The sequence below is a fragment of the Nannobrachium achirus genome (assembly GCF_963921795.1).
Source record: "Nannobrachium achirus genome assembly, chromosome: 4".
Lineage (NCBI taxonomy): Eukaryota > Metazoa > Chordata > Actinopteri > Myctophiformes > Myctophidae > Nannobrachium > Nannobrachium achirus.
Genome location: NC_137813.1, coordinates 14,644,416 through 14,932,773, shown reverse-complemented (window position 1 = coordinate 14,932,773; position 288,358 = coordinate 14,644,416). Strand labels below are relative to the sequence as shown.

Sequence of the window (288,358 nt, the reverse complement as noted above, 5' to 3'; positions counted from 1 at the left end):
ACCGTCCAGCATAACATTTCTCACAACGTAGGTTAAGTCAAATATTTTGAGTCTTGCTCTGCAAAGGACTGCAGTCCTATTGTGTGCCCTATTGGTTTAGCTGCACAAACTCCGATCAAGGAAACTGATTACAGTTGATCTCTCTAATATATGGAATCACGGCGCTACACAGCATGTTGCTTTCTCTCCTAGAATCCTGCATGATTTGGTAAAAGTTACTAAATGACATCTTTCTCATTTGACAATTCATTTTAAAGGACAAGGTTGTGAAGACACTGTTGTGACGTTGTTTCATGATGATGTCATTACGTAGAATAACCAATGGCATCACTTTGGAGTGAAGATCGGGACAATTTTCATCGGTGGCTGCTTGATGGAAGCACTTTTACTTCTACTACACACTTCTAGCCTACACACCACACCCACCTGCTCAGCTCATGCTGGAGTTAAATCGCTTTGTTTAGGAAGTTTTTCTACGTGACTCGTACCTCTAAAATGACAAATTAAACATTGGCCAAATTGTCAAATATTAGAGGCAGAAATTGTGAAAATAGCTGATCTACATGCTCACAACACCTCGCAGCGTAGATCTGCTATTTTCACATTAGAACGGTGTTAAAAAATGTAATCCCTCAACTCTTAGTGCTAATCAGGGTAGGGGGTCCCTATAGTTAAAATATGATTATGTTGGGGGTCGCGGCCTGAAAAGGTTGAGGACAACTGGTCTATAACTGATTCATAGTGGAGTCAGTAGCCGACTGCTGTATGGGGCTGAGACATGGACCCAGTGGAGTCAGTACTGTTGTATTGGGCTGAGACATGGATCCTCACAGTGGACTCAGTACTGTTGTATGGGGCTGAGACATGGACATAGATTTTTGTCTCTTTCTTATATTATTTGACAATTTGGCCAATGTTTGACCAGTTTTTAAAGTATAGTGTGTTGATTACTTTTGATGCCGTAATGGTCTAATAACTCATTTTCTTTGTCTTTTTTGGTAAAATGTATTTTGGGATCAAGTGGTCTTCTAGACAGACATAGAGACTTACAGACACACATGGATGTACACATCCATCCATCCATCCATCCATCCATCTGCACATGCACATATGTACCGGTATGAAGTGAACGCATGCACACACACAGGCACGTGCAGTCGTGCACCTATGCCGTTGTATCACCTTTACTATTGATTTGTATTATTATTCTGAGATTAGCATGCTAGTAAAGCATGTCCATGCCTGCAGTGAAGCTCAGTGCAGTAAAGTACAGTATATGATTGCACCGCATGCATTCCAATGATGCAGTAATAGGGAGGCAAGGTATACCTGAGGGACTCTGAATCAATTTCACAACATCACTATCAGAATACAGCAGACCATAATACGGGGTTTTCAATGTTTTCTTCTTAGCTGAGACATGAAGCAGGGACCACCACTTGTATTCAATTGTGTTGCATAATGTACTTTTTTCTCCATCTAGATTTCATAGATTTTATATTTTATGAAGTAGCTTCATATAGACTTCTTTGACAGCACTGTCATCAGTGTATTTTGGATTCATGTTGATTCACTGTTTCAGACATTTAACCACTGAAAGCCTCAATACTTAGTAAACTTGGCCTTTCTCTGCTCTTTTTTTCTCTCTGAACCAAACCTCTTTGCCAAAAATAGCCGATCTACAAGCTCACAACGCCTCGCAGGACCCCTTGTTGAAGACCTTATGCTGCTCTTCAACTTGTCTTACACAGTTTTTTTTTCTTTTTTGTAAATGAATGCCCCTCTTGATCATACACAAAGAAATTGCAAAAAATAGCATATCTACAATCGATGCGACACATTTTGAGCTTGTAGATCTGCTGTTTTTTCAGCAGCTTTTGAGCTTTTCAAGTGGGCCCTAGAAAAGGGGCGAAAACCCACTGTCCCATATTCTATCCTTGAAGATAGTCATTAAAGGAAAAAATATTATTTTTTTAACAAGCTAGGGTTCATATTTTAGATTGTAACTAGCGAAAAGAAAAGGTGAGTGTTAAAATGTTTTCCTTTAGGCTACTGCTTCATATCGTTTTAGCGATTTTAATGATTTTGATTTCAGTGGGTGGGGCCATGTGTATAGGCCGGCGAAAACCCAAAATAATTCCCCGTGCTCAAGGGCATAATTTTAGGGCCTACCTATAAACCCCTTGATGCAGGCGTAGTTTTGCTTATTTTGGAAAAAAGGTTTGTTTGGTAGATCCATCTTTTAGTCCAACTCGTAGCAACTGGCAAGACTCCCAGGTGGAAAGACTGGTGATGCGAGGTTAGGCCAACGTTTCTTCATTACTATTTACAGGAGCACTTTAGACCCATAAGTCATATCTGCCCGCTGGCCTACCGGTCCAGGCGCATACCACATAGGCTCGGTGTGGCCTGACAGCGAGTCACATCTGACAGATTGAGGTGCAGCTTACTGTGTCAAAAAAATACATATTTAGGCACTTTAACGCATACACATTAAAATCGCTAAAACGATAGAAAGCAGTAAATTAAAACATTTTAACACTCATCTTTTCTTTTCTCTAATTACAGTCTAATTAGAGACTTTGAATTACGACTTTGTTGTAAAAAAAATCAAACCTCGGTTCGAAGTGGAGCGGTGAATTTGAGCAGCTGTACCCCATGTGAGTGAGTGAGTGAGTGTAAACTGTGCCTGTGAGTGAGTGGTGAGTGTGCCTGGCCTGCACAAAACAGCGCCCCTCCTTTAACTAGTGTGTTGTGTGTGGCCACTCAAGGTATTGCCAGGCTACGGACACGGCCAGCCAGCCACCCAGCCACCCAGCCACCCACGGACATACCCACGGATATACCTGTCTATTGGGAGCGCTTTCACCGCTCCAAAAACAACGTTGTCCTTTAAAATAAGTTCCGGATTGCAGCTTTAACAGCTCACAAACATAACATCATGGGTGTATGTGAAAACCTATTTTTCCACCAACACCAAGGATCAACACCACATAGCTTCTGAAAGTAGCCTTTTTTCTTATTCATTTATTTTAACAGATATAGCACACAATTAAGTAAAAAAATAACTGATGCCCAGCAATAGACATGCAGCAGCCTACACACAGGCCAACAAATTAAGCTTTGGTGCAGGGGCGTCAATTGGGTATGGCAGGGGCATGCAGCTGCCATACCCTGGGTCCAGGGGGTAGAATAAAAGTTACTTTTAAATATAAATATAAAAACTTTTAAATAAGGGGCGGCATAGCTCAGGGGTAGAGAAACCGTTATTAGAGCACGAAGGGTTCCCGAAGGGTTCCCAGTTCGAATCCGGTCTCCCCCTGATTGAATGTCGAAGGGTCCTTGGGCAAGACTCTGAACCCCTAGTTGCTCCAGGTGAGCAGGTTGGTGCCTTGCATGGTTTCCTCCGCCACCGGTGTATGAATGTGTGCGTGAATGGGTGAATGTAATAATAAATGCACCATTTATCATTTTACCATTTATAAATCCATGAATGTCTCTTTGTCTATCGGTGCTGGTTATGTTGTTAAATTACATTAAAGCTATACTGTGTAAGATGCCCAACTAGTGGTCATTAGCCCTATAGCAAACCGCGGTCGCGTCCGCGTCTTTCGGACGTTTTTCGTACCTTCAGACCCCCGCGTCTGCCTCCACCTCGCTGAGATCTATCTTTTGAGGGGTCCCTTGTTCCTGTGCGTTCAGTAATTCCAGAGATACGGACTCCTTCACCCTGCCTGGTAGGCGAAATTACCTAGAGAAGGGATGGTACAAACGGGCGACAACAAATATGGCTGCCATAGCGACCCCACTTCAAGATGCGCTGTGATTGGCCGGCAGTTGTATAACCCTCGCTGTGATTGGCCGGTAGTGTGATGACGCAATTTTGGCGCGAGATCCGGTCCCTGGCAAGGATTGCAGTTTACATATATAGAGAAGGCTTTACAGGCTGAAATTCACGGAGTGGGTGTTCTAAAACTTTAGCGATTTAACAGTTAGGACAATTTTAAGATTTGTTTTATAAAAAAAGTTACATGGTACAACTTTAAACTAACTACAAAATATAACAAAATAGTCACTTTAACAAGGTATTATAATTATATTCTCCACTTGTATTTTCTCCATCTTGACAAAATGGTACATTCCCAGGTTCCGCAGGTCAGCTGCACATGTGTAATGCATTATTGTTAATTGTGGCACGTTTACTACATTATGCCAATTAAGTTTAGCTGCACTTGAACAACCTTTCCAGACTGCCATATCCAGCCCAATAAACCGTAGAAACGGGGGGGAAATAGAATGTACTTCTTAAAATAAATGTATCATGCCTGTTGCTACAGTAAGGAATGGCAATATGACAGGTATGGCAACAGTCATGTTGCCATACCTTAGCTTTTTCTGAACTGACGCCACTGCTTTGGTGTGTGATCATAAAACACGAAATGTCTGAGCAGAGAAGCCATAAGCCAAAGGCAATGGCCGTCGATTGGCTGGCGAGAAACCAGTAAGGTTGAACGATGGAAATGTCAATATAACATTTACTTTTAATAACCTGGAGGCGATAAAAGTGGACGTGTTTTATGAGACAAGGATCCTCTAAGCCCCATCTCCGTTGTGCGGCTGTTTACCCAATGAAGGGAGACTCTCAACTATAAGAGATGAGTTCATTTTAAACGTTCACCGTCAAATATCCTCAGGTTTAATTTATCCATTTGTAACTCTGAGATACAAATTATGAACAAACGGGGCTTTAAGGAGGATGGCAACGTTTGGACTCCTTGGAAACCAAAGTGTTTCCGAAAAGCTGCAACAACATTCTTGTTGAACAAAAGGTTGTCCTTCTCTCATACTGGCTCAATCTGTGTCAATCTGGCCATCTAGAACCATTGGTTCTCAAAGTGGGGTTTGGGGACCCCCAGGGGTCCTTGGGGGGAGGGGGGCTTCCTAGGCGGTCCCCAGCAAAAGCCGTTATTAACATAGCATTACAATCATTGCAGGCCCATTGCAAGTTGTTGTACCCGGTCATCTACCCTGAGCCATATTCCACCCTAGCATACTGAGCGAGTCCTTGGGGTAACAAGTCCGTTCGCCCTAATTTTTTCCGCTGGTCTCACACTCACCACGATGACCGCTCGGTGGGGCTGTACTGTATAAGCCTACTTAACCGTACAAAAGTACAATTTTGAGGTATTTTTATTTTACTTTACTTGAGTGGGCTATTTCCAATTTGCAATACTTTTACTTCGACTCCACTAAATCTCGGATCCAAATATTGTACTCTTACTTGTTTACTCTTACAATTATTTAACAACGTAGGTTTTAATGTTACGTTTTAACATTACGCTGAATAGACACCGGCCAGGAGGGCGAACGGCTTGGTATTCGTCCTAGTAGGGGTGAGGTTTAGTAGTGACCTGGTCAGTTTGTTCTGAGAGGTAGGAGGTTTTGCTTTTAATGCCTTTGAGGTGCTAGCATCTAATCTGTATTATTACAGTACCTGCAGCTCTGCATTGGTATTATTCCCATCTTCCCTCTGTTATTGTTTTTAAAGTGAATTATACCATCCTAACTGGGGAGAGCAAAATGTAACCTGCTTATTAGAGCATAAATATTAAACAATTGGCGTGGGTACACAGGGAGGGAAGCCGTTTCGGTTTAATATTAAATGTCAATAGGTTCACACAAAGATTAAAGTTGGTGTCTGGTTGGTGTGCACAGCCAGAGCGAGGCGAGGCAGGTTGATTTGTAGAACATGTTTCAACACAAGGCTTTGCACAAAACAAAGCAGCATAGTTAAGACGGCAAAATAAGCACATTATGAAACTAAATTGATGAAAAAAGTTCAAAACAATTGATCCAAACAGCAGCAACAAAGGGACAGTAGTTCAATTGGACAAGTGTATTTTAGGGTCCCTTTATGAACATGGCCTAGTGTAGCGCACCACACATATTGCAGGCTACACCAGCAATTCTAAGTCTTTATTTTTATTTGTTGTTCCCATTTATTTGTCTCTATCCACCTGTTTCCGCGGGAGTTTACTGGAGATTATTTGGACCTGTTTGCACCACACTTCCGGTTTAACAGCAGACATACAAGCTCACGTCGCGTCGCAGATGCAGCCTGTTGTGAGCTTGTAAATCACACTCGGCTGCGGCGCCGGAAGCTCGGTACAGCGTCTGCGCAATACACTATGGGGCGTTGGAAACTCGTGGATAGGGCATAAGAGATGTTTAGAAAAACAAGCGTGTAATTTTTTTGCAATACTACTGTAGATACGTATATTGTTTTGCAAAAAGTGTTTTCTCCATGCAGCTTATAACGTGTTGCATAATGCAAAATTCACATAAAAAAAAAAAAAAAAAAAAACTTGGATACACTGGTACAAGGTCCACTAAAAGGAGATCCTAAGCTTTTCGGCTTATTTAGGAACCACTTTATGTATCTATAACATTGAAAGACAGACAGACAGGCTACACACAGTAGCCTACTTTGCATAGGATATCATCAATAACAAGAGGGAAAAAGCATTCAAAAAGAAGAAAACATGCGCCTGGTGGCCTAGTGGACTGGGCGCATACCATATAGGCGTTGCCATTTTGGCGTTGATGCCTGTCGATGTCGCCGGTTCGATTCCCGATCCGGGCGACCTTTGCCGCATGTCGCTCCCTATCTCTCCCCCATTTCCTGTCGGTCTGCTGTCCTATCCAATAAAGGCAAAAAGCCCAAAAACAAATCTTAAAAAAAAAAAGAAGAAAACATTTAAAAGAAAATGAAAAGAAAAGGGAGATATTTCTACAGTGTAAAAGGGGAGGTAAGTATGGGCTTGGAGTAGACTATTACAAGTTTCGAGTAGCAGCCGTCTGTAGGTGACTTTTCAGACCGATTTTGAAGGTTAGATTTACACATACAGCTCGGAGTAATGTTTAGACTTAATCATTTGTTTCTCTTACTTTTTTGCCAGTGATAGCACTGGCATAAATTCCTACATAAATATCACACCCAGTGTGAAGTGAGCGGTGCCTTTGCTGGCCACTTATTATATAGTGCTCAGGGTGAAAGGCCCTTTAGGCTGCTCAACAGCGCCACCTGAAGACATAGGGACATACCCACACACTTGGTCTAGCATTGGAGCGCTGAGGCACCGCTCCACGCTCCAAAAAATATCTGTATTATTAAAAAATATTTAAAAAGATTTTAAACAGTGGTGCCCGCTGGCCTACTGGTCCGGGCGCATACCACTTAGGCATTGCCACATAGGCATGGATGCCAGGCGACTGCAGCGTCGCCGGTTTGATTCCCGATCCGGGAAACTTCTGCCGCATGTCACTTCCCGTCTCTTTCCCCCATTTCAGTCAGTCTACTGTCCTATCAATAAAGGCATAAATGCCCCAAAAAACAAATCTTAAAAAAAAGGTAACTTGTCATCTATTAGAAACAATTCCAAACTTTTTCAAAAGTATTTCATGAACAAAATTCACTCGGAAAACAAAAGTCCAATCTCTCATTTGGGTCTGGAGTGAAAAAGGTTTGGGAACCACGTTCTGATGGATGGCTGCCACCTGCTCACCTCCTCCATCAGTGGTTTAAATGAGAAGTGCTGGCCTCTCGCTGCCTCCAATCCCACCAATTAGACGTTGACACTGTGACTCTCTCTAGCACACACGCTTCTTACACCAGGGGAACTGGACAGACCCAAAAGAGAGATTAGGAGCTAAATGTTCGTCCATGCCTTCCTTACCCCTTATCCTTAAACTTCTTTGCCTTTTTTTTACTACTTTTGAAAAAAAAAAAAAATACACCAAATATCCGGTCTACATCGACCCGTTGTGAGCTGTAGATCAGCAAAAAAAATCATACCTAGTGTGAACTGAGCGGTGGTCGTGCTTGCATAACGTCTTCAGACTAGGATTTAAGTCTAGGATGTACAGGCTACAGACACACACGGCCATGGAGCGGTCTACCACCGCTCAAAAAAGGCAAAAACGTTTAGGGGTAAGGCATGGACGAAAATAGAGCCCTTGGTATCTCCCTGGGACTCCCCAAACTTACAAAAGTACATTATTTCATTTCCGCTTAAAAATGTGGAGTAATTTTTTACAATTGTTTTCTCCCCAAATTTAGCCGTTATTTGTCATTTATTTCTCCCCACACACATTTCTGGGTTGTCACTGCTGTTATATCCTTACTGACTCACCTGCCACAACTTTCTCCTTGTGCACTTGTGGCCATGTATGGCCTACTTGTGCGCCAGCAGAGCGCGCAAGTATTGGGATCGGTTCAGTTCTGTACTGTCCCTAGCAGTAGGAGTAGTCCCTCATTGGCTGTTGATGGTGATGTCACCAAGGCTGTTCGGTGCTGTCTGTAGTATGTATGTGGGTAGAAGTTGGCACTCTGCCGAGGTGCCAACTTACACATTGTTATAAATATGTATATCAGGTCACACTTGTTGGTGATGTCACCATCAACAGCCAATGACTTGGATAGATATTTCAACTATTTTGAAAATGTTGGAAAGTTTCAAAAAATCTTTTGAAAAATGATATAGGCTTACATATTTTTGTAATTAAATTAAAGGCTTCCCTGACAATCTTTGTAAAGCCCAGCTCAGCGTTTATCCTTCCATCTATGTGTCCATTCCTTTCACTCATTGTAATATAATAACAAGCCAGGTCACTTAAACCTCATTGCTTCGTAGACCGGAGTAACTCAGAGTAGGGTCTATATCTATTCATTTTCCCCTCTACACAGCAAATGTCCTCGCACATTTACAAGCTCACACAATGCTTGAAAACTATACCGGCATGTACAAACCATCACAAACGCCCACTCGTGGAAAAATGATATTTTGACGCAATACGGTGAAGAATAAACATCAACCACTTCCACAGGAACTGCTTCTTCTAAGTGCAAGCATGCATGTAACACTTCTTGACATTTGGGGGGGGGGGGGGGGGGGGGGGCTTTCTGGAACATGTTTAATCTCAGCATAATCATGGCAAATCGGAGAGCGTTATCCATCATTGCCAATTGTAATTACCTGCGTATAGATCATTGTCACATAAAAGAGGCCCCATTTCGGAGAGTGGAGGGCGTGAACGGAAAACATTCAATCAACCCCCTCCCCTCCCGAGGCAACAAAGACCAACGGCCCGGGAGTGGTGATTGAACATGAATCTTGAGCGGGCCATCCCACATTACGTGCCCAGGGGATCTGGCCTGACAGCCACATCAACAGGTCCCAATTCACTGTGGATGAGCACAACACACACACACACGCACGCACGCACGCACACACAACTATATGTAACGGAGGTGATCCGAACCTCCCCACCCGGTTTCGAACCCGGGTCTCCCGCGTGAAAGTCGAATATCTTAACCATCACTCCAAAGGGACATCCCTATGGAACAAGAGCAGATACTAGACTTTTGAGGCTTGAGGCTGGGACTGTGTGACTCTCTCTGCCACTCTCACCCCCCTTTGACCTCCTACGGGGAAGCCCGGATCCGGGTCACGGCACCAATGTAACGGAGGTGATCCGAACCTCCCCAACCGGTTTCGAACCCGGGTCTCCCGCGTGAAAGTCCAATATCTTAACCATCACTCCAAAGGGACATCCCTATGGAACAAGAGCAGATACTAGACTTTTGAGGCTTCAGGCTGGGGCTGTGACTCTCTCCGCCACATATAGGCAGTGGCTCTCAAACTGTTTTGACTCAGGGCACCCCCTGAAACACATAGTTTTTATTTTTTATTTTTTTAAACCTTGCATTTATGTCATATTACGGTATGTAAATATGTTAATCTGTCCCACTTAGGTACGGTACATGTCGTCAGGAAAGGTAAACTTCAGAGAGGATATCCATTTCCGATAGTACAGATTGAAAATAACTTCATAGGACTACTTTGACGTTTAACCACTTGAACCATTCCCTATTCTGGGGGGGGGGGGGGGGGGGGACATTCACCCAAAATAGCAGATCTACAAAAACATGAACAGACAGGTTCATACACGTATACAGATGCATTCACACAATCTCTCTCTCTTCCACCAACCACCACAAAATCAGCTGTTAAACAACAGAGGAGAAATAAGGTACAAACAAAACAGTGTAAATATCCCTACAGTCAATTTAGAAGCACTTAATTTCATATTTTTGGGAATCAATCTATTCAATTAATCAATGTTAACCAAGTAAACTCTCTTGTCTAAACTGGACGGGACTGGAGTTGTCTCTACTTGGACCACTTTTTCCCCCATCTACACCAAATCTCTTTGCCAAAAATAGCCGATCTACAAGCTCACCGCGGTGGCGGGTTTATAAGCGGTTAATAGACATAATGAGAAGTAAAGAAAGCTATCGCAAGCCGTCATTTATACTATACTGTGCTGAACAGAAAATGAGCTATGGCTTCACAGCTATTCACCACGAGCGATGAATCTCGGAATGCAGCGGCACAGGTTGAAGAGATAGCGCTGTGAATAAATGTGGATAAAGATAAGGCCGTGAATAAATAACGCCGCAAGAAAAGGCCTGGTGGCAAGCCGTTTGAAAGGCTCTAATAGTGTCGACTATAAAAAAGAAACACAGAATGAAAGAGCCATCTGTATGTCTGAACCGACAAACAATCTGACACGTCCCTGGGAGTAAATTGCTCCCGCCGCTTTCAAAAAGATAAAGAGGTGGGAGGTTCATCTGGGAGCTAATTGATTCACTTCTAATGATACTAGACGGATTAAGATGGCTATCGGCGGAAATTAATTTCAAGTTTCGCTTGTTGGAAAGCCATTGAAGGGATGTGGATTGGTTGGTGATTTGTTTATTCAGAGGTCATTTTAGAATGTCATTTGATTTTTGCGAACAGAACTTTCAAATGTCTTGTTGTTGAAGTGTGTTATAAAAATAAACTTGCCTTGCGTTGAATAGCAGTATAGTGTTTTCTTCATTGTCATTACCCCAGAAAGGACGTGAAATGTAAGTTACTTTGACCTTGCATTAGTATTATTTTTAATACTTTTTGGGGAAAATGGAAAAAAATACAATACAATATTAAAAATATTAGAAATAATTGAAAAAAGTAATTGAAAAAACACGGCCTGCTCACGTAAGTGCAGTATGAGTCACCAGAACCAAGGAAGGTTGTTTTTGACAAATCTATCATGGTTAAAATGGAGTTTGAACACAATTACAATGGGTTTGTATAGAAAGGGGGCGTGTCTGATAAAACGAATATCAAATATCAAAAGCCTGATTAGACGATATAATGACCAAAAGCTTTTTTGAAAGTGAAATACCCCTTTAAACACAATATATGCTCCTTCCTACATCCAGATAATTTTTTTTTTCTTCACGGAGAAATAACAATATTTTGACATCATTAAGAACTTTTCTGATGCTACCTGCACCTCCAGATGTACCGACTGACTCTCCGAACCAGTCCGGAAAGCTCGTCCGAAACTCCGAAACTCTTTTTTTGACGCCAGAAGGAGCGTGTATTGACCTTCAGAGTTATGGGGATCCGTGGGCCTATAAATGCATGACAAACCATGGGTCCTTGAAATATTCAAGTTTTAAAGTTTGAGAACCATACGCTTAAACGCCGGGCCCGGAGTACATCTTTTTTTGAGACAAGGTTTGATTGAGATAAAAGCATAGGAATACCAATGTGGGTTAAGAAAAATTATATTATTTAAGCCGCAAAAAGGCTGCCACTCCTGTGACTTTGCCTGGCCTCAATTACCATAGGGAATGATATTAAATCAAATCAGAAGCATAATGACAAGATGCCAAAGTTATAAGCCAGTGTAATACCCTAAAGTACTCATTATATTAAGGACTAAATCGTTCTGTGCAGCGGCATACCTGGAAGGGTCTTGAGTCATCTTCGTGAGCGGGGCATTAATCTCATGAGTAAGCATGGACGGATGTCTCCAATGGTGTTGATCACTTGAGTATACAGTAGGTACTTCTACTTTACTTTAGTATTCCCATGTTTTGATACTTTATAGTTGTACTGATAGGTGATATTGGTTTAGATTCTTAATACAATTATATATATATAAAAAAAAAGAATCTCCGACTTATTTTGTCCAAACAGCACAGAAATTGCTTCACATAATGACTGAACACTTGTGATAAAATATATAGAGCTGTAATTTGCTCCAAATTTAGCATGGGTTTTTACAAAAAATAAATAAAATAAAAAAAGAATCATGAATGAAACATCCAATCTAATGAAACATCAACTTGGCCCATAGAGACATTTTTTTAATTTTATCCGGGAGGAAACACCTGTGCACATTAAAAACACCTACTGTTTATCCTGAATGCAGCTCTTTATAGAACCCTCAAATTCCGGCAGTTCCAGTAAACAACTTGTGAACCGTGATTTTTCTTCCATTGAGAATTCCAATGAGGCCTATCAGCATTTTACCTGTCTTGTGTAAGCTTCTGGAGGGAATTATGTTTAAGCAGATCCAGCAATATCGTGCAGAAAACAACATTAACTCTGATCTACAGCATGCATACAAAGCAGGTCACTCTACAAGCACATGCACATCCCTGACATGTTTTACTGATGAGTGATGAGAGGTTAATATGACATGAAGTCAGTTGTTGGGGTGGTAGTAATTAGGCCAGACAGAGGACAAATCAGAAACTAGCACTGCACTTGAGGTGCCAACTTGCGTCTTGTGCACAAGTAGGCCATGTATGGCTTACTTGTGTCTAGACAGAAACTAGACAGAGGACAGATCAGAAACTAGAACTGCACTCGAGGTGCCAACTTGTGCCTTGTGCACAAGTAGGCCATGTATGGCTTACTTGTGTGCCAGCAAAGCACGCCTTGAGGTGCACTCACCACTGGCATCACCACTGGCGATGCCAGTGACATAACCACTTGCATCACCAGGAATGCTGGTCCCTCACTGGCTATGACGTTGCCAGAAATGCTGGTCCATGATTTGGCTACAGGCTTAGACAGACAAAGATACTGACATACACACATACGCTGCCGAACACAGTACTTACACACTCTGCTGGCGGCCTGGCGCAAGTAATTACGGTAAGCCTCTCTTTGCAGGGTGAAATACTAGTAAGACACCAATTCTTGACCATCTGGCCAACCACAGCGTTTCTCTGACGATTCTAGTTGTTGTCATTCTGGGGGGAGTTTGTTCATGTTTTTGTGAGGGTATCAACCCTAGGAGACATGGGGATTACATGCAAACTCCACACAGAAAGGCCCTATCGCTCACACCCTAGGTTGGGTTGGCGATAGGGCCTTTCTGTGTGGAGTTTGCCTAAACATGGAGATGTGGTACAGAAGGACTCATATATGGGCATAAAAAGTATGTCATGTGACATCACTTCCTGTACAGACAGTCAGACAGACAGCCATTGACTCCGACCTAACAATGGCTACTGTCTATGACAGTAGTTCCATATGACATATTGGACTAGACTATCTCCATATATAGTGTTATCCACATCTCCATGTTAGGACTCATATGGGCATAAAAAGTATGTCATGTGACATCACTTCCTGTACAGACAGTCAGCCATTGACTCCGGATTAACAATGGCTACTGTCTATGACGGTAGTCCCATATGACATATTGGACTAGACTATCTCCATATAGTGTTATCCACATATCCATGTTTAGGCCAAACAGATTCGCTCCATTTCTCCATGTATAGGTCCAAATGCCCAACGTTGAGCTTGACACGAAACGTTCTTAACACAGCCGCCCCCATATTTACTTTAGAAAATATGTTAAATTCTAAGTACGTTTCGAGTACCGGTTTGATACATCGACTTAAAGTTGGATCCAGGCCTAATAACTTTATCTGGCCGCCCCGTTGCCACCTCCAAATGCCCAACGTTGAGCTTGACAACGAAACGTTCTTAACACAGACGCCCCCATATTTACATATATATATAAAAGGTATGTCATGTGACATCACTTCCTGTACAGACAGTCAGACAGACAGCCATTGACTCCGGCCTAACAATGGCTACTTTCTATGACGGTAGTCCCATATGACATGATGGACTGGACTATCTCCATATATAGTGTTATCCACATTTCGTGTAGCCGCCCTGTACAGGAAGTGATGTCACAACTCGCTGACATCACACTGACATCACAGAGGATACGGAAGGAAAGTCACAGGATACGGAAGGAAGGTCACTCAAGCGACACAGTTCTTCAGAGTATATGCGACCTTCGGTCGCAATAAGTTTCACCAAGCTGTTAATGTTGATTACATGTTTCTGGTCGCAGACAGTTCTGTGTGGAAGTAGTCACTCACTGGCACAGACAGAGACACACACACACACACACACACAGACACCCGCACACACGCCACGATCACTCGCGCACGGTAGCGAGCGTGCAAGCTCGCACAAAAGTCCCTCCCCCAGAAGTCGTTCAGAATAGGGCACAGTTTCAGACTAAAGCGTGAGCTGAGTCTGAAATCAGGCTACTATTATCTGGTCTAGTGCATCAAAGCATGAACTTACTTCAGCTTGCTCAGAACAGAGCTGCAAGACTTGCACTTCACTGTCAGGGAGTAGTGTGCATGAGATGAGGATGGATGAGAGAGTGGCATGAAGCCTTATTCTGTTTTAAAAAAAAACATCTATTCCTCACGGAGACCCTTCAGTTTGCTTTTACAGCAATTACCTGTAAATGATAGACATGGTTATAATACTAGACAAGCCCTAAGCTGTCACTCTGCCTTACCTCTACCCAGAACCAATGCAGTGAAGTTAGTTTGTTTGGTTATATAAGGGGCGAGAGTTTGGGTCAAGGGTAGAAGTTGGTTTAATGTCAAAACTGCTGCATGGCTTCGATCCAGACATCACAGCACACTGAGGTCAAATGGTCAGCACGGCAACACGGTGTACATTTGTCAAAGATTGACCTTGATATTAAGTTTTGACTTCAAATATTGACATTTTTCCTGTGGCTTGGGTGAACACCATGTTCTGACAGCTTCATGTAAGACACGGCTGAGTAACACTGTGGAAGAGACAGTATGTTGGCCAGGGGTGCTACTCAGATGTTCTAAGTAAAGGTAACAATACCAGTCCTGTATTAAACACTTTTCTTGAATAAAAGTTCAAAGGTATTGGCATCAAAATTAAAGTACCAAACTCATCATGCAGAAACGTTTTATTCAATTTGTTTTCAAAATGTGTCAACATCTTTTGAATGTAGCCCATACAAGCTCACAACGTGTCGAATCACAAGCACATTTGCGCTTGTAGATCAGCTATTTTTAGTAAACAAAGTATAAATGACAGATAATATTCTAAATCTACTAAAACTAAAGTTTTCAAATAATTGCAGTGAGTGGAGTGACAAACCCTCCTCCCCGTGTTCGTGTATAGACCCTCAACAAAGTTGGATGCTCCGAGGTGGATTCAAAAACCCAGCCTCCGCGGCGGTGTAGCGTGGTGGGGGGGGGGGGGGGGGGGGGGATTACTGCTCCACCCAGGCAAAATCGCAGATGTACAAGCTCAAAGTTTTAGAACTGCTGATTTAGAAGGCATTTGTAGAATTGGTCTTAATGTTTTACACCATTAAAACACAATTTAACACATGGATACCAACATGTCCCTTTCATTACGTGTGTACACTTCTTCTGGAGTAATAATACAAAAAAACAAAAACAAAATAAACACAAAAAGGCTGAGGAGGCACTTGCATGGGTGAGTATATTGCATCTTAATTTACCGTTTGTGAAGAGGGGCAATCCATCTACGTTTGCATCTCAACAAACATAATTTAGAGCCCCTTACTTATCTTGTCCCTACAAGGTAATATATAATGCACTTTCCTTGGTCGACTCTTTTTTTCGTGATAAATTAGTCAGCCCGGCGTGTCACGTCTCTTTATTATATGGCCTGGGCGTCCTGTGTTGACTGGAGTGATGGCCCGTCCTTAGCTAAATAAATTACAACTAGTCATCATATGGGCCGGCTTTATTGATGCGCCGCAAAAAGTGTCTTGTCATCGCAACAACGCAGTGTCGAGGCCGTGAAATATCTGCCACTGCACGCTTTGCTTTGCTTGTCTTTCGGAGGCTATTTCACAGCTTACTGTGGAGGGGAAGGGGGCTTCCTTTGCATATTCCTTTGAACAGCATTTAAAAAAAAACACACACACATAAATGCGTTGACAGTGCTATAAGATAGAATTAAAAAGAACAGTATGTCCAGTGGTGTTACCTTTCGTCGAGTGCCACTGTTGTTTGTGCATCTTGTCGCCCACCGGAAATACTTGATCTAGAAGCTCACAATGTGTTGTCAAGCACAGTGGTTCTTAAAATGGGAGTTGGGACCCTCAGGAGGTCCCCAAATTGTTTTTTGGGGGTCCCCAGATGGTTAACTTAATGTGTAACAGTAAACAAACCAATATGAAGTATAAGTGTAGTGTATCTGCACATTTCTAAATTAACAATTTAATGACTTTTAAGACCAAATTGGCCAAATGATCAGAAATTGGGTAGGAAAGAGGCAAACATTGTGAAAACAGACGATCTACAAGCTCAAGTGTGATTGAAGCATTGTGAGCTTGTAGTTCGGCTATTCTCACAATATATATATCTGTGGAACCGAGTCAAACTAAATGTAATGGCTACAATTCCAAGTACTTGTCTGGGTGGGGGATCCCCAGTTCAAATGAGATTATTTTGGGGGGTCCCTATTTTAAAATATTGTTTTGGGGAGGTTGTGGCCTGAAAGGTTTGGGAACGCTTGGTCAAGCTTGAAGCTCTACTTTCAGTGCGCGACACCGGCGCGCCACCAAGTATAAACCGCGGATCCAGAGGACTGAGAGGAGAAGCCTGCCGTCGCCTCGTTTCTCCGGGCCTCGCGGCCGATTTAGAACCCTAATCTGCCGCCGTGCTGCTCGGTGCACCTGCCAATGTGTCCTCATTTAAGACTTCGTCGCGACCTTGATGGATGGCCGCGCGCCGGCTCTCGGCCGCAGAGCTAACAGAGTGTCGGCACCGCCCGCGGGGCGCGGCGGGGGAGAGGGTGCTCAATCTGCCGTGACAAAATTACCTCTCATATCGGTCAGTGGGAGCAAGAGAACGGGCCGGAGGACGGGAGCCAAATCACAGCTGCCGACCCGGCACGGAGTCCCTCCCTACTGCTCGCTAACCGCGTTATCTCTCGGTCTCTCTCCCCGTAACGATGTTATCTGCCTTGCCGTTGACACTCTCCCAGGAAGAGTTTGGAGTTAGCAAGGGCGGAGATCTTCTATAGTCCGGGGGCCCCACGGATCGAAGCTGGATCAATACAAGGGGGCTTCATTTTCCCTTGTGTGTGAATAGGGCCTGTCGTCAGCGCAGACGTGTCGGCCTTATCTACACACTACCATCGGCCAATGAAGCTGGACGCTCTCCCTTCACTCGTCAGAGAGAGAGAGAGAGAATGTCCTGTGCCATCCTTAAATGAGCACTTAAACCTTTTTTCCTTCCACCTTATCTTCATATTATTGGTCCCTATAAGATTCCGTCTTCTCACTCCGCGTCTCATTGGCGGGCTGTGGATATGTTCAGAAACGTTGCTACAATGACAACATCGATGGGGATTCCAAGTTAATATAAACCAGGCCTTTTTCTTCCTGCAAAGTTGGCATTTGAGAAAGAAAATAATGAAACGGTTTGAGTGCAGTAATTCAAGTCTGTTTCATTAAAGACAGGGGTGCTGTGATTTCCCCCCCTCTAAAACATGATCATCAGGTAGGCCTATTATGATTTTTTTTTTAAGTGTACAGAAAGTGTTTTTATGTGGCCACACCCACCTGTTCATTAAGTATACCGTACCTAGTCTTCAGGTGGGTGGTGACCCAGCTGAAGTTTAGCCACATCCATAGCTGCTGCTGAATTGAAAATAGGGGAGGGGATGATTTTATGATGTCATTAAAGCGCTGTATTTCCGCTATACATAATATAAGTTAAAAGCCTCTGGGCCTTTTGGCTCAGAGGCTTTCAACTTTAAGGAAGAAACCAAAAATACACAGGGAAGACATATTTGCATATTATAACCACACCTGGGGGTCTATTAGAGTAATGTTAGCTCCATAGACACTATACAAAAAAAGAAAAAAAGTATAACAATATGGCACCACCTCTTTAAGACTAAAAGGTGGTTGAGTGGAGTTCCTCCGGACTCTATACAGTATTATAGTGTATTATCTGTTTTATGTTATGGTGGGGAAAGATTTAGCTGAAAAGTCGCTGTGAGCTTGTCGATGTACGTGCTATATTTTCAGCGAACGCATTCCCCACAATATACGGATGCTGGGGTTACAGTTATTTACACAAAACTAAACATCTGTTAATTTGCTATAGCTAACCTGGATCGCTTATCTTATCCGGTCAACACAGTCAGACGGACATATGTTTCATCATGGAATCCTTCTCGTAAATGTGCTCTCATTTAGTTTCAGACGCTGAGTGGTTTCAACCTTGGTGGATGTTGTTCTATTATTAGCTTATCCATCTGAAGTTTAGAGATCAGTGGGCCAAGCTCTCTCTCTCTCTCTCTCTCTCTCTCTCTCTCTCTCTCTCTCTCTCTCTCTCTCTCTCTTTGAGACAATGGACAAGAACGCTGTCTACGGATGATACGGAACTTGTAAGGAGTTCAGATGGGGAGAACCTTTTCCCTGAGTTGGAAATGTGTTTCGACTCAAAAGGCTACTCTGAAAACCTAATAGAACTAAGACAGCATCAAAGCATTGCCATGCACTGTAATGTTGCAAGTTTGTGGTGTCCAGGACATTATTGGAACCGGGCTGGGTGTGGAGGAGGACTCGGTGCAGGGAGGGAGCTTAGAGGTCCCAGTGTTGAACAATGTGTACCCTGTCTTTTATTTGAACTGTATAAAAAAAAAAAAGTAAAAATGTAAAATCTCTTGTTTTTAAGTAAAAAATGACTGGAGCATTTTGTTTAATTGCAATACTATATGCGAGATGAATGGTATTGATAGTATTGTCTAAATAAAAGGGTTTTTTAAAAGTCAAAGTCTCTCTCTCTCTTTCTCTCTCTCTCTCTCTCTCTCTCTCTCTCTCTCTCTCTCTCTCTCTCTCTCTTCTCAACATTTTCATGCCAACGACCTGAAAATGAAATGTATTTAGCAGAGGACCCCCTTCTGCCATATGAAATATGTCTGTCTGTCTGTAGGTACCTACCTACCTACCTACCTACCTACCTACCTACATACCTACCTCCCTCCCTCCCTACTTCAAATTACAACACAATATAGGCCTAAGTGTCTTCAATAAAGGGGGTCACGAGATAAAGACAGAGTGGAAGGAGGGAGGGATGGGGTGAAGGAGGGAGGGCTGTATTTAGGCCAGGGCATTCCTGCCGAGTGTGGGGGGGAGGGGGGTTGTGACCCCTCCTGTCATCACAGGGGACTAAACTCGGTGACGTGTTAATTTTGGACTTGCCCCCTTGTCTAGCGGAGCCGCTTGATTAATGTGGCTCCTTGTCACTGGAAGCCATTAGAACCAGGCCAGGAACATCCTGCCCCACACTGCACTTCTGGACCCGTTTTGGGGGCGCGGACGCTTTTTCATGGTACACGACTAGTAAATGTCATTTTATGTCAAATACAATTGAGCATATTGTCGTCGTCGGGTGGAAACCTCGCATCTCCAAGTTTCAAATTTGTAAATTCTTTCGCAAAGCAAAGCCCTGCTTCATCATACAAGGCCGTCGCACAAAAGTAGTTAAAACAGCAGATCTACAAGCACACAACGCCTCGCGGTGCGAGGCGTTGTGTGCTTGTAGATCGTCTGTTTTCACTAGTTTAAATCATTTTTTAAATGATAAATGTGAAACAAACGGTTTTGGACATACAAGGTTTTCACCCGACAACGACGATATTTAACTCATTGAAAACCTAGTAGCATCCTGGCTGTGCCCCCACCCCTACCCATCCTTTCTCTGTTAGGTTTTCTACCGATATGTATTGCATTGCATTGCATTGACCACAATGGAAACAAGCCCCCTGAAGCATTTTGTATTATTCTTTTGGCATAACCATAGACTATACTACTTGTAATGTAAACAAACTTCAATCAATCAATCAGTCAGTCAGTCAGTCAGTCAGTCAGCCAGCCAGCCAGCCAGCCAATCAACCAATCAACCAATCAATCAATCTGTAAAGTAATGCAATAACTAGCAATAGCATGCTAGTGTCACCACTCTGTGGCTGGAGGCGGTCTCTGTACTCACTCCATCGGGAGGGAAAGACAACCACCTTTATTTCCAGTACACTCCATCATAACAGCTTCCACTGCTCCACTCTAATCTATACAGTCATCTCAGCGTTTCCCATCCGAGCATAAAAGTATACGTAGTACACATAGTGAATGAAATACCGTCCTGCCGTTCTTCCCTTATTATGTCTCTCTGGCCTTTTCAAGCAACCGGGGTCTAATGCGTTTCCTAGTTCTCCACAGTGGCACAATGGCGGCTAGCGGCGGCATTGTGTGCAGAGAGCGATGAGCAACAATGCCCCGAGGCGGCGGTTACAATGCGCCCGGGCAGCGCTAACAGAGCGGAGGGTAAACAAAAGGCCTGCGCGGAACAGCTGCTCATAAAGATTGGTGAGGGGATCGGGGGCTGGGAAAGCATCATTATTATCATTCAGACTTACTAGGATGACTCCACAGTACACGGTTAGGACAGATGCTCATAGGATAGGACACTGCAGTGGTTCTCACGTTTTCATGTCAAGGAGGACAGTCAGTATAATGGTCAGTATCATGTCAGTATCATGGTCAGTATCATGGCCAGTAACATGGTCAGTATCAGGTCAGTATGATACTGATACTATGTCAGTATCATGTCAGTATTATGTTAATATCATGGTCAGTATCATGTCAGTATCATGGTCAGTATCATGGTCAGTATCATGTCAGTATCATGGTCAGTATCATGTGACTGTTCGTATCATGTTAATATCATGGTCAGTAACATGGTCAGTATCAAGTCAGTATCATGTTAATATCATGGTCAGTATCATGTCAGTATCATGGTCAGTATCATGGTCAGTATCATGTCAGTATCATGGCCAGTATCATGTCATGATCATGTCATGATCATGATCAGTATCATGGTCAGTATCATGGTCAGTATCATGGTCAAAGTGATTCTTTACAAAGTTAAGAAGTCAACAGTCAGTATCATAGTCAGTATCATGTCTGTATCATGTCAGTATCATGTCTGTATCATGTCAGTATCATGTCAGTATCATGGTCAGTATCATGTCGGTATCATGGTCATTGTCATGGTCAGTATCTAGTATCAATGACCCCTGGAGGTCACTGGACTGTACTTTGAGAACCACTTGGATAGGAGAGAAGCTCATAAATAATAAATAATGAACTCTAGTAACTTCTAGAAAACAATGCCCTCACTTGCATTAAAACCTGTACTTGATAAAGACTTAAAGGGGTGTAAAGTGTTGTATTTGTTCAGTAACAGCAGGGTCACCACAGCTCTTTGGTGAACAGAACATGCATTTTCCGGTATATCCAATCACGAGAGAGAACTCATACAGCATACATGATAAATAATTGAAATAGGTATTGACAACAACAACAAAAAATACTGGCCTGTCAGAGAAAACAGCCGATCTACAGGCATATCGCGAGGCGTTGTGTGCTTGTAGATCTGCTGTTTTCACTATAGGTACCTGGCCTGTCTCTGACATGTCTGTCATTCTCATTTCAAGAATGTCTGTCATTCTTGAAAATATTTGTTTTATTGAGCATATTATATTTGACAATACAGAGTATCACAATACTTCTCACATTTGCCCAGATTTTTTGTTTTTGTTTTTTCCTTCCTTTTTTTCCCATTCCCCCCATGGTTCCATGCTGTCCTTGCCGAGTGCTCGGTACTCCCAAGTGCACTGCTTAGGGAGAGATCACAAACATGGCGTTCATGAAGTCGTTACTGTAGTCCGTATACATAAAAGACAACACTTTCTCAAGGGTATACAGGTATCACTTCTCAATAAGAAAAGACATTCTAATGACATCATCGCACAATGACATCACACTGTCATTCATCAACTTTTAACAACAAATCAACATACATGTCATTAGAATAAAACTCTGATATTGTGTTTCTGCAAACCCTGGAAGATGTGGAATCTCAAGAACATTTCACAGCACTCATGAAGCTTTTGTCTTTTAGAGGGAATATAATGAAGGTATCCTATAATAGCATTTTCTGTCCATGGAATAATATAAGTCTTACTTATAAGACAATGGCTAATACGGGACTAGATTTTGAATAGGCCTATAGTTAAAGTATAGCGAAGAGTGAAAATAGAGGATCTACATCTTCATTTTTTACATTACTTTCTTTTATATGTATTTATATATTTTTTTTCTGGAACACATTTGATTACATTATTGTTTTTTGAACGTCTATATGTCGATAGCCCACAGCAATGCATTGGGCATTAAGAGAGAACATGCACTTTGTAATCTGTACTTTTAAATACGTATACTCATTTTAAAAGCCAGCAGGCTACTCCAGTACACTACTTCAAGTATACTGTACATTTGGCAGAGTCTATGCCAATTGAGTACTTTGTCCACCACTGGACTTTGTCCACACCTTCCAACTGCTGTAAGTCATAAGACAAGAAAACAATGGCTAACCCCCTCCCACCCCCACAAGATGACAGTGAAAACTGCAGCTATTAAGATATGCCGTTTAATTATGGCTAGGTAATGTGTGGGCGTAATACGCAGGGCTGATAGAATGGCTTTTTGACACAATGTGTGGTAACCATACATAAATTAACTATGGTTTAAAAGGCAAAGGGAGAGGACACCGCATTACACTTTAATTATGAAGCGATAATGACGTGTGCGCTCAGTCAATCACAATGTTTAACATTCCACTCGCCTACACTGTGAATGCTAGAAGAAGAAAGAAGAAGAGGAAGAAGAATGAACCAGAGGACAAGTAACGTGACAATTTATATGACATTTGTAATACCTAAAAGAAGACATAAAATGCAATGAAAAAGACCATTACTGCATCAAAAGTAATCAATAAACTATTCTATAAAAACTGGCCAAACATTGGCTAAATTGTCAAATAATATGACAAAGAGGCTGTGTTTGCGAGGCATTGTGAGTTTGTAGAGCTGCTATTTTCACAATGTGTATCTGTGGGAACTGAGTAAAACTAAATGTAATGTCTCAACTCCTACAATTCCAAGTGCTTGTCGGGGGCCTTTAAGCGTCCAAAGTTCAAATATGATTATTTTTGGGGGTCCTCAGTTCAAATATGCTGAAAAGGTTAAGAACCACTGCCCTAGACCGATCAAAGTGAAACGTTGTGGGCACACTCCCAGTAGGCCAAGGAAGAACAACCTACAGGGGTGAGCAACTTTGATGATGGAGATGGCCACTATATTTCTACACTCTCTCCAGAGGGCCACATTGCATGTTGTTACTGTCGAGGGAAAAAGCTCTCATCTCCAGTATTAAAGAGCAGCAAAAATAGCCGATCTACAAGCTCAAAACGTGTCGCAGCGTGACACGTTTTGCTACTTTTGAATTGGAATCCTGAATTATCTTTTGTTATTTTTTAATTGGAATTGGAATTTTTAAATGCATTACTTATGTTAACGTTATGAACTTAAATACAAATACATTGGGAAAAAGAACACTAACATTTTAATACTACTATACTAGTCATTCAAATAATAAACTTAACTAAACTAAAAACTAAACTAATATAGACTAAAGTAATTAAAGCGGGTCATGTTTGAATGTTTGGAATTGTAACAGCTGAAATCAATAATGTATATCAGTATTCCGATATTAACGTGCGGGCCGCATTAATGAAGGTGGAGCCGCATGTGGCCCCTGGGCCACCAGTTGCCAATGTAGGCCTATGACCAACAGCACATGAAGAAGAATCATCACAAGCCTATGATCACAAGCCCCTCCTACAGCATACCCTGCTTTTGTTTTTTTATTACTGCGATATTATTGTATGTTTTCTTTGCTTGCTATTTATTATATCCATGAATTAAATACAGAGGGCTTCCAACGTCAAAAAAATAACTTATTTGGGATGTTCCTTTTAGGCAGGCTGTTTAACTGTACTTGTACTGTACTACATTTCAATTGTATTGACTACTTGTACTGTTCTCCATTTTTGTCTAATAAAATAATCAATCAATCAAAAAACATTAATTATAACATAAATTGGACCATAATTTCACAAAACTCATATCATGGTGATTGAAACAAGCCTTTAAACTAGCGACAGGAACAATAAAGTATGTATGACAATGTTTATTAAGGTAAGAAAATGTAATGTAAAAGTTCAGGGGAAATTATTAATGGAATCATATTGAGAACATGTTGCTTTTGGTACCCGAACAGCGCAACTAGCGGCGAATCATAGGAACTTTTAGTTCCGTGTTTGCTTCATTTTAAATCCAGACAACTGGCCCCCTGGCCGAGATTCGGTTCCACACTCAGAGTTACAGAACATAGATATTCCGCTTGGTTCCATTTGTACACTTTCAGGGCTAAATAAAACACAGAGTTGTCTTTATGTTGGCGGCTTCGTGGGGCCTGCTCCCACGCCTGGCCTGCTTTCTTTGGCATTCATGAAATTAGGCGAGAGAAAACAATTCCATCAGTAATTCCATCTTCCTCAACGCCAACCACACAATATTATTTTTCATTAAATATTAAGCGACGGTCACCAGCTTGCTTTGCATTTTGATTATTAATGATGCGTATTATTTACTGCAGAGGCGTTGAGAGCACGTCTGCCGAACGCGCACATTACGGAATCTCAACTAATGCAAACTGAGAGGCACAATTTCTCATAATCATCTTTTACTTAAAAAAATAAAAAATGTATAAAAACTTTATATTCTTCATAGGGGAAGGGGGTTTAACCCATTTAGACAGGGAACGCATCATTTCAGTAGTTAAAGCATTTTTTGTGCTTTAACTACTGAAAAATAGCAGATATCAAGCTCATGAGCTTGTATATCTGTTGTTTTTCAATAGCTAATGTATAAAATAATTAAGGTCCCTCCGCCTTGGGCCCTAGTAACTCAGTCCCACTTTTACCCCCCTTGTGACACCCCTGTAGGCAGTGGAGTGTTATTCTGCATTATGAGTGCTCTCTCAGCCCCTGTGTTCCAGAAATGAGACGACTGACAGTCAGTGGTGGACATAGTACAGTAAGTAAAAATACCAATATCACAATGTAGAAATTGTGGTAAAGTATACAAAAGGTCCATAAATTTCCAAACGTATAAAAATGCTTTGAAAATAGCATATCTAAATGCTCAAAATGTGTCACATTTTAGTAATCTGAAGAGTTTTTGTCTTAGTCTAGTTTTACTCAGCTAAATAGCATAGGATTTAATAGTCAACTAAATGTACAGTTGATTTTGTCTCACAAATGTGTTTTGGCAGGCCTTATTGTTTTGGCAGGCCTCAAAATGGCTGATTTTACACTTGGTTACATGTTGTGAGCTTGTAGATCTGCTATTTTTCAGAGCACAACACCCGAACGCAACATAAAATGACTTCTCCATAAGTCCCTTACCAACATTTTAGTCTAGTTCTTATTCGATGACATAGTCATCATAGCTTAGTCCTTATTTAGTTTTCGTATTTTTCGAAGAAAAATAATGGTAGTCGACAAAATTGTTTCTTCATAGTTTCAGTCAACGAAATCAACACTAAGCTGCAGGGCTGCCTCTCTTACCGCCCTCTGATAGTAAGATTTTGATTATCACTAAAGCCAGCTATTCCGAATCGTCTCGCTGCAGCTTGACAAGCTCTGACTAGCAACGGCGCGCCACCGTACTATACTGAATTATGAAAACCATTGGTGGATGAAATATGAACATCAATCTTGTTTTCGGCTCCCTGTCTGCTGAATAAATTACTTTCTTTTTTAGAAGTTCAGTGCCATGTTTGCCAGACATGTACTTTGCACTTGGTGATTGCTTCATCCCGCATGTCCCGCTTTCCCCTTCCAGAAATGTCTTAACTGCAACGACGGGAAAAAAAAGCAAAATACATTTTGACTAGAGAGCTCCAGGGGTCTATGCTTGGACCACTCCTTTTTTTCTTCTACGCCATGCAAGGAGAAGGACGGAGGTTCTGTGTCGAGTACAAGGGCAGTAGTGGTGGCAACACGTGTTGCTGGAGAGGTCATAAAACTAAATTGGGATAAAAATAATTGGCTTCTCAAAAACAAAGTTTCTGCAGCTGATAAACAAAATATGTTTTGCACTGAGAAAACAGCATGAGGCAAATCATTTGTCTAATTGGAAACACAAAAAAGTTCAAATCGCCTGAAACCTTGGGGCTGCAGCTGCTCAAGAGGTATACAGCGGCCGCTTGGGAAAGTGACGGTTCAGAGGAAAAAGAGAAAATACCCCCATTACCTTCAATCCAGGCTGATCCAACTCTACAACCCCTCCTGCTCACTCAGAACACAGGGAAGCTGCTGGAACCTTCCCTAAAACATCCGGGACTGCCCTTTCTTAGATTTACCTTTTCAGGTGTTTTAGACCGACTCTAGGTTCATTTCCTTACCTAGCATCCTATAGTTTTAATGTACAATTATTATCACTATTATTTTCTTAGACTGATGCTAGGTTCTTTTAAATGCCTAAACTGTGAATTGCAAATTGTAATATCACCTCAACCTGTGGCCTGACAACCTGCTCCACTCTGCCAACAAATGAGGCAGAGAGGCAGCGCAATTGACCATATTCACACCGCGGCCATCTTGGATCACATGACCACATGGGGTGGTAACACGTCTGAGCCTGCATTACAAACCATTGTAAACAATGGAGCGATTAGTTGCTCCGCCTGATATTAACTATTTGTTAACAACAAATACAACAATGTTAGCATGGAAACATCAGCAGCTACAAGTTGCTCATATCTATTACAGCTAACTGACATTACGGCAATTAATGTTGACATTAATTAATCTCATTAATGAATGTTAGCGCCACTTAAGTTGTTAGAATGCAAGTTAATCGTGTTAGATTGATTCATGATTCAACATTCAAAAATCACGATAAAGTTTTTTTTTTATATATAATCTTTATCCCACGATTTCACCCAGTGCCAATTGCCTATGTAATCCTGGGCTCTGCTCTCCCTCTGCCGCGCCTGGGGAGACAACGGACTGACCTCATGCTTCCTTCAATGCATGAGTAGTCCAAGTTGTTTCTTTTCACCTGACAGGGGGGATTTCCCCGGGATGGACGTAGCGCGTGGAAGGAACACGTTATTCCAACCAGTTCCTTTCCCCTCCATCAAGCGCCCCGACGATAAAGTAGGTTAATATGCCATGTATGGCCTACTTGTGCACAAGGCGCAAGTTGGCGCCTAGACAGAGTGCAGTATATGAGTTCATTTCATTAAGCGTCCCACAAAGCTTGGCCAATGTGACCCTGGGCGTTCAAAAAACTCTGGAACAAACAGCCAATGTGACCCTGGGAGTACAACAAACCTTGGGCAAACGGACAAAAGCAGATGTTGGACCTTAGCTCCTTCCAGGAGCACCACTCAAAGGATAACTACATGTTCCTTTCTGCACCTTGGATGTTTGGTACAGAATTCTAAATCTAAAAGCACCACCTGGGCCATGGTCGTCGGCCAGACCCTGAAAGCATGGCTTTTGTCAGGGGCATTGCCACATCTCTGAGAGTGGTCCAAACATGCAGGCTCGGGCACTCACGCTGATCAATAATTGCCGGAGCCTCAGATAGCGGTCTGATGATGTGCACCGGCGGCGCGGGAGGCCCCGACCGCCCAGGCCAGAGAGAGAAAGTGCCAGAGATACATGAGGGTTCATTATTTCAGACAGCTGTCGAGAGGGGCCAGGATTCAATTATCTCTAATACGTGTGTCAGTTTGGAAAAGAAAGCAAGCATGTACGGAAGAGATACTCGTAATTGCGCTTTGCAGGAACCCCCCCCCCCGCACCGACGATAACAAGTCGGACGTAGAACACACTAGTGGGCCGACTATGTGTGGCATTTCAGCGCGAGCGCTTCTCTAATGAACATTTTTCAGTGGGTTTCAGTCATAGACTGTAAAAAAAGAAATGGACAGCGGCACGTCATTGGTTTCTACGAACCGTACATGAAGCATATTTTTCAGTGAGTGCAAATCCACTTCCAGAAATGAATCAAATGAATGCTATTGGATGGAGGGCGGGTCTTCACTCAGCAGAGCCAGTAGAAAGCCTAGAAACATAGCCTACTTTATCATTAATTTTAAATGAGAACCCGGAAATGGCTTCATCTCCAGCGAAAAAAAAAACTTGCCCCTTGGTTTCAGTGTGGCTCAGACCCATGATTGATTTGCGGGCCAATTCTTTAGTTTTTTGTTGCCTATATTCATTCATTCATTCATTCATTCTAAATATTAAAAAAGCTTTGGTCGTAATTGATTCCTCCCCACACACATTTCTGTGTTTGTCACTACTGTATACTACTGGCTAACCTACCACTGAGGAGCCCCCACCAGGAGGACGTAGAGCCTTCATCCTATACTCCTCCCGCCCAACACTCCCAGGGTCCCCACTGACAGGGGCCGCCCCAGTCTGTAGGAATCAGGGGCACCACAGCCTCTCAGAAGGTGGGGGGATGGGGGGATCTTCTATTTTCACTAGTTTGGGTCCTGGGCAAATGTCTACCCTCTAATTAACATGTTGAGGGTAGACTGGAGGCTGCAGGTTTAGGCCTTGCAGATCGGCAGAAAATAGCCGATCTACAAGCTCACGATACGCTGCACGGTGTGCCGCGTTGTGAGTGTATAGATCAGCTATTTCTGGCACAAGTGGCAGAACTCTGGGGTATGCAGAGCAGAGTGACAGACTTTGTGGTAAGTGTTTGTAGATATTATGAATCGTGTATTTGAACGCGAAACCGAAGACCAAGTCCATTTGATCAATATCAAATTATCAGAGGGCCGAAGACTTGATGGAGGCAATCATCTATCATCTCAGAGACTGAAAAGAATCATCTGACACAGCTGTAACTGCTCCATGAGACGTCAATGCGAGCGGCACAGTCAAGACCCCAGGACTGCCGATGATGATTGAAGCTGCCGTGGCCAGGGGCAGGTGGCAGGTGGCGCAGTCGGTAGAGCTTTAGAAGGTCCTGGGTTCGATTCCCGCTGGGGACACTGTGGGCGCTGGGGGTGTGTTCTCTCCTCCGCGTCATCAGTGCCCATACCCTAGGTGGGGTTGGCAAAAGGGCCTTTCTGTGTGGAGTTTGCATGTTGTGTCTCCAATAGGGTAGGTGCCCTCACAAAAATCATGCGGTAATCCTGGTCTCTATACTGCCTCCCCCTGGCCAGAACTGGTTGGAATAACATGTTCCTTCCATGCGCTCCAACCGGCGAAACTCCCCCCTGACAGGTGAAAAGAACCGGCTTGGACTCCTCATGCATAGAAGGAACCATGAGGTCAGTCCGTTGCTCTCCCCAGTTTGGCATTTGACCCTCAGTTTTGATATCGGCAGAAACCTCTTATCTCCATATTTTAATTCTTGGTGTTTTTTTTTATGTATAAATGAATGCCCTGTTTGATCATACTACTGCATCAACACATAAAAGCACCAGTAAGACTCCCTAATCGGGAGATAAGCGACCGTAGGTCGCTTATCTCCACAAATAGGGCAAAAATGTTTTTTTCCAAAATCCTGATCCATGTTGATGACATGAGTGTAGACATGCTGTGTAGTGATTTCCGTGATTTTAGGGCAAAATCTGTAGGAGCAGTGTCCAAAAATGTGTTTTTAAAAATCGGCCTGAAGGTGGCGCTATATGGGACAGATTCATGTTGATGGGATGAGTGTAGACATACTGTGTAGCGATTTGCGTGATTTTAGGGCAAAAACTGTAGGAGCAGTGTCCAAAAATGTGTTTTAAAAATCGGCCTGCAGGTGGCGCTAGAAGAGGGGCATGTGAGAAATGAGGGGTGGGGTCTCCGCGTTGCCTTGGCGGACGAATAGGTACCGGCCCCGGCTCTCCCGGATGCTCCTAGCCCGAGTTACGGCATTTTATGTGAGCTGCAGTGGAGGGGGTCCTCCACTGGGGGCGCCACCACTTTTGCATCCGTTCTGGAGCACCAGGAGTGGGTGGTCCACAGGAATTCCCCGTGAGCAGGCCCGTTGGGCTGGTCATTTGGTCATTTTTGCACATGTGGTCATTTTTGCACATGTGGTCATTTTTTACACCTGGGGGTCCCCCAGGGACCTGGGGGTCCCTGGAGCTCCGGGGGTCCTTGGAGGTTGTAGTTTGCCAGGTAAGGAGTGTGTGTGCAAAATGTGGCATGGATGGGGGCAACGGTTGTGGAGATATGAGCAGGGCAAAAGTGTGAGCGAGCGGCACAGTCAAGACCCCAGGACTGCCGATGATGATTGAAGCTGCCGTGGCCAGGGGCAGGTGGCAGGTGGCGCAGTCGGTAGAGCTTTAGAAGGTCCTGGGTTCGATTCCCGCTGGGGACACTGTGGGCGCTGGGGGTGTGTTCTCTCCTCCGCGTCATCAGTGCCCATACCCTAGGTGGGGTTGGCAAAAGGGCCTTTCTGTGTGGAGTTTGCATGTTGTGTCTCCAATAGGGTAGGTGCCCTCACAAAAATCATGCGGTAATCCTGGTCTCTATACTGCCTCCCCCTGGCCAGAACTGGTTGGAATAACATGTTCCTTCCATGCGCTCCAACCGGCGAAACTCCCCCCTGACAGGTGAAAAGAACCGGCTTGGACTCCTCATGCATAGAAGGAACCATGAGGTCAGTCCGTTGCTCTCCCCAGTTTGGCATTTGACCCTCAGTTTTGATATCGGCAGAAACCTCTTATCTCCATATTTTAATTCTTGGTGTTTTTTTTTATGTATAAATGAATGCCCTGTTTGATCATACTACTGCATCAACACATAAAAGCACCAGTAAGACTCCCTAATCGGGAGATAAGCGACCGTAGGTCGCTTATCTCCACAAATAGGGCAAAAATGTTTTTTTCCAAAATCCTGATCCATGTTGATGACATGAGTGTAGACATGCTGTGTAGTGATTTCCGTGATTTTAGGGCAAAATCTGTAGGAGCAGTGTCCAAAAATGTGTTTTTAAAAATCGGCCTGAAGGTGGCGCTATATGGGACAGATTCATGTTGATGGGATGAGTGTAGACATACTGTGTAGCGATTTGCGTGATTTTAGGGCAAAAACTGTAGGAGCAGTGTCCATAAATGTGTTTTAAAAATCGGCCTGCAGGTGGCGCTAGAAGAGGGGCATGTGAGAAATGAGGGGTGGGGTCTCCGCGTTGCCTTGGCGGACGAATAGGTACCGGCCCCGGCTCTCCCGGACGCTCCTAGCCCGAGTTACGGCATTTTATGTGAGCTGCAGTGGAGGGGGTCCTCCACTGGGGGCGCCACCACTTTTGCATCCGTTCTGGAGCACCAGGAGTGGGTGGTCCACAGGAATTCCCCGTGAGCAGGCCCGTTGGGCTGGTCATTTGGTCATTTTTGCACATGTGGTCATTTTTGCACATGTGGTCATTTTTTACACCTGGGGGTCCCCCAGGGACCTGGGGGTCCCTGGAGCTCCGGGAGTCCTTGGAGGTTGTAGTTTGCCAGGTAAGGAGTGTGTGTGCAAAATGTGGCATGGATGGGGGCAACGGTTGTGGAGATATGAGCAGGGCAAAAGTGTGACGTGTGACGTGTCACTCACGGAGGGACATTTTTTTACACCTGGGGGTCCCCCAGGGACCTGGGGGTCCCTGGAGCTCTGGGGGTCCTTGGAGGTTGTAGTTTGGCAGGTAAGGAGTATGTGTGCAAAATTTGGCATGGATGGGGGCAACGGTTGTGGAGATATGAGCAGGGTATGGGGTTATTATTAGGCCAATACTAATTCGTATTCGTACTTTGCCTTTTTTTTTACTCGTAAACATTTTTACCAAAAAAACTATACGTAAACAAATTAATTGGAAAAAAATATCCGTAAAAAAAAAAAAAGTATGAATGTTTTTGGGGAAGCTGCAGTGATTATAATGCCAAAACAAAAAAACAAGACAAAATACGAATATTTTCTTACTGATTTACGAGTGGTTTTGTTGGTTACTTCATCACGAATGCTTTCGTCATCTCACGCACACGAATCTGTATCACGCGCACACGAATGCATGCCTGGAATCAAACGGCCAATAATCACGTGATCAGCAGAGAGCCAATGGAGTGCGGCCTTTCCCACTAGCCAATCATAATTCTCCATTCTTGGCAGCGGTTGCCATGTCTGGTAAAAGTGAGTAATCTCTGCTTTCTGTTGTTTGTTCCTCACATAATATGCCCTATATAAAACCTATATCCACACGATATTTGTTTTTAAACTATTGACTAAATTGACTAATCAATCATTTTTATACATTAAATAAAATAGAAATGCATATATTATTAATACACACGATAAAAGCACTGATAAAGGTAATAGCCTAATGTATTTTATTATTCTGTCATTTAATGTTGTAGGAATTGATAGATAGGCTACCCCAGTGTAAAAAAACACCCCAACATCTTTTTTATTTCTCTTTTTAGTTGACCTTGTATCACTGAACTGTAGCTGTCTTGTACTTTTCTTTTTAATACTTTTAGTATAGTATTCAAGCAGAAGGGGGAAGGGGCGGGCGCGCAGAGGCGTTTTGTGTACTTCCGGTTCGTCCACAGACAGTGTTGTGTTGTTGTCGTCTTCGTTAGATAAAAATGCTTTCTTTTCACTTTTTTCTACTTTTATCACTTGTCAAAATACGTTTTATTTGGATGCTTCATCTTTTTACCGTTCATTTTTTTTGTTAGTGTTGTCATCGGTTTTTATTTATAAAAGGGAAACGTATGTAACTATGCTACAGTCTTCACAGCAGAGCCGACAGACAGAGAAAGGTAAGATAACGTCGCTATTATTATCATAAAATACAGCAATCTATCTATTAAAACGTTTGTTAAATGTGCTTAGCAGTAGTGTCTTTTAGGGTTTAGTCCGGGGTCTTTATTTGATGTAAAGAAAGTTTAATATTAACGCTAGCCTCATTAGCATCTTAGCTCCGTCTATAATAGGCTACTACATCATTACGGGTCCATAAAGGGTCCATTTGGTTCCATCTGGACACAAACGTACCATTACATTAAGCTGCCAGCACAACAACTTCTATAGAGTGTCAATGGAACCAAATGGACCCTTAACGGGTCCATAAAGGGTCCATTTGGTTCCATCTGGACAAAAACGTACCATTACGTGTGGTAAAAGTACTCAATATTTACTTTAAGTACAAATATCAATAATGTAATGTAGAAATACTCTTTTACAAGTAAAAGTCTGGAATTCAAAATGTACTTGATAAAATGGCTAAAGTGTTGGCATCAAAATGTACTTAAAGTGCCAAAAGTAAAAGTACTCTATGCAGAATGTCCCATTTCAAATATTTTGAAAATGGCAGATCTACATGCTCACAATGAGTCGCACTGTGAGCTTGCATTGGAGTAAATGTACTCCAAAGGCACTCAGCTTGTTGTGTATTAAAGTACAATAATTTTGATCTGTGATATAGAGGAGTACAAGTATTGGAAATTGGAAATAATTCAGCTTGTAGTGGAGTAAAAGTAAAATATTTGGATCTGAGATATAGTGGATTAAAAGTATTGGAAATTGATAATACTCTAGTCAAGTACAAATACCTCAATATTGTACTCAAGTACAGTACTTAAGAAAATGTACTTAATTTCTTTACACCATTGTGTTACCCTTGATTTTAACCCTGTATTCTCCTTTTATTTTCAGTATAACATTTCAGGATGATGTATTCTATGGAGGAGCTGTGTGCTTTGGTTAGCGTCAAGTATGTCAGGGGCAGACATGACGAGGCAGAGACTGTACTAGAGAGCAGTGAAAGCAGCGAAGAAGGTTTGTGGGATAAAAAAAAATAGAAAGAAAAATAGGAATAAGTCAGCTCAGTTTAATGATGTGTGTAGTGATTCTGGCTGTGGTGCAACTTGTGTGATTAATTTGGAAATCAAAGTGTTTTAATCATGAATTACAATAATTAGCTGCTGTATTCAGTGTTCTAATGATAATCTGTATCTTTCCAAGATGCACTTGATTGTGACCAAGTTGATGCTGCCAGTGCTGGGTCAGCTGTTTTGATTCAATCTGGGAGTGAAGGTATGTGGTGTGGTGTGTTATGAATTATAGTGCATAGAAACACATATGTGTGGTTTTGTATTGTACCTGCTGTCCTAGTTACAAATCCCTAAACATGCACTAAGTACCCATTTTGAATTGTTGCTGTACTAGTTTCAAACATAGTATTATTACCTTAACACAAATTGTTAATCAGTATCTGCTGTAGTATCACAATCTTAAAAAGTAGCCATTTCATTAATTTGTGTGACCTTTTTCCCCTTTCAGCAGGAGAAGCAGCAGGAGAAGCAGTTGTGGAGGACTCATCAATTGAGGAGATTGAAGGTTTGTCTTTGTCGCACGCACACACACCCACTGAGAGAGAAGTAAGGTTTGTGGTAAAACAGATTAAGGGCAAAGGATGCAACATCTTGGCAATGTAATTTCTACTTTGCATTCACTGTACATTGTGTTCCTCTTATGTTTTTACCAGAGGGTTTGATTCATCATGGAACCTTAAATTAGAGTTGGATAATCCTGGTGCTGCTGAATCTGGATATGAAGGTAATATTAATAGCTGTATAGAGTCTTTCATACAAAAACATGACGCACACATGTGACACTTTGCATTATTGTCAATGCTGCATGTTTTCTATTTGACATTCAGTCTCTTCTCTTTTTCTGCAGCAGAAGTTGTTGCGCCTCACTCAAATGAGGGAGGCGAAGAAGGAATTGAGGATGACTACTTAAGTGGGGAAGAAGAAGGTTGGTGTAAAACTAACAAGTGCCAGGGAACCGAGGCTATTGGCCAGAGCAAAGCCTGACACTGAATTGCAGGTGTGTTAACATTGCATTCATTTTGTTTCTTTCTTTCCCAGATCCACTCGACCACTAACCCTAACATCTAAACGTGACCAACATGGTGATTCTTCTGGTGCTGCTGAATCTGGATATGAAGGTATTATTATTAATAATCACTGTAATAAACACAAATAGTGACTGCTGAATGTTGCATTTTCATTTTTTTCCTTCAGAATCATACTGTACATGACCAGAAAGCGCCTCACACTTAATGTGAGAACATCTCATATTTCTTTTCTGTTCTTTAGGTGCAGACAGAGTTGAGCCGGACTCAAATGTGGAGGATGAAGATTCTGAAGGAGTTGAGGATGACGACACAAGTGGGGACGAAGAAGGTTTGTGTACAACCAGGCTTAAGTCAGCCAGAGCAAAGAATGCAAAGTCCTAGCAACACTGAATTATGTCAACGTGTGCATTCTGTTTGTTCCTCTTTCTTTCCCAGATCCGCTTGATCGAAACTGGACACCTGAACGTGACCAACATGGTGATTCTCCTGGTGAATCGGAATCTGGAAATGAAGGTGTTGTTGTCATTATTAATATGGACACATTGATGCACATGTGTGTAATGTAGTATCTTGCATGGTGCATGTTTGCTATTTAACTCTTTTCTTTCAACTACACATCCATACAGTACACATGTACATACCCACACAGATGTGCACGCAAGGGGCTGCACAGATACACACAGAGAGACTCGCACACTAATGGTCTGAATGACAAATCTTCTCTCTTTTTGTGACACAATATAGGACTTGAGGTGGAAGAAGACTCCTCAGGTGTTGATGCTGGTCTCTGTAGGAAGAGGAGAAATCCAGAGGGCTGGAAGAACAACATCCAGAAGAGGCGTAGAATGATAGGCCAGTCATATCTGGCCTAGGAAGAATAGAGAGTCAGTGTTAAAGGAGGGAAGAAAAATGGGTGTGTCATGTCAGTCTGCAGCCGGCCACAGGTCCAGTAAACTGCACTGCAGAGAAGTGGAAGAGTCGAAGCGAGAAGAGATCTTCAAGTACTTCTGGGAGAAATTAGACTGAGAGAGGAGAGGAAGATTTATGTTGCATCATTGGTAGAGGTGAGCAGTGTAAAGCGACGGAGGACAGGAGCAGAGAAATCCAGGAGGTCGGCATCCATTTTCTGTCACCTTGTCGTAGATGGCAGGAGACTCGGAGTGTGCCAACGCATGTTCCTGTCAACCCTAGGCTTGAAGCAGTGGTCTTTTTTGAAGTGGGTAGGAAGAAGAGGGAAAAGCCCTACTGAGGAAGATAAGCAGAAGCGGGTGAGGGTAAGGAAAGAGGAGTCTGACTTCTTGAAGACCTTCCTTCTGGACCTTCCAAAAGTTCCCTCGCACTACTGCCGGTCCTCGTCCTCTAAGATGTTAGCCTGCTTCCAGACCAGAGACCCCGCCCACTCTCAGAGTGGACTCTTTCTCTGGTCTGGAGCTGAGTACAGGAATCACTTTTTATTTTCGGCTGCTCCAATGAGCGCGGGGGGTGGGGGGTGGGTCTAACGAATATCCAATCCGCGCAGCAGTTGAAATGATTCAAACGAAGTTCACACACAGGCAGGCTGAGGAAGGCACACACACACACACGCACGCGCTGAGTTCACCAAGCTGTTTATGTTGATTACATGTTTCTGGTTGCAGTTCTGTCACTGGCACAGACAGAGACACACACACAATCACACACACACAGTCCGCGACCGTGCGTCGCGTCCACCGTGCGTGTCGATCACTCGCGCGCGCTCGCAAAAAAGTCCCTCCCTGTAAATCGCTTAGAATAGAGCACAGTTTCAGACTAAAGCGTGAGCTGAGTCTGAGATCAGGCTACTAAGATGTACCTGGAGCCTGTGTTCAAGTCCATCAATCACCTCCATGCAGAGTATATCCGTTCCAGTGCAGACCATGGCATCCAGGCGCTGTCAAGGCAAGTGTTCACCAGAATGTTTAATGTTTGAATTACTCTCTTTTTCACCCGAAGAAAGACCAGTGTGATACCTGCTGTGCGTTCAAGGCTGGGAACATTGAGGCTGCCACATGGAAGGAGCACTGCAACAAAAAGGACACTGCACAAGCCATGAAGCAGAAGGACAAAGACGAGGCAGGTGAGAAGACCTTGGTGACATGCATGGATCTTCAGGGGCTCCTGCTCTGCTCCAAGCTACAGGCCTCATCCCTCTATTTCAAGACCAAGCTCTGTGTCCATAACTTTACCATGTATGACATGACTTCACATGATGCATCAAATTACTTATGGCACGAGGGTGAAGCTGGTCTCTCTGCCAACGAGTTTGCTTCGTGCATCGTGCACTTCCTCGAAGAACATCCCTCTTATGATGAGTACATCCTGTGCACAGTGTGATTGAGAGAAGACTGAGGAACAGAGACATCTGCGTTCCAGCTGAGTATGTCGTTGCCATCCGGGAAGCCCGTACCAATCCCAGGCCATACCAAGTGAAGTATGTAGACCACACTTTCTTCAAAAACTTCAGCCAGGTGAACCTCTGCAAAGCCATCCGCCCGGGAAAGGTCACTGGGGATCCCACCGTGCATGACCTCTGAGCAATCAGGTATTTGAATACATAATAATGACATGGCTGCGGAAACCAAAACAAACATTATTTAATGAGTATTAAAACCTGACTTTTCTCCCCTGTCACTGTCCTTGTATTCATCCTAGGTACAACGTTGATGGCAGTATGGAGTACAAGATCGACCACTCAGACGCCTGGAAGCCCTACGAGTCCCCATCACTGAGGAAGAAGAGCAACATCACAGTGTCCCCACTCTACACCTGCCGCCGCACCATTAAAGCGATGAACTTCAAACATCTGCAAGAAATGAAGCAGGTGTTGCCCAGTGATTTCCATGGCTTCTACAACGCCCTCCGCCATGAGCACGAGGAGTGATGGTTTCTCTGTTTTTCTCTCTCTCCGTCTGACATCACCACATAGAATCGCAAACTTGACTGAATGGACACCTTTACAAGATTTCATATTTAGATTGTAATTAGAGAAAAGACAAGATGAGTGTTAAAATGTGTTAATTTTCTTCTATAATTTTAGCAATTTTGATTACATTGCTTTCAGTGCTTGGGGACATGTGTACAATGGCTAAATATGTATTTTTAGATACAATAAGTCCATTCAAAAAGAGGCACCACAATCTTTCATGGGCAGATGTTACTTATGGGGGCTAGTAGTGTCACTGTAAATTGTAATAAAATAAATTGCCAGCTTATTGTGTCTAAAAGGACACATTTAGGCACTTGCACACATGCACTGAAATAAAGTATTTAAAATCGCTAAAACAATAGAACTAAATGAAAACATTTAACTCTCCCATCTTTGCTTTTCCCTAATTACAATCTAAAATTATGAAACCTTGTATGATATTCTTGCTCTGGGGTGGCATCGTTACCAAAGTTCCTAATTCCCACTGGGTTCATGTTCCTCCCTGCCTGGACAGGTGTTATGTCGACAAGTGTTCTGCTCAAAGTGTCGTCCTCCCTCGTACAGTCTTCACTACCTGGAATCCAGCACACAGTGGTTAATGTGTGTCATGTGTGCTCTGTTACTGTTTAAAAATAGTTTAGGGCAGTGCAATGTTTCTTTATTTGCTTATTTGTATTCTTATTTATTTGCCCATTTCTAATATAATTACAGCAGAATGCACTTTTGAGATGTTGAAATTTGACACCACAGTAGGGACATCTATCTTCATTGTTGAGGTCAACTTAGCCAATGAGTCTAGCCTTAGTAGGTTGAAGAGCGTTGTAGAGCTGAACAGACACTTAACCTATGGTCCTTCCATTTTCAGTTCTATGTAATGCCCTTTCCAGGCACTGTATTACTGTTACAACCAGGCCTGGAATTTCATCGTTTTAGGGGCAAGGCCACTTGGCCTTTAGTGTAGTCCATTTTTTGAGGGTCCAAAAGCCAAATGCCGGGGCAGGAAGGCCATCAAATAAAACAACAATTTTAGTCCATTTAAATAATGAATTTAATTTAAATGTTACATTTAATATGTAGAATATCTGCTGTGAAATAAATAAATGGGTATTTACAATCTGATGCTCAGCCTCAGCCCTGTACAAATCAAAGATACTGGATTGGTTTATAAATGGGAACTCAATACTACACTGTTGTCTACATGACAAGAAAGACACTGGTGTCACATGTTAGCAAGACAGAGACAGAGGAGAAAGTGGTACAGTCAGCTGGGGCATTAAGGCCACTGTGGCCTCAGGGCATGCCATATTTTGGAGGGGCACAAGGCCAAACTGAGGGGCAACGACGGCCATGGCCTTCATGGCCTCCCTGAAATTCCTGCCCTGGTTACAACACCTACATTAGAAATACTGAAACCCTCCTCCAAACATCCTTTACATCTCTAAACAATCACATCGATAATTTTGTACAATTAATTCTGCAAGTTCTATTATAATTAGTTTTCATGTAGAAAGAAACTAACAAATAAGATTCAGCAATTGAACACATCATTGAAACGGGGACTCGGCAGGAAAATCTGTTTGATTAACCTGGTTGCCACACACTGTGGAGCCACTGTCTAATAAAATATAATTCTGTGCATTTGTATTTGACTATTGTAGCATTTTTTCCTTCCAGCCTAAAGTTGATCTTGGTCATCACTGTCTGCTAACATCAATGTGAAATAACCTATTGTACATGAACACTTATTTAGCTTGGTTATAACATCAGAGGGTCTGCTGGTAAGTAAATAAATTACATTAGGAATTGATTGCATTCTTTATTAGCAAAATGTTCATTAATCCAGGTTGTACAGTCAAAGTTGTACTGTAATCTGTTATGAAACACTGTTCATCATAGTAACTAGTTTGTTTTGGCCAAATGGTCTGTTTTTGTAATCATCCATTTCATGGATGCTATGTACATTAAATGACAGAATAATAAAATACATTAGGCTATTGTGCACATTGTATCATCAATCATAAGAAAAAAATAAGAAACAATAAATATTGTATTTACAGTAAAAAGGTCAGGGCCGGAGGTAAGGTTAATTGTCTAGTTTTGATTTGCAGCATCTGTAAGTGACCTATCAGTGCTTTTATTGTGTGTATTAATAATATATGCATTTCTATTTTATTTAATGTATAAAAATGATTGATTAGTCAATTTAGTCAATAGTTTAAAAACAAATATCGTGTGGATATAGGTTTTATATAGGGCATATTATGTGAGGAACAAACAACAGAAAGCAGAGATTACTCACTTTTACCAGACATGGCAACCGCTGCCAAGAATGGAGAATTATGATTGGCTAGTGGGAAAGGCCGCACTCCATTGGCTCTCTGCTGATCACGTGATTATTGGCCGTTTGATTCCAGGCATGCATTCGTGTGCGCGTGATACAGATTCGTGTGCGTGAGATGACGAAAGCATTCGTGATGAAGTAACCAACAAAACCACTCGTAAATCAGTAAGAAAATATTCGTATTTTGTCTTGTTTTTTTGTTTTGGCATTATAATCACTGCAGCTTCCCCAAAAACATTCATACTTTTTTTTTTTTTACGGATATTTTTTTCCAATTAATTTGTTTACGTATAGTTTTTTTGGTAAAAATGTTTACGAGTAAAAAAAAGGCAAAGTACGAATACGAATTAGTATTGGCCTAATAATAACCCCATAGCAGGGCAAAAGTGTGACTGACTCACAGACAGACAGACAGACAGACAGACAGACAGACAGACAGACAGACGGACAGCCGGTGGAGGTTTTGGTAGTAAATGCGACCTACGGTCGCAATCAGTAGCAGATCCACAAGCTCGAAACATAGAGTGAAGCAACACGTTTTGAGCTTGTAGATCTGCTACTTTTGATGCTTTTGAATTTGAATTCTGAATAGTAACAGTTTTGGACATAAAAGATTTCCACCCGACAGCATTAGGCAATTTTGTTTGTTTTCATCTCTAAATCTACTGTAAGATCAATAGTGTTAGTTGAACAAATGGAACCAAATGGACCCGTTTGGTTCCAAAATTGCGTGTTTTCTTACATAATATCCATTTGTAGGTAAAAGCAGCAATAAGTTAGCTCAGTTGTGGCTTGCAATAGCTTGTAATAGGCTACTACCTGTTATTGCCATTTATTTGATTTATAATATTGATTCCTATAAAACTGTTGTTGTTTCTTAACAAGAGAGTTATGTTAACTTCATTTATTGGATTCTGAAACAACAACATAAAACTACCATTGTAATAGCTAATAGATCTATTCTACACGCTTACATCGGTCATGATTTTTGAATAGATTTTAAGCTTCTTTTATTCACTTACAAATCCTGGCACGGCCTGCCCAGTTTAACCTACAAACCCTACAATACATCCCACACAGAGCACTGAGGTCAGCCAACCAGCCCGCCCTTCTTTATTAGAAGTGCAAACTCTTTTAAATCCCTTCTTAAAAAAATGCTTTTATTCTTTAGCTTTTAATCACACTTAAATTTATGTCTGGATCTGTTTGTTGAATGTGAAGTGTAACCTTGTGTCATTGCACTAAATACCAGGGGCCAGTTGCACCACCAGAACGTAAGTTCTGCCCTAAGTTAGGGAGTAAAGTCCTTACTAGAGGCTTAGTAACTACTAGTTAGTTTGTAACTAAGTGAGTTACTAACAGGTGTTGCACCACGACTGCTTAAGGCATAACGTAACTAGTAATGCGTAGACTGTTCCTAAAGTAATGTATAGTTGCATACAATGACACCAGTAAGACTCCCTAATCGGGAGATAAGCGACCGTTGGTCGCTTATCTCCTGTCACACTGCTGACATCAGTATGACATCACACCGTACACAAATGACCCTTATATAAGACCGGCATTATCTACCGACAGATTAGTAACAAGATGTCAAAATCATTGAAGGTTTACCCTACTAACCAACTGTTTACCATAGCAACCATGTTTTTTACCTTAGCAACCAACTGTTTACCCTAGCAACCAACTGTTTACCACAGCAACCATGTTTTCTTTACCCTAGCAACCAACTGTTTACCCTAGCAACCAATTGTTTACCATAGCAACCATGTTTTCTTACCCTAGCAACCAACTGTTTAACCTAGCAACCAACTGTTTACCATAGCAACCATGTTTTTTACAGGGCCTGGGATTGATGACATCAGAAATCTCCATATATGGGCATGAAAGGGATTTTGTTTCTGGAAATATGTCTGTGGGGTGCCACATTTGGAATAAAACACTTACATCACACATCTGGATATCCATACAGCCCATCTAGTTTGCCTGTGTCCATTTATGCCCATATATCTGATGACATTGGGACAATGATCTCCATATATGGGCATAAAACTTATGTTAATTAGTAAAGCCTGGGGATCTCCATATATGGGCATGAGGGGTACCCTAAAAGGGCATCATCTGGGAATAGCAAATATAATTATCCTAGAAAGTGAAAATCTTACATCAAAGGCCATAACTACCTACCTACCACCATACTGCATTCCTCATTAAACTACCTACCAGTAAGATGCCTAAGGGAGAAAAGCAAAGGGCGAGGTTGCACCATTTCTTGGTCTTCTGGCCAGTGATGTATATCGGACCATTTAACCATATATGGAGACATCTGGTACCCATAGATATTCACAGATATGGGCTCAATATTGATGACATAAGGGATCTCCATATATGGGCGTAAAAGGGATTTGGTTCCCCTGGCATCACAGGGATCTCCATATATGGGCATAAAATGGATTTTGTTACCCTGGCAACACGGGGATCTCCATATCTCCATATATGGGCATAAAAGGGATTTGGTTCCCCTGGCATCACAGGGATCTCCATATATGGGCATAAAAGGGATTTGGTTCCCCTGACATTACAGTGATGTCAGTGGCTGGTTCTACAGAGGGGATCTCCATTTATGGGCATAAAAGGGAAAGTATGTACCGGTATGATGATGTCAGATATCATAGACGTCATAGGACTTTCACATAACGAATAACTGAGTAAGCATGTAAACCCGTAAAATCTATATTTGGGCATGGCTGATTTATGACCTCATCATGATGACACGAGCAAACACAGCTGAATTGTATAAATGATCAGTGCAGAAACCAACAGAAGTATTTGACCAAGACTCTTGATCTTCAAGAACCCTGAGAACCTGTATTGTTTGGTATTTTACCATTTTTGGTGTTTGAAATGTTGAACTGGACTTTACATCGTGAAAGTGGATTCAATATATTGAGACTAGGGTAAAAAAATGGTTGCTATGGTAAACAGTTGGTTGCTAGGGTAAAAAAAACATGGTTGCTATGGTAAACAGTTGGTTGCTAGGGTAAACAGTTGGTTGCTAGGGTAAAACCATGGTTGCTAAGGTGGTTGCTAACGTACACTAACAGACCAGCAACAACACACTGTTGCCACAGCAACGTACACAAAGGTTTGTGTACACATGTGGTGTGATGTCATACTGATGCGGAGATATGAGCAGGGCAAAGGTGTGACGTGTGACGTGTGACCGACCGACCGACCGACCGACCGACCGACCGACCGACCAACCGACCGACGGCCGGTGGAGGTTTTGATACTAAACTGCGACCTTACGGTCGCAATCATAGCTCCCGAATCCAATGAAAATGAACAGTTTCTAGTAAGGAGGTAAAGCTTGTATCGTCTTTTGTCAACAGACAGAGAGCTCCATCTCTCCACTGGCATATTGATACGCGTGCTCATGGCGAGCGCATCCCTGCACACTGATTGTATCACAAATTATATTGGCCCCTCATACATTTTGCCCCGTTGTGAAGTAACGTAAGGCAGCGCATATTCGGAGGGGAGAAGAGCAACGTTCAAGTCGCTGTTGTGCTGTATGTCTGCTGCGGCTATATGCTAAGTAACTATTTAGTAGTTACTTAGAGATACGTTAGAGTGGTGCAACAGCTGACATTTTAGTAATGCGTAAGTCTTGACTTAGAAGCCATTTACGTTACAACTAGGCTACGTTATAACTTAGTAACAGCTGGTGCAACCCCGCCCAGAAGACTTGCTGGAAAACACACACTCGCCTTGGGCGTCTATCCGGCGGAACGGTAGAATGGTCTCTGCCTGGTATTCCTAAACGCAACCTCTGTAAACTATGCCTAAACGATTAAACCTAACCTTATCCCTAACCATAATCTCAGTGAAACGGTGCCAAAACCTAACCCTATTCCTAATCATATAACCTCAGTAAAGCTATGCTTAACCCTGAAGTTATATCTAACCTTGTCCTCAGTAAAACAAATACAAGAATACTAGAGCCGTTCCACCAAGCGGTCAGCACGGGCACCGGTTAAATCATAGTTGCTACATAGCAACAACTACCCCAAAAGGGGTTCCTGTCTTAAAACCCATTTAGAACGGGTACACATTATAGTGTATCATTATTTTATGCTTTAACTATTGAAAAATAGCAGATATACAAGCTCGCAGCGCGGCACTAGATCTGCTATTTTTGAAAAATCATGAAAATTAGAATTTTGACCCGATTCTATAAGTGTCTTTTGAATCCTTTTAAGTTTAAAAAAAAAACAAACCTATGTTTCTATGTCAGCAATCTGGCCAGCCATCGTCAAAGAAAAGGTCCTTTTCACTTTACTGGAGCTCAGTTAGTCTGTTCTTGAGAGACTACTATGTCAGTGGTTCTCAAACTATTTCATGTGAAGGACCCCAAAAATGATATTTATTTGGCCACGGACCCCCATCTCAAAATATCTAGTTCCAGGGACCCCCCAGAAGCAGAATTTGAGTTACAAACGTTCGCTTTAGAAATACATGTATATTCAAAGATTTGCACACATTTTCAAGACTTTTTCAAAAATAGCAGATCTAGCTTGTATATCTGCTATTTTTCAATAGTTAAAGCATAAAATAATGATACGCAATAATGTGTACCCGTTCTGAATGGGTTTTAATAGCAGCATGTGGAGCAGGGAGCCGTGTGGAATGGGATCTCATCTGGCTCCGTGATGTGTGACGTCTTGGGTGATGGAGATCAGAGCTTCCATGTGGAGACGTAAATCCTGTTAGAATGCAGGAGACATGATTCTAACGTCTGGATGGGGGCCATCCTCCACCATCGGTGGAAAGTAACAAATTACGTGTACTCAAGTACTGTTTGTTGGCACAATGTGTAGGTGCTTTTACTCTACCTGATTTGTAATGTTGTTACATTTTTCCAATACTTTAATATTCTGCTCCACTACTACTACCTACAATAAGAGGCGTATTGTACCTTTAACTCCGCTACATTTATTTGACGTCTGTACTTGTCTGTTACTATGTAGATTAAGATATAATTGCAAAAATGAACACATGAAACAATTAAGCCCTATTAATAGTTTACAGTTTGACAATACGGAAGTAGCTTGGTCTTCAAGCTCTCTGCACTGGACTTTTAGTTGTAACAGTTTGTATTTCTACATTGTAGTATTGCTACTTTTACCTAAGTAACAGAAAAGATCCAACACTGCCTCGGGGGGGGGGCATGCTCGACAGATGTGCGCAGGGGTGGCAGAAATATGGGATGTGGTCGGGCGGTTGTGCTGCCTATCACATTAATAAGCCCCTTTAATGCATCACTCTCTCCGGCCTCCCGGCCTGGAGCCATGCCCAGAACAAAGAGATTGGAAGTCATTTGGACCGAGGGGAGGGGGCTCTGAGCACAACTTACATGAAATGAACGCGAGCCAGTGAAGCCGCCGGCTGCATACTGATCAGGAGGCGGACAGATCTTCAGACCTGTTGGCAGAAAGGGCAAGAGACGAGAACCCTCGTGCTCATAGGTTCTCCTTTGATTACGCACCGTATTTCATGGACACACTTGGCATTAATCCATTTAGGACAGGAAAGCCTTTTGGGATTTGTACCTTTTAACCCATTTAGTGCTCCAGAAATGAACGGGTTAACATGTCCAGCGTGCCTCCCGCAGGCTGCATCCACGACCGTTGTCTTATTTTGAAGGCCAGAAGTCCATAGCGTAAACCGTAAACACTTCCGGTTTGACGTCATCGCGTCATTCACAGGAAGCGGTCATCGTCCACATGGTGTTGTGTAATGGCCGATCGGTGCTTTTCAACATGTGTTATATAAGCGAGCATCTACTGCCATCCTCGCTTTGAAAGTGTTGTTTGGAGATAATGGACATTAAGATGAGATTCCCCGTCTGCCTCAATGTTATAGGATTACTATTTTGTGCTTGTGGATCCGTGATGATGATGAATCGGCGAGGGAGATCGTCTCGGGACCTTCCGCGCATGTACCCGGTAGGATAACCGTTACAGTAATATATTACTTTTCGCGAGTATACTCGGGATCGGCACCATGATACTCGAGTATTTTTCACGAGTATTCTCGGGATCGGCTCCGTATGAGTTAAGAAGCGGGTGAATGGCAACCTGTGACATTCGACAGACCTTCTTTTTTTTCGTATGTGAAATCTTAACCCATGATGACCTGAGGTGGATTCTACAAATGACTAAAAACAAATAGCAGATACACAAGTCTAAAATGACACAGATGCTTTCCCCCGGTTTAATGGTATTAAATAATACAACGTATTTATTAAGTGCAACATTAATTCTGCTTTATTCGGTTAGGCGAGTGTTAGAGAAACAAGAAACAGAGGGGAGACATGCGAGAACACAAGATGGATTTGAACCTGGGTCCTCAAAACTTTCTTCCCTTTCCCCCTTTTTTTTATTTTCTTTTTCTTTTCCATTTTCCTGTCCTTCATAATAGGCTGTATGCACTGTACAGCAGCCATATACAGTACATAGGCATATACCGGTATAGGTAGGTAATAAAGTGCAGGAGCAGGGGTCATCAATATGCCATACATAATACATAATACGTACATAATAATGTCCACCACAAGACAACATGGCAATAACCCCTGTGCAGGAGGAGAGTGAGCCTCTTCCTTACTTCCTTCACAGGTCTTACCAATTATACTAATGAAGGCTCTGTTCCATTCTGGTCCAACAGAGTCAGTGTGCTGATAGTGTGCATGTTGGCTCACTGGAAACACTCAGTTAAATCAGTGGGTCTCAAAGTGTGGTCCAGGCCCAGGGACCCTCATGGTTCCTTGAGAGGGGGGGTGCTCTCCATTCCGACATGTCTCCATTCCGACATTGACTTCTTATTGTCGGAGTGGCAACACTTCCATAGAGGTTAGGGTTAGGGTTAGGGGAGGGGCTGAGTTTATGATATCATTAACTCAGTGTTTTTGGATCGGGCCTTTTGACTCAAGAGGCTTTCAGCTTGGGGGCGCCCGCTGGCCTAGTGGTCATGGCGCATACCACATACTAGGCTATGATGCCTGCTGGTGTCGCCGGTTCGATTCCCGATCCGGACGACCTTTACCACATGTCATTCCCCATTTCCTGTCTACTGTGTCCTATCAAATAAAGGCATAAAAAGCCCAAAACAAATCTAATAAAAAAAGAGGCTTTCAGCTTTCAGGAAGAAACTGAAAATACACAGGGAAGGCAAATTTGCACATTATAACCACACCTGGGGGTCTATTAGAGTAATGTTAACTCCATAGACATGGAAAACAGAAAACGTACAAAACTATGGCACCACCTCTTTAACTCTCAAATACCTGAACGCGCCCGAGTCGCGTTAGATTTGAACCACTTTAACCATTATTTTATGTTTTAACTATTGAAAAACAGCAGATATACAAGCTCACAGCGCGGCACCGAGTGCCGCGCTGCAAGCTTGTAGATCTGCTATTTTTGAAAAATCTTGAAAATGTGTGCAAGTCTTTGAATATCTTTAACCCGATCTTTGACCCGACTTCTAAATCAGTGGTTCTCAAACGTTTTCATGTCAAGGACCCCCACAATTACAGGTATTTGGCCACAGACTCTCATCTCAAAATATGTTGTTCCAGGACCCCCAGAAGCAAATATTTGAGTTACAAATGTTCGCTTTTAAATAGATATATTCAAAGACTTGCAAAAGAAAATCTTGATTTTTCAAAAATAGCAGATCTACAAGCTCGCAGCGCGGCACCGAGCTTGTATATCTGTTATTTTTCACTGGTTAAAGCAGTCAATAATCCTAGGCCTAAATGGGTTAACTTAGTTTCTAAATGCATATTTAGAAACCCCGTAACCTGGACATGTTTGAGAACCACTGCATTAGAATGCAAGAGGCGTGCATGAGCAGGTTGACACCGACAGTGTCAATTAGCTGTAGCGGTTCAATTAACGGCGAGCGCTCCCCACAGGTGGCGCTGCGGCGGGTCACGGGTCACGGTGTCCAGGGCGGCGCCAAGGACTCCAGGAGCATCTGTCCAATCGCGTACAGCGGCACGCCGGGGGAGGCGGTCCGTGCACATCTGTTCGCATGCAGAGGCGATCCAAGCGAACAACCTCACACGCAGGCACGTGCACACATATAGACATCAAAGGGGGCTTGAGCCCCCATGCCCTTTCATCAGTCTGTAAAAAGTGCCCTCTCCAGACCATGAACGCAGTTTTTACTATGGTGAAAGAAATGCCAAATGGCCTCTTTCCATGCCATACCTGAAGGCAGCATTCAAGAGAATTGCCTTGTCCAAACTCCTGAACTTGAATGCAGCATCTTATGTTGAAAGAATTGCCCTCTCTGTAGAAATCCATGCTGTTACGCCACATCTCCGGTATTCACTTGACTATGCTTAGTTCAATGTGGTATCAAGTACCAAAACAACGCGGTGCGTTGTGAACTTGTGAGCTTGGAGGTCTGCTATTTTTGATATTTTCACCAAAGGCCCTTTTAGAAATTTCAGCCCCTGACTCTCTAACATAGTACTGCACAGGGCAGTGCACCCCCCAGATAGAACTGGGCTAGTCCAGAGAGTACAGTATGCGCTAGCAAGCCTGCTAAAGCCTCGGAGGACCAAACCTACATACGCCGCTGATAACCTGCATATTGTCACTGCTGTCGGACAGAAACCTCTTATCTCCATAATTATAGCAATTACATGTTTTGTTTTAGTTTTTTTTCTTCGTAAATGAATTCCCTACTTCAGGGTTCCCTAGTAGGCGGCCCGCAGGCCATTTGCGGCCCGCGGGGGGCTACTGTCTGGCCCCCACCAACCCCAGTAATAATGGTGGTATAAGAGCAGCAACAAAACTAGTATATCGTCGTTGTCGGGTGGGAAATCTCGTATCTCCAAATTTGTACGTTCTTTCGCAAATCATACAAGGCCGTCGCACAAAAGTAGTGAAAACAGCAGATCTACAAGCACACAACGCCTCGCACCGCGAGGCGTTGTGTGCTTGTAGATCGGCTGATTTCACTAGTTTAAATCATTTTTAAAATGATAAATTCAAAACGAACGGTTTTGGACATACAAGATTTTCACCCGACAACGACGAAAACTATCGCTGGAGTAGTGGGAACGCCACCGTCGCCACCTGCAATGTTGTGGCCCTCGGCTTGGTATCCTAGACATAATTCAGGCTTTTGCAAATCCCGCCCCATTCTGCCCTGTTACTATGGTGGGACATTTGACCCTGGGCAGATTGTTTTTATAGTGGCAGTGAATGGGATTTTTTTATTTTTCATAGCCTCATTACAGCTATATAAAGTACCAAAGGAAAAACATCTAGGTGATATTAATAAAAAGGGAAGACAAAGGTACAGTAGTTACATTGCAAAACAGGGGGTTTCCCCGAAAATACATGTTTTAATTTGTTTAATCCCAGTGGGACAGAATCATCCATTGCAGATTCTTTTATAGTGGAAGTGGATGGGATTTTTTTATTTTTTCATAGCCTCATTACAGCTATATAAAGTACCAAAAAAAACCACATCTACGTGATATTAATAAAAAGGGAAGAAAAAGGTACAGTAATAGCAAAACAGTAGTTTTCCCCTGAAAATATATGTTTTAATTAGTTTAATCCTCTGGATCAGAGAGAGAATAGAAATAGAAAGAGAAAGCGCATTGCATCTTGGGTAGGAAGAGGAGAGCCAGATTATAGTTCTCCTCACATAATAGGCTGGCTTTTCGTAATTCTGCCCATTTAAAATATATGTACCCAATCGTAACTCTTAGACCATTGATAAGGTCCATGTGAACTAGTTTGTTGAAGCTTATTCATTATGATGAGCGAGATCGCTATCACCGCCCGCGGCCGTACTGGACGAACGCCGTGTCGCGCAGAGCGGACAGTTGTTGAAAGCCTGAAGCAACATTCTCCACTGCACAAACTCCACCCCCGATAGCAAAAAGTGAATGGTTTTTTCTGGTTGGCCAGTCAGGGAGGCTGACAAACGGTGAATTCGGCCCTTGGGGAAAACTAATTGGGGAACCCTGCCCTACTTGCTCACACTACAGCGTCACACTAAAGCATGAAAAGCAGCGGGAGATCGTAGCTTGTAGATCTGCTGCTACTTTTGCTATTTTTCAACATCAACTCTGAAAGGGAACAGCTTTGGACAAATGAGGTTTCCACCCGGCAGGGACGGTGTAGTGTCACACAAAAGAGCCTAGAGTAGACCGTGCATTTGTCTTTTACTGCTGTTACTTGAATTCTGTTCAAAGTGGAAAAAATGGAAAGTGGTTATAACTACATGGGATTCATTGGAACACGGTTTCTCTCTCGCCCCCCCCCCCCCCCCCCCCCCCCACACACACACACACACACACACACACACACACACACATTTTTCAGAAATGTTTTTCCACATACAAGGTTTCCAGTCGACCCAGCTCTCAATATGCCACGCACTGAAAGGTGTGTGTGTGTGTGTGTGTGTGTGTGCGTGCGCGCCACTGAGAGTGCACTCTGATGCTCATTTGACAAAGTGTTAAAACTCACCTAGTGTGAAAGTGGGCCATGCCTAAAAGCACAGAGAGAAAAGAGGCAGTGGAGTAGAGGACCCTTTTAGAAAGACTGGGGACCCGCTGTCGTCATGATGTTTCAGTCACTATCAGCGCTAAATAGGGCTGATTTTTTACTTTGTCATAAGAAGACACATAATGCGTTTGCGACGGGGAAAAAGCAGGGATGCTGCACTGTGTGAACCTGTCTGAGTGTATATTTATGGGTTGATAAAACTCTCAAAAGTTACTGCATGTTTTAACTTTATATTATGTTTAATCACAACGCTATTAGCGTACCTATTTCAGGGGTATAGAATACAAGCTCACACCACGTCTTGTTGCGGGAGCGTTTCGCTGTTACTACGTGTCATCTTTTCGACACCAAACTCTAACCCTTACCCTAAACCTAACCTCCGTGGGGTGAGTCGCTAACCCTCCCGACGCTCCTTTATCGAAATGACGTTGGTTCGAAAGAGCGAGATTTCCCCCTCGATGCGACGCATTGTGAGCTTATAGATCTTCTTTTCTGCATTTTTTTTTTCGGTGAATAGATTTGGCGAATAGACTGGAAAATCTGTCAACTAAGTATTTGGGTATTATTTAAGTGGCTATTGATGCACTAAAAACGGAGGGTCGTGTGCATGAGGCTTTTGTCAAATTGACTCTGTGCATAACTGTAGTTCCGTTTTCCGATTCCTGTCCAGTGTTCCACCGCTTGGTTTGATTGGCTCAGTAGCAGAATCGAACGTGAAACACGTACAGTACATGGCTCCATTATGTGTGTTTCATTTGTGATATTTGACAATGTCAAAGGGCCTGTGCATTGGCAATTCAGTGGGAAATCAAAACCTTTTCATGGAGAAAGGTGCAACATTGGCATCATGTCTTTAGATTAGGCCAGGGCTCTTGACTTCAACAGGGGGTCCTCGGGGTTACTAAGGGGAGCTGCCAAATCTTAGTTTGATAGGAAAAAATGTTCTTATTTTTGAGTGGTGGTAAACCGCTCCTAAGAGTGGCTGTGTGTGTCTGTAGCCACTTTTCCTCAGCGTTTTGCCATAGCAATGTGTGTGTGTAGCCATATTACATCACATTACATCACCAGTTACATCCTAGACCTATCTGTAGCCACTTTTCCTCAGCGTTTTGCCATAGCAATGTGTTTTCCTCAGCGTTTTGCCATAGCAATGTGTGTGTGTGTGTGTGTGTAGCCATATTACATCACCAATTACATCCTAGACCTATATCCTAGTCTTTTTCCTCAGCGTTTTGCCATAGCAATGTGTGTGTATGTACCCTGTATTACATCACCAATTACCAATTGAAGACGTTATGCAAGCATGACCACCGCTCACTTCACATTGGGTGTGATTTTTTTTACATTAAAGGGATAGTTCACCCCCGAAATGACCTTACTTTTCCCTCTCCCTCCTTGGCCTGATCTTGGAAGGACTCGGTCAGCCAGACCAAATTCTAAAGTATCCCACAATTATAGACATGTCAGTAGTGATCTTCATCAACAACGGTGTGCGCGTGTGATGATCCGACAGGAATGCTAATGACTCCTCAATTGGAGTTAATCGGCTGCAGGCATCACACTGGCTGCCACAATGCGCTGTGCCTTATACAGCAGTGTTCTCAAAGTAGGGTTTGGGGACCCCCCTTGGGTCCTTCAAAGGGTTACAGGGGGGTCCCCCAGCTTTGTCTGTCTGTCACGCCTGACACTGTCGCTCTGAAATCATGCTCTGACGTCACTGTGATGTCAGGGGAACCACTCTTAACAGAATGGGTTTGCAGCTCTGACATCACGCTCTGGCTTCACTGTGATGTCACACTAACAGAATCCCTTTTATGCCCATATATGGAGTTCCCTGATGTCATCAATATTAAGCCCATATCTTACTTCATATGGGAATTCCCATATGTAGGCCACATCGGCCACATACCACACTAACAGAATCCATATATGGCCAAGACAGATGGCCAAGACAGCCCATATCTGTGTGGCTGGTTCTACAGACAGGGATCTATGGGCATGCATGGGTATGATATCAGATGTCATAGACGTCATAGGACTTTCACATAACGAATAACTGAGTAAGCATGTTTGGGCTCTCACAGCATATCTCCATATACAGTACATGGATCTCCATATATGGGTACCAGGATAGACGAACAAAACAAGAAAAGAAAACACAAACGAGGACATAAACAGCTCAGACATAACAATGAAACGAGAAAAGAAAAGCATACTAATTACACTCTTAAGTAGGACACTTTCTATAAGATCTGGAATCCCAGCTAATAGTTATGATTTACAAGTACAAGTATTCTTTTAACACACAGCCACACGCTTTTCATCCAGAGTGACTTACAGTAAGCAAGGTAAACACATTCATCAAATGCTTAGAGACAATGTAGTCACTACACTGTAAACACTGTAGTTCTTCAACGACCTAGCATCAGACAGTATAATATCAAAAAAGTATACATTTTTACATTGAAACCAGGCCTGGAATTTCGTCATTTTAGGGGCAATGCCACTTGGCCTTTGGTGTTGTCCATTTTTTGAGGACACAAAGGCCAAATGCCAGGGCAGGAAGGCCATCAAATAAAACACAATTGTAGTCCTTTGAAAGAATTTGTTGAACTGAAGGGTTAGGAATGATAACCTAATCTGCAGTGAATAGATAAATGATGGTATTTACAATCTGATCCATTCTCAGCCCTGCACCAATCAAAGTCACTGGATTGGTTTAAAGAGAGAGACAGAGGAGAAAGTGGTACATTCAGCTGGGGCATTAAGGCCACTGTGGCCTCACGTCATGCCATTGTTTTGAGGGGCACAAGGCCAAACTGAGGTGCAACAACGGCCATGGCCTTCATGAAATTCATGCCCTGATTGAAACTATACAAACTATAGGATGCCAGGAGAACAAATTAACCTGGCGTCTGTCTAAATAACATGGCATTTAAATGTCATTTTGACCTTTGCATAAGACTGCATACTGTAGGTCAAGTGCTAGTAAGTAAAGGTCAGAGAGGCTTATTATTGGCATCAGTCTACACACCCAAACCTTGCTACTCATACGCTGAGTTGGTGGTGCTCGGGATCGAACATGTGACCTTGTGGTCCAAAGGCGAGAGCTCCACCGACTGAGCTACCCGGACACTACAGTCTGAAGAGGTGAGTTCTCAGAAGGACAATTTGGAGTGAGTGTGCCTGCAGTTCTAACTGCAGGAATAATCTGAATCTTTATTGTCACATCACATGATTACAGAAATAAAGACGTGGGTGAAATTCGTTTTCGTGCATAGTTCCCCCTTGTAAACTTATTTTCATAGAAGAAAGAAATGGAAGAAGAGGGGAGGAAAGGAGATCAAACTAATGGAACAAATGCAACTCGGAGAGTGTACAAATGGAGCCAAATGGACCCTTGCAGCTTCATTTAGTTCCATTAACCTCTCAGAGATGTGGGTGTCCATGGCCTAATTCGTGCCAATACAACGACACAGGGTCACAATTTGAAGTTCCACCCGTCGGTTTCTCAAAAGAAAGCCTCCCGTGCAGCGTGTCGCGCTGCGACACGTTGTGAGCTTAGAGGTCTGCTATCTTCACTGTGTGATGCACTGAACTAAACATAATCAAGAGAATTCTGGAGATGTGGCATACAGCATGGATTTCTACACAGAGAGGGCAATTCTTTCAACATAAGATGCTGCATTCAAGTTCAGGAGATACTGGAAAGGGCGATTCTCTTGAATTCTGCATTCAGTTATGGCATGCATGGAATGAGGGCATTTGCATTTCTTTTACCATGGTAAAAACAGCATCCATGGTCTGGAGAGGGCACTTTTTACAGACTTATAAAAGGGTAGGGGCTCAAGCCCCCTTTGATGTGTGCATGTGACTGCTCCCGTATAAAAATCATTCTCCTTTTCTTTTAATCAAAGACTATACATGTCCTCTCACTTCGCTGCTCGTGACTCGGTTGAAGTCACATCACCTAATTAGGGGAACTATTTCTTCCTCAGACAGACGTCCCATGAGGGTCAAGGATTCAAAGAGTCTTTGCACTTTGTTCATCTTAAAGGAGCACTTCCCGGATACACTCCCGTGTATCTGTATACCTACACTCACTCCCCCAGTACTATTGACTTGACATATTGATGTATTATTTGTTCTATCTCAGTGTTTTGATTGTATTGATTTTACTGTGTTGTGTTGTTGATGTATACTTTGCCTGTTTTTAACTGATTGTCTTTTTTTTATGCTTTGCCTCTCTTTTTAAACTGAACGGCGACCTTGAGTGTCCTGAAAGGCGCCTTTAAATAAAATGCATTATTATTATTATTACTTCACCCATTGTCAACTTTTCAAACATTTCATCTTCATTTAATTGGTCCTTACCCATTTTCTGTCTACTCTCTCTGTGTTTCAGACAGTCAGAGGAGGGCTGTAGAAATGTTAGAAATTTTACAAACAATGGCATCATTTGGAGGCAGGTTTGGTCATTTTATAGGTAATTTTTATTTTATTTGTATGTTCGATTTTTTTTTTATGCAAGAACAATGATATCTATTTCAGAATGCAACCTTTCCGCTAACAGGCTCAGCAAAGCTGAAGTTTCTATCAGCTTGGAATGCCCATCGACAATGTCATTGGTAGGGAAGTTTCTGCAGTGGAATGTGGGAGTCACCATTTTACTCAAACCCAATGAGAACTCCACATTCACAGCGAAGAACATGCAATAGGGTCAAAACACTGTAACATATTGTTATACGATATCCTTTTGACCTTAAAGGATCTAACTACTGTAATTCGGTACCAGCTGTCATAGAAAAATGTGGAATTATATCGGGGCACAAGCTAGGACAGGAGGAGCCAGACATAGCCATTCCGGTGGGCCCCCACAGGGTTCAATTATCTGGGTATAAACGTTACACCCAAGGTTGATCAGCTGTATAATGCAAATATCAAACCTCTGATAAGACACAAAGAGAGAATGACAAGATGGAGAAACCCCTTTATATGCTTTCTGGGCAGAATTAACCTGATAAAAATGGCACTTCTTCCTAAATTAACATATTCATGCTCTGCTCTTTGTGATTTTAAAACCTAATAAAGAAATGACTAACTTTATATAGGCAGGCAGGACACCCAAAATTAAATTAGTCTCTCGAAAAGGTGGATGGTGTCTACCCAAGGAGGAAAAGTATGTGTGGTCAATTCATGCTAGACTTATTTCTTTATGGGTAACTGAATAAGTTCTATTACTGTGGTTTGAAATAGAGACATTTATCTATAGACCTTTTTTCTCCAATAACTGCAACCGTTAGGTCGCAGTTATTATGAAAACGGCCAGCTCAGCTCATGTCCGTAATAACCAATGTCATTAAAACATGCAATAGATTAAAGAAAATGTTCAAAGTGACCTGCATTTAAATTTGCTTTTAACCTTGGTATCCAAGCCAGACCTATCAGCTGAGGGTGTAAGGCCCAGACTCACAAGATGACAGAAAGCTGGTATAGAGGGTGAATGATCTTTTCCATGCTGGGAACTTTAAAACAATTGAATACTGTACATACTCTTAATTTATCAGTTGATTCGTATCAACTAGAACGTGTTTATGGACCAACAGAAACATGAACATTTTATATCAAAGTTCTATTCTGAGCTTTGGAGTTCAACGCTTAATGTAACAATAGACAATAAAACATGGGAAAGAATGCTGCTGTTGCCTTCCAGAATTTCAATATGTAATAGATATAGAGAGATGCAATATAATATCGTACATAACGTGTACATATCCCCATATACATACAGTACATTGTCCCAAGTGTAACACAACAGCTGGAACTAGATTTCATTGTCTATGGGAGTGCATACAAATTCAGTTGTTCTGGAAGGCAGTAAAGACATTAGCATGGTTAGTGGGCAACAACTGGTCCCCAATCCCCTTCTATGTTTACCAAGAAGTATCTTTGAAGGTGCATAAAAATAAAGAAATAGTTCAATTCTTTCTAATGTTAGCTAGAAAACTAAAGTGGGTTGGAGATGACTGTCTATTCAGCTGTGGAAATCTCTGAAATTGAGATACCGTATTGACAACTGGTTGTCAATGTCATGTTTGATTATCGCTCTAAAACTATGACAATTTGTTGAATGCTGTATGTAACTAATATACCTGCAACTCTATGCAAACTCAGATCCACTGAATGCTGTATATACCCCTATGGACCAAATGTGGAAATGATTGATTGTTTACACTTGAGGTTATTTTTTCATGTTGTTTTATCATAATTATTTTGTCATGTTGGTGTGTTTTTTTTAAACCTGCTTCATGAATAAAATTGACTTGACTCTTATCCCCTACATGCATCTGCCATTCCCCCTGCTTGTAAAAGTAAAAGTAGCAGATCTACAAGATCTATCTTGTAGATCTGCTATTTTAATCCTGCTATTTTAATGAGGGACAGCGAATGCCGGGAAGTGTATTCGCTCCTTCTGATTTTAATCCTGAAAAGTAGCTGTTTTTGTTCATACTATATGAGGTTTCCACCCGGCAGAGATGACATGTTAGTTTCCCCCTCCATGAATACCAGTGTGTCTGACATTTCCCTTAGGATTCATGTTATCACTATGAACTCCCTGACACACATGGCACAGCAGCACTGTTGTTGGGCGGAAAACCTTGCATGTCCAACCAAGACTGTTACTTTTCAGGAAATGAAAAAAATTTCATGCGCTCTTGTTAATACTTCTCAATGGATAAATATTTATAAAACAAAAAAACAAAGACATACAGTAGTATAGCCCCTTTCAACATAATTCCAAAATGTTAAAATAATTAAATACAATGTTTCTGCCTGAACTATTGCGACAATATGGAAGTCACTCCTTCCACGTCAGTTGCTTAAGACGTCAACACTATGGGCAGACCGCAGAGCAAGTACACCATACCCATGACACAGTGATCAAATGAAGATAAACTACAGCTCCAACAAGCAATGTGTGCTTTGTATTGGTGTTCAGAGTGGACCTGTCACACAGTAAATAATATGTGACATTGATGCATTGTGTATAAATCTGAGAGACTGTGCGGTTATAAAAGAACAGAGACATATTCAAACAGTCTCCGGTTGAATGGAGCTATAAGTCACCGGTTGAATGGTGTTTTCAACCAGTGGTCCCGGGGACCACCAGTGGTCCTTGAAGGGATTCCAGGTGGTCCCCAGCTAAATGATGGAGACTTGGTAACCAAATGGACCCTTTTATATTTGTAACTCTTGAGAGTGTATAATGAAACCAAATGGACCCGTACGGTGAATATATAGGAGCTATAGCTCCTACATCTGGCTTTGTCCGGTCAGAGCCCAATGGGAAAACGCAGCCAGAAATGTAAATTCTTAAGTAAATTGAAGTGCGGCTTTCAATTTCTGGCCTAGATTCTGGCGCAAACAGTATCCGTCCAAAATTCCAAGGGAAAATACATGTAAAAAAATGTCTACCACAGCCCGATGGGAAAACGCATTCAAAAAGATAAATGCTTAAATTGAAGCGCAACCTTCAATTTCTGTCCTACATCCTGGCATAAACAGCTCAAAGTTTGTTGAAAACAATGCAGGACACATTGTGATTGGCTGGTGGGACGCTTGATGAAATGAACTATTTATGCTCTTCATATAAATAGCATCCCTCACTTCACATTAGGTGTAATAAGATCTCCGGGATTGGGATCTGTCTGGGCTCCTACGTATATATCCCACCCCATCCCAAATTCGACAAAACTTAAAGGGATATTCCACTTTCAACAGGGAGCAGTGGAAGGGCCTCTCTCACATACACACCCATTGTAACTTCAAACTCCATTTTAACCATGATAGCTTCATTAAAAACACCCTTTATTTTTTCTGGTGACTCATACTACCCTCCTAATACGCGAGCAGGCCGTGTTTTTTCGATAACTTTTTTCATTTATTTTTAATAATTATTTGGGAAATTGGGAAAAATGAAATTCAAAAACAATATTATTAAAAATAAATGAAAAAAGTTATCGAAAAAACACGACCTGCTCACATATTAGGAGGGTAGTCACCAGAAAAAATAATGGGTGTTTTTAATGAATCTATCATGGTTAAAATTAAGTTTGAAGTTACAATGGGTGTGTGTGGGGGGAGGCCCTGGGCCTGGAGGGCCTGGTAACATTTACATCAAATATCAAAATATTCAATCAAGCTAATTAAAAACTGTTCAGGGTATTCATAAAAGCCTGATTAGATGATAAAATTACAAAAGGTTTTTTTGAAAGTGAAATATCCCTTTAACAAGACCCTTTATAGAGAGTATGCATTGTATGCCACTCAGGATCAGCACCATGGACAAACTGAGTGGGAAATGCTGACTGCTCATGACTACTACTGACTGTTTTTTTGCCCCTCAATAAGCATTCATGCTTAACTTCGGGGTACAATGATGTCACGTGCATACCCTCTATTTAATTATAAAATAGCACCGCTCACTTCACACAAAGTGTGATTTCTTTTTACGCTCTCAAGAGTTAAATTATTGTTAAACATCTGCATTACTTAATTTACAAGAAATCTACACAATTAGATAATGTAGCAGAATCGTTATTTTGAATGTCTGTCATCTCTCCTAGCATATCAATACAGCATGGAATTTGGACAAAATACTTTCCCACAACGAAGTTTTGGGTCTAAGAGGCTAAATAAGACTTGCGACTGTCTATCGGAAGGATCAAAATGCAATACACGCATGAACATGTGCACGCAGTCGTGCATGTCAAGAGTCTAGTGTGCAATTTTCTTTCTTTTCTTTTTTTTTGCAGAACAGAGCAATTCCCCTCAGCAGGAGAAGTGGGCCAGGCATTTTGGCTGCATGGTGCTCTGAGCTATCAGCTCATGAAATCCCTGATTGAAAGAGAAAATATAGATCAAGTGCATGAGAGAGAGAGAGAGAGAATGTGGGGCATATTCACCACACTTATATCAACGTGACGATTACAAGACCAGTAGTGTCAGACCGATCCGCTGAACATAGATGGACTGCTGCACACTCCCAACACGTTAAAGAGATTGTAGATCGGCTATTCTTGGCACCATAGTATGATGTATTTTAAGTTTTTTAACTTTTGTGTGTTTTCTTTTCCCTTTTTTGATTCGTAAAATTAACACTCTACTATCTATCATACTACAGCGTCACCCAAAAGCGTCAAAAGATCCACAAGTTCGAAGCAAAAAGGCGCGGAGCGACATCGCTGCACGTACGTACTCCTACAGGCTGGGCTGGGGTGGCATGGGAGTGTTAGGCAGGAGGATTAGGATGAAAGCTCAATTGTACATCCTCCCTGCTGTGGGGGCTCCACACTGGGCGGGTGAGTCAGTATCTACTATTACATTTTTCTTAGAGCCGCATCCCACTTCCAAGGCCATACACGCCCCTTTACATCCACTTCAACTCATAGCTAGCTCCGATGTCGGTAGAAGGCCATACACGCCCCCTTTACATCCACTTCAACTCATAGCTAGCTCCGCTGTCGGTAGAATGCACGGCACAGCCGTCCGCTGATTCGCTAGAGAGCAAGAGAGAGAGAGAGAGAGAGAGAGAGAGAGAGTCTCAGGTTACAAGAGGGAAGGGGGGGGCCGCTGCACAGGGGAGAGAGAGAGAGAGAGAGAGAGAGAGAGAGAGAGAGAGAGAGAGAGAGAGAGAGAGAGAGAGAGACACTCAATCCTTACAAGAAGTTCGCGGCCCTTCGGGCCACTCACATCTAGAGTTCACAGCAAGATACTGTCTGTCTGTCTGTCTGTCTGTCTGTCTGTCTGTCTGTGTGTGTGTGTGTGTGTGTGTGTGTGTGTGTGTGTGTGTGTGTGTGTGTGTGTGTGTGTGTGTGTGTGTGTGTGTTGCTAAAATGAAAACATTGAAATAATGAAAATAAAACATTGGCAGGCCTATTACAGTAACAATAATAACACAATTAGGCCAAAACTTTTTTTTTTTCAACAAACTTTTTTTTTTTACTTTTTTTTTTAATTTACAAAAAAAAAAAGCGGGCGTGGCCTCTAGATGTGAGCGGCCCGAAGGGCCGCGAACCTCTAGTAGGATACAACAGCAGTAGCCTCGGGAACCCAGGCTTTTCATTCGCCTTTCATCTCAAAAAGAAAAACCTGGGCTAACGTGTTGACACGTCAGGCATAGGAAGTGGGAGTCAACGTTAACCAACCAGAGTGTAGGGGGGCGTAGCTCCAAATGTTGTGACGTCGGAGGGGAGCGAAGGGGGGTGGGGACGGATGCGTAGATCGGTGAACTGTAACCCAGGCTTGAATTGACCATGCCTGAGTTTATAGCATTTCATGGAGTGAATAAATAAGTTCATTTTCAGTTGATTTACAAAGTACTAAAAACGATTTAAAAGTGCTTTTTGATTTAATACATTTAAGTCATACTGATATACCTTGGTCTATTGTCTACAAGTTGTTAAAATGTGAAGAACAAGCTGTATACATTGAAGGGAAAAAGGGTTGAAAAACAAACAAACAGGGTGTCTTGCAGGAGTCAGCAAAGGTTAAAATTACCTCTGTGATTGCCACCTTATGTGGCCAATCACTGAGCTCTGAGTCCTGAATGTCCAGCCCTTTAGTGTGGGACTTCCTGTCATATAAAAGCAGAGTACTTCTTATACGTTAGTACCCGGACCCTTCCTACTTCCTGTAAAACACATGCTGCCATTTCTCATGTGCTGTTGTACACAGAGCAACAGAGAAAAAATCTTTTGCCATCTACTTGGTAAATATGAAAAATAATCTTCCATTTCGAAACATCCACATTCCCAACGTTGTTATACAACTCCTGATGTGTATATTTTGTTATATTTTGACTTTGTAGAGCAGCTTGTGACTGGGTTGTGCAAATCACCGTCCAACCAGGTGATTCTACACTCTGTGCAAGTGATTGCTTTGATCAGCGGTGAGTGAGACCATGACTTGTGTAACTGTTGGGTTTACTAAAGAAAACTGATGGTTATGTTGTGATGTATTAGCCACATAAAGTTGGCAAGGTGTATTTAGTTACATGATGAAGCATTGTGATAATGTATTTATTTTTGTTACTGAAGAAGTGTGTATTTTGGGTTCAGTGTTTGGGGAGGTAATTAATGCATTCTCTCACCTGTTGCTAGCCAGGGAGAGATGTTTGAGCCATTTAATATCCCCATAGTACTGCACAAACACATTCATTTGGACACTTTAAGTGCACTTTAATGTGAATATTAAAGGAGCATTTCATAGAATTATTCTTTTGGTTAAAAAGGAAAAACAATTCATTGAATATGGATTATTTGAAAGATTTTGAAAAGAATATAATCGCTTTAGATATTTTTGATGTTTTCAGTGTGCTTTTACAGTACATGATTACGAGAAGAGACATGATTGGCCTAATTGATTTAAGTTAAAAGATATCAATGCATGCCAATTCATGAGAAGACATGATTGGGTTAATTAATATAAGTTAAAGGGTATTAATTCATGCCGATTCATGAAGGTTTAGAAACATGGTTTACATGGTGTGTGTGAATAACACATACAATTGGATCTTGTCTGACCTACTATAGGTCAGGTTTTTTTGGGTGATTCAGATCAAACCATCATCATCCCTGGAGCGTGTGGAGAAGAAATGCATCCCTTCCATTGCACCGTGCCAGGTGTATTCCCCACGACCCATCAGAACCATTGATCCCCAGAGCTGTTGATTCCCCCGTTCGTGCTGGGGTGGCGAGCTACCCAGAGCCTGAACATTGATGGTGATTCCCCTCCCTCACGGACAGTGGTGGTAGGACAAAGAAACACTATTGCGATTCAGATAAAGGGCCCCAACGAGATCTCACATAAAACTTTGGGAACTAAGGGTTTCATATTTTGCCGGCTTTTCTTTTTTTTTTATTATTATTTTCTATCCTGTACACTGCAGTTGTTGTAATTTTCTATGTGCCTAATTGGTTGAAATAAGTGGCCATTCAACCAATTCAGTTCATCGTTGTCTGTGTCATTATTGATATGCAACACTGGCTCTTAACAACTTAGAATACTTCTGATACTAGTCCAGTTAATGACATACACGCATTGAACATTACATACCTGTACTCGCATTACTATTACGTAACTAGGGTTACAGAACCAATAGGACCTTGTGGCTGTATTCATCTAGGAGATTTGAATCCGCCCCTCTAGACCAAATTCAGCGCCTCAACCTGAAAGCTACAACAGCAGTAACAACACACAAATATGTGCAGAAAGAAATATGAATTGGCATAACAACTAAACTGAAGGGTAGAAAAGTATCGGTATCTTGACCTGAACATTTATTTTCTGTTTACTAAAGAGCTGGAGAGACATCATGCAGGGAGACCCCTGTTATTGAACAAACACTCAATAACAATTATATCTATCAGAATGTAGATATATTTATCACTTATTTAAGAAAAGAAACAACACTTACGCCCCGTTTAATCATACCTTGGCGTAGTAGAATAGACTTTTTCTTCAATAAGTGGCAGTTTGACGATGTTGGCGCGGACAGTGAGACGTCTCTGAGTGCCATTCATTCATTATTATGTTAATTGTTGGGTGAAAATATGGACTCATTAATCGTCAGCCCAACGTGGAGCCCAGTCATTACCTGTCAGCACTTTGTGCTGAGGCCAGCACTGTGCGCTCTCTAGGCACCAGTGGAAAGTAATTAACTACATTTACTCTAGTCGTACTGTACTTCCTGGCTATAATGGGCCGTTTATTATGCCTTAAAACATTATATATTTGCCCACCATAAATAATATTAAAAATACATTTATGTATTTATTTTAGAAATAATTAACCTTTTATGCAAGGGAGCCAACGCCCGGCCACAAGTTAATTTTCTTTTTCTGAGCCACTTAATAATACTTTTATACTCCACTACATGTCAGGGGCAAATAATAAATAATTATTTGAAAACTTAAGTTACAAGTGACTTGGTAGATTTCAATTAAAAAGACACATTTATGTACTATCTTATACATCATCTATTCTAAAATATAGACAATCTGTACAAGCTTTTTTTATGTCTGAAATTCACAATACATTCATAATGAGCACTTTTACTTTGGTACTGTATTATGTATATTGCAATGCCAATACTTTTGCATTTTTACTACTTTTTTGAACACAGGTCTTTCACTTATGTAAAACAGAGTATTTCTACCCCGTGATATTGCTACTTTAACTTAAGTAAAAGTACTTCTTCTGCCTCTGATGTGGTCATGTGGAGCCACCGAGCCAGTGGTCCTATACCTGTCAGTGCATTGTGCTGAGGCCAGCTTTGTGCACTCACTAAGCTGTTAAACGTTAATGGACAATCCCTCTTCCCTCTGTCCCGCTCAACACGCTACCTGACGTGTCCACATGTCATTCTGACTGACAGCTACGGGTGGACTCATTTGCAAAGCTTCCTGTCGTCCGGAACACCCCGAGCACGGTCGCGGGATCGAGACATTCGTCACAAGAAGCCCATCATCATCATCATCATCATCATCACCATTATCATCATCATCGGTGCCCTCTTCTTGTCATGTTATCTGTGCAACGTTGGCACACACGTCCAAGAGGTGGTGCCATGTTGTACTTTTTCCTGTTTTGTATTGTCTATGGCAGGGGTCTTCAACGTTTTCAGGCCAAGGACCCCTTAGTCGAGAGAGAGATGAAGCAGGGACCCCCACAATCCACAAACCATTATAGTTTCATTGTTTGACAGCACAATCATCAGTGTATTTTGGATTCATGTACAATCAGATATTTAACCACTTGAACTGTCAATACTTAATAACTTTGACCTTTCACTCTGTATTTAGTCTGCCCTTTTTCCCCTCTACACCAAACCTCTTTGCCGAAAATAGCCGATCTACAAGTTCACAACGCCTCGCAGCGCAAGGCGTTGTGAGTAACTCTGAGGACCCCCTAGGGATCCCGGACCCCCTGTTGAAGACCTAAGTCTATGGAGTTAGGTGTGGTTATAACATGCAAATATCTCTTCCCTGTGTATGTTTGGTTACTTCCTGAAAGCTGTAAGCCTCTGCGTCAAATCAGTGTCATTACACTGATGTAATGACATCATAAAATCCACCCCTCCCCCTTTACCATACAGCAACACTGTGGTTGTGGCTAACTTCAGCTGGGTCACCACCCACCTGACAACCATGCATACTTAATGAACAGGTGGTGGGTGTGGCCACATGAAAACAAAATCTTCCTCAAAGTATAATAACAGCGGGTCAGGACCCGTCTTTGGGTTGCAGAACTATTTGTATGGATTGCTAGTAAATATCCCCTTTTTTCCTTTATCCTACTACAAAGTATTTTTTCAAAAGTACAAAGAAATCGCAACTTTTCATCGATTCAAAACAACTATGAGGCGTCACGCCTCAGCCTGACATGAGGTATCATGCCTTAAGGCCCATTCAGATAAAAGAAATCTCCAGATATTTTTCCATTCAAAGTGGATGGTAGATACAGATAAAAAAAATCACACCCAATGTGAAGTGAGCGGTGGTCGTGCTTGCATAACATCTTCAGACTAGGATTTAAGTCTAGGATGTAAAGGCTATGCTACACACACACATTTTGCTATGGCAAAACGCTGAGGAAAAAGGCTACAGACATACGACATATGACATCACTAGACGAACATGATGCTACGCACACACATTTTACTATGGCAAAACGCTGAGGAAAAAGGCTACGGACACACGCACAGCTACGGACACACACACATTTTGCTATGGCAAAACGCTGAGGAAAAAGGCTACAGACATACCGGTATGACATATGACATCACTAGACAAACATGATGCTACGCACACACATTTTACTATGGCAAAACGCTGAGGAAAAAGGCTACGGACACACGCACAGCTATATAGGAGCGGTTTGCACCGCTCGAAAAGTTTGGGAACCGATATACCATATTGTATATCGTCCCTATTCTGAAGGAGAACGGTCTGGGAAAATACTGTTGCAGGTCTTTTCGATTTGTTTTTGTGAAGCAATTTGGTGTAGAGAGGGATATACCAGAACACTTTGAGAAACCCTTTCAGTTTGAGAGGAGTGCCTCATGGTTCTAATTGCCCTGGGTGACTCTTGAGTAAGAACAAAGACAGAGGCTAATAATGCCACAGCTCCCAAGTGGATCTCAGATATCATCTGTCTTATAGGGCTGTCACGATTACAAATTGAAGTTGACGATTAATTGTCACGCAAGCAATTTCCTCCCAATCCAACCATTGATACTGAGTGCCAAGCAGGGAGACATACAGGGAACCATTTTTCAAGTCTTTGGTATGACCCATCCGGGGGATTGAACCTATAGCCCCTTTTGGGATGCTAGTTACCTTTTTTTGGGAAGGCGGTATCTCTTTCCAGTCCGTCCACTCTCCCTGGTACGTGCAACGGGTTGTGTCTGTCTGTGTATTTGGTGGAGGCGTCTGTGGTGTAGAAGTGATGACAGCCACACAGGACTTCATGCTCTCACTCAGGTTGTCTTTACTTTGGAGCTCCTGGTTTGAGCACATTAATACATGACACTGGTCATCAACAGCACAGCAGCAGCATACAATACACAAATCAAGAGAATGGAATCACTGCAGCTGAGGCAAACTACAAACATGTCATCATCTTCTTCTTCTTTTTCATAGAGCAGCTAAGCCAGTGAGAGCTATTTTCATATTTATATTACTAGTAAGGACCAGTTACCCATATGTGGAGATCCTTGTACTGTATATCGTCGTTGCCGGGTGAAAATCTTGTATGTCCAAAACCGTTCGTTTTGAATTTATCATTTTAAAAATGATTTAAACTAGTGAAAACAGCCGATCTACAAGCGGTGCGAGGCGTTGTGTGCTAGTAGATCTGCTGTTTTCACTACTTTTGTGCGACAGCCTTGTATGATTTGCGAAAGAACGTGCAAATTTGGAGATACGAGATTTCCACCCGACAACGACGATATAGTACATCCCTTTTATGCCCATAATGTTACATGGAGAGTAGACCCTTGTCTGAACAGCCGCACAGATATGGCTGTCTTCCTCCATATATGGGCATTCCCATATGAGGTCCTGTTAGATATAGGCTTAATATTGATGACATCAGGAATCTCCATATATGGGCATGAAAGTGATTCTGTTAAGAGTGGTTCCCATGACATCACAACATAAAATATATTTTATGCCCATTCATGGAGATCCCTATCTGAACCAACCACACAGATATGGATGGGCCATGTCTTGGCCTTCTGGCCAGTGATATATATATATATATATCGATGACATCAGGGATCTTCATATATGGGCATAAAAGGGATTCTGAGGAATACCCATATATGGACTTTTACATAGGTGATGTCACCTGTGATATCACCTGTGATGTCACAGTGATGTGTCAAGGGAACCAACCCATAGACTGTAAAAATGTGTACAAACACATCTACACAGACACGGAAAAGCTGTGACATTTCTCATGGTAATAACTGTAACCTTCGGTCGCAATTAATTATTTACAAAACATTTCAAAATGTAACAAATGGAGCATGAAACACTATCAAGACAATAATAAAACCCCTCACCCCTTACAAAACACCCAAATTCACAATGCTGGAATTACAACACAGCAAAGCCTACCTGGTTTGAAGTTGAACACATAAATACACGATGCTGGTCATCAACAGCACAGCAGCAGCATACAATACACAAATCTGTGTAACAAAGAGTGCAAATGATTAATATTAAGCACAAAATGATATATTTATGTTTGCAACCAAGTTCTCATGCACCTACCACTTCCTCTGCTGAGGCAAACTATGGTGCGCACAAAGGGACTGCATGCAGCTGCGCTGTTCATCCACCAGGTGGCTTTGGCACTATAGCAGACAATGCATTGAAAGAAGATTTTGTAGAAATTAATACAGGGATATTTCTAACCCTGTAACTTGCAAACAGGTACCACTGTCAGGTCGCGGACAAATATAAAGTCGCTCATGTCTTTTCCTCACTTCCCATGTCCCGCGTTAGGGTGCGTTCGGATTTGTACACTGGGAGTTGGGGGCGCATTACACATATTGGTATTTGGTACTCAGTACCCTCCCAGAGTACAGAGTCCGAACGTGCCCTAATGCGGTACATGGGTGAGGAAACATTTCAAAAATAGATTATAATTTTTTTTTTTTGGCAAGCTTAACACATTGTCCCACCCTCGCTGCGGTTGCAGCTTTCTTTTCCGTTACCATTTCTAGACTATCACTGGTGGTCTGCGGAAACAATTATTATGAATTATGGGGGCACAGTGGCACAGTTGGTAGCGTTCTCGCCTCACAGCTGAAGGTCCTGGATTCGATTCCCACTGGGGGCGCTGTGGGCGTGTTCTCTCCTCTGCGTCATCAGTGCCCATACCCTAGGTGGGGTTTGCGAAAGGGCCTTTCTGTGTGGAGTTTGTGGTTTGCATGTTTTCCCCGTGTCTCCTAGGGTAGGTACCCTCACAAAAAAACATGCAGTAATCCTAGTCTCGCTTTCCCCTGGCCAGCCGGGGCATGGGAAAGGAAGTGCAGGTTGGAATAACGTGTTCCTTCCACGCGTTGCGTCCAGCCGGGGAATCTCTCTCTCCCTGTCAGGTGAAAAGAAGCAGCTTGGGCTCCTCCTGCATAGAATGAAGCATGAGGTCAGTCCCCAGGTTGGCAGAGGGAGTGTGTAGCGCCCATGGGATTACATTAGATAATTGGCACTGGGTGAAAAATGGGTTACAAAATCTTGGGATAAAAACATTTTAATAAAAAAAAAACACATGAATTATAGTATGCCCTCAAACAAATCTAGAACACAATCCTGACTAGCGGATACCCATATGAGGGTAAATTAGGCTTCATTTATGCGTATGTAATAAGTGTATTAAATATTGGTCTTATTTGTTTGTCTGTATATGTGCTACACCCTATGTTTCCCTCTTTTGACACATATTTACAAATACTGTATGTGTTCATACTATATTATGAAAATATGTATGAGTGAGTGAGTGAGTGAGTGAATGAGTAAATCGAGTAAATCAATCAATCAATCAATCAATCAATCAATCAATCAATCAATCAATCAATCAATCAAACAAACAAACATTACAGGCACATATTGGTACACTTATGACTGACAACTGAGGTCCATGTCTATCCTTTCTGAGTTAAATTCCCCATCTGCTGCTTCAAATTTTGGCACAGATTATTTGGCAAGTATGATTTGGTTGTTGATGTTATTAATATTATTATTGTTTTATTCCTAACCAACTTGTAGATTGGAAATCTAGTGTAGCCTATTAGTAGGCTAAACGTAAAGAGAGAACAGCCTTCACAATGAATACGACTTTCCAGAGGTGGAAAGTAACTGCATTTAATTTAAGCAAGTAGTTTTAATTTACTTGACCAATTCCATTTTAATAGCTATGCAATAAACCCCTCCGTGCTGGATTCACTTGTAAATCAGACTAGAGCAGGAATGTGACTAAATGGACCCTTAAAGGATCGTGCACTGTCTGAGTTAAACTAACAGAATTGACTGTGCATTCATTTTCTGAATCTCTCACGCACAACCAGCCAGCCATTTGCTTGCACACGCACGCAAGCAAACCGGTGATGTGTGGCGTGACTGACTGGTGACTTGAGTGGGTGTGGAGCTCAGGCTACGTGGCTCTGCAATATCCGTGCACTGTCAGTCAGTTCTAATATGCAGTCTGCAGTGGTGTAAAGTAACTAAGTTTACTTATAGGGATATTACACTTTCAAAAAAATATACTCGGGCTTTTGTGAACACCCAGGGCAGATTTTAATTTGCTTGATTCAATATTTAGATATTTGATATTCATTTCATCAGACACTCCCCATCCAGGGCTCATTCAAACTCAATTTTAACCTGCATGATCTCTAGTACAATTTTGAGGTATTTGTACTTGAGTATTTCCAATTTCCAATACTTTTACTTTACATCTCAGACCCAAATCATGTACCTTTACAATACTTTTACTCAAACATTTTGCACTTTTGGTACTTTATAAGTAGGCCTACATTTTGATGCCAACACTTTCATACATTTACTCAAGTACATTTCGAATTCTGGACTTTTACATGTAACAGAGTATTTCAGTATTGCCGGCCAAACGCCGCTATATATCCTACAAAGGCCGATGGAACTGATGTACCTGAATCAGTGACGTTGTGTGGGGGCGAGAGAGAGAGAGAGAGAGAGAGAGAGAGAGAGAGAGAGAGAGAGAGAGAGAGAGAGAGAGAGAGAGAGAGAGAGAGAGAGAGGCAGTCCGGTCTTGCCAGCCTCCTCGTGTCTTCCTAGGGCTCTTGGATTCTGTGCAGACAGCGGCCAGTCAGTCGCCGGACACCGCTGCCCGGAAAGTGCTGCCAGTCTGTCCATCTATGGTCGCACACCAGCCAGCTCAACGCTTTCTGAGCGGTGCCATAACCGCTCCTCCTACATCTGGCACGTTTTATCTTCCACTGTAACAAAGTTTAGGATCAAATCCCCATGCACTCGTTTGCATAGGGAACAAGGAGGAATACGGCAGATTTGCTGTGAGGTAAGGGGAACATTGATGCTGTGATATGTGTGTAAATATATTTGCTTACAGAATAACGAGCTGTCGAAACTCGTCATAATAGGTAGCCTATAGCTATAATATTAATAATCTTATGATGGTGATAATAAATGCAGGATAGCCTATTCACAGAAGAGGACAAAGGTCGCATTTCTGTTGGCTAAAGTGCTGCGGCGCTGTCCAGGGTGCTGAAAATCCTGAGCGTCAATTTGACTCTGATATGTGTGTGCATGCAAATGTGACATTTGGTCACATTTGCACACTATCCGAGTTACCAGTGCACTAACTAAAACTTGGGATTTTAGAGTCCTCACTCTGCAAAGTCGCTGTTTGATTGATAGACTACAGCTAATCTGCCCGTATGCATGTCGTTGTTGTTCACAGGACAAAACCAGCGCGTTGCCTCGGTTCGCGGTAAAGAAAGAACTCTTGGATCAGCTCTTTGAGGGTCGAACCCTCCACCCCACCTCTCCGCACTCCTCCATCCTCCCCCCCCCAAAAAAAACTCCACTTTATTGGCCGCGCCGCGGGGCTATGTGCCGCTCCTCCAACTCACTGCGCAGGGGGCTGATTCTTTCCTTCATGGCGCACGGACCGGAGCATGACACATGTTGACCAACATCTGTGGCGCACGGTGGGGGCATCTGGAATGAACGCCCCGCGAAGAACCGGCGAGGAAATCGGCAACTAATAAAAGGCTCCGCTCCTCGGTGAAGAAAGTTGGGCTTGGAAACGGCCCAGAAAAACGAAAGGAGAGAAACAAAACTGAAGAGAGTGGCGGAAAGAAAAGGAAACACGCGGACGAGAGCGATGGGGATAAAACACCTCCTGCTGCTTTTCATCTACGTGGACCCGCTGAACGTGCTGTGCGCCGCGGCGCAGCAGGTCAAGAAGAGCAAGCCGCCTCCCAAGAGGAACCAGCGGAACCAGATGAAGGACGCGCTCGGCAACAGCACCGCGGCGGCCGGGGGCGCCGCGGTGCCCGGCGGACCCGGCGGGGGCGGCGGGGGCCGGACGGGCATCACCACCCAGCTGCAGGCGCCCCCGGCCGGCGTCCAGCACGACACGTGCCTCGGCTACTACGACGTGAGCGGCGCGTTCGACAAGGAGTTCTCGTGCAACAACACGGACCACCGCTACTGCTGCGGCAGCTGCTTCCTGCGCTTCTGCTGCGCGGACAAGAGCAAGCGCGTGGAGCAGAAGACGTGCACCAACTACAACACGCCCGACTGGATCAAGACGCAGCCGCCGTCGCCGGCGCCCACGGGCGACACGTACGACCCGGCGCTCGACCAGACCAACGCCACGGTGTACATCACGTGCGGCGTCGTCGCGTTCATCTTCGCCATCGGCATCTCGGCGAAGGTCGCCTACGATAAGGCCACCAAGCCGCCGCAGGAGATGAACGTCCACAGGTGAGTCACTGATCCTGTTTAGCTACTACTACTGTTGCTGCGAAATTGTGTGTTCATCATAGCTCTGAGCAGGTGCAAATGTAACCAAATGGACCCACAAGGGTTCATTTGGTTACATTTGCACACACTGAGCTGCAGTATGTTGGGGCTGAAGAAATCCCAATAATGTCTACAGAACGTGTCGACTAATATTAGATGATCTTGGTATTGGTACTCTTAACTTGCAGTATTAGGCTACTCTTGAGTGTGTGCAAAGGTTATCTTTGCGTGCAAAGGTTACCTTTGTGTGCAAAGGTTACCTTTGCGCACACTCAGTGCTACAGTATGGTGGAGCTGTCATTGACTGAGAAAATCCTTAGTCCACTAATACTAATAGAAATGTCTCGACTAATTGATTATCTTGGTGTTGGTGGTACCAATAGGAAGTTATTGGTAGCTTAACGTGGGATTGGTACTCTGAGTGCGTGCAAATGTAACCAAATGGACCCTTATACATTTGGCACACACTCAAAGTTACAGTAGTAGTGGGATATCCTTGACTGCAAGAAATCCTTAGTCGACTATCACTAACACTAAATGTGTCGACTAATAATAGATGCTTTAACTTGGTATAGTGTTGAGAGCAGCCTTTTCAGGTCTAATGTTGATTTCACAACAGCTACTGGCTATTGAAAGTTATACTGACAGAAGGGTTACACCTATAAGTATACAATAGATTATATGCTATGGTGGAGGAAAAAGCATTTAAAGGAAGGTAAATGTTTTTGTTACAAGGTTAAGCACTATCTTCTGATAGTAATACTAGAGTGTCTGTTCAGTAGCAGGAGTCTAGAAAAAAAAATCAGGTTCGTGACAAGACTTCAGCCAATCAGGAGAGAGTAACCATTCACCATCAGCTTAATTCTTATGTGTTCCAGTTACAATGTTGTCTGCTCATTTCTTTGTGTAATGACTTCCAATTTCACTTCTTTAATCCTGTCTGAGTTCTCAATCCCGATTGGATAAAATGTGTATCCTCACTGGCAAATATTCTGTTTAAGAAAGAGCTGGAGAGATGTGGACACTCCTCCGCCTGTTACGGAAAACAAAGGATCAAAAAGCAATGAGTACTATCAGAATATAGAGCTATTTGACATTTATTTTAACCAAAGAAAATCACTCAGCCTATATCTACCTTCTTCACAGACCAACTAGGTGCAATTCGCAAGGAATCCACTGGTAACTGAATCCCGCCCCCCATATTGTGATGTCATGTGAAGCATAGTCTCGTGTGGGCAGACTGTTGACTGCGATTTGCGAATGCTCCCGTCATACAGTCTGGGGCAACGGACGTCTTATGATGAGTATGGGATGAAGCGGATGTGATGCACCCGCTCCCTTGGTGCAGTAGCGATATAAAGTCCTACTGGAATATTTCAATATTCATTGGGCCATTATTTCGTCTTTCTCTGGTGTTGTTGGTGTTACTTCCATGATGTTTTCAAATGTTTTCTTAAACTATACGCATAACAAGAATATGCCACTCAAATGACTCTGTCTGCGCTATTGTGTTTCTGTTATGTTTCCAACGGGACTACAGTTCCTTGACTACTTCCGATACTCGCATTTCGGGAGCTGCCGTTCCAGACTCTATGTAGCATTCGGAGATGCCTGGCTACGCAAGACTATGTGAAGCATGACAACATAGTGACAACAATGTGCGAAGCATGACCAAAAGATTCACTTTTCTGTTATGCAAAGGTTAACAAAAAGCAGGTTCACTTTGCTGGCAGAAAATTCTCTGACCGAGAACAATAGTGTGTTGCCTATAGCAACCACACTAATTAATTGATTCGTGGAGCAGGGGACAGCCCTAAATTTCCAAAGCAGCTCTACTAGATGCTTTGGCATCTTAAGTAACCATGTCATTTACTCTGTGTGTTTTCTCCGCTGGTGACTATTGCATCATCTGCTTAATGCGTTGGCGTGAAACGTGATTAAGCACGCTGTAGTTTGTCGACACCCTGCAGGGGCCTGGGCTAGGGAGGGAAGTGGAGGTTTGAACTCGCCTCTAACTTCTCTAAGCACTACTTCAAACAATCAAGTTAAAATCACTTATCCGTGTTGACTGTGAGAACATTAAATGTCCCTTTCCCCCTAAAATATGGTTGTCTGCACCTGACCACATATAGCATTGCCGTTATTATAGCAACTAAGTGCCTTTAGGCACACTGTGTACCAGCACTCTTCTCTTAGTATCTACACATTGTACACCTGCAATTTCTGACAATATCTGCAAAGTGATTGATCTTCGTGAACGGAAATGCCAGGTGTAGTTCCAGACTCTATATAGCATTCATTCGGAGATTGTGGAATAGTTGTCTGGCTACACAAGACTACACTGACACAATAATTATGATCATTATGTATTCATTTGTTTGTTTGTTTGTTAGCTCATTCATCCATTTTCCAATTGCTCCTCCCTGGTGCCCCCACGTTGAAAATCGTTGTGCTCTAGACCAGTGTTTCTCAACCTTTTTTCTGCATGGGCACACTTTTCATGTCTCAAGAATCCATGGGCACACCAACATAATACGGGGGTGTAAATATCGTCACTGTCGGGAAGAAACCTTGTATCTCCAAGTTTCAAATTTGAACGTTTCTTTGCAAAGTAAAGCCCTGCTTCATCATACAAGGCTGTCGCACAACAGTAGTGAAAATAGCAGATCTACAAGCACACAACTGCCTCGCACCGCGAGGCGTTGTGTGCTTGTAGATCGGCTGTTTTCACTAGTTTAAATCATTTTTAAAATGACAAATACAATACTGGCTTTCGAGCAGTTTTAAGGGGCACACTTGACCCTTCTCAGAGGCACACCAAAGGTCCCCAGGCACAGTGGTTGAGAAAAAACTGCTCTAGACAGTAATGAGCAGACAGGTGGGGGTCTCACCATGCACCACATTTCTAGAGATCATTTTGCAGCAACTGTCTGCAGAGGTTTCAATTTGTTCACAAAACGTTTTTATTTTTTTCAAAGGAACTGGTATACCGATAGCCCTGAAGCGTGCGGTCTCTCCAGTCATGTTGATTCCAGTCGGCCTTGGAAGCGGTGATCTTAATTGGTCTCTGCAGATTTTACACTGCTTTTCCTCTTTTCTCTCTCCACCGCGCTGCAAATTCCTCAGTGTTAATTCAAACATGTGTTATTGCAAGAGTGTACACATGCAGTGCTGGAAGGTAACTAAGTGCATTTACTCAAGTACTGTAAAGGGCCTTAAAGGGCCATTTCACCTCTGGGACAACCCAATCTTATTTTATTGTTGTTTGGGACACGATCAACATTATTTTTTTGTGTTCAATCTGTGTTCTTAGATATTTTAGTATTTCAGCATGTACTAGTGATGCGTTTTGCATCATATGATGCGTTTTGCATCACTAGTACATGCTGAAATACTAAAATATCTCAAAACATAGATTGAACACAAAAAATAACTCAGGATTGTGCTGATTGTGTCCCAAACAACAATAAAATAAGATCGGGTTGTCCCAGAGGTGAAATGGCCCTTTAAGTACAATTTTGATGTATTTTTACTTTACTGGATCGGAGTATTTCCAATTTTCTATATTTTTACTTCTACTCCACTACATCCCGATTCCCTATGAATAAAATATTGTACTTTTACTCAATTATGAAATGCCAACCACTTGGGTAGGCGACCGCCTGTCCGCCTGTACGCTGACTACGCCACTGGTACATGTATCTTGTACTTGTCCATGTGTCAAGCATGGCATATGGCGAACATAAGGACCGATGCCCTTTGCTAGTCGTGTCAAGGCCGTGTGTCCTGACAAATTGGGAACGAGGGCATCCAGAAACGCACAATCCTGAGCGACAAGTTTAACTCTAGTGTAAAAAAAAAGAGGAAGAAAATTGGCCCGAAAGTTAAATTGTCATTCAGGATTTGCCTTCTCGAGGCTGCGACGTATACGCAGTGCAAATCCTGCTGCATTCCTCACGCGTCTTCATGAACTAAATTAAACTCAAAGTTCCTGTCTGAGATGAGCTTGTGAAGTTTGAGTGATGCAATGTGGGGTGGGGGAGGGGTTTGGTAAAAAAAAGTAATCTTTTTAATTTGTCGTGGGAGTATTTTAATTGGGCCTAAAGTTCTACCAGAACCACCAGCCTCGGTCGTTGGCTTTAAGAGGCAGTTAATAACACACTTCTATGACCTTGCCTTTAACTGATTTTACCCTTTTTTCCCTCTCACTGTTTTAATTTCACTCTCGACTAAGACTAGACTAACTTATTGCTTTGTTTGACCTGTGTTCTTTAACTCAAATGCAAAAGCACTTTGAACTGCTTTGAAAAGAACACTGGTATAGAGCACCGTTTCAGACTTTTCAAAGCAGTTAAAAGTGCTTTTGCATTTGAGTTAAAGAACACAGGTCAAACAAAGCAATAAGTTAGTCTAGTCTTAGTCGAGAGTGAAATTAAAACAGTGAGAGGGAAAAAAGGGTAAAATCAGTTAAAGGCAAGGTCATAGGGTTACATCTCTCTCCTTTCCGACACTAACCCTATCCCTAACCCTAACCCTAAACCTAACCTCTATGGAAGTGTTGCCACTCCGACAATAAGAAGTCAATGTCGGATTGGCGACATCATGTCGGAATGGAGAGCGCCCCCCGTTCTCATAGGGGTACACGGGGGTACTGCAGGGGGTACAGGAGAAAATGGGAATATGTATTTTACTGTTATGGGTATAATGACAAAGCATTGACAGTCTTTGTGTGAACCTGCTAATCTGTAAATGATTAAACCAAATTACATCAATACCTTATAGTATAACTTAGTACAACTGTTATTGAATAGAAAGCAATGTCTATTTGCCATTATGCTGTTTTATTTTGAACATATTGGCATTGGAACTGGACTTCTGATGTACATTTTATAAGTAAAATGCTGTAATCAGGGGAAGGGGGTACTTGGCTTCAGAAATCAGTATAAGGGGGTACTGCAACCAAAAACATTTGAGAACCAGTGCTCTATACGGTAAATAAAGATTATGATTATTACTTTTCCCAGTCTGAGAGACAGCCTTGGATAGAGATACTGCACCAGTGTCACTTATTTACTATAACAGCAATCTGACGATGACAGGATGTCACCAAGAAGACGTATTTGTCAACCGTAGGAGGCTATTGGTAACACTGTCAGATATCTGGTCATGTAGCCCTGGGCGCCTGCTGGCTTGGAAATGCCATGGGAGATTACTTGGCTCGGTTGCTTAAACGTTTTCATCTCAAGGGACGCCCAAAGTGTGTTTTGGCCACGGAAAGACTTTGTGCCCAGGAACGCACGCACTCAAGATTTGTGTTGTTAAAACCTTTCAAAAGTATTCAGAATGTTGTTGTTGAAAATAGCAGATCTACAAGCTTGCACACTTGTATCCGATAATATAATTTAGTACAGGGTTTAAGTGGTTAAACAGTGTTTGACACTGTACTATCAACTCCTTTTGCCGGGGACCCTTGAACCCCCTCAAGGACCCCTGGGGTTCCCCCGACCCCACTTTGAGAACCACTGACTTATAGGCCCGATCTGGAATTAAACCCTAAATCTGTCCAATGACATCAGAGCAGAAGACAGATGCTTTTTCTAGTGAAGAACAATTACTTACTGACCAACTGAATATTTTACTCGAAGGTCAATCGACCTGTTTATGGATTAGCGTTGTGAGAAAGCACAAGAAAGGCCTTAGTGTGCACAACACACGTTTTCCTGATGAAAAGCATAAATACCATCACGCCAACGCACAGCGGTGTAACAAAGTTAAGGCCCATTCCCACTGGGCCAGATAACAGATATCTGGAGATATTTCTCCAGATATTTCTCCATGCAAAGTGGATGGTAGATACAGATAAAAAAATGTTTTGCCACAGATAAAAGTATCTGTGACAAATATCTGTGGTATATATTTTTTTTATCTGTATCTACCATCCACTTTGAATGGAAAAATATCTGGAGAAATATCTCCAGATATCTGTTATCTGGCCCAGTGGGAATGGGCCTTTAGCCTCGCGTAGCCAGACAATATCACTGCAGAGTTATTTTTTCAAAAACGTCCACAAAACTGTGATTAGTGATGAAAAGTGATGAGTCATCACCTTTCATCACTAAACCATCGTTTTTTGGGGCCATTTGTAGCCCAAGGAATGTTTTTTGTGCGAAACAAATGCTTGCAATGGATTCAGCATCATGACAAACCCCTAGTTAGACCCTTCACATCCTACTTAAATACCCAGAAAATAAATGTTTTTCTGGGTATTTTCCTCCTAAAAAGTCGATGGGAGCCCAACTTGCTGCTGTGGCGACCCCGAAGGTCGTCGGCTCGGGCGCCCTAGCTAAATCATTAGAGCCCATGCCCTGGGCTACATCTGTGCAAAATGTGGCGCTTTTAGACTGATTTGCACGAAATTAGCATTTGCTCCCCTTAAGGCCCCGCACTACAGAGCAAGTAGAGGGTATGCGTGTGACATCATCATCATACCTCATCAAACAACGTTTAACTCACTTTGCCACTTGATTTTCCATTCACTTTATGCATGAACGTATACCCTCTATTGTAGCCTACTTGCAGTTGAGTTGTAGCATCTATAATTTGACTCAGGTACTGGGTAGGCCTGTGCAAAAAAATCGATTCACTATATTATCGTGATGTTAATGCTGGCGATTCAATTAATCGATTTTCAAAGTTCAGAATCGATTTTCCCGATTTTATTTATTTATATAAAAAAACATTTTTCTTTTTCTTTTTTTTGGCGAAATTAACCTGAAGGTGAAATAACCACTTTCAGACAGAGTAAGTACAGGTCCTAAAGGAACAGTTTTAGGTCATGAGGATGTCATGTTATGGCTAAAGCTAGCACAGTGCTGTAGGCCTGCCGCACAGCGATTTTTTTCTTCTTTTTTTTTATGACTGTTGTGTTCTGTGTTTTCTGGCATCTTGACCAGGAACATGTTGTTGTAATGTTGTACCACTAGCACTTTGGCTGAAATAAATGTCAGAAAGATTGACTGACTTTATTTGGCTGCATTGATTTGAAGTATATGATTCAACTTTTAATGTTTTATATTGTTTAGAATTGTTTTAAAATATTTCAATATAAAAAAGCTGTAATTTTTGGGGGAAAATCGCAATAATCGTGATTCGAATCGCAAATCGCAGGAAAACGCAATAATCGTGATATAATTGAATCGTCACCCTATGAATCGAAATCGAATCGAATCGGGAAAAAGTGAATCGTCACAGGCCTAGTACTGGGGTTGATTACTTTGTCCAGCAATGAGTATGTAGTACTAGGGATGTAACAATGTTGTTGTGGGCCTGTTGGTATTCAGTAGTGCTGGAATCGAAAATGGATCGCAATCTCGATTCAGACTTCTATGCGATCTAATTTCGAATGAGATCGCATTACGGCGATTCTATGACGTCATGACAATGTGGAAGGGAAATAAAAACTTTTGGCAACAGTCCGCAGTCCGTACACACTGCGTTTGAGCAACACTCGCCGTCTCCCCTTCTCTCTCTCTCTCTCTCCCTCTCTATCATCACCACACACACACACACACGCACACACGCACACGCACACAGTCAAAGCTCTTTCTCCATCGCCGTCTCCCCTCTCTCTCTCCCTCTCTCTACCACACAGGCACACACACACACGCACACAGACGCACGCACGCACACACACAACGCACGCACCGCCATTAATTTCACTGTTCGGTGCTGCCGAGATTTTGTGACTCTCCGAACCGAACCGAAATTCGGCTCTAAAAGTGGAGTATGCAACCATTGCAACGGCCCTAACTCGTTGTTGGCTGAGTAACATAGCCTTAACATTTAGTCTAGCAGCTAACAGCAAACAGTGCTGCCAGCGATCTGTACCAAGAGACACATGCTAAAGTGGCCTCAAACCAACAGAGTGCATCTCGTTGTTCACATGTACCATAGCATCCAGATTCGGAGTATATCATAAAAAGCGAACCTTAAAGGAGTAGTTCACCCCCAAAATGACTTTTTTTTATTGATTACTCATGCCATGGAGAGTGGAGTTCCATAATATTTTTTGGTTTTTGTCACATTCCTAAGACAAAAATTTGATTCGAGTAAATTTACCTCCATTGATTCCGGATGGGGACCCGTTTCGAAACGGATCCCCATCCGGAACGAATGGGGGTAAATTTATTGTTATCACATTTTTGTCTTCGGAATGTGACAAAAAACTAAAAATATTATTGAACTCTCCATGGCGTGACTAATCAATAGAAAAAAAGTCATTTTGGGGGTGAACTACTCCTTTAACATCATTTATTTTATTCATATATTTTTTTTTTAATATTGTGATAAATATCATATTGTGAACTTGTTATTGTGAACTTTTGGTATCGTTACATCCCTAGCATATACTGTCTAGCTGGTAATTGCCATATCCTGCCCTTCTGTCCACAGCTGTCAGTATAAATCGCTGCTGTCGTTGGTCAGTAACCTCGTAGCTCCAGATGATTTTTTATTTTATCGTTTGTATTCAGAAAGGGATGCACAGTATGATATCAAATCAAAGAAAGAGTTCCCTCACACTGTTTGGAACTTGCAAAAAGGATGCTCTTTCTTTATTAAATCGACATGTTGGTCGTAAATGAAGAGTGTCGCACAAAACAGTTAGAAACAGAAGATCTACATCAGCTAGTTTTCACCACTTTAAAATGTTCTTAAAGGGGCCCCACCATGCTTTAAAAAATATATATATTTTATATAAATATTGGTCCATAATATGGTTTTATGCAGGTTTTAGCCTAAACAACCACTCAGATATTGAAATTTCATGTTCTGTCTGTCTCTAATTCCAAGCCATTTCAGATGCAATACCAAAATGCCCTTTGTTGGCAACGGGGCGCTGTATTTGGGCTAAAATTGGAACGATACAGAGAATATTAGAGAACCACGATGAGAACCATGTAGTCAATTGTAATCTTCTCTGCATCGTTCCAATTTTAGCACCACTTTACCTCATGGTTCCACCTCATATATATAGTCTCAATAGAATATAGCCTCCCAAAAAGTACCGCCCCTTCTCGAGGGGGCTCAATCGGAAATGAGCCCCCTGTGACATAGAATGGGGCTCGATTTTAGAAAAAAGTACCGTTCAGACACGCCCATTCAGAAAACCACTGAAATGAAGACCAAAAAACAAGAAAAAAATGAAAAATTTGAAATTCATGGTGGGGCCTCTTTAAAACAAAAAAAGAACAGTTTTGGACATACAAGGTTTCCACCCGACATCAACGAAAACTTTGCCGAGCCAAAGCCAGCTGACATATCGTCGTTGTCAGATGAAAACCTTGTATGTCCAAAACCGTTCATTTTGCATTTATCATTTTAAAAATGATTTAAACTAGTGAAAACAGCCGATCTACAAGCACACAACGCCTCGCACCGTGAGGCGTTGTGTGCTTGTAGATCTGCTGTTTTCACTACTTTTGTGTGACGGCCTTGTATGATGAATCAGGGCTTTACTTTGTGAAAGAACGTACAAATTTGAAACTTGGAGATACGAGGTTTCTGCCCGACAGTGACGATATATTCCGGGAGACACCATTATGACAGCGGTCCCGCCGAATGATCGGCGAAAAATAAATAGGTCGTAAAAAAAGAAAAGGGGCTATTGAGCGTGCCGCCGTCTTCTCGTTTATTCGTCCTTGCTCTCCCGTCTCTCTCTCTCTCTCTCCACACATCCCACATCACCAGCATGTATGTTCAAGTGGCGGCATTAAGCAGCTCCACTTGAAAGGCGTACTTGCCCCGTGGCTGGGGATACGGAGAGCATTAAGAGGACATAAACCTCTGGCGTCTACCACTACTCCGCGCTTATACGCTTCAACGCAGCCGCGGAGAACACCTGCAGCTTGCAGTCATGAGCTTTATGGGCTTCAATCTTCGGTGAGATCTCAGCCTGTCGTTTAAAAAGGGGAAAAAAAGAACCTTATCGAGTTTCCTGAGTGTCCTGGATTGGCCTCCGCGGTGGACAAAGTACTCGACCGCCAAGTACTTGAAAATACACTTGCAACCTCGGAACGGTGGTCATCAGGTATTCCTAAACGTAACCTCAGTAACACTATGCTTAACCCTAAACGTATTCCTAACCTTAACCTCAGTAAAACAAATGCAAGAAAAGAAACTGGGGGTGACTGTGTTTTGGGGCGAGCTTTCCGGGTTACCTTGAGTCAATGTAGATACTCCTGGTCAAATATTAACTCATCTGCAAGTGAAAGTTGCTCAGACAAATTTGTGTTTGAGGAGTAAAAGTAATGCAGTGCTTGCTTTTTTAAGTTCCCGCTTGGATCAGTGGGTATCGCGCCGCCGTCTCTCATGTGGAGACATAAACACAATCGCTCCGTGAGTAAACGCTGGGCGATATTAAGCCTTTAGCAGCCAAGGTTGTTGTCCTCCTGTGTGCCAGCCGGCAAGCATGGAAAAAAAAGCAGACCACAATCCAGCTCTTGCCACCCGCGAGCGCATGCACGAACGAGCACGCGATCTGGGACCGCGGCCGCTCGCCTCGCCGCCCCTAAACTTCCAAATAATCACCCGCCTCTCATTGAAAACAAATTACTAGGACGTGGCAACCGCGCCCCGTCTGAAAGGCGCTTTAGAGAACCCCTGGTCTAAAGTGGTTGTGACGTCCGCCCCCAGCGGTGCGGTGGGGAGGAGTGTGAGCAGAATGCCTGAGAAGTTGTTGGCGGCGACCTTTATGCCGTCCCGACCACGACCTTCACGGAGGCTTGAAGAGGAGCGGCAGCTTGAAAGCTAAAGCCAGGCGATTCAAACAGAACAGGCCCCCGCATTGATCAGCTCTCCTCTGGAGCCAAGAGTCGTGCGATGTGAGCGTTGTCGGGGTGGGAAAACCTTGTATGTGTCCAACGCTGTTACTTTTCAGGAAATGGGGAGTAAAGAATAACTTGTGTTCCCTTTGGATCCAACGCAATAGTAACATTCTCTCGTTCCCTTTGGGTTGGTTCGATATTTATCCCCTTTTAAATAGCTCAAATAAATAGCCGATCTTCAAGCTTGTAGTTTGGCTTCTCTGTGCTACTTTTTTATTACCTGACACTTTTCTACAACAAAGTAGGACATTCGATCGTTAAGTAAAGACATGTTAAACGGCTGAAATAATGGAGACGCAAGGTTTCATGCTCGACGGTGATGGATTTATGCTGGATCTCTCCGGCAAGAAGAGTGATGCTGCTTCTTGACCCGAATACACACTGCAGGAGACGGGTTTAATTGCAAGAGGACTGAAATGGATATCGTTGCTTTCGGGCAGAAACCTCTTATCTCCGTATTTTAACATTTTGTGGTTTTTTTGTCGATTATTAAGGCACCTTCTTGATCCTACTACAGCGTCACACAAAAGTAGGCCTACCAAAGGTGGATCAGATGGACAAGCTCAAAACGCGGCACGAAGCGCCGCGTTTTGAGCTTGTCGACCTGATACTTTTGCTATATTTGAATTTGAACCCTGAAAAGTAATTCTTTTGTATGAGGTTTCCACCCTACAGAGATAATATAAAAAAGGAAAGAAAAATTAATCCATATAACCAAACTATTGTAACTTGTGTACTCTTTGTACATATTGATGCCAATAGTTTATCCTTTTGCTCACGTAAAATGCTAGTTTGTAACAGCCATTGTAACATTATTATAACACAGTATTTCTACACGACTATGGTTACTTTTGCTGCTTTACTTTTTTTTTCTTTTTTACAACAAGGGTTCATATTTTAGATTGTAATTGGATTAAAGAAAATATGTTAAAATATGTGTATTTACTGCTTTCTATGTTTTTTGCGATTTTAGTGATTTTGATTTCAGTGTGGTGGGGTACACGTGCCTATATTATGTATTTTTAGACACAATAAGCTGGCTATTTCTTTATAACTATTAACAGTAACACTACTAGCCCCCATAAGTAACATTTGCTAATGAAAGATTGCGGCGCATCTTGGGAATGGGCTTATGATGTCTAAAAATACATATTTAGCCACTTGTACGTATGCCCCCACCCACTGAAATCAAAATCCTTAAAATCACTAAAACGATAGAAAGCAGTAAATGAAAACATTTAACACTCATCTTTATGAAGATATGAAGAAAAAGAAAAGTCCTTTAAACCCCAGCATCCATATTGCGGGGGGAGCGTTCGCGGAAAATAGCCGGAAATCTACAAGGAAATCAGAGAACTCTCTTTCAGCACTGTGCAAATGTGAAGAAAAGGCTGAAATTGGTTCATTTGTATGCGGGGCCTGCGTTAGCCTTTCACGTTTAAACACACTTGGCATTTATGAAATGGGGCTGCCATAACAGCTTCCATGCCACGCTCAAACATCCCATTTGGCTGCACTCGCTTGTACACTGCAGGGCGAGAATATTAAACTGCGTCTTTCATGTTTCCATCTTCCATGGGAAGCCATGAGTAATACTGCTGCAACAAACAGTCGTGTGGGAACATTTTCCCTCTGTATTTCAATCCTTTTCATGTTTTTTTTCCTTTCTTTTTCTTCTTTTTTAATATTAAAGGCTTAAGTTTCAGTTTTAGTTTTGATGTAAGTGACAGGAGGGGGCCTTCCTCCAATCATGATCAAGTGGGGGCAGGCCTTGGTGCGCCCCCACTCGACCATAATTGGAAGAAGGACCCACTCTATCCTGATTGGAGGAAAACTTGTCACCAAACAGTTTTTTTAAACTGCTTTTTTCTCCTCACAGGAGATAAGGCTGAAGTCCAAATATGGACCATAGTACCATCAGAACATAGGCCCATTTTGTCATTATTTGAATTAAATGTACACTTACCTTTAACTAATGCCCTACTTTAGGGGCCTTCAACAGGGGCCCAGGACCCCTAAGCTGTCCTCAGGCTATGCCTGTGGATTACACTCCTGTAACCAAGTATTTTCATGCAGTGATTTCGGCAAAGAGGTTTGATGTAGATTGAAAAAAGAGCAGGCCAAGTACAGAGCCAATGGTCAATTGATGGTTTATGCAGTAAAGGAGTTAAATTACATTTTTTTTAATCAATGACACACCCACAAAGCCTTGCATTGATGGAGATTCCTTTGTTTTTGTCGCGTCCTGAGCCAATAATGTGATGACCGGTGGAGTCATTGAACCTGCATTTGAGTCTCCTATGGGAGAATCCACCGGTGTCATTTATTTTTCTCTGTGAACTACATTTCAGAAAATCCAACCTATTAATAGAGAAGATGATGTGTAACAAATGAACACAAACCATTAATTTACACAACACTGATGATAGGCTGTCAGACTGTATGCAAAAGCTTAATAATGCACTTATGCATTATGTGGTGGGAGGTGTCCCTGCTTCATCTCTCTTTCTCAGCTAAGGGGTCCTTGGTCCGAAAAAAATGTTACTTTATCTTACAAGAGTGCCGCACAAAAGTCTCACTGATCTACTAGCTCTACAAGCGACACGTTCTGAGCTTGTAGTGTCGTCACTGCTGTTGTATCTTATACTGACTCACCTGCCAGTGAGGAGCCCCCACCAGGAGGACCTAGAGCCTTCATTCTACTCCTCCCACAGACAGGCCGTAGGAGTACATGCAATGACTCCCCTCCGCGCCCGGCTTCCCACCCACGGACACGATCCAATTGTGTTTGTGTAGACGCCCGACAAAGTCGGATGCACCCATCACAACTTTTACCACTGCGTCACCCGACGCTCGTCTTAGATATTTCTTAAAGATTTTAAAAAGTGAAAGTGTGTCTGGGCTTTTATAATTATATTGAACCGATGAAAAGTATTAACAACAGCTTGTGACTAAATAATAACTACATTGGATCCACTGGAACACAGTTTTTTTTCTTTTCTTCTTTTTTCGTTTCCTGAAAAGTAACCGATTTCCACCCAAACAGCTATGATGATATCGTCTCTGTCGGGTGGAAATCTCCCAAACTGTGACTTATCAAGATTCAATTAAACCAAAAGCAGCAGATCCACAAGCTTGAAACGCATCGCTTGCAGCTGCGTTTGAGTTTGTAGATCCGCTACTTTTGATGATTTTGTGTGACGCTTTAAGGCGTTAATTTGCGGAAAACCCAAAAGTTGAAACACAGAGATGGGAGGGTTCATGCCCGACAGCGGACAGTATGAACATGCAGACTTAACTACCACGCTCTTTGATATAACAGTGACGGCTGTTCAACTTTGACCGCGCGTTGGAAGTATTCTTTCCATAACTCCTGCTGCATAAAGACTTGGCGGCCAACTGGGCCAATTTAAAATCAGGTCGCCTCTCTCTGTGAGCAAGATATGGTTAAAGCGTGCTCCTCCCTGGAAGGGAAATGCTATTTATATGCTGTATATCACCCAAAGTCACAGAGTTGTGGAGAAAAAAAAGTGGACTGGGTTGGTTGCTTTAGGTTGACATTGACACAGTTAGATTGCCCTTTGGAGTTCCTTCCAGAAAGCAACACAATGGTACTTCATCTTCGCAAAGGACTCCTGCTTCACGTCATTGGTTCTCGGACCTTTTTCTAATTTTAAGGATCCCCGGTTTACGCAAAATTAGGCCAGTGGTACATGCAGAGGACCACCAAATTAATATGTATTTGCCCACGAACTCCCCCATCTGAAAGATGTTCTGTGCCAGGGACCCCCATAGGAGAAGATTTGTGGGAAAAAGCTTCAAAATTGTTCCAAATGTCCAAAATGTTCCTCCATTTTACCAAAGATATCAGAAATAGCAGATCACATCGGCCCCTGTCACAGCACTGGATGGCAGCAGGGCTGTCATGGCCATGTCACAGTTCCCTGTCATGTTACCAGCTCTGTCACACGGCTTCCAGGCCTTGTCACAGTCCTGTCACATCCCCGTCACAGGGCTGTATGACAGGGCTGTCATACACAGGACTGTATGACCATGATACTGACCATGATACTGACCTTGAGATTAACATGATACTGACCATGATACTGACCTTGAGATTAACATGATACTGACCATGATACTGACCTTGAGACTAACATGATACTGACATGATACTGACCTTGAGACTAACATGATACTGACATGATACTGACCTTGAGACTAACATGATACTGACCATGATACTGACCTTGAGACTAACATGATACTGACATGATACTGACCTTGAGACTAACATGATACTGACCATGATATTGAAAAGGAGAGCAGACATGCACATCCACAACCCCAACTGGGCAGGTGCTGAGCGACGACTAACCAGTAAGACTCCCTAATCGGGAGATAAGTGACCGTGAGGTCGCATACACAAACTTTAGAAGGCAACGGTAGCCGATCAGGAGGGAAAAAAGGGAAAATGGGGCAGATCTATGTTGATGATATGACTTTAGAGATAATGTGTACCGCTTTGCGTGATTTTAGGGCAAAATAAGTAGGAGCATTGTCCAAAAATGTGTTTTGCAAGAATCGGCCACATGGTGGCGCTAGAAGAGTGCCATGTGTGAAATGAGGGGTGGTTTGGCAGCCAAGGAGTGTGTGTGCAAAGTTTGGCATGGATAGGGGCAACGGTGGCTGAGATATGAGTAGGGCAAATGTATGATGTGTGACGTGTGACGGACAGACAGACAGACAGACTGACTGACAGCCGGTGGAGGTTTTGATAGTAACTGTGACCTGACGGTCGCAATAAACTGAAAGTAAATAAATAAATAATGCGAAAAGTCCTTTATTTGCAATAGAACTAACAAGAGACACAGAGACCAAGGAGCCAAAGGGGGACTGACGTGATACTGACCATGGTTGATACTGCTAATGAGTTAATGAAATAAGTTAATGACAAAAAGTCAAGGATTAAATGAAGAAAATGCACTTCAATATATTTTATTCACATGCAAATAAGTTATGGATTCCAGCTTTAAATGATTCATGTCTTCAAGGTAAAACCTGCCTAAACTGAAAATAAATGGAGCAGTTTGTGTAGTGCAACGCATCCGTACTTTATTAGCTAAATGCATTTCCATCCGATTTACATTATGTCTTTGGTTTCCTTCAGGCAGAAACCTCTCATCTCCGTACTTTAACTTTTGCCTAAATTAATAACCCTACTTTGGCACACTACAGTGCCGCACAAAAAAATGCCGATCTTACAAATATATTTTTAATAAAAATTTGTGGCTGTTTTTTAATTTGAATGCTGGATAGTAACAGTTTTGGACATATCCAAATGTCGGTTTCCACCCGACATCGAGTTTTGTTGCAAGGCTGAGTGATATAAAGGAATCTGTTTCTAAATAAATGAGGCTGGCCTTCTGGGGCAGGAAGATGATGGCGAACACAACGTGTTATGATGACTGCAACGCATCAAACCTTCTTGTTTCATCTGTCTAACACTGCATCGTTTTCATGTTTTTTCTTTATAATGTTTTTCTCCCAGAGCGCTGCACATGGCAGATAGTAAATGGTAAATGGTGCATTTACCGTATATAGCGCTTTCATCCAAAGCGCTTTACATAGATTGTGCATTACATTCACCCATTCACGCACACATTCATACACCGGTGGCGGAGTTAACCATGCAAGGCACCAACCAACCTACTCATCGGGAACAATTAGGGGTTCAGAGTCTTGCTCAAGGACTCTTCGACATTAACTCAGGGGGAGCCCATTCGAACTGGGAACCCTTCGTGCTCTAATAATGGTTTCTCTACCCCTGAGCTATTATATGCCGCCCCCGCTCCCGATAGTAGGGAGTTAAACACTTGGGAGACTGGAAAAAGAATCACTTCCACTCTGACTGTCAAATTGACAGGTAAATTCTCTCCCTTTTGGCCCAGGAGAGCAACACCTCCTCCCCTGCTGCCAGCGGGGGTTCTATTGTCTTCCAAATGTATTAGCATTTCAATTGACCTCTCAAATGGGGAGCACAAAAGGTGTGAAATTCTCTCCTTGCTTCTGGGAGGGGGAGGAATGGGTGAGACCTGTCTTTATGACCGATAACAGTCAGAGTGGTATAATGGTATATTATTTCATACTTAGGAAACGTTTCAGAGGGGGAAAAAAAAAGAGAACATACGGTATGTCTTGAGTATTTAGGAAAAAATCATGGAAGGGGAAATTTCTGAGACCTTCACGGGGAGAGTTATTGCACTTTGCGATCTCAAAATTGGTCAAAATGACCGGTTAGTCACCTGTGTGTTTATCAATGACGGTTTTCAGGACGGCTCCGTTAGGCATAAGTAGCTGCTATGACGCTATCACCGTAGCAGTCAAAATCGTTAAGCAAACAACTGTTGGCGACGGGTTCCCATCCCTTTTACTGAACTCTTTGGTTCCCATGGTAATGCGTCATGTAGATGCTACGTGGAAAGGTAGTTTCTTCCGTAGTAGGAAGGGCTGCGACAGCAAGCAGGTTTATCTATCGAGCACTGATAGATTTCCGGTTACCGTAGCGGACTGCCGTAGCCGCCCTTGCTTAAAGTCCCTATTTTGTATGGAATCAAATGGTGGAAACCTTGTATGTCCAAAATGTCTGTCCTTTTTTGTTATTTTTTTCTAACTAATTATTTAAAATAGCGAAAACAGACGATCTACAAGCAAACAATGCCTTGCGATAAAGGTTTTGTGCTTGTAGATCTGCTATTTTCACTACTTTTGTATGATGTAGGGCTTTAATTTACGGGGGGAACAAAACGTAGACATTTGAAACTTGGAAATACAAGGTTTCTGCATGACAGTGACAAAATGTTTTTTAAATGTATTTATTTATGCAATTTTGTCATTTCAATTCCAGGTCTTAATGGGTTAATCTGTGTAACGCTTCTTCTTATTATTATTATGATGTTTTTTTTTTCCCAGAGCGCTGGCGGACATTATGAGGCAGCAGGCTCAACCGCCCTTGTACGAGCATGAAAACATCACGTCGATGGAGAGCTCGCCCAAGGAGGAGACCCCCGTCAGAAACTCCAAGAACCACTACACCCCCGTCCACTCCAAGGCATCAAACCACGGTAATTATTATGGCTCATCGGAGACGTAGTTATTAGCGATCTTCTGGTCATAAAGGGAGATGTTGCAGTTCGGTCTTGGAGGTTGTCTTTGAAGAGTCTTGAAAGATGTGTTTGTGTGTTGTTCTGTCTGTCTGTCTGTCCTTGTGTCCATAGGCCAGGGGTTCCCAAACTTTTTTGTCTCAGGGCACCCCACTCAGTGAAAACAGCAGATCTACAAGCACACAACGTGTGCTTGTAGATCGGCTGTTTTCACTAGTTTTGTGCGACGGTCTTGTATGATGAAGCAGATGATGAGCTTTGCTTTACCAAAAGACGTACACATTTGAAACTTGGAGATACGAGGTTTCTGCCCGACAGTGACGATATTTTAGTGATTAGGAAAACGTTTTGGTTAAAACTGACTGAAAATAACTTTGTACTTCAAGTTTAAAATGATACTAAATATTTTTTAAAGTGTCCAAATAAATTCGAAATATTATCAAATTATCTCGCGGCACCCCTGGACTGCCGTCATGGCACCCCAGGGTGCCCCGTCACCCACTTTGAAAACCCCTGCCATAGGCAATATGCAAAGCAGACATTTTGGAGAGAAGTTGGGTCTCTTCTCACTTCCTTCGCAGGTGTTACCAATGATACTAATGAAGGCTCTGTTCCATTCTGGTCAAACAGAGTCACACTCTGCTACAGCAGTGGGTCTCAAAAGTGTGGTCCAGGGACCCTCATGGTTCCTTGGGGGAACATAATGCAGTGGAACTGTCTATGGTGCTGAAAGTACACACACTGCCGTGGAACTGTCTATGGTGCTGAAAGTATACACAATGCAGTGGAACTGTCTATGGTGCTGAAAGTGCACATAATGCAGTGGAACTGTCTATGGTGCTGAAAGTGCACATAATGCAGTGGAACTATTAGTCTAGTAGGATTCACCTCGAAACATGGGCTGCAGATTGTTGTAGTGTTGGTTGTTTGGTTTCTATTCTGAATGTTTTGAAGGTTTACACAGGGCTATACATCCGGTATGGGTCTGGCCAGGAATATCATAGTTTTGGCCCAGAAGTTCTTCTCGCCCCCCTAGTGGCGAAAAAAAAAAAAAAAAAAGAACTTCTGGGAACTCAGATTATGGAACTATCTATGGTGCTGAAAGTGCACATAATGCAGTGGAGCTGTCTATGGTGCTGAAAGTGCACATAATGCTGTAAATGCACCTTTATAGATGGAAAAACTGCCGTAATCTAAATTGTTCTTCTCTTTAATATATTTCTCTAGGTAGGGAGCGGGGTAGGTGGACAAGGCCTGAGCTTAGTCGCCTGGGGTCCACCAGGGCTATATACTAGATCCTCTAATACAGTGGTTCTCAAAAGAGTCAAGAACCCCCAAATTGACATGCATCTGGCTGTTATCCAAATGTATTTAAAAAAAATGTCAAAAGGTTCAGACAATAGCAGATCTACAAGCTCACAACGTGATGCGGTTCGAGCTTGTATAGATTGGCCTTTTTTGAATAGCCAAAGTGAGGGAGGCTGGGACCTCTTCAAGCAACCCTGTGGGGGTCCCTGCACCGCACTTTGAGAACCCCTGCTCTAGTATTTCCCCTCCTCTCTCTCTCTCTCTCTCTTTGCCTAAACTAACCCATCCACAACAAGCTCACGACGTGTCGCAATCAGCTCTTTTTTGAATAGGGTTCAAGTGGTTCACACAGATCCAGTTTTATCCAGAAGGTGTACCCTTCCTAACAGTCCTTGTTGCTGCGTTCCTTGTTTACTGCAGTGGTTCTCAAACCCTTATATTGATATGTATTTGGCTGCAGACCCCTATCTGAGAAGGTTTTGTTCCAGGGAGCCAGATTTATGTAAAGATACAGTATTCATAATTATTAAAAAAAATAAAGAAAAAAAATAAACCTAAACAGATAAAGTGGTTCAAATCAAATGATTATGATGCTATATTCACTTTCTTTTTTGCTGCGGACCCCCTGGATACCCCCCCAATGACCCCACTTTGAAAGCCACTACTGTCATGATTGACATCCCACCGAAATAGATGGACGGGCTGTTTGACACACACACACACACACACACACACACACACACACACACACACACACACACACACACACACACACACACACACACACACACACACACACACACACACCCCATAAGCTTTCTGAAGGGTGGGCAAACATATACAGCGGATGGGGCCGGTGCCGAAAAATGCTCCCGTCTCCTTAAGCCTACTCAGCATCGGCTAACAAAATTGAGATGCAAATTAAACATCTGCGGGGGGAAAAAGATGGACACGTTGCTTTTCTGTCCAGAGATAATTCCGTCTCTCTCCGCTGCTCTTCACTCCCCATACGGTTATATCCGTATCCTCCAGATCCAGCCCTAGCTCCAGGGATCAGCTCGCTCTGCTAAGTGCCCCAGAATGCTGTCCCAGATTCTTTTAGGCGCTTTGCTCTCGTGTCAAAGTAGACACCTCCCCTAGGGCTGGAAGAATTCTAGTCGACTGATTAATTGTCATGGAAATAATTGGTATTAATGATATATATATATTTTTTTGCATTGCACATTGGAACACATATCGTCACTGTCGGGCAGAAACCTTGTATCTCCAAGTTTCAGATTTGAAAGTTTTTTCGTAAAGCAAAACCCTGCTTCATCATACAAGGCTGTCGCACAAAAGTAGTGAAAACAGCAGATCTACAAGCACACAACGCCTCGCGGTGCGAGGCGTTGTGTGCTTGTAGATTGGCTATTTTCACTAGTTTAAATCCTTTTTAAAATGATAAATACAAAACAAACTGTTTTGGACATACAAGGTTTCCACCCGACAACGACGATATGTTCTTTTTAGTTTTTGTTGTCTTTTAAATCAAAAATGGCATATCATGAACTTAACCACCTAAAAGGATAGTTCACTCCAAAAATTACTTTTTTTTTACCCCCTATCGATTAATCACTCCATAGAGACGTGAATTCATGGATATATATTGTTTTAGTTTTGGTCTCATTCCTAAACCAATAATCTGAGGAGGCTCTTTGTGTCTCCATATAGGGAACAAAGCACGCTCTTTGTTTGTCCATAGGGAACCACTGTTGGGCATCACATTATTTGCTTAGAAATGTGACAAAAACTAAAAAGAAATCCATGAATTCAAGTCCCCATGGGGTGAGTAATCGATAGGAAAAGGGTTATTTTTTGGGTGAAACTATCCCTTTAACCCATTTAGAACGGGTACACATTTTGTGTTTCATTATTTTATGCTTTAACTATTGAAAAATAGCAGATATACAAGCTCACAGCGCGGTGCCGCGCTGCGAGCTTGTAGATCTTTGTTCAGAATTTGGGTCTGTGGCAAGGTTAACTAGAAACAGTGCTCTTCCGAGCACAGGTCTCCACCAGGCCACACAAATCGGCCTGTTATAGCGCCACCATGAGGCTGATTTAAAAAATGTGGGGCAGAGGTTCTGAATTAGCATCCAGGGAGTGTGTGTGCTCAGTTTGGCAGCGATCGGGCCAACGGCGCCGGAGATTAGCTGGTAACAACCAGGCCACACAAATCGGCCTGTTATAGCGCCACCATGAGGCTGATTTGAAAAATGTGGGGCAGAGGTTCTAGATTGGCATCCAGGGAGTGTGTGTGCTCAGTTTGGCAGCGATCGGGCCAACGGTGACTGAGATTAGCTGCTCACAAACTGCGAGGACGCACGGACGCACGCACGCACGCACGGACGGACGGACGGACGGACGGACGGACGGACGGACGGACGGACGGACGGAGGGGAAAACATACTCTCCCTCAGCCTTCGGCTGGTGGAGACAAAAAGTATAAAAAGTATTGTTGCCAACAACGCCACCTGGAGGAGAGCCCAGGAACTCTATTCAATATTACTCAATAGTGTGCAAAACAGGTTCGTTTTTATCAGGTTTGAGCAGAGAAATAATCAAGCAGTAGTAGTGCAATAAATAGTTTTATTGCTAAAAACACTAAGTTAAAGATAAAATGAACAGTGGAAATGAACAGGTTAACAAAACAACAGGTAAAAGGGGCTCCTTCTGATTCCCTACAGTGGCCTCCACAAAACGTTCCAGGCAGTCCGTTGGAACAGCACACACTAGAGTCCTTTTCTCCAAATTGTCCAAGTTCTCCTCCTCTCTCACAGGCCTCCTTGAAAGGGTCAAATAAAATAGCTGGTTTTAATACAAAAGCCCCCAATGGCCTATTGGCCGTTTCACTCCAAAACAACACACTGCACACTTAAAAATATAATAACTCTAATAAAACAATATTAAAGTATAAAAGGAAACTAAAAGCATGCAGTGGTTATAATAAAAAAAACAGTGGGGACCAGTAAACAAAATCAGCTAAAATGTCCCAAAAACGGAGCCTTTATACAGTGAGAAGTAAGAACATAAAAGGGCAATTAAAAGGACTAAAACGAAAGCTAAAAGCAGGGCAGCACATGCAGATATAGGCGACGTGTAGAGGGGACTTAACTTTAGAGAGGGGTAAGTCGAAACTTAGCCCCTCTGCTGCGGATGTAAAGCCTCCCCTCTCTCCGTCTGGTCAAGCGATGAATGAGACGAGATGGCCGAGTCCGTCCGTCAACCACGGCTGCTGCTGCTTCCTGCTCAGGCTGCACCGTTGTCTGGCTGCTATACTGGATGGACCGTCTTTCTGTCTCTCGGCTGTCGTTTCGTCTCTCACTTCGGTTCTGCTGCTTTTCGTGCTGTCTGCTCTGCTCACGTTCGGGCGTGTGGCGTGTTCTGTGTTCCGTCTCTCTCTGGCGTTGTGCTCTGGGGGACTTAACTGTCTGTGCACCTGCGGCGTTTCCGCAGCCGTCGCTGATGAGTGTAATTGTCCGGAGCTGCCCATTATTGGCGTGGGAACTTTTCTAGGGGCAGTTAACACAGAAATATTGTGCACCAAAACAAATCAACACAGCAAAAGTAAAACACACAACTGATCAAATAAGCACACAATAATAATAAAAAATGTGAAAATTTTAATTTTGACCCGATTCTATAAGTGTCTTTTGAATCCTTCTAAGATTTTTTGGAAAGAACCTATGTTTCTATGTCAGCAATCTGGCCAGCCATCGTCAAAGAAAAGGTCCTTTTCACTTAAATGGAGCTCAGTTAGTCTGTTCTTGAGAGACTACTATGTCAGTGGTTCTCAAACCTTTTCATGTGAAGGACCCCCAAAATGATATGTATTTGGCCATGGACCCCCATCTCAAAATATCTAGTTCCAGGGACCACCCAGAAGCAAAATTTGATTTACAAACGTTCGCTTTGAAAATACATATATTCAAAGATTTGCACACATTTTCACGACTTTTTCAAAAATAGCAGATCTACAAGCTCGCAGCGCGGCACTCGGTGCCGCGCTGCGAGCTTGTATATCTGCTATTTTTCACTGCTTAAAGCATTCAATAATCATAGGCCTAAATGGTGAGGAAAGCTTTCAGCCTTTGTCTCTGACTTCAGTGTGATGAAGAAGAGCGGTGGTCACGGTCCCATGCAGGTGTTTCTCATAATGGCACTGGATAAAGTAGTGTAGTCGCTTGTGTAATTTCATTCAAATCTTCGGGGATTGTGAAAACTATATATTTTTGGAGACGTCAGAGTATAACAAATCAGAAAATCCATGATTCCATTTGCAAAATCCCTGGGGGAATTTTTGACAGCTGCTAAAATTTGGGTCCCATTCACTTACTATACTATAAAGGAAGAAAAAAAAATACCCCCAAAAAATGCTTTAAGTAGCATTGTGAGGGGTCAAACTAGGGGTTTTTGACTTTTTTTTGTGCAAAACAAATGTCGCAACGGATTCAGAATCGCGAGAAACCCCTATTTAGACATGTTATTTAAAGGGGGGGGGGGGGGGGGGGGTCTTTTTTTCCTTTATAGTATAGTGTATAGTAAGTGAATGAGACCCAACCTTTCAGCAGCTGTCAAAAATTCCCCTAGGGATTTAGCAAATGGAACCATGGGTTTTCTGATTTGCTATACTTTGTTAAAGTTTCCAAAAATGTATAGTCTTCCTAATCCCCCGAAAATTTGAACGAACCTTCATGTTTGGACATATTGAACTGGACTAACGGCTTCCTCCTCCCCCCCCCCCGGAGCGGAGCCCTGAGCCAAGCTATTGACTCTGAAGAGGCTTTCTTCTTGAGACGCAGGCGTTCAACTGGTTTGCCAGTTAATGCCAGACCGACTCCATCGATCCCCGGAGTTTCTTCTCAGTGGTGTTAAAGCAACTATTTACTCATGTACTGTGCTTAAGTACCATTTTGAGGTATTTGTTTTGACTTAAATGGAGCGTGTCCAATTTTCTGAACTTTTACTTACTACTCCACTACATCTCAGAGACAAATGTACTTTTACTAAAGCATCATTATTTGAAAACTTTAGTCACTAGTTACTTTTACTATTACAAAACATACATTAACCCCTTCAAACATAATTTTCGGCCATTTGAAAATGGCCGATCCACAAGGTTGTAGATCTGCTTTTTAAATACTTTTTGTACTTGAGTATTTTGATCATACTACAGTGTCACACAAGAGCATCACAAATAGCAGATCCGCAAGCTCGAAAAACGCAATGCGAAGCGACTCGTTTGGAGCTTGTGGATCTGCTACTTTTGCTCATTTTGAATTTGAATCCTGAAAAGTAGCAGTGTTTGCCTGCTTCCAGACCACAGACCCCGCCCACTCTCAGAGTGGACTGTTTCTCTGGTCTGGAGCTGAGTACATGAATCGGCAGTTTAGCAGCCAAAAATTGCGGCTGCTCCAATGAGCGCGGGGGGTGTGGGTGGGTCTAACGAATATCCAATCCACGCAGCAGTTGAAACGATTCAAACGAAGTTCACACACCAGGCACACACAGACACGGTCACGCTGATTTCACCAAGCTGTTAATGTTGATTACATATTTCTAGTCGCAGTTCTGTGTGGAAGCAGTCACTGGCACAGAGACAGACACACAATCACACACACACACACACGCTGTGACGTGCGTCGCGTTCACCGTGCGTCGCGATAACCGTCCTCCAGTAAGGCGTGTGCACACTCACAAAAAAGACTAAAGCGTGAGCTGAGTCTGAAATCAGGCTATAGCAGTGTTGGACATGTGAGGATTCCACCCGACAGAAACGATTTGTGTTTTCTTGGATACCAAATTGTATTTTTGGACTCCAATACATACCGTAAATAGGAAGGGGAAACGGTACGTTATGAATGAAGCCCTGTTGATGGGCTCAAGTAGATGTTCGCACCGCACCGCGTTTCCAGCTTGTGGATCTGCAACTTTTGATGCTTTTCTTGTATGAGTGTATGATCAAATAGGGCAGGGGTCTTCAACAGGGGGTCCGGGACCCCTAGGGGGTCCTCATAGTTACTACAGGAGGTCCTCCAAATCTTTGTCCACTTTACCACTTGAACCCTATCCCTATTCTGCGTGGAACATTAGCCAAAAATTGTTGATCTACAAGCTCACAACGCCTCGCGGCACGAGGCGTTGTGAGCTTGTAGATCTGCTATTCTTGGCAAAGAGGACCAAATATTGAGGTTCAATGTCTAAAAAAATACACATCAATCCAACAACCAGCACTGACCTTAGTGTTGTCAAACAAGTCTAAGCTGGAATGTATGATCTTTTAAAATCTGCAACAAATGTTATACAATTATGTAGTAGGGGGGTCCCTGCTTCATCTCTCTCTCAGCTAAGGGGTCCTAGAAAAACAAATTAGAATAGGGAGACATAAGAAGTTTCTGCCCGACAGCAACGCAATGACCAAACAAGTGTTGTACCCGGTATAGGATGGGTGTCTGTGGGTCCACAGCCCTCCTCTTGAGACACAGACGGAACAGACAGGTGCTGTCTTAACTCATTAAGAGCCCCTGAAATTAACGGATTAAAATGTCCACGATGCCTCCCTCAGGCTGCATTCACTCCCGTTGTCTTATTTTGAAGGCCAGAAGTCCACAGCGTAAACACTTCCGGTCTGACGTCATCGCGTCCTTCACCGGAATCGATCATTGTTTACGTGGTGTCATGGCGGATCGGATCGAGGCTTTTCAACATGTGTTTTATAAGCGAGCATCTATCTTCGCTTCTAAAGTGTTGTTTTGAGATAATGGACATTAAAGATGAGATCCCCCGTCTGCCTCAATGTTATGGGATTACTATTTTGTGCTCGTGGATCCGTGATGATGATAAATCAGCGACGGAGATCGGCTCGGAACCTTCCGCCATTGTACCCGGTAGGATAACCGCCGTTACAGTAATATATTACTTTTCGCGAGATATCTCGGGAATGGCACTCGAGATACTCGAGTACATTTCGCGAGATATCTCGGGAATGGCACTAAATCGGTTAAACAATGAGCATTAGCGAGGACCAATCACACAAAGACAGGTTGAAAGAAAATGGGTGAAGTGCTCCTTTTTGTCTTCCACCCCCTTTCTGCTCCACCTCTGTGGCTTTGATTGACAGCACAAATGGAGTCTGTCGGCGGTGCAGGGCTGGCAGGCGAGCGTTGACGCTCACCATTGTGTACCTCTTGCTCTCTCAATTACAGGCTTGGTTCCAGGACCGCACAACAGTGGTCCGGAACGAATTGCGTTACCAAAAGTGTGTTTTTTACACCGAGGGACATTATTGACGCAGACAAGGTGGAAAACCTTGTATTTCAAAAACAAGTAACATTCCCTAAGGTCGAGTATAGAGCGACCGTTAGGTCACACTGAAACAACAGAGCTTTTAAATACGGCACATTTAAGTCATTGGATGCTATGAATATTTAACTTTTATAGCCAGGAGTACCAGATATTTTTCCTATTTTTACTTTACCTTTTCAAGCCGTCGCGAAATATTCTTTGGTAAAAGAAAATCAAAATGATTTTTCCCAAAATGTTTGAAAATAGCAGATGTACAAGCTCGCAGCGTGGCATGAAGTGGCGCACTATTAGCTTGTAGATCTGCTATTTTCAAATGGAAACGCTAAAATCTAAAATGACACGAATGCTTTTGTAAAAAGATTTACAAATAGTGAAAATAGCTCACAACGCACTGCACAGCGATGCGTTGTGAGTTTGTAGATATGTTATTCGAGCGACACTCTTGACGAAGTAGGACATTCATTTACGAAAAACCATTAAAAAAGAAAAGAAAAATGGAGATACAAGGTTTCTGTCCGACAACGATATCCCAAATGACATGGGCCCTAAAGAGTAGAAGGAAAAAATATATACATGTATATAATTAAAATGTCTGAAAAAAAAACATGACAAGTTAAAGAACACCCATGAAACAAGCAGCCTGGAGCAAACGTGCGTCATGTTCCAAGGCCAGGCACATGTATTTATTTATACATATTTTTTCAACGACAAGGCAATTGGATGTGTTTTCCATAAAACATGAATCAAAGGAAACACATAGAAGGACATTTGCATTGAAGTTAAACACCTACTATCTCCAATAAGCCTCTTATAAGACCTGAGGCTGATTTCTACCAATGCCTTCTAAGTCAGCAGTTCTCACACTTTTCGATTCTTCTAAAATGTCAAAAAACAACAGATGTACAAGCTCACAGCACGGCACATCGTGACGCGCTGTGAGCTTGTACATCTGCTGTTTTTGAATAGCCAACGCGAAAATGACAGACACTTTCTCGGTTTTAATAGGAAAGACCTTCAGTATGCAGGACACAGAAAGCAATACAATGTAAAAGGATATTCGAATAAAGAAACTTAAAACTTTAAAATCACAGCGTAGAAGACGATTAAAATGTCTAAATTAAAGGCTGCAGCACACAAAGCTTTTGTTGTTGTTGTTGTTGTTGTTGTTGTTGTGATTGAAAAAAACTGAGACTTAGATCAGACCTGCAGTTTTTTGTGGAGTTTGTTCCAGAAAAATCATAAAGCCTGAACGTTGCTTCCTCCACGTTTGGCTCAGATTCTTGGGACAGAAAGCAGTCCTGCCCCATATGACCTGAGAGGTCTGGATGGTTCATGATGTTATTACCGTATAGCAGAAGACACTCTCAGAGTTTGGAGTAGATTGAGGTCCCTGAGAAAAAAAAGAAAGAAAAAAAAAACATGTTCAAATGGGGGTCCGTTGCGTAATGCACATCTAACTGGGGGCCCCCTTGAAATGGAATTTAGATCGGCTGTTTTCCTCACAATACGGATGCTGGGGTCTAAGTGGTTAAAGCATGTAGGCTACTATAAGCTTGTCGCCGCGGCAGCTTGTGAACTGACGTTAAGGTGGGATGATAATCCTGACTGACTGTTAATCATTCTCTGCCTTCACTGCCTCGGTGTAGCCAAGGATGAAATGAGCTACACCTAACCAGCCAGGATCATCTGTGGTCTAACGGTAGTCCGTCAGGGTACAGATTAAGGCCGGCCACCGTGACAGCACCAGCATTTTGGTGTTAAGAGATCTCATTTACAAGAGAGAGTGACCCACACCGGATTTGGGGGATCTGACGATTTTGTATAGCACCGGATACTGATGTTTTGACCGATATTTTGTAAACCAAATTGCCAAAATCAATTTGAACATCGTAGATTTTATTCAAGTTTGAGAACATTTGACATATTTGCTTAGCTGACAAGAGTTACAGGAGACTGTGGGAAAGCTTGTAGATTTTTTCCCTTAAAAAAACAACAACTCGTTATTAATGTTCATCACATGCCCAAAATAGGAATTCATGGTGGAAAGTGGTTGTAAGTCGGAACCCATTGGCTACATGATAATTGCCACTGTAGGGATATCCAGTGGTGAAAAAAAAGTATTCACATTATTTACTTAAGTAAAAGTAATGTATCAATAAGGCCATGTAGAAATACTCTGTTACAAGTAAAAGTCCGGAATTCAAAATTGATTACAAAAGTACATATGTATGGGCATCAAAATGTACTAGAAATAAAAGTACTGAAAATTGAAAATACTCCAGTAAAGTTAAAATATATCTCAAAATTGTACTTGGGTAGAGAACAGTAATTGTACTTAGTTACTTTACACCACTGCCTATGACCAAACCAGTGTTAGTGTTATTTGTAAGTATAGTTCCAGTTCACATGATGTGTGTGTGTTCTTCAACAGGTCAGTATATGAAGGAGAACTTCATGCGGTCTCAGTCGCAGGACATTCACAACTTCATGTCGTCAGGCTACGTCACGCTGGGGCGCGGACACCTGAAAGGTACGTTTCAGCCCGTTACACGCTGTCTGTTTGACTTTAGTTTTTAACCGCTTAAACCCCATATGGTTGACCGGAGTCCCTCAGGGCTCTATGCTAGTGTATTTTCAGTTTCCTCTTATTGTGGGGAAAGCTTTGGCTGAAAAAAGCAGATTTCGATAAGCTCTGTGAGCTTGTCGATCGGCTATTTTCAGCAAAAGCTTTCCTCATGATACGGATGCTGGGGTTTAAGTGCTTACGTTTAGCTCTGTTTGCCTTTTAGGACCATTTTAGACCCATCTTAGGACCATTTTAGGATCATCCTTTAGTTGTTTGTTGTTTAGCTGTTTGCCTTTCAGGGCCATTAGGTCATGATGACTCAGCTTTAACCTAACCTCGCATAGCCAAGCTTAGGGACGATTCATACTCCACTTTTAGAGCCGAATTTAATTCGGTTCGGTACAACAATATGCCGTCATTCAGAGGTTTGGGGGGGACGAGTACCGTCATTAATTCGGCTGTTCGGTGCCACCGAGATTTTGTGACTCCCCGAACTGAACCGAAATTAATTCGGCTCTAAAAGTGGAGTATGAATCGGCCCTTACTCATTTGCAAAGAGAAAAGCCTGAGGCAGATATGAGGCAGAGAGTGTTCTAGGAGCACCAAAAATATACAAAAGTCAGGGGTGCCTGCAGGCCTACCGGTCCAGGTGCATACCGCATAAGGCTCGGTGTAGTCTGACAGCTGGTTCGATTTCCGATCCCGACCAGATTTGCTGCGTGTCACACCCCATCTCTCTCCCCATTTCCTGTCAGTCTACTGTCCTTTCAATAAAGGCATAAAAGCCCAAAAACAAATCTTTAAAAATGTACAATCCGCAAGAAGGTCCATGGGAAGAGCGAGAAAAAAGGTCCACGTCACTTGGCCCAGTTAATCCAACATAGGAAACAATGTGTGTCAAAGGCAAGTGTTAAGATGAAGTAGGCCTTGTGACAGACAGCGTTCAGGCCTTGTTCAGCAGTCTGATGGTTGCCAGGTGGAGGTGGAGGCTACTCAGAAACCTGGTGGTCTTGCCTATGATACCGCAGTAGACATCCTTGCCGGGCCGCCATCGTAGAAGCGGTGGGTGAACAGCTCGGGGCTTTGACTCGACCTGACCCGCTGTAGGTGTTCCCGTTCGCAAGTGGAGCAGTTCCCTGTTATATACAATGAAATCTAAAATAGGGCATTCATTTATTAGGAAAAAAAAAGGTTTTCTACCTGAAAGTCTACATCTTGTAATTTACTCAAACATACAATGCCAACGTTTTCTCTGCCAGCAAGGCTGCACCCTATACCTAAAAGCAGGGGTCTTCAACGTTTTTCAGGCCAAGGACCCCTTAGCTGAGAGAGAGATGAAGCAGGGGACCTCCCCACTAAACCCAAACACAGTTCCGGCCCATGGCACAATTTTGACTGGCCCACCAATCAATCAATAACAACTAAAATCAAAAAACAGATTTATTCTTAGACAGAATTAAGCCTAATTGCCTAATTGCATTACTATTACATGAATAATCATCCAGGAAGGGGAAACTGTGTGCACTCATTCAGAGCAGCGGCAAAGATGAGCCTCAGCAAGCGCTGAAAGTTGATGCAGAGAACCGGCACTTTCATTTTACCATCTCATGCAAATTCATGTTTAATTTGCCAGAAAACAGTGTCACTTGTTAAGATCCACAATATAAGGTGCCAATTAATGGAAGACTGAAGTTAGACTAGGCTGGATTTCTGAAAATGTGCTTATTTAAAGTGCTGAAGGCAAATCGTGTTAATTTAGGGTATACATGTTTTCTAGGGGTATTAGGGTGTGCTGAATCCAAATCTGCTGTATGCCCAGCTCAAAAATGGACGCTAAGCCCTCAAAATGGACAATTTTGAGGGCAAAGCTCTTTTTGACAAAACAATGTAGAAACCTGATTTAAATCAGAATGTTCCATTTTATTCCCCATGTATGAAAACATTAAAAAGGTAATTTCAGTCTATTTTCTACCATGTTTAGTCAAACATATATGCATCTTATTGTGTTTCAGAATAGTGGTGGCCGCCATCTTTAAATTGTCCATTTTGAGGGCTTAGCGTCCATTTTTGAGCTGGGCATACAGCAGATTTGGATTCAGCACACCTTAATACCCCTAGAAAACATGTATGCCCTAAATTAACACGATTTGCCTTCGGGGTTAACATTTTAGCCTAGTCTAAGTTATCAAGTATCATTAATGTTGTCCCTTTTTGATGGCCCCGGGCCCCTTGCCATTTTTGTAATGTGGCCCACAGGTTCAGCTAGAGCATCCCTGCACCATATAGGATTCAAGTTAAATGTGTATTTTCAGACATTTAACAACTCAAAACCCTAACTTTATAAACTTTGGCTCGGTACTTCCCCTTGTACACCAAACTAGATCTGATATTTACGTTCCCCCGAGAATAGGGATACTAGGGTTCAAGTGTGGTTTAATAAAATACAAATATTATAAAGTCACACCCCCTGCAGCATCTCTGAGGACCCCTAAAGGGGTCCCAGACCCCCCGTTTAAGACCCCTGCCTCAAAGTATAAAACAGATCTTTTCAATGGTTAAATGAAAGCCTTCCTTGTGCCCCCCCCCCCCCCCCCCCTTTTTTTTTCTTCTCTTGTTTATAATCAGCTAGTGGTGGCGGTGGAAAAACACGAGGCCACAGCGATAAATTAATTAGTTTTTTTGTGAAACAATCATTCCATCACGGAGCAGTGACAGATTCATTTATTTGTTACAAAGCCTATGAGTGTAGTGTGCTGTACTGGATTGTTCCTCCTGTGAATGTCGCTCCATTGTCCATCAAGTTCCCTTGCTGGCTGTGCTCGCGCAGAGACGTGCACTGAGCCACAATACGTTGTTGTCGGGTGGAAACCTTGTGTGTCCAAAACCTTACTTTTTTTGTTTTTATTTGAAAAACAATTTAAAATAGTGAAAATAGCCGATCTACAAGCACACAACGCCTCGCGATATTTTCACTACTTTTGTGCGAAACTTTTGTATGATGAAGTAGGGCTTTAATTTACGAGAAAACATACACATTTGAAACTTGGAGATACAAGGTTTCCGTCCAACAACGACGAATAGCTACATGTCGATCAAATAGCCTTGAAGGGAGCGCCATTATCATGTGCACGTTTGTTCTTCCATGTTCTCTGTAGATACAGAAAAGTAAAACTTCTTTAATTATAATACGTTTTCCAAATGATTGTAGTGGAGTAGAAGTACAATATTTGCCTCTGATATGTAGTGGAGTTAGAGTATAAGTCAAATTATTGACATTTGGAAGTACTCCAGTAAATGTAAAAAATACCTCAAATTTGTACTTAAGTACAGTAGTTGAGTAAATGTACTTAGTTACTCTATACCAGTGTTCTTTAAGACACACGCCCAGGGGAATAAAATCAGAGGCAGCTCATCTCACCTCGTTCCCACACAACTGGGGGACAAGCTTCCTCCATAATGTGGAATGAACTACGTACCACAACCCATTAAAGATGTCAACTCCCCACCCAAACTCTAAACTAAATAAACTATCCACATGTTTCCCAGTGAGCTTACTGGGGAAAAGGCAGGGGTTGTGTTGATGTAGGCTTCACTTCCTTCACACAGCTGATTCAAACCACTTAACAAAGCACCAAGTGATCACCATGCAGAGATTCAGGTGTCACAGGCTCACAGCAGCAACAGCAACCAGTCAGAATGAAATGGCTAAAATGAACAGGAAGTGATGCCCAACTTTCACGCAAGGGCTCATGGGATACAGGAACCTTGTGGATAAGAGTGGCTGACCTTAAAATGCAATTCATGGGTTGCATTTGTAGTCCTACACTAGTCTTGCGTAGCCAGACAACTATTCCACAATCACCGAATGCTATATAGAGTCTGGAACTACACCTCCTGAACGGCGAGTAACGGAAACTGGCATTTCCGTTCATGAAAATATATTTTAAAATGTCATTTCTACTAAGCAGCAAGCTAAATAAGCGTAATGATTTTTACTTATATTAGGATAAATGTACGAGATGTTAAAAACGAAACGGAAGTGGGGAGGAGGCTTCACTTCCGCTGAATATAGGGATTAGTATAACACAAGGCACTTTGGTGATAGCATCCAAAGTCACAATTCCTTGATTCAGGTGGCTTTCAGCCAAGTTCGAAAGCATAAATAAGTGTTGCACATACATGTGTTATTCTTCACATTAATCCATTTTTCATTAATTGTGTGCAACATCTATAAATATTAGTCCTACCTATAGTTTCTGCTGTATCCCAGTGAAGCTTCATTCCCACTGGACGCGATAAAGATAATGATAACGATATGTTGGCGTTCACATCAATTATGACGGATTTATCGTTGTGGTGTGGACGGTGCCATCCACTTCAATTGAAAACAATATTATTTATCATTATCTTTATCATTATTGCACCCAGTGGGAAAGGGACTTTAGGATGAGAACAACTGTAATTGTGTTTATTTCCATTTCTCCATGTTTATTATTTCTGTTATTTCAGATACCATTCATTCATTCATTCACCACCAAGTATGTTTGTGTATCCAACTGCCACTACTCCTCATTTACTAACAGTCAATGAGGAATAGTTGAAACTTTAGATTAACATGTATAAACTATTAACAAATACTTAACTAGCAATAAGTAAGTGATTTACTAATAGCTTGTTCATAATCCATTAAATATTTATAAGGCATAGTAATACATCATTAGCATACAGTTAACAAATATTTATCAATACTCATTAACTAATGGTTTATACATGATCTATGGTTAAAAGGCATGATTATTAATCCCTAACTAACTATTAACAAATGCTAAACAAGTCATTAATAACTAATTAACAGTTTATGAGTGATCTAAACTACTATAACAAAGTGTTATTCTAAAGTGCTACCTTTTAGGTAAATAATAACATTAAAAGTATAGTTTTTTGCATTGCACTGAATGTAAAAGTTATGTTAAACATAATGGTGAAATAATCAAATATTACACGCATGACTGTCTGGGTCAAATTAAATATCAAATATTAAACGCATGTCTGCATGTCAGTCTGGACCAAAATAAGGTTATGCCCTATTTAATATTATACATTATTTATGTTTTTTCTGTGTTTTATTTATTTTATTTTTTTGTCTCATCTTTGACCCATATAGCAGCAACTGACCGAGGTCGTCCCCCCTTGAAAGGTATAATAACATACTGTATAGGTGTTCCAGCAGACCAAAGCATTGCTATTAGAAAAGGTTCCTCTTTAAAATTCCTCATTTGTCAGGAAAGAAAGCGCTTGTTTTTATTATGTATGTTACTGTCATTTAGTCTGTATTGTAATGTGTTTTTAACTCACGACAGCTCATCCCCACTGCCAGCGAGCAAGCGTTCCGGCGGCGATGTCGCACAAAGAAACTGTCCTCATACGGAGCGTCGGCCATATTGCAACGTAGCTTGAAACAATCAAATAAATACATAATAATAATAATAAAAAGTGTTTGGGGGCGGGACATGGCCGTGAAACCTCGCTCAAATATAGACTCTGCGAGTGAATATAGGAGGCGTGGAAGACATGGCTGCACGGCGCGTTGTTGTTCGCGGTACGTTCAGGACGGTCTCATTGAAGCAAATGTATTTTACGCACTGCTCGCGTCGCTGGCAGTGGGGATGAGCTGTTTGCCATTGCTTTTGAGAGGAACCACAATGGAAATAAGTCTCAGGAGCGTGTTGTGCTTATCCTTGAAACAGTGTTGATTTTGTCGACTAAAACTATAACAAATTTTGTTTTTTCACTGACGAAAACTAAATAAAAACGAAATAAAAACTAAGCTGTGATGACTAAAATTAAGAGTAAATATATTGACAATGTCGTCAACAAAATAAAAACTAGGCTAAAACGTTAGAGAGGGACTAGTGGAGAAGAGAGTCATTTTATGTTTGGTTGCTCTCAGGTGTTGCATGCTGAAAATAGCGATCTACAAACTCACAACGCGCCGTGCTGCGACACGTTGTGAGCTTGTAGTTCTGCTATTTTCAGCACACAACCAAGTGTAAAATCAGTCATTACGATGCCATCAAGGCCTGCCAAAATACATTTTAGTCGACTAAAATTAGACTAAAACTAAAACTTTTCAGGTGACTAAATTATGACTAAAACTAAATGAGATTTTATTCAAAAGACTATGACTAAAACTAAATCAAAATTTGCTGTCAAAAACAACACTGCCTTGAACTTGAACTTTTGTTGCATTTCAAGTCGATCAACCGCATTCTCGCTGTCTCCACAGCCCAGCTCTCCGTGGACGACCTGGGCCAGATGTCATGGGAGGGTGACCTGGACATCCCCATCTCCTACAGTATGTATTCTACAGTATACCCCCTCCCGCACCACGCAGTGCTGGCACGATTATGACATTTTACATGATGATTAACTGTCACTCAAATAATTGCGATTGTGTTTTTGTCGTTGACAATTACATGTCTGTTTGGCTTTTATGCTTTGAATTTGCACATGGCAGATATGACGCATAACCTAAATACACAAGGAAATAACTGACACATTTGACAACATATACTTAAAAAAAAAGAACATTGATAGTGGAAATAGCCGATCTACGAGTTGTAGATCGACTATTTCCAATATTTTTTTTAAATGTTTGAAACTATATGAACACTTTTCAACATGGAAACGATTATGACGATTATGACAAGATAATTGCGATTATGTCAAGTGATTGCCATGAGACGGCTATGTGATAATTGTGGCAGGCCTACGCACCATGCTGTTTCAGAGCAGCCCCTACATGTGTTCTGTGGGAGAAGCTGTTTCAGAGCAGCCCCTACATGTGTTCTGTGGGAGAAGCTGTTTCAGAGCAGCCCCTACATGTGTTCTGTGGGAGAAGCTGTTTCAGAGCAGCCCCTACATGTGTTCTGTGGGAGAAGCTGTTCCAGAGCAGCCCCTACATGTGTTCTGTGGGAGAAGCGCCGCAAAGCACACACAGCACACCACGCTGCACTGCTTTCTGCTCACATCTGGTAAGAGCAGGGGTGTCACACCAAATGCTGGGCCCTGGGTACAAGGATTCACCGCGGGCCTCCCATGAATGTTAACTATTGAAAAATAGCAGACATACAAGCTCACAGCGCGGCACCGAGTGCCGCGCTGCGAGCTTGCATATCTGCTATTTTTGAAAAATCGTGAAAATGTGTGCAAGAAACCTATGTCAAGGACCCCCAAGATGATATGTATTTGGCCACGGACCCCGATCTCAAAATACTTAGTTCCAGGGACCCCCAGAAGCAAAATTTGAGTTAGAAATGTTCGCTTAAAAAATACATATATTCAAAGATTTTCACACATTTTCACAACTTTTCAAAAATAGCAGATCTACAAGCTCGCAGCGCGGCACTCGGTGCCGCGCTGTGAGCTTGTATATCTGCTATTTTTCAATAGCTAAAGTTATTAGGGCCCCTCCACCTTGGGCCCCAGTAACTCAGTCCCACTTTCCTACCCCTTGTGACGCCCCTGGTTATGAGAGGCGGAAAGTGTGCCACGTGTCACACAGCACAGCCTGGGCCTGCAGGGTGGCTCGGGATGATAGTGACACGACGGTCACCGCTGCGTGAAGGCGTGCCACGCAGCCTTAAGGTCTTTCTTGAAGGACCCTTGCAACCCTATATAGACTGACGTTGCACTGTAGTAGACGTTGTTATGGCTAAACACATGGATATCGTCGCTGTCGGGTGGAAACCTTGTATGTCCATATAACAGTTATTTTTCATACGTATCATAAAAAGAAACATGTTAAAATATTGGGGGAAAAAAAGATCTACAAGCTCACAAAGCCTCGAGCTTGTACTGTAGATCTGCTATTTTCACTATTTTTGTGCGACCCTCTTGTATGATGAAGTAGGGCGTTCGTTTACGAAAAAACTCTATTAATGAGGGTTTTCCTTCAAAATCTTACATGGGAGGCAATGCAGATCTGTTTTTCTTTTTTGTATTTTCATATCCGGTTTTAACTGTTTCCGGGTCAAAACAAGATCTGCTACTTTTTGAGCAGATAAACACCAGCGTAATGTTGGATTAAATGAAATAAAACGTATATCTCGGGAATCTCTGGCATGGCGTCAAAAATACTGTACATCGGGAATATCTCTGAAATCTCGGGTTGGGGCAGCCAATGAGTTAAATTAATTATGGAGATACAAGGTTTGTGCCTGGCAGCAACGCTTTGCAGTGGCTCAGCAGGTAGAGCAGCAGCTTGGGAATTGGAAAGCCTGCAGGCTATTGGAAATAGCTGATCTACAAGATCAGATCGGCTGTTATTGTATGTTCACCTTTCGCCGTACAACGAAGTGTGACTTGAGTGGTTGAATGAAAGTGTGCTGGTCTGTTCTCCGTGTATGGAGAAATCTGAGCTCATTTTAGATGAATAAAAGCACATACAGTGCATGCTCCTTTTTGGACATCTAAAAGACCTCACCTCCCTTTTTCGGAAAGGGAGGTGATAACTTACATTTTTGTATTTCAGAGTAATTACACCAGTGGTTCTCAACCTTTTCTGGATGAGGGCCCACAAATAATATTGTGTTCCAGGCACCCCCCAGAACATACTTTAACATACTTTAACATACTTGTAATTCAAAGATTTGCTAAAGATTGCACAATTATTCAAATAGCTGATCTACAAACTCATAAACTCATAGTGTGGCACAAAGGGACACACTATATAAGTATATCTGATTTTATTCTAAATAGCCAAAGCATAAAATAAGGCCAGGTTGAAGTGGTTAAATCTAAAATGACACAGATGCTTTCCCGTTTTTTTAGTTCCTATTTATCTGCATCACAATGAAAACTAATTTTTCAAGGTTTTATGAAGGAAATGAAGCAACACCATAACCATTATAACTTTCTCTTATAGCCTACTATGAATAATATGGTAGTGTTTATCATTTTCCTTCTAATTATTTTTGGGCCCACTTGCGATATCCTCCCAGCCCACAGGTTGAGAGCCACTGTAATACACAATAGAGTACACAGCAGAATATTAAAAAAACACAACACCTCCACTGACGCTGTGAGCTACTCTGGAACAGAAGATTCTCTCTGGAAAGAAAAGGGCTAATGACTGTAGCCTTTGAAAATAGCTTTTTCCTCTGTTCAGTCTCAATCAATTCGTTCCTGTAAGCTCTAAAGCTTAATTAACCGGTGTCTCATTCTTTTGGCTGTGATTCTCTACTTTCTTAGAAAATGGAAAACAAAACTAAAAGGGTGACCATTTTCTAAAACCCGCAGCGTCGTTGGCCCAGATCTGGCCTCATAATGTTGCAGTGTGACGATCCTGGAAATACATTTCACAGGGACTTCGCTCGGTTACGTACGGCACTATACACACCAGACCAGCAAGTGTGTTATCGCCATTCATGCACCCCTCTGTTTTGGGGGGGCAACCTCCGTATTTTGATACTGTATATCAGGGGTAGGCAACCGTAGGCACGGGTGCCAACCTTGGCACAGGGGAGGGTGATCACTGGCACACTGGAAGAAGAGTGAGAGAGAGGATTTACAGTATATGTTAAAATCAATTATTGTTTTAAATGTGGTCAATTAAATTAAAGTACAGTACATCCTGCACATAATTCTACATTCATTCAAATTCTGAACTTTGACTGGGTTGGGAGTCGGGGAGATAGGTGGGTCTAATGATCGTTATAACAATGTCCTGACAATCAAAATATGTAAGAATTGTTGGGGTAAGATGGGGTGTCACAGTGTCATTAAAATGTATGTTGACATGGCACACTGACTATCTAGAAACTACAAACATGGCACTTGATTTCAAAAAGGTTGCTGACCCCTGCTGTATATCATTCAGTGGTGTGAAGTAACTAAGTATACATTTACTTAAGTAATGTACTTAAGTACAATTTTGAGGTGTTTGTACTTTACTTGAATCACTACCTCTCGTGTGACAGAGCTTTTGTAGCTGTGTGATGGCGGTATGTGTCACTTCCAGGCGGAGGTCTTGTCACTCTGTCTTGTTGAGTCGCCAGTGTAACAGCTTTGTGTAAACAGCCTGTGTGTGTGTGTTTGTGTGAGCGTGTGCGTGTGTGCGTGCGTGTGTACGTGCGTGCGCATGTGTGAGTGTGTGTGTGCGCGCGTGTGTGTGTGATCCATTCACCTTCTGTCAGATGCCAGACTGACAGATGTGCGTGTCTGTCACTGCCAAAGTGCCGCTCTGCCCCCAATATGGCTTCTGTTCTACAAACAAGTCATATCTCATGTCTGCGCCCTCCGGGACCCGGCGAGTCGCTTTCGCAACTTCAGGGAGATGCGGATGTTTCAGATCGTGGTCCCATACTGTAGCACACTGGTTCTAAAACCTCTTTCATGTCAAGGAACCCCAATCTGAAATGTATTTGGCCGCGGATGTTGTGCCAGCCAGGGAGTGGGATCCCTCACACACCATAATATGTGTTGGTAAAATGTTTCAAAACGATTCCAAATGTTAATAGAATAGCAGATCTTAAAATAGCAGATCTACAACGTATACTGTATTGGGTTTAAAGTGCTTACACTGGTATCTGTTTTATATTAACTCATTTGGCTATAGGGACCCCCTGGAACTAGCCTGGATACAGCCCATAGACCCCGGCTGCCCACTCTCTAAGCGGACTGCCTGTGAACCTAAAGTTTTTTTTTTTTTTTTTTTTTTTACAAACATGTATTATCCAATGTGAGTTGGAGGTGGGTCTAACGGCAAGCCAATCAGCGACAGGGACCGTTCTCAAGCTGTGTGACGGAATTGTCGTTGTTTGACTCAGCTTACAGCCGGTACAGAGAAAGAGGAGTGACTGATGACTGATTGACCGCATCCAGCCAGAGTGATTCCTATTGACTGCCAGGTATTAACACATTAGATGCTAGGGGTTTTTAGCTAGCCCATTTCTTTTTTATTTAATCAGCGTATTAGCACGGAACTAGGAAATAGAGATAAGAAGGAGATCTCCTTCTTTGGCATGAAATGTTCGCTCTGTTGACACTCGGCCGGTTTTGTAATCTTAGATGGACGGTGTGAATGGTGTTTGATCGATACGCGAGCACTCTTATTCTCGCACGTTATGTGCGGGCGTGCGTGCAGCTCAAACAATCACGCACAGGCAGTCTCTGCAATGTATGGTTTTATCCTTCTTTGGTTGCAGTAAAGTAAGTACATGATCACACTCTGAACAAAGTGCTGTGCGGACTCTACGCAGCTTCAGTCTGATAATCAGGTTACCCTGGAACCCCCTCAAAGGACCGATTGGGGTCCCCGGACCCCCGCGTTGAGAACCACCGCTGTATCATGTGGTTGTGCTTCTCGAAATGTCACAAGGGCCACGTGGCCGGCGGTATATGGAGACAGCCCTGAGGTGTATAAGTATTTGAAAGTGCAACAGCAGTATATTTATTCATGAGCCCGTCGGGTTTTACAGAAATCCAATTCGGAACGACTGTCGAGCGTAACGCTGCATAACTTGTATCGCGTCCCCAATCTAATTGTGTGTAATATTGCATTTGCCTGAGTGAGGTAAACACAGTCAGAGAGACCTCGGAGTACGAGCGCAGCGCGGAACATGAGCACAGCCTGATTTATGTGTTGTCACACGGCGGTGTCGCCGCGCAATGTAAATAGCCGACCTACCGTACACGCTGCGGTCGCGTTCCGCGAGCTTGTAGATCAGCTATTTCCCGGCCCATGAACTGTCGCCTGCTGTGCCGCGGACCATAAACTAGCCAATATGTGCGTAGTCGGAGGCAACGACAACAACAAGCAGCAAAAAAACAAACGCCTCGGGCGACATTGACATTAATATTCATTGCGTTGTAGTGATATGACGTTCCGGCATATGGCTGGCTGCCTTGCCTGTTGAAGTCTGTTTTTTTTTTTAATGCTATACCCTTCTAGGAGTGGCAGCAACACAGAGCCCCCTGCCTGGGGCTGGTGGCTCGTGCTCAGAAAGTGTGTTTGCGACGCCAAGTGACAGTGCCACGGTGCCAAGGGCATGAAGCGCGTGATTTATATAATATACTGTATCGTCTCTGTCGGGTGGAAACCTCATATGTCCCAAACTGTTACTTCTCAGGATTCAAATTAAAAAGTAGCGCAGCGCTTCGATCTGCTATACCAGTGTTTCTCAATCTTTTTTGGCTTGAGTACCCCCTTTCCCAGATTTATGAATCCAAGTACCCCCTTTACCCTGATAAAAAAGGTTTTCCTTATAAAACTGCAATTAAAACCATAAAACCATTACAAATAAGCCTCCTGAACAGATTTATTTTCAACACTGTGGCCTTAACATTTCAGTCCAGTTTTCATGTCAATAACTTACATCATTCAAACACAACCCAGTTGCCTGGTAACATAATTTGGGTTAGTTAGCAACTATCGGGCTCACAACACGTTTCTCCAAGTGTCTATTTTCTTTTTGGGGGCATTTTCTCGAGTACCCCCTGCAGTACCTCCACGTACCCCTAGGAGTACACGTACCCCCATTTGAGAAACACTGTGCTATACTATACAGAAAGTTAGAATGCGATTCTGCCTGGCAACAACGACATATGATAGTGGAGACTGGAGGAGACTGCATGGATAGGCCCGGTCGGTTCAACCCTCTCCCTCTCCCTCTCTCTCTCTCTCTGCCCCATCAGTGATGGATTGGCTTTGCCCGGTGTGGCAATTTACTGACTTACGGGCCGACGCAGATTTATTTGACGGGAGACTAAGCAGCCGCCTCGACAAAGCAAGCCTTTCCATTCATCTAAATTTGGCTGGCTCTCAACATCGGGAGGGCGGAGGGGTGCACATGTAACTCTATGGGTCATGTAACTCTGGGAGTGTGCAAAGTGGAACCAAATGGACCCCGTTTGTACACGCTAGCCTCTCAGAGTTAAATAAACACAGAGAATTGATGGGGGTCCCCGGTTAAGATAACATTCTTCTCCCATTGCGTGCACTGGGGTTTGTTGGCTGTTGGTTGGTGCATCCGTATGATCGGTACGCCTGTAACTTGTCCATTGAGAACGGTTCTATGGTGCAATAACTAATTTTTTAATCATGTTAATTTTCTGTAATTAATTAATCGAAATGAATCAGTTAAAGTCCCAGCCCACACATATACAGTATATACACACACACACACACACGCACACACACACGCGCACGCGCACGTGCACGCTCGCACGCACACACACACACACACACACACACACACACACACACACACACACACACACACACACACACACACACACACACACACACACACACACACACACACACACACACACACAATCAATCAAATGTTGACTGCACTGCTCTGATCAAGGCCGGTCGGGATACATGGGCTGAAATGAACAATGTGTACTTTGTCTTCTTTGGCGTTGACTAGACAGACAAGTACAGTTGTGAGTCATAGATCGTCAACAGTAACATTATGTTGCATACTTTATCTGGGAGCTATAGAGCCAACACAACACTCCACCTTGACATTGATTCTTCGCGTCTCACAATGCAAGCTTATTTGTACAGAGCATTTCAGCAACAACAAGGCACTTCATTTCAAAGTGCTTTAATAATGAAACATTATGCATTTAAACTCTATAGACAGCACATTCAGAGAGTGCAAAATAAAGTTATTGTGAAATGGCATTTGAAGATAATGAATACAAACTAGAAAATATTGTTCCTTCGAAACAATTGTGGGCTCGCTTCAAGCCAGAAAACAATGGCTATAAAAGTACAAAATGTCAAGATCGCAGGCAGTGCTCTCTTTGACGTTACTGACGTCAAAGATTGGTCCATATTGTTCCAAAAATGTGTTGTACAAAAGTTGACCCGCTGGTGGCGCTATAACAGGCCAATGCGAGAAGGGTGGTATTTGTTCCTTGACCTATTGGGAATGTGCTTGCAAGATTTCATGCACATTGCAGGCTGTGTTCATGATTTGAGGTGTTTTTGGCTTTGGCCACTTTATCGCTGCTTCCAGCTATATTTATTATTATTTTTTTGTTGTGTGTGCGCACTTCATAGGCATATTAGATAAAGGTCCTTAGATTGTGTGTAGAATGTATCATGCAAATTGCAAAAAAAATCCTAACGGGTTTAAGCGTTTCACAAACTGCTCAAAATGATATAGCGCCCCCCATTTGGCCAATTGGGGTAAGATTGGTTTTAGTGATATTTGGACTAACACTCTACATCTTTGCCAAATGCCATGAACATGTTACTTTGCATGTATGATTTAGAGGCAGAAGAATAATTTGCATAAAACTGCAATATTCATTGAATTATTTAAAAAAGCATGTTTAAATTTTAAAGAAATCCGATCTGACAGATTTTTAGATATTGGTCCAAAGTTCACGTAAAAAAAGTTTTGTGCATGTGACGCGAAAATTCCAGAATAAAAGCGGGTTTACGCGTTTTACAAACTGCTCAAAATGGTGGAAAATCGAAGGGCGGAGCTTACTTAACAACGACACAGATGTCTTCCGCTTGATTCAAAGCATGCGTGTAACAAGTTGCATGTCTTCAAACGAAACGAGTCATGACTTATGCCCGTTTGAAGTTTGAATTTTCAAACGCTTCGTATAGCGCCCCCCTTTGGCCGATTGGAATAAAATTGGTTTCAGTGATACTTTGACTAACCCTCCACATCTTTGCCAAATGCCATGAACGTGTAACTTTGCATGTATGATTTAGAGGCCGAAGAATAATTTACATAAAACCGCAATATTGATTGAATTATTAAAAAATGATATTTCACTTTAAAAGAAATCCGCGAAGACAGTTTGACCGTATTGGTCCAAAGTTCATGTGAAAAAAGTTTTGTGCGCGTAACGAAAGAAACCCAGGAGGAGATAGATTTTTACTGTTTTTCATATTATTCCGAATTGTGGGAGACCTAAAGGTCAGAGGTCAAAAGTTAGAGGGTAAAAGTTGTTCGGCATGAGGAGACGCATAAGTGTATACAGGTTTCATGGCTGGACCTCAAACACAGCATGAGCTATACCTGTTCAAAGATCGCACTTTCGAAGGCTTCCTACAGCGCCACCATTTGGCCGATTGCTATAGAAAATAATAGCACACTTCGCCACTGTAAACTGAACACATTGATGTTTTTATTTTCATTTTCTCACTAAGTATGTAGGAGTAGAACGGAACCGAAGTTTTTGGTCTACTTGCACTGCTTAGTATAGAAATAAATAATGACAATAACTAAAGTGTGCTCGCCTATAGGCGAGCCCACAATTAAAACTACTGTAAGTGAAAAGCAGCCGCAAACAGCAAGGTTTGCTTTGGCTTTTATTTTATTTTTCCAAAATAAATGCGCTAGACTAGAGCTTTGATTTAATCCATTAAAACCAGGAAAATATCTGTCATTTTCATGGTTCTCATATTTATTTATATCTTTGATCTTGAAAGTGTTTTTTTTATTTTTTATTTTTTTGGCACAAACCATTTTCAGATGGGGAGACGTAATACATCAAACTTTTTGGGGTACTTGACGTAAAAATGTTTGAGAACCACTGATTTAGACTGGGACTGGGCGCTACTCTCTGCCAACCTGGGGAGAACCTCGAACTGAGCTCAAATCTATTTGGCCGAAAGCTGAATATGTATTATTATTATTTTTATTTATTATTTCATTATATGGCCGAATAGATTCGGCGGCTGAATATTAGGTGCATCCCTAGTTGAAACAACTGAGAGTTGTTGCAGGCCTACAGTTTTCTGGGAATTTGTCCCAGATATGCGGTGTATACAAAATATAAATAAAAAAAGAACTTTGCTTAGTTCGGAATCTATAGCCGGATCCCAATACTCACATTTCTGCCTCCAAAACAACATAACGCCAATACAAACGTATAATCATCCGCTGTTTTGCTTATGAACAGAGTTACACCTACAGTTTGTGGTATCTAGGCCACATACAGTATTGCAAGACCTCGATGAGCATTATGTGAAGTCCTGCAAGTTTGGTCACATATTTTGGCAGGTCACCCATTTCACTGTAACACGCCGGGGAATGCAGAATGCAGGAGGTGAGGAGAGAGAAATGCGAGTTTGTGATTAGTTTTTTGCGCCCATCGTCTTTTGAAAATGCGTCCCCTGAAACATTTTAGTTTTAGTCTAGTTTTATTTGACCAAATCAGATTTTAGTCAACTAAAATCTACAGTTGATTGAGTCGGCTCGCAAAAATAGCTGATCCGAGTGCAACACCGGCACACAACCACAAGCATAAAATGACTTGTAGTTCTACTCTCTTCTCCACTAGTTCCTCCCTAACATTTTCATCAACTTTTTCATTTGTTGATGGAATTGTCAACATCATTTAGTCACCTTTTTAGTAATAATTGATTGCCTAGCTTTGATTTCATTTTAGTTAATGAAAAAAAAAGTCGACGAATGACAGCTTTTATCGATGAAATCAACACCGCCTCCTAGGCGACGCCTCACAGTCACATGCGATCAGGTGTGTCGCACCAAATTCTGGGCCCTGGGTACTTTTACTATTGAAAAATAGCAGATATACAAGCTCACAGCACGGCACAGAGTGCCGCGCTGCGAGCTTGTAGATCTGCTATTTTTGAAAAAACTTGAAATTTGTGCAAGTCTTTGAATATTTCAAATCCTTCTAAGGTTTTTTGAAAAACCTATGTTTCTATGTCAGTGGCGCTCAAACTTTTTCATGTCAAGGACACCCAAAATGTTATGTATTTGGCCATGGACCCCCCATCTCAAAATATTTAGTTCCAGGGACCACCCAGAAGCGACATTTTTGTTACAAATGTTCACTAAAAAAATACTTATATTCAAAGATTTGCACACATTTTCACAACCTTTCAAAAATAGCAGATCTACAAGCTTGCAGCGCGGCACTCGGTCTCACAGTCACATGCGATAGTTCAGGATGGTGTTGTGACTGCCTCTGATACTCGTCATTAGTTGCTCCCTCCTCTTAACAACACCCCCAACCTCCCATGTATGCGTGGGAGGCTAAATGATATCCTTTGTGCGTCAGGATGGCATCTCACAGATATTGCGCGTACAAACATTAGCCTGCTCCGGGGCCGAGAGAGACAGTGTGTGTGTGTGTGTGTGTGTGTGTGTGTGTGTGTGTGTGTGTGTGTGTGTGTGTGCGTGCATGCGTGCGCATGTTGGGGGACGGCGGGGGGGACTTAATCTTACTATCTGCTCTCATCCCCCCGGTCTCGCGCTTCCCCGCGTCCCGCTCATCATCTCCCATCCTACTTAATTACTTTTTCATGAGTCTCTCGCCCCGTTCGGGTCCCGGGGGAGCTGCGTTCCGCCCCCTCGTCTCAGAGCCACTTAAGGTGACCTTGTGTCGTCGGGACGCAAAAACTGACTGCCGCTGTTGTTGCTGCTCCTGCCGCCTCTAATCCCTGCAGGCTGGCTGTTTATGCACGCCCCCAGTGTGTGTGTGTGTGTGTGTGTCGGAGAGAGAGTGAGAGAGATACGGAGATACAGAGATACAGAGAGATAGACAGAGAAAGGCACAGAGAGAGAGAGAGAGAGAGAGAGAGAGAGAGAGAGAGAGAGAGAGAGAGAGAGTTAGAGCAGTGGTTCTCAACCTTTTCAGTCCACCACTCCCAAAATAATCATATTTGAACTGGGGACCCCCCACCCTGCACAAGCACTTGGAATTGTAGGAGTTAGCATTACATTTAGTTTGACTCGATCTGTTCCATTGTGAACAAAGCCTGACAATTTCTAAATTGTCACTTTAGAAATGTGCAGATACCCTGTATACACTTATACTGTATGTTGGTCTGTTTACTGTTGAGTGAGAAAACAATCTAGCTAAACATCTGAGGACCCCTCAAAATAATTTGGACCTGTATCGGCGACGCCACCAGGCATCCACGCCTACGTGGCAATGCCTAAGTGGTAAGTGCCTGGACCAGTAGGCCAGCGGACACCCCAGACAGTTCACTTTTTAAACCCCAATATTTAGTCAACTTCACCGTTGGCTCTGTACTTGTGCCGCTCTTTTCCCCCTCTACACCACAGTAGCTGATCTACAAGCACTGGCGTTGCGAGCTTGTACTGTAGACCGGCTATTTTCAGCTAATGTTCCCCATCACACAAATATTTGGCGGACCCCTGTAGTAACTCTTAGGACCCCCTATTGAAGAGAGAGAGAGAGAGAGAGAGAGAGAGATTTAGAATGTTAAAAGCTCTTCATTAAAACTACATCTTCCAATTAAGTCTATATTATTGGAAGAACCAACCAATATGACAGACAGTTAATCACTGAAGTTCATCCCAAGACCATGCAACTACAGTATACAGGCTACACTATACCAAAAACACAAGGTATTCAAGTATGATTTTCCATTGTGGCAGGCACAACAGCTAAGTTGATTGTTCATCAACTTAGTAGCAGGCATGCCCGACTCGTAAGTCGGGCAGCCTGTTAAAACCTCCACTGGCTCCGTAGACCTGGCCCCCTTTTTTTCTCCTTGTGGTCCAGATTGCAAGCTTAGCCATTCTAGCGAGAGAGAGAGAGAGAGAGAGAGAGAGAGAGAGAGAGAGAGAGAGAGAGAGAGAGAGAGAGAGTATAAGTAAGTGTGAGGCATCACACTTAAAGCATGCTTTCCATCCATTTGTGTGACAAGGGAGGCATGTGGGGTCTTGTCCTCTTATATAGGACCGAGCAGGACCAGCCACTCTGAGGTATTGTAATAGACACCTCTTTGCACCTGTCATTTTCACCAGGGAACAGACAGATTCATGGCTGTCTGCATGGCACAAGCCTCTTATCTCCAATGTTTTAACTTTTTGTGTTTTCTTTTACTTGATCGTACTACAGCGTCACACACACAAATAGCATTAGAAGTAGCAGAATAATAGCTCGAAACGCAGCACTAAGCAACGCGTTTCGAGCTTGTCGAATTCAATTGAGCAGTTGAACCGTCTTAATAAACTTGACCTTTCACTCTGTACTTTGTCTGCTCTTTTTCCCTCTACATAAAAGCTGAAAATAGCCGATCTACAAGCTCACAATTACTGTAACACCTCGCAGCGCGAGGCGTTAATTGTGAGCTTGTAGATGAGGATCTGCTATTTTTGCTTGTAGATCTGCTATTTTTGGCTAAAGTTCTCAGAATATGGACACTAGGGTTCAAGTGGTTAATATTAAAAAATCACTCAAAGATTTGGAGGACCCCCTGTAGTAACTCTGAGGACCCCCTAGGGGTCCCGGACCCCCTGTTGAAGACCCATGGTCTAGTTTGAATAGTCTATTTGGTGGAGAGACCCATTTACTTGATTTTGTATTAGTGTGACATTTGTGTTGCACTTTAGGGTTTTTTGTTTGTTAGTTTGTTTTTGAATGATGATGATCCTGCTTGTTTGCTTTCTTGTCCAAAGGGCTCTCTCATGTCGTGAAAGAGATTACAATCACTGTGGGATTTTAAATACAGGTGAAATAAAACGAATAAATGAAATGATACCAGCGCAGGAGAGGTAGTGCAGTCATGAGCCGTGGCGATGTACACAATCACAATGAAGCCAGTTCAAGTCTGTGCTGTAGTTACAACCCGACTATAATTACGAACAAGCTAGTATAATAAAAAGTCCGTGGAATGGAAGATTATTAAGTCATATAAAAGCTCATTGTAGAAATTGTCTCTGTCGGATTGGAAAACCTCATTATGTCCAAAACCGTAACTTTTCAGGAAAAGCACTTTTTGAGCATTTAGATGTGCTACTTTTGATGCTTTTGTGTGACGCATGATCAAGTAGGGCATTAGTGTACAAAAAACAACAACACAAAAGCTAAAATTATGGAGATAAGAGGTTTAGTCTGGACAGTGTTTAAATGGGAGAGCATTCAGAATAGGCTCTATGCAAATGTTCTGCAATCAGTGGTGCAATGAGGTGGCACAAATGGCTATGAGAGAGTTGGGGGCAAAACAAACAACGCATCCCATTAACCACCTGAACTCTAATGTCCATGTTACGGGGGCAAACAACCGGTGGAAATATAGCCGATCTCGGCGATTCGGTGATTTGATTTTGGAGAGAAAACAGTAGGGGGCCTAACAATTGACCTCTGGGGGACACCAGCCGACAAAAGTTGTATATAGTTTAAGCGATTTAAACTTTTATCTCGGCCAGGAGATCATTATGTTCGGCTGCATGCGTGTGTGCGTGCATGCCGATACACGAAACCTAATGGACCCACGAAGGTATAGGGAGTGTCTGTGTTCCATTGGATCCAATGTAAATACAAGCTCTTGTCCCCTAGTCATTATAGACACAAAGTTTAATTTTTTTTCTCCAAAATAGCAAAAATAGCCAATCAATCAATCAATCAATCAATCAATCAATCAATCAATCAATCAATCAAATCAATCAATAGCCAGATTCGCTTGGATAATTTCACACACAACACTGTCCTATGGCAAAGTATAAAATGAGCATTAATTTATGAAACAAATAAAAATAAAGAGAGAAAAAAAGCAAAGAAAATAAATATGGAGATACAAGGTTTCTGCCCGGTCTGTGACCAATGACCATATCTCTGGATCCGCCCTCTCCTCATGCATTATGCAGTGCAGTTGTGCCAGTTTGTTGTATACACTGAAATCACATGCACAAGCGACCTGGCCAGAGTAGAAAGTGTGTGTGTGTGTGTGTGTGTGTGTGCGTGCGTGCGTGCGTGCGTGCGTGCGTGCGTGCGTGCGTGCGTGCGTGCGTGCGTGCGTGCGTGCGTGCGTGCATGCGTGCATGACTTTACATACCATTCAGAATTCTGATGGGTCGTCGCACGGCCCTATCTTGCATGCATGCATTGCATTATTCTTCCCCAAACAGGCTTTTATCTCAAATTGGAAATAGGGGCCTGTGTGCCAATCTTCCATCTTCCTATCAAGGCCTAGTAGCACGTATATCTAGAGGGCTTGTGTTGGTGTCAGCCACTTCAGAATACCATTAAATGTCTGCCATGAATTCAAATGTCATGCTTTGCAGCAGCGCCATGCGCGTCCATAGTAGCCGAGTCCGTTCGTGCTCAACCGCTTTTCAAACTGTTGTCCGTATTTTGTGCCATAGTTGTTCAGAAATGTTCAAAACATTTAACCACTTGAAGACGCCAGCATTCACATTCTAGGGGTGGGAGGGGACATTAGGCATTAGACATTAAGAATAGTCGGTCTACAAGCTCACATCGTGTCGCAAAACGCGCCACGCTGTGAGCGCGAGAGAGATTTACGAGATTTGGTGTAGACAAAAAAGAAATAAATAAAAATGGAAGTACAGAGCCGACTCAGGTCACGTTTACGGTATTGAATGTTTAAGTGGTTAAAATCTGTCCGAAATAGCAAAACTACCGAACTTGTAGATCGTCCAGTTTAATCTGGAAATAGTGCGACGATTCGTAAGGATCAAAGCTAGTTCAGGGGGCGGTCCCAAGGGAGCGCGCGCGCGGAGGGGGGTGGGTCACTAGGTCCTGCCCCCCCCTTACCCATAGTTCTTAGGGAAGTCAGATGGTGGGACTCAGTCTTGTTGCATAGCACTGCCCCGCCACCACCCCAGCGCCACCTTCAGGTTCTGCCTTTGATCCCCCTCGGGGGGTATCGGGCCAGGGCTCGCTGTAACTAAATTATGCCCTCGATGCTCATGGTAACATGAGGATCGTGGGTTCAGCGAGCCATGGCCCGAGGCAGAACCCCATGCCAAACCATGCTAACTTAGGCTATAGATTCTATGCTGTCTTATAGTAGAGCTAAGGTAGGCTGCCAATACTATGCGCTTAGATATAGGCTTAGATTCTATGCTGTCTCTATAGTAGGGTGCTCAATATGCCATGCTGTGTGATGCTTGCTTTCTGCCTTCATTCTGGTCAATAAAGTATATCTTAACCCAAGTGATCGTCTCCTGAATTAGAGCTAAATTCCACTTTGGCACTGCATCACACTGTGTGTGATGCCTCGCGTCATCGTGCAGTTGACGCAACTCCAAATATTGGCGAAATGTATCCAACGGTTGATCCGCTTGTCAAAAATGCATAATTCCAAATCAGACGTAATAATAACCTGATGGGAAACATGAAAGTAGATAAATGAAAGAAGCCCCCGACCGCAACATGAATCCCATCCCATCTGATATACATACAGTAATGTGAGAAACACAAACATAATGAAAGAATGAATAATTCATCTGCGTCTTAATGATGGCAGAGCAGGTTGGTGATTGAAACCTTCCAGCGGTGTGTGCCATGTCACTGCTAAATATAGAGACCTGTCTGTGAGCCTGGCTAGACAGCAGTGTGGATTTTGAGAGCAAATTGGGACCCCTTAGTTGAGAGAGGTATGAACCTTCAGAGATTCCATATAGTTTCATTGTTTGACAGCAAAGTGTATTTTGGATTCATGTCAGTTTGTGTTTTCAGATATTTAACCACTTGAACCGTCAATACTTAATAAACTTCACCTTTCACTCTGTACTTAGTCTGCTCTTTTTCCCCTCTACACCAAAGCTCTTTGCCGAAAATAGCCGATCTACAAGCTCACAACGCCTCTTGGTGTGAGGCGTTGTGAGCTTGTAGATCTGCAATTTTCGACTAAGGTTCTCCGAATATGGATGCTAAGGTGGTTAATATAAAAAAGGAGAACATTTTAATATTTTTTATTCATAATCATTTGAATAAAAGGCCATTTAGTTGTAGTCATATTATGGTCATCTGAAATGTTTTCCTAGTTTCATTCGACTAAATCTACAGATTAGTTTGTCGACAAAAATGTATTTTGGTGCTGCAACACGTTGTGAGCTTGTAGATCGACTATTTTCAGAGCGCAACACCCGAGCGCAGCCAAACATAAAAATACTTGTCTTTTAGTTCTACATTTTAGTCTAGTTTTTATTTGATCATTAACCAGCTTAGGAACAAAACACTGAGACCTTCATAAAATACTCGGTCCGGGAAAATAAAAAGGAGACTCATTGTTTACTTTTCCATTGTATGATTTTATTGAGGTATCTAAAGAACACAAAGTACATTCATGAACGTGCCAATTGAGTATCACGACAATGCCCATCATTGTGCACATCGGAAAAGAAGTGTTAGGTTAAGTCTGTCTTAGACCCAAAAGCAGAACTCAGAACCAGAGAAAGTTGAATGTGTCTTTAATTCAACGTAGAGACAGGGGGTATTAGTAAAACGCAAAAACACAGTCCAAAACAAACTGAAGAGCAGAGGCACAGTGACTTTTACCGGTCAGCAACGGCCAATGAACAAACTGGCAAGGGCTCAGTGTTGTTTTTGACAGCAAATTTTGATTTAGTTTTAGTCATAGTCTTTTGAATAAAATGTCATTTAGTTTTAGTCATAATTTAGTCACCTGAAAAGTATTCGTTTTAGTCTAATTTTAGTCGACTGAATATCATAAGATTTTAGGCGACTAAATCTACAGTTGATTTAGTCGACTAAAATGTATTTTGGCAAGCCATGATGGCATCGTAATGACTGATTTCACACTTTTTGTGCGGTTTTGTGCTGAAAATAGCAGATTTACAAGCTCACAATGCGTCGCATCACGACACGTTGTGAGCTTGTAGATCAGCTATTTTCAGCACGCAACACCCGAGAGCAACCAAACATAAAATGACTCTTCTCCCTAACGTTTTAGTCTAGTTTTTATTTTGTTGACGAAATTGTCAATATTTAGTCTTGGTTTTAGTCACCAAAGCTTAGTTTTTGTTTAGTTTTTATTTAGTTTTCGTCAGTGAAAAAAACACAGTCGACAAACATTTTTCGTCATAGTTTTAGTCGACGAAATCAACACTGCAAGGGCTGGAGTGGAGAACCAGGCTTTTATCCTCTCAGCTTGATTAGAGGAACCGCCCCAGGGGAGCAGCCAGCCAACAGGAGGATGATCTGGGGAAATGAGAACGCCGCCCAGGCAGAACTCCACACGCCCACATACCAGCCAGGCCAGACCCTATAGGGAAAAATAAAGACTAAAACAAAATGAAAAACAGCCAGCCCATAACAAGAAGTGATTATAGCAGGGGTCAGCAACCTTTTTGAAATGAAGTGCCATGTTTTTATTTTCTAGATAGTCAGCGTGCCGTGTCAGCATACATTTTAATGACACCCCATCAACATTCTGGCATATTTTGATTGGCAGGACATTGTTAAAACGATCATTAGACTCAGCAATAACCCACCCGTCTCCCCGACCGTCTCCCTCCCCAGTCAAAGTTCAGAATTTTAATGAATGTATAATTATGCGCAGGATGTAATTTGCTGTAAATTGGGTGACTTAATGTATATTTGATTTGATAAAACCTCTCTCTCACTCTTCTGCCAGTGTGCCAGTGATCACCCTCCCCTGTGCCAATGTTGGCACACGTGCTTAAGGTTGCCTACCTCTGGATTATAACAACCCGTCATGTGTCTTCTTTTATATTCCTGAACCGATTAACTGACAAAAGGACGCAATCGTCCAGAGATAGTGCTTGTTCGCGAGCTCTCATTGACTCCACTGTATTCCACCGAAACGTCCCGGATCCAGTTTTTGCCTCCTATGCACATCATATACCTGCCTGGCCGCCGACAGACTTCTTCTATCATGGCCTTGTTAGGAGGCAGATTAGCATTATCTTCACCCCGGCTGTCAATATCTATTATGAGAGCAGAGCAAGGACGGGTCAGTGTAAAACGCTTCTGTCAGCACAAGCGGCCAGAGTGAGGGGACACACCGCCGGCCTGTAGTAACCACCACCCACAAGCAATACTTAAGAGGGAGAGAGGTTCAACAGAATGCTTGCGTCTTATACTGCCCTGCGAAGTCCAAAGTCCCACGACAACTGCACCACAAATCTGTCCAAAAACTAGTCACTACATGTGCATAACATTTTAGTCTAGGTTGTATTTGTTTAGGAAATTGTCAATATAGTTAGTCATTCTTTCAGTCATCATTGCCATTTTCTTTTTGTCTTTATTTAGTTTTCGGCTGTGAAAAAGGTAGTTGACAAAAAAATGTTTTAGTCGATGTAATGAAAACCTGCCCAGCACCCAAAGGCAAACAGTGGCACCATCTTGGTCGGCGGTGGTTTCCTTGCGTTTGCGTACACACACACACACACACACACACACACACACACACACACACACACACACACACACACACACACACACACACACACACACACACACACACACACACACACACACACACACACACACACACACTTCTGGGTAACAAGAGGCTGAGTGACAGCGGGAGAAAAGTGCAGTACAAACAAATCAGTGTGCAGTTGTTGGGTCACAGCTGTGATTTGGTAACCTCTGATTCTCTCGCCCCTCTCTCTCTGTCGTTCTGTTTCCCTCTCGCTCTCTCTCTCTCTGTCGTTCTGTTTCTCTGTCTCTCTCTCTCTCTGTCTTTGTTCTTCATAATGGAGAGGTAGGCGTCAGACTGCGTATGGTGAACTAACTCCAGGCTCAAATAGAGTGGCACGGCTCTCCATGTCGGTCGCTGACACCAGCTTTGTTGTGCTGTTAGTGCTCTCCACTGACGGCTTCATTAGAGCTTAGGCCTTCGGGCGGAAACCTCTTATTTCCTTTTTTCATAAATCAACGCCCTTGATCTTACTACAGCGTCACACAAAAGCATCAACTGCAGCAGCAGATCCGCAAGCTGGAAAGGTGCATGGCGCGTTTCCAGCTTGACCGTTTTCATTTTGGTACTTTAAAGTCCTATAGTGAAATGGCTTTTCCATTCGTTTTATTTTGAAGTTTCAGTGTGAAACAGTAGCTAAGACTAATGCCTCATTCACACTACAGATATATAGTTGAACGTTTAGCTTGGTAATTCAATGTAATCTCAATGGAAACCAGCTTTAAAGCTTTCAAAGCTTTGCTTGGAGCGTCTCCTGTATCTTTAAAGCTGGTTTCCATTGAGATTACATTGAATTACCAAGCTAAACGTTCAACTATATATCTGTAGTGTGAATGAGGCATTAGACTAAACTAAATGTGTGTTATTCTAAATGTGTGTTATTCAAAAGAATAGACTAAATCATAATTTGCTGTAAAAAGTAACACTGTTGCCTGGGTCTATAACCCCTGCCGGGCGGTACAGCCTCTGCCCAGGCGGTATACCCTCGGCACAGGAAACCTAAAAGATTGAATATCCAGCGAGGCACCGAGAAACAGATCAAGGAAAAAGCAGATTGACTAGCAGAGGCCCGCTTTTTGAATAACGGAGAGGTGTGTGTGTGTGTGTGTGTGTGTGTGTGTGTGTGTGTGTGTGTGTGTGTGTGTGTGTGTGTGTGTGCGTGTGTGCGTGCAGAGATGAGAGAGGGGTAGATGATAGGACTTTTATTAGCCCTGTCCCCTGTGTGTTGTCCTGGAAAGACGTGCCAGCACTGGCAGACCTGCCTGACAACACAGCAGAGAGAGAGAGAGAGAGAGAGAGAGAGAGAGAGAGAGAGAGAGAGAGAGAGAGAGAGAGAGAGAGAGAGAGAGAGAGAGAGGGAACTAAAGAGCAAATAGAGTGATAGACTCATGTACTGTAATAGGGGCCGTCCCCTGTAATGTAAGACATCTCTCTAGGAGTACCGTAAGTTACATTACGTTGGACCAGCTGTCAGGCCACTGTTTTACCACCTCATTAACAGTGGACATCATCATTTGGGAGGACTGCACGAGAACCCACAGCCTTTCTGTTGTCAGGCTGAGACGGAGTCCCACCTGCAATTTTGGGGAGACGATAATTTGACTCTGAGAGTGTACTAATGGAACCATACTTACGGGTGGGTCCATTTGGAGTCCATTTCTCCAGACGAAAAAAGAAAAAGAAAAGAAAAAACAACAAACCTCTATTGCCTTACTCAAAATATGAGATGCTTGCTACAATTTGGGCTAAGAGAAGGCATTCATTTACAAAAAAACAGACTATTGGCGAGACATCTCGCTCCGTTTCTCTGTTCATTAAGCCTCTATCAGAGTCTGCGGTGAAGAGCTATCCACCGCAAATTTGAGGTGGAAAGCTTTCCACCTCAAGTCAGAAAATAAGTGAAGGCCATCATAGTCCGTCACGGTGGAGTCCTATTCACCGTTGACTGACTGGTCTAGATCGACCAATCAGTGAACGGGGTGAAGGGCCTATCTGTCTGAAAGTAAAAACAGAGAGATGTGTCGGGACTCGCGGTGGGAAGCTCTTCACCGCGAGGAATGATGTAACGTTGTAGTTGTATGACTCAAAAAGACTACACCGCGGTGCCGACTCTGATAGAGGCTTTAGAAATTGACCATCTGACAGGGGCAAGGTGGCGCATTCGGTAGTGCTGTCGCCTCTCACAGCACTACTGGGTTCGATTCCTGCCGGGGGACGCTGTGGGCGCGTTCTCTCCTCCGCGTCATCAGCGCCCATACCCTAGGTGGGGTTGGCAAAAGGGCCTTTCTGTGTGGAGCTGGGACGCCTGATAACGTGTTCCCCCTTGCTCACTCCTCATGCACTGAAGGAAGCATGAGCCCAGGATTACAGCTTAGGCGATTGGCACTGGGTGAAAAATGGGTTACAAAATCGTGTGATAAAAATAATAAAATTACCATCTAAAATAGTCATCTCATTGACTTACAGATTGCACACGATGGGTCTCAAAGTCACTTAAACGAACACAAACAAAGCAGGCTCTGCCAAAAGTAGAACATCACAAAACCCATTATGCAATTTTTATTTTATTTGAACTTCATGTCAACGCAAGGAACACACTGGGAGCTTGTAGATCTGCTATTTTTACTACATTTTAAATCATTTTGAAAGCTAAGGTGGCCAAGTGTGTCTGTTGTTTTTTGTAAATATTGAACCAATGAAAAGCATGAATAAGAGCTTGTTGTGACTAAATAACTACATTGCATCTATATGGAAACACAGGTTCTTTTTTCATTTCCTGAAAAGGATTGATTGACTGACTGATTGATTGATTGATTGATTGATTGATTGATTGATTGATTGATTGATTGTTAAACTGTGGCATAAAGTCCCAGTTGCAATTAGAACAGACTCACTCCCTAGCTTCCACCGTGGTCTGAAGACTCCCCTATTCAGACTCCACCTTAGCCCATAGCACATACTGTAGCACTTGCCTACCCTCAAAGACCATACATGTTAGATATAATTGACTATTTCTTTCCATTTGATGTAAGATTTGTACGATTTTATTGAAGGGATAGCCCCTTGAGATGCAGCATGCAGAGAGATGGTGAAGCATGCAGCTCTCTCATTTTGCCCCTTGTAGTGTATGGATGCGTGCCATGATATGCATGGAGCACTGGCCTCTAAGACAGCAGATCTGACCCCGGGGCGACTGCAGTCTTCATGCATGGGTGGGTGGGTGGGAGGGGCAGTGGCGGACAAATTACTTAACCTCGGTACTTCGAGTCAAAGTATAGATAGGCTTACTCCTGGTCAACAAGTCAATGCTTGAGTTAACTCGTCATCAAGACCTGAAAAATACCTAAAAAAGTCTTCTAAATCCCAATGTTTTTCTGAAAAATGTTTCTATATGATCAAGAACCCATAGAAATACAGCATATGTATTTGACTGCCGACCCCCATCTCAAAATACTTTTGAGATGGGGTTCAATCTTTAGCTACAATCTTTGTCCTTGAGATGTATAGCGGAGTGAAAAATATAAAAAGAAAAATGCAAATACTCAAGTAAAGTACAGATGCTCATAACGCGTACTTAAGTACAGTACTCACGTAAATGTACTTAGTTACTGTGATGGTGGGGATGGGGGTGAGGGTGGGGGCAAGCTGTAGCTCAAAAGATGGGATGGTGTTCTTTTCATCTCCTCCCAGGGTTTCCACACAGCCACCAGGCCACGGCCAAAAAAAGCCAGCGGGCTCCGCCGACTGTGAAATTAATTGAACTTTGTGATCCGAGGGGGTAGGAAGCGGCGCCCAGGCGTGCGCGTGTGTCTGAGTGTGTGTGTGTGTGTCCAACGCTTACATCTGAGCCAATGACAGAAAAAAGGAACAGCCGGGCCCCTCGGGCACGGATGGACGGACGGACGGCCTGCCGGGGTCAAGGCTTTCCTCCGAGATGCAAGATGTCTGTGGACAGATTACCGCTTCACTTGACTCGCGGTGACATTGACAGCCCGCGCGGTATTTCAATCGCCGCCAGGGTGGAAAGCTTGTATAATGTCCAAAAACTGCGAATTACAGTTAACTCATACCTCGCGATCCCCGTAGAGACCGTAGATTTCCCGCTGTACCGCGCTGCCATGCCCGTAGAGCCCGCAAAGTTTAATTAGCTTTAATCATTATGAAAGGATTAAAAGTATTAGCGCAGATTTTCGCTGATTCTGGCTCTTTAGGCCCGCCCCCCTAACTGTATCCGGTCATTTCCGGTCTGGACCGGATCCAGCTTTCCGTATCCAGTCTGAGCCTGGGCCATAGTCCCGCCTCCATTGGTTTACTGTGTAACAGAAGTGGAAGCTACTGGGCGATGGAACGCTCGTTTTTCAATCTGATTTTTGCGTTTGGAAACTTTGATCCAGTCTCTACACGCCTGGATTATGATCCCCGCACATATCGTGCGTTTTGTGCGTGAACGTGTCCACGTGTTACCATAGCGCACAGTTGGCTTTTTTCAATGCTTTTCATGTAAACACTGGCTGATAAGCAGAGATACAGCGTGGCAACGGATATGTCTTTTTCAATGGGGTTTTTTGTATTCGAAAGCTTGTCACCGAGTCTACACGTCTACTAGATGAGTCGCGCACAGATTGTGCACGATGCGTGCGCGTGCCCACGTTAAAAGGTAAGGACAATTTGGCAGCTGCTTACTACAGCTATGTTTAAAATGGCAGAGAAAAAGTTAAAGGAAATAGAACATTTTAAAATTAAAAAGGAATGTGTGTTCTGATGGATCGGGTGTAGTTAGCATTTAGTCACAAGCTCTTGTTAATATGTTTTTCATGGGTTAACCCATTTTTTTCCCCATCTTCTGGGGATCCCTGGCACAAGACATTTTGTAGTACGGCCTGTAAGACCTGTAGGACACTAATTTATGAAAATACATTAAAAAGTCAAAATGTGGTGATTTCTGCCCGACATCAATGGTTTGCAACTCTACTGCAGTGGTCCTCCATGCACCTGTGGGTCGGGGCGGTCCCCACATTTGGGCAGGTGTCATGACAATGTAAGGACTTTTAAGACTTTTATTATACAAAATAAAGGAAAAAAGAAAGAAAGGAAAAAAAGACCATTACTGCATTAAAAGTAATCCACAAACTATACAATAAGTGGTCAAACATTGGCCAAATTGTCAAATAATCTAAGATAGGGGCAAAAAGGCTGAGAACCACTGCTCTACTGCTGTTGCTTAAAAAAAAAGAACATTCACACATTCACTCTGTATGGTATGAATGCCAAGAATGTGAAGCGGCGTGACCCAGTACATTCACACATTACAGTGCAGTACACAGTCCCAGTCCTGTTTCCATGATTTCCCTGAGTCGCTTTTTTTTTACTCCATTCTGATTATGCAGCAGATCGCCTCGACCATTTGTACATCCCTTAAAAAAGTGTTTTTTTTTCTTTTTTCGGGGGCATGGTGGCGCAGTGGTTAGCGATTCGCCTCACAGCTAGAAGGTCCTGGGTTCGATTCCCGCCGGGGGACGCTGTGGGTGCTGGGGGCGTGTTTCTCCCTCCGCGTCATCAGTGCCCACACCCTAGGTGGGGTCGGCGATAGGGCCTTTCTGTGTGGAGTTTGCATGTTCTCCCCGTGTCTCCTAGGGTTGATACCCTCACAAAAACATGCAGTAATCCTGGTCTCAATAATGCCTCCCCCTGGCCAGCCGTGGCGCCTGATGGAGGGGAAAGGAACTGGTTGGAATAACGTGTTCCTTCCACGCGCTACGTCCATCCCGGGGAAATCTCCCCTGTCGGGTGAAAAGAAACAACTTGGACTACTCATGCATTGAAGGAAGCATGAGGTCAGTCCGTTGTCTCCCCAGGCGCGGCAGAGGGAGAGCAGAGCCCAGGATTACATTGGCACTGGGTGAAAATGGGTTGCAAAATCGTGGGATAAAAATTATAGAAAAAAAGAAACTGTGGTTTTCAACCTTTTCAGGTTGAGAACGCGTTGCGAGGCGTTGTGAGCATGTTGATTGGCTGTTTTCACAATTTCTGCCTCTAATATATTTGACAATTTGGCCAACCAGAGGTACTAATAAGGTCTTGAATTGTCACTTCAGAAATGTGCAGATACCCTGCATACACTTACTGTATGCTATATGCTGGTTTGTTTACTGTTCAGTGAGAAAACAATGTTAACATTAGGCTAAACATCTGGGGTGGTGACCCCCAAAAATAATGTGATCACGACCCACAGGTTGAGAACCACTGCCATTAAACACGTTGAGTGTAGCTACCGTGTAGTTGGCTGTTACGAAATGTGCGTCAAGGAGCAGGTGGACTAAAAACGAATTTCACCCACTGATTTACAACTCTGCTGTAATGTGACAAATACATCACTAAAGTGGCTGGTGAGTGTTTTGTTTTTCAGTGTCATAAGATCACAAGATCATGAACCTTTTAGCTGAAGACCCAAAAGAGAAATTAGATGTTTACCCGGTATTGATGGAATTTATTAGATTGTTGTATTTTTTCATCATTATTATTATTACCCTTATTATTATTATTGTATTCTTTTCATGGAAAATGTTTAATTTTGTGGGGATACAAATTGTGTCTGCGACCCACAAATTGGTCCTGCCCCACTGTTTGGGAAACAGTAGGCTAGGTCATCTCTACCAGCAGTGCATTGGGTTTCTTTAGGCTTTGTTTTGTCCCCAAACTTTCTCCGGCCCCACGGACACATGTTCTGTTAACATGCTCTCAATAGTGAAAAATGAAGCATAGCGTTAGTTTATGCAGGACACGTGAGCAGGGACGTGCAGAGAATGTTAGAGAGGCAGGGGCTGACATTTCTAAAGGGGCCTTTTGGTGAAAATATTGAAAATAGCAGACCTCCAAGAACTCTTTCAACGTAAGATGCTGCGTTCAAGTTCAGGAGAGTTTGCACGAAGCATATTCTCTTGAATGCCACCTTCAGGTATAGCATGGAAAGGAGGGCATTTGCATTTCTTTCACAAATGCAGTCATGGTCTAGAGAGGGCACTTTTTAGCGATGGATAAAAGCCCCATTTGATGTCTATGTATGAGTCTCGCCTGCCTCCGCTGTAATCAGCTGTCAGTCAGATCCTTCCTCATTCACAGATCTGCTGATCATTTCATCACACTGTCATGATCCAATCAGAGCTCTCGCTCAGTTAAATACAACTCGTCTCCGATCCGAAGCATCGGATCTGCTGTTGCCTTGCTGCCTCCTCCACCTCAGCCTCCACCATCAGAGTCTGACGTGACAAAGGCTCAAACACTTGTGATTTTGTCTCTGCTGATTCAAGCTAATATGTCAATGTATTGCTATTGTACTACTATTTTATCCCTATGGGGGGTTTTGCTTAGCGTTCCCTGATTCTGCATAGCAAGCAAGCGTGAACAAAAAATTCAGGGAACATCTAAGAACGCAGAGCCCTTTAACGCCAAGTTTAACTGTATTCCATTTGTTGCAATAAATGGTTAAATCTACTTTGACGTGAGTGCTCCTGACTAAATAGCTGATATATATATACAGGCTCACAAAATGCAAGCTTGTGAGCTTTTAGATCTGCTATTTTCACTCTTATTGGTATTTTGGCAGCAGCAATGCATTGAGATTTAAAAATTAAATAAAATCTACATTGTGCTTTTGAATGCTTTAACTTTAACTTGCAGTGGAAGTAAATATTTGACCAGCAGTATATACCTCGACACAATACCGGGGTTAAGTACTTTGCCCGTCACTGCGCTTTGCACCATCTCAAGTGCCTCGATCGCTTTAGGCACAATCTTGTACTTTTTTTTTCTTCCTTTCTTGTCCCTAAAGTTTCCTCCCCCTACGGATACAATGCGACGCGTGCGCACCGCCCCACATTAGTTCAGTGTATCTCTCCAGTTTCCTTGCTATCCAGGTCACATTGCACCAGCACAGAGTGCAGATGATGATGGGCTACAGAGACTACGGAGCCTGGAGGTGCCTATAGGAACGCTGTACTGCCGCAGCGCTCCGTGACAAGAAACAAAGAAAAAACTCTAAAAAAATACACCACACTGCCAGGCGGGCCAAAAAGTGGCTCAGGTCAACCCAACGGTGTCGCATGCAGCCAGCGCTGGTGATGGGAAGCAACTGGAGTACATTAACTCGAGTATAGATCTGTGGCCGATTCTACAAAAGCCTCCTACATCAGTGTTTCTCAAACAAAAAAATATATAGGCCTATATTATGTTTTGTGCAGGTGACCGGCCAAAAAACACAAGATTTGTCTTAAAAAAAGAAAATCCACGAAAGATTTTTCAAGCTCGCAGCGCAGCACGAAGTGACACGCTGGGGCAAAAGTGGGTTTTACTTAAGTAGTATCAAGTATCAATACTGCAATATAAAAATACTCAAGTAAAAGTCCAGAATTCAAAATCTACTTGAGTAAAAGTATGAAAGTGTGGACATCAAAATGTACTTAAAGTACAACATTTTTGGAAATAACAGATCTACAAGCTCACAACACGTTGAATCATGAGCTGTGAGTAGATTGGCTATTTTCAAATAGGTATAAGGTATAAAGGTATAAAACAGGGCTAAAGAGGTTAATGTATGTTTTATAATATAATGATTTATCTGAAAAGTAACTAGTAACTAAAGTTTTCAAATAAATGTAGTGGAGTAAAAGTGCAATATTTGGATCTGAGGTGTAGTGGAGTAGAAGTAAAAGTATTGGAAATTAGAAATACTCAAGTAAAGTACAAATACCTCAAAATTGTACTTACGTACATTACTTACAGTAAGTAAATGTACTAAGTTACTTTACACCACTGGCTCCAGGTCAACCCAAACGGTGTCACAGCCCAGCGCTGGTGGAAAGTAAACTACGCACTTTTGTGTCACAGCCCGTACGGTGACACCGGCAGCTTTTCTCTGTCGTTCTGGAAGGCACTAGGCATGTAACGATTTAAGGTGAAAAAATCTATTTAAATCGATTCAAACGGGACGATTTAAATCAATTTAATACAAATTTTAAATCATTCCTGTCTGTTTGTCTATGAACAGCTGATGCTTGTTGATGCTTGTTAATGCATCAACGATGGAAATTATGTCTCTGCACTGTCAAATAGGTCTACATCTATTCTGTAAGATCTCATCAAAGCTCTTGTACTTTTTTACATGTTAAACCTAGTAGCTAGTTTCTAACCAAGAAAGCGTGTTTACAGTTGTTTCACAGATATTAAGTACTTTTACATGAAAAGCATGCTACTTTTGCAATGTAGTTAAATAAAGGTTGTGAAAATGTAGTACATAATGAGATTAATAGGGGTTTTAAGAGAAATAATACAAGAAAAAAAATCTCTGGCATTTGTGTGGAAAATACATTTGTTCCTTGCTCTCACCCCCCGGTTGGTACATGTCCAGGCCCACGGACCGGGGGTTGGAAACTGGTCTAATATAGCACAAATAAATAGGTTTTCACTGTCAGGTTAGGTTACTACCAGCAGATGTTCCTCTGATGGATTTTGAATGGCAGTCGTTCACGAAATCGCGCTGAAAATGGTAACTTTCCACGGCTACTATTAGCTATCATTACTGCTGCGCCGTGGACGCTGCCATCCGTTTGAGTTGAAACCATTTTTTGAAAACTACATATTTATACTTAGCGATATCGAATGAATGTCCTTGATATGGAAGATTTAACAATGTACACGCCTAAAGGGATTCATCTTAATTGATCGTACTGGCTAGGTCTCAGGCACTCGCACATCACGCATGCGTGATGGGGCATCATGCCGTCTCATTACATAAGCGGGGGCTCCAGCGGGGCAGATGGTGTCGAGGTCCGCTACTAGGGGACTTTGAGAGGGGCCTTAATTAATTTGGCTAATTACAACAGAGCCAGGTGCATTGTCACATGTCACCGAGAGGAGGCACGACACGCCACAGAGGGCGTGTGGACAGTTCACCAGCCAGTGAGGGCACTAAGTACTTTTTACTCAAGTATACTGAGCTCAAGTACATTTTAGGTACTTTTACTTTACTTGATTACTTTCCTTTTTTTTTTACACAGTTAGAGTATCATCCCATAGTGAGAAGCAAGCATAGATGGGAGAAATATTTATGGGCTCTATTTTCGTCCATATCCCTAAACTTTTCTGCCATTTTTTTTACTATTGTTTTTTTTCTTTTTTAATAATTCAAATAGTGGATATACAAGCTCACAACATCTCGATGTAGATCGGCTATTGAAGTATACCGGTATATACGTATATAGTAAAAAAAAATAAGGCAAAGAAGTTTAGGGAATGGACGACAATAAAGCTGTAAAGATTTCTGGAAAAAAAGTAAAAGTAGCACCACAGTGTGCAGTGCAGTATTTCTCAAACCTACTGTATGTTGTGTCAAGGACCCCCAAATTGCTATTGGCCGTGGAACCCCATCTCAGAATGTTTTGACGTGCTGTGAGCTTGTATATCTGCTAGCCAGGCTAACAATTTTGATGGGGACCCCCTGGAGGAACCCCTCCAAGGACCCCTGGGGGTCCCTGGACCCCGCTTTGTGAACCACTGGTGCTGTAAAGTAGAGGTATAAAAAGTGTAGAGAAATTGAAATCCTCAAGCAAAGTTAAATTGTACCTTTGGGCCTTTTTTCTCAAAGCTAGAGAGAGTTGGATGAGGACGGAGCACAAAGGGAATGACGGTTATAGGCTATAATGAACAAAGTCACATAAGTCTGTACCGGTGGGAATGTCTGGATGGTAATAAGGTTATGACACAGAGGGAGGTTATTGAAAGAAACACAATTACCATGGAACTTCAGAGGGTGGACACTGTCTGGGAGATAACATTTACACCTACACTCTCCCCGCAAGAGACTTAATATAACTCTGAGAATGAAAGCTCCGATCCAACATGATTTTTGTGCGCGAATAAAAAAAAACATATTTTGACCATTCGTGTTGTAGAGTGTAGAGAATGTTAATTAAGCAGTATTACACTCAAGGGTGTGCCATTATTACTGGCACGGCAGTGATGCGGTTTTGGAATTATCTAATGACACAACGTAAATAGCCGATGCTCACGTGGCCTATATATTACAATGCCTTGTTTTGCGGGACATACGGACGGATATACGGACATACAGTATACTTGCGTACACACAAACGGTGTCACAGCCAGAACTGGTGGGAAGAAACAACATAGTTTTTACTCTCATTGAGTATTTCCCTTTTTTGATTTAGTTCATATCAGGGGTCTTCAAAGTTTTTATTTTTTTTTAGGTCGAGGACCCCTTAGTTGAGAGAGAGACATATATTGCATAAAATGTTTTTGTGTGGCAGATTAAACTTTTTCAGATTTAAGATTCATAGACTTGTTTGACAGCACTAAACACATTGTCGATGCAGTCTATTGTCAGCAAATCTGCGCGTTTTCACGTACCTTTGAAAATCATAGAAGATTATGCATCGCCACAACCAGTGCCCTCTATCGTAAACCACTGAAAAAACAGAGAATCACGTCTTTGGCGGTCTGAGCCTTGGATTAAAATCATGAAAAATCTCATCTTTGGTATCAGGCCTTTTCACCTTTTAGTACACACAGCAAAACTTCCCATTTCTTTTTAATAATACACACAATAATTTCACACCGTTGACAGTGGTAGGGTTTTTCTCCAGTGATACGCTGGTGTGTCTTCAGGTTGCTTGAGACGCTGAAACTTTTGTCGCACTGTTTACATTGAAAGTGTTTTTTTTCTGCAGTGTGGATACGCTAGTGTTTATCGGACTGACTGAAACCCCTTTCACACTGTTTACAGCAGTATGTTTTTTCTCCAGTGTGGAGACCTAGGTGTGTTTGTTGTAAGACTAGTTGACACATTGAAACTCTTGTCACACTGCGTACAATAGAAAGGCTTTTCTCCCGTGTGGATACGCTGGTGTTTCTTCAGGCCAGATCTGAGTTATTGAAACGCTAGCCACACTGGTTACAGTGGTACGGTTTTTCTCCAGTGTGGATATGTTGGTGTTCCTTCAGACTCATAGATTTTCTTTCTTTTGTAACTCGGCTGATGTTTCTTTACCTCTCCCAAATGAGCTAAATTCTTGGTAACCTGTTGATGACTGTTAGATTTTGGTTCATCTGTGCCTCCTTGTTTCTGGCTGGTTACAGAGTCGTATCTTTTTTTACAACCAGACAAGTTGGCATTCAAATTCAAATGTACTAGAAAAGGTCACGGTTATACTTTGACAGATAACTCTGATATTCAGCGCCTTGGACAGCACTCATATTTCTACATAGCAAAATTAACCTTCAGCACCAGAATCAGAATCAGCTTTATATTTGAGTTTCTCAACCTTTGATGCATCAGGGCCCACCGGGAAATCTCAAAAAGCATTCAAGGGCCACCACTCAGACCACTTGACACAGCAACAGGCTGCCGTGTTATATCCACGTTAATAGAATCTTGTGTTTTAACAATTATTTGGTGGCCCACTTGTAATATCAGCATGGCCCACAAGTGAGCCTCGACCTCATCCGACAGGTTGAGTGTCACTACTTTATATCATGAGCAGTTTATTTGATCCGTCCATTTCTCAGCGTTTGGCAGGAGATGTCGTTGTGCCTCCTCTTGCATGTGTTCATGGAAGAAGGTGAAGGCACAGGCCTTATGGACACCCAGAACAGGAGACTGGAAATATTGAGGCTCCCTCCCTCCTTCCATCATCAAATCTGCTTCTCTACGTTCAACGATACGACTTTGTATTATTTCTCTCTCCTTCTTCTCTCTTTCTCTCTCAGGATGCTCCAGATGAAATGAAATGAAACTAGAAAGATACAATTGGAAATTGCAAGTGTGGTTGCCGTGGCCCCTTTTCAATTGAATGGAGGAAATTAATTCACTAATAGGCCTATTTTAATGCCCATATATGGATATCTCTGTGTCAGTCCATGTCCCTCTCATGCCCAATTTTGGAGATCCCTGATGTCATCAATATTAAGCCCATATCTTGGAATGCCCATATATGGACGTACAGTACTGCGTCATTCTCATGTGGTCTATATATGGATGGTTGCATCCTGGCTGTCATTCCGTATATGTTACATGATTCCATTCCAGCAGACTTAATATACATATCAACTGCCTTTAACAACGAACAGGTACCAGTGTTTACTTCTGGGACCATGGAGAGTGTTGTTAAAAGGCTCTCTGGTATAATAAGCCAACTATTAATATACATTATAATTGTAACGTAAAATCTTAAATACCTTCAGTATTTTAGTTATTCTAGAAATAGTTAAAATAAATAAATACATGAGAGTCACTTCTTTAAGTGAGCATTGAGGGCGTCGCATGGCCTCGCTGCACATGGCCTGCAATCACTGCGACACACACACTGCTGAGGAGGGGAAAACAAGGCAAGGTGGACCACCCTTCTCTGCCCAGTTTAATAAACACACACGACTCCTAATAACGTCCCGTAGTGATGGATCGCAGCAATATGAGCGCTAATAAGAGAGTCCTCCCACGAGGCCCACCTGAGATTAGATATACATCAGAGTCCTTGACACAGTATACCTGGATGGTGGACAACACGGCTGCAGGCGCGACGCGTCACCTTAAGTGCTTTACGTCGCTGCGTTATCAATAGTAATGGGTTTTCCAAAATAGTTATTTAATTAGTATGTTGTTGCTGTCTACACCTTTTTGTTCTCCCAAAACCGTTATTTTTAAGGAAATGGAAAAAATAAATAAAATAACCTGTTGTTTCAATGGATCCATTAGTGGTTATTATTTAGTTGTGATGCTATTCCATCTGTTAAACAAAGGCCAAGAAAAAAAAAAAAATCTATTTCTAGCGCATGGCAGATATGAGCTGAGGGCTCATATTATTGTGGACACGTTATTTGTGGCGTTGTGAACAGCGCACTTTCGGTTCGTTCGTGCCGCGCCCGGTCGCGCGTCGATCGCCTTGTCTTTGCATTCACTTTGAGGCGCTGTGTGTGTGTGTGTGTGTGCATCGCCTCCTCGTTCATCAACAGTAACACACATCTGCCAAGTAAAGCCTGAATTAGACTTTGTCGCACTAAGTGTTGCATGCTGAAAATAGCTGATCTGCAAGCTCACAACGTGTCGCATCCACAACACGTTGTGAGCTTGCAGATCAGCTATTTTCACCACGCAGAAACATGCAGGATGTGGGACGTCTACTCGTCTAGTAACTTTTGCTTTACAGTAAAAGCTTGTCAGCGTTATGACAAGACAGAAGTTGCTTCAGTGGCATTTTGGTGGCATTTTACATTGCAAAGGGGTGCAGGATGAGTGGGCACATAAACATTGTGGGCACCTCAATATTAGATTGGATGAAATAATTGCTGTGTGTGGTTCAATATGGGCTATGAGTGTGGAGTGTGTGTGTGCGTGCGTGCGTGCGTGCGTGCGTGTGTGTAATTACATTTTTCTGAGAATCATGTTGGCGTTTTATGGAGTATAATTTTATTTTTCCGATAATCATGTTGGGGGACCGCAATGGACCCCTTTATGCGGCCCTGAAAATAAACGCCAGTCTGACAGTCGCGTTGTCGCACAGCCGCACAGACCGTTTGTTACCGCAGCAATGGTTGCCGCTCGGGGGCGTTTCGTTTTTGTCCCAGAAAAACAATTTCGCTGGACAAAGCCCCTAACCACTTGAACCCCAGCATCCCTATTCTGGGGGGAACGTTCTGCAAAAAATATGCAGTGTACAAGCCGTCACAACGCGGCTGTTTTTGATGCTATATTTGGCGTAAACGGGCAAAAAAGCACTCCAAGTACAGCTGCAACTCAGGTGCGTTTCTTTAAGACTGGAGGGTTTAAGCGGCTAAAAGATCCATTTAATCTCTCTCGTTGCCTTCCTCCACGTACAGCTCCCCTTAATGACTGAAGTCTGATTCACAATCGATAAAGCGCTCACTCGCCTGCTCTCGTTTCGGCGATAAGACCAGGGGGAGTTAATTATTTTGTAGCGTCTGTGCGTGTGTAGCCCCCTAAACAAACAAGACCCCCCCTCCCCTTCACCGCACGACAAGACAAACACCAGCTGTGAAGCCATGTTTGAACAGACAACAGAGGCATGGGCTGAACGAATACTTGAATATTCGGATAAAGCCGGCAGGACTACAATGTAGCAATACTCTGTATATGTTACGATAAGTAAAAGTTAATATTTTACTTGAGTAAAAGTATTGGCATCACTTGCTTAAAATTGGTCAAAATCTTTCGACAATAGCAGACCTACAAGCGACGCAATGCCTTGAGCTTGCAGATCTGCTATTTTCGAAAAGACAGATTAGGGCTTAATTGGCTAATGTACCGGTATGTATGATTCTTCATCTACAAAATAACATGTAACTAAAATGTACAAATAAGTGTGGTGGATTAGAAGTATATAAAGTACTGAAAACTGGACATAGTCATGATTGATTGATTGATTGATTGATTGATTGATTGATTGATTGATTGATTGAATACTTTATGAACAAGTTGAATTTAAATGGCATAATGATTAATGTGGTAACAGTGTAAAGATAATTTTCTACTAAAAAAAGAAATATAGCAATTAGGCTTGATGCTCCATTTGTGACAGAAATAAAGTCTCTCTCCAGTCCCATTAGAACATGCTGAATGTTCAGGTCAAGAGCACTGGATTTAAAGTGTTGAATTATAGTGTCGGTGTTAGGCAGGCTGAGAGAAACAAGCAACCAGGAAAACTATGAAAACAAGCCCAAAAGAACCGACTACAGGGCCACATGAATATCGTCTATATTTACATCATATACATTGGCTATACCTGGAAAAAAAAAAAAAAAAAAAAAAAAATATATATATATATATATATATATATATATATATATATATATATATATATATATATATATATGAATGTCAAAACGTGGAATGTTTGTCTAAAGTTTTAACAGCAAATCTTGTATGGGGTTCCCTTGGCAGAAAACATTTTCGGATGGGAGGGTCCGTGGTCAAATACATACTCATTTGGGGCGCCCGCTGGCCTACCGGTCCAGGCTCATACCACATAGGCGCGGTGTAGCCTGACAGCGTGTCACTGGTTCGAGTCCCTATCCAGACCAACTGTTCTGCGTGTCACTCCCCATCTCTCTCCCCATTTCCTGTCAGTCTACTGTCCTATCAATAAAGGCATAAAAGCCCAAATACTGTACATAGGGTCCTTGACATGAATGTTTGAAAAGCCACTGGTTTAAAACAACATTAGACAGCAAGCCCAAACAAGCAACTACACTTTAGAAACAAGCCCTCCTGAAAATACCTGCAACTAACAATATTTACCTGCGACATTAATGGAAAAAAGAGAAACTAGCCCAAAGTCGCTTACTGTATAATAAGTCCATTTAGGCCTGAACACATTATGACGCAATATTTTATGCTTTAAATATCAAAAAATAGCAGATATACAAGCTCACAGCGCGGCACCGAGTGCCGCGCTGCGAGCTTGTAGATCTGCTATTTTTGAAAAATCTTGAAAATTCGAATTTTGACCCGATTATATAAGTGTCTTTTGAATCCTTCTAAGATTTTTGGAAAAAACCTATGTTTCTATGTCAGCAATCTGGCCAGCCATCGTCAACAAAAAGGTCCTTTTCACTTCAACTGGAGCTCAGTTAGTCTGTTCTTGAGAGACTACTATGTCAGTGGTTCTCAAACCTTTTCATGTGAAGGACCCCCAAAATGATATCTATTTGGCCACGGACCCCCATCTCAAAATATTTAGTTCCAGGGACCACCCAGAAGCAAAATTTTAATTACAAACGTTCGCTTTGAAAATACATATGTTCAAAGATTTGCAAACATTTTCACAACTTTTTCAAAAATAGCAGATCTACAAGCTCGCAGCGCGGCACTCGGTGCCGCGCTGTGAGCTTGTATATCTGCTATTTTTCCCTGGTTAAAGCATTCAATAATTCTAGGCCTAAATGGGATAATATGGCAACACCGGCTGACGTGCCCTCTGGCTTAGTGTTTTATTCAACGCGTGGAGCAACAACTTGCCCCTATCAGTCAGCAGAGTCAAACAGCCTGATACACATGTTGCCCCGAACGCCTCTCAACATGCCAATGGTCATGCCCTGCATCCTCCGCCTGGGGGGCATTCTGAACGCTCCCAGACGGCAACTCTCACCACGCTCCGCTCCGCTAATCAAAGGCTCTTTGATGGCAAAGCACTGGTGAATAATGAAAGATATACAGGCCTGAGCCGTGAGGGCTTGTTTAAACAATCTGATGTACAATAGATTCGGCTGAGAAGACTCTGAGGCACGCAGTCTACAATCCCTATTATATCCCTGTTACACAAACAACCGGCTGCTGAATCCCTGCTGCACTTTGATCCTTTGACCACAAAACCCCTGTCGAACTGTACATTTTCTTCCCGTCTACACCAAATTTCTTTTCCAAAAATATCCTATCTACAATCTACAAGTTCACAGTGTGTCGCATCACAGAAAACAGAGGGTTGAAATGAAAGAGTTTGGAGAAGTACACATAATTCATTCAAGTTGGCATTCAAATTCAAATGTACTAGAAAAGGTCACGGTTATACTTTGACAGATAACGCCTGATATTTAGTGCCATGGACAGCTTCAGCACCAGAATCAGCTTTACATTTGGAGTTCTCAACCTTTGATGCATCAGGGCCCACCGGAAAATCTCAAAAAGCATTCAAGGGCCACCACTCAGACCACTTGACACAGCAACAGGCTGCCGTGTTATATCCACGTTAATAGTGGATCTTGTGTTTTAACACTTATTTGGACGCCCACTTGTACTATCAGCAAGGCCCACAAGTGAGCCTCTGCCTCATCCGACAGGTTGAGTTGAGTGTCACTACTTTATATCATGAGCAGCATTTACCTTCCCACGTCACTAAACCTCAGCACCATGGACAGCACTCACATATATACATACATACCGGTAACTAGGCTTCAGCACCATGGACAGCACTCGCTTATACACATAGCTTAACCCATTTAGGCCTAAGAATTATTGAATGCTTTAACCAGTGAAAAATAGCAGATATACAAGCTCACAGCGCGGCACCGAGTGCCGCGCTGCGAGCTTGTAGATCTGCTATTTTTGAAAAAGTCGTGAAAAATTTGTGCAAATCTTTGAATATATGTATTTTCAAAGCGAACGTTTGTAACTCAAATTTTGCTTCTGGGTGGTCCCTGGAACTAGAAATTTTGAAATGGGGGTCTGTGGCCAAATAAATACACAACAAGGGGGCACATTTTCTGTTTTAAGTTTCAGAAAAAAGTTTGATATACAAGCATGGAAGCTGGCCAAATAAATGTCCTGACTTATATTTGTGCAAGGCCTGCATACAATTGCGCTACGGGTAACGGATAAATAAAGGATGTGTTATGAAGGACAAGTGTAATATTATAGCATTCAGAATACTTTGAAGACAAATGAGCGCTGGCATTACGCTGGGAAATGAAATGAAATGAATCTACAGTAGTTCAGCCGACGTTATGATTTGGGATACTGTGATACATCAAGCAATAACAGGGAGTGAATATTTTTAGTAATGGGGTCAACTCCGTCTCCACCCTTACGTAAGCTGATCTGCCCATTTTACTGATGGATCTCTGTCAAATTGAGCCTCGCAATGCCATGAGGGAAGCTTAGGGTAACATGTGTTGTACTGTAAATACACAGCTGCAGCAATTCTCCAATGGGTTAGGTTTGCATTTTCAAGAATTCCTTAGAAATACTCACAATTGTGTACTTAAAATATAGCAATAGTATATAGCCTAATGATAATAAAATTACTTGAATATAATAACAAAATGATTGAAATTTGTCAAACTATCTTTGAATAACCAAAGTATAAAATAGTGCCTAAGGGGTTCAAATATGTTTCATAATAGTTTGAATCGCCAAAGTAACTTATAACTTAAAGTAAAGTGGACTGGAATACAAAAGTACAATATCTGCCTCAGAGTGGAGTGGAATAGAAGTACAAAAAGTACACAAAAATGGAAATATTCAAGTAAAGTAAAAGTACCTCGAAAGGGTACTTGGGAACACTAACTTGAGTCTAAATGTACTTCCCAATACATGCTTTTTGTCATAATGTTCCAACTTATGAAGGACTTTTTTATTGCAATGTCCAATACTGCACCGACACTCTTATGAAATTATTGATTCTTGGAGCATGAGAAACGCCAAGACTGTGATGAAATGGATAAATCGGATGAACGCCTCGACAGCCCCAGAGCTCACTTCCATGGGTGTCGCATCAAATTCTGGGCCCTGGGTACAAGGATTCACTGTGGGGCCCCTGTGCATTAACTATTGGAAAATAGCAGATATACAAGCTCACAGCGCAGCACCGAGTGCCGCACTGCGAGCTTGTAGATCTGCTATTTTAAAAAGATCTTGAAAATCTTTCAATAAAAAACCTATGTTTTTATGTCAGTGGTGCTCAAACTTTTTCATGTGAAGGACCCCCAAAATGATATGTATTTGGCCACGGACCCCCATCTCAAAATGTTTTGTTCCAGGGACCCCCCCAGAAGCAAAATCTGAGTTACAAATGTTGGCTTAAAAAATACATATATTATATATATAACAAATTTTCACGACTTTTCAAAAATAGCAGATCTACAAGCTCACTGTGAGCTTGTATATCTGCTATTTTTCAATAGCTAAATTAAGGCCCCCTCCACCTTGGGCCCTGGTAACTCAGTCCCACTTTCCCCCCCTTGTGACGCCCCAAAGCTCACTTCTATACATTTCCTGACACTTGGTTATGAGCCATTGCTTTGTGCTGAATAGGGACTGTAAGTACTCGCACTGTTTCCAGTGTTCTGCCGTTGAATCAAATTCAATTGAATCTAACTTAATCTAATTAGACCGTAACGTATCCATTTGTAGGTCTGGGTGCGTGCAAATGATCATAATTGGCCATTTGGTTAAATTAATGCACGCTCAGAGTTAAAATTAACACAGATTTATTTTCTCTTTTTTTTACTGTGCAGTGTGATCGGTGTCTAAATGACTCAATGTGAACCAACGTTGGGTTCTGGGGGTCCCTGGAACAACATATTTTCCGCGGCCAAGTAAAAATAATTTTGGGGGGTCCTTGACATGAAAACGTTTGAGAACCACTGACATAGAACCATGCGGTTTTTCAGGGAAAGTGTTGGGATTTAGAAGACATTTCTAAATGGTAAATGGCGCATTTATATAGCACTTTTATCGAAGGCGCTTTACATAGAATGTGCATTACATTCAACCATTCACACACACATTCATACACCGATGGCGGAGGAAACCGTGCAAGGCAAACCTGCTCACCGGGAGCAACTAGGGGTTCAGAGTTTTGCTCAAGGACTCTTCGACATCAACTCAGGGGGAGCCCGGATTCAAACTGGGAACCCTTTGTGCTCTAATGACAGTTTCTCTACCCCTGAGATATGCCGCCCCCATTTGTAGAATCGGCCTCGGGTCTTAATGGGTTAAGAGTGCAACTCACAAACCTTGATAGGAGGACAGGAAAGTGGTAGATTTTCCGGGTGATTATAATTACACTACATCCAACTTCCAAGGCCTTGTCTCAATCTGAGAACAAAGGGTAGTCAAGTGTGTTTTAGTTTTTGAGTTTTGTTTCCACTAACTGCTGAGTCTTTCAAACCTACTACTAGGAGGAGTTGATACAATTAATTTGTGTGGGAGAAAGCCCGGTGCCCTTGACAAAACTGACTTTTCGCCTACCTTGCAAGATGCCAATTTACAGATACCGCATGTAGCACGGATAAGCCTGCGACAAGCCCCACCTGTTTCCCCTCCCAGGGGCGTCACAAAGGGTAGGAAAGTGGGACTGAGTTACCAGGGCCCAAGGTGGAGGGGCCCTAGTAACTTTAGCTATTGAAAAATAGCAGATATACAAGCTCACAGCGCGGCACCGAGTGCCGCGCTGCGAGCTTGTAGATCTGCTATTTTTTGAAAAGTCGTGAAAATGTGTGCAAATCTTTGAATATGTATTTTTTAAGCGAACATTTGTAACTCAAATTTTGCTTCCGGGGGGGTCCCTGGAACTAAATATTTTGAGATGGGGGTCCGTGGCCAAATTCATATCATTTTGGGGGTCCTTCACATGAAAAAGTTTGAGCATCACTGACATGGAAACATGGGTTTCTTGCACACATTTTCACAATTTTTCAAAAATAGCAGATTTACAAGCTCGCAGCGCTCACTCGGTGCCGTGCTGTGAGCTTGTATATCTGCTATTTTTCAATAGTTAACATTCATGGGGGGCCCGCAGTGAATCCTTGTACGCGGGGCCCAGAATTTGGTGTGACGCCCCTGTCCCCTCCAACCTGCTTTCCATGTCTTTTTACCTTTATAAACCCTGGAGTCCCTATTTTGGGCATTTCGTAATAGGTCAAAATTCATATACAGTAGCCTATGTACTGTATTATTTTAGCCATAGCGGCATCGCGCCCTAGTACATTCACATACTGTATCAAGTATCAACCCACTCTCACTCCCAAGGCGTCTCATTTTGTTGGGGCTAACTTAGCTCTGTCAGTATAGCCCCTAAAATGTATTAACCCATTGTCACCACTTTAACCATTACTTGTTATACTTTGGCTATTCAAAAATAGCAGATATACAAGCTCAATGAGCTTGTAGATCTCCCTGGAACAAAAAATAGGCAGTCAAGTAGGCCTACATGTAATTCTAGAAACATTTTTTGGGGGACGTGAACTATCTCTTTAAGTGGTTAATTCATGTAACTTTAAGTGGTTAAAGGACAACTTTGTTTTTTTTACAACAAGGGTTCATATTTTAGATTGTAATTAGAGAAAAGAAAAAGTGAGTGTTAAAATGTTTTCATTTGCTTCGTTCTCTTTTTTATCACGTTTACCGTGCTAAAATGTGGGGCATGCGTACGCATGGGGGCATGCGTACAAGTGGCTAAATAGGTATTTTTAGACACAATAAGCCAGCAGTTTCTTTATTGCTATTTACAGTAACACTTCTAGCCTCCACAAGTCACATCCAACCATGAAAGGTTGCGTTGTATCTTGGGAATGGGCTTATTCTGGGTAAAATGACATATTTAGCCACTTGTACGCATGCCCCCAACCACTGAAATAAGAATCTCTAAAACAATAGAAAGTAGAAAGAAGTAAATTAAATAATTTTAACACCCATATTCTTTAATTACAATCTAAAATATGAACCCTTGTTGTAAAAAACTAAAGTTGTCCTTTAAAGAAAGCATTATATGAGCACCTCTGTAGAAAACATAACCAGGAAAAAACTAAAAATAAACAGTTTTGCATCCAATCTCTCTCCCCCCCAAAGCATCCATATCCAGTAATGAGGTCATTATTATGCGTCTCAGGGAGGGAAGGCTCTTTGGAGCACCGCGGCTTAAAAAAGCAGCTTACACATTTTAATTGATCCTAGGCAAGGCGAGGCGGGCGGCCGTGGCACTTTGTAAACGCGGACTACCGCGCTTGTTTCTTGAAGGTCGTGATATTTGCATGCCATATTCAAAGAAACTCTAATTAAATACGACTATATGCTGACTTTTATAAAAGCGCATTTCATTATTGGACCGTGGGGGCCACGGTGGCGTTATTGCTTTAACGTCGCCTCGAGACACCGGCTAAACATTAAACAATCATAAGAAAAAGAGAGACAGAGAGAGAGAGAGAGAGAGAGAGAGAGAGAGAGAGAGAGAGAGAGAGAGAGAGAGAGAGAGAGAGAAAAAAGCAATTCATCCACAAACCCCTTTTTGTCTTTTTTGTTTTCCTTTCTTGACATTTTCCATAACAATGCAAGTCTAGACTGCAGTGGTTCTCAAAGTAGCGTGCGGGGACAGGGGTTCTATTGGGGGGTTCTAGGGGGTCCCCAGGTGTTATCGTTGTCATACAAGATTGCCGTGCAAAAGTAGCAAAAATAGCTGATCCCCGAGCTCACAACACGTCGCATTGACCTGCTATGAGCTCATAGATCAGTTATTTCTTTTTTTTTTTACTTTTGAATAGAGCTTTTGTTACTAAAATGGTGTATTTATATAGTGCTTTTATCCAATGCGCTTTTCATAGATTGTGCGTTACATTCACCCACACATTCGTACACCGATGGTGGAGGAAACCATGCAAGGCACCAACCTGCGCATCGGGAGCAATTATGGGGTTCAATGTCTTGCTCAAGGGCACTTCGACAATAACTCAGGGGGAGCTCGGGATCGAACTGGGAACCATGCGGTTCACATCCGGCCGCTCTACCGGCCACTCTACCCCTGAGCCACTGGCGCCCCATTACTAAATAATGACGTTGTTGGATTCATTGGAACACAGTTTTATTTTCCCTTTCCTGAAAAGTAACAGTTTTGCACATACAAGGTTTCCACCCAACAGCGACAATAATGTTTGTTTCATGCAGGAGATGTTCTGAGATCAGCAGCATTCTTTTCTTTTCTTTTCGTTTCTTTTCTTTTATTTAAGTAACAGTGAGGTCTGCCGTCTTTTGTCTCTGACCGACCATAATGATCTCCCCTGGTACCAGGCAGAGTTATTGTTGTTGTTGTTGGTGTTGCTAATTCGCCAGCTCATTTCTGCCGTGGAATGAGGTTCCATAATGAAGGTGTGTTTTCAGGAGAGGGAGCAGGGCTGTCAATTGGGTATGGCAGGGGTATGCAGCTGCCATATCCTGGGTCCAGAGGGGAAAATAAGTTACTTTTAAATATAAATCCATGAGTGTCCCTTTGACTATCTGTTCTGGTTGTTATGTTGTTAAATTACAGTAAAATAACTACAAATGCTAAATTTAACAAAATGGTCACTTTAACAAGGTATTATAATTATATTCTCCACACTTTTATTCTCCCCATCTTGACAGAATGGTATATTCCCAGGTTCCGCAGGTCAGCTGCACAGGTGCAATTCATTATTGTTAATTGTGGCACGTTTTACTAACATGCCAAGTTTAGCTGCACTTGAACAACCCGTTCCAGGCTGCCATATCCAGCTCAAGAAACCGTAGAAACGGGGGAAAAAATAGAATGTACCGGTACTTCTTAAAGTAAATGTATCATGCCTGTTGCTAAGGTATGGCAACATGACTGGTGTCTTGCACGCGCACAAAGGCGCGCGTGCAAGACACCAGTCATGTTGCCATGATATGACTGACGTCTGACATCATAGATGTTATAGACCACATGAGACTCACACAATATGTCCATATATGGGCATTCCAAGCTATGGACTTAATATTGATGAAATCAGGCATCTCCATATGGGCATACAAGGGGCAAGGATGAAATGTGATGTCACAATGTGATTAGTGCGACCGTAGGTTGCAGTTAACTATGGAAACCGTCCCATCTTGTCAGTAACACCTGTCAGTAACACCTGTACCAATGTCTACAGCTGACCAATGAGATCGGTACATTTTCAATGTTTTAAAGTAAAAATACCATGCACGTAATGAGCGGTGCTTGCTGCTCCTACAGCTGGCTTTGTCTGTTTGTATGTACAGTACAGTATGTACTGTATGTCCCACACTCATTGGCCAAGCTTTGCAGGACGCTTAATGACATTTCAACTGCCAGCTGTCTTTACTTCCGTGTTTGGTCATCAACTTCATTCAATGATTCAATGAAATTCACTGATGGATGAATTGCAACTGTCAGATGTGCAAATCGGTATATTAGGAATGATGTCAACGGTTTGTGTTGTGTGACGTCAGACCAGAGCTCTGGTCAACCTGAATAAGATGTGACAGGGTTTTTAAATATCACATCTAGTCTGAGTACGACCAAGGTAAGGTCTTTCCTGATAGGGCTTACTGTGAGAGTCGGATACTCTCAAAATAATGATGAGCAATGGAGAGCTGCCCTCATCTTCCTGTCAGACAATCACCATCTGTTTAACCAGCCAGAAACAAGGAGACACAGACAAACCAAGATCTTGCGAGGACTTCAACGCAGCCAGGAGAAATAAAGAAACGTTTGATGACGTACACAGGAAAGAAAACCTCTTGTGTGATAAGAGATTCATTGAGGTATCGACACAGCATGTCCAGCGCGTCCACGCCAAAGAAAAACCCTTCGTCTGTGAACAGTGTGACAAGCGTTTCGGTCGGTCATGTGACCTGAAGAAGCACCAGCTTATCCACACCAAAGAAAAGCCTTTCTGGTGTAATCAGTGTGACAAGGGTTTCAGTCAGCTAGGTAACCTGAAGGCACACCAGCTTGTCCACACAGGAGAAAGACCCTTCGTCTGTAAACCGTGTGACAAGCGTTTCAGTCAGTTGGGTGCTCTGGAGAAGCACCGGCGTGTCCATACTGGAGAAAAACCCTTGGTCTGTAAAGAGTGTGACAAGGGTTTCAGTGTGTTAGGTAACCTGCAAAGACACCAGCGCGTCCATACTGGAGAAAAACCATTTGTGTGTAAAGATTGTGACAAGAGTTTCAGTGTGATAGAATCTCTGAAGAATCACCAGCATGTCCACAGCGGAGCAAAACCTTACTGTTGTAAGCAGTGCGAAATGTGTTTCAGTGTGTTAAGTAGCCTGAAGAGACACCAGCGTGTCCACACAGGGGAAAAACCGTTTGTGTGTAGAGAGTGTGACAAGAGTTTCAGTCACCGAGGCACCCTGAAGTCACACCAGCGTATCCACACTGGAGAAAAACCCTTTGTGTGTAATCGGTGTGACAAGGGTTTCAGTCAGCTAGGTAACCTGAAGGCACACCAGCGTATCCACACTGGAGAAAAACCCTTTGTGTGTAAGCAGTGCGACAAGGGTTTCAATGTGTTAGAATCTCTGCAGAAGCACCAGCGTGTCCACAGCGGAGAAAAACCCTTTGTGTGTAAGCAGTGCGACAAGGGTTTCAGTGTGTTAGAATCTCTGCAGAAGCACCAGCGTATCCACAGTGGAGAAAAACCCTTTGTCTGTACACAGTGTGACAAGGGTTTCAGTGACTTAAGTAACCTGAAGAGGCACCAGCGTGTCCACACCACATAAGAGCTTCAAACAGTCTGTACTCCTGTGACAAACCATCATCTCCACACTTCACCAACTGGGTTGTCCAGCAGATGGTGCTGACCACTCAGGCCATGCAAGACCCGAATTAATTTCTACTGGCCTAAAAAAAAAAAAAAAAAAAAAAATCAGATGGTGTTGTAGCAGTCCTAATCACAGGAAAATGTAATGTTAAAAAATGTATAATGTTTTTGTAAGGTTTTATAGCCATAAATCATGCTCTAATTGATCACGTACATTCTAATGATCATGCTCTAATTGATCACGTACATTCTAATGATCACGAAAAAAAATATTACAGGCATTTTACTTATGTTTTTGTGAGGAATAGCTTATATGCAAATATCGCGGCCAATGGCATTGTAATACTAAACAATAGGATTTAATGGTGATGTTAATGTGAAAAAAGAACAGGAAAACTAATTAAATTATAACATTTTTTTTAAAATGATTTAAAAAATGTTGCCAAAAAGCAACGATGGGCCTTGCAGGGCTAAAAATGCAGTGCCACGATTTATTTCCCTCCTAAAACATGATTATCAGGTATTATGATTATACTAGGAGGATGTTTTCCAAAAGAGTGTACAGAAAGTTAAAATGTTTTTTTTTTTAATGTGGCCACACCCATCAGTTCATTAAGTATGCCTGGATGTTCACGTGGGTGGTGACCCAGCTGAAGTTAGCCACACCCACAGTGTTGGGTGAATGGTAAAAGGGGACGGGATGATTATATGATGTCATTTAATAACTGTTTTTGGATCGGCACTTTTGACCCACAAGGTGTCAGCCCCCAGGAAGAAATACAAAATACAAAGGGAATACATAATTGCTCATAGAATCCACACCAGGGGGTCTAATGAAGTACTGTCAACCTCGTAGACACATGAAAACCAGAAAAAGAACAAAACCATGGCACCACCTCTTTAAGCAGAACGAAACACGATGATCCAGGCAGCTCAAGTCATGCACAACTCTAGTTTATTTACACTCTTCCAGTTCGTAGTCCTTCCTCTGGGAGGCGCTCTACTCGCCGACAAATTAGAGCTGGGATCGGGCCATTTTTTTCTGCCCGTTCCGAAACGTGTCCGACAGTTTTTAGTCCGACCCGAATCGACGAGCATTAATCATTAAAATGCGTCCGACCAGCGCCGACCAATATGTTTCCCACAGCTTTTTCGCCTATTTTTCTGAGGAAGCCACTAGCAAACTTGTTCTAATGTGCAGTGCATGCAGCGGTCCTGCTTGTTACCCTTAATGTGAATATTAAGCCACACTGTGGCTAGTGAAAGTGTTTAAATAGTAGGCTACGTCGAGGCGTAAGCACACAACGCCTCGCGATGCGAGGCTTGTGTCCTTGTAGATCGGCTATTTTCACTTGTTTTGTGCGGCATTCTTGTATGATGAAGCAGGGCTTTACTTTACAAAAAAAAACATACACATTAAACTTGGAGATACAAAGTTTCTGCCTGACAGTGACGAAATGGTCAAAATGATTACCCATGGTTTTACTGTGTGCTGCGGTCAATAGCAATGTAGTCAATAGCAGGGAAGTGAGTGACTGTAGCATTCAAGGTGTATGAGTACAGATCAGTAAAAGTAAAGTAACTAAGTACATTTACTCAAGTAAATGACTGTAGCATTCAGCACACACACACACACACACACACACACACACACACACACACACACACACACACACACACACACACACACACACACACACACACACACACACGGTGAGTTGCCGTGGTAACGACCATAAGTGTCTGCCTATGTGGCAAAGCATTCAAAATCAACCTAATTGAATGCTTTAATATACAGTGGGGAGACATAGAGTACTACTGTATGTCAGCCACTGTCGGGTGGAAACCTTGTATGTCCAAAACCCGCTTGTTTTTTCATTAGGCTATTCTTTTTCGAAATTATTTTTGAAACTGACAAAAACAGCGGGACGCATCCGTGTAATTTTAGATTTGAGCAATTGCAGATGGGGGTCCTTGACATGAAACAGTTTGAGTTCTAACTGATTTGGAAGGCATTTGGAGCTTTCAGAATCTTTCAAAATTATCCCATTCAGAATGGGTACACATTATTGTGTATCATTATTTTATGAAAAATAGCAGATATACAAGCTCACAGCGCGGCACCGAGTGCCGCGCTGCAAGCTTGTAGATCTGCTATTTTTGAAAAATCTTGAAAATTAGAATTTTGACCTGATTCTATAAGTGTCTTTTGAATCCTTCTAAGGTTTTTTGAAAAACCTATGTTTCTATGTCAGCAATCTGGCCAGCCATCATCAAAGAAAAGGTCCTTTTCACTTAAAGGGCCAGTTCACCTCTGGGACAACCAGATCTTATTTTATTGTTGTTTGGGACAAGATCAACACAATCCTGAGTTATTTTTTGTGTTCAATCTGTGTTTTGAGATATTTTAGTATTTCAGCATGAATGATGATACATTTTGCATCATATGAGTCATCATGCCGCATCATATGATGCAAAATGCATCATCATTCATTCTGAAATACTAAAATATCTCAAAACACAGATTGAACACAAAAAATAACTCAGGATTGTGTTGATCGTGTCCCAAACAACAATAAAATAAGATCTGGTTGCCCCAGAGGTGAACTGTCCCTTTAACTGGAGCTCAGTTAGTCTGTTCTTGAGAGACTACCAATAGGCCAGTCAATCTAAGCTAAAAAAGGGCCTGACCCAAAAGAAATTGCAATAGTAATGGTTCATGGTTTTTATGATCCTTAGGGTCATCCAAATAACATATTAAAAGTTGTGAATGATATATTTAGTGGATCAAGGTAAATTCAGGGGTTTCAAGTTTGGGTCCATTCACTTATACAGGAAAAAAAGACCCCCCAAAAGATCTTCTTTAAGTAGCATGTGAGGGGTCTAACTAGGGGTTTGTCATGATTCTGAATCCATTGCAAGCATTTATTTTGCACAAAAAACATTCCTCTGGCTACAAACGGACCCATAGAACTATGGTATAGTGATAAGTCATCACTTTTCTGGGGTCAGCTCCGTTTTGTGGTGTCCGTTTCTAACCCGACAAATGTTTTTTGTGCAAAACGAATGCTTGCAATGGATTCAGGATCATAAAAAAACCCTGTAGTTAGACCACTCACATGCTACTCAAAGAAGATTGTTGGGGGGTCTTTTTTTCCTGTATAGTAAGTGAATGGACCCAAACCGCGTTGTTTGAGCTTGTAGAATCTAGATCGTCTATTTTCGCTGCTCTTACACGACTCTGTTGTACAACGAAGTAGGACATTAATTAACAAAAACAAAAGTTTCTGCTAGACAGTGCCGATATTATAATAAGTACGCCATGTTAATAATAATTCACTGTTAGATCCTGACAGATGTGTGAATGACAGTTACGTCGCAGAGCAAAAATAAAAAGATAATTTTAAGAAACACAGTTGGTGCAACAGTTTGGTAAAACACAAAGACACGCCACTTCGCTTCACCTCCGTAATGGCGCCGTCAACGTGTTAAAGATAACAGCTCTCACAGTAGATTACGTTTGGTCTCGCTCAGATTTGGTTAGACTGGCCCTCTCTTTTTTTATGCTCTCAAAGTGCTTCCTTGCTATTGATATTTTAACTTCACAAGCTGTGAAGTCTAACTCCGAGAGCTTGGGTGATAAAATTAGTGATATCCTTTCTGTTTAACCCATTTAGAACGGGTACATTGTGTATCATTATTTTATGCTTTAACTATTGAAAAATAGCAGATATACAAGCTCACAGCGCGGCACCGAGTGCCGCGCTGCGAGCTTGTAGATCTGCCATTTTCGAAAAAACTTGAAAAATTGAATTTTGACCCGATTCTATAAGTGTCTTTTGAATCTTTCTAAGGTTTGTTTTAAAACCCTATGTTTCAATGTCAGCAATCTGGCCAGCCATCATCAAAGAAAAGGTCCTTTTCACTTAACTGGAGCTCAGTTAGTCTGTTCTTGAGACACTACTATGTCAGTGGTTCTCAAACCTTTTCATGTGAAGGACCCCCAAAATGATATGTATTTGGCCACGGACCCCCATCTCAAAATATTTAGTTCCAGGGACCACCCAGAAGCAAAATTTTAGTTACAAACATTAGCTTTAAAAATACACATTATTCAAAGATTTGCACACATTTTCACGACTTTTTCAAAAATAGCAGATCTACAAGCTCGAGCTTGTATATCTGCTATTTTTCAACAGTTAAAGCAGTCAATAATTCTAGGCCTAAATGGGTTAAATAAGTGTTAAGTAGATCTATTGTCTAATTACTGCTATGGAGTGTTTGTTCAGTATCAGGGGGTCTCCGTGTCTCCCGACAGCTTTTTAATAAACAGAAAATACATGTTCAGGTCAGGATACCAATTTCATCCAATCAGGAGAGAGAACTTCGGGGTAAAAGTACAATTGGTGATAAGAGAGGGGAAAAAAAGCAAAAAACTAAACAAAATCGAACCTCTGTTCGAAGTGGAGCTGTGTGTGTGTGTGTGTGTGTGTGTGTGTGTGTGTGTGTGTGTGTGTGTGTGTGTGTGTGTGTGTGTGTGTGTGTGTGTGTGTGTGTGTCTGGCCTGGCCGGAACAACAGCGCCCTCGTGTGGTCACAAAAGGTCCTGTAGGCTACAGACAGACAGACACGCAGACATACCCACACACACGGCCACGTATAGGGAGCTTGTGTTCCACACAGCTCCAAAAATCAGACTAAATTGGAAACGGAACAGCATCAAATTGAAGCTTATGGCTTCTCCCTTCTAATTGGATAAACTTGGTGTCTTTGGTTAACAGAAAATGTATTTAGTATATTTAGTTAGTTAGTTAGTTAGTTAGTTAGTTAGTTAGTTAGTTAGGACGGACGGACGGACGGACGGATGGACAGACACTGATGGCTACACCAAGGAGGGGGTATGTGCGGGAGACCAGAGAGTCTGTGTACAAAATGCATACGCATATGTAAAAAATAGAACCGATCCTATTTTACAGCATGCGTATCCGTTGTTCGCGCTATCCGTGAGCCTGGTGTAGCCGGCTGAATTGATATACATTGGATCTATCCAAAACGCGCATACGCACGCATACGCACTGACGCGCGCAAAACGGCTTGGTGTAGCCCGGCCGTCATACGGATGGACGGACGGACGGACAGACAGGGTGCAAAACATAGTTATGATGACTAAAACATAAGCTACGATGACTAAAACTATGACTAAATATACTGACAATTTTGTTAACAAATAAAAACTATATAGGGGAGGGACTAGTGGAGAAGAGATCCAGAAAGTCATTTTATGCTTGGTTGCGGTCTGAAAATAGCAGATCTGCAAGCTCACAACGTGTCGCAGCGACTATTGTTTATTGTTTATTGAATGGATCCCCATTAGCTGATGCCTGAGCGACAGCTAGTCTTCCTGGGGTCCATATAAAAGACATACAAATATAAAAACATGAAAAATACATAATTACAAAAACATTATACAAAAAATTATATACAACATAACATTATAATTAGATACAACACAAGATCAATATTTCAGTCATGTGGTCAGCTGTGATAAGTGTTTCTTTAAAGCTATCTTGAATGATAACTTATTTTGTGTGAGATTAATATGAGGTGGTAACAAATTCCAGAATGATATGGATCTATAAATAACTGTGTGTTTTTGAAGATTTGTTTTTGGAGCTGGAGGATTTAAATAACCAAGACTGGCATTCCTGGTGTCATAATTGTGTGTGATGGTTGATTTTAAGTACTGATTGTAAAAATAGTCTGGTGTCTGATTTAAGATGATGTTTCTAAAGAACATAAGCAGACTGCAAAGCAGACCTAATACAAAGCCCCTGGGGCACTCTGGTCAACCAAATATATAGGTTTTAAGCGGATAACAGGATATCTATGCCACGTCCTTGAATCTCTTTTCTAATATGCCCCCTTCCACTGCTTGTTGTGTTGTTTTTTGCTCGGTGGAGCGATGGTTGTTTTTCATCCTATCGCAGCCGCGCTCCGTTTTGTAAAGCCCTTTTTTTCTCGGATCCCTGCGAGGCTAATTGCGTTCGGCCTCTTGGAGAAAGGAAAGGTTCAGCACTCGTGGCACGTATACTACCCCCGACAATAGATGTAATCATTTAGCCGGGGTGGCATATGGGCGGCTGGCTGAATGACGCGCCCAGCAAATCCAGCTTTTTTTTTCCCTCGACGTGAGAATGTATTCATGCCAGGGACCCAATTAGTGGAGATCTCAGTGGGCTCGCTGTGACGATCCTCTTTGCATGTGTAATGAGTATCAGGTGCAGGGACGTGCTGGGCCCCTGATTCAGCACGGGAAAAGGAGTTGGAGAGGCCCTCATTGCGCGCTATAGAGAGAGATCTATATCTATAGCGCTGCTGCTACTCAAAGATTTGTGACAAAGTGACAAGCCAGTGGGCCAATTACATGAGTTATATTTCGTCGTTGTCGGGTGGAAACCTTGTATGTCCAAAACCGTTTGTTTTGTATTTATCATTTAAAAATGATTTAAACTAGTGAAAACAGCCGATCTACAAAGTTGTGTGCTTGTAGATCTGCTGTTTTCACTACTTTTGTGCAAACAGTTTAATTTTTACTTTTGTGCAAACAGTTTAATTTTTTCCTAATGGCCGGCCTGGACCGGCCGGGAAAGAACCGGCCGTTCGGGAGTTGTCCCACTTTTCCCAATGGCCAGCACGTCCCTGATCAGGTGGACGGGTTCAGGGGGTATAGGGTTCAGGGGGTATAGGGTTCAGGGGGTATAGGGTTCAGGGGGTATAGGGTTCAGGGGGTGTATATCCTCCTCATGTCAGGGTGGTGTGGAAACCTTATTATGGCCAAAGCTGTGTTGCTCTTTTCAGGATTCAGATTCTAAAATAGCAAAAGTAGCAGATCTACAAAATCGGGCAGGCGGATCTGTTGCTTTTGGATGCTTTTGTGTGACCTGTAGTGTGATCAAGTAGGGCGTTAAGAACACAAAATAGTTAGAATATGGATATACCGTAGGAGGTTTCTGCCGGACAGTGACATTAGACTTTGAAATGATCGTGGGGAGAGACCCTGCTCTTTAATCCATCTGTGAAAAGTGCCCTCTCCAGACCATGAATGCAGTTTTTACTGAAAGAAATGCAAATGCCCCTCTTTCCATGCCATAGCTGAAGGCAGGAGAATTGCCTTGTCCAAACTCTCCTGAACTTGAATGCAGCGTCTTATGTCGAAAGAATTGTCCTCTTTGTGTAGAAATCAATGCCATCTCCAGTATCGACTTGATTATGCTTAGTTCAGCGTGACATCAAGCACGGAAAATAGCCGACCTCCAACAACACATCGCAGCACGATCCGTTGTGAGCTTGGAGGTCTGCTTCAACATTTTCAAAACTGTGCATTGAGTAAAAGTACAAAGGTAGTGGCATCAACATACTTCCAAAGTACCAAAGTAAACCTTTAGAAATAGCAGATCTACAAGCTTGACTGGCCAAAGTACAATACAATGTACCGCTTGAGTGATGAAAGCTGTCAGATGATTGTAGTGGAGTTTAAAAAAGGACAGTATTTGCCTCTGATATGTACAGTAGTGGAGTGGAACCATAAAGTATACAAAAAGTGTAAATACTCCATTAATATAAAAGCACCTGTGCTTAAGTACAGTATCTACCTGTTTCCGCGAGAATTTAATATAGCATTATCTGCGGGACACTTCCGGTTAACATTGTGAGCTTGAAGATCACTCTCGGCTGCTGCGTCGGAAGCTGCCGCACACCTTCTGCGCAATGCACGATGGGACGTTGGAAAGTTGTAGATAAGTGTGTGAATGTACTCAGTTGTGTTCTGCCCCTGACTCGGACCGAGAGAGAGAGAAAGAGAGAGAGAGAGATTGTGGAAAAAGCTTTACAGTAAGTGTGCCCCAGAGAGGTTTGTTGGGGAATGAGTGATGCAACCCCAACGCTATTAAACGAAGAGCACTTTTTTTACAGCACCATTATGCATGCAAGGCTTATAAGACTTATACTGTATGTGAGTTATTACCCCAATAATGCAATAGTACTCAATAGAAGATACTACGCCGTTAAATCCTCAGTGTGTTTATCCATCCATGTGTAACTCTGAGAGTAGGTACACGTTCAGTAAACAGAGCCTTAAAGGTGCAGTAAAGTGACTTTCTATTGTTGAAAGAACTGTTAAATAGCTCTGTATTCTGACAGCAATCATTGCTATAGAACAGCGGTTCTCAAACTTGTGGGTCTAACCCGGCCCCCAGGAGGATCCCCAAATTATTTTGTGGCGTCCCCAGATGATTTCATTTTTTTCCTCACTAATGGTAAACAAACCAAAACACAGTATAACTGTATACGGGGTATCTACACATTTATAAAGTGACAATTTAAGGACTTTCAAGACCGTTTTAATACCAAACTGGCCAAACTGTCAAATATTATGTAAGCAAGAGGCTAATTTCACAATATTTATCTGTGAAACCGAGTCACATTAAATGTAATACCTACAATTCCAAGTGCTTGTCAGGGAGGGGGTCCCCCAGTCCCCATATGTTTATTTTGGGGGTCACAACCTAAAAAGAGAGAACCCCTGCTATAGTGTTGGTTCAGTAACATGGGGTCTCCATGACTCGCAAGCTCTTAATAGGGTACAGAAAACGCATTTGCAGGTGGGGATACCAATTTCATCCAATCGAGAGACACAGAGAGAGAGAGAGAGAGAGAGAGAGAGAGAGAGAGAGAGAGAGAGAGAGAGAGATAGAGCACACATGAACATGGACACATGAAAAACAAGAGCAATTGTGATGTGATTACACAAAGAAATGAGCAGACAACATTGAAACGGAAACGGGGACACTATACAAACTGAAGCAGATGAATGGATACTCTCTCCTCATTGGCTGAAATTGTCCGTCTAAAAAAAAACATTTTCCGTTTATTAGAGAGCTGGAGGGAAACAGTGACACGTGCTATTGGAGAAACACTCGATAGAAATTATGATTAGAATACATAACCTTGACCTTTTCCCATTTATTCTAGGCTACCCTGATCCATCTATGTTTACTCTGTCAGGCATATTATTAATAGACCCGCTGCGTACGATTACCACCTATACGAGCGCGGCAGAGAACCCACAGAGAGCGGTCTAATAACCATTACGCCTTTACTCACTTTGGGGTAGAAACCTTGTATCTCCAAGATTCTTTACTTTAGTCTAATCTGTAATATAGAGCAGTGGTTCTCAACCTTTTCAGGCCGCGACCCCCAAAATAATCATATTTTAACAGGGGACCCCCCACCCTGATGAGCACTAAGAGTTGAGTCATTATTTTGTGTATCACGATTCCATGGTGAAAATAGCCGATCTACATGCTCACAGTTTTTTATTTATTTTCACAATTTCGGCATCTACAGTTGATTCATTTGCCATCTCAGAGGTAGTAAAAAGTCCTTTAGAAATGTACTATACACATAAACTTTATGTTGGTTTGTTTACTGTTGAGTGAGAAAACTGGGTGGGGACCCCCCAAAAAATCATTTGGGGACCTTATTGGGGACTTATAAAATTGGGGTGGTTGCCTTTTGTTACCCTGCTCTTCTATTTTTGATCACAAGCTTTGATCTGAGGGTCAAGATTCAATCTATCCCCCAGGCCCTATTAGCTAAAAAGAAAGACAAATCAGCAAATGCGCAGGAACCATGTTCAGAGATAGTAGAAGAGGGTAGAGGAGCAATGTTACATTTTGCATAATGCCCTATTTCTTAATACTAGAGTGTGTGACACAAAAGTAGCAACAAACACGCAAAAAAATAACATTTTTGGCTATTTCAGGGACATTTTGAAAGTAAAAGTGTGTCTGTGGCTTTTTAGATACTGAACCCAATGAAAAGCATTAACAAGAAGAGCTTGTGAATAACTAGTATATCATACTGTATATTATTAGGCATATTATTATGTGTAGGATGTTCTAGAGTCTTCCACAAGACATTCCACAGCATGTGCTTGTACATGGTGACAAACATAACCTCCTTATTCTTGATTGGATCCACTGGAACGAAGGTTTTCCACCATTTCCCTGTAAAAAAGTTACGCTATTTATTTTTTTGCACGTACAAGGTTTCCACAGGACGTTTTGTGCTTTGAAACAGGGACGTGCAGAGAATGTTAAGAGAGGCAGGGGCTATAATGTTGGTGGAAATATCAGAAATGGCAGGCCTCCAAGCTCAAAACGCGTCGCAGCTCGAGATGTGGCATAACATTTTCTATTCTACACGGAGAGGGCAATTCTTTCAACATAAGATACTGCATTCAAGTTCAGGAAGAGTTGGACAAGGCGATTCTCCTGAACGCCGCCTTCAGGCATGGCATGGAAAGGAGGGCATTTGCATTTCTTTCACCATTGTAAATAACTGCATTCATGGTCTGGAGAGGGCACTTTTTTTTTACAGACGTATAAAAGGGCAGGGGCTCAAGCCCCCTTTTGACGTCTATGTGTGGCCACGTGCCTGCTTTGCAATAAGGGGCAGTATTGCCGTGGTATAATGCCGAGCCCATTATACCTGGACCTCACAGGAGCCCCGTGCGCGGAGACGACTATCATGACTCACATTAGATTACTTCCAGGACCGTTCCCTTTAGTGCTCTCCGGGGACGCATTCATCTGCGAGTCACCAAATATTGGCTGTAATGGTGACAAATGTGGCCCCGCGTTGTACAACACTTTACAATTTATCCCGCCTACGCCGGGAAAGCGTCTTGAGTCACACAATCATTTGAACCACCGTAACTATATTGTTACTTTGGCTATTGGGGGGATTCGGGTGGCCGAATACAAATCATTTTGTGGGTCCTTGTCATGAAAAAGTTTGAGCACCATTAATTATAGCAACATTATTATCGTCAAGTTTCAAATTTGTATGATTTTTCGTAAATTATAGCCCCACTTCATCCTACTTGAGTGTCTCACAAAAGTAGTGAAAATAGCAGATCTACAAGCACACAACGCCTCGCCATGCGAGGCATTGTGTACTTGTAGATCGGATATTTTCACTATTTTTAAATCATTTGACGATATGTTTCTTTTTCAGAAAACTGTCTTCTAAAAGGATTTAGAAGACATTTTGGGCATCATGCATGCCTCAATGGGTTATATTGTACCTTTTCCCTGTGTAAGAGGGGGGGCCCGGCCCTGGGTTCATTACTGGAATTCATTATGTGGCGGCTATAGGACTGGACAGGGGCCGTGGGGGTGATATTGTGCAGGATTGAAAGGCAGCAATTTACCTTTTTTAACGACATGCAAAATCCTTATCCCCGGGCTGGAGAGCTCATCAATGGAAGGGAATATGGGACGCCATGAATCTTGTTCCAACCCACCTCGCTCCGTCAGGTTGTTTTAAAATGGGGGGGAGGGGGCCGGGGGCTACTTACAGAAGTTTGCTTCACTGCATGGCAAAGCGGTTGGAACGTGTTGTGAGCTTGCAGATCGTCTACTTATATATAAATCTTTTTGAAGCGGTGAAAGCCGCTTCCAAGGAGCGGCTTTGTGTGTCCCGTTCATGTCCATATATGGTCATTTCAGTCCAGAATGAACAGGTTTTATCTGTCCCGTACATGTGTGTCCCGTGTGTGTCCCGTGTGTGTCCCGTTCATGTCCATATATGGTCATTCCAGTCCAGAATGAACAGGTTTTATCTGTCCCGTACATCCAGAATATGTGTGTAACGTCCGTCCCGGTCTGATGATTGGATGATTAAAAATGTCCAATGAGACCATACTTTGAGGATTGGTCAAGCTTCACATGACAATTCAGCCCTCCAGATAAACTCATTCCTTCATTAATAAAAAAAAGTATCTGTGATAGATATTTTTTTATCAGGATCTTACCATCCACTTGAATGGAGAAAGATATTTTTTTATCTGTTTATCTGGCCCAGTGGGAATGGGCCTTTATGGTGGTCATTGAAATATTTAAACATTTTACATAGCTGAGCAGGGCAAGACCCTGACTATCTGCTGCCTTGTGTTAGCAATGGCAGATAAGTCTAGCTGCACTAGGCGGTGCCATGGCATTGGTCCGAAGGTTCATTAGTCCGAAGGTTCATTAGTCCGAATTTGTTAAGAATACTATGCCTAACTCAAACCCTAACCCTAACCTTAACCTCAGTAACCCTCACTAAATTCGGACTAATGAACCTTCGGACTAATGAACCTTCGGACTTATGGGCAGTCCCCGCGCTAGGCTACCCTATTTAAACTTTGGCTATTTGGCCCATGCATCTACAAGCTCACAATGCGTCGCATCGGGACGCATTGTGAGCTTGTAGATCAGCTATTTCAAAAGATACATTTGAAAACTTGTGAAATGGGAGATTCTGAGAAATGAGTACTTTCTATTTTGGTACTTATATATGTTTATACTTTTACTTCCGTACTTTTGCTTGTAACAGAGTATTTCTACATTAGAGTATCGATACTTTTACTTATGAGTAAAACATTTGAGTACTTTTTCCGCCACCGTGCACCCCCAGCCTCCACGCACTGGCCTAGTTAAAGGGGTATTTTAAGAACGTATCCCAGACGGCTCTGTTTGCCCTCTAACTGTCGCCTTGTCTCCTTCTCAAAGTGCGGCCTCTCCTCCTTCCCCGCTCATGCATCCTTTTTCTGTCACAAGAAATGAGGCCCATGCAGGACGCAACAGGGCTCGGCAGCGGAGCCTGATAGCAGCGGTTATCAAACATGTTGATGCCAATTGGGGCCTGTGAATTGATAGAAAATGTTGTGCCATACAGGGGACACCCAAAAGAGAGAATAATAAAAAATCAAGAAAAGACAATATTTTTTTGCAGAATACAAACTTGTGGGCTTGTGCATCTGTCTTTTCTTTTTTTTCTTTTTTAACTACCTAATATATATGAATAGTCAAAGTAAATCTATCTGGTAGTATTCTCATCAGCCGTAGTAGTACCTACTGATGCTAAGGCTGTCACAATTCTCGATTCGAATCGAAATGAATCGAAATTTACATTCGATTCAGTGAATCGAAATCACAACCCCAATCGTGATTCACTTCCACGCATGTGGACGTCCAATTGCACGTCCGAACCACGAGGCGTTATTATGGTTTGTGCATTCGTCACATGCGTGCTTCCAACGGAGGAGAGAGAAAAAAAAGAGAGGTGTCAGATACACAGTTACACACTGAGCACAGACCGCTGACAGAGGAGACTGGGGAGAGAGAGAGAGAGAGAGAGAGAGAGAGAGAGAGAGAGAGAGAGAGAGACAGCGTTACGTTACGCTCCACTTCACTGCTGCAGTCAGCGATGATGATAACCCCACGGAAGAATTGGGAAAACCCTCCCGCTTCATACAGGTCAAAAGTGTGGAAATAGTTTGGCTTCCCTGTAAGTTATGACATGAGGGCACTCAGGGGACTGCACGGGTCGTTGGCAAAACGGCTGCTGTTTGCCCAGTATTCTCCACACGAGTGCCGTATCCCCCCTCAGGCAACACTTCAAATCAGGCTCGGCGGCACGAGAGTGTGTGAGAGGGCGCCGTACCCTCAAACCTTTTGTTATTCTCATCTCATGTTATTATTCAAATAAAAGTGACTCATTGAGTATTTTTCTTTACTAATCAAGACAATAGGTTTTAATAGTATACACAAACTTTAGAAGGCAATGGTAGCCAATCAGGAGGAAATATGTGAAATGGGACAGATCCATGTTGATGACATGACTTTAGAGATACTGTGTACCGCTTTACGTGATTTTAGGGCAAAATCTGTAGGAGCAGTGTCGAAAAATGAGTTTTTAAAAAATCGCCCAGATCAACTGAAAATTTTAACATTTTGTGAACTGAACTTTGAACTAGTTCATGTAGAAAGTGAACTTTCCTAACACTGACTGACCAACAGTGTGTGTGTGTGTGTGTGTGTGTGTGTGTGTGTGCGTGCGTGCGTGCGTGCGTGCGTGCGTGTGCACGTTTGTGTGTGTGCAGCATCTCCCACTGGCCCTCATCTCTTCCATCTACCTGCACCCAGCCAGCCAGTGTCTCATATCTATATATCTAATACTGAGATCTTATTTCACGTGTGACCAAACACAAAAAGCACAACGGTTTTGTTTCAAAGCAAATGTACGAGAGTTAAAGTTACCCAATGACAGGATGCGCTCAGGCGGCCCCCGCTGTTGTATAATTAGTTGTCACTCCCGAGATGGGTGGGGGAGGGGGAGGCTGGGTAGAACAGCGATATATTTATGCTTTCTAATGGTATAATAATGGAGTTTTTCATTGAAAAAGGTGTTCATTGTGATACCCTTATGAGAACTTATCGTCGTTGTCGAGTGGAAACCTCGTATGTCCAAAACCGTTATTTTTGTACATCATTTTTAAAATAGCGTATCTACAAGCACACAGCGCATCGCATCACGAGGCATTGTGTGCTTGTAGATCTGATATTTTCACTAGTTTTGTAACAGAATTGTTAAAAGTGTCATCACTGTGTTTTACTTTTTTTGGGATGAGTCATCACTTTTCACATTTTTTTGCCCAAGGAATGTTTTTCATGCAAAAAAAACGCTTTCAATGGATTCAGAATCATGAAGAACCCCTGGTTTGACCCCTTGCATGCTACTTAAAGCATTTTTTTTCTTTTCCTGTATAATAGTGAAGTCGATGGGACAGTGAATATACAAATGGCCAAAACTTTTTTTCACGATGTTTCCAGCAGAGCAGACCTCTCATTCTGTGGACCTTAATGACCAAACTAATAGATAATACAGAAATAAAAAGTATGGATTGACATCACAGGTTCAACCCTATTCCTTGAGATTTTGGGCCTGTGGGTTCCTGACTAAAATCCCTGGGGTATAGACTTTGCAGATACAAAACCCGTATTCTTGTGTTTTGAAAATAGCCGATCCACATACTCACAATTTGTTGCGACTCATTGTGAGCTTGATGACAATTTGAGCATGACATTTTGAAATATCCTCAAAGATGTGTGTACAGTATGACAATTTTTTTGTACTTTAAGTATTCTTTGATGCCAATCAGGCCTGGAATTTCATCATTTTAGGGGCAAGGCCACTTGGCCTTTGGGCTTGTCCATTTTTTGAGTGCACAAAGGCCAAATGCCAGGGCAGAAAGGCGCTCTCTCTCTATGTCGTCCTCAGACGAGCCAAATAAAACTAGATTTTAGTCCATTGAAATAATTAAATTAATTTAAGGGTTCAATTTAATATGTGTGCTGTGAAATAAATAATTGGGTATTTACGATCTGATGCTCAGCCCTGCACAAATCAAAGTCACTGGTTTGGTTTAAAAATGGGGACTCAACAAGACACTGGTGTCTACATGACAAGAAAGACACTGGTGTCTACATATTGACAAGACAAAGACAGAGGAGAAAGTAGTACAGTCAGCTGGGCTGGGGCATTAAGGCACTGTGGCCTCAGGGCATGCCATTTTTTAGAGGGGCACAAGGCTAAACTGAGGGGCAACGACAGCCATGGCCTTCATGGCCTCCCTGAAATTCCTGCTCTGATGCCAATATACTTTTGCACTTTTATACTCAAGACAAATATGAGTGTGCCCGGCAGAGCATTTGTCCGAGTTATTTCTATATGGAACTTTATACGCCCGTGGAGAGATAGGGGCAGTTACTTTTTTTACTGCTGCTGTACTTCTACTTCGGTAACAAATCGGGGCAACGGTGCATAGCGACAATCACTGCATGTCAGGGTTTATTACTCCCAGCGACCCATCGTACCATGCAGGGACGTGCTGGGCCCCTGATTCAGCCCGGGAAAAAGAGTTGGAGAGGCCCTCATTGCGCGCTATAGAGAGAGATCTCTCTCTATAGCGCTGCTGCTGCTACTCAAAGATTTGCCATTTCAGATCATGACAAGTGACAAGCCAGTGGGCCAATTACTGTACATGAGTTATATTTCGTCGTTGTCGGGTGGAAAACTTGTATGTCCAAAACCGTTTGTTTTGTATTTATCATTTTAAAAATGGTTTGAATTAGTGAAAACAGCCGATCTACAAGCACACAACGCCTCGCAACGCGAGGCGTTGTGTGCTTGTAGATCTGCTGTTTTCACTACTTTCGTGCGACGGCCTTGTATGATGAAGCAGGGATTTGCTTTGCAAAAAAAATTATCAATTTGAAACTTGGAGATACAAGGTTTCTGCCCGACAGTGATGATTTACTTTGTTGGCCGCCCAGCCCCCAAAATGGAACGAAGGCCGACATTTTATTTTTTTCCTAATTGCCCGGCCTGGACCGGCCAGGGAATGAACCGGCCGTTCGGGAGTTGTCCCGCTTTTCCCAATGGAACAGCACGTCCCTGCCAGCGACCCATCCTACCCAGGATTGCCTCTCAGAGCCCAGGTACCTTCTGGCTACAAAGCCCTGGGGGCCACCAACCGACCGCAGCCCTCCAGGAAGCTCTGGGCACAGTTCCACTTGAAGGAGGAACCAGACACTTTTTTTTAACCGCCTCTTGACATCATCTGACCTCACCTATAAGGCTGCCAGGTAACATGAGCACGGCGGTCGTTCTCATACGGATCCTGACACAGTGTCTGTCTGGGGGGGAAGCTGAGCCCTGAGCTATACGAGCCCCCACTCAGAGCCACAGGACCCGACATGGAGCTAAGACATCATATATATATATCATATACTGTATATAAGTGACTCTTCCGCCGTGCCTCATAACAATAATTTGTTGGACTACTCCTCTCGCCCCCCCTCAGGGCGATGCCATCCGGTGCAGGCACCGGTTCTCAACCTTTTCAGGCCGCGACCCCCAAATTAATCATATTTTAACTGGGGACCCCCCACCCTGACGAACACTAAGAGTTGAGGAATTACATTTTTTAAAACACGGTTCTATTTTGAAAATATGTAGATCGACTATTTTCACAATTTCAGCCTCTAATATTTGACAATTTGGCCAATGTTTAATTTGTCATTTTAGAGGTATTAAAAGTCCTTCAATTGTCACTTTAGAAATGTGCCTATACCCCCTATACACTTAAACTTATGTTGGTTTGTTTACTGTTGAGTGAGAAAACAATGTTGCACATTGCACAATCTTAATCATCTGGGGAGTGGGACCCCCCAAACCCCCCCCCCCCCCCCCCCCCCCCCCCCCAAGAACCACAGAGAGAGAGAGAGAGAGAGGAGAGAGAGAGAGAGTAGTAGTGCCTGCAGTATAGCAGCAGGCAGTGGTTGGAAAAAGTATACTACTCACGTTTTAAGTAAAAGTATCAATGCTGCAATGAAGAAACACTCTGTTACAAGTAAAAAGCTTATTCAAATTTGACTTGACATACCGGTACTAGAGTGCTGGCATCAAAATATACTTAAAGTGCCAATGGTAGCCTAGGCCTACTAGTTATGCACAATGTCACAAGTTATCATGTCTAAAATGTATTCAAAATTCGTAGAGAATAGCAGATCTACATGCTTGCAACGCATCACAACCCAAATCATTGTGAGCTTGTAGATCTAAATAGGGGAAGTCTAAATAGGGCTCGACAGCATTGCAAATGAGGGCAAATGTCAATGCTCTTTTCATTCAATTTTTCTCTTGCGCGCTGGACATTTTACTGACTGAGATAATCAAAGTAGTTGTCACAGTAGTTGTTCTTATTAAGTGATCAAGGTCATCTCTTCTTTTTTTTCTCTCTCTCTTTTTTCTCCCTCAAGTAACAAGCGTATGAACATGACTTGGCGATCGATATTTTTTTAATCCCATCACGGGCTGGCATCCGAACGCGAGCATAACTCTCTGGATGGAATATTCCTGCCTTTTCCTTTTGTCATCGGAACCTGCCGTCTGACGTTGTGATCTCATAAACCACACTCCGGCCGGTGCCAAAGTCGCTACCCCCCCCCCCCCACACACACACACACACACACACACACACACACATCTCTCCACCGGCGTATAAAAGTCCATGTGCACGTTGGCAGGGTATGGACGCTGTCCAGTTCAATAAATCACAGTGTTCAGGCCGAAAAAATCTGCCCGGTAACAACTAGATTTCCATCCATGAAGAAGATAATAATAAAGGGTATGTATGGAGATATGCTTTGAGAGCCCAAACATGCTTACTCAGTTATTTGTTATGTGAAAGTCCTATGATGTCTTTTCCCTTTTATGCCCATACATGGAGATCCCTGTCTGTAGAACCAGCCACACAGATATGGGCTGTCTTGACCATCTGCCTTGGCCATATATGGATTCTGTTAGTGTGGCTGATGTGGCCTCCATATATGAGCATTACCATATGAAGTCCTGTTAGATATGGGCTTAATATTGATGAAATCAGGGTACTCGATATATGGGCATAAAAGGGATTCTGTTAGTGTGACATCACAGTGATGTCAGAGCATGATGTCAGAGCGTCAAACCCATGGCCGTAAAAAAGTGTACACGTACACATGTCTAGACGGACAGAGTCAGTATGTGCCGTTTCACATACTAAACTGCAACCTTCGGTCGCAAAAAAACTAAACAAATAATAATAATCTGTATTTTAAATCTGAATGCAGGTACTGTGTAGGCCTTCCTTCCCACTGCAGTGAGGCCAGCTGCAACCATCTTACGTTATCTGACACGATCCTTACAAAAGGAGTAGCATAGCTGAGTGGTTAGGGAGCCTGCCTGGAGAACCAGAGCTTCTCGTTGTCCCAGGTTTGATTCCAGGCCAGGGTAGCAATGTCAACGTGTGTCCCTGAGCAAGACTCTTAACCCCTAATTGCTCACGTGCTACTTGTGGGCAGCGAATCAGCTAGGTTGGGCTGAAAATACTGAATTTCCCTTGCTGGAGGAAATATGTATCTATTATTATTAAAAGGTACGGCAGATGAAGGCAGACAGCCTGCCAGCCTGCCAGGCTTCCCGGCCCGACTCCCACGACTTGTGCGGCGTTCCCAAAACAAGCGTTTGGCAGCAGTCAGCCTCTCATCTCCCCTCCCCTCCCCTTCAATCACTCTCTCCAGCCTGTCAGTGTCGGAGGCTGGCTGGGCCTCCGAGCTCATTATGGCGCCGTATTAATCAAAAGTCTACTATTAAACTCTTTTAGACAAATGCCATAATAGCGTCTGAGCACGCAGCGCCTCGCGGGCGCTCAGCCGCTATTAATTAGCATCATCGTCGCCAAATGTTTATACTCGCCGGTGAGTGATCATTTAATTAGGTTACACTTCAGATGATGGATCCAAATATTATGGCTTAGATTAAGAACTAGATCAGCGGCAAGCACAAGCTTCCCGCGGCGGCTTTAGAGACGGGTCTCAACATCTCCGCAGGACGAGTATCAATCACATTTTGCGTAATTGCGTAATTTATGTAAATAGATACAATTATGGGGCTTTAATCATCTGGCATAATTACTTTCGCATTTAGTTTATTACCCACGAGGTCGGGGAGAGAGACGCTGTCGCGCTAGACAGTGGGAACGTGTGGGCGACAAGTACTAAATGTTTTTTTTACTTAAGTAAAAGTAGCTGCTTAGTTTTAAATGCTACTGAGTAGTATTCTAATATTGTATTGTATTTTTATTGTATTGTCGCTCTCTGGCTGAAACCTCCTATCTCTATATTCGATGTCGTATTATTATTATTACCATTATTATTTATTTATTTATTTATTTATTTTTTTGGAAATTAATGCCCTGCTCATAAAAAGTGGCACACAAAAGCAGATCCATAGGCTCAAAACGCAGGTTTTCAGCTTGTAGATCTGCTATACTATTGAATTGAATCCTGAAAAGTAACAGTCTTGGACGTCATGGTATCCACTGGACAGAGGCCATATGAATTACAGTACGTTGCTGTGAGCTTGTAGATCGATCGGCTATTTTCAAATAGCCTAAGTGTAAAAGGGCATTTGAGTGCATAGTTAATGTATGTTTTGCACTAATCTGAAGCTAAAAAGTAACTAACAAATGATTGCAGTGGAATAAAAAGATAATTTTTCTCTGAGATGTAGCAGAAGTAGGCTACAAAGTATCCCTATAGTTACTTTCCACCACTGAAGGGAAGGCAGAAGAAATGGAGGAAGACGCATTGATGCCGAGCCAAGAAATGCCTCACTCCCCAGAATGGCTGTAAAAGAACACCGGCTTACTCACGGCTTCCTGATAAAAGATGCCATGACTAATGGCTAAGTAGCGAGACAGCGATAGCATTACAGCTCTTCACTGCTTTCCCCCCGAGGAGCGTCGAGGAGCGAGCGTGGGCAAAGCTGCAGAGAGAGAGGGCACCTTAGTGCATCTCCAAATGAAACCCTTTAAAGAGATTGAATTATTTTATATTTTAGCTATTGAAAAATAGCAGATATAGATCTGCTATTTTTGTCATGAACATTTGTGCAAATCTTTGAATATATCATTGAATTATATCATTTTCAAAGCAAACCTTTGTAACTCAAATATTTGCATCTGGGGGTCCCTGGAACAACATATCTCGAGATGAGGGTCTATAATTCTGGTGGTCCTTGACATTAAAAAGTTTGAGAACCACTGACGTAGAAACATGCTTTTTTCAAAGGAACTTAGAAGTATTTAGAAGACATTTATATTGAATCGGGGACAAACATATCCAGCGCAGCTTGAACTATCCAGATTTGAACTCACCTTAACAGTTTTCTGAAAAACTAACAAAACACTCAGCCGTTTTGTAGCTTTGCAGCTGCAGTTGAAGACAGCTCTACTTGGACTGTCTAGCTTTGTAGATGTTGTAGCGGCCACGAGGCCCGGGTGTAGCTTTGAACCTTCATGTTGCTGGTTTTCCTTTGTAAATGAATGGTAGACTGTATAGTTTTGTATCTTCATGTCACTGGCTTGCATCGAAAATGAATGGTATCCTCTAGCTCAGTGTTTCTCGAACACATTTCAAGGTCTCCCCTTAACTCTGATAGTGTACAAATGGATACACCGCTGATGAATCTGATAAAACGCAGAAACGCGTTGGTTGTTGCTGGCTGCTCTGCAGCGTACCATGCCGACCTTAATGTCAGTGCCTTAAGAGGAATGTTCCGTGAGTGCTGGTGTTCTCTTTGAGAATCTTCTTGTAAAGTGTACAAATGGAACCAAATGAACCCTACAGGGGTCTTCAACAGGGGGTCCGCGACCCCTAGGGGGTCCGCGGAGGTACTGCAGGGGGTCCGCAAAATTATTGCTTAAAAAAAAAGTTTTTTTTTCTTCATTTCACATTTCACATTTATGTTAAAAACTAAATCATGATTCTTTCCATTTTGAATAGCTTGAATACATGATTACTATGCAATTGACAGATTGTTGATATTATTGACATTGGTTCTCAGTTAATAAGTAGTATGTTTAGAAATGGTAGTGGTACGGCCCACCCTGCTCGCTGTAACTTGTACTTGTAACTTGTTTAAAATAAAAAAAATATGTCGTAGCCCCGACCCCCCCACCCTACGAGGTGGTAGGGGGTCCCTGCTCCATCTCCCCATCAGTTTGGGGGTCCCCGGCCTGAAAACGTTGAAGACCCCTGGCTAACGGGTTCAATTTAGACCCCCTTAAAGGAGCCCACAGAGTCCATGGAATCCACTTTGAGAACCACTGCTCTAGCTTATCGTATCTTCATTTGGAAACACTTTCAACCATGTTCGAAAATAGTTCATGAAGTTATTAGATTACACTGATCAATAGACTCTCTCTCTCTCTGTCTCTGTCTCTTTCTGGCTCTCTGTCTCTCTCTGTCTCTTTCTGTCTCTCCTTGTCTGTCTCTCTCTCTCCCTCTCTCTCTCTCTGTCCCTCTCTCTCTGTCTCTGTGACAAGCTCACAATGGTGTGTTGAGATTGAACTACTAGATCAGATAGGTTCACTATTTCCAGGTCCGGCTGGCAGGGTGTGTGTGCGTGTGTGTGTGTGTGTGTGTGTGTGTGTGTGTGTGTGTGTGTGTGTGTGTGTGTGTGTGTGTGTGTGTGTGTGTGTGTGTGTGTGTGTGTGTGTGTGTGTGCGTGTGTGTGTTACATCTGTGTTTGGGCACTCGCACCGCGTTCATATAGAGTCAACAAGGTCAGAAAGGGCTGTGCGTGGAGTAACAGAGGAGCCACGGTGTGGGGCTTCAGTGGAACGTGAAGCACGTCATGGGAGCGTGTGACGAGACGACGCGCCCGGGCTGCTCTCCTCCGCAACACCCTATCTCTAATCAATACGAGCCTGGAGCACAGCCTGCACGGACCCCCAGGGGGCGCCTGGCTGGTGGGGCGACGTCATGTGTAATGCCATGCCAGGCTCTCTTGAGTGTGTGTGTGTGTGTGTGTGTGTGTGTGTGTGTGTGTGTGTGTGTGTGCGTGCGTGTGTGTGTGTGTGTGTGTGTGTGTGTGTGTGTGTGCGTGTGCGTGTGCGTGTGCGTGTGTGCGTGTGTGTGTGCGATGTGTGTCTGCGTGTGTGCGCCTGTTTCTGTCTGAGTCACGCGGATGCAGACACTGATCACTTGTGATCTACAAGCTCACAATTGTGAGCTTGTAGATCGACTATTCGCCTATCCGCTATTTTCAGGTATAAAATTGGGCTAAAGTGGTTTATGTGTGTTTTATTATATTATCATTTATATCTGCAAAGTAACTAGTAACTACTAGTTTTCAAATAAATGTAGTGGAGTAAAAGTACAATATAAGGATCCGAGATGTAGTGGAGTAGAAGTAAAAGTATCGGGAATTGGAAATACTCAAGCAAAGTACTTAACTCAAATGTGTAGGCCAACTTAAGTACATTACCTAAGTAAATGTACTTTGTTACTTTACGCTACTGTGCCAAGTGTGTGCGTGCGTGCGTGCGTGCGTGCGTGCGTGCGTGCGTGCGTGCGTGCAGACACAGAAATGTCAGAACAACAGATAGTCCTTTCAGACTGGAGATGTGGCTCCATTACACCACAGTGTGTGGCAAACGACACAAACAGAAGAACCGTTAGGAGAGTATACCTGGGCTTGGAAAAAACATGAAATAAATCATAATTATCTTCTTCCCCATTTGCGTCCCTGCTTTATACCCTGACATCCCTATTCTCGAGCATGGCATTCATGTTTCAAATACTTTTTTTGTTTCGTTTTTGTTTTTTGGAAAATTGCGACTTCCTAAAATTGTCAAAAAAATAGTTGATACAACTTCAGATCGTTGCTGTTTTCTCGATTCGTGGTACCACAAAGTGTGGAGCAGCATGTAACCAGTAACCACTGACCCAATATGGCTGAGTGAAATCCCTCAGAAAACAGAATATACACTAGCATAGAAGCCTAGCTGTCACTGTGCTGACTGTGGGGAAAGTCAGACATACTTAATACAATATTTATGCCAAATATCTAAATAGCTATGAATTTATGGGTTCACAGTTCACACATTCTATTTTATATTTGTAGCAAATGCGACAAAACTCTGATGTTTTATACAGTATGTATCGCAGGTGGGATGCATGCAGTTTTTTTTTACTTGGAATGAACTCAAATGAGCTAAAAAAAAAACTTTGTGAGCTTGTAGTTTCTCTGGAGATCATAAGAGCCACTGCACATGACATGAGTGAGTGAGTGAGTGAGTGAGTGAGTGAGTGAGTGAGTGAGTGAGTGAGAGAGAGAGAGGGAAGGCTCTGGACACACACGTTCACTACTGCTGTGTTTAACCAACCAAAGATATTTGCGTCCCCACTCAAACACACACACACACCACACACTCAGAATCGTACTTGGCCGAATCGCGACGCATCGCAGAATCGATTATTTTTGACACCACTAGAGTAGAATATAGCAGATCGACAAGCTGACAGCGCGTCGCAGTGTGATGCGCTGTGAGCTTGTCGATCTGCTACTTTCTGCTAAAGCTTAATAAGGATGCCGGTGTGTCATTTTGATCCTCATCGCAGTGTGAATTTGTCTTTGAACTTGAACTAACACAATGGACGCGATTCATCAAGCACTTTAAGGCCATATTCATGGGTTGCATTTGTAGTCCTACACCAGCCATTTTGAGGACCAACACAGGTGTTTTGATTAACGTAGAACATTGGTTCTATGCCAATCAGACAAATTGAACACCTGTGTTGGTCCTCAATATGGCCGGTTTAGGACTACAAATGCAACCCATGAATTGTGCCCATATTTTGTTCGTACCGGCATTTTCGTCAATTCCTATGTTAGCGGTCAGATTCATCAATGTTATCCCAACGCTAAACTCTCCTCAGCAAGCATTGTCCTCGGTGGATGCGAATGATGTGTGGGATTAATAAAGGTCTAATTTGTGTTATTTGATTGTATTTTATCGTCACTGTGGGGCAGAAACCTCGTATCTCCAAGTTTCAGTTTAGAATGTTTTTATTTTCTTAAAAGTAAAGGTCTGCTTCGTCATACAAGACTGTTGCAAAAAACTACTGTCTTAAATCATTTTTAAAATACAAAATTAACAACAAGGTTTCCACGCGACAACGACATTATGTTGTATTTGTTTCCATTGGGTTTATAGCCTTATACACGTAGGTGCGCTTGTTTGTTTCCTTTTTTTATATTCATGTAGGCTATTTATTTTAATTCATGTTGTTTACAGTGCACAGGATTATTCTGGGGTCGTGTCTTAATAACTAAGGACACATGCAGGTCCTCAGGCTAGTTGACCCCTGACCTCATTGGTTTTAATTGGCCGACTGACCGACCCACTCTGGCATGTTTACAACCTTGTGCTAATTACTAGCTTGGATAAACTAATAACGGAGAGGGGAAAGGATGGATTTAATTCTGTTTGTCATATTAATGGAGAGTGGCTGGGAAGAAAAAGAAGACCAAAACAGCTTTGAACAGGGATCTTCAACCTTTTCAGGCCAAGGACCCCTTAGTTGAGAGAGAGATGAGGCAGGGACCCCCACAGGGAACCTGATTCCATATAGTTTCACTGTTTGACAGCACAATCATCAGTGTATTTTGGATTCATGTCAATTTGTGTTTTCAGTTATTAAACCACTTGAACAGTCAATCTTTTGCTCTTTTTCCGCTCTTCACCAAACCTCTTTGCTGAAAATAGCCGATCTACAAGCTCACAAGGCCTCGCAGCGCGAGGCGTTGTGAGCTTCTAGATCTGCTATTTTTGGCTAAAGTTCTCCGAATTTGGACACTAGGGTTCAAGTGGTTAATATAAAAAAGGAGAAAAATAGTTTTTTATCACACAAAGATTTGGAGGACCCCATGTAGTAACTCTGAGGACCCTCTGTTGAAGACCCTTGGCTTTGAATATATCACAATGCCAGTTCAGGCAGACAACTCTTGGATTCATTCAGAATATATGTTATTGAGCATTCACTGAGCAATTACAGAGCATGTTATATGAAGCATAGCATGAGCATGATATGAAGCATAGTTTGGCGTCAGGACTCTGTCTCTATTCATTCCCTGTAAGTATAAACATTTTAGATAAGTTATTATATACCAAATAGAATTATTTACCAAATAGAATTACAGGGAATGAATTAAGACCCCCAAAGGGAATCTAGAAACAGAGCCTACAGGTGGATGCTGGGGAGGTGGTGGGATTACAAAACATCAGCAGCAGTAAAGAGCAAGCAGAGCAGCAGCAGAGAGCGAGCAGGGCAGCTGCACAGCCAGGAGAAAAGCCAGAATGAAGAGGCAGAGGGATTTAAATACCCGCCCTGATCAGATGAAGAGATCATGTGACTGATGACCTGATCATGGAAGCACGCCCCCTGAGTTGACTGCATGAACTAGCTACGCAAGCTTCGCCTCATTTGATAAAAATGATGAACATTAATGATACTTGATAACTTTCTTTCATTGGTGCCTTATATTGTTGATCGTAACAACTGACACTCTTTCCTGGCAAATTAAAAAATAGTGGTTTTGAAAATGAAAGCGAAGTTTTGGGTTAAAGTGCTGCTTCTCTGCATACATTTTTCAACACTTTCTGAGGCTCATCTTTGCTGAATGAGTGCACACAGTCTTCCCTTCCTGGATGATTATTCGTGTAATAGTAATGTAATTAGGCTAAAGATAAGATAATACCTTCATTATGTCATTGCATTATGAGCTTGTCAATCTGCTGTTTTCAGCAAAAGCTTATTTCCCCACAGTACGGATGCTGGGGTTTAAGTGGTTAAGCGTGGTCGTATTTGTATTCAGCGTAATTCAAGTTATTTGTGCCCTTTGCATGTTAATTCTGGATGGAATTACAGCAGCCATATTGACTAATGATAATCTGTGATAATCTGTAATAATGATAATAACAATAGTTGTTGTGTATTATTTCTTCACCGGTGTTATCTGTGATAGAATAGAATAGAATAGAATAGAATAGAATAGAAGCCTTATATTGCACAAATGCATATATGAATTCACTACTAGTAATTGCAGATACAAGTTATAATATTATAAAACATGCATAAACCAATTAAGGCCTATACCTTGGCTATTTGAAAATAGCCAATCGACAAGTCAAGCTCACAACGCGTCGCACCACAGATTAACCACTTCAGCCCTATATGTTGTCACTTTGAAAATAGACAATGGCTAAGCTTGTAGATCTGCTATTTCCAACAAAAAAAATGCATTTGAACTTTTGAAATGGCACATCCTGCACACTGAGTACCTTTACTTTTGGCACTTACAAGTATATTCTGATGCACAATTAGTTTGTACTTTTACTCAAGTAAATTGTCCGGTTCCAGACTTTTTAGTGCATTTCTACATGTGGTATCATTACTTTTTCCTCAAGCAAAAAAAAAAAAAAAAGAGTACTTCTTTCACGACTGTTCCGGTCTGCCATCGTCTCTGTCCCTCTGGCTGTTCTAAGAGGCGTCACTCCCTGACCGTCTGCGTTCCTCTCCCGGCAAGGATAACGGCAGCTTTGTATGATGTTACTTCTGGTGAATTGATGAAGACATCAGATAAATCTGTGCTTATCCCTGTTAGCCACTCACAGTGCTCCGTGGACAACCCCATTCTCTTCAAGACGCCATGCATCGTCGGTGGACAGCAACTGAAGTACCTTTGTTTATGTTCTGTTTGTCGAGTTTTTTTGGGAATGTTTTACATACTCACAGGTCATAATAGGGCATGTACTGAAGCAAATGTAAGTGGTTTATTTCAATTGGGCCTTTTGACTCAGATGCTGTCAGCTTTTAGGATAAAACCAAAAATACACAGGGAAGACATACGGTTCAAGAGTTAAAGGAGTAGTTTACCCCCCAAAATGTATTTCTTTCTATTGATTACTCATACCTTGGAGACTTGAGTACAATAATATTTGTTGTTTTTTTGTCGCATTCCTAAGACAACATTTCGATTACAATAAATTTACCCCAATTGATTCCGGATGGGGACCCAAATGCATTCAGATCCCCATCCGTAATCAATCTGGGTAAATTGACTATAATTACATTTTTGTCTTAGGAATTCGACAAATACAAAAAAGGAAAAAAAATAAAATAAGTATTGAACTCAAGTCTCCATGACGTGAGTAATCAATAGAAAAATACATTTTGAGGGTGAACTACTCCTTTAACAGCCATCACTGAGAACTATAACTATAACTATAAAAGTATGGTTTCGTTGTCTTTTGGATGGCAGTGTTCTATTCACACCGACTATAAAACAAATACAATGTTAAATAATATAGGTATAGTTTTCTTTATAGTTTTCGTGCCCAGTGGGAATACTGTTTATAGGCCAAAAAGTGAATCGAACTGTTTTTATTTTTATTTTTATATTTTTTGTTTATCGATAGTGAATCATCTATGTATAATTGTATGGTAATTTTTCACAGGGAACAGCAACCACATCTTTCTATTTTATTATATTATTTATTTTTGTTATTTGGCTGCATTGAATTGTATTATTCAACTTTTCATGGTTTATATTGTTTATAATTGTTTCAAAATGTTCTAGTAAAATGTTCAGCAACTTGGGGGGTAAAAATCGCAATGATTTGTGATATTTAATGGGAATATCCTATAAATCGAACCTCCCCCCCTGGTATCGTGAGCGTATCAAATTCGGGAGCCAAGTGAATCGTCTTACCCCTAGTGACACTAGGGGTGGCACCGCGAGGCGTTGTGTGCTTGTAGATCTGCTATTTTCACTAGTCATATGCGACAGTCTTGTAGGATGAAGCATGGCTTTGCTTTACGATAGAACGTACAAATTGAAACTTGGAGACACAAGGTTTCTGCCCGACAGTGACGATATGATACAACGCAGGCAAATCATCAAAGATGGCTCCTGCTACCGGTCCTTTCTGAAACCTGCTCCCTCAGTGTGCTGAGTGAGATTATGCAGTTTAGCTTGTTGTGGCTTGGCTGATAGATAGATAGATACCTTTATTATCCCAAGGGGGAAATTCAGTTGTCCAGTTGTAGCATAGCAGTATACAGTATTTACAAAGTTACAGAGAAGTAAGAAAAAAGATAGATAAGAGGGAAAAAAAAGATCAGTACAGTACCAATAAAGAGAAGGTGCATCAATAGAGGGGGCTGGTTCAGCAACAAGTGTAAGTCTGTTGAGAATGAGGCACTCAAAAAGTGTCTATCAGTGGCATAGCATGCCAGAGATGGTCTGGAAGCTCTTTGCTTTATGCCGGATCTTTACCCGCCTTGAGAAGAGCAATATTTCTGGTTTTCCTTAAGCACTTTGGACTAAAACAAATTATAATAAAATAGAGGAAAACAATGGGGGCAGTTCCCTAATGCATATACAACTGGGGGTCCTTGGAAAAAAAGGGGGTTGATAATCACTGAAATTATACTGGAACCCAAATCCAGATAATAAAATCTTCAGTGATGATCTACCTCTGAGTCAAAGACCTTTAAGAGTCAATTTGTACGGCAGGTGGTCCCCGGACTCGAAGAATCAGGGTTTCATTGCATCACTTCCTTTATCTATCAATTCAAAAGGGAATAAATCAGAAGGAGAGACACAAAACAAAGCCGTAACCAGAGCGGGAAACATAGAGGTATTCATACCGTAGCTTAGTCACTTCATGGCTGTTCAAGTGATGTAACTGGCTGGAACACTTGCCGCGATGTTTACAGTGGAGACATCTCCCCAGTGTGAAAACTATGCTGGTGTCTCTTCAGAGTACATGACTGACGGAAACTCTTGCCACAATGTTTACAGTGGAAAGGTTTTTCTCCAGTGTGGATACGCAGGTGTGTCCTCAGATTAACTAAAATACTGAAACTCTTCTCGCACTGTTTACAGAAGAAAGGTTTTTCTCCAGTGTGAATACGCTGGTGTTTCCTTAGGTCATCTATCTGAATGAAACTCTTGGCACACTGTTTACATTGGAAAGGTTTTTCTCCAGTGTGGAACTGTGGATACGCTGGTGAGTTTTTAGACAACCTAACGTACTGAAACTCTTGTCACACTGTTTACAGCTGAAAGGTTTTTCTCCAGTGTGGACACGCTGGTGAGTCTTCAGGTTATCTGGCTTACTGAAACTCTTTCCACACTGTTTGCAAAGGAAAGGTTTTTCTCCAGTGTGGACATGCTTGTGTCTGTTCAGATGACCTGACATACTGAAAGTCCTACTACACAGTTTACATTCATGGTTTTCTTTCCTGCATAAGTCATCAGATCTAACTTTACTTCTTCCGGCTGAGTTAACGTCTTGGTAAGATCTCGATTCATCAGTTCCATCTCCTTTTCTCTGGTTGGTTATAGAGCTGGCAATTTGCAATTTTGTTGGTTCTTCATCAAAGCTGCTGCAATCGTTGGACTGCGATGTGGATGGAATCATTGGTTCTCTTTTGGTTTGGACGTTTGTCCACATCTTTTCTTCGCTCAATTCGCTCACTCACAAGGGCTTTGCAGGACGACTGAAGGAACACATAACACATCAATTGCACTACACAATGGCTCAAAAGATTCAGCTTGAAGTCACATTTTCTCTTGGATGTACTACTTATATAGAATTTGTTGACCGGATGTCTTGTCCGATGTCACACACACAACACAAACTGTTGCCAAGCATTCCAAACAGTGCTGATTTGTGCAGGCATCAGAGCAGTGCAATTAATGTATTGTATGGACATTGGACATTCTAAAGGCCCTTTCTCACTGGGCGTGATAACGATAAAAAAAATATTGTTTGTTTTCAATTGAAATGGATGGCAGCGTCCACACCACAATGATTAAGCTGTCATAATTGATGTGAATGATGACATATCGTTATCGTTATCTTTATTGTGTCCGTTGGGAATGAACCTTTAAGTTGAACATGTTTTTGAAAGTAGGTCAGTGTGGCTTGTTGTCAGTATCGGCCAAGAGCCATTGTTAAAGGAACCTATTTTCAACCTTAACTTTGTATGTTTGGCACTCACTAATGCTCATCATAAGAAGACAGCACCATGTATGTCAACTCCCGCTGTCACATTGTTGAGCTATGGACACTTCAGAAACCTGCCTACCAATGACATCATAAAAAAATCCTAAAAAGAAGCTAGGTTGAGAATCACTGGCAGTGGAATCATTATCCCACTTTATGTGTGTTTGTTACTTTACTTCCTTTCTGGGGAATCTGTCTCCAGACTTGTAAGGGAGAAAGAGACGTGTGAAGACCTATCGCTGTATGGGTGGAGTCATGATGTGTTGAAAAATGTTGTCGTGCGAAATATCTAGAAATGTGCAAAATCTCATTGAGCATTCTGTGTGACCTTTTGGTTGTCCAGAACCACCATGCGGCAATGTCTGAAGAATGCACGCTGTCTCTGTGTGAACCGTGCATCTGATGTCAGTACTGATCCCCTTATATGGAGGTAAAAATTACTCATACAAACAGATCTATAGATCTCCATGTATGGACATAAAAGGATCTGCCTTTTTTTAGTGGTACGTTTGAGTTCTCTGACAACATTGATAGCCGCTTATTTTGGGCTTGTTTTCAATAAACCTGGTTGCTTTTTCCCCCGCAAAATCTGGCAGAACCGTCAAGGTGACCGCTCTCCATTCCGACATGCTGCCATTCCGACATTGACTTCTTATTGTCGGAGTGGCAGGACTTCCATAGAGGTTAGGGTTAGTGTCGGAATGGGGGGGATGTCGGAATGGCAGCACACTGTCACAAGCGCTGGGTGGATTATATCTTCATATATTTGAGCTTCACACATTTTCTTCTTCATGAACTTCACAAGTTTTGTGAAAGTTGGTTATATGACAGTTTCCAGAGTCCCTTGCAATATTGCTGAACTCTCTGAGGTATTTTAACTCATATAGTGCCAATCCCGAGAAGACTCGTGAAAAGTACTCAGAGTACCCGGAGTGCCAATCCCGAGTATACTCGTGAAAAGTAATATATTACTGTAACGGCGGATATATTACCGAGTACAATGGCCGGAGGTCCGGAGCCGAAATCCGTCGCTGATTTCTCATCATCACGGCTCCACGAGCACAAAATAGTCATCCCATAACATTGAGGTGGACGGGGGATCTCATCTTTAATGTCCATTATCTCAAAACTACACTTTAGAAGCGAAGATGGAGGCAGATGCTCGCTTATGTTACACATGTATAAAAGCTCCGGTCCGCCATTACAACTCCACGTGGACAAGGATCGGTTCCGGCGCAGGACGCGATGACGTCAGACCGGAAGTGTTTATGCTGTGGACTTCTGGCCTTCAAAATAAGATAACGGGAGTGATGCCAGCCTGAAGGTGGCATCGTGGACTTTATAATCCGTTAATTTCAGGGGCACTAAATGAGTTTGCAACTCTGACTTCAGAAGGTTGACATTTCTGTATTATAAATCTTGTTTCGAGTGGTCTCGCAGACTCTCGCTGTAATATTGTAATATTATGAGATGAACAAAAGTTTAAAATATTTCACTGCAATGAATCTAGAATATATGAAAGTTTAATTCAAAATTATGATTAAATTATGGAAAAGAATGAACTTTTCCACAATCTTAATTTTTTGTATTCAATTCATCAGCATGTAGAATATTAACACATTGATACATGTTATCAACAAAGGAAAAGCAGCGGCAGTGCATGACCCTCATTTCCATTGGAATTCATATTTTAACTCTCCATTGTAGCTTTCTTATGCTTTTTCAGGACAGTTTTGACAGAAACAAGTGATTCACATCCTTGAATGGATGATGCCATGACATGCACGGGTGCCCCTCTGTTGTGGCTGTGGGTGTCACTCGCTTTGGAGAAGTAGATTGAAGGAAGGGACTCTTGGGACCAAAACATTGAATGAACCACTTAAGCCATATTTCAAATAGAGTGAGAACAATCACAATGATCTACAAGCTCACTGTGAGATTGTAGAACCTGCTATTTTCACTCTATTTGAAAATGTCTGTAGGCCTATGTTGTCAACCATCAATGCACTACTAAACTCTAGTCTAAACAGTCTAAACAGAAAAAGGATTAGGGTTTAATTTAGGGTTAATGTAGGGTTTCGAGGCAAGTCGTGCAGCAAGTACTGGATTGAGCTGATGGTAGGTGTGGTGCTCCACCTCAGCAGGTTTCTCACTTCACATTAGAAAATGTACTGTTCCTGAAGAATTCCATCTAACCTACTTATATAGGGTGATGTCACGTGAAGCTTGACCAATCCTCAAATCCCTTATATTGTCCAAACAGAAAAGGGAAAATTGCAGACCTCTCCATTCTGCAATCTTCTACATTCTATGTAATGGAGAAATCAAATACCTACTTATTCTCCGCACACACGCTCTAGTGATGAGCATCAACTGAACTCTAATCACGTGTAGCTTTGTGCGCGCCTTTACTTCTACTCCACTACATCTCAGAAGCAAATATTGTACTTTTACTCCACTACAATTCTTTTTGACAGCTTGTTCTTAGTTACTTTGTAGATTTCGATTATTAAAGGGATGTTCCACTTTCAAAACAACTTTTGATTTGCTTGATTCGATATTTGATATTATTCATTTTATCAGACACTCCCCATCCAGGGCCCATTCCTATACAAGTAGCATAATGAGTAGCTTTTACTTTTACTACTTTAAGTACATTTTGATACCAATACTTTTGTACTTTTGTAGGCTATACGGTGTGTGTGTGTGTGTTGCTGCTAGCTAGTGAGCCTGGCTCTTTGGCTGACTGGTAACGTACACGCCATCGGATATCGGGTTCCCAGGTTCGCCTCCCAGACGAGGCTACATCGGTGGCAGCGGTACAAATAGGTACTGTCGGGTGCTCCGTCAGTTCCTCGGTCGTTGTAGACCTTAAGCCCGGTAGTCGACGACAGTCCCCCCATGAGTCGCGCTCGGACCCCTCGGTTTCAGTCGAGCCTAGCCCCTGGCCGGCACGCGTGGTCGCGCTTCTGGGTAGAGGGCACGACTGTACGGTGTGTGCGTTGCTGCTTGCTTGTGAGCCTTGATTCTTTGGCTGACTTGTAACGTACATGCCATCGGATATCGGGTCCCGAGTTCGCCTCCCGGCCGAGGCTACACTTTTACTCAAGTCGATTTTGAGTTAGAGACTTTTACTTGTAACAGTGTATATCTACATTGCAGCACTGATGCTTTTGCTTAATTAAAACATGTGAGTATTCCATCCTGCACACACACACGCACACGCACGCACACGCACACACACACACACACACACACACACACACACACACACACACACACACACACACACACACACACACACACACAAAGGACAAACGGAGGTGAATTGTGCCAGCCGGCCCTCATGGTACAGTGCATCACAGTGTGCCAGCGTTGGGGCTCGGTACTGTAAGGCGTTCTGGCGGTGTCCATCAGGTCCCCCCAGCGCGAGCCGCTTAAAACAGATCTGGGTCACAGTGGGATCCCCCCTCCGTCTGCCCCGCGGACACACTCAGAAAGTGGCACAGCGCAGTGGTGGGAAAGAAGTACTCACTTACATGTTTTACTTACTATAGAGTGGTTGGTCCATATTTGGACTTCAGCCTTATCTTCCTGTGAGGAGAAATAAGCAGTTTGATGGCTGACAAGATGAGGGACAAGTTTTCCTCCAATCAGGATAGAGAGTGGGGCCTTCCTCCAATCATGGTTGAGTGGGGGCGGGCCTTGTGCTGCCCCGGCTACGTGATCATGATTGGAGAAAGGCCCCCGCCTGTCACCTACATGTAAACTGAAAAACGTAAGTGAAATCACTTATACCCCTACCTTTAAGTAAATGTACTTAGTTACTTTACACCACTGAACACAGTGCATGTACTAGGAGTGTAACGATACATGTTAATAGCGATTCGATACATATCACGATACATGGTTGACGATACGATACATGGGCGATATTGGTTCATTCATGGCGATACGATACGATTCGGTTCAATGATTTAAAATCGATATAGCAACTATTTAGCGAAGAAATGTAATCTGTGTGAAAGGTGAGGATAGTGCAGGTTTTTAAGGGAAACATGTATTATTATAGATATAAATAAGTAAACACAGTGATTATCTGCCAAATACATTGACATTGTGTATTGACAAACCTGCACCTTGACATGAACCCAGAGATTACACACATTTATCAATAGACCAGTGTAGCTATATGGAAAGGAAAAGTAATTGAACCCCTCCTTTTCATTTTTTTTCTTCTTAAAAATGCTAAATGAAGGTCGTCTATTTTCGGTGCATGATATCACACTGAACTAAGCATAATCAAGTCAATACTGAAGATGTGGCGTAACGGCATGGATTTCTACACAGAGAGGACGATTCTTTCAACATAAGATGCTGCATTCAAGTTCAGGAGAGTTTGAACAAGACAATTCTCTTGAATGCTGCCTTGCGGCATGGAAAGAGGGCATTTGCATTTCTTTCACCATAGTGAAAACTGCATTCATGGTCTGGAGAGAGAGAGAGAGCACTTTTTACAGACGGATAAAGGGGCAGGGGCTCATAGCCTGGAACCAGACCAATCCAACTGGGCAAAAATAAATGCCCTTGGTGAATATGGATCTGGCCCCGCTCAATTGTGAATCCATTTCCTCTCCCCCAAAATTTGGGGGAACCAGTCGGGGGCCGGGGCCCAGCAATGGTCTGGTCTAACCAATCGTGTCCAGAGAATTTTTTTTAACCCACCCCTTGGAATTGAAAATTGGAATTGAAAGGTCCAGACTAATATCCGATACGCAGTGAGGAATTAGTATGAGGAACGCACTATCCGATACGCAGTGAGGAATTAGTATGAACACGCCAGGCTAAGGGGCTCAAGCCCCCTTTGGTGTCTATGCGTGCACGTGCCTGCTTCGCAGTACCTGTTCCTTCTGGCTCAGACGTCGGCGAGTCATGCAGCTTGAGATGGTATGCGTAGACACGTGCGAGGGTGGACAGCCACAAGTGGCGTCGAGTCCCATTTGCCATTCCGCTCGTGCCACCTCCTCCCTCTCCTTATCATCATCTGGAGGGTCAAGCGGCCCGCAGTCACGAGCCGTCGCGGCGGCAACACGCCGGCCCACATCACTTGACTGCTCTTCAGTTAATGGGAGATATCGATGGCGCTGTCGGTCAGCGGGGAAACCTTGTTCTGGAAACGGAGTAAAAAGAGAAAGAAAAAAAAAAGAACCTGCTTTCCAAATGGATTTGATGGAGTTATAATTCAGTCACAAGCTCTTCTTGCTGATATACTTTCTGTTGATTACATTTTCATAAAACCCATATACAGACACGATTCATCACCTTCACTTAGGGGTGGGGGGGGGGGGGGGTCGTGGACAGTGGTGGAGATAAGTACAATTTCGACTTACTTTTACTTTAATTGAGTATGTTAATTTTTGTCTGTAGGCCTACTTTATTATACATCTACTCCGCTACATCTCAGAGTATTGTACTTTTTAGTCCACTAAAATGTTTTGATAACTTTAGTTACAGCTTACTTTGCAGATTCAGATCAACTACAACATTAACCACTTAAGTCCTTTTTTAATAAGTACTTTTACTTTGGTACTGCAAGTATATTTTGATGCCCGCCTTTGTACTTTGATTCAAGTAAATCAAATTCAAATACAGGTGCGTGCGTGCGTGCGTGCGTGCGTGCGTGCGTGCGTGCGTGCAATATACAAATGGTGCTAGTTTTGAGGATTAATCTAATAATAATGAGTGGCCCCCTCCAAATCATCCGGAACTACAAATATTCATCAGAAACTGACCAGAACTCTGACCACGGGACTCTGACAATCAATGAATACCTTTGCAACCACTATATTAACAGCAAGTGGTAAGGTATATAATGAACTTTTCAACATAGATTTACATATATATCACCTGAAATGAGCAAGGCACTTATTCTCTGCGTGGTGACATTATTAATTTTGCTGTAAAAAAAGGGATTTGCAACACAGCTTTACAAATTGAGATCTCCATCACAGCAACGTTACTTCAAGTCACTTGAAACATTCTCTGACTCAATCTCTCCGACAAAGTGCACAGATTTCCCTCAACGACGGGACAAAATTAAAGCTTTATTTGGCAGCGTCTTCCTATTTGCATTTAAATATCTTCATCTATCATCGCGTTGGAGTTTTAGACACAACAACACAGGACATTAATTCATGTCGGGAAAGACTAAGTTCTTTAGACATGCTCATTTGAGTGACGGGCCTGTTGTTGTTTTTTTTTTGTCCGAGTTTCTATCGTCAAATGTGATTTGTGGCGATGTGACAGATTCTCTGTGGGTGAAGTTAGACAACATTTCATTCCTGACTATTAATCAATTCTGTAAACTTTGCATAAAACACACTTGCGAGCGTGAAAATGACTTGCTATTAATATTTATCTCGGGGAGGGAGGGGGGGTGGTGGTGGTTGTAAACAGTACTTTTGGGATTAACTTTGGTTTGGCTCAACTGCTCAAGAAATTCACTTTATTATTCCGTTGCATATCTGGGCCTAGGACTGCTAATCAATATTTAATATCGACCCCATCCTGTTATAAATATTTCATTGACACTTTGGAAAGTAGGGTCTGTTTCTAGTAATACTGATTAACAGAACTGATACATTTCAAACGGTTTTTCAGTCATACACGTTTATCCAAGGGATCGATTACAGAGGTTCCAGAAAGAAGCGCAGAGTGAACCCGCTGTGAACTTTGGGTAGCGAAAACAGATTTATAACCAAATAAAAGGCAACCTTGAAACAATTCGCAACTACCTCGAAATTGAGTCTTTGCAACAGAAACCGTTTAAGGCCCCCGACGGATACAAAGCATCAACGGTCCTCGCGTCAAGATCATTTTGAAGCATCAAAGTGTCTCTGCTGTAGTAGTGTTGATTTTGTCGACTGAAACTATATGACGGAAAATGTTCGCAGACTATCTTTTTTAACTTTACGAAAACTAAATATGAGCTAAGCTATGATGACCAGGGCGTCACAAGGGGTAGGAAAGTGGGACTGAGTTACCAGGGCCCAAGTTGGAGGGGCCCTAGTAACTTTAGCTATTTTTGAAAAGTCGTGAAAATGTGTGCAAATCTTTGAATATGTATTTTTTAAGTGAACATTTGTAACTAAAATTTTGCTTCCGGGAGGGGGTCCCTGGAACAAAATATTTTGAGATGGGGGTCCGTGGCCAAATTCATATCATTTTGGGGGTCCTTCACATGAAAAATTTTGAGCATCACTGACATGGAAACATGGGTTTCTTGCACACATTTTCAAAAATGTTCAAACATAGCAGATCTACAAGCTCGCAGCGCGGCACTCGGTGCCGCGCTGTGAGCTTGTATATCTGATATTTTTAAATAGTTAACATTCATGGGGGGCCCGCAGTGAATCCTTGTACCCAGGGCCCAGAATTTGGTGTGACGCCCCTGATGATGACTAAAACTAAGGCTAAGGATAGTGGAGAAGAGAACCAGAATCCACTGTATCCACCGTGGATCTAGTGCAGCTGGTCCGGTCCATACTGCCTCCCGCCCATCAACCAGGAAGACACAATCTGTCACACAACTGCACAAGACTGCAGGAAATGTCCATGTGCTGCTGCACTCATAACGCATCCTCTCTTCAAAATCAAGGTCGATGATGCGGCAAAGTGTCGACAAGTGACTTAATTGTGGCAAAGATTTGAAATTGTTATGTTGTTAAAAATTCCCAAACTTTCCAGGCCGGGACCAAGCTTCACGGGTCGCTTAATGAAAATAACTCATAAATAACACCGCTCACTTCACACTGGGTGTGATTTTTTAAATCTCTTGGACCCTCAATCTGCTATAAAATACTCTGTGCTTATTAATCCCTGAGAGTTACAGACCTGTAAGTGTCCATTTGGGCCCCTGGTGGTCTCCCAATCCTCACCACGAGAAGCTGTGCTATCATTCCTTCAACTTAATTGTAACATCACAGGTTTACTGGTGTGAAGAAGTGGGTGAAATTAGTTTTCTTGCGGCAGCTTCATCATTTCGTTGTTTTCAGAAAGGAAGGGGGTGCCAGGAGAGGGAGGACAGGGAGAAAATTGAACAGTGCAGAAACACGTCAAAGAGAACAAAACGAGTCAAAGATATCTAAATACTGTACGTTACTGCAGCATAAGACCAGCAGATACCTTATGTATATTAGGTTAAACATAAGGTGCAACACATCGGTAGATCCACATAACAGCAGGTACCGGTATATACCTGTATGTAGTCCTGCACAAGAATAAAAAAATACAAATATGAATGCATTGGGCAGGTCCACATACTGTAGAATGTGTACCACATAGGGCAGAAATGTCACAGGTCAAGATCCACATGTCAGGTCCACAGGGAAAGTAAAGTCTGCATAGAGAAGCAAGATTCCGGAACACTTTCCTGTTGACGGGTCAGCCTGGTGATGATAGTTGGTGGTCAGGCCTTGTTCAACAGTTTTAATGGTAGCTGCAACAGTTGTTCAGAAATCTGGAGGTGCCTGGCCGCGGTCTTAGTATAGGGGTGTGACTGTTGTTGTTGTTGTTGTTGCTGGGGTGGCGTCTTCTTGTACAGCTCCTGGGAGGGAGGGAAGCTCCCCTCCCCCATTATGTGCTAGGCTGGCCGCACCGCGACCACAGTTATCCTGGTGAACCTGAGCGCAACGGTGGGAGCGTGGGAGTGTGGGGAACACACTCACTGACTATTGCCGATGATGGAGAGGGTATATAGCTTTAGGCCTATGTATTGAGAGGCATTCTTGCCGATTCCGGAAGAGACTCGTCGCCAATTGCAAGATATGTAAAGGTTATTTGGGGCCATGATGATAACCTCTTCTTCCCACTACTAGAAATGTATTTTGTCTATGTTATTGTTTACAACCACAATTATTCATGTGTGGCAAGATCACGGTTCCACTAGTTTTCTAGTAGGCTAGTGTAGGCAACCCTCCTTGCCCACCGTTGCGCTCACCACTCACTATATAGGTTCTTCCCTTCTTAGGGTGGTGCAGTGTCCATACCAGGCAGTGACAGAGTCCGGTATGGAAACTGCAGTGCCCGCGAACAGATGTGGTGTGGATATCGCATTCCACTCCACATCAACATTTCTGGGTGGCACGAGGCTCCTTATTTCCCTGAGTCACTTATCAAAGCGTTCAGGCAGTTTGCACCACCAGTAGTCTCGCGTAGCCAGACAACTATTCCACAATCTCCGAATGCGAATGCTATATAGAGTCTGGAACGGCAGCTCCCGAACGGCGAGTAGCGGAGGTAGCCACTGCTGCACTGAACTGCAGTCCCATTGCAAACATAACAGAAACACAATAGCTCAGACAAAGTCATTCGAGTAGCCTATTCTTGTTATGGGTGTATAGTTTAAGAAAACGTTTGAAAACATCATGGAAGTAACACCAATAACACCAGAGAAAGATGAAATAACGCCCCCAGAAATATTGAAAGGAGACATAATGCTTCCAGTAGGACATGTTATTGTTACTGCACCAAGGGAGCGGTTGCGTCACATCCGCTTTATCTCGCACTCATCGTTTCTATTTCCGTTTGCCAGATTGTATGCCGGGAGTATTTGCCCAAATCGCGGAGGCAACAGTCTGGCCTCGCGAGACTACACCACCAGCGCCTGTCTCAAGCAACAAAAACACAAGCAACATGGAAAATGACAGGCGCCAGCTTAGAGGTGTAATGTTTAAACAAAACAAATGTTTTTGACCGGCCAAAATGTATATTGATTATTTCACAATCATAACTTTTTTGCTTGTAATACCTTTTTGGCAGGCTTTGTGTTATTATTGTAATTATTATTATTTGTTGACATAACACAATGTGTTGTTCTCACAACAGGTAACCCCCAACAGGACTACCAGCGTAGTCACATGGACCTCACCGCCCTCACACCCAAAATGGGTAGGTACAGTAGACACAGTCATAAGCCATGCAATGCATGATTGTCAATGTAACTAATTTTATAATAATAGTAGTAATAGTAGTAGTATCCATTGCTCTATATGGCAGGCTGGAGCATGGGTGAATGTGGTACGGCAATGTGTGAATGTATGTGGTTCATGTATGTTGTTTTGCTGGGTGTCTGTGGGTTTTTATGAATATTAAACCGATGAAAACTATTGAACAGAGCTTAATTGGATCCATTTTAACCATTTCCTGAAAAGTAACAGTTTGGTTTACACCCGACGGCGACAATATTATAGGAAAAGTACAGGCTTTCCTGTACTTTGTCCGAAGTTTTTCCTGGAAATACTTCTTTCCCCATGGTTCTTTTCACTTTTTAGCCTTGCTAATTTTTCTCTTTTGTCACTGAAAACAAGTGTCATTTTTCGACACTTCTTTTCATTGGGGGGAAAAAATAATCTGAGCAGCATTTACATAACAACACCTTTGCAAATGCCCTCTTTTCTCACTGTCAATGTTCTGACAATTTACCGACAAATTAATAATCCACCGTCTTGCCGATGGCATGGCGTGCAAAGTTCTCAAATGGCACCTCTGTATTCCTTAAAGCAGGGGTCTTTTAACGTTTTCAGGCCAAGGACCCCTTAGCTGAGAGAGCGATGAAACAGGGACCCCCCTCAGCCTTTTCATAGATTCCATATAGTTTCATTGTTTGACAGCATGATCGATCATCAGTGTATTTTGAATTCATGTCAATTTGTTTTCAGATATTTGAACCGTCACTACTTAATAAATCTGCTATTTTGGCTTAAGTTCTCAGAATATGGACACTAGGGTTCAAGTGGTTAATATAAAAAAAGGAGAAAAAAAACTTCTATCACTCAAATGAGGACCCCCCTGCTTTAAGGCAGGGGTCTTCAACAGGGTTGTCCGGGACCCCTAGGGGGTCCTCAGAGTTACTACAGGGGGTCCTCCAACTCTTTGTGTGATAGAAACCTTTTTCCTCCTTTTTTATATTAACCACTTGAATCCTAGCATCCATATCCAGAGAACTTTAGCCAAAAATAGCAGATCTACAAGCTCACAACGCCTCGCAGTGTTGTGAGCTTGTAGATCGGCTATTTTCTGCAAAGACGTTTGGCCTAGAGGAGAAAAAGAGCAGACTAAGTACAGAGTGAAATGCCAAAGTAAAGTATCTGAAAACACAAATTGACATGAATCCAAAATACAATGATGATTGTGCTGTCAAACAATGAAACTATATGGAATCATATAGGGGGTCCCTGCTTCATCTCTCTCTCTCAACTAAGGGGTCCTTGGCCTGAAAACGTTGAAGACCCCTGCCCTAGTTGATACTAAACGACACACAAAAGCAACAAAATAGCAGATGTATACAAGCTTGAAACTATCTAGCCTGTAGATCTGCTACATTTGAATTTGAATCCTGAAAGACAGGGGTGGAAAAAGTACTCAAATTTATAGTCCGGAATTTAAAATGTACTTGAGTAAAAGTAGGAAAGTGTTGGCATCAAAATGTACTTAAAGTACCAAAAGTAAAAGTACAAAAATGTACAAAAATGTTTGAAAATAGCAAATCTACAAGCTCACAGCAGTTGTGAGCTTCTAGATTGGCTATTTTCAAATTGTCTGGGTATAAAATAGGGCTACAGTGGTTTTAACGTATGTTTTAGTATATTATAATGAATAGCTGCACAGTAACTAATATAAATGTAGTGAAGTAAAAGTACAATATTTTGGTCCAAGATGTAGTAAAGGTAAAGGTATTGGAAATTGGAAATACTCAAGTAAAGTAATACCTCAGGGGCGATATCTGAGCCGTGTACAAGTGGGAAGCCAGCCAATAAGATGCTGTTTCCTAGATATTATCTGAATGTAATTATAGACCATTTAGAATAGCCAAGGACAAAAGTATTCATCACAACGGGAAATTAAAACCAGTGATATTATTATTATTAGTATTATTAAATTAAAGTATCTACCGGTATACCGCAATATAACCATATGCAGTTACAACTAAAAATGCTCAAGTAATGTTTTACAAAAGTATCAGCGTTAGCCAGTGTAATACGTAATAAAGTAAAAGCACTCGTGTTTTTTCGAAATCTTTCAAAAAAAAAATAGCAGATCTACAAGCTCACAATGCGTTGTGAGCTTGTTGATTGAATTGGTTGTATAATCTGCAATGTAACTATTGTAACTCGAGCTGTCAAACTATTTTAGGGGAGTAAAATAAATACATTTGTGCCTCTAAAATCGATTAAGTATTGAAAAATGGAAACGATCAAGTAAAGTAAAAGTACCTTAAACCATTTAGGCCAAGAATTATTGAATGCTTTAACTATTGAAAAATAGCAGATATACAAGCTCACAGCGCGGCACCGAGTGCCGCGCTGCAAGCTTGTAGATCTGCTATTTTTGAAAAATATGTGCAAATCTTTGAATATATGTATTTTTAAGGCGAACATTTGTAACTCAAATTTTGCTTCGGGATGGTCCCTGGAACTAAATATTTTGAGATGGGGGGTCCGTGGTCAAATACATATAATTCTGGGGGTCCTTCACATGAAAAAGTTTGAGAACCACTGACATAGTAGTCTCTCAAGAACAGACTAACTGAGCTCCAGTTAAGTGAAAAGGACCTTTTCTTTGACGATGGCTGGCCAGATTGCTGACATAGAAACATATTTTTTTTCTCTCCAAAAAACTGTGTACCCGTTCTGAATGGTTTAAATTGTACTAAAGTACAGTACTTGACTCTGTACTTAGCCACCACAGATCAGACCCAGAGATGCAGATAAAGCAGGCCCCCGAGGGAAGGAATAGAAAAACTCGAATAAAAAGTGTGATAATCAAGGGATCATCTGAGCGTGGTTTGCATGGTTATTGAAAAACCAATTACTGTCACCAGAACCTGAATCTGTTTGATCCAAATGTAATTTTCTATGAAAGGAGAGAGGAGCACTCAGTGTGTGTTCTCTTTTTCTCTCTCTCTCTCTCTCGGTAGACACACAGTACGTCTAGCTCGCAAACGTTTTCATGCCAATTTTCATGCCTATATATATATATATATATATATATGAGGCGGACGTAAAACTATATAAAAATATGTATAAACTCCAACTGTGTATGTGTGCGCGTGTGTGCGTGTGTGCGTGTGTGTGTGTGTGTGTGTGTGTGTGTGTGTGTGTGTGTGTGTGTGTGTGTGTGTGCTATAACCCTTTGAATGCAAGTAACAGTGGATGTTCTAGTGTGGGAGAGTATATTTACCCAAGTACTGTATCCTAATTAGGTACAATTTTGAAAAAGTACCCCCAAATCTTACTTAAGTATCGTACTCGAGTAAATGCAGTACTTAGTCGCTTTCCACCACTGTGCGTGCGCATGCGTGGCGTGCGTGTGTGCATGCGTGCATGTCATTGATCCTCTCTCTCTGATTGGTTAGCCCACAGACAAATGAGACATGAGGGTAAGTAATACACATAGCAACACCTTGGTGTGTGTATGTGTATCTGTTCTTCTCACTCTCTCATGTTTTCCGCTTCCATGTGTTGTGAATAAATGTTGCTTTTTATAGAGTGACACCGTACGATTGTACATGTGTTGTGCATATAAGCTGTTGTTATAGAGTAACACAGCACAATTGAACATGTGTTGTGAATTGGTGTTGTTATTGTTGTTGTTGTAGACTAGTGACACAGCGCAATTGTACATGTTTTGTGAATTGGTGTTGTTGTTGTTTTTGTTGTAGAGTGACACAGCGCAATTGTACATGTGTCGAGTGACACAGTGCGCTTGTACACTGGGGGTCAAGGCTGGCCGATCTTCCGTCCATTTCTTTTCCCGTCCAACAGTTAATGAAACGAATCAATTCAATCGATTATAAAATAATCGGTGGACGGTGGACGTGGTGGGTGGACGTGGAAAACATAACATGTCCATATGGAGACCTAAACTAGACTTAATTTAAACTGTAAGCTCGTAGATGTAGCTGTTTTCAGGCGTTATGCCCATTTCTTTCTGTACACATGTGGTATGTTTCAACCCAAAAACACTGTGGGAACTTCTGTTGGATAAAATATCTCGGAAATAAAAGAGCAACGACACTTAAACGAACTCCCGTCTTTCCTCCCACTGCACTGCGAACGCCGCCCCGTCCACACTGCGTTCTGTGGCCCGGTCCTGCTTCCCGCAGGAGTCTCCCAACCATGTTTTAACCCATTTAGGCCTAGAATTGTTTAATGCTTTAACTATTGAAAAATACCAGATATACAAGCTCACAGCACGGCACCGAGTGTCGTGCTGCGAGCTTGTAGATCTGCTATTTTTGAAAAATCGTGATCGTCTTTGAATATATATTTTTAAAAGCGAACATTTGTAACTCAGCTATTTGCTTCTGGGTGGTCCCTGGAACAACATATTTTGAGATGGGGGTCCGCGGCCAAATACATGTAATTTTGGGGGTCCTTGACATTTGAGAACCACTGATTTAGAGGAAGGATTTAGAAGACATTTATAGAATCGGGGCAAAAATATTCAAAGACTTGCACAAATCTTTCAAAAATAGCTGATCTACAAGCTCGCAGCACGACACTTGGTGCAGCACTTGGTGCAGCACTTGATGCAGCTCACAGCGCGGCACTTGGTGCCGCGCTGTGAGCTTGTAGATCTGCTATTTTTTAACAGTTAAAGCATAATCACCTCTGCACCCCCACACCTTCTGTGACTGTGCGTTCCACATACAGTGACCTGCAGTAAGACCTAAATGCAGAATAAATGTCCCAGTGACGGCCATGTCACTGGAGACACCAGTCGTTCTGGGAACAGCTTTGAATGGGACTGAAGGATATAGGTGACCCCATAGTTTTTCCTCAATATCGCTGCCCTTTGGGTCATGATGTCCAACTGCACACATCTCAAAATACCAGAGGTATAGAGCCTCATTCTTCTGGGTGCCGTGCGTGCATCCTCCAGCCAGGACCCTCAGTGTACAAACTCTTCTCAGTGTGTCGCTTGCGTCTGTGTTCTAATAATGAGAGTTGTGTTAACAACTTAAGTTCGGGAGTGGAGGCCACCCTCTGCTTATCTCAGCCACTCAATGTACCACACAGCCTTCACTCACTTGCCACTCCCCATTCACAATCACCTGTAGGCACTACAGCTGCCTCCACTCACCACAGCCAATTATATGAGATACTTAAAGGGGGAGACCACCCATTTTCAATATTGAACTATGTCATTAACTCTCCTACTGCCAGATTATTTATTTATTTATTGGGTCTGGTGCCATCAAAAAGCGGCTTACCTTTGCGACGTTATAGTAGATAGACAGACGGACATTTATTTATTTATTTTTATTTTTTTTGGTTGTGCAATAGTGCACTTTGGTCTGCCAGGCAGCAGAGGGCGGCGTCATGCAAGAATGAATGTGAATTTGCCTGTTATGTGTTGAAGAAGAAGAAGACCAGTCACTGGCCACAGAGCCTTACAGCCAGAGGAAATCAACAAGGAAGTGAATTGTTCTCCGTTGATCTAACGCATAATGGATTTTTTACACCATCACCGCGGAAAATGTGTTTACAGTAAACGGCCGCGCGACCCCTCATCAGCTTACAGTCATCAGACGAACGAACCGAACGAGCGCCGTATTGGCGGAGAGGTCTTGCGAAATCGGGCGAACGTGAACGTTCAAAGCGTTGGGAGAGTTAATATACCTTAGAGGAGTTGTGTGGAAATAGAAAAAAGGTTCCCCCCCTTCTGTGTTGCCTAGAACTGGAAGATTGATTTTGGGGTTTGTATTGTAAAGTACAATGTGTGATGTCATCAAGTTGTACTTTACAATACAAACCCCCAAATCAATCCTCCAGTTCTAGGCAACACAGAAGAGCGTGAACTTTTTTTCTATTTCCACACAACTCCTCTAAGGTACATTAATGACATAGTTCAATATTGAAAATGGGTGGTCTACCCCTTACAGTGTGGTTCCTGTGGAAATAAGCCTCGGCTTTCTAGGATCTCCTTTTAGTTGACCTTGTACCAGTGATGAAACTGTACTTTTTTTCTATTGCAAACTGTTCTAATAACTTCTTCAATAAAAAAAAGGGTTAACAAAATCCCTGGTGCAATCACCACAGTATAAATACACCTGCGTTCTCTCAACTGGCTTGTCTGTTCTGCTCAAGCCCCCAGAACCCTGGGTGAGCACTGAAGCGCAATGGACATGGGGGCCGTTTTGAGGTACTGCAGTTGGGGCCACTAACATGAACGCGCATCTAGGCTTCTTTGTATTGGCGTTCATAGCGGAAGTGCTTGTTCATGAATTGGAGCCCCAGCGCGTCCATGAACACAAACTGACGAGAAATGCGTCACAGTGGCCCCACTACGTCACGGTTTTACTACCCGGAAGAAGGGGTGAAAACGCCTCATGCGCTGGGTGAGCAACTCAATGCAAATGGTAAATGGTAAATGGTGCATTTATATAGCGCTTTTATCCGAGGCGCTTTACAGAGATTGTGCATTACATTCACCCATTCACACACACATTCATACACCAATGGCAGAGGAAACCATGCTAGGCACACTCCTGCACACCGGGAGCAACCAGGGGTTCAGAGTCTTGCTCAAGGACTCTTCGACATTAACTCAGGGGGAGCCCGGATTCGAACTGGGAACCTTTCGGTAATCCTTTGTGCTCTAATATCGGTTTCTCTACCCCTAAGCTATGCTGCCCCATATGCAAGTGGACGGGCGGGGATATCTGGTGTCCTCTCTATTCTTCTTATAACTCTATGGTTCTGCTCCACTACAGAACAAACATCCTCCTCCTCCACCCCAACCTCCTCCTTCCTCCTCGATTCTCGCTCTTCCTCCTACTGTCTCTATTTTCTATAGGAATCCAGGGGGGGCAGTGTCGGAGCAGAGACGACCGCTCCCCGAGTGAGCATCGATGGCCGTCCTCTCCAGAGACTACGCCCCCACCCTGAGTCTCGCCCTACCTGGGTTCCTCATCCTCATCATTCATTCATATCATTCATATCATTCATTCCTCATCCTTATCATTCATTCCATCATTCATTCCATCCATTCATAATTATTGTTCCAAAAAATCTTTTAAACTTGAGCAGAGGTGTGGTCTCTTACTAGTGAACAGTGGTTATCAATATAATAAATTCCATAGCCAAATATATATTTCCAGAAAAAATGGAGGGATGGGGGCGGGGGAAAGAGGATGCCACTTCTTTGTAGCTCGCTGATGGAGTACGTTGTTTGACTCTCAGGGGGCAAGCTGTTAGGGGACTGTAGGGGAATTCTAAAGTAGTACAATTCAAATTCATGGGGGTCCTCGAAATTCTAATCCGCTTGTCTAATCCAGTGGTTCTCGATCTTTTCAAGGCCCCAAAATAATCACGTTTGAACTGGGGACTCCCTCAACCTGAAAAGAGGCACTTGGAATTGTAGGAGTTGAGTCATTACAGTTCCACAGATAAATATTGTGGATAATAGCAGATCTACATGCGTACATTGTGTACAGCGCCTCACAAAAAATAAATAAAATTATAATAAACATTCGAGAGACCCCAGATCGTTAACTTAATGTGCAACATTGTTTTCTCTCTCAACTGTAAACAGACCATACATAACGTTTGAGTGTACATGCACATTTCTAAAGTGACAATTGAAGGACATTGGCCAAATTTTCAAATATTAAAGGCAGAAATTGTGAAAATAGTAGATCTAGATGCGTTGCGAGGAGTTGTGAGCATGTAAATCTGCTATTTTCACAATAGAACGTGTTATATGAAATGTAATGGCTCAACTCCCCAATTAAAATATTTTGGGGGTCACTGCCTGAAAAGGTTGAGAAGCACCGCTCTAATCGACTGATTGTGGACTAGTGGTTCCCAAACTTTCCAGGTCGAGACTCAAAAGAGAGATAGAAAGATAGATATTTGCCCCAAACTAGTGAAAATAGCAGCTCTACAAGAACACAACACGTTGTAGATGGGCTATTTTAACTACTTCTTAACCGTTTGTTTTCTAATTTATCTCATTTCTCTGATCTTTATTTCATTTCTTCATGAAATTGCAAAAGAAAAATCTTTAAATTTGTTTTTCGTTCATGAAAGGTTAAGCCTCATGTTTTTTTAATTTTTTTTAAATGTTTTGAAATAATAATAATTAAAAACAAAATGTAGGACACTAAAAATAAATAAATAAGGGACCCATACAAATGTGTCCCCGACCCACAAATGGTCCCTGACCCACTGTTTGGGAAACAGCAGTCTACAATAGTAGGCTAATTGTACTGCACTGCATCAAATTCACACTCTCCCCATCTCTCTCCCTCTCCCTCTCTCTCCCTCTCTCCCTCTCCCTCTCCCTCTCCCTCTCCCTCTCTCTCCCTCTCCCTCTCCCTCTCCCTCTCTCTCCCTCTCCCTCTCCCTCTCCCTCTCCCTCTCTCTCCCTCTCCCTCTCCCTCTCCCTCTCTCTCCCTCTCCCTCTCTCTCTCCCTCTCCCTCTCCCTCTCTCTTCCTCTCCCTCTCCCTCTCTCTCCCTCTCCCTCTCTCCCTCTCTCCCTCTCTCTCCCTCTCCCTCTCTCTCCCTCTCTCTATCTCTCTCCCTCTCCCTCTCCCTCTCTCTCTCTCTCTCTCCCTCCCTCTCTCTCCTTCTCCCTCTATCTCTCCCTCCCCCTCTCTCTCTCCCCCTCTCTCTCCGGTAGAGAGACCTCACCACAACATCCTGACGGCAGCCACGGAGCCGTACAGGACTGGGGGCGAGCCGTACGACCTGTCCCTGTCGCGCTCCTTCCAGAACCTCAGCCACCTGCCGCCCTCCTACGAGCTGGCCATGAAGCCTGAACTAAGTAAATACTGCTCCTCATCTCTCCACCGATTAAGTAGGTGCTACCATCTTGTACATTACATCCGCCGGCCTATTTGATTTTTTTATTCTTTTATTTTTGCTTGATTGCTTGCCCCGGGAACCTGCAAAAAAAGGAATGGATGGAACGGAAGGAGCCTTGACGTCACCTCCACTGGTTTCTCACAGACCTGTTTTTGAAGCCACTAATTTCAGGAAATTCCACAATCAAAAAAGCAACAAATGCTAGAGCAGGGGTTCCCAAACCTTTTTTAGCATATCGTTGTTGTCGGGTGGAAACCTTGTATGTCCAAAACCGTTTGTTTTGTATTTATCATCTATAAAATGTACCATCTATAAAATGTACTTTGTGCGACAGTCTTGTATGATGAAGCAAGGCTTTACTTTACCACAAGACGTACACATTTGAAACTTGGAGATTAGAGGTTTCTGCCCGACAGTGACGCTATTTTCGTGATTATGTTGCGAGGAAAATGTTGAGATAATAGCCATTTTGGTTAGAACTGACTGAAAATAACTTTATACTTCAAGTTTAAAATGATACTAAATATTTTTGTCCAAACAAATTCCAAATATTATCAAATTATCTTGCGGCACCCCTGGACTGCCATCACGGCACCCCAGGGTTCCCCGTCACCCACTTTGAAAACCCCTGTGCTAGAGCATCGCAGTGAGCGTGGTTTACTGGTGTCACTTAAAAAATCTCCCATTCATTTCCTCATAGACTTTCACGAAAATATTTATAACAATTATGTTAAGCATAGAACCAAGCCTGTCAGTGAAACGTAGGGAACAAGTACATTTGAACCGTATCCTTGCCTCCCGCTTGGAACGCTGGCAACACACAAATAAAAATCCAGTGGTGGAAAAAGTACAAGTGTCAATATAAAAATACTATTTTACGATAAAAGTCCCAGGAATTACAAATTTACTTAAACGACAAAGTACAAAAGTATTGGTTTTCAAATCATTTGTAGCGTAAAGTAAAAGTACAACACTTGACTCTGAGATGTAGTGGAGTCGAAGTAAAAGTATTGAAATTTGGCTATGTTTTAAATATTTCGTCTAAAGGTCTTTGCACACTGCTGCGTTTTTCGGTGTCGAATATCGGGGTGAATTTCGGAGCGCGTAAATAAAAAAAATCAACCTCACTTTATGTCAATCACGTTTGCACACTGCCGCCCGTTTCGTATTTATTTTCGGACCAGGGTTGATTTTGTTTTCAGATTTTCGCAAGTGTCGCCACTGGGTCCTTTGCTCTCTCTCTCTCTCCTCTCTATCTTCTTGTATATCCTCGAAATATGCTTGTATAATCCTCGAAATATGCTTTCGAGGATTTCGGATTTCCAAAACGCAACGAGAAAACGCAGTGCAGTGTGCAACCAGCTTAAGGGTTAGGTTTTAGGGTTAGGTTTAGGCATAGTTTTACTGAGGTTATAAGGTTAGGGTTAGGTTTTAGGGTTAGGTTTAGGCATAGTTTTACTGAGGTTATAAGGTTAGGGTTAGGTTTTAGGGTTAGGTTTAGGCATAGTTTTACTGAGGTTATAAGGTTAGGGTTAGGGTTAGTTTTAGGGTTAGGTTTAGGCATAGTTTTACTGAGGTTATAAGCGTTAGGGTTTGGGTTTAGGCATAGTGGTTAACATTCACCATGTTAGCATTCACCAGCATCAGCAGGTTAGCATTTCACCAGGTTAACATTCACCTGCGTCGAGCAAATGGAACGTCGAACAAAATGTTATGTCGCAATATCGACACGCTCCCTTTTGGAAATACTCCAGTGAAGCAAAAGTACCTCATAATTCACCCTTTGTTAGGCTCCTGGTTGGTCCCTGACTGACCAACCAGCAGGCTCTATCTGCCTTGTCCCGCCCTGGTTCCGCCTTTTTTATGTTGAATTAGCTAAAACATAATTTTTTGAGAAATAAAAACATTTAAAGGCATGCTGATTCACTATGCTGCCACTGAGCAGCTCCAATTGACTGAAACAAAGTTTGAAATTAGAATTGAGCACACAGAATAACAATATGAAGCAACTGAATTAACATGGCAGTGGATGGAATGTCCCACTGTATGTCCCTCCAAGACACAGCAACCAATGGGTGTGGAGAGGGGCAGGACAATGGGCGGGACTTGACAAAGGCTGCTTTGTACTTTAAGTACAGTAATCGAGTATAACGTACTTAGTCACTTTCCACCACTGGAGTTGAGTAACTCATCACAATGCAAGACCACACACCACACAGCATCCATACATCGGGCCGCTTGACTGACATCCTAATCGGCGTGCAATTTGGTTCCCATTTGCGGCCCATGCCGCGTCGTTAATGTCCGCTAATGATGCATTAACCGCCGTTTACTCCGGCGATGCGGACCGCTGATACGGCTGCAAGGTGGCTGCTCTAATGTCTCAGCAACGCAAACTTGGATTCCGTTATTATCCTAATGACGGTCGTCCCCTCTCTCTCTCTCGTCCTCGTGCTCCTTTCCGTGACGCTCGCACGCCTCGCAGCACTCTGTGAAACTTTGGGATTGGCCGCTTGCCCGCTCTGCGAACTTTGCGATTGGTCTGCATGTCTCTTGTTGCCCACTTGTCCCTTCCTTCTGGAATGTTCCGTCGGTTGCAGCAGGAAGAATGTGGTTGTGCTGGTTGTTTGTTTGTTTGTCTTGTCTGCTTTGCGTTTTGATGCAACACATTTAAAAAGTGAAACTATATAAAGCATACATTGTATATAATTTCACTTTTTTCATTTTGTTTTCAATGTGGAACTCGGCATGAAGCCCATTCTTCCCTACTGTTATTACCTCTATCTCTCATTGTGGTTTAGTTTTAGTCTTTTGAATGGAATCTATTTTAGTTTTAATGATATTTTAGTCATCTGAAAAGTGTTATTTTTAGTTTAGTTTAATCAACTAAATATTGTTAGATTTTAGTCGACTAAATCTACAGTTGATATTGTTGACAAAAATGTATTTTGGCAACTAAATATTTCAAAAATTGTAGTGCAGTAAAAGTACAATATTCGCCTCTGAGATGTAGTGGAGCAGACGTAAACGTATCGGATATTGGAAATACTCAAGTAAATTACAAATAGATCAAAAAAGTACGGTACTTGTTTAGGCCTACATGTACTGAACTTAAGCCCCTGATACACGTAGCAGTTTCTTCATCAATTTCAACCAGCAACGACCAGAGGCGTCAATTGGGTATGGCAAGGTATGGCAGTTGCCATACCTTTCTAAAGGGGAAAAGTCATTCATGCCTGTTGATAAGGTGCAGCATGACTGGTGTCTTGCACCCGTGAAGGCACAAAAAAGATTTATCCAATGACGCTGCCAATGGACATAGGGTCGTTGCTGGTTGATATTGATGAAAGAATTGCTATGTGTATCAGGGGCTTTAGTTCCTTTACACCACTGGAAAAGGGTGCTTTTATACCACAGTGAGCAGCTTTTGATCCATGCATCCCTGACACGTGCACGCCGTGATTAATACGAAAGCAATTTGGGAACCCATCTGCAAAAAATAAAATTAAATAAAAGAAAAGAAAATAGAAAAAGAAAATAACAGTGCCCTCTGCTGTGCAGCTCGGAATCTGTTCTTGAGAGGGACCACCAGAAGAGAAGATTTGTGTTTAAAATGTCTACATTTATTATGTGTCTCAGTAAAAAAAGAAAGAAAAAAAAGCAATGTAGCATGGCAATTTATTTTTTTTATTTGTATTGCCAAAGTATAAAATAACGGTTAAACTGTTTATGATATTTACTCATTTTTCCGGGGACCCTCTGGAACCCCCTCAAGGACTCTTGGGGGTCCCATGGCCCTATTTGAGAAGCACTGACTGCACTAAAAACAAAAAACAAAAACAAAAAAAGGAACGCAATCACTGTCCCCCCTCCCTTATCCACGGGAGGGTTTTGCTCTCTTATCTTTGCCGGGAGCCACACAGGAGCCTCACCTCAGATCAATCACATTGAGTTACAGAGGGTTTCAACAATACCAAAACCCTGCAGGATTTGTCCAACAAAGCAATTTGCCGCGTGTGCAGAAATCTCTTCCCCACTAAAGTGCACCGGCTGTGTTGTTCTCCCCTCAAACCAACTTGTGCCACAATCACACCTCCAGGAGGAGCATCCCGCATGGCAATGCAGACGTTTCCATCATTTCATTAAGGCTGACCGTACGATTACCAAAGAAAAATATAATTTAGGGATGGACGATATGACATTCCTGGCCGATATCGATATCCGATATCGTCGTTGTCGGGTGAAAACCTTGTATATCCAAAACCGTTCGGTTTGCATTTATCATTTTAAAAATGATTTCAACTAGTGAAAACAGCCGATCTACAAGCACACAACGCCTCGCACCGCGAGGCGTTGTGTGCTTGTTGATCTGCTGTTTTCACTACTTTTGTGCGACAGCCTTGTATGATGAAGCATGGCTTTACTTTGCGCAAGAACGTACACATTTGAAACTTGGAGATTCAAGGTTTCTACCCGACAACGACGATATACTGTAATTAATTGCTGTAATGGCCGATAACCGATATAAACCACTGGTGATGTGATCTCATTCTGTATTAGAAATATATATGTATAATAACTGTCCATTCTGAAAAAGGTATAAAACAAACACTGAATTTGAAAAAGAAATGCCTCTTTATACCAAAACTAGGGATGCGTTGTTCCTGTGAAACGGAATGAATGTAGTATTTTTTGCCCACTTGTGTTCCAACTTGTTGACATTTTTAAAGCATCCCCAAAAAACACTGATAATCTGCAGCCTTCATCATCACAAAAGCCCTTTTGAGGATAAACACAAAATAATTGCCCATCCCTAATATAATTGTCAGTTTTCTATCGATCTCCTTTTCACCCAATTAGTTTTTTCTTTTAGATGTTTCAATTGAAAACTACGCTATAATCTATTTCAATGTTGCACGTGGTACAATACGTATAAAGGTGGAGACTGCTTTGAGGGATAATAGGGTATCTGAGGGTGTACAAGAGGGTATCTGCACATTTCTAAAGTGAGAATTTGAGGACTACATGCTATTCTGCTATTTTCACAATAGAACCGTGTTACACAAAATGTGTTACAACTCTATAGTGTTCGTCAGGGTGGTGGTGGTGGGGGGGGGGGGGGGGGGGGGGTGTTCCCAGTTAAAATATGATTATTTTGGGGGGTCCCAGTCTGAAAAGGTTGAGAACCACTGCCCTACAGTACTTGACTAATTGCACTTAGCCACATGCAGGTAGCCATGGAGCCATAAGGATTTCACCGGTGTGCCCTTCATCTCTCCGTGTACATTCTCAGAAATGCCATCACAGTGTAATAGAGTGATAACAGTGTTACAACACATCAGTCATTGCAGTGTTATAGCATTATTGTAATTGAACTCTGAGAGGGTACGTTCTCACACACACACGCACACGCACGCACACACACACACACACACACACACACACACACACACACACACACACACACACACACACACACAGATCACCTTATAATTGATGTTTCACAACTTTCACAACGTGTTTGTTGCATTATGTGATTACAGTGGGCTCCCTCCCTCCCTCCCTCCCTCCTGGATGCCTGCTGGGATCAATAACTGACCCATGAATGTACCGACCGCATCCAATCTAATCTGGGAGAGTGGGAGAGTGGGGGGGGAGCCAGGCTTTAATTAGGAGTCGTGAGCGAGCGGCACGCATTCTTCATGGTTCCCATGGTGTAGTAAGGAAGGAACCCAGTGTCGAGCATAAACCTCTCATCTCCATGTTTTAACCCATTTAGACCTAGAATTTAAAAGCTGGCATTTGTAACTCAAACATTTGCTTCTGGATGGTCCCTGGAACAACATATTTTGAGATGGGGGTCCGCAGCCAAATACACGTCATTTTGGGGGTCCTTGAAAAAAAAAAATTGAGAACCAATGATTTCGAAGAAGGATTTAGAAGAGATTTATAGAATCGTGTTAAAAATATTAAAAGACACAGATTTGCGTTCAGGCCTAAATGGCTGTGTTTTTGTCGTAAAAAACACTTACTTGATCTCACTATAGCGTCCCAAAAAAGCATCAAAGGTAGCAGATTCGCGTCGCGTTTTCAGCTTGTGGATCTGCTTCTTTGCTGATGCTTTTGGATTTGAATCCTGAAATGTAACAATTTTGGATATATGAGGTTTCCACCCGAGACAATTTAACTCAAGTATTGTGCAAATTTCACTGCTCTACATCTCAGAGGCCAATATTGTCCTGTTCTGTTTTTACATCTATTTGAGAACAGTAGGTACAAGTTACTAGATTTAGATCAGCTATTTTCGAAAGGTTCTGAACCATTTTCAATCGTTTTGTAGTTTGTAGAGTTAAATATAGGACCTTTACTTTACCAATATTGTGATATTACAGTACAACTTTTACATCCTCCTCCTACTTCCTAATTAGGCGCGGTGAGTGACCGGCCCACGTTGTTTGTGGCTCCATGTCACGTGTCGGTGTGGGTCCCTCCACAGCCCTTCCAGCTAATTGTGGCTGTGTTTCTTTTATTACATGTTTTTGCCTGCAGTGCAGAAAATGAGCCTGGTTCAAAGACATGCGTGGTCCCTTTTTTCACCCCTTTCAATCATACAGGGACTCCAAACCGCTGTTCTTATAGTCCAGAAGGGCCAGCGAGGACCCCAGCTATTTAGAGACAGTTCATTAAGTGCCGAAGTCCTGACAGTTTTATATACAGGGATAAAAGCAGCAAGCATGGCAGGTTTATTTGTATAATGGCACATTTCAACAAGGCAATGGAATACGCTTCACATAGAACATTAACCACTTAAAATCTCTAGACCAGAGCAGTATTCATTTTGTTGACTATGATGAAAAATGTTCACGACTAAATGTTTTCACTGACGAGCACTTAGTAAAAACTAAGCTACTGTATGATGACAAAAAATCTGACTAAATATATTGACAATGTTGGTGACAAATAAAAATAGAAACCAGGGACTCTCAAACTTTTTTCTAGCACGACCCAATATTATGACAGATTTTTTGGGGCGACCCCATCAAAGCCCCCCCTTTCCTTTTAAATAGTTAACATGGCCTTCAGTATGAGTAATCACCCTCTTGTGGATTTAACTCAAGCTCAGTGACACTGTATAGCATGATATGTCGTCTCTGTCATGGCAGAAACCTGTCCAAAACTGTTACTTTTCAGGATTCAATTTCAAAAATACCAAAAACAGCTGATTGCCAAGCTCAAAACGCACCTCTATGTGCCGCGTTTCAAGCTTGATGCGTTTGCCTGACGCTGTAGTGTGATCAAGTAGGGCATTGATTTACGAGGAAAGTTTAAATATGGAGATTAGAGGTTTCCGCCCGACAGTGACGATAAAATAAGATATAAATAGCGGTCAACTTCTGTGTTTTGGTGCGGGTTTTCACACCTGATGGCGTGACTAAACACGGACCCTCTGGGGGGAGGAGCCGCGGTGCCTCACATTTTGTGGTCCGAGTCGAGAGTCACCCCCCAAAGTCCCCACGCGAATCTCCCAGAAAAAGGACATCCTTGAGACTGGCCTAGTTGTGGAGGAGCTATACTTTCTGCAGGTCCAAAAGCCGACGCTTGAGTGTGTGTGGTTTGACATTTACCACCATTGAGTGGCGTCATCTTCTGTCTGACGACCCTGAAAAGCAGGACGCCAGAGCGGAGTATAATATAGCCACCGGCCAAAGCCTCCTTCATTAGTAATCGGCTCGGTGGGTGGTGGGGGGACAAACCCCATCCCTTATGGAGGGACAATGGAGTGACCTTCCTCTTCCTCCCAGGGAAGCTTTGCATCGCACAAGCACTCTGTCCTGACACAAACAAGGCTGCATCAATCCCTCTCCAAAGTACTCAACGCCCCAGTACTTCATTACATAGCCTGGGATCAATCACATTTTGGGGTTTTCCGATCCGGTAACTTTGCGCCATCAGACGGCTGGAAACCACCTCCAAAATGATTCCCCTAGTTTAAAATTGGTAGGATTGCATCGTTTCTTTTGGCTAATAATCGTTTATTATTCACAAATACCAGGCTTTCCCCCGCGGCAGAAAGGCTGGTGACACGAGGTTAGTACTTGTGAGTCAAATTAGGCCTAAATATGTCAATGTCAAACTGTCAATTTGTACTTGAGTTGAAGTACTGGAGTACACAAAAAAAAGGATTCAAAGGTACAAAGTACATTTTTAATATCAATGCATTGCCGTAGTCATATTTTGACATTTACCCCCGCATGCTAAGACTTTCCAGGTATTTTGAAAATGAATATCACTAGTAGTGAAATTTGCAGATCCACAAGCAGATCTCGTTTCATCTTGAGCAGCAACTACGTCAGAAGTTATTGTTTCATCTTCAGCATGAGCAGTACAACTATTCTCAGTAGATGTCAGTGGAATGAGACTTTGTGATCTTTCTGGTTGCCTCTCCCAAAATGGGTTTTCCTAGAAATGTAGTGTGAATGTAAAGTCAAAAGTACAATATTTGCCTTTGAAATATCAATGTCAAAGTGCTTCGTGAGTCAAAGTCATACAGTAACCAGAAGTAACCAAAACCTCTCAGCAAAAGTACCAGATCTTAAAGCTCAAAATGCCGTTGTGGATCTGCTACCTTTGATGCTTTAGTGATTTAGGAAATAACACAAAAAAAGTTTGAATATGGAGATAATTTCTGCGCAACATCAACGATATACACAAGTGAAAACAGTGGCGGAATTACTGTCCGCCACTGCTCCCTCTCCGCCGACCAGAAGCGCGGCGGCATGATTCCTAATATGGACGTTTCGACCTCTGTGTCCCGAAGTAATTAAGTGGGCCCCGAGGCCACAGCATCCCCCCCCCCCCCTCGGCCCATAACAGTTAATCAGAGCACTTTCCAGGGTGCCGAAGCGTTCGGTTTTCCCTGTCCGCGCCGGTGAACTCCGCCCCAAATAAAAACAAGCTCTAGCCTGATTCCTGGGAGGTGAATGCGGCACCAACTGAAGGAGGATTTCACGTTTGTTACTTGAGTAAAAGTAGCATTACCACAATGAAGAAAATACTCTCTGTTACGAGTAAAATACCTTTATTTAAAAAATGACCTGAGTAAATGTGTAAAAGTATACTGGCGATCAAGATGTACTTACAGTTACACAGCACCAAAAGGTAAAAGTACACATTATGCATAATGTCATATTTCACACGTTTTCAAAATGTAAATGTCTAAAATAAAATAAAATAAAATAAAATAAAATAAAGCTTTGGAAAATAGCACATACATGCTCACTTTTAGATTGGTTATTTTCAATTCAATCTAAATCTACAGAGTAACTAGTAACTTTTTTCTCCAAATAATGGAGTAACAGTGGAGTAAAAAGTACAATGTTTGCCTCAAAATTGAACCTAAGTACGGCACTTGATTACGTCTACTTAGTCGCGTTGCACCACTGCTTTGCGGTGAACACATTGCGGGTAATGACTTCACGCCTAAGCCAAGATTGGATGGATGGATGGATGGATTGCGTAGCAGGAAGAAATAGACGGAGGGTTAACGCCACCGGTTGCAGCTGAATTGTTGCGGCGGCACTGATTGTCCTCTGCTTGCTATAATGAAGGGCAACCTACTTTCTAGCAGGGGATGAAGGCACAGATATAGGATGGAATGGAAGAGGGTGCAGTGGCACTTAACCCACTAAGACAGGAGTCTTCAACGTTTTCAGGCCAAGGACCCCTTAGTTGAGAGAGAGATGAAGCAGGGACCCCCACAACCTTTTCAGAGATTCCATATAGTTTCATCGTTCGACAGCACAATCATCAGTGTATTTTGGATTTATGTCAATTTGTGTTTTCAGATTTTAAACCACTTGAACAGTCAATACTTAATAAACTTGACCTTTCACTCTGTACTTAGTCTGCTCTTTTCCCCCTCTACACCAAAGCTCCCTATGGTTCAAGTGGTTAATATAAAAAAGGAGAAAAAAAAGTTTCTATCACTCAAAGATTTGGAGGACCCCCTGCAGTAACTCTGTTGTAACCCCCTGTTGAAGACCCCTGCATTAAGACATGGAATTATATTATACTCTTAAGCTATTGAAAAATAGCAGATCTACAAATTCACAGCACGGCACCGAGTGCCGCACTGCAAGCTTGTACATCTGCAATTTTTGAAAAATCGTTTTCAAATATTTTCAAAGTAATCTTTTGTAACTCAAATTTCTTCTTCTGGAGGAGTCCCTGGAATAAGATATTTTGAGATGGGGGTCCGCGGGCCAAACACATGTCATTTTGGGGGTCCTTGACATGAAAAAAGTTTGAGAACTACTGATTTAGAAGAAGGATTTAAAATAAATATTATATCGGGTCAATATATTCAAAAACTTGCACACCTTTTATAGATTTTTCAAAATTATATTTTTATTATTATATTTATTATATTATATTTTTCAGTAGTTAAAGCATAAAATAATGGTTAAAAGGGTTTTAAATCTAAAGCGACACAGATTTGCGTTCCATGTCTGAATGGCTTAAATAGGACTTGTGATTGACACTGGCGCGTGTGTCCAAATGGGCTAATAACTGTTTTATTACACACAATAATAACGTCATGTCATAACGCCATTACCATTTAACTCCCAGAGTGAGCAAGTGGAAAGCGACTAGAATGGAGACGTTAACACTGGGGATTCAATGTTGTAGTCATGCACATCACCCATGGCAGTCTAATGTATGTAGATTATTATACATTAGTATATTTGTTTATTCTATACTATAGAATATTCACATAGTCACCTGCGAGTGTGTCTTTTTATGTGTGTGTGTGTGTGTGTGTGTGTGTGTGTGTGTGTGTGTGTGTGTGTGTGTGTGTGTGTGTGTGTGTGTGTGTGTGTGTGTGTCTCTCTCTCTCTCTCTCTCTCTCTCTCTCTCTCTCTCTCTCTCAAACATTGCATACAATACAAATACACAACACACAATTTACAATTATAATTTATAATGTAGGCATTTAGCAGACACGCTTGATCCAGAGTGACTTACAATAAGCAAGGTAATACATCAACATCAGTACAGTACATCAAATGCATAGAAATATTGATCTAAACAAAAAAGAATGACCATCTGTCTATTCAATCCACATACACATATACACACGTTAATTTCACCAAGCTGTTGATTACATGTTTCTGATCGCAGTTCTGTGTGGAAGCAGTCACTCGCACACACCGCGCTCACTCACGGCCGCACAGACACACGTGCGTACACACAGTTAGCTTGCTCACCTTCACCCCTAACCCTCAACTCATTTTAAACCAAGAAATGGAGAATACAGTAGCCTACCAATATACAGTACATAACCTTGCCCTATACAGTATCTCATGATATTTCTCTCTCTCCCTTATTCTCTTTTACGTCCGTCCGTTCGTTCTCTCTCTCTCTCTTTCTCCCTCAAGGCGACAAGAACGCTGACGATTACTATGGCGGCAGGAAGCACCACCACCGCGACTTCCAGGGCGCCACGCACATGGTGAAGCTGAACGCCGCCTCGCCCCAGCACCACCACCAGCACCAGCACCGCCGCGAGAGCCGTGACGAGACGCAGGCGCAGGCGCACCGCCGCGAGAGCCGGGACGAGACGCAGCCGCAGCAGCAGAAGCAGCAGCGGCGCCCGCGCGTCCAGCGGGCCATGTCCCAGGACGTCCTCCGGTCCCCGCCGCGGACGCCACGCCGAAGCGGCGGTGGCGGTGGCGGTGGCGGCGGCGGCGGCGGCGGCGGCGACCGCAACAACCACTACGGCCTCTCCTCGTACGGCGGCATGGCGGCGGCCGCCTACGGCAGCAGCCGCCACCTCTCGGAGGAGCTGCTGCTCTCGACGGACCGCCTCCGCTCGCAGGACCCGCTGCTGTCGCCCGCCATGCGGCGCGACAAGTTCCGCGAGAAGAAGGCCAACATGCTGCGCGCCATGTCGACCGCCGACATGCTGATGGCACCCACCACGCCCAAGGCGGACCGCCACAAGATGGCCAAGATGCACTCTCACCCCACCCCCGCCTCCCCGAGGCACATGCTGCAGGTCAACCACCACCACCAGGGCGGCGGCGGTGGCAGCGGCGCCAACAAGAGGCAGGCGTTTGGCGCGCGGCGAACGCACACGGTGGACCTCAACTACATCCCGGGACACCACCATGGGGACCACCACGGCGGGGACCACCACGGGAACTACCGCACTGGCAGCAAGAACGAGGTAACTGTTTAACACCACCCCCACACCCCCCCCGGTCGGCTTGTGGACAAAAGCGAATCCTCTGTGACAGACAGACGGACCGACACTCAAGACGCCGCGACGAGGAATCGGCAGAAAGGTTTTGCAAGTCTCCGAGGCGGGGGGCGCTCAGCTCGTCTCTTTTGAACCCCTCCACGTTCGAGACTCTCTCTGCTTCGTAGCGCAAGCCTCCTCCTCCCATGTCATCCAGAATTCTGGGCCGACGCAAAACTATTAGGATCAACTATTGCAAAGACATTATGTACTTTTCCTCTCTTTAGAGCAACATAAGGGCTTTGCACGTTGTCACACGAGGACCGCTCCGCCGCGTTCCAGAGGCTTAATGCCGCGGCAAAAGATATTTTTTAAGATACCCCCGGGACATGGACGCGAACAACAGGAATTGTATCAACTTTATAAATAATATAAATACACTATATTTACTATTTGTATTTTCAGTCCTTGTTATAGCTTTAGAGATTCCTATTGACTGGTGTAACGCACTTCTCAAGTGGTGCCTCTTGAAACTGTCCCACTTTAGCGAAGTGGATTTGTGGGTTAAAAAGCACAATTAATTACTAATTCCCTTTGTTTTCTTTCCTTGTTTTACTCTTCTTTGATAACACGGCCAGAACATATCAGCTTATTAGTGAAAGCAGTCTAATTTCTTTTGTAACAATAGATCATTGTAAATAGGCTATATTAGCAGCATTATACACAAGGACAGCTGGCCCTTTTTGGCTTTCTTGTTTTCTTTTTCTTTTCTTTTTTTTTATAATTTTAGTTTTTTCTTTGTTTGTTGGATTGATTCAATGATCTTGATTTTAGATAATAAGTCAAAGTTCTTGAATAATATGATCAAATTGAAAAAATGTCTACGATATTGTGTTGACATTATGTACTTTATGTAATTCTTTCCCAATTTCTTTCACCTTTTCGAACTGTGCTTGTTAGAGTGATCATGGTTGGATCAACCTCGTAAACACCTTCAAACCGAAGGTGCGGATGACACCGCCTAAACACGATTTAGACCTCATCCAACGGCGGTGTCAACATGCCGGAAATAACAGGCTCCATCGCAGCTAGTGTTGCGAGTTTATAGATCTGCTATTTCTGGGACCAGGGACACTGGTACAACCGAGTATAACTTAGGATTGTTCGAATCAGTTCCATTTCCTCGGTTCACCCATTTCCTCATTTTCGAGGAGCGAAACTCCCATGTCGCATTTTGCCCAGGAATAGTTTTTTTTTTCCATCGTTACATATCAACTACTCTGTCCTGCATATTTATGATGTCCAAACCGAACAGCGACATTTTAAGGCAGATTTATACCTCGTCGCGTGAGGCTTCCATGACCATAGTTTTTCTTATCGTTTTTGACGCCACTTTCGCCGCGGGACGTGTCGGTCGACTCTATAGTCGTTCAAAGCATAAACTGACCGGTGTGTAACTCCAAGAGCCATACAGGTCCGTTTTGGTTCCTTATGTACACTCTTGGAGTTATGGGTTTCCTTGCCGCATGATATGATGTCTGAACCGAACAGCGATATTTTAAGGCTGTTCGTTGTCGCCTGTCCGACCGTTTTCTGTCCAAACGTAGTTTCTTTTTTTCTTTTCTTTGTCGCTCGACGGAATTTGAATTAGCCTTTAGTCTTGTCGTGGTCACACTGGTTGCATTGTTGCTGCTGTGTCGACGTGACTGCCACAGTCAGTACACAGGGCGTTGTCGCCGCGATCTCTAGCTAAGCTAAAGGATTAAAACTGTGAATCGTATGTCTGGACATTATTCTTTTTTATTTTTTGTTCTTTTTCATTAAAGCAATGCCTTATTGTGTGAACTCCCATATGCTCTTAACTAACTGTACAATCATGCTTGTGTTGCATCGTCTCGTGTCGGCTTTTGTGCAATATTTGAAATATGCCGTCGCTTATCGCGTGGAAAACCTTGTACGTCCAAAACCCTTACTTTTCAGGAAATGGACAAAACTAACCCGTGTTTCAATGAGTCATTTTTTTTTGTCGCAATCTTTTGTTAATATTTTTCATTGGTTAAATATTTATAAAAATCAACAGACATCAAAAGTCCAAATATGCAGGTATGGTTTCTGCCCAACAGCAAAAGACGGGGAGTGAATCAGTGAATGCAATTGGCTCTATGCATAAAACTGGCCGTTTCCAGGAGGTGGCACACCCATTTCCTGTTCCCATTTTCTCATAGCTTTGCTTGATTGGCTTGACAGCAATCCACTCAAATGAGCCAATCAAATGAGCCAATCAACTGAGGCTATGGGAAAATGAACTGGAACAGGCCAGGACTGCAGGTATGCACCTTGCCACTTAACCATTTAACCACAATGCAGCATTCATATACCGGGGTGAACATAAGCCAAAATCAGCTGACGTACAAGCTCACAACGCATCGCATTGTGATGCATTGTGAGCTTGTAGATCTGCTATGTTTGCCAAAGTTTGTGTGCATGGTAAAAATCTCTTGAGTATAAATTAATGGAAAAAGGTAGGGAATCTATTCGCATGATCACGTTCTGACTGAAGTTGGAACATGTCTCCAGATATACTATATTATATATTTTATTACGTTAATTAAATCTGTAATTCTTCACATTGTCCCAAAGATCATGGTATGAAACAAAGACAGTCTGTATATGTGTATGGGTATAGCATCAGCGAGATTGTCTAGTTCCCACTGAAAAGTTTGTTAGTAGCTCAGCACTTTCAAATGTTCAAATGTCTTCTTGGTGTCCAGAGAGACATTACAAAGACAATGCACTGTCCATTCCCAAGACACACGCTAATAAACTCTAGGTGGAATTTCTCTTCGTGACGGTACAATATCAATCTCACTAAGGACAGATTTGGGACTCTTGGTTTTTATGAATGGACTTTATTGGGCAGATAAAACATCAGCAAATGCTGTTACTGTCATCCAATCTTTGAGTTATATGCCTCTGTGAAAAGAACACATCTCTTATATTAAAGAACGCAACGTTACTGCAGTTGGGACCGACTTTCAAGGACAGAGACGCACCGCGGCCATTGCACATTTGTTGCTGTCGCGGAAGAAAACTCTTATCTCCATATTTTACTTCGTTCTTCTAGGCTGAAATCACACATTTAAGGCACATGCTTTATGCTTTACCTATAAGCGGGGGTAAAGCACCGTCCAATTCATTCCCTATGGAAGTCACACATGTTTTGACAAGGCAAGCTTGCTCTGTGTTGGCTTAATGACAGCCTTAACACATGGGATGCTAAGGTTTCTAACATTTCTAGCTGTTGCTGCTGCCGCCGTTCACTCACGCTTTATTTTGAAGAGCCTCGGAAGCTTCGTGCGTGTGCACGTGAGTGTCCGCTGACGATTGAGGAAGAAAATCCATTTGTTTACAAACGCTCGCGAAACTAAAATCCAAACCGCGGCCGACGCGGTAAAGTGTCGCCGTGAAAACAATCAGATCTCTGCTTCCCTGGCGTTCTTTTCACCTCATTCATAGATAAAGCCCTTTTTATGTTCCAGCCTAGAATGGAAATCAATGCAACCAGCTCGGGCCATTTTCTCTCTCTCTCTGAGCTACGAGGTGACGTATGGACTAGGGTCATTCACAGTTCACACAGCATGCACGCAGAGCTGTAGAAGTTAACCCCTTGTTGTCTCGTTCAGGAACGAGACAACTCCTTTTGGCAGGGTGACCCCTAGTGGCCTTAACTCGTTACTGAACGTGTTTGGCACCCAAGTTGTTAAGGAAAGCTTGGAGCACGCTTGCATCGTCAAAACATGTGACTTCCATAGGAAATTAATTGGCCGGTGCTTTACCCCCCGCCTCCCCCTAGGTAAAGCATAACGCATGTGCCTTAAATGTGTGAACCTGGCCCTACAGTGTTACATAAAAGTAGTTATATAGGCAGTTTCTGCATTTGATCCCTGGAATGCAACAGTTTTGGACATATGAGGTTTCCACCCGACAGCAACGACATAATGACCACTGTGACCATTATTTTAACCACTTTAACCCAATATACTTAATTGACCGTATAATCCCCATGCAGGATTCTATAATAGACCCTCGGATGGTTCCCCTCTTTGCCAAAAAACGCAGATCTAAAAGCCTACGAAATGCTTGGAGCATTTAAAGGTATACAGGGTAAGTCATATGTTTTGGATGAAACGGTCAAAGGTTAAAGGTAGTCATAACCACGGTTATGAAAGATTGCGCTCTTTGGATTCGTCTATAGAGTTTGTTCAGTAACAGGAGTCTCCCCGTCTTACCAGCTCTTTAGTGAACAGAAAATACATTTTGTTGTGTCATTCATCACTTTCACTCGTTAAATCGGTATCCTGGCTGGTATCCCGAACTGAAAATGTCCTGTGTGTATACTGTACTAAAGAGCAGGAGAGACACGGAGACTATTGTTACGGATACTGAACAAACACTCTATTGTAGCCCACTATGAGAATATAGAGCTATTATTTCAACTTACAGTATACCTATACAGCTGAAAATAGTTCAACTTTTTCAGAGTGCCGCGCACTCTGCAAACGCCATGAGAGGTCCATAACATTGTGTCAGCTAGGCCAGTCTCCTCAACCTGTAAGCCAGGGTGCCCCCTGGCGGTCCATGAGGACTTTGCAAGTGAGCCACACATTGGCAAAACTTAAGATTTTTAATATAAAAAAACAGTAGGCCTATGTCATGGAACTTTTTTCTTTAACCTTCTTGAAACCCAGTGCCAATATTCTGGGTGGAACATTAGCTTAAACATTTTTAAATTGCTCACAATGAGTCACAATGTGTTGCAAGCCGGCACGTTTGAGCGCATTAACATGCGCGCACGTGCATGTGTGCGTGTGCGTGTGTGTTTGTGAGCGCTCTGGAACATGAGATCCAAGGCGTTCATAAACCACTATTAGTGGACGTGGCTTCTAACAGTTTTAAATCAAGTAAAAGTGCTGTTTTACTGCATCGGGTGTCCGTGCGTGCGTGCGTGCGTGCGTGCGTGCGTGTGCATGTTTTGCAGCACTTGAAGGTCATGGCCAATTTGTGGCAATGTGACACCAATGCACTGTAAAATCCGATTGTAAATTTAACTGAGAGCTAAATGAACACTCGCATATTTCACAGTGTCAATTTGCTGAGTCATAGACTGATTCCGTCGTCGGGCAGAAACCTCGTATATCCACATTTTAACTTTTTGTAGTTTATTTTTTCTTTTCTCACATAAATTAACTCCCCTACCTGATCACACTAGCCTGCCCTTCAGCATCACACAAAAGCATTAAAAAAGTATCAGATCCGCCAGCTCGAAACGCGTCGCTTTTGTAGATCTGCTACTTTTGCTATTTTTGAATTTGAATCCTGAAAAGTAACAGCTTTGGCTTTGGTGCCCGCAGATCTACAAGCTCAACCAGCACACTATGCGGATGCAATGTGCATCACAAGTGAGCTCGTACGTATAGAGCTTGTAAATCTGCTATTTTTGGGTTTGTGACGCCCGGCAACTAACTAAATCAGGCGTCACATCATCTGACAAGTGACAAATCGCCTTTCTTGTCGCCAACATTTCTAACAATCACTTTGATCCTGGTTTGTATTTATTTATAATTAATTTATATATGTGTCAAAAATGATGTCATTCCAAGAGCCTTTTTCTTCAATAATGTGCAATACTTCCTACTCATGCAGTATTATAATGTTGCCAGTTATTTAAAACAGAGAAAAGAAAGAAAAGATTATATGACTCATCTGCTGTCATAAAAGCATTGGTGTCTTGTTTTTTGTATGTCTTGTAATTGTCCTCTCCAGTCAGAGGGAGTTGTTTTTCTATAAAGGCTTAATGTGGGTGTGGATGGTTGGTCAGCGGTTCCCAAGCTGTGGGGCCGGGGCCCACTGGTGGGCCGTGAGGATACTGCAACAAGTGGGACCCCAACTAATAATTGGCAAAACCCTGAGATTTTATTGATACTAAAACAATGATAAAAAATAAAAATAAATCATTATGTAAAAAAAATAAGTAACAAAATGAGTGAATGCGTTTTCATTGTGATGCTGATACATATACTGTAGGAACGTAAGGCATGCTATGTTGGTGCTGTCAATCAAAGCCAGAACGCAGTCGATTGGTCATTATTAACATTGATTAACATGAGGCACATTCTGCCTTCTAAATTGTATTTAAAATATTTTTGATTCAAATGATTATTCATTTATTATTGACTTATTTATTTTTGAAGCAGTGGAAACCGCTTCCAATGAATGGCTTTGTGTGTATCACGCCCATATATGGTCATTTCAGTCCAGAATGAACAGGCTTTTTCAAAAACAGAATGTCCGTTTAATTACCATATATGGTGATCTCAGTCCAGAATGAACAGGGTTTTTCAAAAACAGAATGTCCGTTACCTTATGTCCATATATGGTCACTCCAGGCCAGAATGAACAGGTTTTTCCTGTCCCGTACGTGTAAAATATCAGTCCAGAATGAATAGGCTTTTTCAAAAAGCAAAATGTGTGTCCCATGTCCATATATGGTCATTTCAGTTCAGAATGAATAGGCTTTATATGTCCTGTACATCTAGAATATGTGTGCGGTGTCCCTCCCGGTCAGATGAATGGATACTTTGAGGATTGGTCAAGCTTCACATGATAATTTGGCCTTCAGGGTTTATCTGTCTTATTTAAACACTTTATATTTATTTATGTATTTATTTAATTACAAATTCTTATTTTAATGTATGTGTTTTAATCTATTTTATTTTTTAAACCTATTATACCAACTGTCATACCAGCTCTCCAAATACATTCAGAATAGAAGTTTTATCTGTCCACCGCTTCAATTCGAACCGAGGTTTGATTTTTTTAAATCATGTTGCCATGTGTCGTCGTTGTCGCGTGGAAACCAAACCTGTATGTCCAAAACCGTTCCTTTTTTAGTAGCTTTTTATTCGAAAATTGATTTATAATAGTGAAGAACAAAATCTACAAGCGCACAATCGCATTAAGGCTTTGCGTGCTTGTAGAACTGCAATTTTCACGGCTGTTGTGCAACACCTTCATAATTCACACCCAAAAAAATGCTAATTTGATTCTGCCCGACGGTGACCATATAGTAACAACTAAAACACAGAGTGAGTGAGAAAAACATGTTGCACATTAAGTTAATCATCTGAGGACCCCACAAAATAATTTGGGAACCCCCCTGGGGGGCCCGACCCACAGGTTTTTCTCCCTCAACAGTAAACAAACCAACATAACATTTAAGTGTATAGAACAGGGGTTCCCAAACTTGTTTTGGCTCAGGGCACCCCTACAAATACTTTTTTCATCCAAGGCACCCCTACATTATCTTAATGAATGTAGGGGTGCCTTTTCACTCCCGGCACCTTATATTTATGGCAAATTTAGCGAGGAAAACATTGAGATAATATTAAATAAAGATTTAAATGAGATTTAAAATTCAAGTTTAAAATTATCCTAAATAGTTGTTTTTAATTGTCCAAATAAATTCAAAATATTATCAAATTATCTCACGGCACCCCTGGACTGCCGTCACGGTACCCCAGGGTGCCCCATCACCCACTTTGAAAACCCCTGGTATAGGGAGTATCTGCACATTTCTAATGTGAAAATGTAAGGACTTTTTAATACCTCTAAAATGACAAATTAATCATTGGCCAAGCTGTCAAATATTCAAGGCAGAAATATGTAAGCGTATGTGTATGTAGGCCTATGGCTTTCCAGGTTTAAATAGGATCAAGTTGCTCTGAAAATGCCCACCCATCTAACCACTCATCTGACAGGTGGACCATGAGTGGGCCCTGACCCCAAAAAAAAAAGAAAAAGTTGTGGACCGCTGGTGTGTGTAACTTTGCACAAACCATGGGAGACTTCATTTGAAAAGGCTTTCGAAAAACAACAAGGTATATGACTGTTCCTGTGCATTGTTCTTCTTTTGTTTACGGAGCGACTATTAAAGCACACCACATGCATTGTATAAGAACGAGCTATTCCCTTTTTTATGCTTCTTGTCATTTTGTCACCAGCACCCTCACGAACGGGCAAAACTTAGATTTTGCGGTTGACGACTTCACCAAAAGACACATTCGTACACAATAACCGCAGTGTATGCTAAACAATGGATTCACAGGTCATGAGTAAATATAATTTTTTATGTTTCTCATAAATAAACAGATACCCTCACAAAAGCATGCGGTAATCCTGGTCTCAATAATGCCTCCCCCTGGCCAGCCGGGGCACCTGATGGAGGGGAAGGGAACTGGTTGGAATAACCAACAACATGTTCCTTCCACGCGCTACGTCCTTACAGCAATAGCACTCCGCATCCATTTTTGGACAGAATCTAAAGGAGTAATATAATAAAATGTGTTTTCCAAAATCTGCCTTCTGGTGATGCTATTAAAAAGGAGATGTACGCACAAAGTTTCATGCAGGTTGGTGCAGTTATAAGTAAAAATGTGAATCGGCCTTTTACAGCGCTACCATGAGGCTGATTTGAACATTTCTAACTGCCATTTTTTTCCTCTGCCTTCTGGGAATGTGCGTGCAAAAATTCAGGGAAATTGCACGCTGCATTCATGATTTGCTGCATTTTGTTGAAAACGGACAATCTTAGCCAATCAGGATGGAATAAGGGGAATCGGACAGATCCGTGTTGATCACATGACTATAGAGATACTGTGTACAAATTTGCATGATGTTTGGAGTTGGACAAAATCTGTAGGAGAAATATAAAAAATATATATTTTGCAAAGATCAGCCTCATGGTCGCGCTATAACAGGCCGATCAGATGGACTCACAGACACACAGAAAGGGTGCAAACATGCCTTTTGGTCTGGCGGAGACAATAATAATTATAGTTTTTGTGTTTATTCTCCCTGAAAAGTAATGGTTTTGGGCACACAAGGTTCCCGCCCAGCAGTGACTATTACAGTGTGTCACCGTTATCAATCACAGAAAATCACAGAAAAGTAGCTCGGCATTGAAAGTAAACGACACATTTATTTCCAAAATACATCAAATGTCTGTGCCTTCTTGATAAAGAGGCTCAGACACCACACGGCCATTTTAAGTACTCACAAATCACGTAAAACCTCTCCATCCGGATCGGGGGACTCTTCTCTTTTGAGCTTATAGATTTTGAAAAGATGACCTTTCCATCTAAGAAAGATACGGTGTAGTTTAGAAGCACACCCTTGGACTCAGCATAGCAGCCCTTTTGCCTTCATTTCTGTCTGCCGCTATCATCTGAACCAGCTTGTGAAGGATTCAAAGATCTACAGTAAGAATGACCTTATATGTACACTAGTATCAGCACTAATATTAAGTAATATTAATGTTTAGTAGTAATAAAGCCATATTTGACTTTAATTTCATAATGTAAGTCAATGGGTTCAGATTGGGTTGAAAACTGGCTCAAATTTCCAGTAAAAGACGTTATTAGGTCCCATCTCCTTATTGTCATTAGTGTGGTTGGCCCTGCAGGGCAACCAGACTATAGCAGTGGTTCTCAACCTTTTCAGACCGCAACCCCCAAAATAATCATATTCCCCCCCACCCTGATGAGCACTAAGAGTTGAGGCATTACAGTTTGTATAACACAGTTCTATTGTGAAAATAGCAGATCTACATGTTCACAACGCCTCGCAACAGTTATTTTCACAATTTCTGCCTCTAATATTTGACAATTTGGCCAATGTTTAATATGTCATTTTAGAGGCATTAAAAGTCCTTAAATTGACGCTTTAGAATACCCTCCATACACTTAAACTTCATGTTGGTTAGTTTACTGTTGAGTGAGAAAACAATGTTGCACATTAAGTTAATAATCATCTGCGGACTCCCAAAAATAATTTGGGGACCACCCTGGGGGTCCCGACCCACAGGTTGAGAACCACTGGACTATAGTACTTGTACGACTTCATAACATCCATCCATCTTCCATCCCCTCCTAGATAAACTTTTTTTCCCTGCGCTACTCCTCCCACAATGTTGGTGGCACGCACTTGGGCCATATGTCAAATCGACCAGCTTCATCGGGAATCGATTCCTTGCATTTTGCTAAGAGATACGTTATATACGTGAATTATTTGTATCCATTGACTTTAATTAAAAATTAAACTTTTCCCAAACATGGAGATGACTGACGTCATAGATGTCTGACATCATAGACCACATGAGACTGACAAAGTATGTCCATATATGGGCATTCCAAGATATGGGCTTAATATTGATGACAGCAGCGATCTCCATATGGGCATGAAAGGGACAAGGACTGACACAGAGATCTCCATACAGTATATGACCATTAATGTATTAGTGAATTACATTTCCCCATTGACTTGAATGGGGAAAATTCAAATTGTAACAGACTGGGCTGGACTCCATATTTGGGCAAGGCACACGGTACTTCATATACAGTATGGGCATAAAAGGGACAGACAAACAGATAGAGATCTACTGTAAGGGACACAGGCAGAGAGAGAGATACAGGGCTCCCCATGTGGACATAAAAGAGACACAGGGCAAACAGACAATGGGTAACCCCAGAGGGCAAGCATTCCCATCGTTCCACATTCCCAACGGACATCATTCCCAACGGGCATTGTTCCCTAGGTGTTTTTGGAGAGAGGGCGAGATCATTTAGCGACCTACCCGGTCGACCCGGTCGGTAGATTTAGCAACCTGGTTGGTAGATTTAGCGACCCGGTCGGTAGATTTAGCGACCCAGTCGGTAGATTTAGCAACCCAGTCGGTAGATTTAGCGACCCGGTCGGTAGATTTAGCAACCTGGTCGGTGAAAACTACCGACCAGGTTGCAACCCAGTTGTAGGTCGCTAAATGATCTCGCTCCTACTGTGTTTTACACATACAGTACATAGTACTGTATGTACCGGTATGTCCGTCCCGCATTGGTCAAGCTTCACGGGAAACTTCATGAAATTAACTCATTCTGCCAAAAAAACGAATAAAGAGATTTGTAAAAACAAAAACAAAAACGTCTCTGCTCACTTCACATTTTTAATTTGTCTTTTTTAAATTTTTCCTCCATATACGGACAACAATGACATCATCAGTATGAGGTCATGTATATGCCATCAGAGCTTTTACGTGATGTTTGTTCTGCTGCAGCAATATAACCACCAGCAAAATCCAGTTGAAACGTAATTCATCCGTAGTGGTACTTCTGGGAGGTCAATTTGTTTCACAGACATACTGTACACTGTACAGTAAGTAGCGCCATGGTTCCTCCAGTTGCCGTGTCGCCGCTCATCAAGACGGCCAGATGGTCCGCCCTGTTCCTGGGCGTGTTGTATGGCAAACAGAGGTTTGAGTACCTGAAGCCCATCGCAGAGATGGAGAGGAAGGTTGAAGAAGCAGAGAAGAAGGTCAGGGAGGAGCAGGAGCGGATCTACAAACAGCTGTCTGAAGCAAATTCTGACACCATCCTGAAGTAAAATGTCTACAGATCTGATATCATGTTCTTTCCACAAATAGAACAGCGAGCGAACTGTTTGGGGATAATATTTTTACATCCTTTGCAAAAAGGCAGAGGTAAGAAAACCTCGGCCAAGTGACTTAAAGCTATACTGTGTAAGATGCTCAACTAGTGGTCATTAGCCCTATAGCAAACCGCGGTCGCGTCCGCGTCTTTCGGCCGTTTTTCGTACCTTCAGACCCCCGCGTCTGCCTCCACCTCGCTGAGATCTATCTTTTGAGGGGTCCCTTGTTCCTGTGCGTTCAGTAATTCCAGAGATACGGACTCCTTCACCCTGCCTGGTAGGCGAAATTACCTAGAGAAGGGATGGTACAAACGGGCGACAACAAATATGGCTGCCATAGCGACCCCACTTCAAGATGCGCTGTGATTGGCCGGCAGTTGTATAACCCTCGCTGTGATTGGCCGGTAGTGTGATGACGCAATTTTGGCGCGAGATCCGGTCCCCGGCAAGGATCGCAGTTTACATATATAGAGAAGGCTTTACAGGCTGAAATTCACGGAGTGGGTGTTCTAAAACTTTAGCGATTTAACAGTTAGGACAATTTTAAGATTTGTTTTATAAAAAAAGTTACATGGTACAACTTTAATTTGCAATGTCAGGGGGGGGCTCATATTAGCTCTTGAAAAGGGCCTCTAGATTCCTAAGGCCGCCCCTGCTGATGTCACGGACAGAACGGACCATACAAGGAGATATGCACGTGTGTCATGTTTGAAGCCATTCGAAGTAAGCACCGCTCATTTCGCACTGGTGTGATTTCTTTTGGTGTTGGTAGATATCTGTTCTTACCACTTGTTATGAAATATTATATCATAATTATTAAGGTAAGAAAATGGGTAGTCCGGAATTATCTTTCAAAGCAACTTTCCTCTTCTACCCAGGATTTGAACACTGGTTTCCTGACATTTTTACCATTGAGCTAATAGAGCCTGCTTGCTTGCCACTAATATAGCCTTAAAATCTGTTTAATGCTTTCAACCATACAGTATATTTTTTGGGCGATCTACAAGCTCACAACGCATTGTGATAGATCTGTATGCGTGTGTCTGTAGCCTTTTTCCTCAACGTTTTGCCATAGCAAAACGTGTGTGTAGCAAATCCTAGTCTGAAGACGTTATGCAAGCACGACCACCGCTCACTTCACATTGGGTGTGATTTGTTAAACTAGCAGCTAGTTTAAAAAATAATTCCACCTCCGCGTCATCAGTGCCCACACCCTAGGTGGGGTTGGCAAAAGAGCCTTCCTGTGTGGAGTTTGCATTATTCTCCCCGTGTCTCCTAGGATAGATACCCTCACAAAAACATGCAGTAGTCCTGGTTTCTATACCGCCTCCCCCTGGCCAACCGGGGCTCCCCAGGAGTGGCAGAGGGAGAGCAGAAACCAGGATTACAGCTTAGGCAATTGGCACTGGGTGAAAAAATGTCTTACAAAATCGTGGGCAAAAAAAAAAGAAAAAAGACACCATGGAAAGATCTTTCTCCAGTTCGGATATGCTGGTGTTCCTTCAGTTCACTTGATACAGTGAAACTCTTATTTAACAGTGTAACAGTTACACTGTTCACAGTGGTTGTTAGGGTTTTCCCTCTGTGTGGAGACGATGCTGGTGTGTTTTCATGTTACTCAACTGACTGAAACTCTCGCCACACTGTTTGCAGTGGTAAGGTTTTTCCTGTAGACCACCTAAATAGCTGTGGAGACGCAGGTGTGCCTTCAGAGTACCTGACATACTGAAACTCTTGCCACACTGTTTGCATCGGTAAGGTTTCTCTCCAGTGTGGACACGTAGGTGTGCCTTCAGAGTACCTGACATACTGAAACTCTTGCCACACTGTTTGCATCGGTAAGGTCTCTCTCCAGTGTGGACACGTAAGTGTGTCTTCAGAGCGTCTGACCCACTGTAACTGTGGCCACATTGTTTGCAGTGGTAAGGTTTTTCCCCAGTGTGGGTACGCTGGTGTCTCTTTAGGTTACTTAACTCACTAATACTCTTGTCACACAGTTTACAGCAGAAAGGTTTCTCTCCAGTGTGCACAAACTGGTGTTTACTTAGACCAAATGAGTCTGTGAAACTTCTATCACACTGTTGACAATGGAAAGGTCTCTCTCCAGTGTGCGTACGTCGATGTCTTTTCAGATTTCCGAACTGACTGAACGCCTTGTCACACCGTTCACAATGGAAAGGTTTTTCTCCGGTGTGGACGCGCTGGTGCTTCTCCAGGTTACCTGCCTGATTGAATGCCTTGTCACACTGTTTACAGACGTAGGTTTTCCTTCCGGTGTAGCTCAGCTGATGTGTCTCTGCGTCGTCCGCCTTAGCCAAATTCTTGGTAAACTGTTGATGACTGGCAGGACTTTCCCTCCTTGTTTCTGGCTGGTCACAGAGCGGTTTATTTGCCGCCAGGCTGCTGAAGTGGTCTGTCCATTTCTCAGCATTTTGCCGCAGGGGCTCATCTTCATTTGTTCATGGAGGAAGGTGAAGGCACAGGCATATGGACTCTCAGAACAGGAGACCCGAGTCTGGAGATATTGGGACTCACTCCTTCCTTCATCAAATCTTCTTCTATACAGGCTGTGATGGGAATCAATGAAAAATTCCTTTGGGGGTGGAAAATATTGCCTTTTAGCTGTCCCTCACTCTATCTCTCTCGAAGAAAATGGCAGTCTAAATAGTATACCACGCCGTATGTGTGCTGACAACTTTGTTTTTTTACAACAAGGGTTCATATTTTAGATTGTAATTAGAGAAAAGAAAAGATGAGTGTTACAATGTTTTCATTTACTGCTTTCTATTGTTTTAGCGATTTTAGTATTTTGATTTGAGTGGGTGGGGGCATGCGTACAAGTCACATCTGCCCATGAAAGATTGCGGTGCATCTTGGCAATGGGCTTATTGTATCTAAAATACATACTGTATTTAGCCACTTGTGTGGAGAAAAACCACCTACTGCAAAGGTTATATTCATGTATGTAATGGTAAAGTGAAAGTTATCCTATGCAATGCACACACACTCCATTTTGTTTATTGAATTCCATAATACATTTTCTTATAATCTGTATGTACTGTTGTGGTATTAAATATTCAGGTTATTTACAGTGGAAACCTTTGTGTAAAGGCCAGTGTAACAGTATTACTAATTACACAAAATATTACATAAATGAGTGCATATACCTGACGTTTCTCCATTGTGTACTGTATGTAGTGTATTAGTGGTCACAGCTCCTTTAAGTCCCCTCCTACCTGTATAAATATTCTGCCACACCTCCACCTCTTCCCTTTTGTATTTCCGCATTGAATGAGGTGGGTGGCTTTTGTTATCGTTCTGTGCAAAACATATTAATAATTGAAGTTATAAATGACTGATACAGTGTTTGTTTGACTTTGTAGTGAAAGGAGTGGTTGTACACTAAAAAAGACTCACTTGGAGACGTGTGTGTTTCTGTCTTTTGTCAGGTATGTTGAGTTTTATATGCATTGCGTCCTTTTGTATTTCCGCATTGAATGAGAGAAAGGAGCGGTTGTACACTAAAAAAGACTCACTTGGAGACGTGTGTGTTTCTGTCTTTTGTCAGAATTAAACGGAGATTGTCTCCAAAGAGAGTTCTGGGTCTGTCTCTAATCTAGAGAAGGATAGAGTCCGCAACACTGGTAATACTCAGCTCTGCTTTATTGCTTCAACGTTTCGATCCGTTTGGATCTTCTTCAGGAATTCTGAAGAAGATCCAAATGGATTGAAACGTTGAAGCAATAAAGCAGAGCTGAGTATTACCAGTGTTGCGGACTCTATCCTTCTCTTGTATTGCCGTTTGTCCAGCACCTGGGCTAGAGTGGATTTGTGCATGCACTATCACCCCTGTCTGTCTCTAATCTACACAACGCAGAGAGATAAAGATACACCGGTTACGCCAGTCCACTCCAATGATTCGCAACGCAACAAGTTGCAGCTGCAATACTAGCAACTACTTCCCCAAAGGCACCGGTCTGTGCAACTTGTCAGTCCAGACCGCTGCAATAATTGCGACTAGTTGCATTGGTCTGGACTGGCCTCAACATCTTTCATGAAAACAGAAGTACACCTTGTGTAATGTCATAATATGTTGCCATTGCCAGGAATTTATGAAATTTCTAGGGTTAGTTCATTTTAACAACTTTTCTAAAAAACATATTGTCTTAGCTATGCCACCATTTTCCAAAGAGCGGGGGTCAAGATTGTTTTTGATATATTTGTCTTTAAGCCCAGAGCGTGATGTGTTTTATGTGTTTTTCTATTTTTACTCTAGATGGCACTCTTCGCTACATATGAGTAAACATTTGACACTCAGTGATGCACTGAAACAGGAAATGACGTTATCGCAAAAAGAAAAACACATCCACTTCAAGGTTATTGGATTTAGAAGTTTGGCCAATGAGCCATATGTAGGACATACATACAGTACATACAAACAGACAAAGCCTGATGTAGGAGCAGTTGGCACCGCTCAGCGTCACTTGGCCGAGGTTAGAAGACCCGGAACTATTGATGCTGTCTGCTAAGGATGTAAAAAAATATTATGCTCAAACCGATCGCTCTCTGTTCTATTTGTGGAAAGAACATGATATAAGCTCTGTAGACATTTTACTTCAGGATGGTTTCAGAATTTTTTTCAGACAGCTGTTTGTAGATCCGCTCCTGCTCCTCCCTGGCCTTCTTCTCTGCTTCTTCAACCTTCCTCTCCATCTCTGCGATGGGCTTCAGGTACTCAAACCTCTGTTTGCCATACAACACGCCCAGGAACAGGGCAGACCATCTGGCCGTCTTGATGAGCGGCGACACGGCAACTGGAGGAACCATGGTGCAACTTACTGTATGTCTGTCAAACAAATTGAATCCCCAGAAGTCCCACTACAGATGAATTACGATCAACTGGATTTTGCTGGTGGTTATATTGCTGCAGCAAACAAGCATCACGTAAACGCTCTGATGGCATATTCATGACCTCATACTGATGATGTCATTGTTGTCCAAATATGGAGAAAAAAATCAAAAAGGACAAATTAAAAATGTGTAGTGAGTGGTGACTTTCCGTGAAGCTTGGCCAATGCGGGACAGACATACAGTACATACAGACAAAGCGTTTGTAATCTTGAGGGAAGAACGCAAGCGAGAAAGAGGAAGAGAGGCAAAGATATAAAAGAGAAATGACGCTTCACTCTTCTTCAGTTATGTAAAGAAGTGGCCCGTATCACATTAGAATCTAAGTGAATAACATGTAAGAAAAAAAAGAAAAGAAAAAAAAGAAATGGCTGTGGCTTTCCACTCTGAAAACATTGTGATGGAAGAGGAGGGTGATGCGATCTATGCTAATGTGGACAATACTCCATCTCAGGAGCAACAGCCACACAAAATACTGCAGTCTGGTAAGCTACCGTATGTTATTAAAACCATCCATATATAGCATTAAATGTGTTACGTCATCAACGACAAGATTGATTGATTGATTGATAAAAAATGTTGTCGACAAAATGTGCATTCAACCTAGGTAGGTATAGAACTGTTGTTGTTGTTGTTGTTGTTGTTGTTGTTGTTGTTTTTACTTATATAGAAGGCATTCTGTGCAACTTGATAAGAGGCTTTCAAAGCAGCTCATCATATTTAACTGATTGTCTGTTGAGAGATTTGAGATTGTAGCTTGACAGAATTACAGGTTTTATTTTAAGTGACTATATGAGTTGAGATATTTAATTGAGACTATATAGCTTGGTAGAATTACAGGTTTTATTTTAAGTGACTGAGTTGAGAGACAGACACACGCACGCACGCACGCACGCACGCACGCACGCACGCACGCACGCACGCACGCACGCACGCACGCACGCACACACACACACACACACACACACACACACACACACACACACACACACACACACACACAGCTTACTGCTATACACTGTGCTTGGTGTCAACAGTCACCTCCGTATCTTCAGAGAGGAAATGCAGCAGCTCCAGGCTTCCTGTGGTCTGTGTGGGTCTGCTAGGTCTCCTCCTATTGGCTGGAATCCCAGTTGGAGTCCACGGTAAGTATTCACAAATTCTGGTTCTGGTTGTTTTTGTTCCCCGACATAATCCAAAACAATCAGTTTAGTATTAATAGTCATGCTACGAGTTAGAATAAAAGATTCATATATCAAACAATTATAATGCCAAAACTACCAGAACACTTTACTTAAAGGTCGGATCTATAATGCATTATTATTACATTTATAATGCATTTATAAGACATCATAATGCATTATAATGGACAATAATGTTTCATAACACTTGTTATACATGTTTATACTTATGCATAACATCCTATAATAAAGACACTTTATAACTAGCTAAGTTATGGTTGATATAAGTTGGCATACATGATAATTATGAACCACATTATAATGCATTACAAATGCGATTTTACATAAAGTGTTACCAAAATGATTATAACAAATGATATCAAGGGGAATCATTTATTGCCATGACAATGTTATAACCTCTTACGAAAAAAAAATAAAAAAAAATACAACTGCCACATCCCCTTATAGAGTTATTTTAAAGTCTAATATCATGTACATACTGTACCTGGTTTATGATTTTGTACTGTATATCTAAATATCTTACATGTCTTCCTCTCCTTGTCATTTTTTTACTGTAGATTTTGGTAGCACTTTATAATGAAGTACCTCAATAAAGGCTAATTAACAGCTAATAAGGCACTTATTAACAATGAATTAACAGCTAATAAGGCACATTAAGTCCTAATAGTGCATTTATAAACCCTTTACTATGCACTTATTATGAGATCAATTAACACTAACAAATCCTTAATAAAATCTTTATTATAACAGTATAAACAATTAATTAAGCCTTTATTAACACTTTATTAGGCAATTTAAAGCCACCTATTCTAAAGTGGGAACACATCGGGTACACCCGCCACTCTGACATGTCTCCTTTCCGACATGTCAGAGTGGCGGGTGTACCCGATGTGTTCCCACTTTAGAATAGGTGGCTTTAAATTGCCTAATAAAGTGTTAATAAAGGCTTAATTAATTGTTTATACTGTTATAATAAAAATTGTATTAAAGATTTGTTAGTGTTAATTGATCTCATAATAAGTGCATAGTAAAGGGTTTATAAATGCACTATTAGGACTTAATGTGCCTTATTAGCTGTTAATTCATTGTTAATAAGTGCCTTATTAGCTGTTAATTAGCCTTTATTGAGGTACTTCATTATAAAGTGCTACCTAGATTTTTTCTTCTCCCTTTGCTCCCCCCTCTTCTTTTATGTTCCTCTTTCTAAAAACAACAAAAACGATGATGCAGCAAGAAAATTAATGTCACTCACTTCTTCCCACCCGAGAACCAGTGATGTCACAATAAAGATGACTCTGAAGCTCTGTTTGCCGCTGCATTTTACTGATTTTTTTTTGCACAGTTTGGCCCCTTAATGCTAGTGCTACCAAAATGATTACAACAAATGATATCAAGGGGAATCATTTATTGCCATGATGATGTTATAACCACTAAAAAAAAAAATAAAAAAAAAACTCCACAAAAAAAAACTGCCACATCCCCTTATAGTTTATTTTACAGTCTAATATCATGTACATACTGTACCTAGTTTATGCTTTTGTACTGTATATATCTAAATAGCTTACATTTCTTCCTCTCCTTGTCATGTTTTTTACTATAGATTTTTTTCTTCTCTTTGTCCCCCCTCTTCTTTTATGTTCCTCTTTCTAAAAACAACAAAAATGATGATGCAGCAAGAAAATTAATGTCACTCACTTCTTCCCACCCGAGAACCTGTGCTGTGAGGTCACAATAAAGATGACTCTGAACTCTGTTTGCCACTGCCCTTTACTGAGTTTTTTTTACAGTTTGGCTACGTAATGCCAAGTGGTCTGAACCTAATACTGTGGGTTTACCATTTACCTCTCTACAATTTACCTCTTGAAATAGATAATAGAAGTAATAATGACTGTAGATGAGTTGAACTGTCACGGTCACAGCCTCTGCCCGCTTCAAGTTTGTCCTGATATCTCCGTTAAATGTCTTCACGCCCCCCTCTTTTTTTTTTCTAAGTTCCTGCTTTTGGGTCCTATACTTTATGTGCGAAAGCCGGTTCTTGACTGGACTAATATGTACTATTTTGTCAGTTGAGAGATGATAAATTAAGTTTGTACAAATAAAGGCTTAGGTGTTTTTTGTCTTTGTTTTATAGTTTAACTTTGTCTGTGCTATTTCTCGGCAGTGTCTGTCAAGGTGATCGCCAAGATGGAGGAAGGTAATTTAAACATTTATATTGAATTCCGAATAGATATTGTTTTGAAAAAAAAAAAAATTGATCTAAATGGCCTGGGCCGCTGGCGTAGCAGTCCAGGCAGTCCTTGGCTGCAATGGGGCTTGACAGCCTGTTGCGGGTTCGAGACCTTTGCTGCATGTCACTCCCGTTTCAGTATATATCAGTATGCACATAAGTGACATGGGAAAGCTTAAGGATATGGTCAAATCACATTAACCACTCAAATGTATTGATTTTTTTTAAATGTAAAAAATGTATTTAATGCTAATGCTTTGATGATTTCAGCCTTCCTTGCTCGGTTGTCCACCCTGGAAATAAAACTCAATGTCACTGAGAGTGAAATGGAGGAGGTCAAGAGACACAATCTAGGTATTATAACTTTATGTTTAGACATTAAATGTCCTTAAAGTACATCTGATGTTGTAAACGATTATATTGTCTAAAACTGTCTATAATGTATTACTGCAAATTTGGGCATTTTGGGCAAACACACGCACACGCACGCACGCACGCACACACATTTTAACTATTTATTTATTTCCACATAAAGGAGAAACATACAGGGACACAAATATTACAGTACAGTAAACTTTGCCAGCCTTTTTGCCTCTTTTTTGGGCATCCCGAGTGGTTGAAGCCCTCTAACAACCAGTCTGTGAGTAGGTCCTTGGCTGCCAAATATAAAACCTAACAGTCTGCACCTACTGTATAACCTAGCTCTGAGATGGTATGTAGGAGTGGTTGGTATTTAATGACCTTGGTCACAAAGGCCTCCTCTAGGCTGCATGCCATCTCTAATGCAGACACTTCCCTGGACTCTTCATCAACCACAACATCTGGGGTATTCTCTGTTAAAGATGTACAGTAGATACAGTATATATGGGTTGTCACAGAGATGGAACATACTTTAGATGAAATGACACAGGAATGTTTGTACATTCTCACTGTAGATGCATCATATTTGCATACAGTACCGTATGTCCTTTGCTATGACTTCCACTATTCTATTGTGACATGCTACGTATGCATAACAGCCATTCAAGATGTGTGACAATGTTTCAGTGATCTGTTCTGTGGTGTGATGCAAGCAAAGAGTAACATAAGTGCAGGGGAACTACTGTAGATTGCAACATTGTCTCTGGTGGGAAGTACTTGTAGTCTGACTTTAACTGTGAATGTGATGATGTCCTCATTGGAATGAGTTTGAGACAGAGAGACCAGCATAGGGAGGACATGCAAGATTCCCTTGGAGTTTTAGTCAAGTCGAGTGTTGTTGTTGTTGTTGTTGGAGTACACACACACGCACGCACGCGCGCACGCACACACACACACACACACACACACACACACACACACACACACACACACACACACACACACACACACACACACACACACACACACACACACACACACACACACCATAGAGCCATGATGTAAGAATGACTTTGTACAACTTGAACATGTACTGTATAGGATGAAATATGTTAAATAACTGTTTAACATAACTTTTCCTGTAATATTTAACCATGGAAGACCTTCAGACCAGGCTGAAGAGCAGTGAGACCAACATGCAAGCCTTGAAGACAGAAATCAAAGGTAATTTTATTAGAACAGAAGAATGTTCAGTAGATGCATATAGGAGAGGACAGAGTTGAAAAACTATTTGACTTTAGTGTTAATTTATGTTAATGTTTCATTTGAGCAGAGAGTAGGTTTGATCCATATAATCCACATGGAAAAGCTTTATACTCCAATGAAAGGAACGCCCAAAAATGAGGCATGCGTACAAGTGGCTAAATATGTCTTTTTAGACACAATAAGCCCATTCCCAAGATGCACCGCAAGCTTTCATTGACAGATGTGACTTATGGGGGCTAGTAGTGTTACTGTAAATAGTAATAATGAAATCAGCAGCTTATTGTGTTTAGAAAGACACATGTACGCATGCCCGCACCCATTGAAATCAAAATCACTAAAATGGCTAAAACGATTGAAATCAGTAAATGAAAACATTTTAACACACATCTTTTCTTTTCTCTAATTACAATCTAAAATAATAAAACTGCGTTAGGAGGTCAGAAGTGCTTTTTAATACATTTCATGGTTCAATATTTGTAAAACCCACAAACAGATGTGAAGAGGGTTCAATGGCACGTATTTATATATATATATATATATATATATAAAAAAGTATCTACAACAGGTTAAGAGTAACATTATTTGGTCTATAATAAGATGAAAAGGCAGTGGCTAAATAGATTTCATGCCTACCATGAGACTGTTGGGACTCTAACCTTCTTGAATTAGCCCTCACTTATGTTTCTGGTAAAAGTATTGACCAGTTATTTTGGGGAAGAAATGGATGTAAGCTGCTGCACTGCCGGACAATAAATACCATTTGATTGCCGTATTGAGTTAATAGTATATTGTTGTATTAACAATGTGATAATGTTTCTGTGTTGACAGACAAACCAAAGGTGGCCTTTTCTGTTAGTTTGAGTTCTTCTGTTGGACCGACTAGTTCCGACACCACTCTGGTCTACCAGACAGTCTTCACTAATGTCGGCAACGCATACAATCCAACTACAGGTAGGTGGTGATTCATTCATGTCAATTAACTTTATAGAATCAGTTAAATTCCTCAACTAACATCAGTCTATCTGACATAACATAGACCTTACAGTAATGAGATGAGAGAAGTTTAATGTCTTTGGTTTTAATTAACAATGACAATAATGATTTATGTAATTAATTAACAATTACCAGTGGTTCTCAAACATTTTCATGTCAAGGACCTCCAAATTGACCACCGACGCCCATCTGAAGATTATTAAAAAAGTGTAACAATGTTTTGAAAATAGCCGATCAAGCTCACGTGTCTCATCACAATGCGTTGTGAGCTTGTAGATCTGCTATTTATAATAGCCTAATTATATACTGTATAAGGTTAAAGTGGTTAAACATTTAGCTGGGGTATCTGGATGCCCCACAAGGATCCTTGGGGTCCTCAGACCAGAGCTCTGCAGGCCCCCTGATTCAGAAAGTATAGATAGGACCTGAGACCCGTACGTGTTTGATCTGTGTTTTGTCATAATCACTCACTCGGGACTGGGTCGGAATTGTCCGCATTATTAGTGGATCCGACAGTATCCGAGAAGACCCGTTCTACTGTGTGACTGTGTGTGAGGCACGCTGCACTGATGAGGAGAGAAACGCAATGAAGTGCTGTTTAACTTAGTCGTGTTCGATGTGTTAGACTGATCAGATTTACTGCATCGCAAAACAAAAATAAATTTGAGCTATGCTTCGCAATGCATACAACATGCTTGAAAACGGCGTACAATCATGGTTTCCTGAGCACACTGTTGTCCTCAACGAGGTGAAAGCAAAGCTTTAATTGTAGGTCGTAGGTCTGCTGCTAAAGTCCACAATTATATACAAAGAAAACGTATTCTCTAGCAATTTAAATTAATAGGCTACCGATAACATATATCCTATTTATTCATTTTTGGATTTTTTTCTTTTACGCTTTTTGAAGTTATGTTTTCGTCAGGTTTTCGGATTTCGTAATCAATGTCACAGGTTATATTACAGTACAGATCCGCAAATAATAAAGTGAGTCGGAACAGCTCAGAATCTGACAAAATTGTTACGGGCCACCCGGGCCTGGTTTTGTAGTGAAGGTGAAGAGCTCTACCTCAGACCCCACTTTGAGAACCAATGTTTTTAAAGTGAAAATCACCATCTTGTTTTCTGTGTGTGCATGTGTGTTCTCTCCCATGCAGGCATCTTTACAACACCGCTGAAAGGAGTTTATCAGTTCAGATTTACTGCATCTCACAGCTCGAAATCAACATCTGGGTCTATCCAGATGTATAAAAATGAACAGCGTCTCATTTTGAACTATGTAAATGGATTCAATGCTGGTTACTATGAATATGTATCTAATGGGATGATCATAGAGCTGGAGGAGGGAGACCGAGTTTACATGAGTTGTGCTAGTGGGAGCCAGTGGGCTGATGACACAAATAACCACAACATATTCAGTGGTTTTCTGCTCTACCCCATGTAACACTGCTACTGGTGCCATTACATTCTGCTCTATTCTATGTAACACTGCTACTGGTACCATTACATTCTGTTCTATTCTATGTAACACTGCTACTGGTACCATTACATTCTGCTCTATCCTATTACATTAAAGGAGAATTTCTAGGAAAAACTACGTTCCTTTTAAAAGTATCTTTTTGGAAGCTTCCACGATGGTCCAGCAGTTGTTTGTTCCAAAGAAGCAATATATTAAAAAAAATTTGTTCAAGCCGTTTTGGGTAGGACGGCTGTTTAGGTAGGACGGCTTGAACAAAAATGGAATATATTGCTTCTTTGGAACAAATAACTGCTGGACCATCCTGGGAAAAAAATATACTTTTATAAGGTAGGAACGTCTTTTTTCCCGAAATTATCCTTCAAATAGATGCGTGTCTATTAGGCCTCCATAATGCTGTCAATAAACCCATATCAAAACGATTCTTGTTCGTCTTCTTGTATGTTTTACTGATTATCAAAGCCCCCAGGCTGTATGTAAAATCCCTATACATGAATGGCAAAAGTTACGTTGTTTATCTGGAATACATAGGCTAGCTATTAAATGTTAAAAAAGGCTTGCCATAGTTCTCAGGCTTCCTGTTGCAAGTCACTATGATCTATGTCTATAATGTATCCATATTTGGGCAGTGTTTTTCAGCCTGATTTGATTGCTAATGACTTCATTATTAAATTAAAGTTAAACATTTTAAAGTGAACGAAAATAAAAAAATATGGGGATGCTGTTCCTGTTCCTTAGATTATCCCTGGGCATACACATTCGCAGACAGACAGACAGACAGACAGACAGACAGACAGACAGACAGACAGACAGACTCACCCAGTCACTTCAACCCATGTGACTCCAAGCACACCAGCCAGGAAGAAAACAAGTCAGTTTAATCACTTACCCTATAGTCTCAGACTTGAGTTGCATTCAAATTTAGAATCAATTTTATATTGTTTGTTTTTGAAGCCTACACGGTCCGGCACCACCCCTAATCCAGCCCCCCCGACTCCACTAGGCCACTCAGATCAGCTGACCAGATGCTTTTAAAAAATCATGACTGAAGCTAAAAGTCTACCCTGCCTTTTCCGTATAGCAGGGGTCTTCAACAGGGGGGTTCGGGACCTCTAGGGGGTCCTCAGAGTTACTCCAGGGGGTCCTCCAAATCTTTGAGCGATAGAAACATTTGAATGCTAGTGTCCATATTCTGAGAACTTTAGCCAAAAATAGCCAATCTACAAGCTTCTATTTTCGGCAAAGAGCTTTGGTGTAGAGGGGAAAAATAGCAGACTAAGTACAGAGTGAAAGGTCAAGTTTATTAAGTATTGACAGTTCAAGTGATTAAATATCTGAAAACACAAATTGTCATGAATCCAAAATGCACTGATGATCGTGCTGTCAAACAATGAAACTATGGAATCTCTGAAAAGGTTGTGGGGGTCCCTGCTTCATCTCTTTCTCAACTGAGGATTCCTTGGCCTGAAAACTTTGAAGACCCCTGCCGTGTATTATAGCCGTTAGGACTGCATCGTCTCTGGTCATTTGTAAATCCAGACACGCATGTTCTCTCTGGCCTTTTACATCAAACGTCCAACTGCCTCCATGGAGTAAATGCTTGGACTTTTTCCTTGTGCTTTTTTAAAATCTTCATTGTTCTCAGTGTGTTGTTATTTTGTCCATATGTATTGTGTATATCGTCACTGTTGGGCAGAAACCTCGTATCTCCAAGTTTCAAATTTGTATGTTTTTCCATAAAGTAAACGCGGGGCGAGGCGTTGTGTGCTTGTAGATCGGCTGTTTTCACTAGTTTAAACCATATTTAAAATGATAAATACAAAACGAACGGTTTTGGAGATACAAGGTTTCCACCCGACAACGACGATATGTAAAAAAGAAAAAGGCAATGATTTATGTCACGTCCCTCTATGAAGAGGCATAATAGAGGGCATGCATGCACATGACATCGTCGTCATCATACCCGGAAGTTATGCGGGAACGCCTACCGAGTGGCAAAACAATACTTTCTGGCCTTGACAGCCCACATCCAAACAGAAAAGTCCTATCTGATTGCATTAAACAATGTTAAACAACCACCTCAAGGACAAACAGGGGCCCCCGGACCCCACTTATTATGAGATCCACACTGCTATAAAAGTATCCTGCTTACTTCACACTTGATGAGGGCAACACAAAACGACTCCCACGATATTTGCGAGGCATTTTACCGTCGCTCCCCTGATCGCCATAGTTACGGTTATGACGGCAATCATCATCATCATTTACCAGGCAGCTGCCTCCGCCCCTGCCTCGTTTATACTTTCGCCGAGCACCGGAAACAGCCGATCTACAAGCTCACAACGCATCGTGCTGCAATGCGTTGTGAGCTTGTAGATCTGGTACTTTTGGTGCACGGTTATAAGTATAGCTCAGCCTTTACCGTCAGGCCTGGTGGAGCGGACTCGTCACCTTTCTTCGGGGACAAATAATGCGACCAACTCACCCACACCGACACACACTCACACAAGCACACACACACTTCGAGGCCACGGCCCATTGTCTATGGTGCAATGGAACTTCGGTGCTTCTTGTTAAGAAGTTATTCACATGGATCATTACCCACAGAAAAGTGTGGCGTTTCCTAATCATTCTCCTCTCTTAATTGAGGAAGGTTGTGGCTTGCAAAAAAACAAACATGAGAGAGAGAGAGAGAGAGAGAGAGAGAGAGAGAGAGAGAGAGAGAGAGAGAGAGAGAGAGAGAAAACCTTAAAGAGGATTTATATCCAAAGCGACTTTAAGGTTGTTATTTTGCTAAAGCATATGTTTACTCTTCCTAAAGTGCCCCAATTTGTAATTTTTTCCTGTCATTTTATGGGTTTTGAGTTATGAGTTAAAAGAACAAGATGATGCGCACATCCTTTCCAAGTGCTGGTGCTGGGCTCAGGTCGACATGAGATTAAAGAGAATATATCCTGACAGGGGCGCAAATGGGGGGGTGACAAGGTGTTTTGGTCACCTTCCAGGTTCAATTTCGTCCCCTCCATTCACTTCCAGAAGTCCCCCCCGTCCCCCCCAGTCAGGGACCCCCAAGCCAAACTTTTAGGGGTCTGAATTCTGAAAATCACGCACTAAACGCGAGCGATTATTTTTAAGCCCCCCCATCTAAAATCCCCAAATGGTTTGGTCCAGACCGTCCTGTGCGGCAGTGCCTTTCTAGCCATAGAAGAATAGCTTTCAGTTGACTCAGTGATGACGTCATAATATGGCGACTTGTTATGGCTGTGTGTCCTTATTATAACTCTCTGGGTGTCTGTGACTAGAGTCTAGAGAAGAGCACTGACTGGTGCACTGGTTTCAATTAAATTACTTTCTGGATCTGGACAATGACATTTGACGCTTGTACGTTTATTGGAATTAAATGGATACCAACCTCACGACCTGGCTGTCCCAAGTTGCTACAGAACTAGAAGTTAGAACTATGTACATTTCGGAAGGACCAAGTTGACCACAACAAGCAACAATGGTAAGTTTCTGATGAAGTGTGTGTTTTCGTGTAAGCTTTGGTTGTGTTGGTTATTGCAGTACTAGTGATAACTTCATAAGTAAATAAATAATACATCATAAAACCGTTAATGCCCGTATCTGAATGAAAATGAGGGGGGAAAACCGCCCGAAAACCGATCTTTGCACGCAAAAAAAACGAAATCGGTCGCGCGCACGCGCACGGAGGCGCGCGATTCGCGCGCGCAGGTCCCCTCCTATGCATTTACTGGATCTGCGCGCCTGTATCCTGATGAAGGCCAGCTGATGGCCGAAACGTCGTCTAACTTTATGTTTTAAATAAACACTGTGGAGCATTGAGCTGTGTGCGGACCTCTATTCTCTTTAATCTTTTGAGTTATGAGCTCTCGAAAAACATCAAAATAAAAAATAATCATGTCTAAACTGAGGGACCCCCCCCCCCCACACCCACCCACGGGGCACACACACACACACACACACACGCACGCACGCACGCACGCACGCACGCACGCACGCACGCACGCACGCACGCACGCACGCACACACACACACACACACACACACACACACACACACACACACACACACACACACACACGCATGTACGCAGACACGCAAGCACACTTCCCAAGTGTCCATTTCTGTCAGTGAAAATTACATGAACTCATGTTGTCCAATGTGTGAACATATTACTGTATATTATTATATAGGCTATATAATGTGGTTCAATTAATGTAAGGATATTAAAGTGTAATGTTATGTGGCTGCAGTTAATGACTGCTGCTCCTGCCCTGGTGGCTCATCAACCAATGATTGTGCAGCAGAGAACATTATGCCGTAAGATAAAATACCAAGAGTATACTGTCTGCCAGGCACGTGCACACATAGACATCAAAGGGGGCTTGAGCCCTTGCCCTTTTCTGTAAAAAGTGCCCTCTCCAGACCATGAATGCAGTTTTTACTATGGTGAAATAAAGGCAAATGCCCTCTTTCCATGCCATACCTGAAGGCAACATACAACAGAATTGCTTTGTCCAAACTCTACTGAACTTGAATGCAGCATCTTATGTTGAAATAATTGCCCTCTCTGTGTAGAAATCCATGCCATGCCAGTATTGACTTGATTATGCTTAGTTCAGTATGGTATATCAAGCACCGAAAATAGCAGACCTCCAAGCTCACAACGCGTCGCAGCATTTTCACCAAAGGGCCTTTTTAGACATTTCAGCCCCTACATTCTCTGCACATCACTGCTGTCTGCAGTGTAATGTTTACTTAAAAGACCCACTCCATCACAAATTGTGTGTTGTTGTGTACCCTACACAAATCTCGGTTTTCGTGTACACACGACACATTTGTAAACTGAAGCATTTTGCCAAAATATGGAACTTAAAGGGGTACTGTCACCTAAAGGGGGGTACTGTCACCTTAAGAAGTCATCTTAAAATATACGTTAATATTTTTATGACGTCATTGTGGGAGTGCGCAATTATAAGCCAATCAAAGTAATTGACTGTACTTAGACTACTTACTGTACTGGTCAGCTGTTGTTGGGGGGCATAGGGCAGATTACACTGTGACATGAGTTTCAGACTATTTCAGACCGTTTTCAGAGAGACCACGTGACCTACTGTATCATACTATTATAATTTCGGGGGGTGTCAGCGGGCCTTTAATAATCCAGCTCTCGATGTTATCTTCAATTGTGAGTCTGTGACACAGCTGTTGGTAACTGACTGGTTGTGCTCTCCCAGCACGCTAGATAATGTTACTGTACATCGCGATCTGTAATTTAAGTCTGCGAGGGTACAGATGGAACCAAATGTACCTGTGGTCTGTACCATGTATTTGTACCCTCTCGTTCTCAGAGGGGCGAAGACATTTGGTGTAGAGGGAAAAGGTGTTCCAAGTGCCATGAACAACTCAATTTTTACTAAGAATAGAGTGTTAAAGTGGTGAAAAAGCCATCAGACTCCCACTCTGTTCACTTCCTGAGACAACATGTCTTCAATTATAGTCTCCGCTTCCTGCCAGACTGACAAATTAATGTCCCGGCTGCATTGTCTTATTGACGAGCACCTCCATTAATCACCAAACATACGTACAATTCAGTCCCCATCTGCTGCCCAGATAACAATGGCGCACAGCACACACACCCCTCCTCACACATACAGGAGCTCAAACTCGCAAACTTGTGCATGATCACACGCACGCACACACATACAACCACGCACAAAACCCTCCACTAGACTACATCTGTCTTTGCCACTCACTCACTGTTTCTGTCTTTCTGCCTCGCTCTGGCTCTTTTGGTCCCCTCCTACGCTGTCTGTCTGTCTGGCTCGGCCTCCTCTAGGAACTGATGAAGCTGTTTAAATTTAGGCCTAGAATTATTGAATGCTTTAACCAGTGAAAAATAGCAGATATACAAGCTCACAGCGCAGCACCGAGTGCCACGCTGCGAGCTTGTAGATCTGCTATTTTTGAAAAAGTCGTGAAAATGTGTGCAAATCTTTGAATATTATGTATTTTTAAAGCGAACGTTTGTAACTCAAATTTGGCTTCTGGGGGGTCCCTGGAACTAAATATTTTGAGATGGGGGTCCATGGCCAAATACATATCATTTTGGGGGTCCTTCACATGAAAAGGTTTGAGAACCACTGGCATAGTAGTCTCTCAAGAACAGACTATAACTGAGCTCCAGTTAAGTGAAAAGGACCTTTTCTTTGACGATGGCTGGCCATATTGCTGACTCAGAAACATAGGGTTTTTCAAAAAACCTTTGAAGGATTCAAAAGACACTTATAGAATCGGGTCAAAATTCAAATTTTCACAATTTTTCAAAAATAGCAGATCTTCAAGCTCGCAGCACTCGGTGCCGCGCTGTGAGCTTGTATATCTGCTATTTTTCAATAGTTAAAGCATAAAATAATGATACACAATAATGTGTACCCGTTCTGAATGGGTTAAAGCCCCTGATACACCTAGCAATTTTATCATCAATATCAACAAGCAACAACCAGAGGCGTCAATTGGGTATGGCCATTGGCAGCGTCATTGGGTTAATCTTTTTGTGCCTTCGTGCGTGCAAGACACCAGTCATGTTGCCATACCTTATTAACAGGCATACATTTATTTTAGGAAGTATATTTTATATTTTCCCCCTTTAGCCATGGCAAGGCGTGGCTAAAGGGGGACACCATACCTAGCCATACCGAATTGACGCCTCTGGTCATTGTGGGCTCGCCTATAAGGCGAGCACACTTTAGATATTGTCATTATTTCTATACTAGGCAGGCAGTCAGTGCAAGTATCAAAAAACTTCGGTTCCTTTCTACTCCTACATACTTAGTGAGAAAATGAAAATAAAAACATCAATGTGTTCAGCTTACTGTGGCGACGTGTGCTATTACTTTTTACAGCAATCGGCCAAATGGTGGCGCTGTAGGAAGCCTTCGAAAGTGCGAACTTTGAACAGGTATAGCTCATGCTGTGTTTGAGGTAAAGCCATGAAACCTGTATACACGTATGCGTCTCCTCATGCCGAACAACTTTTACGCTCTGACTTTTGACCTTTGACCTTTAGATCTCCCACAATTTGGAATTATATGAAAAACAGTAAAAATCTATCTCCTCCTGGGTTTTTTTCGTTACGTGCACGAAACTTTTTTCACATGAACTTTGGACCAATACGGTCAGATTGATCAACCAGATTTCTTTTAAAGTGAAATATAATTTTTTAATAATTCAATCAATATTGCGGTTTTATGCAAATTATTCTTCGGCCTCTAAATCATACATGCAAAGTTACACGTTCATGGCATTTGGCAAAGATGTAGAGGGTTAGTCAAAGTATTACTGAAACCAATTTTAGTCCAATCGGCCAAAGGGGGGCGCTATACGAAGCGTTTGAAAATTCAAACTTCAAACGGGCATAAGTCATGACTCGTTTCGTTTTAAGACATGCAACTTGCTTACACGCGTGCTTTGACTCGAGCGGAAGACATCTGTGTCTTTGTTAAGTAAGCTCCGCCCTTCGATTTTCCGCCATTTTGAGCAGTTTGTAAAACGCGTAAACCCGCTTTTATTCTGGAATTTTCGCTCCACGTGCACAAAACTTTTTTTACGTGAACTTTGGACCAATATCTAAAGATCTGTCAGATCGGATTTTTTTTTTAAATTGAAACATGCTTTTTTAATAATTCAATGAATATTGCAGTTTTATGCAAATTATTCTTCTGCCTCTAAATCATACATGCAAAGTAACATGTTCATGGCATTTGGCAAAGATGTAGAGTGTTAGTCCAAATATCACGAAATCCAATCTCACTCCAATTGGCCAAAGGGGGGCGCTATATCATTTTGAGCAGTTTGTGAAACGCTTAAACCCGTTAGGATTTTTTTAGCAATTTGCATGAAACATTCTACACACAATCTAAGGACCTTTATCTAATATGCCTATGAAGTGCACACACACACAAAAAGAAAAATAATAACAAATATAGCTGCAAGCAGCGATAAAGTGGCCAAAGCCAAAAACACCTCAAATCATGAACACAGCCTGCAATGTCCGTGAAATCTTGCAAGCACATTCCCAATAGGTCAAGGAACAGATACCACCCTTCTTACATTGGCCTGTTATAATAGCGCCACCAGCGGGTCAACTTTTGGCACAACACATTTTTGGAACAAAATGGACCAATCTTTGACGTCAGTAACGTCAAAGAGAGCACTGCCTGCGATCTTGACATTTTGTACTTTTATAGCCATTGTTTTCTGGCTTGAAGCGAGCCCACAATTGTTTCGAAGGAACAATATTTTTCTAGTTGCTGGTTGATATCGATGAAAAGATTGCTACGTGTATCAGGGATTTAAGTATCTTTGTGTGCCAGGTCTGTAACTTTGTGTGTTGTGCTATTTTATTTCCATTTTTTTTTTAAGATTTGTTTTTGGGCTTTTTATGCCTTTATTTAATAGGATTATAGACTGACAGGAAATGGGGAGAGAGATGGGGAAGGACATCCGACAAAGGTCGTCCGGATTGGAATCGAACCGGCGACGCCAGCAGGCATCATAGCCTAGTATGTGGTATGCGCCTTGACCACTTGGCCAGCGGGTGCTCCATGTGTTATGCTATTTGATCATAGAATATAGTTTGTTTTTAACTTATAGGTTATGTTCTACTAACCTATCCTGGTATGGGAACATCTCAATAGATATTAAACACGTTAACAAGCTGACCAGCTCAACATGGTCAGAGAAATTAGAGACAAACAACTGCAACTCATACCACTGGTCACGGTGCATAAGCAAGAAAGAAAGAAAGAAAGAAAGAAAGGCAATTCATCTATAATGCAGTGGTTCTCACACTATACCAAAGCCCCAGTTTGGTCTACGTTAGGCCAGTGATTCTCAAACTTCTTCATATGAAGGACCACCAAATTGACGCTTATTGTGGGCTCGCCTATAAGGCGAGCACACTTTAGATATTGTCATTGTGGGCTCGCCAGTACCTGGCGAGCACACTTTAGATATTGTCATTATTTATTTATTTATTTATCTAGTAAGTAGACGGGATTTTCGGTTCCTTTCTACTCCTACATACTTAGTGAGAAAATGAAAATAAAAACATCAATGTGTTCAGTTTACAGTGGCGAAGTGTGCTATTATTTTTTATAGCAATCGGCCAAATGGTGGCGCTGTAGGAAGCCTTCGAAAGTGCGATCTTTGAACAGGTATAGCTCATGCTGTGTTATACATACAGCCATGAAACCTGTATACACTTATGCGTCTCCTCATGCCGAACAACTTTTACCCTCTAACTTTTGACCTCTGACCTTTAGGTCTCCCACAATTCGGAATTATATGAAAAACAGTAAAAATCTATCTCCTCCTGGGATTTTCGCGTCAAGTGCACAAAACATTTTTCACATGAACTTTGGACCAATACGGTCAGATTGATCAACCAGATTTTTTTTAAAGTGAAACATAATTTTTTAATAATTCCATAAATATTGCGGTTTTATGCAAATAATTCTTCGGCCTCTAAATCATACATGCAAAGTTACACGTTCATGGCATTTGGCAAAGATGTGGAGGGTTAGTCAAAGTATCACTGAAACCAATTTTATTCCAATCGGCCAAAGGGGGGCGCTATACGAAGCGTCTGAAAATTCAAACTTCAAACGGGCATAAGTCATGACTCGTTTCGTTTGAAGACATGCAACTTGTTACACGCGTGCTTTGACTCAAGCGGAAGACATCTGTGTCGTTGTTAAGTAAGCTCCGCCCTTCGATTTTCCGCCATTTTGAGCAGTTTGTAAAACGCGTAAACCCGCTTTTATTCTGGAATTTTCGCGTCACGTGCACAAAACTTTTTTTTACGTGAACTTTGGACCGATATCTAAAGATCTGTCAGATCGGATTTCTTTAACATTGAAACATGCTTTTTTAAATAATTCAAACAATATTGCATTTTTATGCAAATTATTCTTCTGCCTCTAAAACATACATGCAAAGTCACATTTTCATGACAAAATAGTGTAGAGGGTTAGTTCAAATATCACTGAAACCAATCTTACCCCAAATGGCCAAAGGGGGGCGCTATATAATTTTGAGCAGTTTGTAAAACGCTTAAACCTGTTTTTATTCTAGGATTTTTTTTGCAATTTGCATGAAACATTCTACACGCAATCTAAGGACCTTTATCTAACATGCCTATGAAGTGCACACAAAAAAATTATAAAATAATAATAATAAATATAGCTGCAAGCAGCGATAAAGTGTCCAAAGCCAAAAACACCTCAAATCATGAACACAGCCTGGGATGTGCGTGAAATCTTGCAAGCACATTCCCGATAGGTCAAGGAACAGATACCAACCTTCTCACATTGGCCTGTTATAGCGCCACCAGCGGGTCAACTTTTGCATAACACATTTTTGGAACAAAATGGACCAATCTTTGATGTCAGTAACGTCAAAGAGAGCACTGCCTGCGATCTTGACATTTTGTGCTTTTATAGCCATTGTTTTCTGGCTTGAAGCGAGCCCACAATTGTTTCGAAGGAACAATATTTTTCTAGTTATTTATTCCTATACTATATCAAGTTCTCCTCAAAACTTCGGTTCCTTTCTACTCCTACATACTTAGTGAGAAAATGAAAATAAAAACATCAATGTGTTCAGTTTACAGTGGCGAAGTGTGCTATTATTTTCTATAGCAATCGGCCAAATGGTGGCGCTGTAGGAAGCCTTCGAAAGTGCGATCTTTGAACAGGTATAGCTCATGCTGTGTTATACATACAGCCATGAAACTTGTATACACGTATGCGTCTCCTCATGCCGAACAACTTTTACCCTCTAACTTTTGACCTCTGACCTTTAGGTCTCCCACAATTCGGAATTATATGAAAAACAGTAAAAATCTATCTCCTCCTGGGATTTTCGCGTCAAGTGCACAAAACTTTTTTCACATGAACTTTGGACCAATACGGTCAAACTGTCTGGTTGGATTTCTTTTAAAGTGAAATATAATTTTTTAATAATTCAATATATATTGCGGTTTTATGCAAATTATTCTTCGGCCTCTAAATCATACATGCAAAGTTACACGTTCATGGCATTTGGCAAAGATGTGGAGGGTTAGTCAAAGTATCACTGAAACCAATTTTATTCCAATCGGCCAAAGGGGGGCGCTATACGAAGCGTCTGAAAATTCAAACTTCAAACGGGCATAAGTCATGACTCGTTTTGTTTGAAGACATGCAACTTGTTACACGCGTGCTTTGACTCAAGCGGAAGACATCTGTGTCGTTGTTAAGTAAGCTCCGCCCTTCGATTTTCCGCCACTTTGAGCAGTTTGTAAAACGCGTAAACCCGCTTTTATTCTGGAATTTTCGCGTCACGTGCACAAAACTTTTTTTACGTGGACTTTGGACCGATATCTAAAGATCTGTCAGATCGGATTTCTTTAACATTGAAACATGCTTTTTTAAATAATTCAAACAATATTGCATTTTTATGCAAATTATTCTTCTGCCTCTAAAACATACAAGCAAAGTCACATTTTTATGACAAAATAGTGTAGAGGGTTAGTTCAAATATCACTGAAACCAATCTTACCCCAAATGGCCAAAGGGGGGCGCTATATAATTTTGAGCAGTTTGTAAAACGCTTAAACCCGTTTTTATTCTAGGATTTTTTTGCAATTTGCATGAAACATTCTACACGCAATCTAAGGACCTTTATCTAACATGCCTATGAAGTGCACACAAAAAAATTATAAAATAATAATAATAAATATAGCTGCAAGCAGCGATAAAGTGTCCAAAGCCAAAAACACCTCAAATCATGAACACAGCCTGGGATGTGCGTGAAATCTTGCAAGCACATTCCCAATAGGTCAAGGAACAGATACCAACCTTCTCACATTGGCCTGTTATAGCGCCACCAGCGGGTCAACTTTTGCACAACACATTTTTGGAACAAAATGGACCAATCTTTGACGTCAGTAACGTCAAAGAGATCACTGCCTGCGATCTTGACATTTTGTGCTTTTATAGCCATTGTTTTCCGGCTTGAAGCGAGCCCACAATTGTTTCGAAGGAACAATATTTTTCTAGTTTGAAAAGATATGCCAGGAACCCCATAAGAGAAGTTTTTTTTACAGCTCTGGCAGTTATTCTCGACCATTAATATCAAGGATCGCCAGTTTGACATGCATTAGGCTACGGACCCCCATGTAATGTAATTTCTATCTCTGAGACCCCAATTTATATCGAAAAATCAATGTTAATTTAACTCGGAGAGTGTACAAAAGGAACCAAACGGACCTGTTAGGGTGTATTTGTACACTCTCTGAGTTACAGAGCCACGAGGGTCCACTTTCATTTAGCTGGGGACCCCCTGGAACTCCCTCAAGGATCCCTGGGGGTCCCAGGACCCCACTCTGGGAGCCACTGCTATAATGACCCCACCCACCCCACCAGCTGTTGCCATCTGGCAGGAGACTCAAGGTCCCTCTACCCTGGCAGAATGGGACACATGGGTGCAGGACATCATTAGTGTCCTCTGCTGTATTCATTCTAACCAGACATGATAAAATACCCCACAGCTGTGTGTATTGTATTGTATTTAGCTGCCCATCCCTGTTAGTTTTTGAGTGGTGCTCTACACATGAAATCTCTTGGCCAATCTACAAGCTTGCAGATCTACTTTTACCCCCCAAACGATCACCCCAGAATAGGGCCACTGCGCAGGGACGTGCAGAGATGTTAGAGAGGCAGGGGCTGACATTTCTAAAATAGCAGACCTCCAAGCTCACAACGCACAGACCTCCAAGCTCACCACGCGTCGCGCTGCGACGTGTTGTGAGCTTGGAGGTTGGCTATTTTCGGTGCTTGATACCACACTGAACTAAGCATAATCAAGTCAACACTGGAGATGTGGCGTAATGGCATGGATTTCTATACAGGGCAATTATTTCAACATTAGAAGCTGCATTCAAGTTCAGGAGAGTTTGGACAAGGCAATTCTCTTGAAAGCGACTTCAGGTATGGCATGCAAGAGGGGCATTTGCATTTCTTTCACCATAGTAAAAACTGCATTCATGGTCTGGAGAGGGCCTACTTTGATGTCTGTGTGCACGTGCCTGCCGCTGTGGGTTCAAGTGGTTCAATCTTTGCAATTTACTTTTTTTTCTCCTCTCTCTCTCTCTCTCTCTCTCTCTCTCTCTCTTCTCTACCACTCCATGAAAAGTTGAGCGTCATTCCAGCAGCTCCTCCTGAAGGCACAGATTCCTAATCTAGGCAACTAGGCTGAACCCTCTCGGAGGAATTCACTGCAGGAGGACTCAGTAAGCACACAATGGGACAAAAAAAAGTGTGTGTGTGTGTGTGTGTGTGTGTGTGTGTGTGTGTGTGTGTGTGTGTGTGTGTGTGTGTGTGTGTGTGTGTGTGTGTGTGTGTGCATGCCTGCGTGCATGTGTGTAAGCATGCGTGCGTGCGTGCGTGCGTGCACTTGTGTTACTATACTTGTGAGGGCCAGTTGTCCCATGCCCCACTATGGTAGAATTTGAGAAACCGTCGTTTTGAGGACAATCTTCCTCACAAGATCATTGTTTGCTTAAAGGACAACTTCAATCTATCTTCATACTGTATGATTGGTCCTCACTAATGTTCATGATAAAATTGCACTTTTTTCCTACGTCTGCCAATGACATCATCACTGGAGAATCCAAGCTAATAGAAACCGCAAGCTTTCTATTCCTGGAAAGTTACAATGTTATAATGGAACACGATAAAGTGTAAATATCTTGTTTAAAATAAATAAACATCTTCCCAGTCTGTCAGTCTGTCAGTCAGTCTGTCAAACTTTTGCCCTTCTCATATCTCCGCCACCGTTGCCCCGATCCATGCCAAACTTTGCACACACACTCCTTGGCTACCAAACCACTACCTCCACCCCTCATTTCTCACATGGCCCTCTTCTAGCGCCACCATGAGGCAGATTCTTGCAAAACACATTTTTGGACACTGCTCCTATACAAATGTTGACCTAAAATCACGCAAATCGGTACACAGTATGTCTAGAGTCATGTCATCAACATGGATCTGTCACATTTAGCGCCACCTTCAGGCTGATTTTTTTAAACACATTTTTGGACACTGCTCCTATACAGACTTTGCCCTAAAATTATGCAAAGCGGTACACAGTATGTCTAGAGTCATGCCATCAACATGGATCTGTCCCATTTAGCGCCACCATCAGGCCGATTTTTACATGCGACCTGATGGTCTCCTTATCTCCCAATTTAGGGAGTCTTACTGGTTTTAGAAATAGGCTCACAATTGGGAAAATATTCAGGTTGGGGTTGGGGTGTGACGATTAGGCCAGGGGTCTTCAAAGTTTTCAGTCCAAGGACCCCTTAGTTGAGAGAGAGAGACGAAGCACTGAAGCAGGGACCCCCACAACCTTTTCATAGATTCCATATAGTTTCATCGTTTGACAGCACAATCATTAGTGTATTTTGGATTCATGTCCATGTGTGTGTTTTCACTTTTCAGATATTTAACCACTTGAACCCTGTACTTAGTCTGCTCTTTTCCCCCTCTAGTTCTCAGAATACGGACGCTAGGGTTCAAGTGGTTAATATGAAAAGTGCGGGGGAAAAAAGGATTCTACCACACAAAGATTTGGAGGACCCCCTGTAGCAACTCTGAGGGCTCCCTAGGGGTCCCGGACCCCCTGTTGAAGACCCTTGGATTAGGCATTTAGAGATTAGGTCCGGGGCTTTGGGTTGGAGTTGGACGCCCGATTAGCTGCAGTCCGGTGAAAACAGGAGATCGACAAGCTCACAACACGTCGCAAAGCTAAAACAATATTCTTAAAGGGCTGTCCTCACAAGTATATGAATATGTGTGTGTGTGTGTGTGTGTGTGTGTGTGTGTGTGTGTGTGTGTGTGTGTGTGTGTGTGTGTGTGTGTGCGTGTGCGTGCGTGCGTGCGTGCGTGAATGCGTGCGTGCGTGTGTGTGCGTGCGTGTGCACGTAAGCACACAATGGGGCCAAAAAAAAGCGCTCCTCCTCTCCGCAGTGCCTCCAGCAGATTGGCAGTTCAGCAGTTCATCTGGACCGTCTATTAATCAAGAGCGAGTGGTGGCCCAAGCCCCGAGCCAACACACACACACACACACACACACACACACACACACACACACACACACACACACACACGCGCGCGCGCGCGCGCACACACACACACGTACACATACACATTTGTAGTACTATACTTGTGAAGACATCAGCCTTTCAGGATGGACGTAATGTCCGTCAGGTGGTTCTCAACCACCGGTGGTCCTTGAGGGGGTTCCAGGTGGTCGCCGGCTAAATGATGGAGAGTTGGTATAACCAAATGGACCCTTTTAGATCTTTAACTCTTGAGAGCATAAAATGAAACCGAATGGAGCCCTATACGGGTCCATTTGGTTTAATTTTACACTATCAAGAGTTAAATTATTGCTAAATCTGCATTACTTAATTTACAAGAAGTCTAAACAACACATTTTTAATATCTCTCCTATTGGTATACATCAATACAGCATGGAATTGTGGACAGAAATCGTATCCGACGATAACAAAATATATTGTAGTGGCTCGGGGGTAGAGTTGCCGTCTTAGAACACGGAGGGTTCCCGAAGGGTTCCCAGTTCGATCCCAGCAGAACCCCTAGTTGCTCCCGGTGAGCAGGTTGGTGCCTTGCATGGTTTCCTCTGCCATCGGTGTATGAATGTATGTGTGTGAATGGGTGAATGTAACAATCTATGTAGCCTTGGATAAAGGCGCTATATAAATGCACCATTAACTATTTTCCATGTGTGTCGCTGGCTTCCATTGAAAATGAATGGTAGCCTATATCTTTGTATCTGACACAGTTTTTTTTTTTTTTTACCCGGTGTCTAATGTAATCCTGGGCGCTACACTCCCTCTGTCAACCTGGGGAGAGCAACGGACAGACCTCATGCTGGCTCGCCAGGGGGAGGCAGTATAGAGACCAGGATTACTGCTAATGTTTTTGTGAGGGTATCTCACGAGGAGAACAAGCAAACTCCACACGAAAGGCCCTTTTGCCAACCACACCTAGGGTGTGGGCACTGATGACGCGGAGGAGAGAGCACGCCCCCAGCGCCCACAGTGTCCCCAGCGGGAATCGAACCCAGGACCTTCTGGCTGCCTGTGAGGCGACAGCGCTATTGACTGCACCACCGTGCCCCCTGTATCTGCCACTGTTAACGCACCATGACACAACCCCAGCCTCAATCTTTAACTAATTGCAAATTGTCCATAGAATGTCTTACACTCTATATATCTAACTATAGTAATTCACACACGCAAGCGTGCCAAAGAATACAGGGGGGAAAAATGATGAAGGCCACACAAGACAGGTCCACTAAACCATCACAGTTCACACAACGCGTGTGCAGAAACGTGACGGAGCCCACAGTGCACACGTGCAAGCTTATAGACACACATGCACACACATACGCAAATACACGCACACACAGACACACACACACACACACACACACACACACGTGCGGGTCGCTGTGCCACCATCATAATAGGTGAGGGATGAATGGCATGCCTCGCGAGGCGCGCCGTCCCAGATTTAACAAGATACTCTGTGACCTTGATCTGTGCTGGAGCGGAGCCCGCCGCAGAGTGCATGCTATTTAAAAAAAGGAGAGAAAATCCTATATGCCACGTCTGTGAAAGAAATAATCGGTTGCCTGCTGCATTTTGCACATGCATGTGTCTGCGTCATCTACTGTAACTCAGGGACATGCGGTTTTGATCTGTGGAGTGGGCTGGGGACCATTCAATTATCCATCCATCCGGGGGTAACGGTTCCAAACTGAGATTTCCAGAGTTCATTATCCTGAGCAACTTCCTCCACTCCCTCTGGGAGTATACAGAGGCGTTTGGAGATATTATATATATAATCCTTCCATCTGGTCTTTGGTCTGCCACGAGTGGGAGGCATCCGTACTAGATGCCCGAACCACCTAAGCTGACTCCTTTCCAAGTGTAGAAGCAGCGTTTCTACTCCAAGTCTCTCTCGGGTGACTGAACTTCTCACCCTGACAGTGGGAAAGACCCCAACTCCGAGTGTGCAAATGGAATGACATATTCCATTTGCTACGCATGCATCATACAACCTTTGGGTAAACTGATGCCTTTTCGATTGTTTTTGAGCGGTGCAAACCACTCCAACGTCTGTCTTTGTGTGTATGTAAGTGTGTATGAGCAGTGAGCTCAGAATGTCCGTATGAGCACGGAACTCCCATGTATGGAGATAACTACAATTAAGATACGTGTTCATGTGTCACTCTGCACTACGGACACCAACACTATAGTGTCCGTATAGACGATGCCTTGACGACCACAGCTTGTGATTGGCTGAGCCACAGTTAATGGCGGCTTTACCCAGGGGTTTTCTTTCTTCAATGAAACGCCCGGTTCCCGAGGCAACCCCGACACTATAGCGTATCCAGACTGTTGCCTCCAACAAGTTTCAAATGTTTCCGGTAGATACAGCCTGGAGCATGGAAGCTCTGATCATGAGTGAGCGATAAAGCCTCCTCCCCACTTCTGTTTCATTTACGGACATGAAAATGTGTCCATATATAAATCATCTACATGTAAGCAAATAGCTTGCTGCTCAGCGGAAATGGAAATAAAAAAATATATAATTGTAAATATATTTTCAAATATCATCCTTTCTGCACACGTCTGTGTAACTGAACAGTCATTTAGGTATCTTGAGAACCATGTGACAAGTCAAACTCAGTGTGTGTATTGCAGAGGACACGAGGGAATGTGGTGTTAAGTCGTTGGATTTGTGATTGTCCAAAATTATGCTTAAATCCAGCCTACCATATACTGTAATATGGAGATCATTGATTGCATCAACACAACATCACAGTACTGACATATAGGGTAACTCTCAAATTTGCCATATATGGGAGAACAATAGTCATCGGCTTCACTGATTGGCCAAACTTTATGATGTTTGTGCCACTGTACCCATATAAGTGGTCGCACACGCAATAGAACTGCATTCTGTTACAGATCCAGGTTGAATTAATCCACTGTAATCTACGGTGACGCTGGTGTGTGAAATGTTGAAGTGGACCCTTCATCTCAACAAAGCTACTAATAGACACCATTCTGATACTGCTGTGGCTGTGGCTGTGGGCAATAAGGTGTACTCCTTTGGACTGGGTGACACGGGTCAGATTGTTGCACATGTCTTCAGCACAGTGTCTTTGCGCTGGATGACCTTGACCCCAGTGACACCTGGAGAAGAACGTCCCCTTGAGGTTCCCGACATGAAAGATGGTTACACAGCTGTGCTGATAGAGGATATCGTCTACATCTGGGGAGGGCATGGTAGAAGTAATATATTCTATGACTATGACGAGCTTTATGCATTTGATGTGGACACCCACAGATGGTCCAAGCCAAGGGTTTCTGGGACTGTTCCAAAGGCGAAGAGCTTCCACTCAGCCTTTGCCTTGGGGAAGTTCATGTATATATATGGAGGAATTGGCAGTTGGAATCAAAACACTAGTAATGACCCTAATGTCAATAATGAAATCTACACGTTGGATACCACCACAGTGGTCTGGTCTTTGATTAACACCAGAGGCACTCCACCGCCCACTTCTGAGCAACGCTCTGCCACCATCATCGGTACAAAGATGTATGTATTTGTGTCCTCTGAGGACATGGGGGACTACAACAAAATCAGAGTGTTTGACACAGAGACCAGCTGCTGGCTGAGCAGCACACCTTCTGGACGTATTTTTCCAGAAGCACGCTTTAGTCATTCAGCCTTTGCCTACAATGGAGAGCTGTACGTATTTGGTGGCAGGCACATGAGCGGTCAACAGGACTTTGATGATCTGTGGAAATTCAATCCAGGGACCTCCTGCTGGAAGAAGGTTGAGCCCAAGGGGAAAGGTCCGTCTGAGACGTATCGGTTACCCTGCTGCATGGTGGGAGATCGCATCTTCTTGTTAGGGGATTCTGGACAGAAATCTTACATATTAGACTTAAGCCCTAGTCTGAAGACATTATCCAAGCTAGCAGTTATTCAGCACGGTATGGACCAGTCAGAACTCCCACACGACATCAGGTGGGAACTGGCAGTCATGACTACCAACAGCAAAAAGAGAAGAAATAAAATAACCCTGCCCAAAAAATACAGAAAACGGGGGCGCCGATAGCGGAGTGGTTAAGATTTGTGTACCTCATAAGCTCTGATGGCTGACAGCGAGTCCTGGGTTCGATTCCCGAGCACGGCGGTGGCTGTGCAACATGTCCCGTCAAGACTCTCTTCAGAGGTTGGGTGCGCTCAACTCGAAAGCTTGAGGTAAATCTCAATGGAAACTCTTGTCAAAATGACAGCTTACTGTAAGCAGAGAAATATCCGCACTGGCGATCAATGTTTAGAATTCTGAAATACACAGCAGTATTTAAAGATGGACACGTTTCGGTCTGTTGTCCATCATTGATTTTAATCTTGCAGAAAAGGAAAAAACACAAAAAAAATGAATTACATGAACTAAAATTACATAAAAAGCAGACAAAAATGTAACAGTGTAATCTAATAACGGTATGCTTCACCTATGCATCTGTGGACATATGTTGATGATGACATGTTATAATAATTATTTGAAATTAATTACTGTTTAACGTTGGTTGTAATCAAACCTCATATCAACTTCAACTGGGTCACGGAAACACTACTATAGTATTCACTACACTACACTATTCACTACTATAGTAAACACTACTATAGTATTCACTACACTACACTATTCACTACTATAGTAAACACTACTATAGTATTCACTACACTACACTACACTATTCACTACTATAGTAAACACTACTATAGTATTCACTACACTACACTATTCACTACTATAGTAAACACTACTATAGTATTCACTGCACTACACTATTCACTACTATAGTAAACACTGCTATAGTATTCCAAAGTTGGATCAATGAGAAGTGTTTATGACAGCATGGAGGGAACAAAGCTGCATGACTATAGCCTGCACTATGCAGTAAACACCTATACGATAGCATACACTATGCAGTAAACACCTGTACGATAGCATACACTATGCAGTAAACACCTGTACGATAGCATACACTATGCCAGGGGTTTTCAAAGTGGGTGACGGGCCACCCTGGGGTGCCGCGACGGCAGTCCAGGGGTGCCGCGAGATCATTTGATAATATTTGAAATGATTTGGCCATTTAATAATATATTTAATATCATTTTAAACTTGAAGTACAAAGTTATTTTCAGTCAGTTCTAACCAAAATGGCTATTATCTCGCTTTCCTCCCAACATAATCGCTAAAATATGCTATAAATATAAGGTGCTGGGAGTGAAAATTAGGAATATAATAATTTAGGGGTGCCTCGGATGAAAAAACATATTTATAGGGGTGCCCCGAGCCAAAAAGGTTTGGGAACCCCTGCACTATGCAGTAAACACCTGTACGATAGCATACACAATAACTGCAGTATACACCAGAGCGATAGCATGTACTATGCATTATACACCTGTATGATAGCCTACTGTAGTTTACACCTGTACATACTGTAGCCTACAGTAGTAAACACCTGTACGATAGCCTGCACTATAGCAGTATACACCTGTGCAATAGCATGCACTATGCAGAACAACATACATAAACACAGTCATCACAGTGTCCCGCCCAAAAAGTACAATCAAATATGTAAGCAAATCTGTATAAATCTAAAAGCTCACAACATGTCCCAAAGCAACGCGTTGTGAACTTGTAGATCTAGGACTCTCCCAAAATCGGCATAAAAATCTGACACAAAAGCAAATTAAGATATATATATTTTTTTTGTTCTTGTTGCATACTCTGGGCTTCTTCTCTATGGTGGCAGATTCAAATATACTAGCCAGGCACACAAGGACTATGTGAAGAAACTGGGTCTCTCTCTCTCTCTCTCTCTCTCTCTCTCTCTCTCTCTCTCTCTCTCTCTCTCTCTCTCTCTCTCTCTCGCACTTTTAACCTAATTACGTAGGCCTATTTTGAGGAGTGTCAGTTGGCTAAGTGGCAAAATGAGAGGTTGCAGATTAATCAGATGACTCCCTGCTCTACCAAAAAACCCAAAAGCACTACTTTTCTTCAGCCAGGACTGAATGTGCTGCTCATTGCCAGGCTCTTCACAACTGGAACTACACACACACACACACACACACACACACACACACACACACACACACACACACACACACACACACACACACACACACACACACACACACACAGAAATGGATATAGAGATGATACGGCAGGTACAGGTTGTTCTCAATTTGGGGTCCAGGGACCCTCAGGGGGTTCCAAATTGACCTTTGCAGGGTCCATTACTCTGAGGGTTTTCCCACACTCACAGTTCATTACAGAGATGGTGTTTAATTGCCTCTGTAGTCTGTACACTCGGAACCAAGTGTACCTTACGTGTCCATTTGGTTAGGTTTGTACACCCTCAGAGCTATGGGGGACCTTGACATGAAAAGGTCTGAGAAGCGCTGCACTAGGGCAGTGGTTCTCAACCTGTGGGCCGGGACCCCCAGGGGGGTCCCCAAATGATTTTAGGGGGTCCTCAGATGATTAACTTAATGTGCAACATTGTTTTCTTACTTAACAGCAAACAAACCAGCATAAAGTTTAATTGTATAGACTAGGGTATCTGCGCATTTCTATAGTAACAATTTAAGGACTTTTTAATACCTCTAAAATCACAAATTAAGCATTGGCCAAATTGTCAAATAGTAGAGACAAAAATTGTGAAAATAGCAGATCTAAATGCTCACAGCGCCTCGCAATAGAACCGTAGTTAGTATACAAAATGTAATGCCTCAACTCTTAGTGCTCGTCAGGGTGGAGGGGTCCCCAGTTAAAATATGGTTATTTTGGGGGTCACGGCCTGAAAAGGTTGAGAACCACCTCACTAGGGTACGAAATCCCTCAGTGTTTATTCGGACGCGCTGCGACGCGTCCTAAGCTCGTAGATCGGCTGTATTCTCAGCGAAGATATTTAACCCGTAAAAATCGGGAAAGCATCTGGGTCACGTTCGATTTTTAGTGCCGTCGGCTGTTCAAAAATAACTGATTTACAAGCTCACAGCGTATCACTTTGTGCTCCACTGTGAGCTTGTGCATCTGCTATTTCTTTTTTTCCTCAGAAAAACCTTGAAAGTAGTGAGAACAAATGATTTAGAAGACCTTTGTAAAAATCGGCCTCAGGTCTTAATGTGTGTACAGTATTTAGAACGAAAACAGAAAATACACCGGTATAGAGCCCTGAGGGACTCCGTTCAGCAATGGGTGTGTGTGTGTGTGTGTGTGTGTGTGTGTGTGTGTGTGTGTGTGTGTGTGTGTGTGTGTGTGTGTGTGTGTGTGTGTGTGTGTGTGTGTGGAGGTGTTTACAGCAGGGGTGGGACGATAAGTGATATAATCGTATATTGTGATAAAAAACACTCACAATAATCGTATCGTGGAGATTTTATTTATCGTGATATCGTCCTCCATCATGCACTGGGATCAATTCACCTTTTATTTGCTGAGCTGCATATCCACTACAACTTAAACCCTCTATAATTGGTAAAAGGTACTTATAATTAGGACTGTCTTCTAAAAATCGACGTATCGACGAGTCATTTTAAGCCCCGGGAATCGACGCCAATTGTTTGAGTCGACGCGATGCGTTCCGTTAAGAGGAGGAGAAGCAAGCTGTCAAAATCCCATATTAAATAACTTGCCACAGCACAAACGCATGTCCGAGAAGTAAACAATCTACTAAAGTCAGATTAACATACACAAGTGTAGGCTACTAGTTACATTGTCTAATTAAGTGCTTCTGAATTGTTCCAGTGTTTTTGTAATCCATGCTGTTTATGTTTCGCTGTGTTTGTGTCCATGACATGTCCACACTGGAACCGAACGTGCATAGGCTGTGCCTCCCCCTGTGCATGATCCGTTGATTCTGAATCTGTTCTCGACACTGACTCATTACTCCGTCAGTGCTCTATGTCCCGCGACTGCGGACTGGATCCCATTGTTCATTTAAAAGAGCCGTTCAAGAGAGCCGAATCGTTCGCGAATGTCTCATCTCTACTGCGCTGCTTGCTGACGGGGAAGAGCTGAACAGCGGAGAAGTTGTATTTGTTTTAACGGTGTTATTGGTGTGCACTGCTGTGCAGATAACGTTCTCGTTCTCCGATAACACCGCAAACACTGTGTATTCAATTCCTCTTAATGTATTATTGTATTATGTTGACGTGGTTTAAAGCAACACTTGTTTTTTTTGGGTTTTTTTTTACACAAAGTATAAAACGATTTGTCGAAGTGTCAAAATGAACCCCTCGACTCGATTCAACTTAAAAAATCCTGAGTCGAAGACAGCCCTACTTATAATATACGTACTTGATACAGTCTTTTTTTTCACTCTATCAAATGTCTTTGCCAAAAAATAGCCAAATGATCCGCCCAGGATAATGGATTTTGATTATCACGAAAATATTGTAAATCACAATTTCCGTCGTCACAATAATCGTGATATCAAATTTTCATATCGTCCCATCCCTAGTTTAGAGTGGTTAAGGTCAAATCTCTCATTTTGTCCCCTAGCTATAATAGCTAGCTAGCGAGGGATAATTAAAATGCAGGTAGACAGGTTGTTATGAGCAAAAAGCAGATGCGGAGAGAGGAGAGAGAACACACATCACGCCCCATGAATAATTCAGCATGTTGGTCTCTGGGCAAAAACATCGTCTCCGTAATGAACTGTGAGTGTAGGGAAATTAAAACGCTGCCGGCAATATGTTGACACTGACAGCGTCGGAGGCTGTGTGACACGCAGCACAACTGTTTCTCGTCGGACGGGTCTCTCGTGTCGTCGCTGACGGGCAGAAACCTTGTATCTCCATTTTTTAAGATTTGTTTTTTTACTGATTAAAAACCTATTTTCAGTTGCAATGAAAAATACAACTTTTTGCCTGCGGGTGTCGCTGTTCAGGGATTTTGGCTGTCAATCTTCGCCTCTGCCCCCACCCCCCACCCCAGAAATAGAGGAGAGGGGGTGGGATTAAGGGACTGTGACATCAAAGATGGGGGGCCAATCATTTCACTTTATCTGATTTCAGTAAAGTTCAGTTTTTTTGGGGGGTGTAATTGAGTTCATGAAACCTAAAAAAGATCTGAAGAAAAAAATAAAGACATTTCATGTCATTAGACCTTTAAAGCAAAGATTTTTAGCTAAAATATTTGCTTCTGGGGGTCACTGGAACAAAATATTTTGAGATGGGGGTCCGTGGCCAAATACCTTAAAGGAATATTTCACTTTCACAAAGGTGTTGGGTAATTTCATCGTCTACTCAGGCTTTTGTGAACACCCCAGACAATTTTTAAGTTGCTTGATTCAATATTTTCGATATTTGATATTCATTTTATCTAAATATGTTGTAAGCGAAATATCCCTTCAATATTGTACATAGGCCTAATACATCAATGAGGCTTGAATGGTGCCTCTAACCGTGCCCAAATTTGGAGATTACTGATGACATCAATATGACATCAACATCAACATACAGCTGTGTCCTAATTGTCTGTGAGTCTGTTCGTTCATTCCATTTTCTCTGATCTGTATAAAACTCAAATGAATTGAAAAAACACGGCCTCTTCATGTATTAGAAGGAAAGTTTGAAGTTTCACTGGGTTGGTATAGGCACAACTTGTGCCTATTCCAACCCAGTGAAACTTCAAACTCCTTCTACACAAGCCTGATTTTAAACCCAAACAACGTGAAATATCCCTTTAAACACTACAGTAATAAAACAGAATCTAGGACACGTACTGTCAAAACCGAAAGTAACATAACAGAACGTTCACCGCAAGGTAAGAGTATCTCCTCAATGACTTGAAAAATATTGTTGAAATTGATATTTTTTGACTATTTTCTAAGTAACATTTAATTGTGGAATAAGTCATCTCTCATAATGGGTACCGTCTTAGGGTTAATAACATTCAATTTTCAAAACTCATAAACTAAAAACTAAAATAAAAAAAAACAAAAAAAACAACAGCATCTAAATAAACAAGTTAAATGGCCATTAAAAAGCAAAAAAAAGTAAAATGTATACTTTAAAAAAATGTTGTGAGCTCAACTGTAGGCTGTAGCCCAACAGAATTGTATGATTTATCATTATCATGACCATAATATAATGTTATCGTGAGTCATCTTATCTCACAATGTACTATATGACCACGTTCAAGGTTCAACTTTATTGTCAGCAATACCATTTAGAAAAATACATGTGCGCTAAACCTCACCTGACAGCTACAGTGTTAAAACCTCAATGCGATCAGTGCTAAAACTAAACTACATACAAATCAATGTTATAAATATTTTATAAACTAAAATGCATGTGAAGATCCATAACAGTTTCTGGTCAGCATGAATAGATATAGCAGCATACATATTAGCTTAAAGTCCATAACAGCTGCTAGCCAATCATTAGTCAATCATTGTCTGTCATAAGCACATTTACAGTAGCCCAGACAGTTTATTAGCTACTGTAAGAGATGGCTTTGTTTCAATGTCTATTACATCATCAATAGTGGTGTTTCCATAAAGCTTTTTAATGCGCATTAAGGCTTTTGCGCATAAATCTTTTTATAGAACCACTTCAAAATTCGAATAAACTTTCATTATCCGCAAAAACCTTTATGCGCTTGGAGGAGGTGGATGTTGAGGCTTTATCGAAAAAACTAAATGCGCATTAGTGAATGGAAACGGTCTGGTCCATCGTCCTCCAAGTTAACACGTTCCCCTGCCGCTTAACGTCCATTGTATAGCGTTAGCCCACAAAACAAGCCGGTTGTTACACACGGAGTGACACGGACCGTGTGTAAATTCCTCCCGTTTTCACAACGTGCCAGCTGTAGCTCTTTACAGACTGTTGTGCAAAGACAACCTCCGACAGAACCAGTGGTGGGCAAGGAGGTAGGGAGTGCTTCGCTGTGTTCAGCTGGGCCGCGCGGAGGCACTGAGTCAGCTCATGCGACCGTCGCTAATTCGAATGACACCCGCAAACGGAAACAGGCTAAATTCGCTTTGTCTTAATGCGCATTTCTGATAATTCGCATCCTATATTCGAATACGTTTATTGAAACATGACTAATGATACTCAAGGTTTTTTCTTTTCTTTCTCTCTGTCTGGGGTCAACTGTGTACATGCTGCAGTCAATTAGAACTGACAATATAACCATCCTGTATCTCTGTCTGCTTGATTATTACAGTCGTTGACGGAGCCCTGGTGCCTGGGGGTCATTACCTGTCTGCTTCCTCACTGTCCTCTGCCATGGGGCAACCTCAGTCGAATCATCCCAATAAAGTGGTAGTGTACAAACAGGAGGTAGAGAACAAAAAACATCTGCTGCTCCTGATTCAGCAGAGGAACCATGAGATGGAGGAGAGGAACCGCGAGAAGGAGCAGAGGGTCCACGAGTTGGAGCAGAGGAATCGTGAGTTGGAGCTCAAGCACGAGAGATTCGTCAATGCCACTGCCAGCTGTTTTTGGGGGCTGGCAATAGCCCTGTTGGCAGTCTTGTTCTGGATCGTCATACATCATAAATGGTGAATGGACTGCATTTATATAGTGCTTTTCTCCAAAGAGCTTTACAATGTCTTTTACATTCACCCATTCACACCCACATTCACACACTGATGGCGGAGGGAACCATGCAAGGCACCAACCTGCTCATTCGGGAGCATTAGGGGGTTCAGTGTCTTGCCCAAGGACACTTCGGCACATAGCCAGGAGGAGCCATGAATCGAACATGGGGAACCTTCGGATTCCAAGGCGGTCGCCCCACGTCGCCCACGTCAGAGGCCTTATTACTGATCCAGGAACCTCAATGTTTTCAAATTTACTGTTGTAATTTGCCATCTGAGAAAAATAAATTGCGGCCTACTATTCACTGAGTCTTCATCATTTTTGAATGATTTTCTGAATGTTACTTAATCACTTATAATCCACTTCGTGCTGGATAGCACATAAGGTCTTCACCAATGAACGGCAATGCTGTCTGTCTACTGCACTTGGCCCCAGTTCTTTCATTTCCTTCTCCACAGATCTTCTCCATGTCTCTTTGTGTCTGAAAATATTGCACATGCAGGTGTTGCTCAGAAACAGCTTTATTTGTCACATTGTAGGATTGCATGTGTAAAGCAGTGGGTGAATTATGTTTTTTTAGTTTGTCATTGTTTATACATTGTTGTATTCTGTGAGCACAGAGAGGGTAGAGGTAGAGAGCAGGGGAAGAGATAGAAAGGTTCAATAAAACAAACAAACAGACGGTACATAGCTATATGGTATGTACAGATCTGATGGATATGATGATGAACAATAGAAACAATGTCACGCCACGATGATAGGACTTCACCGTGACTATGATAGGACTTCACCGTGACTATGATGGCCTCCACTTGTTATCTCATTTTAATTTGAGATGATAGCTCTTCACCTTGGACTCTGATAAAGCCTTTATTGTATTCAAAATGTGTGAACAAAAAACTACAAAAAGAATCTTCTTCTAGAAAATTCTTCATTTTCAAAACAGCAATGAACTGATATTGAAAAGAAAACGTGGTAATGTAATTTGCACTTTTGAAGGTATATGCCCCTTTGAATACTTACTGTAAGTATTTTCAACTTCCACTTGCACTCTGAGTTAAATGTTCACAGTATTTGACTGTGTGTAGTATCTACAGTAATCACACATTACATAATCTGTGTAAAGTAAAGTTGTTAATTGGGATGTTTAAAAGTCTGTTGCTGTGGTTTCCTCTAAGTGAAGTAAATCGTGTAAGGCCTGGCTCTCCACAGGGACCATGCACTCCCAGGCTCTTTGCTTTCAGGCAGAAACCTTGTATCTCCATACATCAACATTTTATATTTTCTCCTAAATGAATGCCCTACTTTGCCATACAAGAGTGTTGCGCAAAAGAGACAAATATTTAAAGTGATAATCTAAGTGGTTAAGGGTGTGTGTGAGATTTATAAATATTTAACCAATGGCAAGTATTGACAAGAGCTTTGTTGACAAGAGCTTTGTGACCAAATAATTGCGACCGTCAGGCCGCAGTTACTATCAAAACCACCGGCTGTCAGTCAGTCTGTCTGTCAGTTAGTCAGTCACGGCACATCACACGTCACACTTTTGCCCCATTCATATCTCTACCACTGTTGTCCTGATCCATGCCAAACATTGCACACACACTCCTTGGCTGCCAAACCACAACCTCCACCCCTCCTTTCTCACATGCCGCTCTTCTTGTATCCACCAGTAAGACTCCCTAATCGGGAGATAAGCGACCTAATATTTGAATACACAAATAGGCCAAAAATGTGTGAACAGGTGTTGTCCCCTCATTTCCTGTAAAGCAGGCTAACCATTTTGGACATACAAGGTTTCCGTACCAAATAGAATGTTCAGCATGCAGTCAACTAAAGCCCTTTGCACACAGGACAGTTGCGTTTTATTTCTTTTGCGGCATGAATAAAACGCATTGGATTTGGTGTGCAAGGCTGTGCGGAATCGGCGCTGCGGATCCAAAAAGGAGTCATAAAAGGAGTGATGAGTTTTTTACCGCATGCGACAAGACGCACAAATCGAATTGGGTTCGATCGAGAAAAAAACGCACGCCGGCAGCCACTCGTCGCACGGCTAATTCGGAGCCGGTGTGTATGAGGTCATAGAGAATCATTGTTTTCTTTTCAAAAAATGATATTGTCCGTTTTATCTGTGCGGTTAAACGCGCCTGTGTGCAAAGGGCTTTACTCTCATGTATGTTGAACTTCTGTACTGAACATCTGTCCTGGCCTGACCAGAACGCTCTCCCACTGACACAGCGGGGTAGTAATTTACTCAATTTACAAGCCAACATACTTTTCCCTATTTTTCCAGTCAAGAGACACATTATTGAACATGCACTCTAACCCTGGGCTCTTCAGCCTTTAGAATTCATAAGATAAGCCGCATACTGTACGTAGGCTACTTTACGATACGTTCACCCCTGCAACAGCATAATACAGATGACATACAGTAAAAGCTCATCACAGCTTGTTGCGGATGCGATGTGAGCTTGGACTTGGGAGCTCTATTCTCGGCCGTTCTGTGCACGCGACGCCGTCGCACAAATGCTTTGAACATAAGTGGCCGATGTTGGCAGAGGCAGCCGACCCCCAGCAGCCCTTAATTGCCGCAAGTTCAATGCATTTTAATTCAAAACATAATTCGCTTTAGTGTTCCATTCACTAATTTGCATTACGTTTTTCGATAAAGCGTCAAAAAAAAAAAAAAAAAACGTTTTGTGAATAATGAAATTTTTATTAAAAAAAAAACGCCTTCATGGAAATGCAACTAATGTCATGGTCAGAGCTGTTCATAGGAACGTTGAAATGTGGTGAATGCATTCCTGACATTATACAGGAGATCTAGGGCAGGGGTCTTCAATGTTTTCAGGCCAGGGACCCCCATACTTTATCTAATGACACTTTGAAGGTCATATCACATAGGCTAGTCTAATTCATAGTCATATAAACTACTGCTGTGCAGTCTGGGGCAATGCAGCTCAAAGGGACCTGAAGAGACTATAGATTACACTAAACAAGGCAGCTAGAATGATTTTAAAATGTGGATATGAATTAGGTACAAGTGAACTGCATAGCAAAATGGGAAGGCCCACAGTACTGGAATGTGTAGAAAGTAGTCTCTTGCACTGATCTCCAAAATTCATTTGTCTAACAAACCGGTTAGCATAAAGAACAGACTGTGTAGTAGAAATATTTATAGAGCAACAAATGTGTATATTATATACTTGTTTTCCTTCCATTCAATGTCTTTGAATGAATGGTCAACCAGCCTTCAAAGTGCACATGCTAATTCAACTCAACTATAGCTGTCAATCTAGCTGAGCTGTCTCCCCCAAGCTTACTTCAGTCTGTCAGCAAATCCTTATTTCTGTAACTGTTTCTATGTTGCTGTGTTTAGAACATATCCTTATAAGACCATGTTACCATGTTAGAATAGCATCACTGTCAGAATGGACTATAAGAGGTGTATGAGAATGGGGCAAAGGAGGCTTCTGCCCCACGGGGCCCAAGCTCTGGCCATGGAGGTCAGAGCTCTGTCTTTGTGAATGCTGTTTCTCTGTTGCTGAATCTTCACCCTGACTGGATATTAATATTTTTCTATCATAGATCACACAAGTAAGAGGTAATATCCAGGTCTTTATCCATCATGCTTTCTCATCAAACAAAGTATTCACTCGTGTGAGTGTGACCAAGTTTAACATCCTAAACATCACATGCTGCAAGCCTCGGCATCCTCAGTCAGCCGCCTCTCCTCCTCTTTATCTCCCACCGTGTGTGTGTCTCCGCTCTCATAGGCTACTAACTTGAACAGCCTTTCGGACTTTAAGTCTCTCGGACTTTAAGGCCATTGGAAAATCACCACGCGCCCGAGAAATGTCAGCTTTGTGAATGTTTTCTTCCTGGTTGCCATGGAGATTGCTTAGGTGCCCTGAATATTTGTTTTAAATAGCATTTTATAAAATCGTCTTTTTTCATTTCTCAGTACGAGTTGAAGATGGAAACCACAGTACTCATAAGAATTGTACATGTCTGCTGTGAACAAAATAATGTAATTCCTGAATGGGGATCAATGAAACACATAATAGAGCCGGGAATCCGGCGACCCACTAGTTGCTCTTAAATTAATCAAAACAATTAAATTGGGTGTGAATAACGTTTTCCAAAGCTGTCTTGATCACCCAACAAAGTGAAAATCACCATTGATATAACATATTACCTTAGACTGCTAAACAGATCAATAGAAGCATAGAATAGTATTTTTTTATTTATTTTTTCAGTTATAAGAAATATCAATAATTTGGTATGAATAATACATTTCGGATTGTTCTAATTGGTCTAATGTTAATTTATTTTATCTGTTTGACATTAGTCTGACTTTTGTGGACAATCATTTATCATGTGGGCCTACATTAGGTCTATATCATGTTTTACTGTTTTGTCATTCATAATCTCTTAGGAACAGATTCAGTGCTGCCAAAAAAGCAGCAGGGGGCAGAGTTTCCCCCCCTTTTCATAATGATGCGTTTTAATCATTTCTATATTATTGGTGAGGGAGGCCATGGAGGCCATGAAAGCCTATTCCCAGCAAACCAGTAAACGTAACGGTTCCTGCTCAATACTCTGGCAAGCAACTAAGCTATGTTTGCCGCCATGATTGTACTTAAATATCATACAATTAATATAAAACAAGCAGCCAGGGGTCACAAGGCCAGGGACTGGGGTCAGGTCAACACAAGCCCAGAATATCCCAGACAGACACACACACACACACACACACACACACACACACACACACACACACACACACACACACACACACACACACACACACACACACACACACACACACACACACACAGGTTTGTATACATCACTTTTGGGGACATTACATAGACTTCCATTCATTTTCTGTGGCCTTACCCTAACCTCTATCCCTAAACCACCTGGACAGATGGGCACTTGAGACATGTGGACACTTGGAAAGTGGACACCTGGACAACTGGGCACTTGGGACATGTGGGCACTTGGAGAGGTGGACACCTGGACAACTGGGCAATGTGGGCACTTGGAGAGGTGGGCACCTGGATAACTGGGCACTTGGGACATGTGGGCACTTGGAGAGGTGGACACCTGGACAACTGGGCAATAGGGGCATGTGGGCACTTGGAGAGGTGGACACCTGGACAACTGGGCAATAGGGACATGTGGGAACTTGGAGAGGTGGGCACCTGGACAACTGGGCACTAGGGACATGTGGGCACTTGGAGAAGTGGGCACCTTGACAACTGGGCACTTGGAGAGGTGGACACCTGGACAGATGGGCACTTTAGACATGTGGACACTTGGAGAGGTGGGCACCTGGACAACTGGGCACTTGGTAGATGTGGGCACTTAGAGAGGTGGGCACCTAGACAACTGGGCACTTGGTACATGTGGGCACTTGGAGAGGTGGACACCTGGACAACTGGGCACTTGGGACATGTGGGCACTTGGAGAGGTGGACAACTGGACAACTGGGCAATAGGGGCAAGTGGGCACTTGGAGAGGTGGCCACCTGGACGACTGGGCACTAGGGACATGTGGGCACTTGGAGAGGTGGGCACCTGGACAACTGGGCACTAGGGACATGTGGGCACTTGGAGAGGTGGGCACCTTGACAACTGGGCACTAGGGACATGTGGGCACTTGGAGAGGTGGGCACCTGGACAACTGGGCACTAGGGACATGTGGGAAAGTGTGCAAGGACTGACAGATACAGATCTCCATATATGGCCATATCAGTTGAATCACTGCTGCAACGTAGCTGTGATTGCCCGCAAAGCGGGCGCGATCTCTAGATGTGAGCGAGGTGGGCACCTGGACAACTGGGCACAAGGGACATGTGGGCACTTGGAGAGGTGGCCACCTGGACAACTGGGCACTAGAGACATGTGGGCAAGGACTGACAGATACAGATGTCCATATTTGGCCATATCAGTTGAATCACTGCTGCAACGTAGCTGTGAGCGCAAAGTGGGCGCGATCTCTAGATGCCGCGAACTTCTAGTCATTAGAAATGGAAAACAGACAAAAATAAATGGATACATGTTTTTTTCTTTTTCTTTCTTTTATATGAAGCAAATTACAATAATTACACCACAGGGTGACCGCAGCGGTGGTCCGTGAGAGGTGTGGGGGTCAGCGGCCCCGTGGTCAGCAGCGAGACCCCCCCGCACCCCCCGAGACCAAAAAAATTATCTGCTTTAAGTAACATATGAGGGGTCAAACTAGGGGGTTTTCATAATTCTAAATCCATTGCAAACATCTTTTTTGCATTAAAAACATTCATTGGGCTAAAACGGCCACCACAAAAGTGTGAAAAGTGACGACTCATCACTTTTCATCACTAAACCATAGTCTTGTGGGGCCGTTATTTAGCCCAAGGAATGTTTTTGATGCCTGCAATGGATTCAGAATCATGAAAACCCCCTAGCTAATGGGACACCAACTCTAGCGGCTGATAACACCAATTTAGCTGTGTCTCAGAAAGGGTTATCATACCAAATTATAATCTACAGATATAGAGCTTTTCAAAAATGCATGATAACCTTTGCCACCTTTCCGATACCGACATCTCGTATGGCCCATGGACTAATAGGGAGGTAGGGTACGCATGGGAGCTCAAGCACCCAGCTATGAGACCATTGATTTCTCGCCGAAAATTCCTAGCACTCCGCCGTTTTCACAAGTTCGCTTTCACTTTGTCCCAAACTGGCCAAACAGCATTCCTGGCACTCGGACGATTTTCACAAGTTCGCTTTGTCCCAAACAGCATTGTTTTTAGCGATTTCACACGTTGGCTTTGTCCCTTTCAATTTGAGTAGGGCTAACACAGCGTCAAAGCCCGCCCCACATCCTGACTGTATGTCTGTGATGATGTAGCTGTAGCCTACCCCCACCTCCAACTGTCCTATAGGCAAGACAACTGTATTATGTCCCTTGTTCTCTCTTATAAACTATTTTTATTTTATTTTTTGACACTTGCTTTGGCAATGTAAACGTATGTTTTCTCACAAAATGTCAAAACCGAAAAGTATTGAAAAACAGTGTGTGTGTGTGTGTGTGTGTGTGTGTGTGTGTGTGTGTGTGTGTGTGTGTGTGTGTGTGTGTGTGTGTGTGTGTGTGTGTGTGTGTGTGTGTGTGTTAAATAATAGTTTGACATTTTAATAGCAGCAACTTTTCAATGTAGTGAATTTAATGTAATTGATTAAACTGAGATAATGTCTACTGTTATTCTGTTAATGCTGTACTCCTCCAACTGTATACATTGTACCTCTTCTCAACTGTTGTTATTTAATTTTCTCATGCCAGTAAAGCTCCTCCACAATTAAAACAGGCGGGGTCAAAAACGGGCACCCAGCTCAATATTGAAACTTCTCCACCCCTGCTTAAGACATGAAAACCGAAAGAAACAAAACAGAAAGTCTTCTTCTACACCGCAAGGTAAGAGCAACTTCTCAATGACTTGAAGAATATTGTTGGAATTGATATTTTCTGGCCAGAAAAGTCAGAAAATATAAATTAACTTAGAGGATATAAGTAAAATCTAAATGTTATTGTTTCAGAGAATGTGGAATAAGTCACGAGTGACAGTGTTATAATATATCTCAGTTTTATAATATCCAAGCTGTAAAGGCAGCACTGTTCGTCTTTCAAAATTCAAGTTAAATGGCCCTTAAAAAGAGCTCAACAATACATAACTAAAATGAAAAACAAGTTTTGAGCACAACCAGGCTGTAGGCCAGGGGTCGGCAACCTTTTTGACATGAAGTGCGTGGTCAGTGTGCCATATCAACATGAAGTTGAAATATGACCGCATCTCCCAGACTCCCAGTCAGAGTGTGAATGAATGTAGAACTGTTACAGTGCATGATGTAATTTGCATAAACATGCAGGGATATCATCATATTTTATTTTAAAACTGCCGGCGTGCCAGTGATTGCCCTCCCCTGTGCCAATGTTGGCACCCATGGCTAACGTCGCCTACCCCTGCTGTAGGCCAACATAATTTATTTGTTTTATTGTTTTATATCATTCCAATATTGAAAATATAATACAATACAGTGACCAAATAGATAATGTCGTCATGAGTCATCTTATAGTCAGGTTTACTATGTATCTTTGTTGGATTTTTTGGGGGATTAGTAAAACTATACATTTTTGGAATCTTCAGAGCATGGGGAATCCAAAAATCGTTGTTGCCATTTGCTCAGACAACTGCAAAGTCTCCATTTTGGACGTTCAAAATGGCCGACATAAAATACATAATTTGTGCTATCTTGGCTTCTGACAACCTAGAAACTTAATTAAACATGCCAATCCTATGTTTTCTGGGTCAATGAATAGAATGGGTAAAAGATGGGTGTAAAATATTCCGGACCCCCACCCCCTTTCTGGGGGTTATCTATTTTGGGACCTCCCAGAACAGTATGTCTGATTTTCATAATGTTAGAGTTGTTTTGTATGTTTTAAAACATCCTGAGTTCATTTATTACACTTTTAAAGCAGCCAGAATAACCCTTCTGACTTTTGGTTGGGGTCTTTCCTCACCTGGGACCCCCCAGAAGGACCTCTGAGCCTATCTCAGTAATCGCTCTGCTCCTGCTCCAGAACAATGTTAAATTAGATCATTGAAGCATGTTGTTGTAGCTGGGCTCTGAAAATAAAAATGTACATTAGCAAATACCAGGGGTCTTCCACGGGGGGGGGGGGGCCCTGGGGGGTCCTCAGAGTTACTACAGGAGGCCCGCCATAATGGGATCTTTTTTTTTTTTTGCATGTTGTTACTGCCAAGCAGAAGCCTCTTATCTCCAGTAAAAATAGCAAAGATAGTAGATCTACAAGCTCAAAAAGCTTGTGTGCGACGCGTTTTGAGCTTGTAGATCTGATATTTTTGCTAATGAGTTTAATTGGAATCCTGAATTGTCTTTTATTATTTTTTAATGTAAATCCTGAAACGTAAGATTTTGATTTAGCTTAAATGCATTTAGTTATACTTAATTGTTAACTTTATGAACTTAATACATTGGACATGAAAAATAGAATTAGGGGCGCCCGCTGGCCTGGTGGTCAAGGCGCATACCACATACTAGGCTGTGATGCCTGCTGGCGTCGCCGGTTCGATTCCCGATCCGGACGACCTTTGCCACATGTCATTCCCCATCTCTCTCCCCATTTCCTGTCAGTCTACTATCGTATCAAATAAAGGCATAAAAAGCCCAAAAACAAATCTTGAAAAAAAAATAATAGAATTAAAGCGGGTCATGTTTGCATGCAAGGTTATTATAGTAAACGAAAACTAACTAAAAAACGAAAACTAGAATGGAAAAACATTTCAGTTAACTGAAATAAAAAACGGTATTGTGTGTTTACAAAACTAACTAAAATAAACTAAAGTTATAGAGAAAATCTCCTTAGTTTTCGTCTTTTGTCTTTTGTGGAAATAAAAAATAAAAAACACCAGTTGTGAGGTCAAAGAGAGAAGTTGTATGTCTCAACATTCCTGCCACTCTCAACAATATGATGTTTTGTTGATTTTCTTTATTAACTGGGGACCCCCTGGAACCACCTCAAGGACCCCTAGAGTTCCCCAGGCCCTACCTTGTAAACCGGAGCATACATATTTTGCTAAATGCCTGTTGCCAATGTATTCTAATGTATTCTAATAAAGTATTCTAATAAAGTCTTCAATCAAAATCAATCAAAGCCATTGGTTACGGTTTTAACTGTGTCAGCTGACTTTTCTTCTTAAGAAGAAAAGTATGTTTGTTACTTCCTCAATTCTCACATATTACTGTACATTCTGTGGTAAACTGTCTATTGCACACAAACACACACACACACACACACACACACACACACACACACACACACACACACACACACACACACACACACACACACCGAAGCAGGTGTCAAATTGTATTTGAGGAAGTGAAACTTCCTAATTCTGTTCAGATCACAAACAATGTCTGCCAGATATGCAAATTCAGTGACCAAGACATGGTCAGTGAAATGAGCTTAATAATGCTTAATAATGAATTTTTACAAAACAAAACAGAATATTGAATCAATATTTAGAAAAAGCGTACATAATTAGTTATAAAATAATGAATAATAATGAATGATGAGGCCTGTCAGCAGAACCTTTAAAAGCGTGACTTGCATGATGGTGTAAATTATAAACCACACTTCACTTCACACCCTTATGAATGTGTCTGTTTACTTGTGCTGACAAGGGGGGTGTTAGAAGTGGGGGTGACTGTGTGTCTGTGTTTTGGCATAATACTGTGTATTTCTGTGCATATATGCTTCCGGGTCAAAATGACCCGAACAGCACTAAAGGTTCAAAAAATATGAGGGGGGTGTAGCATGGGTGTAGTGCCAAATATTTTTTTTTACATGTTCATCTCAGAAGAATCTTTAAGACCAGTGAGTTTCAGGTGGTAAAATGTTTAACTTTTAAAATGTAAAACGGCTCAAAATGACCCGAACAGCACTTAAGGGTTAAACAATACTTTTTCCGGAGCTTTTTTAATCTCACCCCTGACAAATACCCCATATTACGTAAAAGACTAAAACTAACACTAAAACTAATAAAAACTAAACTAAAACTAAGCATTTTCAAAAAATAAAAACGAAATGAAACTAGCAACCTCACTTTAAAAACGAATTAAAAACTAAACTGTAATTAAAAACAAAACCTCAAAACTAATAAAAATAAAATCTAATGGAAAAATCCAAAACTATTATAACCTTGCTGTATAGACATTGTCACAGTGGATACACATATTTTATGAGAGATGCAGGGCCTACTCAAGGAAAGAGACAATGGGTCCTATTTTTGCTACGAGGATTTAGGAGATCCCAATCCCCATATAAGGCACGACTTCATGGCACTGCCTGCAGTCACACCTGTGTGTGACTGCTGCACAGGAAATCACACACAGAAATATAATTGAGAGAATGTCAAGAAGTCAAGAATAATACCTAACAACACAACAACAACAATTAAGTCTAAACTAAATCTAAAGATGGTAGAACACCAGACTCCAGGCTTGGGCTCCACCGGGTCTGTTTGGGTAGTGTTGTGATTTTCAGACCTGTTGAAAACTCTAAAAGCAGTGGTTCTTGAACATTTTCATGTCAAGGACCACCAAATTGACATGCATTCTGCAGACCCCCACCTGAAAATATTTTCTGCCTGGGAAGATGTTTTCAAGATTTATCAAAATGTTTCAAAAATATCTGATCTGCAACTTAAAATGGGCAGTAATGGTAACGCGTTGTGAGCTTGTAGATCGGCTTTCAAATTATAAAGTAGGGTGTTAAAACCCGTTTTGCTGTGGACCCCATGGAACACACCTATAAGAGTTCTCTTCAGTGTTCGTAGATTCTGTTGTTACCTATAGATCACAGCTAAGAAAACTTCCCAAGAGGGAAGAAATTACTTCATAAGAACCATTGGCGAATGAGGCCCAATGACCATAAATATAATCCTCATGAGTCATCTTATCTCATAATTTACTACTATTGTATAAGACTACGTTCAAGTTTCAACATTAAACTTTATTGTCAGCAATATAACATAAAGGCATGCTGTGAGCTAAACCTCACATGAAATCTACAGTCCCAGTTTCTGTCAGGGCAACTCATGAATGGATAAAATACAATTTATGAAAGGATAATTTTTTTTTTTTTTTTTTTAAACAATGAGCAATATATTTATTATGGTTAGGCAATTAATTTGATCTTTTAGGTAGTCTGAGACATCGCATCTCCCAGTCCCAACCATAGGGACTCAGAATCCCCTGTACATAAAAGAAGATCCAAAAAAGCTTTTTTTAATCAGCAGCAGCATAGATGTAGTAGGCAGCAGCAGAAGCAAGCAAGAAATTACCAATGAAACTTCCCCATTTAAATAGGCTGTTCTATTATGAAGTGTGTATACATGTGATTGGTTGAGAATAGAATATGGAGCTGAGACCGACCAATCGGCCAGCAGCAACTGCACTGAGTTCCCTGACAGAACTTGCTCTGCGCATGTCTGTGCCAAGTGCCACCGTCATAAGTTACATAAACACATAAAAACCCGCCAGTGTTACAGTGTTACAACACAAATCTAAACTAAATGTTTAGATTTGGTGATTTGGTCTCATATGGTCCTGAACTGTATGTGGTTAGGTTTGTGATTAGGTTTGGCCCACATTCCTTTACCGTCTACTGCTGTGTTAAAAAAAAGGCAATTAGTGTACATTATAAGTTATATTCATGTAATGTACTATATCAAATAATTGTTAAGAATATCAATCATTTTGCTGGGGACCCCCTGGAACCCCCTCCTTAACCTCTGTGGGGTCAACTGTGTTCATGCTGCAGTCAAGTGGAACTGACAATATAACCATCCTCTGTCTGCTTGATCTTTACAGTCACTGACGGAGCCCTGAGGGTCATTACCTGTCTGTCTTCACCCACACTCCTCTGAACTCCTCTCTGTTCTCCGCCATGGGGAATCTCATTGCGTATTTCATGGTGCATTCTGCGTCGCATCAAAGGCAACAACTGCAGATCGAAAATAACAAACGTGAGAAGGAGGAGCTCGAACGTGAGATGGAGGGCAACCGTGTGCAGATCGCCAGACTGGAGGAGAGAAACAATTGCAAGGATGCGGGGGTCATTGAGTTGAGGGGGACCAACAGGGGTTTGCAGCAGAGGATCGATGAGTTGGCGAACATGCCTCGCATCGACATGCGAGGCTGTACATGTAATTGTGGAGTTTTACAGTTTTGTTCTAATATTTGTACTTGTAACTACTGCGAATAAAATAAAGCAAATTCACGGTTGTAATTTGCCATGTGAGAATAATAAATTGTAGCTTACTTGGCCATTCATCGATGCAGAGTCTTTATTATTTCAAAAGATTTTCTTAATGTTATTTACTCACTTATAATCCACTTTGTGCTAGATAGCACATAAAAGGTCCTCACCAGTCAGGAATGAACACCAATGCTGTCTGTCCTCTGCCCAATGCTGCACTTTGCCCCAGTTCTTTCATTTCCTTCACCACAGATCTTCTCCATGTCTCTTTGAAAATATTGCACAGGTGTTGTTCAGTATCAGAATTCATTTGAAACATTGCAGGTTTGCACATGCATACTTATTATTTTAGGAACATTAACATCATAGTATGCATATGCATGTTCTTTTAGAACATTAGCATCATATGCAGGTATGGTTATTTTAGAAACATTAGCATCATATCGGGCGTCATGTCGGGCAGAAATATTCATTTTTCCAAAAAAAAAAAGAAAAAAAGCTCAAGTGGAGTTTTAAACCAACACACACAGACGTAAAGGTTGTTCAATAGCACTAGCAAGATGACTAAAAAGAACTGTACAGTGATGTACAGTTCTTTTTAAGTGAAGTTTTCACACTAAGTTGTATTGTGATCTATTTTTATTGAGTTTTAATGTATGTTGTTAAAAACCCTGATCTTGTGGCCAAAAATGTTTTTTACTGATATTTTCATTGCATTTTGCATTTTATAAGTATAAGTATAGTTTTTAAAAGTATTGGGTTGGTACCAAAGAAGTTTTACTCTGGGAAGTGATGTTCAATAATAATAATAATAATAATAAGGGTAATAAGGGTAACAATAATCTATCTATAAATGCGAGAAGTCTCTGCGTGTCTGTCTGTCTGTCTGCGTGTATGTAATCCGCGTAATCTCGAGAACCGTTCGTCCCACCGGCTTCAGATTCGGCACGCGCGTTCCCCGCCGTGGCGCGGAGTGCAGTGCCGGGCCTCGACCCGACCCGATGTGCGGTTTTCCGAAACGGCGCGAAACGTTCGGAATCTCCTTATGCGGAGCTGATGCGGAGCTGAGGCTGTTCCTGAGGAAATCGGCACAATCGCTGACTCATTGTGACATCACTTCATAAAAGGCTCTGACATCACGTACGCCACATGAGTCAACAAAAAATCTCGGTGAATGTGTATGTATGTATGTGAATCTCGAGAACCGTTCTTCCACCGGCACGCGCGTTCTCCAGATATGGGCATAAAATGAATCCCCGAATGGGGAGCTGATGTCTGACATCAGAGTTTTCCGCAACCGGTACTGTGTGTGCAGAGATCTCCATATATGGGCATAAGGGGACAAAGGCAAACAGATGGTCAAAACGGGTCCTATGACAACAGGTATATTGGGGTTTGCATTAAAGGGTGGGGACAAAGGCTAACAGATGGTCAAAACGGGTCCTATGACAACAGGTATATGCGAGTGCGAGGTGTTGTGTGCTTGTAGATCGACGGTTTTCACTAGTTTAAATCATTTTTAAATTTGTTTTGGACATACAAGGTTTCCACCCAACAATGACGAAATATAACTCATGTAATTGGCCCACTGGCTTGTCACTTGTCATGATCTGAAATGGCAAATCTTTGAGAAGCAGCAGCGCTATAGAGAGAGATCTCTCTCTATAGCGCGCAATGAGGGCCTCTCCAACTCTTTTTCCCGGGCTGAATCAGGGGCCCAGCATGTCCCTGCATTCATTTGAGTAACTTTTTTGATTATGTTCTTGTGAGAGTAGTTTCAGTGCCAACATAATGTTTTGCCTTTTGTCTATAGAAACCTTATTACTCTTACTACTTTAGCTTCTCATTGAGTCGTTATCATTCTAATCAGTTTTACTTGACCACAGTTTTTTGGCTATACTTTATCCACCTCAGAATGCTGTGAAGTCCTTTGGTAGGTCCACACAAAAGACTGACGCTCATGACGTGAGAAAGAGGAGAAACCTGGGAGTTGACTAGGCCTCTCACAATTATGGCATGATTGCATAATACTGAGAATTACTTGCATTTTCTTAACCCCTTAAGCCCTATACTGTTGTTGTTGGGCAGAAAACTCTCATTCCCAATTATTTATTTTTCGTAAAAATGAGGTACGTCCCTTCTCGATCAAAAGTAGCAGATCCTTAAGCTCAAAATGCAGTGCGAAGCAACGCGTTTCGAAACTTGTAGATCTGATACTTTTGCTACTACTTCGTCGTATACAAAAAAAAACACTCAATCTGTAAGCTCACAATGCAGCACAAGATGGCCAAAATCATAGACGGACAAAGTCATAGCAATAGCAGACTGGGTGTGCGTGTGTGTGCATGCGTGCGTGCATGCGCACGTGTGTGCGTGGGTGTGTGTGCGTGTCGTGGAAGGTCTCCATCAAAGAGGAGAGAATTGTCCACCGCCCACCCGTGCACCCCAGAGATCGATACCACGACCTCTGAACTCAAAAAGACGCACCCCACAATACTGTAATTCCGATGTCTTTTGAGATGGCCCTCAGTCACCGTGTGCCAAACTAAAGTGGCAGGGCTGTCAAAGCTCAGTCATATTTCTTCATCCCTTTGAACCCCCCAAACACACACACACACACACACACACACACACACACACACACACACACACACACACACACACACACACACACACACACACATACACAGAGCTAGATTGCTCTTATTTCCCATGGCTCTGTGATGGCGTTAAGTCACTCTTGACTTGTGCAATTACATGTCAGGGAGTCTCTCTCGTGAAGTGCAATCATTGCTTTCAAATCCTATTGTACAGGTGACGACCACGGGACTATGAACCTTCAGTCGGTGCGACCGGCTCAGCCCCTGTGCACGTCATCATCACAGCTTTATTGCTTTTTTGAGGAGTTCCTCAGGGCTATTCTTTTCAGTTTTTTGCACAACGCTTGGTGAGCTTGCCGATCGGCTATTTTCAGGCTAAATCTTTCCCCACAATATGAATGCTGCGTGGTGTTTAAGTGGTTGAGCACAATTTTGATGGTACTTTACCCGCAAGTCCGTATTTCAATTACTACTACGCTACTCTACTACATCTCAGAGGCAAGTGTTGCACTTTTTGAGTGGGAATCACAGAAGGTTTTCATATACTGTAGCCCTGAAACACGACGGTCGCTGATAACATGACATGCGACCGTCATGGGTGAGGGTTTGCGACTTCGTCAGCCTATACAAACTACACAAACATTCAGATTTCACAAACAAAGTGCTTTATAAAGTATTATGTAGTAGTATGTATTTGTATTACCTGGTGTCCCCCATGCGCACCAACCCCATCTATGGACACTGAGATGTGGGGGCGTGGCCTTGCAAAAGTGGGTCCGGAAATACATGGGAAAACAGAAAACGATCGGATGAAAAGGGTTCTTATTTAAGAACACGGAGGGCCTTTCTGTGTGGAGTTTGCATGTTCTCCCCGTGTCTCCTAGGGTTGATACCCTCACAAAAACATGCAGTAATCCTGGTCTCAATAATGCCTCCCCCTGGCCAGCCGGGGCGCTTGATGGAGGGGAAAGGAACTGGTTCGAATAACTTGTTCCTTCCACGCGCTATGTCCATCCCGGGGAAATCCCCCCTGTCAGGTGAAAAGAAACAACTTGGAAAATTGTGGGATAAAAAATATTAAAAAAAGAAAAAAAGAACTGGGTAATCATAAAATGCCGGGTGTGAAACTTTATAAATGGCTTTGTTTGTGAAATCTGAGTGTTTGTAGGCTGATGAAGTCGCTTGTGCAAACCCATGTAAACCCTCAACCATGACGGTCGCACTTCATGTTATATCAGCAACCGTCATGTTTCAGGGCTAGATATACTGTAGAGATAGGAGGTTTCCGCCCAGCTGCAACGATATTTATCTGAGTGCTTCCTTCTCACCAGTTCAACTTAACTTGATCTCAGATGACAATCTTGAGGCTTTGATATTCGCTGCAAAAGGTTAAGCTGTCGGCTGGCCCCTCTCTGGAGTGTCACTCACCGGCAACCTGGAGCCGTGGGGACACTGGCCAGGGAACTGCCATGGATAACCCTGCATAAATACTGAATAAATCTTCATACATAAACGAACCCTTGTGTCCCTGATTTAAGCATGTCATTACGGGCGAACACTTTTGAAAAGGGCATGCCTTCGCCTGTAAGTGTCCATTTGGTTTACATGTTAATATACTTACGCACTAAAGCTGCAAGAGACTTTCCTCTTCTACGCCGGATTTGAACCGGTTTTATGCTTAAGTGTTGACCATTGAGCCATCCTGGCCACAATATCCGCTGTGGGCTGCATAACTGAAGTGGCGGAAGTGCTGTTGTTTTTTTACAACAAGGGTTCATATTTTAGATTGTAATTAAAGAATATAAAAGATGAGTGTTAAATTGATTTAATTTACTTCTTTCTATTGTTTTAGAGATTCTTATTTCAGTGGTTGGGGGCATGCGTACAAGTGGCTAAATATGTCATTTTACACAGAATAAGCCCATTCCCAAGATACAACGCAACCTTTCATGGTTGGATTTGAAGTGTTACTGTAAATAGCATGCCCCACATTTTAGCACGGTAAACGTGATAAAACAATAGAACGAAGCAAATGAAAACATTTTAACACTCACTTTTTCTTTTCTCTTATTACAATCTAAAATATGAACCCTTGTAAAAAAACAAAGTTGTCCTTTAAGGGAAGTTACGTCACACATTGCGAGTCTGCTTTCATCCGCCAGCGAAACAAACCTAAATAGATTGCAGCTCTTAACTCGCTAATAGGTGTAACTTTGTCAGAATCCATATTTTTGTTTGGATATTGTTTATTACGAGCGAAACCAAAGCGTCGGGAGAAGTAGAACAGTTTCTTTCCCCAGCGGGGAATACACCACACTGTGAAAAAAACAATAACATCTGGTAAAATTCTTCCGGCGGAAGTAGCACGGTTCTATGCCGTATCAGCCTCACGTCGTAACCAGGCTTTTCTCTTCGCAGTCGCAGATGAGTAAGTCTGGCTACACAAGGCTACCATTGACCATTGTTGTGGTTGTCAATGAAGGAGACAAATCAGTTTCCATTCTTGAAGTGGCCTGTACCTTTGATTCTAGCTTAGAGGAAGCCTTTATGACTAAAGTCATTAAATACCAGCCGCTCCTAGGAACCATCACAGAGCTAGGCAGTAGGTGCAATCTATTTGTGTTCATCTTTGGCAGCCTTGGACACGTACATAGGTTGGTTTATACAGGTCTAAGCCTACAATCTTTTGATAAAAGGGTACCTTTTTGTATTGTGCATAATTAATTAGATAATTAGCATATTGACTCAAATAGGCTAATTATCTCATTAATTATGCATGATACAAAAATTTACATGGCAGAAATGGATTCTACAGGAAAAAATACATTAGAATCAACTGAGAAAAGTTTGGTACACCCTTTTATCGAAAGATTGTAGGCTTAGACCTGTCTAGTTGTAAGAGGCTTCCAACAACTTGGGATGCCAAAAAAAAGCAGCTAAATGGCTGGCAAAATTCTGTGCAATCTCTTCTACTCTCGGTAGTCGCCAAATATGGAGAAGGCGTTGTTACTTGTACCCTTGAATGGTTTGTGGGTATTGGAAATTTGTCCAAGATATGATGACTGTACATTACTTAAAGCACTTTGTAATATTTGTGTCCTTGTATTATATCTCTTATGTGGACATAAATAAATGATTGAAATGTGTATGTATGTGTGTGTGTGTGTGTGTGTGTGTGTGTGTGTGTGTGTGTGTGTGTGTGTGTGTGTGTGTGTGTGTGTGTGTGTGTGTGTGTGTGTGTGTCAGATTCAAACCCATGTTTCACACATGAAGGTCTATAATATAACATCTTAACCATCAGACCAAAGGGATATCCATGTGAACCGGGGGAGTATACAGTTTTGAGGCCATCAGGCTGCAGGCAGTGAGTCACTCTGCGACATTCACCCCCCTGTTGAACTCTTCTGGTGAGAGTTAAATAGCCTTTTTTAGATGAATATTTCATGATAGATAATCATTTGCATGGTAACAGCGCTAGAGGGGTGCATAGTTAAGCCTCCGCCTTGGGCGTTTCTAGCACCCTCTGGTGGACAAGTCTACTGTCAGGCAGAAACGGTAAATGCTGTATCTCCATATTTCAACAGATTTTTTTGTATTTCTTTTTCTTTTTTTATAAAATAATGCCCTACTTTGAGGTACAAGAGTTTCACACAAAAGTATAGTGAAAATAGCTGATCTATGGTACACATTACATTGTACGGTCTTCTATTTGCACTAGTGTTGAGAATGATTAATGTGCATTATTGTTTTCTCACTCAACAGTTAACAAACTCAACAGTAAACAAACAAACAAACGTACAGGGTATCCGCCCATTGCTAAAGTGACAATTTAAGTCCCGGTAGTACTTTTAAGACCTGTTAATACCTCTAAAAAGAAAAGAAAAAAGAAAGAAAGAAAGCTTTTTCCCAATGACCAGCAGTCTCTGCCTTGAAGTTACTCTTACAATGCCAGGTGCTTGTTGTAAGGGTGGTGGTGGGGGGGCCCCATGCAGTTGAAATTACTATTTGGGGGGGTCATGCCATGGTGGCTTGAAAAGTCTGGGAACCCTTGTTGCAGTAAAGTAACAACTGCAAGGTTTCCACCCGACAGTGAGTTACAATAGCTTTGTGCTTGAGGCGTCACAAGGGGTAGGAAAGTGGGACTGAGTTACGAGGACCCAAGGTGGAGGGGCCCTAGTAACTTTAGCTATTGAAAAATAGCAGATATACAAGCTCACAGCGCGGCACCGAGTGCCGCGCTGCGAGCTTGTAGATCTGCTATTTTTGAAAAGTCGTGAAAATGTGCGCAAATCTTTGAATACCGGTATATGTATTCTTTAAGTGAACATTTGTAACTCAAATTTTGCTTCTGGGGGGTCCCTGGAACTAAATATTTTGAGATGGGGGTCCTTCACATGAAAAAGTTTGAGCATCACTGACATGGAAACATAGGTTTCTTGGCACACATTTTCACGATTTTTCAAAAATAGCAAATCTACAAGCTCGCAGCGCGGCACTCGGTGCCGTGCTGTGAGCTTGTATATCTGCTATTTTTCAATAGTTAACATTCATGGGGGGCCCGCAGTGAATCCTTGTACCCAGGGCCCAGAATTTGGTGTGACGCCCCTGGCTTTGTGCTTGAGGCCTTGCGAGTGACGCCTCCATTCATAGACCACCACAATCATAAACCATCATTATTTACCACAATTAAATGTTCTGCTTTTAGCATTTCCGGCCACGTAGCACTGAAAGCGTGTCTGAAATGAGTGATTTGGAGTTATTGTGCCCTTATACGTCACGCATCTGCTTGCCATTCACACGACACAGAGTGGAGGCAAATGAGTCATCATAGAAAACCTTGTACGTCCATGTTCCAACTGTATTTATTTATTTGATTGCCCTAGTTTTTTTATACAAAGCTGTCATGCAAAAGTGAAAATAACCTAGCATTTCAGCTCAGAATAACCACACCAACTTAGATTTACCATACCATTTGAGTACCTGAGACAAATAACAGTCTAAGTCCATATTTAAATGTTTTTTGAATATAGATATGTTTTAATTTACCAAACTGTAAACCACAAACTAGTCATTTTTAATCTGTTAAATTGTTAATGCACTCTCCCCTCATGTTGTTCAATTGTCTGTTTTAATGTTATCTGCTGTCAATGTTCCAAAAACTGTTGTAGATACATAGTGTTTTTCCACTTTCCATAAGTATTATGTCTTATAATTCTTAATGAGTTAAGTAAAAAAATCTAATTCAAAATAATATATATATCTATATTCAAAATGTTTAAATATGGACTTAGACAGTTTTTCATCTCAGGTACTCATTTATTGGAATGTTATTGTCATATGGAATGATATTTCATTTAGTTTGGCGATACAGATTATCTGCTCAGACATAATCTGATATCACAAACCCCCCCAGAGCAAATCATATAATACAGACATAACATATAATGTATACTACTACAGACATAACATGCACAACATGAAACCACAGCAGATCATGAAATGATATCATAGAAACACAGACTAATCCATAAACCTGAAACTACTAAGACAGGGAGGAGCCGGGGAGGTGGAGGGAATTTTAAACACTGACAACTGTCCGGCCAGTGTGGCAGCTACAGTAACGTAGACTGAACAGACCCAAGTGAGGCTGCTTAAATGTACTGCCTGAGATGCACTGTGGGTAGAGGGGCGTACGCAGGGGCGTCACACCAAACTCTGGGCCCTGGGTACAAGGATTCACTGCGGGGCCCCCCATGAATGTTAACTATTGAAAAATAGCAGATATACAAGCTCACAGCGCGGCACCGAGTGCCGCGCTGCGAGCTTGTAGATCTGCTATTTTTGAAAAATCGTGAAAAATTTGTGCAAGAGACTTATGTTTCCATGTCAGTGGTGCTCAAACGTTTTCATGTCAAGGACCCCGAAGATGATATGTATTTGGACATATTTCGTTCCAGGGACCCCTCCCCAGAAGCAAAATTTGAGTTACAAATGTTCGCTTAAAAAAGACATATTCAAAGGTTTGCACACATTTTCAAAAAATAGCAGATCTACAAGCTCGCAGCGCAGCACTCGGTGCCGCGCTGTGAGCTTGTATATCTGCTATTTTTCAATAGCTAAGCTTACTAGGGCCCCTCCACCTTGGGCCCTGGTAACTCAGTCCACCTTTCCTACCCCTTGTGACGCCCCTGGGCGTACGTATGCTAGTGGCTTGGAGCAAATGAGAATGAACGTAGTTGACAGACAGTAGCCTACTTGTGGGTGTATGATGAATTAACTTGTTATTGAATGAAGAGGGGATCCGGGGAGATAGCAGGCTCAATCAAAATAACATTCAAGCTCACAACTCGTTGTGGGCTTATAAATATGCAGCAATAATGACAAGAGCTGGTGATGAAATAAAAAGTACAATGGATCCATTGGAACACGTACAGACAGAGCCAATATAATATTTTGTTATGAATTTTGACCATTCATAAACACAAGTTCCCATCGCTAGAAAGGGAAAACATCCCTTATACCGCCATATAAGGCAGTGGTTCTCAACCTTTTCAGGCCACGACCCCCAAAATAATCATATTTGAACACAATGTCTGCCTCTAATATTTGACAATTTGGCCCATGTTTATTTTGTCGTTTTAGAATGATAAAAAATGAACTTTAGAAATATGCATATACCCTCTATACACTTAAACTTTATGGTGGTTTGTTTACTTGTTGAGTGAGAAAACAATGTTGCACATTAAGTTAATCATCTGAGGACCCCCCAAAATAATTTGTCCCGACCTACAGGTTGACCTATATAAGCAGTCGAAACGTTGTGCCTCAATAAAAAGTACATTTTGGGAGCTTGAAAGCAGTGTGCGGGTGTTTTATCTCTTCCTTGATTCTCGCCTTGATGCCTTGATGTCCAGCACCTGACCTACAGTACAGAGTACAGTCAGTAGATGTTGTGACGGTCCCCTCACTGACGATGATATATGGTTAGTGCACTCCTCGGTTATGTTTTGGTTCTTGTTCTTTGCTTTGTGTTAATTTGGTTTCTCCTTGCTTCCTATCCACCTGTTTCCGCGGGAATTTACTGGAGAATGTTTTGCACCACACTTCCGGTTAACAGCAGACATACAAGTTCACGTCGCGTCGCAGATGCAACCGTTGTGAGCTTGTAGATCACACTCGGCTGCGGCGCCGGAAGCTCCGTCCAACTAATGCGCAATTAATGCAGGATGGGATGTTGGAAACTTGTGGATAGGACTGGGGAGCAGCATTGATTGACGGTTGTTAACTCCGATGATGGCGTGCACCGCCTGGGCCCGGGTGCCAACGCCCTATAAAAGCCTGCCTCCCCAGTTCTCTCCCAGCTCTGCTCGCTTCTGTTCTCCTCTCCCACTGTTCCCCCTTTTTCTTTATGCAAGCTTTTCAATACTTTGGCTAACACTTAAGACACTACACAATGCACTTGTGCATTACACTACTACCATGACTGATTAGACACCTCATCTGTTTGTTTTAGTTTGCTTATTTAATATGATTGTTCAATAAATATTATTTAAACTTGGACTGCGTCTCCCCTCCTTTTTGTTGTGTACCCTGGCACCCTATAGGCCAGGATCATACACAATCTCTTCTGTGAATTGAAGTTTACTCAGCCATTAACAGCGCTCTGTTTGAGACTTTGACCTGACCAAAATGATCGCTGTTTAATCCTCCGCCTTAACAAACAGTGTGAGTTGGTTTGTTTGGAGTATTTCTGTTTAATCCTCGACCTTGGCAAACAGTGAGGGCTGGAGCTGTTAAACGTATCGCTGTTTAATGCTCAACCTTGGCAAACAGAGAGGGCGGTAGGAGTTGTTAGAGAGTCTTTGTTCTGGTTGCTTTAACCTAAAGACGTGTGCAAGACATCCTGTGTCCAATACTGTTTGCCCAAAGCTCTTCAAACTCCAGCCTGTGGACTCAAACTGAGTCAATGGTTTAAAAGTAAACCCTGGTCCAGATACGTGTTTGTGTTGCTATCGGCTTTCTGTTGGCCACTTTAAGCCCGCCTTCATACACTA

At 42.2% G+C, this 288,358-nt stretch overlaps 4 protein-coding genes across 4 annotated transcripts; 3 read left to right on the top strand and 1 right to left on the bottom strand.

The window, feature by feature from the left end:
• The first annotated feature begins 33,837 nt into the window (after positions 1-33,837).
• On the top strand, positions 33,838-36,569 carry LOC308283673 (uncharacterized protein). Its single transcript, XM_080724142.1, has 9 exons — positions 33,838-34,015; positions 34,202-34,273; positions 34,520-34,576; positions 34,725-34,795; positions 34,919-34,996; positions 35,110-35,189; positions 35,341-35,427; positions 35,535-35,612; positions 35,844-36,569. The coding sequence occupies exons 6-9, from the start codon at positions 35,151-35,153 to the stop codon at positions 35,946-35,948; spliced, it is 309 nt and encodes a 102-aa protein (XP_080580268.1). The 5' UTR covers positions 33,838-34,015; positions 34,202-34,273; positions 34,520-34,576; positions 34,725-34,795; positions 34,919-34,996; positions 35,110-35,150; the 3' UTR covers positions 35,949-36,569.
• Positions 36,570-71,442: 34,873 nt separating this feature from the next.
• Positions 71,443-214,101, top strand: LOC308282668 (shisa family member 6; the record flags this gene model as incomplete). Its single annotated transcript, XM_080723057.1, has 8 exons — positions 71,443-72,047; positions 89,942-90,093; positions 101,216-101,314; positions 107,637-107,705; positions 192,873-192,935; positions 196,402-196,425; positions 201,676-201,852; positions 213,299-214,101. 8 exons carry the CDS (start codon positions 71,443-71,445, stop codon positions 214,099-214,101), a joined length of 1,992 nt encoding a protein of 663 aa, XP_080579183.1.
• An 11,277-nt stretch (positions 214,102-225,378) lies between these two features.
• LOC308283853 (ATP synthase subunit e, mitochondrial-like) lies at positions 225,379-225,594 on the top strand (the record flags this gene model as incomplete). Its single annotated transcript, XM_080724355.1, has 1 exon — positions 225,379-225,594. One exon carries the CDS (start codon positions 225,379-225,381, stop codon positions 225,592-225,594), a length of 216 nt encoding a protein of 71 aa, XP_080580481.1.
• A 4,656-nt stretch (positions 225,595-230,250) lies between these two features.
• Positions 230,251-230,466, bottom strand: LOC308283899 (ATP synthase subunit e, mitochondrial-like; the record flags this gene model as incomplete). Its single annotated transcript, XM_080724415.1, has 1 exon — positions 230,251-230,466. The coding sequence occupies one exon, from the start codon at positions 230,464-230,466 to the stop codon at positions 230,251-230,253; it is 216 nt and encodes a 71-aa protein (XP_080580541.1).
• Between the last annotated feature and the right edge of the window lie 57,892 nt (positions 230,467-288,358).

What these genes read in the sequence shown, in the direction of transcription:
- LOC308283673 (XM_080724142.1), top strand. Translation starts at nt 35,151, where the DNA reads ATGGTGATTCTTCTGGTGCTGCTGAATCTGGATATGAAG. An exon ending in TGCTGAATCTGGATATGAAG is followed by an intron (nt 35,190 to 35,340) that starts GTATTATTATTA and finishes TCTGTTCTTTAG; the next exon opens with GTGCAGACAGAGTTGAGCCG. An exon ending in ATCGGAATCTGGAAATGAAG is followed by an intron (nt 35,613 to 35,843) that starts GTGTTGTTGTCA and finishes GACACAATATAG; the next exon opens with GACTTGAGGTGGAAGAAGAC.